General features: G+C 28.3%; 5 protein-coding genes and 2 long non-coding RNA genes across 10 annotated transcripts in view; 3 read left to right on the top strand and 4 right to left on the bottom strand.

The window, feature by feature from the left end:
• The window catches only part of LOC136083429 (intraflagellar transport protein 140 homolog), a 47,885-nt gene extending 29,609 nt beyond the window's left edge, over positions 1 to 18,276 (top strand). Inside the window, 7 exon segments of the mRNA XM_065802825.1 lie at positions 10,509 to 10,563; positions 13,479 to 13,661; positions 13,736 to 13,936; positions 14,014 to 14,226; positions 16,900 to 17,066; positions 17,645 to 17,786; positions 18,054 to 18,276. Of these exon segments, the coding sequence (XP_065658897.1) occupies positions 10,509 to 10,563; positions 13,479 to 13,661; positions 13,736 to 13,936; positions 14,014 to 14,226; positions 16,900 to 17,066; positions 17,645 to 17,786; positions 18,054 to 18,236 (1,144 nt within the window). The 3' untranslated portion in view covers positions 18,237 to 18,276.
• Positions 18,277 to 21,543: 3,267 nt separating this feature from the next.
• Positions 21,544 to 22,298, bottom strand: LOC136083430 (52 kDa repressor of the inhibitor of the protein kinase-like). Its single transcript, XM_065802826.1, has 2 exons — positions 21,875 to 22,298; positions 21,544 to 21,599 (listed from the first exon to the last, which is right to left on the bottom strand). Exons 1-2 carry the CDS (start codon positions 22,296 to 22,298, stop codon positions 21,544 to 21,546), a joined length of 480 nt encoding a protein of 159 aa, XP_065658898.1.
• Positions 22,299 to 22,322: 24 nt separating this feature from the next.
• On the bottom strand, positions 22,323 to 27,843 carry LOC136083431 (zinc finger MYM-type protein 1-like). The gene is made up of 4 exons (XM_065802827.1): positions 27,509 to 27,843; positions 23,622 to 24,075; positions 23,321 to 23,539; positions 22,323 to 23,270 (listed from the first exon to the last, which is right to left on the bottom strand). The coding sequence occupies exons 1-4, from the start codon at positions 27,841 to 27,843 to the stop codon at positions 22,323 to 22,325; spliced, it is 1,956 nt and encodes a 651-aa protein (XP_065658899.1).
• Positions 27,844 to 87,629: 59,786 nt separating this feature from the next.
• On the top strand, positions 87,630 to 91,001 carry LOC136083944 (uncharacterized). Its single transcript, XR_010640223.1, has 2 exons — positions 87,630 to 87,913; positions 90,819 to 91,001. It is a non-coding gene; the product is annotated as an uncharacterized LOC136083944 (long non-coding RNA).
• A 22,463-nt stretch (positions 91,002 to 113,464) lies between these two features.
• Positions 113,465 to 215,697, bottom strand: LOC136083950 (TNF receptor-associated factor 5-like). Of its 3 annotated transcripts, XM_065803908.1 has the most exons (8): positions 212,454 to 215,697; positions 202,544 to 202,598; positions 202,299 to 202,403; positions 198,596 to 198,760; positions 158,091 to 158,165; positions 157,806 to 157,883; positions 120,990 to 121,370; positions 113,465 to 115,906 (listed from the first exon to the last, which is right to left on the bottom strand). In XM_065803908.1, exons 1-8 carry the CDS (start codon positions 212,618 to 212,620, stop codon positions 115,574 to 115,576), a joined length of 1,359 nt encoding a protein of 452 aa, XP_065659980.1. In that variant the 5' UTR covers positions 212,621 to 215,697; the 3' UTR covers positions 113,465 to 115,573. The 3 variants fall into 3 exon arrangements, with proteins under 3 accessions (XP_065659980.1, XP_065659981.1, XP_065659982.1); XM_065803909.1 differs by lacking the exon at positions 157,806 to 157,883; XM_065803910.1 differs by lacking the exons at positions 157,806 to 157,883; positions 158,091 to 158,165.
• Positions 139,915 to 146,725, top strand: LOC136083945 (uncharacterized). The gene is made up of 5 exons (XR_010640224.1): positions 139,915 to 140,176; positions 145,883 to 145,906; positions 146,216 to 146,236; positions 146,476 to 146,499; positions 146,589 to 146,725. It is a non-coding gene; the product is annotated as an uncharacterized LOC136083945 (long non-coding RNA).
• A 45,477-nt stretch (positions 215,698 to 261,174) lies between the features above and the next one.
• LOC136083946 (uncharacterized) lies at positions 261,175 to 274,435 on the bottom strand. 2 transcript variants are annotated; one of them, XM_065803902.1, is made up of 5 exons: positions 274,368 to 274,435; positions 262,941 to 263,186; positions 261,939 to 262,117; positions 261,413 to 261,671; positions 261,175 to 261,328 (listed from the first exon to the last, which is right to left on the bottom strand). In XM_065803902.1, the coding sequence occupies exons 1-4, from the start codon at positions 274,375 to 274,377 to the stop codon at positions 261,495 to 261,497; spliced, it is 612 nt and encodes a 203-aa protein (XP_065659974.1). In that variant the 5' UTR covers positions 274,378 to 274,435; the 3' UTR covers positions 261,175 to 261,328; positions 261,413 to 261,494. The 2 variants fall into 2 exon arrangements, with proteins under 2 accessions (XP_065659974.1, XP_065659973.1); XM_065803901.1 differs by lacking the exon at positions 274,368 to 274,435 and adding an exon at positions 274,085 to 274,244.
• Positions 274,436 to 287,931: the final 13,496 nt, after the last annotated feature.

A 287,931-nucleotide genomic window follows, 5' to 3' on the forward strand; every position in this document is an offset into this window, starting at 1 on the left:
GATGTTTATCAATTTTGAAAAACTATTAAATCCTCAAGTTCTTGCACTTGAGATTTCTAAGTAGCATAATTAAACAACCAATTTTCAATTTTAAACAATGAGGAGACATACCTGAAGGAGTTAAGCTGTTCCAAAACTCAACAGAAAAGTTGAGTTTTGAAACAGCTTAACTCCTTTTCCAGCTTAAAAAATTTTTTTCATTGAAGTCATTAGACAATAATGAAAGAAATAATATTCAATTACTTCTTCATTGATTGATAATGAAACTACATTAGTGGGTGTTAAAACTACATTAGTGGGTGTTAAAACTACATTAGTGGGTGTTAAATCTACATTAGTGGGTGTTAAAACTGCATTAGTGGGTGTTGAAACTACATTAGTGGGTGTTAAAATCACATGTTTAATCATCTTGTTCAGCATCTTCAAATATCTTATCAACAATTAAGTCATTTTTTCTAATAATGCACTGATGCGGTATTTCAATGCATCCTTTAAAAGGATCCTCCTCTTTTACAGGTATTCTTCCACTACCAAGTTTTAATAGAAATTGGAAAAATTCTCCTTTCCCATCGTGTACTCATGTTTCCGGTTTTTTCTTTTCTCGACAGGTAGCATTAAAGTCACCACCAAAAAGAATGAATTTTCATCTAAATGAAAAGTTATTGTTGCAAACATATATATATTCTTTAAAGCATATATATATATAAACCTCTACAATTTAACTCATTAGTTTAACAATAGGTTTACCATTAAAGTCAAAAATACTTATTATAAAAACAATGTTTTTATGTTTTAACCTCTATGTAACATAGAGGTTATCTGTTTTTCTGTTTTTTTTTTGTTCTCCAAGGTAAACTTGAAAACTATGTTGCTTAGAGAAAAAGTAAAAAATGAGCTTTGTTTATAATCAATCTGAAAGGGATCTTAGCAAAAAAAAATTAAAAATAATCAATTTAATAAGGATTAATGGTTGTTTTAGTGAGAGAAAAAAAAGTAAATGTTAAAAAAAAATTTCAACGCAATTTATTTGGTGTTAATTGGTGTCAAATTAATGTGTACAACTTTTAATTTGATATCATGAAAATCAGGTAGTATTCAGTTAAGATTAAAAATTTTAATAATTAATTAAGAAAAAAATTTAAATTAGATAATTAAAATTTTTCTTTATTAAATTGTTTTAATTAAGAAAAAATATTAAACTAATTTGCGTAATGTTGTTTTAAAAAAATGAAGCAATGTCAGTCAGTATATTTTAGTCTAAAGTAAAAACAAATTTGAAATAATTTTAAAACTAATTTAATGATTTTTAATATATTTTTATATATATATTTATATAATAATAATAATAATTCAAATGCCGTTGAGATAGAGCGCTAGGCAATATCTATGACAGCCAACACAATAGTTGTCTAATAATTTAGCTTCAACCTGTTTTTCTTGTTCAATATTATCTGCAAGTCAATAAGCTTAAGTCTGGATTTAAACTCTTTGACTGATGTAGACTTCACCACTGATTCCGGTAAATTATTCCATCCAAAGACAACCCTGTTTGTAAAGAAACGTAGTCTACTTAAACAATTTTTAACAAATTCTGATTTAACACGATGTTTATAACCTCTAGTATTGGATGCTGAACCTGGTGTATTGATTGAATGCATTTTTATCTGGACTTTCTTCATATCAATAGATTCAAACCTTTATATAATTTATATTGTTGTATAAGGTCACCTCTTAGTTTTTGAACTTCTAAAGTTGTTAAATCTAATATTTTTAGTCTTTGATTATGTCCCAGATATCTTAATTCTAGTATCAATTTAGTTGCTCTTCTTTGAACTTTTTCAAGTTCTTTGATATCTTTTTTATAATAGGGATTCCAAGCTTGAATCGCAAACTCCAAATGAGGTCTAACATACGTGCAATAAAGCGTTTTCATGAGGTACTTATCTTTATACCTAAAAGTATTATTTAATACTGCAAGCATATTGTTTGCTTTACTGGCAGCATTCCTTACTTGTCTTTCCCATTTCAAAACCTTGGATATATAAATACCTAAATCTTTTTCGAGAGTAGATTTTTCAATTTCTTTTAGTTCACCATCATTTTACTTGAAATAAGAATATTTTATTACTTGCACCAAAATTTTACGTATTTCAAAGTTCAAACCCAGTTTCCATTCAACAGACCATTCATCAAGTTTTTTTATGTCATTTTGAAATGATTTTGAATCAACCTCAGTATAAATAGGAGCAATTATTTTATTGTCATCAGCATACAAACAACATTTATTAAAAAGTTTGCTCGGTAAATCGTTTATGAATATCAAAAAAAGGAGTGGGCCAAGTACAGAACCCTGTGGTACTCCACTTAACACATCAACCCAATTTGCCTTGCATTTTCCCATCACTACCCGTTGTTTCCTATTCGATAGAAATGATTCAATCCATTTAAGAGGCATACCAACAATACCAGAAGCATAAACCTTAGCACATAATTTCATGTGTGATGCTCTGTTGAATGCTTTTCGAAAGTTGGTATACAAAACCTCAATCGGAATACTGTTTAATAATGCGCTTGTTAAGGTATCAAGAAATTCTAGTAAATTCGTTGTGCAGCTCTTACCTTTCAGAAACCCATGCTGTTCCTTTGCTAATACCTTGTTTGTTATTAAATTCTTGATTATATTATCAGCAACTATTCTTTCTAATATTTTGCATGGTATTGACGTCAGAGATACAGTCTGTAAATTGTTGGTTTCAACTTACTCCCTTGTTTCAATATAGGCGTTATATTAGCCTTCTTCCAAATATCAGGTAGAGTACCATCTTCTGTAGATTTTTTAAATGTTAAATAGAGAGGATATCAAATTGATGAACAACATTGTTTTAGAACAAAAGGATGTACTAAATCAACTCCAATTGATTTTGATATATTAAGAGCCTTTATTCTTCTTTCTATATCATTTTGTGTTATCTCAACAGCCTCTAATATCGTATTTAGTTAACAGTTTTCAATATTTTTGTTTACATCTTTATCTTCTTCATATACAGAATGGAAATATTTATTAAATTCTTCAGCAATAGTCATTTGATCAGTGACAATTTTTCTGTCACTGTTCTCGATCAATGTAATTTGGCTTTTTACCATTTTTTTCTCATTAATATACATATAAAGTAACTTCGGATTTATTTTACTATTATTATCAATCTCCCTCTCAAATGACTTAATGTTTTTCTTTATTTCGTTTCTGATTTCAATCTTTAAACGATTATATTGAGTTTTATTTAATTCATGTTCCCTATTTGTTGATTTATTTAAAAGCCACATTTAGTTTTTTAACTTAATTTTTGATTTTAGAGCAGAAGTCATCTACTTTTTTTTTTATTATTAGTTTTTGAGTTTTTAATTACTGGAATATATTCTTGTGACACATAATAGTAATGAAACAGAAACAATTCATAGTGTTCATTGATTAATTCGTTGTTAAATTCCTTAACCCAATCGGCGTTGTCAATATACTTTGAAAATAACTTGTAATTACCTTTATGATACAATTTTATAGGCTTCTTAAGTTCATTACTCAGATTAGATTATTTTAGCATATACTTGCATTGTAATAAATGATGTCCTTGTTTTGTATATATTCAAATCCTTTAAAAAGCAGCATTTAATTTTTTTTTTCAATGTTAATTCACCTCCCCAAGGCCAAGAAGGCAACTACAGAAAGGAGGCTATTTAATTGTGGTTATTACCCTCTCTCAACTCTATAACTCCAAAACATGAACCTTTACGAACAAGGCCACTGCGCAATCTCTTTAAAATCTTTCAATAAAGATTTTAGCTTAACATAAATAATGTAGTTTTACATAAATTCGTTCTTCGCATATGTGAAATGCAATTTCTGATCCCAACGGGTGAACAGTAAAATTTGAGATTTTTTTTGAAATGCTCTAACTTTGCAGTGGATCAATATTTTTTGATAAAATAAAAAACAGCTCGTAGATTTATGATCAAATAATTTATTTATGAAGTTGCAATAGACTTGTTTCACCGATTCGTCTTACAAAATCAAGCTTTCGATACACCCCTCCACACATATTCTGTACATCATTTACATCTACTTTCTTCAAACAATACTCAATCCGTTGTTTTAATTCATCAACTGAAGTAGCCTGCCAATTGTTCTTATTAGCCGTTCCCTTCAAAATTGACCAAAAGTTTTCAACTGGACGAAGTTCAGGTACTGCAGGAGGATTATCGGCTTTTTGTACGAAAGTGATGTTTTTTGAGATCAAGTAGCTTGTCACTAATTTAGCATAATGGGCCAAAGCCAAGTCTGGCCAATATACAAATTACCCTCAGGATGATGTTTTTTAATAGAAGGCATCAGTCTTTTGATAATGCACTCTTTCAAATACACATTTTGTTTGACAGCAAGGCCCAAAGGAACAAAATACAGTGTTGAGATGTTTCAAGGTGAAATTGCTAACCATACAAGCATTTTCTTTTCAAAATTTGCCTTTGACTTGTATTTCACACCACAAGAAACTGCTTTTGGATTGCTTGACCAATACCCAACGTTTGAGTTCTTATCAGAGTGAGAAAATGTGAAGTATGATTCATCATCAATTATGAAATCACACCCATAAAATTTTCTTCACAATCTGCCACAACATGTTTGTAACTTGCTCAGGAGTATGGCCTGGAATGGTCTGTTTTTTTCAGTAAACAATATTTGTGTGTTGCTGAATTGTATACACAACATGAGATTGGCTTCACTTGAGCTTTCGAGCAATTTGTTGGGTGGAAATGCCAGAACGACCATCAGTCATGCTTTTCAACTTGGTAATTTTGGTTTTAGTCATTATTTTAGCTTTTCGACCAGAACCAACAACATGAAGTTTTGATTTGCCTTTTTCCACATTGAAATGTATCTGTAAATGCTTGCTCTTGGGTGATTTTCTTTCAAAAAATGATCCATGACGACTTTTCTACCTTCCTTGAAATGCGAATCACAATACCTGTACACATGAGCAATCAAACTTTCACGCTTCATTTTGATGTAGATTACAAAATATTAAGAATATTTTCATAAAACTTTTCCAGCAACAGGCACAGAGAGTGGGCTCTAAATAGAAACAATAAATGAATCAGTGCACAAAAAAAAAATTAAAAAATAAAAACCTTTAAAAAAATCTCATATTTTACTGTTCACCCGTTAGTCAGTGCTCAGTTTCTCCACATTCACCCTTAAGTTCTACTGATCATGGTTTGATCAGAAGAACTTAAGGGTGAATGTGGAGAAACTGATCACTGACTGGGATTCTTTCTGTGATTTTTCTTTCTTGTGATGACCCTTGGGTAGAAATCTTTTGTCTTCCTGCTGACAAATTTTGCTTCTTAAATGACTTCTTGGACTTTGGCTGGCAATGAATTTTTTATTCCTTCTTGACAATTCCAACTCAAGTTTCACTCTTCTGCCTGGTTTTACTTCAAGTTTCACTCTTCTGCCTGGTTTCATTGTGCTGCTGCAATTTCCAATCTTAACTATTACTTCCATATCCATCACCAAAACTATTCTCCAGTAAACAGACATCTGTTTAATATTGCTAAAATTCATTGTAAAAAGGTTTTGTCTAATGCCAAAGCCTGCAATTCTCAGATCACAAAATCTTGTATTTCATCTCAAAAATTAGGCTCCGGACACTTCTGGAGAATCTTTAACAATGTCTATAATAAGGGAAAATCTGTTATTCCACCTCTCTTGTATGATTCAGATTTTGTTACCTCACCTAAAGACCAAGCTGAATTGTTTGCTAAGAACTTTTCATCAATCTCATTTCTTGATTTCACTAATCACATCCTACCTGATATAGTCGACAAACAGGTTGATCCATTGCTAGACATTCGTATCGCTACAGCTTCTGTATCTAAAGTGGTTTCCTGCTTAGACTCTTCTACAGCTTATGGTCTGGACAACATACCTGTTATAGTTTTGTAGAAGTGTTCTCCAGAGCTGTCGTCTATACTTTCAAAACTATTTAACAAGTGCTTAACAGAGTCTAGTTTTCCAGTCTGCATCTATTATCCCTATGTTTAAAATGTCTGGAGAAATATCTGACTAGTCTAACTACCATCTCATTAGTTTTATTCCTATCATAAGTAAGGCTTTTGAGTCTTTATTTAACAAGCACTTTATTTCTCATCTTGAGTCTAATAATTTACTTTCTAATCAGCAATATGAATTTCAATATTCTCATTCTACTGCTTATTTGTTAGCAGTAATAATCAATTGGTTTTATTGTCCATTATATGAACCTAGAGAGGTTAGGGCTATCGCTCGCAACATTTCTAAAACTTTTGATAAAGTTTGGTAAACTAGTCTTCTCCATAACTTCTCTTCTTACGGTGTATCAGGTAACATCTTTAAGATTATTGAATCCTTCCTTACCAATCTTAGTATAAAAGTTGTCCTCAATGGACAGCACTCTTTATATCCTGTAATTTCAGGGGTTTCTTAAGGTTCAATCCTTGGCCCTATACTTTTTTAAATTTACATTAACGATCTCCCAGAAATTCTTACATCTAAAGTGCTATTGTTTGCTGATGTACTACCATTTATTCTTGTCTTGATAAGAACCCAACACTCTCTCATTGCTTGGAGGGGACTTTGAGCTTGAAAAGGTTCTCACTTCTACTACGGCATGGGCTCTCAGTGGCTAATGAAGATAAAACTCAATTTTTTTTAGCTAATTGTTATTGCAGCAATCTGGATCTTCCTATATTTATGAACGGTTATGTACTCGAGGCATCTACCCATTGTCTTCTCTAACTTCAAATCTTTTTTGGAAACCATATATCAAATCAATTGCAAAATTAGCTTCTAACATGCTAAGGTTGCATCTCTTTATCATGCTTGCCACTCTCCTACTTCGGGTTCTATTCTTTGTCTCTATAAATCTCAAATTCTTTCTTGTATGGAATACTGTTGCCATATCTGTAGCGGATCTTCAAATGAGGCTCTTTCACTTTTAAACCATTGTCAAATCTTTGTAATATTGCTTCTTTTTCTCTTTTATATACTATTTTTAATACTACAATGGGTGCTGCTCTAAAGAGTCAACGCCTCTTGTGCCATCTACTAAAATTTACTCTTGTGTTACTCATCATTTAATTAAGTGTTATCCTTTTACTGTGAATATTCCTAAGTGCTCCGAAAATCCTAGTTTGTCTAGTTTTTTTCCTCAAACTTCATTTTTTTGGAATTTGCTTACTTCATCTTATTTTCCTGATTCATATAATTTGCAACCTTTTAAGTTGCCTGTTAATTGTTATCTTGTTTATAAACCTCATCTTTTCTCTTCCAGTGGTTGCTTTTGGCCTTGTTGCAAGTGAAGATGTTTAAAAAATTATTTTTTTCTCGCTTCAAGCACTATATATCTTATACTGATAAGAAATATATATATATATATATATATATATATATATATATATATATATTAGGGATATGACTTTTTAATTTTTTTTCAAATAAAATGTTTCCTGTATCATAAATCGATGAACTTTTACCTAAAATCATGAAAAAAGGCCCAAAAAGCTTTCTGCAACAAAAAAAGGTCACCCCCAAAATAAAAATTTGATTTACCATTTTTATACATTCATTTTTGACCGATGTTTTAATCTTAAGCTTAATTCTCAGCTTAATTCTATTTATTTCATTATTTTGTTATGAATTTATAAATATAACGCCACACGTTACCATGGCAACGAAACGGCCGTGTGCCGGCAAATACTTGGAATTGTTATGTGATGACGTCATTGTGTTACCACGGTGATATAGACGACTGTAACAGACTGTAGAAGATTATAGAACTTAGTAGAACATTCTGGAAGCTCTAAATAATTATATAAGCGAGCTGCTGTCAGAGCTCAGTGTTGATAATGTGAATAGTTCTATGAAGTACTCTGCGTGTAACTGAGCTAATAAGGAACTACTGTAGCGAACTAAAGACGCTGTAAGTGTACGAAGTATAAGTAGTTGTAGCATTATCGTTAGGATACGGACTGGATTATCGAACTGTTATCAACATTGACTGGATTATCGAACTATAATTGGATTACTATACAGTTAAAGTATTTTATTAATTAAACGACTTTATTAAACGGATATTTACGCTCAGCTATCCGTAAAGTCGTAACAATATTATATGATGTCTCACAAGAAAAGTCATACCACAGTAACAAAGAACAAGAAGACTTGGACTAAAAATTTGGTGAGATTTCAAGAGTCACACAGAAGAAGAGGAAGCGTGGCTGTAGAAGAACATTCACTCGATGAAAAATCCAGAATACCACTTCAATTGCAGATCGTAGGAAGATACCAGTTTCTCGGAGCATATGTTAAAGGAAGAAAAGAACGAATAGACCAAATTTCTAAGGAAATTACAAAATTGTGGGACAATAAACTGAATTTTCCACGTGTGTCTGATCAAGTGATAAGAGCAAAGCTTATGAAGGTGCTGAAGGTCTATGATGAATGTGTCAAGCGTGGAAAATATGATGTTCTCAATGCATTATTTGACATCACGAAAGTGAATGGCCAGTGGTTATCCTCGGAAGATAAACGTCTATACCACCTACAAAAAGAAAATAAAGGACAGGTGGGGTACTCAACAGGACAAGTGGCAAGTAAAGAAACCATTCACCCTTCCAAGAGAAGGAAAGTCCAGTCTGGAACAGCAATACCTTCCACATCACAAGTCCTGTCTACCACAGACAGTGGTACTGAATCTGAAAACTGCAAAAGTAAGAGTGAAGATGATGAAGACGACGACGGTGATAAAGACGATGATGAGGACACTCAGAAAAAAACTAGAAAGCACTACAAAAGTAAATTTGCTGTAAGTATGGTTACATCAAGTGGAGTTTCCACAAAGAAAGCTGCTAAAATATGCAATGTATTATCACAACAAGGTATTGATATTCCAACTCCAAGTCAATCAGCAATTTACAAGTCCATATTCAAAGAGGCAGGTAAATTAAAAAAAGAAATGATACAACAACTTAAAATGGAACAGTGGTCCTTACACTTTGACGGCAAACGAATAGATGATAAGGAATATCAGGTAGTTGTACTTCAGAATGAAAGAACTGACGTGAAACTTGATGCACTGCGTTTAAAAGATGGCAAAGCTGAAACTGTTGCTGAAAAAATTGCCAAACTTATTGATGAATACAATTTGTGGAATTCAATTAAGATGATCATTACTGATACAACAAACGTCAATACTGGGAAGAGAAATGGAGTTGTTGTGAAGTTGCAACGTATGTTTAAATTAAAGGGTGTCACAATACCACAATTTATCGGTTGTCAGCATCACGTACTAGACAGGATTCTCCGTCTGGTGATGGACGAAGAACTTGGGGGTGATACCAAATCTCCAAACATTGAATACCCATTTGTGTCTGAACTGTTGAATAAGTATGATGAACTGAAGGATAAGTTTGTGAATGGAACTGTAGAAATTCTTGATAAATCAGGGTGGAGAGACGATATGAAGTTTTTGTACCATTTAACAAGAGTGTTTAGGTTCTATGAAGAACAAAGAAACTTCCCTCTGATTCACTTTCAGAACATTCCTAATATGAGCAATGCCAGATGGAACTCAAGAGCCATTCTCGCCATTCTGGCGTTCATTCTTATGCCTGAAGCGAGAAAGAATTTGGAGAAGGTTTGCAGGTTCATTTCATATGAGTGGGCAGAACATTGGTTTAGTAGTCAAAAGTACAATGACAATGACTTCAAGAATTTATCTGATGTATTGAAGCCTTACAAAAAGGCATTGCAGTCATTCAAAAATCACTGGAAGAAAGAGCCATCCGTCATCGACATACCACGAAGTAATCAGATAGCTGAACGTGCAATCAAGGTGATGCAAGACCTGTATGCTTCCTGCAGAAAGAAAGACAAACTGCAACTTCGATTCATTCTAAGTAATAAGCGCTAGACTCTTTATGAGATGTGAGCATCATGTGGCCCATGTACTAAACACAGTAGGCCTATAGACACAGACAGTTATGTATATTGTTGTACTAGACGCTTTGATACTGTTAATTTTGTAATACTTGTATAATTATATATCACATAATGTTTTTTGTTATATCACAGTACATGTTGCATAAATAAATAAAATAACAACAGGAGTATGACTCTTACAACATCTTCAGCCTTTAATATTCATTTACTGTACAAAAGTGTACCTATTGAAAATTCGATTTTTTGGTTTTGGGGTGACCTTTTTTCAAAATATGTCAAAATGAAACATCTATTCGTTCTTTTTACATAAAAGTTCATTGAATTACGGTACAGGCCTAGTAGGTTGCAAAAAAGTCATATCCCTAATATATATATATATATATATATATATATATATATATATATATATATATATATATATATATATATATATATATATAAATTATTGACCATATAATATTGATTTCTTTTAAAGGTATTTTGAAGAAAAAGGAGGTATGGATGATAAAGCTATTGCACTGTATCACAGGGTTTGTAGTCTATTTCTTTTTTTTTTACATACTTACTTTTAAAAGATGAGGGAGGCACACTTTTTTAAATTGTTTAACCCTCTCTCAACCTTAAACTCTTGTTACACAATAATAAACAAACAAGTCTGCTGCACTGAGAATTGTTTTGAGCTCTGTACTTCTAGGTATTTGGCAGACTAGAACTCTGTACCTCCTTTATGATGGAAGCATTCTACTACTGTGCCACTATTTTAATAAGTTAAATATATGATAATAAGTTTAACTTGATGACCTGAAAAATAAAGGCGACACAAGCATGCAAGTACACATAATAAAAAAGCATGGACAACACAATTTTGCAAGTGCACATCAAAAGAAAACATCTAAATTAAGCCTTTAATTAATTGATATACTTTAATTAAATGAAATACTAACTGCACTATAGTTTCATATTTAGACTTTGTACAAATATGACCATGGTGAGTAAAACCAAAGTATTTATAGCTCTAAGAAATATCATTACAAATATAGTAATTACAACCAAAGTATCTATATTAATAAAAATTTCAATATAAATATAGTAAATACAACCAAAGTATGTATTTATATTTCAATATAAATGTAGTAAGTACAACCAAAGTATCTATAGCTCAAAGAGATATTAATTTAAAAAAGAAGAACTTTTATGTTTACAACAAAAAGTTGAAAATATTCTCTGATCCTTTCAAGGACTTCATTTAAACAATGATGGAAACATTTTTTTTTAAATAATGAAGATTTTTTATTATTAAGATTATTAATTTTATTAAGATGTTATTCTTAACATATATTTTATCATCGACTTCATCTTTAGGATTATCAACTTCATCCTTAGGATTATCATCTTCATCTTTAGGATTATCATCTTCATCTTTAGGATTATCATCTTAATAATTGTCATTATCATCAACAAAACTGAAAATCAAAACAAATAAATTTAAATGAATTACAATTTTGTTAAAGTTGTATGAAATATCCATGTAATAAAATCTAAATTGCATCCTAGCAACTCAGCAATTAAGAATATAAATTTTAATTTAAGTTATCACTCAAATAATTATCTAACATGCATAAAGGAAGACCTTGCAATAAATATATAGACAGATACAAACTTTCATTATCTATAATTCTTGAATTCATTCTTTCAATAATAAAATAGTAAAATTATTCAATTGAAACAACAAAAGCCAAGAGAGCTTTTAAATTGACAAAAAGCTCTTATCAATAAATCCATTAAAAAATAGAAAATAAAAGATAAAACAAAATATTAATAGTTTAACTGCACTTATGATCAACTTGACATTTTTATGGTAAATGCAAATACATACTTTATGCTTACTTTATATGTATCTTATGTACTATTTTTATTTTATACATGTTTAAAAAAAAACAAATGCTTTTGCATGTAAGATCTTTTTTTAACAGTTTAACATTTCATTGTTGAGCTTGGAACAATGAAATGTTAAAAGTGACACCTTAATTACATAACTAGTCATTAGAATGACATCTTAATTACATAACTAGTCATTAGAGTGACACCTTAATTACATAACTAGTCATTAGAGTGACACCTTAATTACATAACTAGTCATTAGAGTGACACCTTAATTACATAACTAGTCATTAGAGTGACACCTTAGTTACATAAAAAATAAAAGAACAAAAAGTAATAAAAAAGATTTAAAAAAACAAAAAGAACAACAATAGTATTTAAAATAGTAAGACTAATATCAGAAAAAAGAAAATGAGTGGATGAGATGATATGAGAGATAATGAATGAATGAGAAAACACAATGTTTAATGAGATATGATCAGAAGGATGGTAAAATATAAAAATAAAACATGGATATATTTAAATATTAAGATGAAATATCATTTGAATTATAGCAACAAATGTAATAAGCAACAACATTGCAAAAATAAAAAAATAAAAAATACACCACAGTAATACAAATATAATTCATAAATAACATTAATAATGCAATAAATTTTGCAAGAATGTTGACTTCTCAACTTTTTGTTGTAGATGGGGTTGAAATTATTAAATTAATAGTTTGCCACTGCCAATACTTTCATAATTTCTATCAATTTAAAAATTAAACCATCATTTATAGATGTGAATATTTGACATGTTACTACTTACAAAAATAATAAAGTACCAAAAAAAACTTTATTCTTTTAATAAGCTATTACCAAGGAAAAATTTATTATTTCCAAAACGTTAAAAAATAGAAAAACATTTGTTATTTTTAAATCCTGAAATAACAAACATAAATCTTAAAAAAGTAGAAAGCTATTTTGTGAAAAAGCTAAAACACCAAACAGTTGTTTTTTCATATTTTCAGAAATCCTGTTTGCCCTCTCTTACCTCTCTCTATTTACCCTCTCTTATTTCCCTCTATTTAACCTCTTTTACCTTGCTCTATTTAACCTCTCTTACCTCCCTCTGTTAACTCTCTCTTACCTCCCTCTATTTAACCTCTTTTACCTCCCTCTATTAACCCTCTCTTAACTCCCTCTGTTAACCCACTTCCCTCTATTTACTCTCTTATCTCCCTCTATTAACCCCATTGTACTTCTTTCTATTTAACGTCTTTTACCTCCTTCTATTTACCCTCTCTTACCTCTCTCTATTAAACCTTTCATACCTCTCAGAAATTTTCGGTACCAAGAAAATGTGAGTGTCATGTTTAAGGAGATTAAACTTTAATATGTCCAAGATTACTTAAAAATGTTTCACTGTATATCAAAAACCAATTTTAAAACACCTACTGATATTTTTGGTAAAACAACAAAATTCAGCTATTTATAAGAAACTATAATATAGAAGTTTTAGCTTGTATGACTGTTACATTTTTATTTATTTAATATTGTGTTTTTAATTTATTCTGATTCAGGGAGGAAGTGTTTCAAAAGCTATTGATCTTGCCTTCAGTTCAAAGCAGTTTGGTGCTCTGCAGTTAATATCAGATGATCTTGATGAGAATGTTGATCCACAAGTACTACATAAATGTGCAGATTTCTTCATAGAAAATGATCAGTTTGACAAAGCAGTCAATCTTCTTATTGCTTCAAAAAAGGTGAGAATGTAGATTTTTAGAAAATTAAAATTTTATTTGAGTTATTTTTTATTTCATAATTTATTCTTATTTAGTTTGAAGAAGCACTTCAAATGTGCCTTGATCATGATATCCAAATAACAGAAGAAATTGCAGAAAAAATGACTTTTCCCAAAGAACACTCTGATGCAAAATATCGTTTATATTTACTTGAAAAAATTGGAGAATGTGCATACAAACAAGGTTCTTTTCACCTTGCCACAAAAAAATTTACTCAGGCTGGAAACAAGATGAAGGTTACTGCGTCTAATTTTTATTATTTTAACATTTTCCTGTTTTTGGTTTTGTTATATGTTTATAATTTATTTCTTAGGCTATGAAATCGTTATTAAAATCAGGAGATACAGAAAAGATAGTATTTTTTGCTGGTGTATCAAGACAAAAAGAAATATATGTAATGGCTGCAAACTATTTGCAGTCTTTAGATTGGCAGAAAGATCCAGAAATTCTTAAGAATATTATTAGTTTTTATACTAAAGGACGTGCTCTTGAATCATTATCAACATTTTATGAGTCTTGCGCTCAGGTATGTTTTTTTGCTCTACAAATATATCAGGGGAAAGTGGGGTGAGAATGAATGTTCGTTTTCATGTTGTGTTTTTTTCCATAAAGTACCATAAAATTTGTGTTGAATTTATAGACTAATGAATTGTCATGGTTACAAAACTAATTACTTAATCATTGAATTAAAATCATGGTATTAATTTTTTAATGTGACACTGTTTGTTGCATCATCCTGTGTCGGGATGGTATGGGACAAGGTTGGAGTGAACTTAGAAAAAAAAATTTTCAGGTGTTTTTTTATTCACTCTTTTCTATTCATAATATACCATAACATACCAATATTCATAATATACCATAACATATCAATATGCATAATTTATTTATGTCAAGCAAAATAAAATATTTTAGGAGTCACTTTACTTTTCTTATATTGTTTTATTTATAAATTTTTTTTCCAAAATAAAAAAACATTAACATTAAATAAATATTGAGATCTTATAAACATAAAAAATGTCTTCTCCATTTTTTTAACAAAAAAAAAATTTATTATAAAAATAAAAATATAGTAAATTTAAGCAGGAAAGAATTTGGACAGTTTCCCATTTCATTTCACGCACCCTGAAATTTTAGGACTTGATACTAAGAAAATATCCAATAAAAACCTTTCTAAGGTTAATTACATTTTCCGGTAGATATCTATTTCAAGTGGTTTTAAAATCCTATAATTGGGATTTTTTATATTTTTCACATGTAAGATTTTATATGTCATTGTTTTACATTTACACACAATCTAACAATAAAAGTAGAAAAAATACTTGAAATAAATAAAAATCAAACAGAGAGATTTATGAGTTACAATATTTTTACTCATTTCAAGTGTTTTTTCTACTTTTATGTTTAGATTTTGTGTAAAATGAAATATAAAACAATTTTTGTATAAAAGTTTAGGAAATAATAATAACTACACTAGAGTGTTTAATTAATGGTTTGTTCTAAGAGTTTGTTTTTTTTTAATTAATTAAATAATTATTTTTTTATTTAATTATTATAGGTTAGGGTCTCATTAGGGGACACCAACCTATGATTACCAATAAAAAAAAATTTATTGTAAATTTTTTGCTACATATTAAATTCTTTTCTAATCAATCTCTTTTTTGATATTTAAAAAAAAATTAAATTATTAAATAATTTTTCAGTGTAAAAACACTTTATCAAGAAAAAAGTTTGAACTTTAGTAAAAAAGGTTAAAAACTTCAAAACAAAATACCAAAATGTTCTAAAACTCATGAAGTGTGCAGAAGATCTGTTTACACCATCTGCATAAAGAAAACCAATGGCAAATGACAAAACTTTACCAACCAAAGTATGATGTTGGCTCCTCTAAACTAGTATGATGTTGACTATTGAACCGTGGTCAGCTTAAAACTTTTTGTGAAATATAGTGATAAAATCTTAAGTTCTGGGGAGACATAAATTGTAAAAAAACTTCTAGAATGTTATCCATTAGCCATTGCTTGAGTTTTCTGGTAACAAGCTTTTGCTTGAAGCTATTCCACCCATGGAGCTTTATTTGCTACTTGGGGTAGTGAATCATTTTGTCAAATAACAAAACATCACTGCATAGTCCAATTCGACCTTATTATGGAGGGCATTTTAATGGTAATTTTAAATATTATGGAGGGCATTTTAATGGTAATGATTGTGTAAAGCTTTTTAGAGAGTTGTATCCTTTAAAGAATCTCTCTGAAAAAAATCAACTTCTATCAATCTACTTTGTTCATCTATACCTTGCTTTGTTCAGAGATGTTGTCAAATAATAACTTGGATCCTGATTTTGAAAAAAATCTTTCTGTCTCAGTCACACAAAAAGTACATGTTGTTTTCCATCATGTACCACAATTTTTTAAAAAAATTATCATTGGTTCAATTAGTAAACAACAACACTATTCAATGTCAAACCACACTGGGAGAGATACAAAAACCACACTGGGAGAGATACAAAAACCATACTGGGAGAGATACAAAAATCACACTGGGAGATAAAAGACATACTTCTCATCTTGATTTTTCAAAAAATCAGGAAAAATAAGTGGAAAATAAATAAGTGAAAAATAACCTCATTGAAAAATTATGTAATTCCCTAAAAAAGCCTTTGAATTAGACACAGGTATATATTACCGTCTAAACTTTTATCTAAAGAAAATGTTTTAAATTTCATTTTAAACAAAATTTAACCATACCAGTGGAAAGAAATGCTTAAGTTTAGTAAAAGTCCTCAATAACTTAAATATCTCTCACAGATGGTAATTTAAGATTTAAAAACTACATAAATAAAAATAAAAGCAGGCAATACATGAGTATTTACTATTAGTGATGTTTTTGAAGTTCAAGAAACTTGTTGATATTTCATATATGGGATTTCATATATGAAAATTCATATATGTATTACTGTAGCGGCCTTCCAGACCTTGAGGAGGTGAATTAACATTAAAAAAATATATACATATATTCACAAATAATTTGCAAAAAAAACCAACTCTTCTAAAATTCAAAAGCATAGTAAATAGAAATTTATAACTAATTAATTTTTACGTTTAAATTTTCCCTTGAGATATTCCCATGTCCTCATCTAATGTCTCATCTAAACTTTTTGATTTTTTAATAACTACCTTTATATAAATGTACTATTATTCAGGTTGAGATAGACGAGTTTGAGAATTATGAAAAAGCATTTGGTGCACTTACTGAGGCTTACAAGTGTCTTTCAAAAGCTAAACCAAAAAATGTTACAGTTCAAGAAGAAAAACTTGCATTAATCAAAACAAAATAAACTCTCATGAAAAAATATATACATGCAAGAAAGTGAGTTTTTTCAGCGTATATGAATGTATGTATGTGTATATGTGTATATATATATATATATATATATATATATATATATATATATATATATATATATATATATATATATATATGTTTATATGTAAATTATGTTAGTGTATTTTACTAATAGAGTGCTCAATGTTCTTAAAGGACAGAGCAATAATAAATTAGTAAAAAACACTTATCTAACTTTTATCTTCTACTTTAAGTATAACCATTGCTGGATCATCAGGAAGAGTTCCTTCTTGGATATATATAACTCTTCCTGATGATCCAGCAATGGTTAAACTTAAAGTAGAAGATAAAAGTTAGATAAGTGTTTATTACTAATTTATATATGTATGTATATATATAGAATTATGTATGTATGTATGTGTGTGTATATATATATATATATATATATATATATATATATATATATATATATATATATATATATATATATATATATATATATATATATATATATATATATATATATATATATATATATATATATATAGATATATATAGATATATATATAGATATAGATATAGATATAGATAAATTTTTATAGAGAGTATTCGAGCACTCCTGATGAAAGCGTCAGCTCTTGTGAATTGCTTTTAGAAGATCCGGATGTTAATGTAGCAATACAAGTTAAACATATTTACACTTTCTTAATAGAGCATTACGTTAATGTTCGTAACTATAAAAAAGTAAAAATATTGTTTTATTAAGTGTTTTTTGTAGTTAATTTTCTATTGCATCGTTTTGTAGAAGTTGTGATGTTCTTAATGTTGTAGGTCACGATGTTGGTGTTATTGTCAATATTTTAGATTATTTTTTGTAATTTGTTAATAATATTATTGACATACACATGATATTGTTATGGGAAAAGTTATTTTTGTTAATCTCGTTTTTCTTTTGTAGATGTTCTTAATGTTTTGTGTGTACTTCCATTAAACTTCTAAAATATTTATTAGGCATATCATTTAATGGAAGATTTTCGCAAGTGCTGTCCTTCCGTAAAACTTGAAAAAGTTATTTCTAAAGGGCATATTCAAAAAGTATATACAGAACTTGGAATCGCATTAAAACCAACTAAAGACAAAGAAATAGATAAAGATCCAGAGGAAGAGATAGATGAAGAAGATGGATACATTTAGTTATAAAAGATGAAAAGATGGATGCGTTTAGTTATAAAAACGTTTAGTTAAAAAAAATTTTTTTTTCAGGATTAAGAACATTGAGGATTTGATTTTCTTTTCTCATAAAAAGAAAAGGAAATTGCAAATCAATAGTTTTAGTTACGTTGATATGCGCCCACGTACGCACACAGCTTTTTAATTTAAAAAAACTATAATTTATTTGTAAATTTTTATTGTAAATAAGAATATTCAGTGAAGATTTTTAAAACATTTTAAATATATAATATAGAAATACCAAGAAGCTTTTTTTTACTTCACTGTCTCCTTATTTGGTTTGTGTCTGAAGTCAATTTAAATAACTTAATCGAATATATTTAAATATGTTAAATTGACGTAATGAATTTAAAAAAAGGTTCTTGCTTTTAATGCAATATTCCAAATACTTTAAATAAGTTACGTCTTACGTCCATAACATTATTTTAAATTTGTATTCCGGGATTCCCGATGTGTATCAATGTACTTAAGGACATATCTGTAAAATACGTTATTCTTAAGGGCTATAAAAAATCGAAAAGTAAAATTTATGTTTTACCACGTTCTAAACAAAATAATCCAAATCAACGATCGTTGCTTCTCCTATAAGAGGAGCTATTTTGATAAGGATCGTTGAAAAATTCTTTTCAAAATAGCTCTCTTATAAGAGGAGCTATTTCGATAAGAATCGTTAAAAAATTAGGAATATTTTGGAACCTGATAAAATAGAAGCTTTACTTTTTTATCTCCTTTAATAATTACGTATTTTTAACAGCGGAATTTTACTTAAGTTTTTAATTGCGGAATATATCTTAAGCTTAAAATATATTCCGCTGTTAAAATTTTGAGTAGACTTGAAATCTTTAAATACTTTAGGTTGTACGAGATGTCGTTTAAAACGTTCTAATTTGTTTGTTTCGCTTAACAAGCAAAAAACTTGACTTGCCACACTTCCCAACGTTCTTGTTTGTAACTTATATTAAACAGGGGTATGTCAAAAAGTTTTTTATTATGAAAAAAAAAAAATTTCGGCTGTTTTTATATTACTGTTCATAATGTTTTTTTGAACTTTTTTTTATATAATAAGTATAAAAATTAGCGATATTGTTGAGATTTGAAAATAATAAACTTTATCGTAAAAACCGTCCTTAACCATTTTGGTAAAGTTATTTTCTATATCTCGGGTTTTTATCATTTAGTTTTTATCATTAGTAACTTTACCTCAGTTACTTAAATACCTTAAAACTCGTATTTACTATATAAGTTGGAAAAACATGTTTCATGCACCAATTAAAGCTGAACATAACACATTTATTTCCAAATGGAAATCATATTTTTTAACAATACAATAATCTAAAACAAACAGCTAGAAAAAAATAAAAATATTCAAAATGCTGGAAAACCCGACTCTGAGTGGCGAGCATAATCATTTGATTTTATTCGGTTAACAATCTATGGTTTGTATTAGACCTAAACTTAAAAATAGAAATAATAAAAATGAATAAACAAGAAATAAATAGTCAGAGAGTTAGCTTAAAACATCCTGGAACCTGTACAAATACACTATTAAACTAAAATTTGATATATAAGAAACCGAGTTTAAACAAAAACTACAATAAAAAATATTCTGAAATAAAAGTTTTTACATTTCATGGATATTTACAAATAGTTCAAGCTTCTAAGGTAAACACCAGTTAAATTATAATAGAAACCATATAATGATATCTTATCTGCTTAATATATATAAAGGGCAATGTGTGTTTGTTTGTTCTCTATAGAAATCCAAACCGCCGGACCGATCTCGATGAAATTTGGCATGGGGGTAGTCCTCGAGGGGGAGAAGGTTCTTAGCTGGGTTTTGACCCCGTACCCCAACCCCCGGGGTCAGGGGGGACCATTTTTTGGGCCCATTTTTGGGCCGATTTTTGTGTACAGATATCAGGTAAGCCAGTTTAAATATTGGCCCGGGCAACGCCGGGTAACTCATGCTAGTATGATATATTGTTCATATTAGCTTTTTTCAAAATCGGAGTTATATTTGCTGATTTCCAGAGTTCAGGTTTGTTTTTTTCAACAATTGTTTCTCAATCAACGATTTATATATATTAAATTTAATGATTCACAGAGAGTACTATGACATTTACTTAAGACATATGAGCTCATTCCAACAGCTTTGTAGACATCAAATTTTTTAATTTATTTTCAATAGTATAACTAGTTATTATACTGTTTATATCTATCTTGAATAATTTTAGTCTTCTGCAGCATATTTGGTATGTTATGCTTATCTTCATTTTTAAAACTGAAGTGAAACTATTGTTTAAAATATTTGCTAAAAATATTCGTTACCGTGTTATTACATTAATCAGAAATTGAAACTATTCCTTCTTTAACTTTTTTCTTTAAATTAACATAACTGTAAAATAATTTTGGATCTTTTTTTGATGTTTCACTTATTCTTTTTTCGTATTCAATACGTTTTAACTTCACCAAGTTTTTAACTAATTTACTTTCTATTTTGTATTGTTGAATCAAGATGGGTGAATTGGATTTATTTGATATTAATTTGTTCCATTAGGTTGTATTATGTCTAATTTCCCAGGAAAAAAAGTTTTATAGAATTACTATAAACTTTTGGAATATATGGTCTTTAAAAATTCTATAGAATTCTATAAAATTTCTATAGAATCTCTGTTAATTTCTATAGAAATTCCAATAGAACTTTTTTTCTACTTTTTGTTTTATAGAAAAAAAAGTTTTATAGCAATTTATATAGAAATTAATAGACATTCTATAGAAATTTTATAGCATTTCTATATAATTTACAGGGGCGGATGCAAAAAATTATTTGGGTACGTCCAAAAAAAAAAAAAAAAAAGGTCCTCTAATTCTAAATGTTCTGAATTCTAAGAACATTTAGGACTTTAAGATTATGGTGTAGGGGGCCCATCCCCCCTGGATCCTGGCTGATACCCCATTATAAAGTTATACGATTACACATTACTGTTTCAAATTTATATATTTGTTATTTAAAAAATTCTTTACATTAGGTATTATAATATTATAATGAACAGCCGTGATGTAATAGCTGCATGTTTCAGAAGCAAGATATCCCTGGTTCAAAGAAAGCTTTGGTAAAGGAGGAGGCACAAATTTCCTAGTAAATCCTCTTCAGCTACGCTTTGTGATAAGACTGTTACAACTAAGGGCACCAAAAAACAAAAACAAAAAAACAATCAATATGGAGTTATATAAACATATATTTAGTGTCACATTCTAGTATTCCAGTTAGCTAAAAAAAAATTGTAAACCCATCTTCATTCTTTTCAACCTTGCTGATAAACAAATCTAAAAAAAATTAAATCATAACATTTGTAATCATAACACAAAACTTTAAAAGAATGAACCGCAACAAAATCGATACACCTGAAGGTAACAGCAAAAAACATTGTATGCCAATAATTAGTTCATGCCAAATTATGTTTTATAAAAATGTGTGGCTATGAAAATAGCCTTTTTACCAAGCGGTAATGAATTTTTTTTTTTTAATTTTTTTACTTTTTTTATTTTTTATTATTTATATATTAATTTTCTATTTTTATTTTTTAATATTAATTTAAAACTTAATCTACGATTATTAATTGCAAATTTATCAATAACTTTTTCGATATCTATTACTGACTCTGTATGAATATTCATCAAAGCTAAACCATTTAAGCGTTCCTCTACCATTGTGCTTCGCGTATAATTTTTCAGGCGCCGAAGCGAAGAGAATGTGCGCTCACATTCACATGAAGTTAAAGGAAAGGTAGCAAGTAACTGTAGAATAATTTTTATGTTCTCAAAGCCAGGAAAATTTATTGCTTTTAAAGTCTCAGTAATATTAAAAGAGACATTACCTTCAAAATTTAACCAATATACTTCCCATAGGTCAAGCTCACCAGGTAAAGCTAGTGGATTTGGTAAATCTGCCCTGTAAAATTCACTAAAAGGTACTATACATTCTTTCCAAATAGTGTCACGAGAACTTTGAACTTCTGAAATCATTTTAGTAGGAACTAGGACAAGCGCTTAATAAAATTTTATGGTAGTGTTGTCAAACCTTGTGCCTAGTTCAATACTCAGACGGTCTAACAAAGGAATTGTGATTGCTATTTTAAAATAATCAGAAACACATTCCGAAGGAGTATTATTTCTGTTTTTTGAAATAAATGAAGTTCTTGGCTTAGCTTCAGTAACATTTAGCTCATGGGCTATTTTCAGAGCTTGTTCATAGCACATTTGATGGTGTTGATCAGCTATACTTCTAAGCGAAGATATAACATCTTTTAATGCCCGAATAAGATTTAAACCATCATAAATATCATTACTCTTTGACTGCAACATTCGTGTTACTGGAAGAGTAATGTCAAAGACATTTCTTGTTATACATAAAGCAATAATAAAGTCAAAACCTGTTATTAACTTCAGAAGCGAGGATGCACTGGAAGACGTTGAGTGATTAAAACTCTTATTAACATTTAAAGATATTTCTTCAAGACAAGAAACCAAAGGAATAAAAAGTTCTTGAAAAGTATCCAAACCATTAACCTTTTCTACCCAACGTGTTCTGCAAACATCTTTCAATTTTTTTTTACCAGCAACTGGAGCAGTTCTTTTAATGTGCTCCTCTAAATTTTGTTGCGTTGTAGGTGAAAGATTAAAAAAGTATGATACATCTTTAACATGCGCCAGAAGATTTTTGACATATTGAACATTGCATGATGCACAAATGGCTAAATTAAGTCTATGACTGTAACAATGAACATATATAGCTTTTTCATTAAGATTTAAAACACGAAATGACAACCCTTTGGTGTGTCCAGAGATTACCCCAGCACCATCATATAACTGTCCTCTACAATTCATGATATCCAACAAAAAATCTGAAATACTTTTTAACAAAACACTAAATAATCCTTGACCAGTAACACTGTTAGTGCAATGTAAGAAACTAATAAATTCTTCTCTTATATTGAACTTGGAATCAACAAATCGTATTACTAATGATAGTTGTTCTTTATTATTACTGTCTGAGGCTTAATTTCTCCAACTATTGCTTCAGTAACAACTTCTCCACAACACTTTATTAGTTGATTTTGTGATGTCTTAGATTTGTAGGAAGCATTTTGTTGATAATACTTGAGATGATCTTCAAGAATTATATTACCAGCTTGAACACGGAAATGTAGCAATTCAATAAAATTTCCTGCAGTGTGATTAGAAAATTCACCATTTTCAGGATGAAACTTAGAGTCGTCTCTATGCCCACGTTAAGAAAGCCCAAGACGCTCACAAAGAATAATTGTTTCAATAATAGGTTGCAATAACTGTCGATTTTTGGAAATCTGTGATTGAACTATTTTGAGATATAATGTCTATTGATTCTGTTTTACAAGACCAAATCGATGATAATGAAAATAAAACTTGAGCAGTTTTTACATGTAAACCTTTATTTCTGCAGACAGACTTATTGTTTTTGCCAAATACATGTTTCTGAAAGTAACGAGAAGCATCATTCCAGCGATCATAAGGCTTACTAAATAATCTTTCGGCTAAACTACATTCAGATGGAAAACTGAGCCCAAAAAGTACACATGGTAAACAGAAAGCTCCATCAAATATATTTGAGTATGTAAGCCATGGAAATTTTTTTATCCATATAAATCGAAAACTTCGTCCATTTTTGTTTTTAGGAAAAATAAATTTCTTACTAGGAACAAAAACAGATTGAACTAAATTTTGAAGCTCAGAAATATTTAAGGTTTTTGCAACATTTGAATAACTAGTATATTTAGAAACCAAATAACCAATATCGAAATTATTGGAGGGTAAAGAAAATGGTTAACAAAAAGTAATTTTAATAAAATTGGATAAAGATGTAGATGATTGACTAGAAATTAGCATAGATTTATTTTTTATTTTTTCTTGCAAAAGATTACAATCTTGATGTTTAGATTCAACATAGAAATTTATATAGTCTGTAACTTTTTGCCAATTCCATCGCAAATTTTGCGTTTTAAATTCTCTCTCATTAATAAAGGAGTATAATGGTTGCGTTGAAAAGGAGAAAAAAAATTTAAAATCCCTACGTAACAAAAAAGGAGATAAAAAGATTTAATATTGTTTAATGAATTTATACGAGGTAAAATAGTATGGCTAAATAAACTTTTATACTTTTGTAGACCAAAATCTGGGTATAAACATTTTATTTTTTGCTGCAAACACTTGACAATGCAAGAATACAAAGGAAAGAAGACCGGTATTTATCATTACAATTATTAACAGCTTCCTCTTGTACCAATTCTTCACATTTTTTTCCTGTATCCAAAGAACTTAGGGAGACTGAAAAAGGAAGAATGTTATCAAAACATAAAAAAGAGCTTGGATTATTATTAAAAACATTTTGAAAAGTTGGGTGGTTATAATAAAAATCAGCGTTTAGGAAAAGTTCAATTGAGGTCAATAATCTTAAATCATTAAGATGTCATTGCAGTGTTTTAAACAAAGTTTGCATCGTGTTTTTTTATGTATTAAAAATTAATAACATTTTTAGAACATAATAATTGCAAGAATTTATTAAAACTTACTTTGTGTTTGAACCTAGAGCAAAATCTAAATTTTTACTTGAAAGTTGTTTTTTAGTATTTAGATATGTTTTATATGCATCTGTTATTTTAGTATTTACAATCTGGTTGTATCTGGTTTTTTAGTATTTAGATATGTTCTATATGTATCTGATATGCCATCTTCGGGTCACGCCTTAACTATGGGTGCCAGATATGGACACAGAATTATACTTTAAATAAAAAGAATCTTATAAATCTACAAAATAAGTCTTTGAAAATATTCCACTTTCAGCCAAATAATTTTGACTCTGATGTAATTTATAGTATTTCAAAAATAATGAAATTAGATTAAATGATCGACTTGTTGAACAGTGCCTTCGCATGGGACGTTATACACCAAAATATACCATTGGTATTCAACAATTATTTCACGTTTATAGCTAATATCCACAACCACAATCTTAAATCTGTATCTTACAACAAATTAGCAATCTCATCAAAGCAGACATTTAAGTATGGTATCACATCAATAAAAAATCATTCAATTCACTCCTGGAAATCCCTACCTATTGAAATTAAAAAACCTACCAAACAAGTAAATAAAAAAATGTTTATTAAACAAGTAAAAGATTTTATCAGGCAAATACCAAATGAAACTACAAAATAAATATATCAGTATATGTGTATGTATATGTATATCTGTGTAGAGTATATGTGTGTATGATATATGTGATTGTTTATATTAATTATGTGTGTATATATATATACATACGTACGTATGTATAAGTATATGTGTGTATATGTATTCGAGTATATGTACATATGTGTTGCATGAGTGTGTGTATATGTGTGTATATATATGTATAACTGTATTTATATTTGTGTGTATGGGTGTTATTTATGTTTGTGTGTATATGTATATGGGTGAATTTGTAGGTATGGGTTTATGGGTGTTTTTGTATGGTAGTGTTTATGGGTGTATTTTTAGGTATGTTATTTATGTTTGTGTGTATGAGTGTATTTGTAGGTATGTGTTTATATATTAATATATAACAACAACAAACAAACAAAAAATGATTAAAATATATTGAAATAATATAATTAAAAAATAAAAAATTAAAATTTAATTTAATATATTAAACAATATATTATCACATTAAATATTACATTTTATTTTTAATTAAATGCAAAAAATTTAAATTTAATGTATAAATTAAAAGTATATAAAAAATTATAAAAAAAACTTACTTCTTCTTACTAACAATACAATATGCCTTACCATATCTTAGATATTATTATTATTTCCTACTAACCACTATTACTACTTTAACTGCTATTAATTAATTCTATTTACTCTAACTGTTATGATTTGCCTCATTCAATCTATTATTATTATTATTGTTTATTGTTATTATTATTATTTATTATTATTATTATTATTTTGTTCTTATTGTTTTTTTATTTAATATTATTAGTATTTATTATTATTTTGTTATTATTGTTTTTATTTAATATTATTAGTATTTATTATTATTTTGTTATTATTGTTTTTAGTTAATATTATTATTATTATTATTATTGTTATTATTGTTATTATTAATATCATTTTTATTTTTTACAATAACTGTTTTATGCCATCGTAGGTCTTTACGCATTATCAGTTTGTAACTGTTAGTAAATGTCCCTCACTTTCGTTTTTTTTTATATACAGTTATTAAGGTGGAAATATATTGATTGATTGATCTGTAAGCGACTAATGTACTCTTAAATATTTAACGATAATTTTTTAATCAAATAGAGTTAGAAAAAAATAACATAGATATAGCATAAGAAGGAAGTCAAAAGAAAGAAAGAAGTAACTAAAAAAAAATTTATTAAATGTTAAGTTGAATGTTGTTGCAAACAAAGGAAATGTCAAGCTTTTGGCCTAAAGCAATGTCCTAATTGTCTTGATGTTCTTCGTTTAATTTGCAGCATAGTGAGTTGCTGAGTTAATGGTGTTAAATCATCTGATATACAACCATTATAACGAATGCAACGACAATCAATAATCTTTTTTTGAATTAAAGTAATAAGTTAAATCCATTGGTTATACACAGTGGGTCAAAAGTGACATTTTCTGGTCAAAACCTTTAAAACCAAAATTTTTTTATTTTTTTAAATTAGAGACAGTTTATTATATTAAAAAACATAATTTGTGGAAAAAGTAACATTTGTTTTTTAAAAACTTCAAATTTTATTACATAATTACGCAAATTACTAAAAAACTCATTTATTTTCCATTTATAAAAAATTCCGTTTTTACCCAACAAAATTAACAACAAGGATATTATTTAAATTTATGTTTTACGCAGAGTATTCTATCGTTGGCTCTTGCAATAGTTCAAGTACACCAGATGGTAGATTTTTTTTTTGTTATGTATCTTCTTTCTTAATGTGCAAATTAAAGGATCAGATGCACATAAAAGGCGATGAAAAAGGTCTACATTGTTTTTTTTCCGATCGCATTTCTTGTAAAATTTTCACGAAAAATCTTAAAAACCTTATTGGTAGCCTCTTGAGCCTCTTCAGAAAACATACCTAATGGAAGAGTAAATAGTTCGATGACTTCATAGCCATGAATCAAAATTTTATGAAGTCATAGGATACCAAGGGTACAGGAATACATAGAGCGAAGCAGTTTCCCAACAGAATGTTTTAAATTTGGATGAGTTAATTTCATAACCACTTGATATTGTGGCCAGAATAATATGAAGCATTTTCATAAGATCTACATTTATGTTCATTATACTAGCTGAGACATCGGATTGCTGAAAAAATCGCCAAGCTGTGTTGCCATCGTTTGATGTACCTGCCCCACCTATTCTCGGTTGGTCTATGACAAGACCTATCCTTGTTCGAAATTCAGCACAGACTTCAAGCTTTCTCAGTTTAACAATATTTTTTTCGTCTTGATTTCTAGCCTGCCACTTCATAATCGGCATCTTATAAGAGATATGGAGCATACAATTTAAAAACCTTATCCAAGCATGCAAAGTTGAAACGCCATGTTTTATATTGCCTTCTAAAGTTTTTTTTTTGAACAACTAAAGATAAATTGTTCATTTCGATTGGAGATGCATTACACACTGAACAGCATTGGTATGAGTTGGTTGCTGTGGAAATAATAGTTTGAATTTTTCCATCTATCATTGTTAAATTTACAATATGTTGTATTCCAAATTCCTTTGTTGTACCGTCCTCCAATAAAACAGGTACAGCAGATAATGTTATGTCTTTAATAGAAGCCATAATTGACTCATATTCTGCAAGAATTACTTCATTTGATTCTTTTTTATATTTAAATCTCAGAGTCTGCAGTAATTAGTTGACGATGGTTTCGGATTTCTCCAAACAACCTGTTTTTTGTCATCTTTGAAACATTATAGTTCTAGAGGAACCAAGCAAGTTATGAAAAGTGATTCATCTGTATGAAGTTCACTAGAAGCATCTAACAGTTGTTTATAAACAGATTGTCCTGTTGTACCATCAAAACCAGCTTTGTATATTATAAATAGTTTAGTACAATCGTTAAGCACAGGTGAATTTAACACAACGCTATAAGCTGAACATATTCTTGATGCAGTATGAAAAAGAAGAGCTTGTAATGGAACCTCTGCAGAGTAGTCAGTGACCTGAATGTTTTCAGGGTAGCATTTATTTTTAGCCTCTTTTACAATATGATAGGATGGGTATAGAGAGCTGAATGGAAGAGCATTGTTTCTTAAATGCTGATAAGTTTCTTTGGATAAATAAGCATCTAAGACTAGCGCTAATGATTGTTTTTAAGTAAGTGATTCTGTCGATAATTCTTTGTTGTATATTTTTTTAGCCACTTTTGCTTCTACAAACCTTTTATCCCTTTTCAAACTTTTGCTTGCTGCAAAAAAAAGTTCGTTTAAATTATATTTACTCAAAAGCTCTTTAATTATGCGATCTTTAGTTCTCACAGACGCATCTTCAAGCAAAATCGAAGGGCGTCCAGCTTAAAGTATAATATTATTTTATCAATTATTAAATCGTCGTAATAATAATACAAATAAATTATACACATTATAATAAATTTACACATTGTTAAAGTAAACATACCACAGGTTTTTGTCTCGATTTTTTTTTTTACAGTCAAATATAGTTTGATTTAACCAAACTTTATATCTTTTTTCAAATACTGCACTTGTTCTATTCAATTTTTTCCACTTGTTTTTAGCTTGGTAAATGAATTTCGAAATAATTGACAAGTTATCATTAGATTCTTCAAAATTGCGTTGGGAAACAAAACTCAAAATCTTTGCATGTAAATCATCATTTTGTAGTAAATTATTTTCCATTATATAATTCATAAGATATCTCCTTTCCATTTTTAAGAGATTGTCTGTTCAATAAAATAATTTTAATTTAAAAGAAAGTAATTGAAAATGTTTTTAATAAAGTAATTTTTTTACCAGCAGTAACTATGAAACTCAGTTCCTTTCCTTATTTCTCATTAGTTGTTATCGTGTTTTTTATCGATTACATATAATTTTATTGTTTTCGGAAATTATAAAATAAATAATAAATATTATGTCCCAAACTTGTACTACGTAGAAGTATATAATTCATATTTTATCACAGTCTCTGAGCTTTTATTACTTTAAAACGGTAGCATAAAAAATTAGGAATAATGGTTTCAATGCGATCTAAATGTTCATTGAGCAAATACGAGGAAGTTACTGGAAAGCAATTAAAAAATACAAAAATATTTAATTTTAAACTTATGTCTTTAATAAAAATTATTATAAAGTCAAGCTGCAGTTTTTAAATTTCAAATCATCTTAAATTTTTTGTTATCGATCAAAAACGCAATAACAAGAAACGTGGACGTAGTTAATTGAATTTAAAAGTGTATTCGTTTTGGCAGCTATAGGCAGCCAATTTTTATACCACAAGATCAATGTCATATTGGTATTCAAATATATATCATTTTAAGCGGTTGATACAGTTTGATCCGATGGTTTTAAATGATATTTTTGAAAAAAATAAAAACTTTTAACTCAAAATTATTGATGTTTGCATTGTTGAAAATATTTATATAAAATGCAAAAAATTTTTTTTTAATGTGATTTAAATATTAACATAATACTATATAAGTCATTTATAAGTTAAAAAATAAATTTAAACTTCTTTAAAATAAGAAATCAAAGTTTTCAAAAGATGTAAAGAAATTTAAATTTTCACACTTTTTTATTATTATTAATAAAAAGTATTTAAGGAAATATTTAAACAACAAATATGGCGTTTTATTGAAAAATTATTTTTTAATAAAATATAATTTCTGGCTTATTAATATATTGAGCAAAATTTGCCTTTTTCAAAATTTCAAAATTTAAAAACTTTTTTATATGGTTTTGCCGGCTTCTGGCCCACTGTGTAATAGAAAAACTATATTTTGCTAACTTATTACCCAGTAAACACACGACGTCTTAAAGACGTCTAATAAACGTCTTTTAGACGTCTAGACGTCTAAAAGACGTTTTTTAGACGTCATTAAGACGTTGTGTGTTTACAGGGTATCTGATACGGCTTCTAGGCTCCAAAAGACTACAAAACAAAAAAAAACTACACACTTTTATACTTGAAATGTTTACTCTAGTGCAAATACCAAAGTATTTAACAAATAAAAAAATCACCAAAGCTGCTTTAATTTAAAGGCTGACATATTAGCTATCATAATATATCAAGTTTTTTAAATCCTGAATCTTTTTCTACATGCTAGATCACTTTATGACATAGCATGTAGAAAAGCCAACATTGTGGTTTTTGCGGTACGGTTGTTTTTTAAATTGTTTTTTTAATTTTTTTAAGGTTTAGAGTTGTATATTACTTTTGCCTTTAGAAAAAATTAATTTTTCATTCAAACCACTTTTTCACACACGGACGAAATAGTCTGATTTTAGGATTTATACCAGTGCGACCGCCTATTTGTTTACTATACCCAAAAGTTTGTGTTTGTGTACTATACCCATTTATGTACTATACCCAAAAAGGTTTTACGAGGCACACAAAGTTCAAATTAATTTTCATTTTGTAACACTGTGTATGAACGCAATTTTAATAAAAGCTGTTTTTGGTTTTAGTTTCAGACCTCTTATAAAATTATTTTTTACAATTGGATTCAGGATTCAATATTGATTTTAATAAAATATAAAAACAAATTAAAATTAAAATCTTTTTTTTTTTTCGTTGAACTAGCAAAAAGAGTTCAAAAAAAAAGTTAAAATTCGAAATAAAAATAATTTAAAATTCGATTTTTAAAAAAGGTAGTTTGAGACCACTTGCTTGTTTATAAACAAAACGAAAGAAATTGCAACAAATTTAACAATTTATTGGAACTGATTGGTTTCATTTCATTATTTTTTAATTAAAAATAAGAATCAATCCTCGTCATTTGCAGTTGCCTATCCGGAACGACGAAGAGTTAAACAAACTGTTAGCTGGAGTTACAATTGCAAATCGTGGTGTGTTACCAAATATTCAGTTTGCATTGCTTCCTAAACATAACGAGAAAGTCCATAAGTCACTAACTAAGCACTAATTTATTTTTGGTGCGTGGAATGGCTATTTTCATAGCCACACATTTTTAAAAAACGTTTTTAAGCGTTTTCCGGATTATCGTACAGGTAAACAATTATGTAAATTTTGCTTGTCCGTTTACTTCAATATTTTTAAATTAAATTTATTATAGAAATAAAGTTTTAATTAAACTAAATTTTTTTTGCGTTTGTTAACCAATACAAGTTGGAGAATTACATTCATATTTTTTATTTAATTGTGTCTTTAAAGGTGGATTTCTATTTACAGGAAATTTTAAATGGAACGGAAAACAAAACTAAGTAATCATGTAACCACCGCGATCTATCTACGCGCAAACGGCATATCTGACTGGGGGCCTATTTTATAAACAGCAAAAACTAAAAAAATCGGTTTAGTAATTTTATTTTAACTCTATAAACTTTTTTCTCTCAAAAAGATTTACTTTATAATTAAAAAATGAAATTAAAACAAAACATAAATTATATATATATATATATATATATATATATACATGTGCATATATATATATATATATATACATGTGCATATATATATATATATATATATATATATATATATATATATATATATATATATATATATATACATATATATATATATATATATATATATATATATATATATATATATATATATATATATATATATATATATATATATATATATATATATATATATATATATATATATATAATCGACAAAAAAACTTTAAATAAAAACTTTAATTAAATAAAAAATATATTTTTTTTTGTTTTTAAATTTGTCAAAGAATTCACGACAATTTTAATATTTTTTTTAGCTGGTTCTTTATTTGAATGCGGAATCAGAAGTTTACATGAATTGATCAAAAAAATTTGAAAAAATATTTCCATGGTGTTGCTGCATCTTAAAACTCTGAAATCATCATTAGAATGTTGCTTAATGATATTCTGCACACTCTATCCTTAATTGCATTGAAAACTATATAAGAAAATATTACACATTAAAGTATTAAAGTGGGAATATTAAGCCCACCACGGTCAATTGAGTCTATGTTTTATCCATACTTTTGGTGGTAAAAAGTGGTTTTATCTAGTAATTCGTTTTCCGATTGTTCTTTCTCTTTACGAGTTAAATATGCTGATATAGATATAAGAGCCATATTTGTATCGAGAGAAATAAAAGTTTCGAGATCTGGTAGATTGTCAAATATCTCAGCCGAGGGCTCATCAAATAGAAAACCACAATTTAGACAAGAAGGGGTTGTATCAAGACTTATCTCAACAGCTGGGTTTTAAAGTGACAGCAAAAGCTTAGCTCTTGAAATATTCAACTTTTCAATCACTTGTTGTACTGTTATGAAATATGTACCTCCTGAACCTTGGCGCAATTTGCTAAATTCTTTTTCCAATGGATCAGTAGAAAACTCACTAAGATATGTCAATTGATGTGAGCAATCCAATAATGATTTACATAGTTCAACAATACCATTGCATGTGTGGTAAATTGACTGTGCAGTGTCACAAGTAAGTTGTTTCTCCCTTTTACTTTGCTTTCCAGCATCTTTAAAGCCATATTTCCAAAATTCAATATATTTTCTAAACTATTATCATTAGGATCTCTAATTACTGCTTGAAATTCATTATTGAATCTAATATCAGCACCTGTTCCCTTAACATTGAGAACTTTCTACCATGACACACCAATCTTAATAAAATCTGATGCATCTTGTCTATCTCTTACATACTGCAGTCCTGGATGATTAATTAAAGCATGGTAAAAAAATGCCTGATTAATTCTGTTTCCATTGCATATTATAGCTTTAATTTGACCCGAAGACTCCTTTATAGATTGGATAGTAATATTATTTTGTTCAAAAAGAAGTTGAGAGCTTAATTTACTTATAGGTATCATTTTGGAAATGAACGATGGTCCATCAAATAACCAATTAACCATTAAACCCAATATAGTTTTTGCAAGAGAAGTTGAATCATCGATTGCTTTTCCGAATAATGTACCACCATGGTATAACAACATCTTTTCAACATAAACCTCATCATGCAATAAATAACAAAGATTCTGTTTTTCTTTAACAGATTGAAAAATATTAGTCAAAAAATGTTTCTCATTTAATTTAAAAACTTTTGAAGTTATTCTTATCAAAGTTCTTACAGAAGGCAATTGGTAATCTGTTCGCAATTGATTATACAAGCTTCTGGATGTAGAAAAATACTAAAAAGATCTAATAATAACCTCCTTAGAACAAATCATACTATCAACACACTATGTACCCATAGAAGCTAAATGTTTCTGAATTACAATTTCTTTCAGCCTGGAACTAAATTTTTCAAATAACACAAAACTTCTTCTAATATAGACCATGTGTTGATTTTTGAAATTCTGTTTTTAGAAATTGTAGGAACTTCGACACCATAATGATAATTTTCGACACCATAATGATAAGTTTCAAAATACAAATCCTCACTAATCTTGATTTAAAAATATGTAACTCTATTTGAATAAACTTGTGATTGTAAATGAATAGTGTTATTAATCATAAAGCATAATAATGGAACACCTAAATCTCTTTCATTATTCAAAAGAATTTTTTTCATTTCAGCAAAAGTTACTCTATCTTTTTCTAAAAAAGTGGATAATTCATCTTGAGCGAAATTTCAAAAGCACGAAGAAGCACGAGTTGTTGCACGTAATGGAGGAAGATGGGTAGAAGTTTGATCAGACGATATGCCAGGCAAAATAGATGGTGGAAATTTAGGACGATATTTTCTTTTAACTATTTGTTTTTCAAAATTTATCGGCCAATGCAACTCACAAACTACAGTGTTATTAGGTACTTTTAAGTTTGCATTTGGAATTACTTTAATCCACATTTGTTTTTCTTCTTCATTTTTAGGAAATCGATATACCGAAAGCTTTAAATTATCAGATTTCTTTTTTGCAGATAAATAATTTGTAGTGCAGCCAAAAATGCAACATTTTTTGCCCATATTTTAGTATCACTAAAATGGCGACGTACAAAAAAAGTTAAGCGAAATTTAAAATAGGCCCTCAGTCAGATACGCGGTTTGCATGTTGGCAAGGCCTGCAGTATAGATCGCCGTGCATGTAACATAAAAATTGGGCATCTTAAATTATTTAGGATGATTTAATTATTTCCGCAGAAAACATCCTGTAAATGGATATCCGCCTATAAACGTTTGTATTGTTTTAGCCGCGACGATAACATTTGATTTTAGATAAAAAGTACAAATGTTGCGACAAACATTTGAAACATAATAACAGCTGATAACATTTTTGTAAAGTTCTATTAATTATTATTATATTTGTTAAACAATCACTATATAATACAAGTATGGTAAATTAGTAGGATAAATAAATAAGTTAAATAAAAAATAAACGTAATATGATCATTTAAAATGGATATGACTGGTGCAGCGGGAAATTCAAGGAATTCAGGACTTATCCCCCATTAACACTAAACCTGATTTGAAACAAGCTGCGTCTTATTTGTGTCTCATTAAAACAACATTGCGAGGTTGTTTTATTTAAATAGCTTTTTGCGTTTTCTGCGTCTATTTAAACCTAAATTAGATGCGAATGAAAAGATATAAAAGGTGTTAAAATGCTACTGTTAAATCTTGTTTTATTGTCGGTGTAAATGGGGTATGGCAAATTCTTTTTTTGGAGTAAACTTCAATATTATGGGTCATAAATTAGCGGAATATTATGAATGGAGCGGTTAAAATATATCCTACAAATCACAAAATGTATGACCTGCGATTCACAAAGAAGTTTAAGCAGAATATAAACGGCAAGAGTTAACTGCTGTAAATAAATTTTTAAAACGTTGAGGTTAAATAAACTCATAGTGATAAAAATGCAAATAGATATTTCCTGCAATAAATAATGAACATAATCTACTTCAATGACAATTTACTCCTTGTAAAGAATGATGCATCGCACACACTTTGGCGCTTCTTACATTCATTACAGTATCAGCGGCAGTTGTCTTGTGTTTCTTGGTAAGCCTTTAATCCAAGTGATCAATTACAGGGTTTACTAAAAAAAATAACTTTTGAAAATTTTTGCTGCGCTTATTGTTGTAGTGTATGGCTGGTCAACATACTTTTCAGTTTTTAGCAAAAATCTTCAGTTGTTGCACAATAACATCTGTCATCGCTATGTTGTCATTGGCTTTCACTTTCACTATGTTTCACTATGAATAGTCTTATAACTTAACATCTGTTTCAAAATATATGTTTAGAGTTTTAATCCCTTGTAAATAATGATAAATTAATTTGTTTGTTTTTAAAAAGTAATACTTCATTCAATACCCCAATTGTTGATATGGTTACCAATTGTTGATATGGTTACCAATTGTTGATATGGTTATTCAATACCCCAATTGTTGATATGGTTAAGAAACTTTTTAGCATCAAAAACCACTCTTTGTTAAAAAAAACTTTAAAGTAAATAATAGCGTTGATTTTTTTTTTGCTGTTGAGTTGTATTTTGAGCAGCCAGAGCCGTTATCTTTTTCCTCTATGCTATATGTCAAAGAAACAAAAAACAACCTATTCGTTTTTAATTAAAAAAAAAACAAAAAGGACATAAGTCGTTATATTTAAAAACCTTTTTTACGTACCTTAAATATTTTCATCCATCTTGTTTTACAGTAAAATAAGGACTATGCTCCAGAATTATTTTGTTATTATTATTTTTTTGAGGAAGAGATGGGGTGGGGGGGAATTTTTTTGGTGTTGATACTAAAAAAAAAATCTAATTAAATTTACACAAAGATTTCTAAATTTGAAAATGGGCCCTCTAAATTTGCTAGACCCCTGGGAGGTTTCGAGTACCCAAGCTCCGTGGTGCTAATTTTTTACCTAATATAAGTGCGCAAAAGAAAGTATATATATATATATATATATATATATATATATATATATATATATATATATATATATATATATATATATATATATATATATATTAGTGAGTAAAAAAGTTCAAAACCGTAAAATGGTATCAATTAATAAAACAAAATGAATGTCAACAAATCACATTTCCGCAGAATTTCTTGAATTTATTTTAATATTATCGGTTAATTGATTTATATTTCATATTTTATATTTTTGTAAAAATCATAGTATATGCTAAATATTTATATAAAAACTTTGTAAAAATAATGAAATTATAAAATGGTGCTTGGCGATACGGCAATATTAAACGATTTTGGAGTTTAATATTGCCGTACCGCCAAGATACGGCAATATTAAATTTTAGAGCGTTGCCACATTGAAGAAATGTTCTTGAGGGTTACTAGTTGAACTTTGAATTTAATATCTTCATAAGAAATGTCACATAAAAAGTAAGAAGGTTTTTTTTAATTTAAAGTAAAAGTAACGCAAAGATTATTTGCTTATATTTGTAGATTTAAAACATTTGAAAATAAATGTTAATTATATTGCAAGAGCTAAATAGCTCTTGCAATAAAATCAAATTACCTACTCGCATAATACTCAAAATTATTTACTCGCCTAATGCGAGTCGATAATCAAGCATAATGCGAGTCGATAATCAAGCATGTGCGAGTCGATAATTTTATTAGTTGTAGCAATAGAAATTAATTTCGCTTTTATTTTTTTTATATTTAAAAAAAGGGAATATTTTAGAAATATTATATTGATAAATATAAAAATTAAAAGTTATATTTCCTGTAAAACTAAACTCAAAACTCTTAATTTACAAGCAGTAACATTTAAAATGCCAGGAAAAAAATCTAACCATCTAACATTGCAGAGCTTAATTTCAATCAACTACTACCTTGTAAAAAATCTGTAAATCCGACTATTGTCATAACTGTCACAACCTGACTACTCTTCATCAGCTTACTGTCTTGTAAAAAGTAAAGATTTTAAGAGTAAACAAAAAGTTTCTGCTGATCAGTCTCGAACCTCTGACATAAACCGGTGTGACATAGTAACAAAAAGTCAACGAAAATTTTTTACTTACCCAAAAAGTCTTTGCCCAATTATTAGAGAGAAGCTCTGTTATGCAGATGTTAACATCTGCATTAGATAAGTATTTCCTTATTTAGTTCAGTCAAATTATTATCTGTCTGCCTTTACCGAGAAAAGCTAATCCAACAAAACAGCAAAGCATGAAGCAGGTTATTTATCGAGGTGTAGTAATCAGGGCCGCCGAGAGCTTTTAAGACGCCCGGGGCATGTCAGCGATTCAGGCGCCCCTATAAGCATTTTTTTTAAATTAAATGCATTTACAATTATACAAGTTAATTACTGTGTTTTTATTTCTAATACCATTACTTTGCATCCATATTCTCATAAACCACATATGGATTAAATAACACTTATGCAACACATGTAATATTCACTGATTGCAACATATTTAACATTCACTGATTGCAATACATTTAACATTCACTGATTATAGCACATTCACTTATTGCAACATATTTAACATTCACTGATTACGATTGCTAAATAGAACCTTTGTAATTAATATTGAAAACAATCTTTTCTTTCTTTTTCATTTGCAAAATTTATTGTTATTATGATAAGATGACATAATAATATATTATTATGTCATCTTACAACAGAGTTGTTTACAGAGTTTTATACAGATTTGTTTTCATTTTCAACATATATGTCCGATAGTCGCTCCTGCTCTATAGTGGTCCTACAATCATTTTTTAAATCAATTTTAGTTTACTTAAAGGTCGTTCACCTTTTGCAATGGGGGTTGGTATTGCGTTAAAAAATTCAGTTGCATTCCAATTGCAAAATTGGAATGCATATAGATTGAAAAATAGGCTAAAGTGTTTCCAGAAGTGAAAATATTTGGTTGAGAAAGTGAGTATATTTGGTTGAGAAAGCCTAAAGTGTTTCCAGAAGTGAAAAATGAAGTTTAAACTATTAGGATGTAAAATATCTTTGATAAAGTTGTCTTCTATTTCACAAGCTTTAATTTTTACTAGTTTTTGATCTAAATGAAAGTTTCTTGATAACTAAATGAATGAGAATCTTTAATGAACATTTTTCACTTTCCCAATTTTAAAATGAATTTGTTGAATGAAATGACAAAGCACAATGTTAAAGATATTCACTTCAAGCCTAGGTTTGGGGAACTTATGGAAAAAGCTATTCTATTTCATCGCTATTACCATTTGCTTTTTCAAAAATTCTATTTCATAGCCAAGAAAAGTCATCCACTTATCAAGGTTTGTTAATTTAGTTAAAGCTATAGTATCGGTTTTAGAGCAGCAATAATTATCCATTGTCGTTTAGCTGCTTATTGTTTTTATAGCGGCAACGTCTTTTCTGAGCTATATGTCTGGTGTACAAAAGCTTGTAAAGAGAAATTTTTGAGAAAAGGTGACCAGGATTGCAAACAAAACTCTAAATGCGGTTATTGATGTACAATTGGTACAGTTTTTTTCCATAGCTGGAGAGCTCTGATACCAAAATGACTTCTTAAGACTACTAAGCATTTGTGTGTGAAACTATGGTATTATTAATTAGTTTTTGCGACAACCAACATACGTTACTTTGCGCTTCTCGACGTTTAAAATTTACAAGGCAGTTGTGCGACCAATTTACACCGCTGTCGATGTTGACTTGCAGATTTTCATGATCAGAGAAAAATTAAATCACATTGATAACTCATGTGATGTTGTCATTATCAACGTATAAATTGGCATGGTTACAAATGCGTATTAGAAATTCATTGATGAGAACACAAATAGCAGTGATGTAAAAACTGATCCGTGAGGAATGCTACTTGTCACTAATTCCCACTCTGGCGTTAATTCTTCAATTTTTACGCATCGTTGTCTATTAGCTAGCTAACCAGTAATCCAGTTTAATAGCTGACCTTAAATGCTATAAACGGCACATCACAAATGCTGCCTTACGAACCTGACTGAATCCCATAACATTTTAAAAGCAGCAGTTTACCGTGGACACCTGGTTTACATAAATTTTACCGACTTTGGTAAAGCATTCAATACAGGGTTATACAACGACTTCTTCATAAGATTCATGCCTATAGGCAGGGTCGGTTCAACAATTTTTTTTGATGTATGCAAGATCAAGTTTTGACGCCCCCTATCATAAAAAATAAATTGCGCATGTTTAATAAAACCCTTAAAATACAATAAAAACATAATATCCTATTAAATATTCATCGCACTTTACATTTTTGTATATATTTAGATTTTTTACATTTGTATTTAAGTTACATTTTTAAAATACCTTTTTGATTAAACAATATAAAAAAAATTAACGTACAGTTTATATTGACAAAAATTAAAACAAATCAAGTAAAAAACTTTTCTAATCTTAAGTTTTGCAATGTGTTTCAAAATTGAAGCGGTTTCAACTGTACTCAGAACCTGGTTTTCAATGATTAATGTGGTCATCCACATAGGTGATCCTGAAAAAGGGGCAATCAAACGCAATTTTTGATAATCTTTAATTTGGAAAAACTTATTTCTAACTCATTTGTTACTCTTGCCTTTAGCTGTCAAAAAGGAATGCAGGTTTTGCACTTTTTTTAATATGCATCTGTTTTGCGTTTTTCTTTTTCTCTTTTTTCGTGTTATAGATATTTGCTTTAAGAATTATTTGTAGCTACAATTAATTCTTAAAGAAAACATCCTATTACTGCAGTGTCTAAAACTACAAAACTACGCAATAACTACAAGGTATTGCAGTGTCTAAAACCACAAAAAAGAAATTTTCTTAGTAAGACTTCTTTACCAACTTCACAGGTTCATCTTTCGTTTGCCGACTTCAAAGGTTCATCTTTCGGCAAATAAAAGATGAATATTGCAAAGGGTTAAAGGCGTCTATCCTGCTCTCCCAACTCTCCCAACAAGTTTTCACTTAGAGGTTTTACAGTCAAATAATTTACTAATTTGTCAATATACTCCATAAATGGGTTGATCCAGAAAAATAAAATCTCCTGAATATTTTTGGAAAAGTTAACAGCTGCAGCGCAGAGAAGTGGTGTTTTATTGACAACAAGGTTTGGTGATGGCTTCCACATGAAACAAAAATTCTCGTATGTTAAGGTCAAGAAACCTTTTTTTTACGCCTACATTCTTTCCCTTCATGTTTGATCCGTTAACATAACGTTGGCCACGCATATTTTTTCAAGATATTCCTTTTTTTGAAATCTCGTCTAATAAGCAAGCTATCAACCCTTTCCCAGATGTGTCTAAGACCTAAACAAATCCAAGAAAATGTTCCCTCACGTTTACTTTGTCTCCTGGAACTGCATAGAAAATTAGAACAACAAGTATCATTTTAGAATAATACAAAGCTTACTGCAGTTCACATAAGATAAACTTAGCAACTTTAGAGGAACAGAGACCGATAAACTTATTTTGAATTTTTTTGCTTAATAATATAGGGGAGACCAGGGCTAGTTGGCCGCAGGGGTAAGTTGACGTTTATCTTTAGAGCCTTTCATCAGAAAGTGACAAAAATTACTCAGAAACTTCCTTATTGACCATTTCATCATTCACTGTAGTATTGTCAGGGTTCGCGCATGCGCATGGGAGATATTGAGATTTATGCGTTATTTGGACAAAAACGTAATTTTTAGAACATCGCTTCCTTTTTACTTTACAAAAAAAATATTTAGTCGTATGAAAAAAAAATTATTGTAAAAGTTTCAGTCACAATTGGTTTACTATATCCAGTCAGACTTTTTTTTCAAAGCTGCCGTTTTTCAGGATCTATAGGCTGTTTATTAAAAAAAAGCTTTCGGGGTAAGTTGACAAATTTTTCACGGGGTAAGTTGGCTCATAGCATTTACTATGGAAAAAAATATTTTTTTTTATAAAATTATTATTTTTTTTTTTTTTAATTTTTAACAATATTGAAAATATTTATTCTTACAAAAAAATTAAAAAAAAAATTTTTTTAGTTTTTTTTTCTACAGATAAAAGGTGCACCAACTTACCCCGTAGTGGGGTAAGTTGGTGCAAAATTTTTTTTTTTTTAGAGGGCCCGGAAAGGCCCCAAGAATTTTTTTTTGTAAATGAATGCAAATTTTATAAGATACTCTAATCCATACTCTTTAAGACTACACTTTAATATTTTTTTAAAAATGTACTGTTAGGGCTACAGAGCTCATAGAGTAAAAACCGAGCCAACTAGCCCCGGTCTCCCCTACATGAGTTTCTTTGGCAGTTACCCGATGAAGATACTCAAAAGAACAGTGTCAAATTTTGAAATGTATTCAACACTTTTGAAAAAACTTCCAATGTTTCCTTTGAAGATTACTACATTTGTTCCACGAAAAGCTAATTCATGAGTACCAAGGGATCAAAAAGAGGAGTTAAACCAAAGTTTTTGTTTTAAAACAAGACTTTATACTGTATTTGTATTCAATTTAATTTTTCAAGAAAAATCTAAACCTTAAATGAAAATGGTGAACTTGACGTACTCGTACTGGTTCTTGGTTGTAAATTAAGGCGCTCTTATATAGAAAATCCAACTGTTTCATCAGGAAATACCTTTTAAGTCTTGAGACTGAATTTTCTTCTGACGTCTTTTTCTCCTAGAGTACAAGTTGTTTTATTTTCCGTTTGTTATGATTTCTAAAAATGGTTAAATATAAACTCAACGCCCAACATTAATAAAAAAAATTGTTATAAAAATAGAACACAATGGTTATTAAGGCATAGATAATGCTAACCTAATAGCTCTCCATAGCAAACATTGTTTTAGTAGATATGCAGTGGGCCATATAAAGACATTTTTTAGCGGTTTATTGGGTTGTAAAATACATCTATAGGTCCGCTATTCAGGTCCACTATACAGGTCCGCTTAAAATGTCTATATAGGTCTACTGAAAACTCGATATAGCATGTTTGCTGGGTCTAAATTATTAATTTTTTGTGTGTGTTAACTAACTTGATAGTAATAAATGCACTCAAATCAAATCTTACCTGCAAATGATACTGATTATTGTTTGGCCCAATTTATTCAATGTCTTTGCTTGTTTTTTTTCATCTCTCTCCATATCTTCTTTGTGTTTTCTATAAAAAAAAACCCAAAGATTTATTTTTGTCATCATTATTACTCATAGACATATACTTTCAAATAATAAACCAACTACTTTTTGCAGTAATTAATTTTTCATTAAAGTAAAGAGAAAATACATACAAAATCAATAATTTAAAAAATAAACCAAGGCGCCTTTAAATGTAAATTTACGATTACAATAATACCAATATTAAAAACCGGAGATTAATTTACACTAAATAACTACAGACCTATCTCAGTTCTTCCTGTGTTTTCAAAACTTTTGGAGAGAGTAATATACAATAAACTGTATAAATATCTAAAAAATAACAAAATTCTAAATAAAAAACAGTTTGGCTTCCAAAAGCAACATTCAACCGAAGACGCAGTTCTTGATTTTATAAATAATATAAATGACTCCTTTGAAAACCAAAAACATGTCCTTGGAGTCTTCGTTGATTTATCTAAGGGTTTTGACTCAGTAGATCACGCAATCTTAATTAGGAAAATGGAAAATATGGGATAAAAGGTGTTGCACTAAATTGGTTCAAAAATTTTTTACTAGACAGAAAACAATGCGTTATTATTCATGAAAAAATTTTTTCAAAATTACTCAAAATACAATGCAGTGGCCCCCAAGGTTCCATTCTTGCTCCTCTTTTGTTTATAATATACATAAACGATCTTTCTAAAGCCTCAAGTAAATTGGATGTCATAATGTTCGCAGCGACACTAATTTATTTTATGCATCCTCATCAATTACAGAACTTTATAAAACTACTACATATATGCTAATGTTTCATGGGCGAGTACTCATAAATCCAAACTAACTACACTATATCGAAAACAAAAACAAGCTGCAAGAAATGTTTTTAATAAGGATAGACTCTCGCATGCTGAGCCACTTTTAAAAAATTTGAAAGCATCAAATGTATATCAATTCAATTTATTCCAAAATTTGTTATTTATGCTCAAATATAAACTTAGACTTGTTCCTGCTCACTTTTCAAAGAATCTCTTCCAAAATAGCAAAAATGGATACCATACCAGAGGAACGAGAAACTTCAAAGTACCTTTTAAAAAAAATAAATCTCTCGCGCTTTTTATTTCCCCAGTGAAAAAGCGCACACGCGTGGATTTTTTCTATATGTAACCCATTGGGGATTATGATATTTTGTCCCATATGGGTTTCATATGGTAAATCCCACATGAATTCCATATGGAAATCCCATATGGGATAGGCGAGGGTTTATATTTTGTCCCATGTGGGTTTGATATGTTAAATCCCACATGGGTTTTATATGGTAAATCCTACGTGGGATATAGGTGGAAAATACTACATGTAATTGATCTTAAATGCCACATATATTTTAATCCAAATGATATAAAAGTAATCAATACTAGACAAATGAAAGTTCGAATGCTTTTATGATAATTTTTAAAAATCCTTTAATTTAAAAATTGCATAAATAGTAATTTAAAATTAATCATCGAAGCTTTCAGAGAGACTTAGCATAATTTGGTATTTGCTACTTTATCCCATTTGGGATTCAAAATGTGTAGCATTTTTGATCATTTACATGTGATGTTTTCCACCTATAATCTATGTGGGATTTAACATAAACTATTATAACGAAATTTTATAAAATTAAAAAACGTGTTGCAAAAATAATTTATTTTAAAATAAATGCTATTAATCAATACATCCAAAATGAATATTGAAAATAATATATTTATTTTGCAATTTATACGCCGTCTTTTGTTGATGGAATCAAGTAAATTGCTTTGGCTTGTATAATACCAAGGTTTTTAGTATATTCTAACTTTCTTTAAACATATGCTAATATATATATATATATATATATATATATATATATATATATATAATATATATATATATATATATATATATATATATATTTGTATGAATGAACTGTGAATAAGTTTTAGACGACTTACATTTTTTCAAAAAATCCTGGAGAATTCCTCTCTAATATTTAAGTTTGTAGTTCTAAATTATAAACTTATTAAAACACATGTGTTTCACACAAAATATGGAACAATTACAAACTTTTTAATATCAAACTTCATAAAAAATTTTTAATATTTACTATGTCCTCCTTATGCCTCAATCCCAGCCAATATTTGCCGGGGAATAGATTCATATAAATTAGTTATAAAATCCTGGGGTATGCTGTGCCATTCTCTTTGAAGTGCTTCAAAACATTCTTCAGCATTTCGGGGAGCATGTTTGACCTTCTTTCTGTCCAGGTAATCCCAAATATCCTCAATTAAATTCAAAACTGGACTCTGGGGAGGCCAGGTCATCCATTCCAGTACTCCTTCCTCTGCCATTTCATTTAAATAATTTTTTGCCACTCAGGAACAATGTTTTGGATAATTGTCCTGCTGCAGAATAAAATTATAGCCTATTAGTCTCATTCCGGATGATACAGCATGGTGCCTTAGGATATTCACATAACGTTCCCCGGTAAGTCGCCCCCCTATTTTGATCAAATCACCTACTCCAGATGAAAATAAACAGCCCCAAACTTGTAACGAGTCTCCTCTGTGTTTAATAGTATGGTTTAAACACTCGGGATGATAGGCTTCTTCAATTCTTCTACAAACATATTGGCGTCCTTTCGTTCCAAAAATTTCAAATTTGGATTCATCGGTGTACAGAACCCGATTAAACATTTTCTTAGCCCAATCTTTGTATTGTTTTTTTTTGTAGCATTCTTCGAATATCCTGATTTGGATGTAGTAGTTATGACACATGGTTTGAATAAATAAACAAACAAATCCCTCATGTTTCCTCATCAACTTTATTTATTTATTCAAAATAATATATTCTATTAACTTTTCTTATATATTATTAAACTTAAGTACGTTTTAAAAGAAATTACACAGGAAAAAAATTGTAAATACGTCTAATTATACGAGTGGTCTATTCACAGTAGTGTATATATATATATATATATATATATATATATATATATATATATATATATATATATATATATATATATATATATATATATGTATATATATATATATATATATATATATATATATATATATATATATATATATATATATATATACACTTATTCACAGTACTGTATATATATATATATATATATATATATATATATATATATATATATACTTATTCACAGTACTGTATATATATATATATATATATATATATATATATATATATATATATATATATATTTATTCACAGTACTGTATATATATATATATATATATATATATATATATAGATCTATAGTTTGTTGGCTTTGGGAAGAGCGGAAGGAAAAAAGTGATTCTTACGCCAACATATACGTCACTTTTAATTACTTTTAACTTTCGTCCAACATTTCCGTGTTGGACGAAAGTAAAAACCATTAATTTAATTACAAATTAATCGTTTTTTAAAAAAACCACAAAAACGCAAATTTAATTGACCCGAATGTTTTAAAAACATTGTGAATGTTTTTAACAATATAAACAATGTTTTTATTTAATTTTTAGTAATAAAATGTTTTTATTTTTATTTTTTTTAATAAAATGTTTTTATTTTTATTTTTTTTACTGAAAATCATGCGCGGAGTGTTGCTACATCGACTATCTTATAGCCTGACTCGCAAGGGAGTGCTGCTACATCGACTGACAAATAGCCTGACTCGCAAGGGAGTGCTGCTACATCGACTGACAAATAGCCTGACTCGCAAGGGAGTGCTGCTACATCGACTGACAAATAGCCTGACCCGCAAGGGAGTGCTGCTACATCGACTGAGGGTTTGGTTAGGGCAGGCAGTCTATCATTATTAAAAAAAAAAATTCCGGTCTTGCATTTTAATTTTTACTTTTTGTCAACAAAATATCGAAAAAACTTTCGGACAACATCTAAGGGTTGTATATATATATATATATATATATATATATATATATATATATATATATATATATATATATATATATATATATATATATATATATTTATTCACAGTACTGTATATATATATATATATATATATATATATATATATATATATACTTATTCACAGTACTGTATATATATATATATATATATATATATATATATATATATATATAATATATATATATATATGTATATATATACGAATATATATATATTTCTATATATATATATATATATATATATATATATATATATATAGAGAGAGAGAGAGAGAGAGAGAGAGAGAGAGAGGGAGGGAGAGAGAGAGAGAGAGAGAGAGAGAGAGAGAGAGAGAGAGAGAGAGAGAGAGAGAGGGAGAAAGAGAGAGGGAGTAATATTAATTAGGATAAGTTCTTAAACAAAAAAACAAAAACAAAAATGTAAAAACCTACTTTACAATGATGTAGACATCGGGTGCAATAGACATTGGAGGCAAAAGTATCTTTACTTTTTCGTCACCCATAATATAACATTCTGAAACTTATAAACAAACATCTAAATATAAATTTAAATAAGTTAATTTATTCTTTGATCATTGTCTTCATATACTATCTTATTTTCATATCATAATCTATTATGGTATTATTTATATAACACATCACAACACCAACTATTATTAAATTTGTGATGTTCAAATATCATACGAGGATTCTCTAACATGTTAATATGATATTTGAATATAGTTCTTGAGTATATTTTCTGCAAACAATTAACTGATGCAAGTTCAAATGCTGTCAAAAACCAAGCATGCGTACATGGGACACTGCAGTGTCCCACAAAGAAACGCAGATTTGAAAGTCAAAGAATTATTTTTTCAAAGAATTTCTTTATTAAAAAAGAAAAAAATGGGGGGAGATGGGTTTCTGTAACTTTTTTTAGGCTCCAAAACTTATAACTTTAGATCTAATGAGGTTAAAGTTCAAGTTAAAGTTCTTATTTGTTCATTTTTTTTTACTATTTTATATTTATTTGTTCAAATTTGTTCAAATTTGTTAATTACTACAAATTCTTACTACAGTTAGAATGTTTATCATTGTTGAACGTGATTTTATTAGTAACTTAATTTTATTTTCAACATATTTTGACAACACCTTAACTGAATTATTGTAAGCTTTCTAAGGTTTTGTTGTATATCAAAAGATGTCGTAAATAAAGTAAAAATTATATATATATATATATATATATATTTATATATATATATAACATTAAAACAATAAGATTGATACAAAATTTTACTTTAAAACGAATACCATTAACATTGTGATGATAATAGCATTAGGAAATTTATGTATTTATTACACTATAAATAAATAGTTTTTTAATTTGTTTTATAAAATAGAGTCTTTCAACTGATAATTAATGGAAGTAAATACAAATTATAAAAATCATGTAAGCTTTATTTATTATTTTTCAATACTTTATTAATGTTAGTTAACAAAGATAAACTTAATTTATAGCGTCGTTATTAGCTCTTTTGTAATTCACACGTTCACCTCTGTCTCTTGAAATTATAAAATAGGTAGTCAAAGCTTGCTCAATAGATAGGCTCTCAGCATCACAATGCTTTTTTCTTACACTTTATAAAGAAAAATATGGCAAATTAATTACTTATTTTACCTAAATCATAGGGTCATCTATGCATAATGATGTCAAATGATGACCCGGTTTATTGAACACCATCCCCCCCCTTTTTTTAAACTCAGTCAATTTTTTTCTGGTTTAATTATATATTTATTCTCAACAGTACTCAATTAAAGGAAAAAAAAAAAACATAAATTGTTCTTTCAGATAAGCAAGCTTATTTATGAATTTAAATTGTTTTTTCCTATGATCCTTTACAGTTTTAAGCAACAAAAGCAAGAAGTTTTCGTATCACATTGTTGGTGTAAATACTTCTAAAACCTGCTCATAGATAGCATAAGCTGTTTTACTTTTTTTTTAAATAAAATGTTTTACCTTTTTTTTTTAATTCCATTTTTTAATTGTTTTGGTCTCAACATCCCCTCCCCATTGTCAAATATTGTTAAACTTTTCAGCTCACATTGCCCTTCTATCAACTGGCATCATTTATGGATGACCCCAGAGCCTTATTTATATATATATATATATATATATATATATATATATATATATATATATATATATATATATATATATATATATATATATATATATGTATATATATATATATATATATATATATATATATATATGTATATATATATATATATGTATATATATATATATATATATATATATATATATATATATATGTATATATATATATGTATATATATATATATATATATATATATATATATATATATTTATATATATATATATATATATATGTATATATATATATATATATATATATATATATATATATATATATATATATATATATATATATATATAACTTGAGTTAGGGATTGTGAAAGGCAAAAGTTGTGGGCTTTAATGCCTGCAGAATCACTGACACTAGAGCCAAGCTATTCAGAGTGGTGAGCATTACAGTCACCAACAACAACTATATTAGCTGATGGATAAAGAGAGAGGGCTTGATCAATATGATCAGAAATAACATCAAAAAGAGTGCAGTCTTAAGATGAAGGAGAGCGGTATAGAACAAATAGAAAGCAAATAGAGTGAAGTGCTGCTAAACAAAAGCACATGAAAGAATAGTCTGTGGATTCAAACCTAGTTTCACGACAAATGGGTGAATTCTTACGAATGTAAATGCCCAGGCCAAGCATGTGACTATTGGAGTCTTTACAAATTAAAGGAAGATAACCATCAACACTAAGATCGCAAGATGAGACAGCTGAACTCAAATTAGTCTCACAAAGAGCAAGTAGGTCTGGTGAACTTTGAAAGAGATAAGACTCAACAGAAGAAAAATTACTTCGATGACCACGAATATTAGTGAATAATAGGTTTAGAGAACTTGGTGATGATGATGGTTTTTTGTGTTTTATAGGTTTTGGTACTTTATTCATTTTGAAATTAGATTGAAGAACTTGACTCAAAGCATAGATAGTACTCAAAACACTATTTAATAGCCCAAGCAATTGCCTCATTACTAATAATAAACCCTAAGCCGTAACAAAGGGCTCCAAATGTGGCCTCCGCAATGCACACCAAAAGTACAAACAGAGACATCATCCATGCGCAACATGGCACTGTTAATACTTTGATATTTTTCAGCTGTTGATGGAATCAGTCTCTCTGAGAGCTACCACAGAGTTCGGGAAACCTGACTACCAGCCGGCCTCAGAACCGTAAAACTGAGTTTTATAGCTGTACCCTCATTAGGAGATAATAGAATGAGTTGCCTAGTCATAAAAACAGAAACACAAGCAAAACCCATTCATTGAGTCAAGAAGATCCAGCATTCAACATCCTAAACTGGAAACAATGCACAGTGGGCCAGAATGCACTTTTACTGAACAAAATTCATAACTAATTTAATATTAGAGCTATATTCACTAAAATTAGTATGAGTACTAATATGATGTCTGCGCTTTTTATGAAGGTAATATTTTTTTATTTCGTTGCTATGGATACCTTTATTTTGCTTAGCAACAACCTACTTTTGTTATCTGCAGATATTTTATAAGTGCTATATTCACTAAATTTGGCATGAGTACCAATATGAGATCACACTTCTTACAAAAGTGATAATTTTTTAAATTTAGTTGTTATGGATACTTATATTGCTTAGTTACCGGATACTTTCCTTAGTTACAAAGTGGTAAATTGATATTTGAATATCTTATCGGATTTTTGACCCACCTATATTGAATAAAAATTGAGTATTTAGGTAAATAATGTTTTAGGAATAATAAAAGCAAAAAATAGTGCAAGAAAACGTTATCAATTTTAAATTACATCAAAAAATTATAAAACAATAATATCGTTTGAAGATTGTTTAAGTAATTGTAAAACATCTGAAGGAAATGCTTTATGATTTGTTTGGTGTGATGTTGATTTACGCAATGATGAAATAACAGGATCACTGGAAACTAGGAGTCTATTGATAAGATCAGTATTTGTTGCTTTTCTGGATGTTTTTCGGCTGAAATTTTCGCGATAAGATTTAAAGTCTTTATTTCTAGCCTCTTGAGCTTCCTCTGACATAAGTCCGATGGTTAATGTAAGGCTTTTAATTATGTCATGTCCATGTATCAATAATTTGTGAACTGATTGAGCCATGTAATACCATGGATAAAGGGACACATATAGTCTAAAAGTGTCAAAACAATAATCCTTGAACTTTAAGCAGTCTATTTCATATCCTGAATAGAGCGTTACCAAGATAATGTAAAATCTGAATATAAGGTTTTGGTCAATACCCAGAATTTCAGCTGTTTGTTCATATGCTGCAAAAGCACGCCTTAAGGTATTGCCATCATTACTTGTTCCAGAACCACCACTTTTAGGGAAATCAACAACAAGTCCCATTTTGTTCATAAAATCAGTCTGAATATTTTGTTTTGCTACAGATGCCTTTTCTTTGTGTTCTTTAGATCTTGCTTGCCACTTTCTTGTTTCTTTTTTATATGCAATGTGCAATAACATCTCAAAAAATCGAATCCATGCATGAAGACTGGAAAGACCATATTTGAACTCTCTGTTAGTATAATCTATATTAAGGATATCAAGACTATTCATATTTTTTGGAGAGACACCACACACTGAACAGCATTGGTATGAGTTATTTTTTTCAGATAATATTGTTTGAACCTTCCCATCAATCATTGTAAGTTCAATAATACAATTCACTTCAATAGAAGATCCGCAAACCTCTAGTAAAATCATACCCAAGCTTTCTATCTCACTTTTAATGTACTGATCTTCTTCAATCACAGATTCCTTGGATTCCATTTTGTATGCAAATTTTATGGGTCTACAATAGGCTGTGGAGGACGACTTTTGATTTCTCCAAATAGGCACCTTTTCGTTGCTGTTGTTAAATCCAGTCAAATCCAATGGGACAAGACAAGTAATAAATAATGATTCTTCACGCTTTAAATCTCTGTTAATGTCGGGTTCTGATAAAACTTGTTTATAAATGCTTTGGCCAGTAGCACCATCAAAACCAGCCTTACACGTTAGTGTCATTGTTTTTATTGCTTTGTCGTTCAATATTAAGTGCCTTAGCATAGGTTCCTGAACTGCACAGATTCTTTGCAAAGTATGAGTCATTAAATCTTTTAAAGGAACTGAAGCTGAATAGTCCTCCACTGTTATGTTTGCAGGATAACATTTCAATTTTGCATCTCTGACATCATTGTAAGCGGGGTAGATGTTATATTCTTTCTCCAAGACTCCGCTTCTAATCAATTGATAGGAAGCTTTTGTCAGACTTGCATCAATTATTAAAGCCAGTGCTTCGTCTGCTGAATATTTAGTTGCTTTATCTGTATTTGATATATTTAAAACATTCTTGGCAGCAATAACAACAGATTCATCTCTAAATTTTTTATTAGCAGCAAAAAATAATTCATTGGATGAATGAGATTCAATTAAACAAGATACACGCCGTTTTTTAGTTTTATTAGAACTATTATCAAATGCAACTGGTTTTCGACCACGTCTACTTGCAGTTGGTTCATTGTCTTTTTTTCTGACAATTAAATATTCATTAAGCCAGTTCACAAACTTCTTTTCAAAATTTTTCACAGTATAGTTTGCAGATTTCCACTTTTTTTTATACAAGTAAACAAATCGTTGAACAGCATGTCTAAAATCAACGTCTTTAAAATCAGCAAATTTTGGCTGAATAAATTTTAATATATCTTCAGTAATATTTTGTTTTGAAATACTAAGATTGTTTTTTTGGAGAAAATTATGAATGTCTAAGTTTAACAAAACCATATCTAAATAATTATTGTAACAAGTATTTTGTATTTAAAAGTAAAATGTTATAATATATATGCCGCCTGGACTACTAATACTTGTTAGTAATTAAGTTACTACAAGTGTTAGTGATTAAAATTAAAAGTAATTAAATTACTGTCAGTGTTAGTAATTAAATTACTAACAACTACCGAAAATATGTTGTTGCTATGTTATGCAAAGTAAGGTATCCATAGTAACCAAAAAAAGTTAACCTCATAAGAATTCTGAATCTCATTTTAATACATACCCCCAATATTGTGTATTTAGCGCAAGAAAAATACTGTTAAAACAACGTTAATGTAAAAATGAGTTGTTGCTATGCAAAATTTAGTACCATAGCAACCAAGTTAAAACATACATAAAATCTGAACGGGGATTTAAGGGGACGAGCAATCAATTAAAACTCGATTGAAGCATCATATAGCTCAAATAAATATAAGACAACACATGGCAAATTGTGGTAATTATTAGTTATTGTGCGGCAAAAAATAAGTTTCTTAAGAAATTTTTTTTTTTAATCTGTGATTTTCAAAGTATAACTGAGATAACATGCTATAACAAATTTATTTCACACATTGGTTTTTCTTATCTCTAAATACTCTAGAATAACATGTACTAATTTTTTGTTTCAAAAACGTAGATGTAATTGAAATATAACACAACGTTGATGTCACCGTTAATTACTTATTTATAATTTTTTTTTATTTTTATTTTATCTCAATATTCAAATGCTTAGAGTCCTGGTAACTAAGGGATTTAATATAAATAAATTATCAATAGATTTCTCCTAATATATGTAGATACTAAAATTAAATAGGTTTTCAAGATTAGACAACTAAAATTTTTCCCATTTTGTCCACCTACTGGCCCACTGTGCAATGTATTAAAAATACATTTGCGCCAGCCTTATAGATGAAGAAGGGGTGTGAGGCTGGTCAACAGATTCTGTTTACCCCTTAAGTCTTTTCCTAGGAGGCCTTCTACAAGACAGTAGCCGGATGCCTTTAACATCTGCCCAAGATGAGAATTTTTATCGAGACACGATCTCTAACTTTTACTTAACCAAGAGCCCCAAGGCAGGGGGTGTTTTAAGTCGGAATTAGCATCTCCTAGTCTTTGCCTAAAAAAGCGTATCCAACAAGACAGCAGGACGGAAGCAAATTAAAAAATTGATTTTTCAAAAACTGACTTTTTATGCACCAACTTAATGCTTCTTAGTGTAAGGTTTTGTAGGCCAATTGAACTTAATTTTATCAAAGAAAATGCCGAAGTCGTTTTAGGAGAAAAACGTCAAATAAAAAATGAAATTTTAGATTTGCATTCAGTGAGTATTGAATTGGTTAATGGAAGGTTTGTTATTATTGATTTCAATTTTATTTTGAGCATGATTGATGGAAAGGTTTTAGCAATTATAACAAACACATCGTCAACGCATTGCTTTTGTATTTGCGGAGCTACACCAACTGCAATGACTTGTTTGAAGAACTTTCTTAGTGGATTTACAGCCAAAAAAGGTACACTTATACGTTACATGCGTGGATAAGATTTCTAGATTGTCTTTTATATATTTCATACCGACTCAAATTCAAAAAATGGCGGGTTACCAAAGAACTCAAGACAGTATACGATAACAAAAAGAAATTTATCTAGCAATTAATGTTCAAAAGGAAGCATCTCCGAGTTGATTTTCCCGCAGTTAGTGGAGAAGGAACATCTACCACCGGAATTGTTTGCAGAAAAGCGTTCTCTGACCCAAAAGAACTAAGCGAAATATTAGGGATTGATAAAACAATTATTAAAATTTTAAAAAATATCTTAATTGCAATAAATTGTCAGCAAACATTGAATCCAGAGTTATTCGAGCTATACTGTAAAACAGTATACCGTCTATATTTAGATCTGTATGATTGGTATAAAATGCCGTCAACAGCTCACAACGTTCTTGCACATGGAGCAGAAATAATGATAAACTCACCAGTTCCCTTGGGAGTTTTAGCCGAGGAAGCATCTGAATGCCGAAACAAATATTACAGACGACATCGTGAACTACATGCTCGTAAATGTTCAAGATAAGCAAATTTTAAAGACGTTTTTAACTGTGCAATTAGGTCATCCGATCCTCTTATTAGTTCTATCTCCTTGAAATCTAGACGGACGAAGAAAGTTGTGCTTAAATATCCAAATAAAGTAAAGAGTTTTTTAATTTTAGAAGATTACAATAAGGAATCAATAAAACTGACAGAACTAGAATCCTCAGACTTAGATTTATCGGAACCAACAGAAATTATTAACTTAGAAGATGAAATAATGAACGATTTAGAAGTGACTAATGAAGATTATTTGGAAGATGAAAACATTGATGTGTGAAATAAATATAGCAATATTAAAAGTAAAAAATACGAAAAATTATCACTTGAAAGAAAATTTTTTAAATATTCTATTTTTAAAAATTAAAACAAGTTTGTACCCTTTTGAAGAACTACTAGTGTCCTCTTAGGCATTTATGGCCTAATTTTGTAAATTGTTATTATTAATAAATTTATTTGGTGTCACTCCGTTAATCAGGATTCTGCATGAGTGACTCCTTTCTCAATCAATTATTTATATTTATTCTTAATAATTATATTTTGATTTTCTTATTTATAATGTTATAAATATTCTTATTTGAATTATTTCAATTCTTATTTTAACTGTTGTTATTATTACTGTTGTTATTATTGTTATTATTACTGTTATTATTATTATTGCTATCATTATTATTATTATTGTTATTATTGTTATTATTATTATTATTATTATTATTATTATTATTGTATATAAATTTGAACTAAAAAATTTAAAAGGTGTGAAATAAAGTACACCAAAGTTTATTGGGACAATATCAGTTTTTTTAATACTTGAGAATTTACTCGATTTATTTTTGTTGTTTACTCCCGCGTACATACAAGTACCATAATGCATAGCATTTATAGGAAAAGGTCGATTGCCATACAGAGGCCACACTACCAAGGCCCGCGAAGACAAGTTCAGCTCACTAAAGAGCATCATAACCCACTTTGCAGATTAAGAGTAAGTGAATATAAGAAGAACGAAGGATAATAGAGTGAAATTCAGAAGATGTTGAGTTAGAAATAGAGCATAGAGAAAGCGGATAGATATTGAACTGATGAAAGAATGTGAAACTAATTAATATCTTATATTTTATGAGATATCTATTTTTTTAAAGCTCTTCGTTATTTATGGCAGAAAACAAAACAGAGGCGGTTTGTTTAAAGAAAATATCTCTTATAATCAATTGTGGAGCAATTTAAATTTGTTTTTATATATTAAAAATGTGTTTTTTTGGCAAAAAACCGTATAGCAACCCCTCCTTACTTGAAATCTACTCGCATCAACCTACTTTCAAAGGTATGTATGCGTCGATATCTCTAGCAATGACGACTGAATTATAAATGAAAGGTAGATATCCATTCTTAACGAAAAAAGTAGATGACATCATGTTTTCCTAACTTGTCTTTACAAAACCAACTTGATTCTTCCTTTTACATTTGCTTATGATGACAGAAGTTTCAGTAGACTAAAGATCACTAATTATCTGCGATAAACAATGACAAAACAATTTCTTTTTGGATTGATACTAATTTTAATTGAATGTGAGCTTGCTAAGAGCATTGACTTTGCATTATTAATAAATTGTTTTGTTTCAACATAGCGGTCACAGACGTCCGTAAGACATCTGTAAAACGTTACAAGTTCTTATGATGTTCTTAAGCCTTCTAACGAACGTTCTGTACCCGCTGGAAATGAAATCTCGCAGAAAAAATTTTATAAACTAGCAGAAGAGTAAATTTTTTTCTTAATGCTTGCTTTCAGTAACATGTATAGTGTAAATATATTTTTAAATAGTTAAACCATTGCAATAATATTAAATGTTTCTTTTTTTTGTTAACAATAATTGTTAAGCAAAGTAAACTTAGCAAACTAAAATTTTAGATTGTTAGTATCTTAAACGTACCGAATCGTTATGCTAAAATAATAGTTATACTAAAATAATAGTTATGCTAAAAGGCACATAAAAACATCAACAAAATATGTTTACCACAAGTTAGGTTCTCGAAAAAAATGTTTCTAGGTGCAATATGCCGCCAACAACCTTTGTCGACCCCAACTTATTCCTATGGTCCCCCTCCTCCTCCTCGACACTAAACCTCAATCCTCCACTGTAAGTACTTCATCTGTTTTTTTGGGGTGGGCAATACCTTTTAAATGATTATTTTTTCTTACCCTTTATAAGTACTCTTCACCATGCTTAAGACGTTTTATTTCACTAATAAATGCTTCATTTAAAAGAGAAATAACTGCATAATATTTACTTTTATTATTATTTTTCTAGTTAAAATCATTGGTCTCTTTTTTTCAACTTCATTTTTACAAATAACACGTCCTGCTTGAACCTCATCGTACAATCAAATTAAATCGCCTCAAACTCCCATAGAGACTGTATATGTAACACCTACCCATAGAATGTCATTACTCTTTGAGCATAACTTTATTTAAATTTTAGAGCTGGATTTCCCCAGACTCCTGTAGAATTATTTTTAAGTTCAGATATACGGCTAACAACGTCTTTTGCATTAAAAATCATTTTTGTACATTATACGCATTCTTCCTCTAATTAAATTTTAAATACAAAGAACTTCCACAGATCATAAGCAGGCTAGCCTGATTCTAAGTTGACAAAATATATATATATATATATATATATATATATATATATATATATATATATATATATATATATATATATTTATTACAAAATAATAAAAATTTACAAACTTTATATACTATTTTTGCATAATCTATAAACATATATCCTTTACAATAAGTTTCACATTTTTTCTTCTCTTTATATAAATTTCCGTTTTTATATTTTTATAACATTTATAACATTATAACATTTATAGCGTTTATAATATTGAAAAAAGGTTTTTCACATAATTTTAACATTAATTACTCCAAAAATAGATAAACAATATATGCTTATATTTTTAAAATAATTTCTTGAGTCTCTCTCTATATATATTTTGTTTTTTAATTTCTAATTTTTTTTTATTTTTAATTTTATATTTTTTTGTGTTTTTTATTTGTTTTTGTTTTTGAGCGGTTGTGCGGAAACAAATCAAAAATATGGGAAAGGTTTTAGAACAAGTTGATTAAGATTAATTAAATACTTTTAGTAAAGAAAGATTTTATCAAGTAAAATAAAAAAAATTCGTGACTTTTACAAACACCACGTTACGAAAGTTACAGAAAATATTTAAATAACAAGTTCTATAAATAATCGCTGGATGTGATTGTCTAATCTTAAATAACTGTATATTTGTTGTAAAAAAGAAAATATATTTGCAGGAAACAGGAACACTTAACTAAACATTTAGTTCTTGCTATGAGCCAGAGTATAAGTTTTGCTCATATGTTTTATAGAATATAAGTTTTGCTCATGTGTCATTAGTTTCAGGCTCCCATTCTCCATTTGATAAAAAACGTTTTTAATTAAAAATAATTGACAGAAAATGTCCGCAGTGTTTCTACGAACATGATATTTTTATTTTAAAATAATAATATTCCTGATGTTTCTAATTATTATCCTGATCACTGTCATTGGGTCAATTTTCGAATTGTTAAATATATGGTGGCATCTGCTGTTCCATATTTTACTCATAATGGTTTAGGTGACTGTCAAAAGCAGCTGCGAGGTAGGGTTTTTCTCCGATAAATTCGCAGTTTCAATTGAGAATATCGAACTTATTGGAGAAAAACTGTTTTGGGATGTCAAAGAGTTATCTACATGTTTAAAGTATTTCCATATTGTAACAGGAGAACAGTAGACAAAGATGTACAGATTGTCCTCAATTTTTCCGCAAGTTTTACATTTGTTGTTTTTAACAATCTGTTGTCTTGTGCTTTTGGCAAGCAAGGCAGCAGAAGGTAAGCTGTTATGAATTTCAGCAAAAAGCAGAAAAAAAAGCAGAAGGTAAGCTGTTACTTTCAAAACTTTATATTGGCAGTCAATTAATAAAAAGAGAACAATCATTAAAATTTTTGGGAGTACTCCTTGACGAAAACGTTACTTGGACAAATCATATACATTATCTTGAAAGTAAAATCTCAAGAAATATTGGCCTACTTTATAAAGCAAGGCCATTTTTAAATCAAACTAGTTTAAAATTGTTATATTTCTCCTTTGTTCATAGTTATCTGAATTACGCAAGCATTGCACAAATCAAAACAAAATTAAAAAACTTTTTAATAAACAAAAACATGCAATGAGAATAATATTTAATGTAGGCCGTTTTACTCACTCCAAAGAACTATTTATAAAGCTATAAATAGTTCTTTGGAGTAAATATATAAAGAATATACTCAATGTTTACCAAATAAATATTTTTCATCTTTTAATTTTAATGTATAAAGTTAATAAAAGAACAACACTAAACATTTTCAATTCGTTATTCAAAATAAATAAACATAGATACTTAACCAGATACTCACACAACACCTATATTCAGCCAAAATGTTTTTATGCCGCAACTGAGTTTTCATTATCCATTAGAGGGCAAAAAGTATGGATAAAATCCTATCTAATAAACTTAAAACTCTTGAAACTCTTGACGAATTTAAAGTAAAATTGAAGCAAATGCTCCTAGTTAGTGAAGGAGTCTTGACTTTTTCGAGTGACAGATAAGTTTTTTCGATTTAGTTTAAAGTTTATCTTTGTTAATCCTTTTATGGTTTTGGTTGAAGCATGTTTAAATACATATATATATATATATATATATATATATATATATTTTAATTGCAAAGGTTCAATTTCTTCTCAATTCTGTGTTTTTTTTTTGTTTTGTTTTTATTACAAGTTTTACTTTGTGCAAATTTATATTAATCTTTATATACTTATTTATTTAATATTTATTTCTCAGAATTTGTTATTTTACTTTTTATTGATTATTTTATTACTTTAAAAGAAATTTTTTATTTTTGATTTTTAAATTTAGTCCCAGAAACTTGAACTTTTTTTCTATTTTGTTAAGAGCTACTTGCCAGTTGAAATCAATAATATCGCTCAGTCTGGTATAAAAGGTAACACCTAAATTTTTAAAACCGGTGTCATTGTTCCACTATATGATACATACATATACATACATACACAATTATTCATACATGATTGTGAATGTCTGTGTACATACATAATGCATATGTATGCATACATAATGTAATACATACACAATTATGCATACATAAATGACGTTAAAAGCATAAAACAGACAAAACATACATAAAGGGACCTACGGGTAAATTAACTCTGCGCCAAAATAACATCTGACATAACACATTTAGGGTGGAATGCATGAAGCAAACTTGAGTCAAGTTCGACTTGAACTTTGCATTGTAATTAATAGCGGCAGAGTATTTTTGAGGGGAAAACCCATATTCTGCCGCTATTGGTTACAGTGTAAAGTTTAAGTCGAACTTGACTCAAGTTTGCTTCTTGCATTCCATCTTTAGTCGTTTTTTGCAAGTTGCAGTTGCGTAAATTGCAGTTTAACTTTTTTTTATTGTGGTTTTATAATTTTCAAAATAAGAAGTGTAAAACCATAAAATAGAAAACCCTTAACTAACGAATCCAATCAGCAAAACATTTTGCTAATCGTTTTCATTCCATTCATGGGATGGCCGCGAAATAGTACTAAACCATGGAGAGGAAAATTTCTCTGAGGGGGTTACAAATTGATTTCTAGTTGGATGCGGAAAAACTCTTCGAGAGAGGGAGTAAAAAAGCCTTACCGGCTTACCTGTAAAAGTACTTTTTTTACTTTTTTAAGTAAAAATAAACGACATTTAAAGTCAATTTTAATGCGTGCTTTTTCAAGTAGCAGTAACGCATTTAAGTAAATAAATTTATGTAATTAAGTTTTACTTGTAATATGATTTCTGTAAAAAAAAAAAAAAAAAAGAAGTACTTTTAAATGTAAGGGAATTATATATTTTAATATGAATTATATATTTTAATATGAAAGTAATTTACGCTGGAAAGTAATTCGAGTTTTTACATCAAAATAAGTAAAAGAGCCAAGCCTGGCTACGATAAAATATTATTCGAACTTACACTAATCAAAAAAACAGAATTTAAAAAATCAAAAAATAGTATTGAAAATAAAAATAACTTCATAAAAAAGAAAATAGCTGAACTTGAAGACAAAATCCGCAGAGACTTATCGGGGATTAAGGAGAAAGTTAATGACACTTGGGAAGAAAATGAGCAAAGTTTCTTAAAACAAAGCTTAATATTTAAGATCAATTTGTAATCAGTAGAGCTTATCATTTATGCTATAGTCACTTAGTAAAAAGTAATTATTTTATTTTGCGGATTTTCTAACAACAAAAATGGATTCACGTGAGAACAAAAACTCAAATTTTCTTAAATTGTTTTCAAATTTTTACAAATTAGTGGTTTTTTCCTTTTAATAATTTTAATGCAGCTGGAACCTTGCAAAGTAAAGTAAATATTTTTTTACCCGTTCGAATGACGTAAAATCTTTTACTAAACTATAAATAAATTTGTTTAATTTCTTTAAGAATTTCTTTAAATTTATCGTTTTCTATTGCAATTAGGTATTCCTCATTTAGTAATTTTTAATTGGAATTCTATCAAAAGTGCAATCCTTGAAAACTTTTTTTTGGAATAACTTTTGTCTATTACAATACATTTTATATAAACACTCGTTTACTATAATTTTGCCAGCATTATATAAATATAAACTTTGTGGTGATGCAAAAAGAAATGTTTTGAATGTGTTTTTTAGATGTGTAATGTGCGGGTAGATTGTGTTAATGAGTGCAGTTGAGTATTTTATTATTTGATAAACTTTTTTACAGGTGTATATTATGCGTGATAGGCTTATACTGTTTTATTACTTTTTTAAAATGTCTTTTATTACTTTTTTAAAATGTCTTTATTTCGAGTGGTTTACTGTAATTTTATCATATTTTTATGAGTATGCAAGATTTTATAAATTACTTTTGGTGGTAGTGATTTGGATAGGACGGTTGTTTTTTATATAGGTAGATGAGCTCAGCTCACTAAACAGCATCATAACCCGCTTCGCAGATCAAGAGTAAGTAAGTTTGAGAAGAACAAAGGATAATAGAGTATAAGTCCGAAGAAGTTGAGTAGAAAGAGAGCATTGGGAAAGCGGACAGATGTTGCACTCCTGTAAGAATGTGCAACTAAAAAAAAAAGGAAAAAAACTTTGGCTAAGTTTTTTGCTTATGGTTTTTTATATAGAAATGATATGGTTGTGTTGTGGGCATATTTTTAACTTGCAGTGTTGATTCTTAGTTTCCACAAGGACGATTTAATAGATAGACGTTTAACTCATTGTTTAAAAGCCAAGATATGCGCGCTTGCAATTGTTATAAGTACATGGCCGTCTGTACTAACAGGCCTCATAAACGGGTTAATCGGGGCCTGGGGCTGGGTGCTATCAAAAAACAACAACAACTAAAGAAAAGTTAATGATTGTATGAACTTTTGCTTGTAAAAATTCATTTACATTTAGTATGCATGAACTATAGCTAATTTTTTTTATCTTACTAAATGAATAAGACCAATTTATAAATAACAAGTTGACGCAAAAATAAAAAAAAGCATTGCCTAACTGTAAAGCTTTATCTACAAAAACTAAACCTAGTAAAATATTCCCTAGCAATAAGGTGCCAAAAACCTTGCATAATCACATAATCATTGATTGAACATGTACATAGAAAATATAGGTAATATATCGAGGTGGCTACACACAAAAAAACACCTAGGTATATTTTAAAGTGCAAAAACATAAATTTTATATATTTAGTCAAAGAGTAAGTAACAGCAAGATTGTAACAATTTTTTATAAAACTCCTAAGCTATAAATTAAAGTTTATTTTTTACCAAAATAGCATAATAAGTAGAAAATACACAAAACATATATGCAACATAAAAGTTGTTAAAAAATCGATAGGTTTACTTTGAATGTTTCAAAATCTTTTGTTGCGACTCTTTAGACGACCTTGGTGCATATAAATTAACATAGTTTTAAAAAGTAATGTTTGAAAGTGAAATAGCATGTTTTCTTTCCATATTAAAGTTGAAAGACTCTGATATCAACATTAGTACATTGCAGAGTGACTTTCGGCTGACTTTACCAACAACTTCATGAAATAATATATAAGAGAAAATAGTCCACTGACAAACATTGTCATTTGGTATCTTCAAACCTCCACGATTTATTTCTGCAGTATAATCACCAAATTCTCCATAGTAAAATTTAGCTTCTTCTTGCTCTTCCACTTCATTTCGCACAATACATCCAGCAATATATACTAATCCTGATTTTGTATCTATTTGTAAACTTTTTTCTAACTCAGGCAAATTATCAAATATACCAATAGCATTACTGCTAAGAAAGTATCCACACTTTTGGCAGTTATGTCCACTTTCTGCAGATAAAGGATTAATATCTATACCAATGTTGAGACTTAATTTTGCTCTTTGAATTTTAACTTTTTCTATGACATTTTGTACATTGATAAAATATGTGCCTCCAGATCCTAGTCGAAGTTTTCCAAACATTTTTTCTAGTTGATCAGTTGTAAATTTTCCTAGTATTACATACTTAAAAGAATGTTGTAACAAAAATTTAGTAATGGATACTAAACCACGACACGTATGAGCTAAAGCTGCACCTGTATCTCTGATCAACTGAAATTTTCTGTTTCCCTGTTAGCTGGACATTTGTTCTGTCATTGTTGTAAGGGAAAGTAAAAAAACCAGTCTAGTATCTTCTGAAGTTGATATAACTGCTCTGTCTGGATCTTTATATCGAATATCAGCATATGGTCCTTTTGTATTGACAATTTTCCAGAATCTTACAAGTATTTCAATAAAAGTAATGGTATCGCCTGCTTCTTTTATGCTACTGTTTGATTTTAGAGCAGTTGCGGTTTCATCACAAAAGACTTGTAGGCAAGTAGACACTTTTTGTCTCTCAATTTAAAACATGAAATCTTATCAGCAGCTAAAAACATATCAAGTTCATCGGCTATAATGTTTCGGACAGATGAAGATGCTTTAAAAGTTGTTCTTAATGGTAGTGGGAAAGTAGGTATCAAACTAGGCTTGACACATATGAAAACTAATGGAGGATCGCGAGGCCTTTTATGGCCAAATTTGGTAATTGTTGTATATCCAGGTGGAAAGTGTCTTTCGCAAACAACTGCATCAGGGCTGTCAGGTACATTATCTCGTGGAATGGCATTCATCCAACGATTATATTCTTCTTTTTCAGACGGAAGCCGAAAAACTTTTTCTTTATTTTGCTTATTGTAATTACCATTACAGTTGGTCACGCAACATTTTTTAGGCATTCTAGATAGACTTTAGATTCAAACAAGATAATACTTTACTTAATTTGAAAATTAACCAAGATGTCGCTAGAACTTACAAGATAAGTTTAAGTGTATTAGATTAGATCCCAGTCCCAGGCCCCAATTACGAAGTTTACGAGGCCTGTTAGTACAGACGGCCATGTAAGAATAACAAAAGCAATAAGAAACATTTGCGTCACAAAACAATGGAAAACATTTGCGTCACGTGGAAATACTTTAATATGATTATACATCAAAATGACAACTGTCTCATTTATCCATTTATATAAAAAAACTTAATTGTGCAAATTATTGTGATTAATATATTTTACTATTTTGTTAAAAACTGTTCTATTTAATTACCCTTGTATAACTCCTGTATAACTACATTATATTACAAAAAGTTTTTGAATCATATGAGTATTCTCGAACCCTACTAAAACAAATTCAAATACCAAAAAATATCAAAACAAAGTTGTGAGACAAAAAACGATTTGATTTTCATCAAAAGTGAGAAGTTTAAATCTATAAGAAAATGGTAAATTTAAAGTGAAGGGAGTAATGGTTGCCAAAAATCTCTTGTTCAATCTTTAAATGATCTTTGATATAACCTACAACGCGTAGATAATTCTTTTTACTTTACAATATTCATATTAGTAAATCATATATTACAAAAACATTATTTTTGACGTCAAAGTTTTTTTATAAATAAGTTATTATTACCCAGCAAACACTTGGTCTAAAAAAGACCAAATTTTTACTGGGTAAATATCTTAAGGTGGTTCACCTATAAAAAAATTTTTTTGATAAAAATAAGCTCTACCGAGATAATTTTTATATAATAAAATAAATATTGAAGAATTGAAAAAAAAAAGTTGAAAGTAATTTGCCTCGATTATCCAAACTTTTTTGTACACTTTAGTGTAAAAAAATGAAAATTTCATGACAGGACAACTAAAAATGTTTACTTCAGATAGTGCCAAAAGTTTACATACTTGTTCTAAACTACCTTATCTCTCGTTTGTGCCATGGTTTTTAAAAATACATGCTCCTGTGTGATGATATCATTATTTTTTTTAAACATTGCACTAAATATCAACATTATTGCGTGTTACATTGCATAGAAATAATATTTCCCATTATCAGTATTATAAATCCATGGCATAAATGAATCTCTTAACTTTAATGAACAATCTGTGAAAATTTCAAGTCAAAAGCAGGTGATTAACTAAAATTACAATGTTTTGAACTTCTCAAAAATTGTAAAAACTAAAAATCAAGTAAATCAAGTTTTAAAATTTTTTTTTATAGTTTTAGACAATTACAAGTTGAACAAACGCATCAAAAACCCCCAGCTTCATATCCCAGTTGTTCCTTTTAGTTTCAATATCAAGATACCCTTTTTTTATTGTTCTTAAAGTTTTCCTACGCTCTTTAACAGGTTGACGAGACTTGTGTTCCATACGTGTTATTCGAAGAATATCTTGTTTCTGAGTTTTAGCGGCTGTTACAAAACCATCACATCCAAATGATGATAAAACTTCTCTAATACCATTTCCTCCATCATTAATATGTAAAACTGCAGAGTATACTGCCATTTCCAAAACCTCTCTTGTAACAAAAACTGATTTTGGACACTTTTGCCACACTAATAAATTAAGACATTCATTAGCATTTTGAGTTTCCCCATGGAGACATTTTAATAACAAGGTATCAGCAGATAAATCAAAGAATATAGGTTTAATTATATCATGAATCCACTTTGGTAGTGATATTTTGTTTTTATAGAAAGAAGTTCCTTTGATTTTATCATATTGCCATTTACACCATGTGTTTTCAGACCGTGGGCAAAATAAATGTCTAAAGTTTTGATCCGGAAACTCCGAGTGAAAAAGAATAGCAAAAACTGCTTTCTTCATAGCATAGACATTACTTAAATTTCTTATGGCAAGACCATAATAATTTTTCATACTGTTTATAGCAGACTCAGTCAATTTATTTCTACCATGAATTGGGGTCTTCGTACTTTTATATGACTGTACAATACTGCGCTTTCCCATTCGCTTTTGAGCATGTCCTACACATTCAAGTTTTTCTGGTGTTATATTGTAAGACTTGTATGGCTGAGAATCAATAACTTCTTTATAAAAACTTGAATCGCCATCTCCAAGATATCTATCATAAATGATGTTATAATTTTCAATGGAACGACTGAAAATGTTTATCGCACCAGCACTTTCCATAGAACGAGAAGATTTTAAATGATTGATTGAACAACTATGAGATAGTTTCCAAGTTTTATATTTCAAAGAACCTTTACGACTCTCCCACATTTTACATCCCCGACAAAACTTAGAAAGTACTTCTACATCAACACATTTGTCTGCAATGATTCCAGACACGTAACCATTTAATGAAACATATCCTCTTTTTTCCAAGCACCATCAATTTTAATACATCTTCTTATTGGTTCATTATTAAAGTCTATTTCCTTACAAGCTGCATTTTCCATGGATACAATGGCTACATTTTTATATTCCTTTGCAACTTTTTTTTTGTAAGTAATAAATGAATTGTTTGTCATACTAAACATATTCATGCATTTTGTAAATTTCTCCATTCCACTGAAACCTTTTCCTATCTCACGAAAAGCAACAACAGCACGTAGGTTTGCTTCAAACAAAGTTTTTCCTTGAGACTTATCTGTAGTTGAACACTTCACTGATGTGTATGAAGACTCATTCCAATCACAACAAGTACAACTAATTTTGAATAAATGACAAAAACCCTTTCGAGATGTTAGGTTATCTGTTAACGTTATTGTACTGTTACACTCAGGGCATTTTAGAAGTGATACTAGATTCTTTAAATTCCAAAAGTTTACAATACATAAATAATTTTCATTGTTATTAATACTTTTGTTTGTGTCATTGCATTGATATTTTTTTCCAACTAATTTTCTTCCACTTGAAGAGGCTACCTTGTGTTGAACAGACACAACATTCTGCTTTTTTACTTTTGTGAATTGATTTCCATGAAACTTTTTCTTTTTTAAAGGCACAAAGTTATGTTTGTTAGAAAGTTTCACAATCTCCATATTCCTAGCATGAAACGTTTGTATAACAAATATATATTAAGCTGAGATGAAACTCGAAGCAACTCAAGAACAGCTGAAAGGCTTATTTTTAATCTTAAAAAATGTGCTTTTGTTACTTGAAAGCATGACTAAAAGTGTTAATAATTTGCATAACAAATAAAGAAAAGTATAATTTAAATGAGTTAAGGATAGGATGATATAAATAATTTTTTTGGTTGCCAGTATGTTGTTATGTGCGTTGCTATGCGTTTTAAAAGTACATAGTACAAGATTTTGTTTAATAAAAAAAAACTAAAATATATTTTAAACTTTTTTTTTCACAATAAGAAAGTTGAATAAATTTTGTACAAAAATCATCCAACATAGAAAAAACGCTTTTTTTTGAATTTTGTGCCTTTTTTTTATAGGTGAACCACCTTAAATATGTCTTTTACACGTATTAGACGTGTTTTATTATTTTATTCGAATGTTTGCTGGGTAAACAAAGCTTACATATTAATTAAAAAGTTTTCAAATGCATTAGACATTCTTAATTACATAAAATGCATTTATATTTTTCAAAAGTTAGTATTTTACGACTATTAAAACATTTACTGAATAAAGTTAGTCTAAACAAAAATATCGGTTAATAGCCGGTTTATTTTATAAAACTATTTCGAAAAATGACGCTAAGAATTCCAACCCGCATAGAAATTCAGTAATTTGCGGCGCCTCTGATCTAGAACAATGCGTTAAACGTCTATTTAAACGGAATGCAATGGAAACTTGGTTTCCATTGCGGCGGTAACAATTTTATAATTTTATAAAGTTGACGAGGTTTCATACCTACTAATTGTTGATCAAGAAATCCCTACACAAATACTTTGGAAATGTCTGCTAATTTAATTATTTTGTTTTTCTCTGCCGCATCTTTCCAGGCTTTATTGTGTTGTCGATCAAAAAGTTTTAAGATTTAGCTGAGCTGTATTGACTTTTATTTCGTCGTCGATAATATTAAGGCCACCTTTTTTGATAGAAATTTTGGAAATTTTTTTTATTTTTATGGTATTATTGTCGCATAAGTATTTTTTAATTTAGTATTAAAAAATACTTATGCGACAACAGTACCATATATAATAATCTTTCTATGGATTTGATTTTTTAGCATTCAGCAACGGAACCGATACTGTAAAAGCAAGACGGTATATGCTGCTGAGGAAACTTTGGTTAATTACAATTCTTTTCTTTTAAACAATTTAAAACGTTTTCAACTTATTATTTTTCTCGATTGTATTAATGCATTTAACTCATTGTTGTTGGGTGTCAAGTTTGTGTTGGAGAAGACGACACCTAAACTTTTGAATAAATGGTCTTTCTAAAAGAAGTTACAATAAATTTCTTTAATTTCATTTCTGATTTTACCCAGCCAGATACCCTGGCATTTATTTAAGTTTATCTTAGTTTATGTTGTTAAATTATTACGAGCAAGGGCTTCTCTAAAAGCTATGATTGAATTATCAGTTGTAAGAAAAATATTGGTATCGTCAGCATGCTGTTAGAGTTTCGTTTCTTTGTTGTTCATAGTAATGCGTTTTATTTGTGTATTTTTTCTGATTTAGCTTGCAAATATCTCCGCTTGTATTATGTACAGAGTCATAGATATAGTGTTCCCGTAGACAGGTGACTTTGAAAGTTTTGCCATTATAATAGGATAAAAATGTAAACAAAGCCGATATAAAAAAAAATTAATTGTGCAGTATTTTAAATAGAATTTAATTGCGAGCGTTTTTTTATTTATAAAACATAAAGTATTATTTTTATTACATAATAGGTATCATATATATTAAATAACGATATGGTTTCTTCTTGTGGAGTGTTTGGTTGCTCCGTAACTGAAAAAAAGCAACCCTTTCAGACGAACGTAGAAGTAAATGGTTAGCTTTATAAAACAGAACTAAACTCAAAAACAGTTGTCAACAATTTATTCAACTTTACTAGTTTGTGGAAAACACTTTATCAACGGTGAGATTCTGTATATACTGTGTATATAAGCCTTGAAAATAGATTGCAGTTTAAATTTACAATAAAGTTAGTATAAAACCTGCTCTAGATACTTCTATACTTTTATGTTGCGTTATTTTTATTTACGTATTTTGTATTTTAGGAAAAACAGCAAAATATTTGAAAAAGATTTTGCAGATTAGGTTCCAACACGTTATATGAGTAGGAAAGGAGGTTAATGTCAATGAAATTAAAAGATGATTTAGAATTAAAAGTAGATAGATTAAAATGACTTAAAAAAATAAAGGCAATGCAAATTCCTCAAGTTATTGATAATAAAAGAAGTAAATTTGACAAAGGTACTTTTTCGTTAATGAGTTAACGGGTGATGCGGAAGTTATCCGACAAAATAAAAACGTCAATAACTTATTTATAAATAAAAAAAACAAACTACTATTATATTTTTTTTAAATAAAGCATTTATCTTTTAATAAAAATATATTATTTTTTATATGAAAAAACACCAACATCTGCAATTGATCTCAATTTTGCTCTGACGCCTTTTCATATGCGACTGTAAAAAGTTTAAATCAATTTCTTGTAGTTTTAGTTTAATGCAATCAATCAAAACTTGCTCTGTTGAAGCATGCCAATCTCCCTCGTAAACCTTCTGTGCTAAATGTCCCCAAAAATTATCAAATGGTCATGCTTGAGGCACATTTGGGGGATTGGATTCTTTATCAACGTAATAGACATATTGGTCCATCCAATTTAGAGAATCTTTAGAATAATGAGAACTTGCTAAATCTGGCCAAAATAAATAGTTAAAGTCTCTATGATACTTGTCAATAAATGGAAGAAGTCGTTTTTCTAAACATTCATTAATATAGATTGATGAATTTATTGCCACAGCCTTGGAAGTGCGAAACAATGGCTCGAACATACCACGGTCAGATATGGCTATCCACATTAATAATTTTTTTGGAAATTTCTCTTTTCCTATAAAACGAACACTTTCTGGGCATGTCTTTTTGTTGCTTGTGTAGTATCCAGAATTTCCAGGCATGTTGTCCCCTGCAAAACAAAAGTATTTTTCGTCATCAATGACTAGAAGCGATTTTGTGTTATAGAGTTGGTTAACTAGTTTCCTACTTCTTTTCTTTGTTGTTCTATAGTGTAATTTCACAAGTCTTTTCACGTTTTCTATATTTAATATTCATTTTTTTTAACTGACGACCAATTGTCGATTGATTTACACCGAATTTAATACCTATTTTTCTCTGACTGACCCCTTTTCGATTGTTGACAAGTTTCGTTAATTCGGCTTTCTTTTCTCTAGTCCAGGATGTCGGACAACCAGGGTGCTTTCTATCAGATAACGATTGAACAGTTTCAAGTCTTTTTAGGTTATCATGTATTGTTCTTCGAGCAAATCCTTCCTTTTCAAAATAGTTGACGATTTTTTTTATTTTTAAATTAGGTTTATTTACAAAAAACATTTTTAGTCGCTTTCGAAAAGATTCTCGTTCAGGTGCATTTAACCTCATTTTAAATAATTGTGTTTCAAATAATAAAGTTTACATTTTATAGAATGTTTATGCCAACGCATAAAACCACAAAAACTAATTATTATGCTCAAATAATGAAATTAGGATTTGTCCGATAACTTCCCTATCACCCGTTATTAAGGATAATCTTAATAAATGATAAATCAAATTTCATTTTGTTTTACTTTAAAAAGTACGTACATATTTTTTGTTTGTTATTGTTTTAGATATTGAAGAAGTTGAAATCAATTTATGCCAAGAAAGTTCATCAGAAGTCAGTAAAGAAAAAATAGTTGATAAATTGAATGATGAAATCAGGATGTTAAATGAGAAATATGAACCATTTTTGATCAAAATCAAAAAAATCTAAATGATGCAATAGAAGCATTGATTTCTAAACAACTTTTTAAAAATAATGCTGAAGCGGTCATATTCTTCACTGGTTTACCAGATTATAACACCTTATGTGCTGTGATTGAACTTGTGAATAGATAGTGCAATTATTCCATGTACTCTAAATAGTTTTTTGTCAGGTAGTTTTGTGTCAAATGAAACTTCGTTTGTGATCTGGAACAATTGATCTTGCACACCGTTTTCGTGTTTCAAAAACAACTGTCTCGAGATTGTTTCTTCACATTATCAATTCATTTTTCATTAAACTATCACCACTCCTTATATGGCCCGAATATACCTTTTATATTTAAAACGAATATACCTCTTATATTTAAAACGAAATTTGGAGACAAAATTAAAAGTATTACTGGTTGCTTTGAGTTGTTTATTGATAGACCTTTTAACCTAACAACAAGATGCATAACATGGTCATCATATAAACACAACAACAACGTAAAATATTTGATTAGTATGACTTCACAAGGTACAATAAGTATTATTTCAAAAGAATGAAGTGATAGATTGAATTACAAAGTAGTTACTGAAAACTGTGATTATTTGAATAAGCTGGCTTATGGGGACCCAGTTATGGCTGATAAAGGTTTTAATATTGATGATATTGTAGGGTAATTTGGAGCACACCTGGAAATTCCTGCTTTTACACGGAGAAAACATTAGCTTAGTGCTATTAAAGCTATTATAACACGTCAATTAGCAAACGTTAGAATACATGTTGAGCGCGTTATTGGTACTTTGAGACAAAAATTTTCAATTTATTCAAGTTTTCAACAACAAAATACCAATTGACTATTTGTTTACTAAAGACGGAAATTGTTCATTCTACCTGTGCTTTAGTTGTTAACTTATGTCCATCTTTAGTAGCACTTAATTTGCATTTACTTTGAATAATAGTTTGACAATATGTTATCATATTAATTAATTAATATGTATATATTACATAATATAATATAATATCTTAAAATGAATAAAAAACATCTCTATTTAAATAACTAAATATAGTATATAAAAAAATAGAATATATATGTATAATATATATATATATATATATATATATATATATATATATATATATATATATATATATATATATATATATATAAATATACATATACGTATATACGTATATATATATATATATATATATATATATATATATATATATATATATATATATATATATATATATATATATATATATATATATATATATATATATGTTTATGTGTGAGTGTAAAACTGTTAATGAAATATAGAATTGTTTGCTTTCGTAGCAAGTTTCTTTTTACTTTTAAAATGTTTTTTTTTCATCTGCATTCTGGACAAAACCAATTGCTTTTAGGCATTTTATAAATTTTCATACACTTCACATGGCAACATCTAATTTTACAATGTTTATAGTACAACTAATTGAATCGTCAACTTTTGAACTCTTGTGACTGTAGCAAATCTTACCTTGAAATGATAAAACATTACTTTCAATAGGTTCAAGTTCACTATAAAACTTTGAAATCAGTTCAGGAAGGATAATCCTTTTAAAAAACTCCTTCGATATGTTAAGAATATTTTCTATCAAATTTTCATCGCGAAGAATTCTAAGAATTAAAAAGTCCTTCACTGTCTATACAAAAAAAATCACAGAATTCATATTCAGTAACTCTTGTTACTGAATATGAATTCTGTGAGTTGAGTTTGAACTTAATATATATGCATGGTCTTTTTTAAGTGATAGTTCACCACCTTTTTCTTAATAAAGATAACTAATTTTTTCATTTTCAACTGAATCTTGTAATATGTTGTTTCTAAGGTTGTATTTTTAGGCATTTAATTTCTAAACATACTTTTCCACAACGAGAACACTCAACAACACCATTTGGTGACGCACCCATATAACTAAAATCAGTTTATTATTATTAATTAACAAACCTGAAAAACTATTATTTTTAATAAATACCATAAAACCATTATTATTAATAAATAAACCTGGGTCAAGAACTTTAAAGTTTTTTTTAGAGAAAAACATCGATTTCGACCACATCGAAATTGCCAACAACTAGAACTTGATTGTAATCGTGTCAAGCTTTCTATTTTAACTACTTGCTCAGTTGTTAAAGTTAAACTAGGATAAATAAATTTACAATAAGATCGCATCGTGTAATTAAGAGTTTTTTCTATATAAAGAATATAAATCGCTCATTAAAGGTACTTTACGATGATCAGATTTTGTTGAGTTTGCATGAGCATATTTAGGGATTGTTTTTACAATAGCTACCTTTGATTTTGATTTATTAACTTTATTAAAAAATATACTTAGTTCTTGATGTGTTGGCCTTTCAACAGATTTCTTAATGGTAGACAAACTAATGCAGAAATGCTGCAATCATTTGGGTCATCTTCCAAACTTTTGTCTAATATTCGTTTTTTTGATTTTGACTTGATCAATAATTTGATTTCACATAAACGTTTTGGTGTTAACTTCGCAAGAGTTTGGGGGTAGCTAGTAAGATTTATAATCAGTTACTGCTTTAGATTCTTGCATTATAACAGTTATGTCAATTCAAAAAAGAACTGCAGCAATATGTGTGAATGCTTCATCAAGACCTGCCATGCAATTACAGTGTGCACATACAATTTTACCTCTGCACTCAGCAACAATCCATGAACTAAGTTGAGACGTGGTGAATAAAACACCTTAAAATACAAATTATAAAGTAATAAATAGATATAAACATTCAAAAATATAAAATTATATGTACTTGCTTTATCAATATTTTGTTTCTTACCTTTCCCAAAACAATTCTCAAACTTCCTATGCTATTAACTCCCACATTCCTAACCCATCCTTCTAACACTTGATTAAACGTTTCTCATTTATTGGCCGTCATATCCTCAGCTGTATAAGAACTTGGTGAAAATACAAGATAATTTACTACATCAGCGTAAGTTACAGGCGGAAAAGTTTCTTCACTGTTTTTGAATTCGCTGTCTGGTATTGAGTAAGGATCTACACCATTTATAAGTAGAATTTTTGCTTTTGGAAGGCAGATCAAGTGTTTTGTAATAAGACATTTCTTTACAGTAGATATTTAAGTTGTTAAACTTGATATTTGTTTTATCTAAATTAAAAAAAGGTTTATACCAATGGAAAGTAGATTATTAAGCCAAACTAATACCAAAATAATTACAAACCACTTTTAAAAAGAATACCGCACACAGTTTGTTTACATATTTATCCTCTCATAATGGCAAAATTTTCATAGTCGCGTGTCAACGGGAACACTCAAAAGTGCAGCTTTGTTTTACTCCTCAGTGAATTTTGGTTTCTTTGGATAAAAAACTATTTATTTTCAAACGCGAGTTAATGTCATAGTATATCATTGTATGTCAGTCTTTTAACTATATTATTAAAATGATTACTAAAACTAAAAATAAATAAACAATCAAGTAAAAAAATCTTGCCTACTTTAACGAATGCTTTTGTTTGATTTATTGATATTATGGATGCGTCTTGATTATTTTCATTTGCTATATGGTGTCGGTATCTATGTCTCTGGTGTCGGAAAGTTTTCGAATATTGTTCTATGAGGATTGCAAGCAGTTTGTGTTTCTTTAATAATAAATGGAAGTATGTTTTTAAGTCTGTTGGTAAAAATTTTTGTATGAATTTTGTAGTTTGTAGAAGAATTTGATCTCCATTTGCTATATTTGATGTATTACCTTTTGCATAAATGCACGTTATAAGGGCTTCTTTTTGTAAGGCTAGCAGCTTGTTTTCTTTTATCAAATTATTTAACACAATAAGTAGGGTTTTGCCAAGGATGTCATTCTTTATAGAATTCCGCAGACCGTCGCTTCTGGGTGATTTGCTCGTTTTCACGGATTGAAGATTGAAGAGCAGCTTCAGGGTATATAGTTTAGGGTTATAGTTTCGTCAAATGATTGTCATTGTTGCTGGGTGATTCTGGTAATATCCGTGTTTTCTAGTAGCATACTTTTATGAATTACGCTGTTTCCAATTTTTTTTTCCAATTTTTTTTTTTTTTTTTTGCGCTCAAGCCTATAAGTTGACAAAAAGTGTTTTTGTTCGGGCGTAAGTTTTCTGGAATTTTTATTTTTTTCGTATTCTTTTTATTTCTTTTTCCAATTATTTTTTATTTTTAGTTATTATTTCTTTCTCTGCTATTGCTTCATCTTATTAGCTAATCGATTATTTTTCTACTTTTAAAAATTATAATGTTATATTAACTATATTTGACGTGTCTAAAACACAGTTTTTGTTATAATTGCATACCAATATTTATATATACCTATACTTATATTTTATTATATATACCTTTATTTATATATTATTATTATAAAAATAGTCATAACCAAGATTTTATTCATGCTTCAGTTCGCTTATATTCTTACAGAGTTTTAAAAGTTTTTTTTATCTTAATCAATTTTAAAGAGCTTTACTAAATTTTTCAGTTCAACTTTCTTCTCTCGTAGTTTTTAACTTACCGCCAACAACAGCTTGCACCAGATGTTTTCTAATCTCTTTGTGCTATTCAAATAACTTTTGAGAATAATTTTTCGGTTAATGTTATGAAAGTCCTGCTGCAACAACATTTTTTGTAAGTTTTATAAACAGTTTAAATTTATTTTGTAAACGCTAGTATGATTGTGTAACAGTACACTCTTAAAAAAGTTCCGGTAAAATTTGCATGAACTGTTCAAGCTATTTTTTACGCCTAAAACTTCAGGCGAAACAACTGAAAGTTCGATCGTTGCGTTCTGATGATACCTTTTGCCAGAACAGATCAGGATTAGTTTAGGTTAACAGTTACTGTTGATATAAATTAATCCTGAACTTTTGACAAAACGCACGAACCTGTAAAAATCCTGATCTTTTAATCTTAATTTTCCGCTTTTTAAAAGAATGTGCTCGATAATGGATGTATATGAATACTGCTGCACCGGACTACACCGGACTACACCGGACTACACCGGACCACACCGGACCACTTCAGAGTATTAAAAACAATCATAGTAGAGCGAAATATGCATAAGTTACATTCGTAATATATAAATGCAATAAAAATTTATACCCGAAAAAAAAAAAAATTGTAAAATTTAAGTTTTTATAACAATTTTAATTGTGCACCCACAAGTAAAAATATTTTTTTTAGTGAAAATCATTGAGCATTTGCATAGCTCATTCGCGCGTGCGTATCCTTGACATATCAACCGATGAGTTATCTAAAAACTGGAAAGGCAGCGTCCTTGCCTCTGCGGGGAAGACCTGCACTAGTGGGACAACTATAATATTGCAAACACGTACTAAAACCGTACGAAAAATTCAACGGCGAAAATTGAATTTTTAATTACGTATTAACAAAACTAAACAAACAAAAAATTCTTTTGGTAAACGTATACGTTCCCTCGGGACATGAGTTTTCTTAACGCGAAAATGAATTATTTGAATTAATCGAAAACAAAATTTAACATATAAATTTAGAAAACGTTGTAGTCGTCTTGGCGGGAGATTTTAATATGTTTTTAAACGAAATTGATAGGCACCCACAAATTTACAGGAAAAAATGCTCCTCGACGGAGAAACTTAAAAAAGTAATAAACTCGTAATAGAGGACACGTGGCGTCTTTTTAATCCAAATAAACAAGAATTCGCTTATAAAGCCACAATATTTCTTAATCTCGACTCGATAGAATCTATTTAAGTAAAAAAACAAGATAAAATGTGGAGATAAAGCACAAGCCGATGGCGCATTCTGACCACTATAACGCGTGCGTTGTTTCCATTACCCTTGACAAAAGAGAAATTGGTAAAAGTCTGTGGATTTTTAATAACACTTAGAAAATAAAAACTATTTAGTTCAAATTGAAATAATTATTACCAATAAAACATCCCAAAACGTAGAATCTAAAAAAGAAACGTGGGAAAATCTTAAAAGTAAATTAAAAGAACACGCAAAAAAATTTTTGTAAACAACAGGCAAAAAATAACAGGATTGAAGAATGTAAATTAAAAAAAAAATTTAAAAACGCAGTTAAAAAAGCGCACCTGAACCCGCGCATGCAGATTTTGAGCGCTGAAATCAAAAACAAACTTAAAATTTTTGAAACAAATAGGGCATATGGTGCGTCGATAAGAGGAAAAATTAAATGGCGACATGAAGGCGAAAAATGCATTCGCTCGTTTTTTCAATTAGAAAAGCTAAAACCAGCAAAACAAGTAACAACAAAAATAAAGGATAAGAACAATAACATTAAATCAGAAAAGGATGAAATCCTAAAAGCGCTTGAAAATAATCACAAAGAACCTTACGCAAGCGAAAAGTGCGACGAAAAAAGTCAAAACTTTCTTTTTTCCAAAACATCTCCTATTCAAAAAGTACCCAAAACTTTAAGTAAAGAACTAGAAATGCCAATAACAATTATAGAAACTAAAAGGGCGCTGAAAACAATGCAAAATAATAAATCACCCGAAAGCAACGGCCTCATCATCGAATTCTACAAGCAAAATATTTATTTGTTTGAGGAATTGCTGGCCGCAGCTATAAACGAAACCTTTAGCAGCGTTGAAATGTGCGAAAGCCGAAAAAAGGCAATAATCATATGTTTGTTTAAAAAAGGAGATAAGACATATATCAACAATTGGCGTCCTATCTCCTTTTTGAATACAGACTATAAAATCATAACTAAGATAATTGCAAATAGACTATAAAATGTTCTACCTTTGATTATAAACGAAAATCAAACGGCATGCGTCCCGCGTAGAACCATATATTACAATTTATCCTACACCAGAGATATTATAAGAATACCCAACAAAAACCAACTTGATGCGTCTATTATATCCATTGACCAGGTCAAGGCATTTGATACAGTTGATAGAAACTATCTATATGACACTATATCTTTTTTTGGTTTTAATACCGTATTTACAAATTTTATTAAAACGATATATTACGACATAAGCGCGCAAATAAAAATAAATTTTCATCTGAAAAAATTGAAATTCACAGAGGAGTAAGGCAGGGTTGTCCTCTTTCGATGATTCTATATATCATACTTGCCGAAATTTTCTCAGGATACATAAGAGCAAACAAAAACATAAAAGGAATAACAGTAAACCAAAAAGAAACTAAAACCCAGCAATACGCTGACGACACAAACTTCTATTTAACAGGAGATGAGTCGATAAAAAAACTCGGTAGGGCCTTAGAACTCAATGAGCAAGCCACAGGAGCCAAATTAAATGTAGCCAAATGCCAAGGCTTCTGGCTAGGAAAAAATAAAACAAAAAATAAAGAAAATTTTCTAAACTTTAACTGGGAAGAAAATACTCTTAAAAGCTCGGGCATTTATTTTTCCAACAGAGATTGTTTAACCAACACCAAGCAACGGAACGAAAACATTGCCATTATTCAAAAGAAAATTAAATGCTGGCAAATGTTTGACATATCCTTTAAAGGAAAAAGAATAGTAATTAATCAAATACTCTTGAGTAACCTTTGGCACTTAGCTGTTACGTTTCCAATACCTAACGTTAGAATTAACAAGTTTATTGGAAAAATTGTTGAAAATTTTCTCTCGAGCAACAGCTCAATTAAAACAAACCAAAAATTTTCTAAACTTTCTATAAGTCGCGGAGGTTTAAACATAATAACTATGGGCGAAAAACTAAAATCCATCCAGCTGACTTGGATGGCAAAAATTTTCAATCACACCCTAACAGGCGCATGGAAAGACGCTGCGACGCATATTTTCAATAGTTATAGAAAAACTAATCAAGGAGAAAATATATTTATCACAACCCACTCAAGCAGCGCAATCGATACTGTTATTCCTGTGTTGCAATATTCCTGTGTTACAATACTCCTGTGTTCAACCAGCAACTAATTAAAAACTGGAGTCACTTCTTTAAAGGCGAGAGCGACATAAAAAATGTGTTCATTGAGGAAATCCTCAACCAGTCCATTTTTTATAACAATTTTATTAGAGACAAAAACTACCAGACTCTAAAACCTAAAAAAGAAACTAATTTGAACCAAGTATCCAAAATATCTGATCCTGCAAAGGTTTTTGTACCTGGTTTCTTGGATCACCAATTAACTGGTCTTAAACAAACAACATTTAAAAAAATTAAAACAACATTTAAAAAAACTCCATTTCACGTGTTTGGAAAAAAAAATTAAAAAGGAAGGTCAATCTTATGACCACAATAAATCAAATTTTACCCTAAGAAACTTTATACACCCCCTAAAACCGGTTTTGATTACCGACCTAACATCAAAATCAATTTACGATTTTCTTATGAAAAAGAAATATAGTTTGGGTGTAACAACCCTGTTTACAAAGTGAAACTCTGATTTTGAAAAGAGCATGACGGTTACCTCAAAGGAATGATCCCTCCTCTTTCAAAACGTTTTCAAAAGAAATAACAACAACAAAGCAAACGAAATAAAATATAAAGCAATTCATTTTGCGCTACCCACAAACTCCATCGCTACCCACAAAATTCATCATCAACGCAAAGGTCATTTACCTGATGACCTTTGTCCCCAGTGAATGTCCCCAGTATCTCTATCTCACATGATATACAGCTGCGAAAAAGTACAACCATTAATTAAATAAACAATCTTTGCTAAATAAGATCTATTCTAGCAGTAAACCTTTTAAAAAGACTTTTAAATTTGTAATTTATTCAAAATCTCAAAATTTTATATTTGTAATTTATTGCTTGACGAGCTTTTGTATTATATTTATTCTATACGAATGAGAGCTTATCATGAGAGAAGTATGAGCGCGAGAATAAGCCTTCTAAGCATATATATCTAAAATTAAAAAAGTACTTCAGATCGAACACAATATTGCTGAAGAAAACAACCAATTAAACTCTTTTTTAAATGAAACTAAAGAAATAAGAGATATAAACAAAAACAAAAAACTAGAAAATAAATTAAACCAATTTTTGAATTAAATCAAAAAAACCTTATACTTTTTGAAAGACCCAAACTTTTTATTTTTTTATTTTAAATTTTCGTCTTTTCTTTTTACTTTTTTCTTACTTTTCTAAACTCGCTTATTCTTGATGCGCTCCGTTTCTCGACTTAAAAAGCACAGAAAAAACGTTGTAAATATTTCTATGTAATTCTTGTCAAGTAGTCCGCAAGGCAATTAGTTGGCGGACTACTGAAATATAAACACAATACCATCAATGTTTTTGGTTTTTTGAAAAAAGAGTTAATTTTCTTAAATATCTGTTTGGATTTAAGCAGAGCGGTAGGCTTTTTTACGAGAGTTATAAGTTATCCTTTTGAACTGCCTTCCCTAACCAAAAACCCTTTGCATTTGCATGTACACTCCAATGCGCCTGTCCCCTATGTTAGTCAGTCGATGTATGCACACTCTACTGCGCCTTTCCCTATTTTAGTAAGTCAAAGCATGAATATTCCACAGCGCCATTTTTATTGAAAGTTTTTTTTTTTTAATTATATAATTCCTTATTGCATATATGTCACAAATAAAACCTACTTATGTTTCGCTCTACTAAAATTGTTTTTTTATGTTCCGGTGTTAGTCCGGTGTGGTCCGGTATAGTATTCGTATACACCGGTCGATAATGTTAAAAAATTTGAACACTCGAGAGTTAATTAATCATTTGATTTCAAAAGGAATTTCTGTGGAAACAACAGCTAAATTGTCGAGTAAGTATATACTACATAAATTTAACTAATTAAAATAACTTTGAAAATGTTATCTTTCGTAAACTTAATATTTAAAGGTGAAAATATTGACGGAGATGCATTTTTTCAAATGAACTCTGTTTTATTTCATTGTATTGGAATAAAAATGGGTGAAGCAATAAAGCTTCAGTCTCTCATTCCAGCACAAAAATTAATATTATTATTTCCTTTTTTTTAAGGATGTCAATGTGTTGTTACCTTTGCCCCAAAGATTTTTCAAATGTTGCTTGTTACATAAATCACTTGAGAAATGTTCATTACCGTTACAAAATTTAGAAAAAAAATTCAACCCGTTTTTCCCAAAAAAATCCTTTGCAGGGATGAAAGTACACACATTCCTAATTCCAAAAATGTAAAAACCAAAATCAACAAACTACGTCCGAGAAAAAAAATTGCGATTGAAATTTACTCTATTAGCACAACTTACTGAAATGACAGTGAACAATATATTTACATTTTTTCAGTATTATTAAAACTAAAAGATAACTTTCAAATTAATTACAGCACCGAATTAAATTGCAAAGCATTGTATCAAATTGATTGTCACAAAATAGGCAATAGTTTTACAGTATATTAGGAAAGCCAGTTTGCATGTTTTTCTGTTGAAAATTATGTAAAAGAATTCACTTATTATATCTATCTAAAACCATAAGCATATTTGACTCAAATACTAATAGCACAACCATATAATGTGCTCAAACTAAAATTCTAGGAAAGTGCTACTTTAAATTAGAGTGCTTAAAAACTTAATTTGGTAAATTTTAAAAAGACTTACATTTATAAAAATGGCAAATTCTGCAAGACCACATGAAGACAACAGGAAAGTTGTCTGCTTCTTTTGCTTTCAAAAGTGTGATAGTCAAGTGACAACATTCATCATTGAAAAACTTCATTCTCTACTTAATAAACCAATTGATTTCTTTGATACTTAAGTCCCAAAGTGAATATGTGAGAATTGCAGAGTGAAACTGAGGAAAAAGGATTCTGGCCAGCCTGTCCTCTTGCGACCTATCTTCAACTACAAGAGTATTCAAGTCAGACCAGAGACATGAGAACAAAACTGTGACTGTCTTATTTGCAAAGTTGGAAAGCTAAAATTGAATGAAAAACATCTACTCAGTACTGATCCGATGCCATCATCAGCAGCAAAAACTCACAGAGTATCTTGCTCTTGTTGGCAGAGGCCTTTCCTATGAGTGCAATCAGGCAACATTTAGAAAAAATATGCAAACCCTTGTGACAAAAGACCAAACATTGGCAGAACAGATTACATCTTCAGTGATTTCTTCAAAAGATACATCTCCACATGGAACAATCAGAGTTGCATAACAAAATGGATGAACTCTTCCAATCACAAAAGGTAAATCGTTAATATCATTTTAATTTTATAAGATATAAAATTTACTATAAAAATAATAGAACCCCACATCATATAAAATTTAATGTCAAATTGGTTTAGTGAAATTTTGATATTATTAAGCTTTGTTACACTATTCAACTAATTGTTCTGTATTTTAGGATCTTCCAGTGCCAAACTTTTTGACAATGCTCCAATCATGACAGTGAAAGACCTTGTCACTGCTCAGGTGAATACTAATTTGTCAAACTCTAGTGTTAAAAAAACTTGCATCAACAATCAATCAAGTCAGCAGAACAAAAGTTATTGAAATCAATATTCATGCAAAGTTTGATGCCTTTGGAAGACATATATCAGATCATTTCACACAAACTGACATTGATGTGTCAACTGAAAAAGCTTCAAACACAAAAAAGTCAAAAACTATTGTTCATTGCAATGACCTGAAAAAGCTTTTGAATGAAGTTCAACAGTCTCAATAATCATGCTCTGATAACATTTTCAAGCTTGGAATAGATAGTGGAGGTGGATTCCTTAAAGTCAGTCTGAGAATAATTGACACAAGCGGTATCAGTCACTCTCCCCCAAGCAAGCGATTGCTCACTGCACCACATGCTAAAGATTGTGGAGTTAAACAACAGCTTTTGGTTGCAGTTGCAGAAGACATGTCAGAAACATATTAAAATATTAGACAATTGCTTTCATTGATTCAAGCCAACTCTACAAACTTCTTCATTTCTTGTGACTTAAAGGTTGCAAACATTGTCTGTGGTTTACAAACACACTCCAGCACTCACCCCTGCACATGGTGTGCTGCTGATTGTCAACATCTTTCATTTCCTGGGCAGCCTTGGACTTTTGGCTCTATCAGAAAGAGCTTTAGAGACTTTGAATCTGCAGGATTGGACTTGAAAAAGGCAAAGTTTTACAAGAATGTCATTCATATGTCTTTGACTGATCTTTGACCTGACCAAAAGCTTGTTTTTGATCTCATACCATCCATGGAGCTACACCTGATATTTGGGGTTGTCAATCACTTGTTTAAGGCCTTAACAGACATTTGGCCCAAAGCGGATGATTGGCCAAGACACCTAAACATTCAACCACAACCCCATCATGGATGTCAATTTGCTGGCAATGAATGCCACAAGCTTTTGACGAATGTTGATCTCCTTCAAAAACTAGCTGAAACTGACTGTGCATTCCAAGCTATTGGTATCATTGATGCCCTTCGAAAATTTGGAGCAGTTGTAACTGCCTGCTTTGAACAAGATCTTAATCCACACTATGCAATTAAAATTGAGGCATTTCGATCCTCATATCTGGCTTTTTCAAATGTTTCAGTGACGCCCAAGGTATATGCAGTCTTCTTTCACATCAAAGAATTCATTGAAATGAAGCACACTGCACTTACAGTGAGCAGTCAACAGAAGCTTTTCACCACTCATTTGCTGAACACTAGAAAAGATACAAAAGAGACGCATTGTGGACTACAATAGCAAACACATGTAAAAAAAACCATGTAAGCCAGAATTCATTTACTTCAATTTATTTTCAGAATAAGTTATTAGTCAAATTAGAAGATTTAGCATTACTTCTTTATTTTTATAGAGTTTTGCATATTAAATGTGCTGTAAAAGTGCAAAATAAAATGTGTGCTGTCATTTCTGTGTGCTTTTAGAATAAATTTTCAATTGAAATTTTTTTTCTTGAACGTAATTCGTTGATTTCAGTTTTTACATTTTTGGGATCAAGAATGTGTGTACTTTCATCCCTCCAAAGGGTTTTTTCAGGAAAAGCGGGTTGAAGATTTTACTAAAAATTGTAACGGTGTCATCTTTTATCTGAGCTTTGTCAACTTTGGTGTAATATCGGTGGTTGTATACAATTGTTTACTACATATAATATGCTAAGAAAACATGTAAATAAAGATCATACCGGTTTTGTAGTTAATATTGATCGAACATTTAACATAAGTTGTGAAAATCCAGTAACACATAATTCTGAAGGTAAAAGTAAAATTAAAATAGACGTAGGATGTGAGAAAAAAATTAAAGGTGTTGCCCCACCTTTTGTTGATGAGCACGGCATATCACAAGCAGCATTAAAATTTATTATGGCTTTAATGTCTTCAAGTTCTATTTCTTTAAGTACTTCAGAGTTTGTTAAGAACTGTTCACAAAACCTAATTGAAGTTATACTTTGTTATTTACTAGGTAAAACAGTTTCAGTATTGGAAAGTACTGAAACTGTTTTACCTAGTAAAATGTAAGTGCGAGAAGCATGTAATAGACAACTTAGCAGAAGTGTTTAACAGATGGAAAACACCTTTTAGTGAAATTGATTCATAACATCGAGTATTATCATATTTGAAAAATAAAGGCCTTTATGTTAATTATCATATTTGAAAAATAAAGGCCTTTATGAACCAGTACCACATTCAATGGGTGAACGATGGGATACAAAACGTGACAAAAAGACTTAAAAAGCAAATACAAGTCAAAGTAAAAGATTTGTTTTATTACATACCTATTGAAAGCACAATAAAGCTTGTGTTGCTACAGCCAAAAGCCATGAGTTTGTTAAAAGTGGAGCAAGTATCTAATTTTGAATATGTTGAAGATTGGTTTTATTATAAAATGGTTAAAAGTTAATAGCATATGCTAAATTTAAATTTCCTAAAAAGTTTCCCTTTATTTGTTCAAATATACTTCAATGAAGTAGAGACCCCAAATCCTCTTGGATCAAAAACAGGCATTCATAAACTTGGTGCTATTTATTTTGTGATAAAGAACTTTCCTCACGCAGCAAACTCATCCTTAAACAATATTTATATGTTAGCATTAACTCATGCATTAGACATAAAGAAATATTCAGCAGAGCCAGTGATAAAAGTGATTGTAAATGAATTGCAAAAACTTCATGACAAAGGATTTGATATTTTTATGGAAGGCAAAAAAACTAACTTTAGATGTTTGCTAACCCAAACTGTTGAAGACAATTTAGGTCTGCACTCTTTACTAGGATATATGGAAAATTTCAGTACTGTTTCATTTCCAAGTGACATGTGTATGATATCAAAAGTTGACATCCAGGATGTTTTTAAAGAAGACAAACACACTCTAAGAACCGATATTTTATACAACTCTCAAGTTCACCAAATGCAAAGTGGGGAAATTTCTAATAAGAATTGTGGAATTAAACGATTTAGTTGTTTAACTGAATTGGCTTATTATCATCCTGTTGCAAATGATTCTTTATTAAGTGTTATATGGTATAATGCGGTAGTGGTGTAGTGGTAAAGCGCTCGCTTCATAAGCGAGAGGTTCCGAGTTCGATCCCCACCACGTCCCTGGTTGTACTGCGCTTAACTTGCTACTCCGCGCAGTAACCTTGTTCATCAAGGATCGTGTTTCAGAGTTATAGAGTTGAGAGAGGGTAGTAACCACTATTAAGTAGCCTCCTCATCTGTAGTGGCCTTTTCGGCTTTCTCGGAATATAACAAAAAAACAAAAAAAAATGTTTTATATGATGATATGATGGAAATAAAAAAATTATAAAAATCATGTAAACTTCATTTATTATTTTTAAATACTATATTAATGTTAGTCTACAAAGTTAAAATCAATTTAGAGTATTGTTATTAGTTCTTTTGCGATTCGCACTTCCACTTCTGTCTCTCAAATTTATAAAATAGGTGGTCAAAGCTTGCTCAATAGGTAGGTTCTCAGCATAACAATGCTTTTTTCTTACACTTTATAAAGAGAAATATGGCATATTGATTACTTATTTTGCCTAAATGATAGGGTCATCTATGCATAATGATGTCAGATGATGACCCGGTTTATTGAACACCTTCACCCTTTACAAACTCAGTCAATTTTTTGCCATCTCCCATTGAAAATGATGTCAGTTTTTGTTATCATATTATGATAGTATATCTGAATTGTTAATATAATATAAAAAATGCATATACCATCAATTTTTTTTGGTTCAATTAAACATTTATTCACAACAGTACTAAAAGTAAAAAAAACAAACAAAAATTGTTCATTCAGATAAGTAAGCTAATTTCTGAATTTAAATTGTTTTTCCTATGATCCTCTACAGTTTTAAGCAACAAAAGCAAGAAGTTTTTAGACCACATTGTTGGTGTAAATACCTCTAAAACCTGCTCATAGCTAACATAAATTGTTTTACTTTTTTTTTAAATAAAATATTTTACTTTATTTTTTAATTCAATTTTTTAATTGACATTATTTTGGTTTCAACATCCCCTCCCCATTGTCAATTATTGTTAAACTCACACTGCCCCTCTATCTACCTGCATCATTTATGGATGATCCCCATAGCCTAAATACTATATATATATATATATATATATATATATATATATATATATATATATATATATATATATATATATATATATATATATATATATATATATATATATATATATATATATATATATGTATATATATATATATATATATATATATATATATATATATATATATATATATATATATATATATATATATATATATATATATATAAATATATATATATATTCTTTTTACTTTATTTACAACACCATTTGATATACAACAAACCCTTGCAAAGCTTACAATAATTCAGTTAAAATTCAATCTGAGTTATTGAAACGTAATAAATTTAACATCAATAGAAAAGTAAAGCTGTCATCATTTACAATGTAAAGGGTGTTGTCACAATATGTTGAAAGTAAAATTAAGTTACTAATAAAATCACGTTCAACAATGATAAATATTCTTACTGTAGTAAGAATTAGTACTATTTAACAAATTTGAACAAATAAATATAAATAGTGAAAAAACAATGAACAAATTAGAACTTGAACTTGAACTAAATCTTGAATTTGAATTAATTGGTACTAATTTGTTCAAGCATAACCTTAAAAAATAAGTTTATATAATAAATTTTATGTATAACTAGTTATACATATAGTTAACTATCAGGAGTTATATGTATAACTGCATGCATTTTAAAGTATTTTATTTAATTTATATATTACTTTAGATCATATTACTTTGAATACTGGACCCAGAGACTTTATTCCCAATTACTCTGAGGTACTCCAGATTAAAAATTGAAAAGTTTCTGTAAATATCTTGTTTTTGATCCTCAATGTACTTCGTAAGTCCCTTAAGTTTTATGAACCTTATTATATATAAAGTTAAAAGTTTTGGAGCCTAAAAAAGTTACAGAAACCACCCTATCTCCCCCCTATTTTAATATTTTTTTTAATAAAGAAAATTTGACTTTCAAACCAGCATTTCTTTGTGGGATACTGCAGTGTCCCATGCAAGCATGCTTAGTTTTTGACAACATTTGAACTTGCATCAGTCAATTGTTTGCAGATAATATACTCAAGAACTATATTCAAATATCATATGAACATGTAAGAGAATGTTCATATGATATTTGAACATCACAAATTTAATAATATTGTTGTGATATGTTATATAAATAATACCATAATAGATTATGATATGAAAATTAGATAGGATATAAAGACAATGATCTAAGAATAAATTTACTTATAGAAATTTAGATGTTTGTTTATTAGTTTCAGAATATTATATTATGTGTGACCGCGGCTTTCTATAATAACAGGCCTTGACATCGCGCAACAAAGTTGTTAAACTGAAGGCCAATTCCTAATACTGTGTTTACATTTTCATCTTTTAACATTAGACGAAAGTTTGTGTTTGCGCTTTTTTAATAAATCTTTAAAATTTGATTAGTTTATAAAGTAGATAGCGCTACTTCAAGACGATAACGTTGTAAGGTTCAAGGCGTTAACATTGTAAGGTAATAACATTTTCAAACTAACGATAATAATTAAAATGTCTTAAAAATGCCTTTAAAATGCTGAGTATCTCTTATACAATTTATACAACTACAGCTACAATATCAATTACAACTACAACAAAATTATCAATACTCAACCACAACAAAAGTATCAATTTATAAATTCCCGAAGAATCTAGAGGAGAGAAAAAGATGTAGTGAAGCTATCCCAAGAACTGGTTTTATTGTTGCAGACTATACAGCAGTATGTCAACTGCATTGGCCAAATGAAGCACCTTTTGAAAGCAAATATGGAAGCGACGACCTTTAAACCCACCATCTGTTATTAAAAATATTCTGCCTAGTTGTTTAGCCACACCAGCAAGTTAGAAAAACTGTAACTTCAAGCAGTTTTCAAAGCATTTTACCAGATGAGTTAATTGATTTTCTAAAAGAGGATGAACTTATATTTGACGATATTCAATCTTTGTTAAGTGATAATAACGATGTTATTGTTTTCCAGCTTAATAAAAAAAGTTTACACATACAATCAAAAATGTACAAACTTGGTGTTCCATTAATTATTTTAGTAATTTTCAATGATTATTCATTTGTAGCTAACCATAATGGCACAACTTGTAATATTTCATCTTTAGCTGTAAACAAATTAAAGTTAATAAAAACAAAATCAGCTTTATTTGAAGCAGTTAGATTTTTAAAAAATAAAGAAAGTTCGCTTCTGTCAAATATTCTATTCGAACACCTTAATGCTATGAGAAAAGTTAATGTTGGTGAAGTTTTATATACTTCAAATATTATATGTAGAGCATATGAGTATTTTGCTATGCGACGAAGTTTAGATGATTGTTTGTGTATTGACTACAAGTTGCCAAGTATAAGGACTTTAACACGATTGACTTCAAAAATAAGCTCAATGGAGGACCTAAGTTTCATTAATAGTATTTTTATGAACTTAAATCCATTAAAAAGAACTTCCATATTACTAATTGATAAGGTCTATGTCAAAGCTTCATTACTTTACCAAAGAGGTGCTTTGTTTGGTCAAGCAGTAAACTACCCTGAAAAGTTAGCTAAAACAATTTTATCATTTATGATTAAATATCTTTTTGGAGGTCCAGAATTTATATGCAGAGCTCAACCTGTTGCAAATCTTTCCTCTGAATTTCAGTTTGCTCAATGTCAACAAATTGTTGATACGATAAATAATATTGAAAATAGTAAGACACTGGTAATAATTACTGATGGTAACCGTGTAAATCAAAGATTTTTTGGAATGTTTAAAACAGTTGATAGTAAATCATGGTTAACAACATCAGGTATATATTTGTTGTATGATTATGTGCATCTCTTAAAATCTATACAAAACAATTGGTTGACAAAAAAGACTGGCGAACTTCAATTTTTGAACAATAAAGAACTGGCTTTGGCTAAGTGGAGTGATTTAGAAACTTTATATAAAACTGAGTGTAATAGTCTTTTTAAACTCTCTAAACTTACAGATAAATCAGTTTATCCAAAACCAATAGAGAGACAATCTGTAAAGTTTTGTTTGTCTGTTTTTTGTGAAGAAACAGTAGCTGCATTAAGAACGCATCCAGAGATTGAAAATATAGCATTTGAAGGCACTGCTGTATTTATTGAAAAAATATTTTTTTTTCGAATGTTGTTAATGTCAAAGCACCTGGTGCTGGCATTCGGTTTAGAAATGAATTATGCGGAGAAATCCACTCAGTTGGTGATCAACAGTTACAACTGCTACGAGATATTGCTGAACTGTCAAATTTTATGAAACCTACAGGTAAGTGTGAAAAAGAGCTTACGCTAGATATTAGCAATGCAATAGTGCATTCATTTTAAGGCTTTATTGATCTCGTAGAAACTTTGTTGAGTAATGGAGCAGAGTATGTCTTATTAGGTTGGTTTTCAACAGATCCACTTGAAAAAGCTTCTAAGCTTCGACAGGGATCTGGAGGTACTTACTTTATAAACGCTAAATCTGTAATTGAAAAAATTAATATTCAACATACTAAATTGATATTACAACTTGACATTCCTGTTGATGGTATCGATGGTCATACTTGTGACATATGTTTTAGAGATATTTCTACTGATGAAAAAGAACTTCTGGATAATATACATGATCTTGAAAGCTCAGTTAATAAATCTACATTAGTGGCTATAGTTTACAAAGCTGGCTATGTGCAAAAAAGCGAAATAAAAATTTATGATGGTTCTACCAATTATTATTATAAATATGGAAGTTATCTGTATAGCCTCTGTATAACAGAGGCGGAATTGAAATTCCTTCTGATACTCTTTTCTAATGGTCAATATTTTGCTTTTTTTTTTTCAAGGTGCTACTGACCCTTTATGCAGAACAATTTGTGTTACTCAGTTTCAGTTCATTGCTGCTAAGTATAAATTTAAAATCACAAAAAAACAATGCAGAGTATATTCTAATATTCTGCTAAAGAATTACTCACTAATTACCACTCCCAAAATACTAAAGCTATCATAATTTATGTGAAAATTAGTTTTGTAATTTATTATGCTATTTACTTGTTATGTTTTTTATTTTCTCATTAGCCTATATGTCTCTCAATATGTTTGGATTTGTAAATATTTACCCTGTGACTCTCTCTCTCTCTCTCTCTCTCTCTCTCTCTATCTATCTATATATATATATATATATATATATATATATATATATATATATATATATATATATATATATATATATATATATATATATATATATATATATATTTATATTTATATTTATATATATTTGTATTTATATATATTTGTATTTATATATATTTGTATTTATATATATTTGTATTTATATATATTTGTATTTATATATATTTGTATTTATATATATTTGTATTTATATTTTTTTTAGAAAATGTTTGAAGAAAGTTAGAAGATACTAAAAACCTTGGTATTATGCAAGCCGAAGCGATTTAATTAATTCAATCGACAAAAAACGGCGTGTAAATCGCAAAGGAAAAAATAATATTTTTAATATTCATTTTGGATGTATTGATTAATAGCATTTATTTTAAAATAAATTCATTTTGCAACACGTTTTTTAATTTTATAAAATTTCGTCATAATAGTTTAAGGTAAATCCCACATAGGTTATAGGTGGAAAACATCACATGTAAAAGATCAAAAATGCTGCACATTTTGAATACCAAATAAGATAAAGTAGCAAATACCAGATTAAGTTAAGCCTCTCTGAAAGCTTCGATGATTAATTTTAAATTACTATTTAAGTAATTTTTAAATTAAAAGATTTTCAAAAAATAACATAGAAGCATTCGGACTTTCATTTGTCTAGTATTGACTACTTTTATACCATTTGGATTAAAATATGTGGCATTTAAGATCTATAACATGTAGTATTTTCCACCTATATCCTATGTAGGATTTACCACATAAAACCCATGTGGGATTTACCATATAAAACCCACATGGGACAAAATAATAATCCCCATATGGGTTACATATTGTAAAAACCCACGCGTATCCCATATGGAATCCATGTGGGATTTACCATATGAAACCCACATGGGACAAAATAATAATCCCCACATGGGTTACATATGGAAAAAATCCACGCGTATCCCATGTGCGCTTTTTGCACTTGGTATTAGCCTGTAAAATTCAAACCAATATTCTTTAATTTATTTATTTTTAAGTGAGTTTGTTTTCAAGTTCTATTACAACCTTGGATTTACATTCATGGATTACAGAGAAAAGGCATGTTCTGAAGAAAATTTTCTTTTCTAAAAAAAATTAAATTCTCTTGTAGTCAATGACACATTTTAAAAGGTGACTGGCATAATTTGGGTGCAATGGATCTCTTATAAATCTCACCCAGTAAGATTTGAAGTTGGAATGTAGAGCTTCTGTTGCCTGCTCACGAAAAAGGCCGAGTCCAATTTGTTTCATCTTGATGAACTGTGGCACGTGGTAAAACACTGCATGCACTTTGGGAGTCACAGAAATAGGAAGGTTGGTGTAGCTAAGTTTGAACTGTTCAATCTTGGATTCATAGTCAGAATCCAGGCTTTTTCCAAAGCACGAAGTGACCACTGTCTTCAATAGTGTGAGTGTTTGAATGAAGCCAAGAGCTGGACTGAAACCTTCTTTTTCTGAAAGCTGTTGAAGCTTATCCAGACCTCTTAGAAGCTTCATGCAATCGTTTCCATTGAAATGCCCCCCATGGTAAGGCTGGATAGAGACATGAAATGATGGAGGCCATTCCTTGGCCCTTGGCCACAGGTCGCAAAGATATTTAAAGATGTGGTTCACAACTCCAAGTAATAAGTGGAGCTCCATTGGTGGAATAGCCTCAAGGACAAACTTATCATCTTGAAATTCAATCAAAGGTATATGAATGACATTTTTGAATTCCTTCGACTTTCTTCTGATCTGACCAAAAGTCCTAAGTTGTCCACAATTTTTAAGACCTGGAGATGCAGCATCACACCAACAACAAGGGTGTTTGCTACTGTGAGACTGAATGCCACAAAGAATGTTGGCCAGCTTTAGGTCACAAGAGACAACCAAAGAACCTGTTTGGCATTTTTCTTTGACTTGAATGAGGTCAAAAATGGCCTTCACATTCTGGTAACTCTCAGGAGTGTTTTTTGACAGTGCTATCAGCATCGGCTTAACACTCGTTTTTTTGGTTGATGCTGGTGCCATCAGCTTGATTGTCTTCTGTACTGAGCTGTGTGGAGGAGTCTCATCTTCTTCCAACACAATATAAGTGAAGCTCACTTTCAGAAATGATCCACCACCATCAATCCCGAGTTTTAAAATATAGTTTTCGTGATGCTCTGAAAACATCACTGAGATTGCTGAGGCTCTGGCAGTGCACAACTTGACAAGTTTGACCATTCTCTGCCAATCTGATGTTGCTGACCATGAACTGATCATTAAGTTTCTGGCCGGCTAGAGCAAACTTCAAAGGAAAACTTGGCTCCACCAATCTAATTGGGCTGATTTGATTTAGAGCTGAACCTAGTTTTCGCATGCCATTGTTTGAAAGTCCTGTATTTTGCTGAATTTGAACCATATTTTCTGTTGTGAGTGGTTCTTTGAATAGCTGCTGAGCCGATGACGGACCTTTAAAAACAATAAAACAACATCCATTAGGAAAAAAAATATTTATTCTTGCAATGAGAATGATTTAAAGTAAAATTAGGTTGATAAAATAAAATTGAAGCAGGGTAATTAACTAAGAGATGAATTTTCAATAAAAGTAGTTGCAATTAGCATTTAAATTAATATAAAAGCATTCTTGTTTCTTTTTCTCATAATTAATTATTACAGGTCATAAATTAAATGTTTGTGAATCAACATTTTGAGTGCCTTTAATTTAGCATAATGATACTATGATAACTATCTAGACAATAGAAGTAATTACCTCTCTTCAATGGCAAAAGTTTTCTAATAGTGCCATTTGGAGATGCGCTTTTGGATGCTAAGACTGCTGCAGCCACTTACTCTGCACCTACGGGATTATCTGTGGCCATTCTTCTCAAGTTTTCATGGCGAGTTCCAATGGTGCAGTTGTGAAGAAGTCCTCGGCCAATAATTGACAAGCACTTTTCAGCGCTTTTCAGAACTCTGAGAAGTTTGCTTTGGAATTTTTTCCTCGGATTCTTTGACTTTGTCAAACGGATGCTTCTCCTTTCCTTTGATCTTGGCAATTTGGCATAAAAGGAATCACAAACTGATGAAACTCTGGTTGTTGGTTTGATAGAAATTGACTTGAAGTCAAAAAGTTTAGGCACATGATTGATTTTTCCAGCACAAAGTTTTCCGATTTGAGATCTGCATGAAACACAAGTAGCCAAAGGCACTCTTTCATCACTGATATCAATGTCTGTTTGAATCAGTTGAAGAATTTTCAACTTAAAGTTTTCAGTCAACACTTGATCACCCTTTTTCATGCATATAACACAAACAGATTTTCTGCAATCTTCATGAGTTTTTGCAAATGTAGGCATCTTTAAATTTATTTAAAAAGCGCTCACTGTGTTTACATTTTGCTTTCTTCTTTGAATAATTACTGCCATTTCCCGAAAAATTTATTGGCCGGTAATTTTTTAACCGAGGGGCAAAGTTCGAACTTGAGAATTTATCTTTATACATCGGAACAGCAATAAGATGCATATTTGGATAAAAGCTTTTAAAATAAAAAAGTTTTGTTTTTATGCATTACATTTTATATTATATATATTGTTTAAACAAAGCATGTCTTGTAGCATTTTAAGCACTTAAATAGATCGCATTATAGTATGCAAAAGCTTATAAACTTTTTGACCAAAATTATGCTTTTTAAGCACTTAAATAGATCGCATTATAGTATGCAAAGGCTTATAAACTTTTTGACCAAAATTATGCTTTGGATATTAATGAGGGATTTCAAAACCCTTTATTTTGGGCTCCCATAGGCATGCACTATCACCCCTTAAAAGGATTTTCATAGGGTATTTCATTGATATTAGGACCCCAAATCTACAAACCGTAGCAAACCTATGCTCACTAAATCAAACGAAAATTGACGAATACAATCAACCACCGAGCATAACCGCCCACATCTTATATTTAACACAATTTTTAAAAAATAAAACTTAAGCTTTTCTTATATAATTTATTATTTTTTATATCTTTAAATCTTTTTATATTTTTTAAATCTTTTTTCAAGCAAAGTATCAACAGTTGAAACAAATGTGTTAAGTATTTACATTCCGAAAATGTCTCTTTTATTCGAAAATAAAAAGTCTCCTTGTTTACAGCATTAAAATATTCAATAAATGGCTAAAATCCTCATATTTTATCTCTACGTAAACAGTGAAAATGTTAAAATCAAAGTTTTCACATAAGTTTTCGCGCATAACAATTTATTTCCATAATCTCTTTATAGTCGTTTGAATAAATTACTAAAAAGAAACGTTTCTTTCTTCGTTTTCTTTTTTTTTTTTTTTTTACTTTTTTCAATTTTTTTCAAATACAACGTAAAACACTTTTTAAATTTTATAGTTAGAATATTCACGACATATGTAAAAATATTATACACTATAACAAAGTTAAGGATTTTTGAAAAAGCTAAAAATTCTAAAAACATCAAAACACCGGCAGAAATTTATTGCGTAAATTTGTGTCATGTCCTGCGGATGATCTGAAAAAAATTATGATCCAAAAGTTAATAAAGAAAAAATTGTATAATACAGAAAGGTGCTGTGGAGTAGGGTGTGTCCTAATTTTTTTCTAAGTTTTAACAAAAACCCGGTATAAAGAAAACTGTGCACAACTTATTTAAAACTAAAACCAAAAGATAAAATAAAAATATGTTAAGCGTCCGGGAAGTGTGTTTTAAAATTACATGTTTATGGCAAGTTTTTCGTAATTAGCTTTGAACCAAACCACAGATGCTGCTTTGCGTCCACGCATTTTTAAACGCAACACCCATTCATTTTGAATTCTATGTGTGATATGTGATATCAAAATTATAAAAAGTTTTCAACTTATAAATTGTCAAACTAATAGTTTTTATGTTATTTTTTTATGTCAAAAAAAAAGTTATTGAAAAAAAACATTTATGCAAAAGTAGTTTAGTAATCCCATGCTATATTTTTAATCCCGGGATTTCCGCATTACACTAACTTATTCCCGAGATCCTGGGACTTAAAAATACCTGTTGTGGAAAGATTTTAACATATTATTTAAGTAAAGTTTTAATAAAATTATTAACTCATTCAAAATATGTTAAGGAAAAACTAATTAAATTACAAAGAAATTCTTTGGTTTTTTAATACTAAACATACTTAATTATTAAATTATATAGAACTCGTTGTTTTTATAGATATAATATAAATATGTAATTATTTCTTATTATATTTAAAATAAGTTTTTCATCAAGAATTAGAAAAAAGAGCGGATCAAAGCTTTCTGAGTATATAGATTATGGAACAGATTTTCTTGTATTGGAGTTACCAACGCTAAAAGATCTTCTTTGATATGGTATAGCAAGAAACCATAAAAACGAATGAGAAAAAACAATAAAAACAATAAAAACAATAAAATTTATCTGATAAAATACTTAATGAACGATGTTTACTCAAAGTTGATTGGTAAATGAATCCATGCAATTGCTTTATTTCTATATCCTGTAACACATATCGAACAACAGTAATATAAAATTACTGCGAGATTGGTGGATGATTGGAATGCAGCTAACCTAGTTGTTAGGGTAAAAGGAAGCTTCAAGGCCAAAGAAATTTAAGACTAAGCTTGACAAACTGTTTGATATACTAAATGGTAATTGCCAAATTATTACTTGTAAAGAGAATTGCACGTGAAAAAAGAAAAAAGATTCCTAAAAAAGAGTTTTTAGCTGAAACAGGGAGTACCGGTACACATCAAATCGATTTGGCAGAATTAAAAGAAAACAAAAAGCTACATAAAATTGGAGAAAAAAGATTGAAGTAAGATTTTTTAAAATAGTTATGCTTTTAATTAATTATTAGTTAACAAATCAAAGTTAATTAAACTCCTTCATAATATTAATTTTAGTTATGTTACAAATATCTTCCTGCTTCGACTAACAAAATGTAACTATATTCAAATAAATTTGACATACGGCCATTTGTATTTTACCTATGTTAAGACATAACAGATAAAAAATACATTATTAAAACTACTTGGACTTTAGGTATTTTACATATTTTAATGAAAGTTCAATTATTTTATCTATAGCTAAAAAAAAGCGTCTAAAGAACAAATAAAAAGAAGTCAGAAGAAAAGTTTGAATTTGAATTTAGCAAAACATTTATTACGAAAGTACTAAGTAACGAATGTTGCATAACAAACAGCGATACAAAGCTCAATCAAATGTGTTGACAAAATGAAGTTCAGGAAAGTTTAAAAGGACAATGGAACTATAAAAGTTTTTTCTAACATAGCTGTCGCAAGAATACGACATGGTACTGGCTTAAGGGAAACGGCTGTAATTGCAACGGCAGCTTGTATGGATACAGGAATAGTTAAAGAAGACAATACCAAGTTAGTTATTGGTCACGACAAAGTCAAGCTCAGAAAAGATATGCAGCCTCTTTTCGTAGAGTTTGACACTCAATGCAGGACTAGCATTATTGATCGCATTTTTTTTTGACGGCAGAATTGATAATGCAAAAGATCATTTAATTCTTGAAAGTTCCACTAAACTATATTCTGCTACAATCAAAAAAGAACATTATACAGTATGTCAAGAGCCAGGTGGTTGGTATCTTTTCCATTTCACATTTTAAAAAGTTTAAAAATATACAAAACACGCTAAAGTAATTGCTAAGAATATATATGAATTTTTAAAATATAATGGTACCAATAAAAGCAATAGGAGGGGATTCTACGGGTGTTAACACAGGTTAAGTAAAGGAATGCATTGACTGGAAGTAAAATTAAAAAAAAGCTAAACTGGCTGGTTTGCTCACTCCATACAAATGAACTTTGTCTGCGTGATCTGATACCAACTCCTAATGGAGTGACTCTAAGCAGCAACAAATGGAGAGGCAGTATTGGAAAACTATTAAATGGTTTAAATTAACCCATCCTTTGAAAAAAATGACTTTGGAAATCCTCTTATTAAAGGTTGAGTTAATCAAAAATTTATCCCCCGATCAGTTTAAACTAGTCTCTGCCACTAGAAGTGGAAACATACCTGCAGACTTGGCTTTACTTGAAATTGGGTTATTCATTTCGGATGGTTGACAACTGCCAACAGAGCATTAGAGTTTGGGTCTCAAACGATGAGAACTTAAAAAACCTTAAATTAATAATTGAGTTTGTGGTGGGAGAGTACATGCAAAGTTATTTAAATGTTTAAAATTTAAGTTGCACATAGGTTTACTAAAGAAACGAGGCACATTCTTTACCAGCTTAACCTTTTAAAACATCAATCAAGTGAAGTAGTTGCACTTGTTATGTCAATAGTTCGACGTTGAGCATGGTACGCTTTCTCTGAGTCCATGCTCTGCTCAGAGAATGTTGAGGAAAGACAGAACGGTATAGAGTTTATTAGCGAAAAACTTGTCTGATAAAAATGACTTCATAAATAAAACCTGATTCAAAATGTCTACTAATCAGTCAAAGAATGATTTGATCTTCATGACAACAATTAAAAAAATGTGGAAATTTCGTTTTATTAAAACAATTATATAATAATTATAATAAAATTATAATTAAAAGAGTTCTTTCTTTATTGAATAATACTAATAACTAAATAATGGATAAATGAATTTAGAAACTTTTATAAAAGTTTTAATAATAATAGATAAAAAAAAATAATTAAATAAAAAAGTTTAAGCCTTTAAAAATATGCAGCCACAAGCAAAAATTTATCATGAAAAAAAAATTTTTTTGAAAAATATTTACGATTTATTTCTGCCTGAAATAAATCCTGAATCTTATGTTATGTTTTAGGATTCTCGCGGTAAAAGCTACTGGGATATACGATCATCATAATTTCCGGTAGCTTAAGCGGCTGATTGTAAAGTGCAAATAATGAACTAATTGCAACTTCGCATATTAAAACTTTTTTTTAATAAAAAAATATTGGTACTATTATTTTGTGTTATAAGTTAATAAAAAACAAACAATATTAATGTTTTTTTTTAAGCTTAAAAAGTGGAATCTTAGATGTAACTTAATGTTAAAAAAATCCATATTTTAAATAGAGTAACAATTACGTTTTGCTTGGTTATACTTCATAAATTTAAAAGCTTAAAAAAAAAAATCTTTTTCAAATAAAACTCAAAACCAATTTAATTATAATAAAGCTATTAAATTTATCAAATCTTTATCAAATTAATTAAAGAGCTTAGTCTCTATTTGTAGCCCATTTAAGGGATTATTAAAGCTGCTTAACCGAAACTAGATAGCGCATACTAAAAAATTGATTTTTTGTTATACTTTTCAATATAATCTTTTATTTTGTTTTCGTAAAATATTTTTTATTTGTTTTTTTTTTTTTGTTTTTTTTTTTAGTGGTTTTAAAATTTTATTGTTTATGTAACTTTTTAATTGGTCCTTTTAATTTTTAATAAAAATAAATAAAAAAAACATAAAAAATGTTAAACGGCAAAGAAAGAGCAGTTCTTCAATATAATGTCAAAAATTATTTTGTAAAAAATCCAAAAGCTAACCATTATATTAAAGAAGGAACCTGTCGCAAAACAGCATATAATTATATCAATCGACACCTTACAGGAAAGTGTTTATAAAAAATTATGGACGCCCATCATCATGGACTCGAGAAAAAAATCAAAACTTCGCAGGTTGACCAACAATCGAAAAGGTGTAAGTCAAAGAAAACTCGCACATAAATTCAACGTCGATCAAAAGACAACTTATACACAATTCGCGAAAATAAACATTAAGTACCATAAACGTGAAGAAACACCCAAATACAATGATGGACTAAGGGCACAAAAAAGAAGCCGAAAACTCGTAAATCACCTCTATAAAAAACAGAGTGTTTTAATTTTAGACGACAAAGAATACTTTTGTTTCGGCCGCGATGAAATGCCTGGAAACGCCGGATATTACACGGACGATAAAGACAAATGTCCAGATAATGTTCGTTTTGCGGAAAAGAAAAATTTCCAAAAAAAAATTCTTGTTTGGATTGCACTACCTGAGCGCGAAATGTCGAAACCACTCATTCGGTTGCAATATAATCAAGCATTTATATCAAAAGAATCAAGCATTAATATCAAAGATGGATGAAAATATCAATTTTGTGCCAGTCAATATGAACCCTCCTAATATATCTTCAGCCCGGCCAATCGAAGACTTTTTTGGGAATATTGGCTCAGAATGTGTATGAGGGTGGATGGGAGGCCAAAAGTTTACAATAATTGATTGGGCGTATCAATGCGTGTTTGAGAAAAATTGAGGCAACATTTCACAATCACTTATAAAGGGTATCAAAAAAAAATTAAGATTAATAGCCAACCAACCAACAAGGAAGTGCTATCGGTTTATAAAAAATAATTTTATTTCATAAAAATTTATAAGGCTTTGATTTTTGTGTAACTAATTTCTCCTCACTCGTTACCATAGTTACCATAATATACCATATAATATTCTATAACACGATGAAGAGATATTATTACCAATCGATGCGATGTTTTTTTTTGCTTTTTTAAGATGATCATCTTTTCTTTTTTTTTTCTTTTTTTTTTCTTTTTATAACTGTCCATTCACTTGGACTATTACTTTCCTTTTTATGTTTTTATATGCTAAACGCTTCTCGAGTTTTAGTTTTTTATATTCAGCTTTTTTTTATTTATCAACTCCATTTTTTTTCATCTAATTTACACTCGTTTAAGTGGTTATTGTTGCATATGATTATCTCATCGCTATTTATAGTTTTGAATTCGATTCAAATTCACCAATGACGTAAATAAATAACTAGATGTCTAACTTCGGGATTTTTATAAAATAAAAGTGAATTATTCGCTGAGATTGAAATCAGATGATAAAATTTTCAGGATGTTCATAATTTACTAAAATCTTTAAGTGGTTTAAAAATCAGCAAAATCTGAGACTTAGAGTTGCATTTTCAAAAAAAATTAGATGTTTTCACCTGGAATCACCCATTTGTATGGCATTTAATAGTACACTTTCAGAAGTCAGCTAAAAGTAAGGTTAAATATAGCTAAAGTAGAATTTGGCTGCCAAGAATTTCATTATGAATATTCATTATTTCATATGATATATATATATATATATATATATATATATATATATATATATATATATATATATATATATATATATATATATATATATATATATATATATATATATATATATATATATATATATATATATATATATATATATATATATATATATATATATATATACTATATACAGTACTGGATTAATCATTAAGCATACTAAGCACGTGCTTAGGGCACCGCATGGAAAGGGGCACTAAGGGCTACTGCAATTTTGTTGCAATTACTGAATTATTGCAACTGCATGAACGGCCTTAGCAACGGGTTGTTTATGAAATTTATTTTGCGATTTATTTGTTTACTATTTTAATCAGCCATTATTATATCGGGCAGAAAACAGTAAATATCATATAATGTAGAGAGTAATTCCGTGACATTATTTCTTTTGCCTTGCTAAAGCATTTATTTAACTTAATTATTTTCATCACAAAATGGTAAATTCTTGTGTTGCATATGGATGTTCTTATGGATATATAAAAGGCGGCACGAAATCCTTTCATAAATTTCCTCTTCAATATTCTGAATTATGTAAAAGATGGATTGTTGCTTTGAAACGTGAAAATTTTCTTCCATCCAAACACACCTGTATCTGCAACGACCATTTTTTAGAATCAGACTAAAATTATTGTATTCTAGACAAAAAAAATCCAAGTCTTGATCATCATCAAAAGCCTATTTTAAAATGTAATGCTGTGCCATCAGTTTTTATATTTTCTACAAATATTTAAAAGACAAAAAGGAAACTCCCATCAATACGAACATCAGTAAATTCATTATCTAAATTTGAAAAAAACAAAGTTTGATGTTTACCCTGCTATAGACAAACCCAGTAAAGAAATTAATTTAACACATAATGATCAGCCAGAAAGCACTAATAAAAAAAATGACCACACCAGTCAATCTCCAACACAATCTATAAGATCTTTATCACCAGCAAAAGAAAAATAAAAAAAAAAAGTGAAGGCTTTACAACAAAAATTAAGAAGAAAAGAAAAGAAAATCTGTTCTTTACAAGACATGGTTTCCCTTTTAAAATCTAAAAATTATTTGACTACTGATGCTGTTTTAAGCGAAAATTTTTCTGGACTCTCATATGAAATCATTAAGAACCAATTATCCAATCAAAATGTTAAACCAAAAGGTCACAGATACAACGATGAATTGAAAAAAATCGCTTTAACTCTTCATTTTTATTCTCCACGTTCGTATAACTTTCTTCGGCCAATGTTATGTCTTCCTGCTGCCAGTTCAATATCACATTGGACATCATCTGTAAATTGTGATCCTGGTTTATTCCTTGATGTTTTTTCATATCTTGGTCATAAACAGAAAACAGATATAATAATTTTAAGCATTGTGCTCTTATTATTGATGCTATGGCAATCAAAAATAGTATAACTTATGACAAAAGTTCAGGTCATTATATTGGTTTTTGTGATTTTGGTAAAGATATTTCTGTATGTAAACCTGATACTCCAGCTACAGAGGCATTAATTTTCATGTTGGTTTGCAAGGACATTGGAAAACACCCATTGGTTATGTTTTATCAAATAAAGTTAAAGCAAATGATTTAACATGTTTTATTAAAAATATTTTAGATGTGGCTTAGACATATGAACTTTGTATCAAAAGTATTACATTTGATGGTACTAGTACAAATTTAAATTCCGTTGTCCCATTTGCATGTAAGTTTGTCAAAGTCATAGACGATATAGTTAGTACTTTTTCATATAACAACCAACTGCTCCACATTTTCTTAGACCCATGCCATATGCTTAAATTAGCTAGAAATTCTCTAAATGATTTGGGTGTTTTTATTGATGATGAGGGCCACTATATTAAATCGAGTTATATAAAAGCTTTGTTTGAGTTACAAGAGCTTGAAGATTTGAAATTTGCAAGCAAACTTTCAAGAAAACATATTGAATTTCATCGCCACAAAATGAATGTCAAAATAGCTGGCCAAACCCTTCGCAGCTCTGTTGCTGATGCAATTGAATTTTTAATGGTATCACAGCATCCATCTTTCTTAGGAGCAAATAGTACAATCCGTTTTATAAGAGTTATTGATAAATTATTTGACATGCTCAATTCCAGAAATCCAAATGGTAAACACTTTAAGAAACCTCTATATCTTAATAATCAGCTTTATTGGAAAGATTTTTTAAACAATACAATTACTTATCTGAGCAAGTTGACTGATATTAATAGCATTCCATTGCTTTTACATCGAAGAAAGACATTTGTTTTAGGTTTAAAGTAGATGCTAAAAGCACTCTAAAATTATCCACCGATCTGTTAACGTTTCATGAGAACTATTTAAGTATGTTCTAACTTACAAATATTCCTAAGATCATCTTGAACTACTATTTGCTTGCATTCGTAGAAAAAATGGTTACAACAACAATCCTGACGTAGTGCAGTTAAAGTCATTGTTAAAACGGATTCTTCTGCAAAACTCTATAGTTGGATCGAGTCATGCTAACTGCCTTATATTTGAGCCATATTCTAATGGCTCTATTTTTTATCTTAGTTGGAAAAAAAGGTTGTGTTCTGTTAATAATTTTGACCAAGAGGATATTGACTTTGAAGAAGTTTTTTTGTACTGCGATGAACTTCAAATGTCTAGCTACAAAGAAGCAATATTGGGATATATCTCTGGTTTCTTAGTCAGAAAGTTAATAAATACTATTTCATGTAATGTTTGTGCTCAATCATTAACTGATATTTTTCATACGAACATTCCTATGCGAAATCTCATTCTTCATTAAATAATGTGAAAGATCGTGGTGGTTTGTTTTTGCCATCAAGGGATATTGTTTCTGTTGTCGAGTCGTGTGAGAAAGTATTTAACTTCTTTATTAGTGGTAAAGATTTTAAAAATCCAAAAATAACCTCAGATATAAATATAAAGCATAAGATGATTCATTGTGTTAACAAATTAATTATTAAAAAAAAAGTCTTCAAAGGATTTGATAGTCACGACTTAGAATTGTGGAATGAAAATGATGATTTGCATTCCAGCCAGCTTGTTAGAAAGATATGTGAATATTACTTTAGAATTCGAATGTTCAGACATGCCCAGGGTTATACCACTAAAGTTCTAAGAAAGTCATCTATTGGTTTAAGACAACAAACTAACAAATTAATATTGTTCAAGGGTTTATGAATATTTCATTTTATTGTATAAAACTTTTATTAAAATAATAAAATATATTTTACGATGTTTTAGTTTGATGTTCTAAATGCAAATATGTTTTTAAATATATATTTTTGTGGCTATAAAAATAACAGTTTATTTTAGCATGTTTAGTTTGTTATAACAAACTAAACATGCTAACAATATCATATCCAATCTTTGACCAAAAAATATGTATGTATTGATTGTATGCTCACTAAATTGATCGTCTGTGATTCTAATCATCTTTAATTCCAAGAATAAGGACGTTAAAATTGCCAATATCTTTTCATGTGAATGTGATTGCTAAAAGCTTTTTGCCCGATATAATAATGGCTTCCAACGCATTGAATTGGCTTCACTAAAAACGGCAATATATAATAAATAACTAGATATCTAAAAAAGTTACATATCTAGTTATTTATTTATATCATTGAAATTCACTGGCATCAATCAGTTGGTTTCATTAAAAATGGTTGATCTCGTTTAAATTCACTCGCATCAATCAGTTGGTTAACCTTTTCAATATCTGTAATAACATCAATCGCATTTTTTTCGGTTAGTTGGGTTATTGAATTGAATTCTGGTGGTTATGTTTTATTTGTTTTCTTCTCTTTTCTTTGTTTATTTTCTTCAGATAAAGTTTCGATAATGTTATGTTTTTTTTTTCAGAATCTTTTATTGTGGTTTTAATTTTTTAGGTAGTTTTCAACTCTTGCGATTCTTCCATTGCATTGTCATTATATACTATATTTGTTTTATTATCGATAACGATATTATTACCCTCTGTTATACAGTCAATTGGTATTTGCAAATTTTCTATATCTATATTCATTTGTTTCGGTTGGCTTTCTTTTGCCACTGGTTTTTGTTTATATCTTTATTATTTTCGGGTACACATTCTGCTTCCACTTGAGAGACACCTGTCCTTAATGTATTCTTACTCTTACTTTTCTTTTTCTTTTTTTTTAATAAACATTTACAGTGTTATAATATTACATTGTCTCAGGATAATATAACAAAAAGGTTTTACAGTATAGAATATTTCCAATATAGAAGTTTTACTGTTTATAATATGTATATTTTTCAATTTTAAATTTTAAATTTTTTTTTAATTTTCTTATTATGTTTTAAATTTGAATTTTATACTTTTTTGTGCTTTTTTATTTATTATTTATTTATTTTCTTGTTTTTTATTTTTTTATTTTGAACCTTTGTCCGGAGAGGAATCCAAAAAAAGAAGCGGTTTATGATAAAAAAATGACACTTAAAAATTAAAATATAGCGTTTGGTAAATAAAACAAAAATATTACACTCACAACTATTACACTCACAGCCCTCTTACGATACAGCAACAATGACGAGCACAAAATCAAAGTTATTACAAATGCCATTAAAACACTTAGGGGAGACCGGGGCTAGTTGGCCGCAGGGGTAAGTTGACGAACTGCGTTTATCTTTAGAGCCTTTCATCAGAAAGTGACAAAAATTACTCAGAAACTTCCTCATTGACCATTTCATCATTCACTGTAGTATTGTCAGGATTCGCGCATGCGCATGGGAGATATTGAGATTTATGCGTTTTTTGGACAAAAACGTAACTTTTAGAACATCGCTTCCTTTTTACTTTACAAAGAAAATATTTATTCGTATGAAAAAAAAATTATTCTAAAAGTTCCAGTCACAATTGGTTTACTATATCCAGTCAGACTTTTTTTTCAAAGCTGCCGTTTTTCAGGATCTATAGACTGTTTATTAAAAAAAAAGCTTTCGGGGTAAGTTGACAAATTTTTCACGGGGTAAGTTGGCTCATAGCATTTACTATGGAAAAAAATATTTATTTTTATAAAATTTTTATTTTTTTATTTTTTTTATTTCTAACAATATTGAAAATATTTATTCTTACAAAAAAATTAAAAAAAAATTTTGTTTAGTTTTTTTTTCCACAGATAAAAGGTGGGTTACTGTTTGGCTTCTATACGGACTAATATTTGGTACCAGCTAAAAGTAATATTAAATTTTGGGATAAAATTGTTGCAAAAATTAATTTTAAAAAAATTTCTATTAATTTTGCACTTAATAGTGCATCAATAATCATTTTTATAGTTTGCGCCAACTTACCCCGTGGTGGGGTAAGTTGGCGCAAATTTTTTTTTTTTTTTGAGGGTCCGGAAAGGCCCCAAGAATTTTTTTTTGTAAATGAATGCAAATTTTATAAGATACCCTAATCCATACTCTTTAAGATTACACTTTAATATTTTTAAAAAAATGTACTGTTAGGGCTACAGAGCTCATAGAGTAAAAACCGAGCCAACTAGCCCCGGTCTCCCCTATATAAATTAAATATTCATCGCTGCCAATAAAAACAATTATTGGCATTTATGATTAATTAATAATCATAAATAACAATATTGTGGTTGGTAAAATATAGAGAATACGAAACTTTACTAAAGTTTACTAAACATGCATATCTTACTTAAAGCCATTATTTTATTTAGCTCATATGTATAGATTTTCCTATGCTCTACTATTCTCTACTTGACAAAAAACGTTTTTAATAGAAAAATCTTGACAGAAATTGGTCTTATCACCAAGCCCCCAAGTTTTTACTGTAAATATTAGACAACAAAATTAAAAAACGTAACACCATATAATATAAAACGTTTCTCTAAATACTTAATAAAATGAAAATCAATCCGTCCTAAAGTCCAACTTTAACTTTTTGTTTTAACATTGGTTAAGAAAAATTTAAACAAAAGAAAAAAAGAATTAGTACAAAGAAACTAAATTCCTAAAAAGCATGCAAGCAAATACGCATAATCCTGAAGCTTTCTTTTTACACCAGCATATACCTTGAAATATGTGAATAACTCTAATAAACCATAATTTTTTATGTACATTTTTAAAAAAAAAAAAAGGAAGAATTAAATATAAAATATAAAAGAATTAAATATAAAATATAAAAAAAAAAAGGAAGAAAAAAAAAGGCACAATCTTTTTCTAAGATCGTCAAGCCCGTAATGACAAACGTAAAATTGTTGGGTAAGTTTAAGAGTAGCACTCATTAAAACTCCAGAAAAAGCTGAGCGTTACGTCGTTCTTCAGTAGTTTTTACTTCAATTTATTCTTAAACTCATTAAGCGTAGAAATTGTTTTAAGTTCATTAGTTAATATTTTATTCCATAATTTCGGATAATTATAACAAATATTCCATAATTTCTCTAGTAAAAATTGAAGTTGTCGCAAAATAACTTTTGGGTTGAATATAACTGTTATTTGAAAATCTGGTTAAATATCTATTCCGATTTATTTTGAATAATGGGTAAAATATTTTAGGAGATATATTTTTATTAATTTTGAACATAAATATAAGGATTTGAATGACATTTTATTGATAAACATTCATTATATTTGAATTAACAAATAATGCTCGGGAGTGTGGATAACGGCCCACATTGGAAATAATTCTGATTGATAGCATGCTTTTGTTTATTAAATATTTTTATTTTATTTTTATTTACACTTATTTTATTTATACCAAGCAATATTTGAATAATTAAGATGGCAATGAATGAACGAGAAATATAAAAGCTTTAAGCAGTTTCAATCAAAAAAACCGAATTTATTGAATAAAAATTGTTTTGGGATGTCAAGTTATATACATGTTTAAAATACTCCCATATTTCAACAAAAAGAGGACAAAAAGAAAAGATGTGAATGTTGTCTTCAATTTTACCACAAGTTTTGCATACGTTATTTTTATTTTTACCACAAGTTTTGCATGTTATTTTTAACGATCTGTTGCCTTATACTTTGGCTAGCAGAAGGTAGACTGTTCTTTAAAAACAAAAAGGGTATTTTGCTTTCTGCTGACACAACTGCCTTTTTGTTTTTTGCTACTTCTTATTAAATTTTTTTTTTTGTTTTGAGGGGATGTTAAACTCCTGTTAAATAGGCATAGCCAAAACTCGTTTTTGCCTAAGATTTCAATTGTTGTTTTGTAGTATTGAGACATTTTTTTGTTGCAGGGTTTTTTTAAAATTTCTTTAAATTTTTTTTTACAAAATAATAAATATTTACAATTATTTAAAGATACATTAACGGTTTTATTTATGACGTTTTACAATATATAGGTTTACTATATATAGGTTTAACAATGTTCATATATATATATATATATATATACATTGCTATTTTTTCTTTATATTGTATTATATTTTTTGTGTGTTTCCAACGTAAGTAGACTTTGTTTCACTGCATCAAGCATAGCAAAGCAACTAACAACATGACTTGCGAGTAACTTTGAGGGAGTTAGGATACTAGGTCAATATATTCTGCATCTATGTCAACGACATCACTTTTTATCAATAAAGTACACAATTCACATTTCAATTTTTTAAGTAACTTCCTGCATATATATCCAGCAATAAAAATTGTAACCTCTTTACTGTCTTCATCTAACTCACTTTCCTGAATTTCATTATTAATAAGTTCTGAAATCGAATTCAGATTCACATCTGAATGAAAAGTTCTCTCTTAATAATGATCTCATTTGCAAAATTTTCTCAGAAGTAATCCAACTAGAAACCTGCCACCACTCATTTGGCGATACTTTGAAAAATGTCGCTCTAATGGATCACTTTAGAAACGTGAGGTTAGAACATAATTATATCCTTCAAATAGAAGATCTTCAATTAGACTTGAAGTATTTTGCAATGTTATTACTAGTGCATTAGAAGTCTGAGTTGTGAGACAATTTCTTTCAGTGGAACTGTACTGTAAATTTTGTCACTCTTGAACCCAGTGAGCAAGTTTGGCTGGAAAAGTTGTGGCTTACCATCCCCCATAACAGCTGCATTTCCTATAATATTATTAGAGTATTTCATTTTTGAATTGGATACTACCCACCATAAAATAAAGAGTTTTAAAAATTTTGATGCTGAGTATTTATTAGGAAAATAACTTTGAATTGCAGCTGAAGTTGTTTCATGGAATATATTTAATGCCAAGTTGACATCTTGTTTATTGTTACCTGGATATAGAGTCTTTTCCCCTAATTTATATGCCTTTCTTAAGTTTGCTGAAAGAGTTTTGTCTTTTTCATGTACTCTATGAAGCAAAGCCCAAGAGTCCACTTCAGACACTTTTATATTAAAACCGTAATCAGTGAACTGAAATGGTGGGAAAATGAACTTTTTAGTACTAATCAAATTATTTCTTAAGTTTTTAAGCAAACGAACACTATCATACATTAGATAAACTTTATGATCATTATAAGTGATAAAGAAATTTTCTTCTGGCTTGTCTGACCCATGAATGCTAAGCAATTTTGAATACGCTGAGACATTTTTGGATGGTTGTCTGCAATCAATGCTCGAATGTTAAAACCTGCTAATCTTAATGTATTTAAACTTTCCTCTATTTCATTTTTAATGAAATCTCTGGGATGGCTTTAATTACATAAGGTATTGATTTCTTAAGGCCAACAATCATAAAGACAATTACTCTTTTGTAGAGATTACCCTCTTTATCTTGTCTAGTTAATCTACCACTGTGGTATTCACAAGATTGCTGCAGATACATTTCATCAAAAAGAATAACACAATCATTGCTTATTTTGTCCTCATTTATAACTTTAATGATTTTATGGTACCTGATACTAACTTTTTTAATAGTGACTTTGATGGTACAGGAAGTTGTTCCAGAAGATGCGAATAAGCCTGAGATAATGAATATCTTTGCATTAGTGCAAAATGTAACACTTTCGAAGAATATTGAGGTCGACCTTTAGATTTAAAAAAGATTAGTTTTGAAAGTTCATTAACGAAATAATAGGAGTTTCCTTCAACAAGATTGTGCATATAAGACACCAAATTATCTAAAATAGATAAACTTGTGAGTTTACAATTGTTGATAATTCTAAACCAATGAGGAAGTGGAAGTGGACAACTTTTTTAATGCAGTTTTACATGCAAATTGTTATCAACACTTATCGATTCAATAAAAGGAGTCTACAAAAAACAAACGATAATATAAAACAAAACTTTCATATCTTTGAAAACTAAATCCATATGGAGAGTTAGATTCATGAAGCATGTCAATGTTTTTTATTTTATCCATTTCTTGAAATGAATGAATTTCATCTGGGATAGTAGAATCTTTACTGAACATGCAGATCTTGCAAGTAGCAGCTAATTTGTTTTTGCTAAGTTTATTAGCTGATTTGTTTTTGTTTAGTTTCAGATTTCCATTCTCTACTTGGCAGCAGACGTTTTTAATGCAAAAGTATTGACAGAGAAGGGCCGCAAGTGTCTACGATAATTATATTTTAAAGTAATAATATTTCTGATGTTCCTGATTATTACCCTGATCACAGCCATTGGGTCAACTCTTGTTTTACTAAACATGTAGTGGCATCTTCTGTTCCATATTGTACTCATGATGGTTTGAACAGCAGCTACGAATTGGGGTTTTTCTCCGATAATTCGCCGTTTCAATCGAGAAAATCGAATTTATCGGAAATTGTGTTGGGGTATCAAGGAGTTATATACATGTTTAAAATACTCCCAAATTTCAACAGAAGGAGGACAGTAGGCAAAGATATGGATGTTGTCGTCGATTTTACCACAAGTTTTGCATTTGTTATTTTTGACAATCTGTTGCCTTGTGCTTTTGGCTAGAAAGGCCGCAGAAGGTAAACTGTTGTGTTAAAAAACGAAAGAGGATGTTTTGAGTCGGTCCGCATGCGTGGGAGATGTTGTGTAGCTTAAACATGAATATAGTTATTTTACAACCTTACATAAAAAACACAAACATCTAAACCTTAACCTTAGCACGAGTTTTCAATTTAAATGACGTAATACGAACAATAGGACGCATTGGACCAAAACATTCTACAAATCATCATCGTCACTCTGTAAAATATACACACACACATACATACACAATATCACATACATACATAATATCACATGCACACACACAATATATTAATTGTCACTCTCCTAACTGACAAAGTACGAAGGTAGGCGGTATTATTTTGGGAGCCGAGAGTTTGGCCTATTTAAGGGTTTAGTATTGCCACTTAGCCGAGGTCAAACGGCATGGTTTATCTCCATTTAACGTCCGGAGTGGACGGAACGCTCTGAGATTTCCGTACGTAAAAGGAATTTATCGGTTTCGATCTTTTGCAATTTCTGTTTTCTAACAACACCGTAACCAATTGAAAGAGATGGTCCGGAGCAAAAATAAGAACAGATCATAACCATTTGATACTTGATCATAACCATTAGGCTGAGAAACGATTTTAGCCATTAGGTCTTGAGCGAGTTTTTTTTTTTTTTAATTTAACAATATATTTACACTTATCTTATGAAAAGAATTTACCAAGACAGGGTGGTTTTCTGAAACATATTTACAAGTTTTGCCTTTAAGAAATACTGTATATTTTAAATGGATATTTTTCGGGTTCCATAAATTGAGGGGTTTCATAAACAAGTTACAATATGGGTAGTTTACATATATAAGGGGAGTTATACGAAACGTTATATAGATTGTTTAAGGCTCAAAATAAAAAAATAGTCTGGGAGAGTTTACATTCAAGGGTCGCTAATAATATATTATATTAAGCTTATATAACTAGAAATTTTAAAGTTGTATTGACAAAAGTTAATTTTTTAATTAGTTATCAAAATTATTATTTAAAATAAAAAAACAACTGGTAAAGTATCAAACTCAAATTTTGAATGTTATGGTTTTAAAATGTATAAAACATAAGTTTCAAAAGGAGTTAATAGCATTTGTTTAAATTAGCTGCTCGTTTAAAGTATAAGTTAATGTAGAGCGCATGCGTTTTATATAATAAAAAAAATAATCTATAATAAAATTTAAAGCGTGCTTATAAAATATTATAACGTAATAGTATTAAACGTTGCATTTCAAAAATAAAAGCATGTATGAGAGTATGCCAGAAAGTAACCCTTATTATCGGGTAATTTCAAAATGTCTCTTTTAATGGGTTCAGAGTATATACTCTTTAAACCCTTAAAAATTAATCTTGTTTTCAGTTTGCCCCATGGCACACCTTGACAGAGCAAGGGTGTTGACAAAGATTCGATTGTATTTCAAGGAAAGGCAATTTTGTATTTTTTTTTGAACTTTTCTGTGGCAGTGTGCCACTTTATTCTGCCTGTATAGGTAAAATCTGTGTGGAATGTAATTCCGAGTATTTTTAAACCTGCCTAGTTTGACCAGTTTATAGTGAAACTTTTTGATTGAATTTTTTTATGTTGCTCTCGTATCCTAGACAGTTAAACCTAGGCTTTTGTTTTGTTTCCGTTGATGTTTGATCCCACTCAAAGTCCTCAAGAGATCAAAAATTCCTTTAATTTTCTTTAATTGAGTTTTCGCTTTGTACAAATAGTGTTGCGTCGTCTGCGTACTGTATTACTTTAAGGCTTGTTTTAGTTTGTGGCTAGAGGGATGCCGTCTATAAAGCAATTAGACTGAAATTCTTGTGTTCTGCGTTTCCACTGCCAAACAGTACAGCATGAGGGATATTGGGTCTCCTTGACGGACATTTCTTTCAATTTTAAAGGGTTTGCCTTTCATACCCTGTTTATGATAATGGATTGAGTGTCATTCATAAATTGTTTCATTGCGTATATAAAATTTTGACCGAAATTCAAGGATTTTAATAAAAAAAGTTTCGATCAATTTTGTGAAATGCTTTTTCCTGATCGATAGTGATCAGGCAGTTTCCAATACTTTTGTGTAACGAATAACATCTCTGGCAAGAATTATATTTAGAAGATGTTTCTTTCGGGTGCTGAGCACGTTTGAGTTGATCCGAGTAATACGTTCAGGAGTTTTGAGAGTCTCAGTGCTGGCGCTTTCGCGATTCATTTTTAGTCTGCACAGATGTATTAGTGCTCGGTTCCCATCTTTGGGTAGAAGGGAGATTAGGGCCGTTTTTTGTGTTCAAGATAACTTGTTATTTATGTTAAAAATGTTTTGGTGAATTCGTCTTTTAAGTTTGAATTTTGTACCACATTGGCGTAAATTAACCGCCAAAATGTTTATAATGAAGTATAGATAACTTTTACACGGAATTTATGTCGTTTATTTTTTATTATGATATATACCAACATACATACAATATAAAGATACAATGATATCACGAATTATCCGGTGAACCATGCTTAAAACATTTTACGAAAAGACTTACTTACTAATTAAGAATAATTTATTATTTACTGAAGCTCCATGAGGTACTTAGAAATAAAAAGCAACGTAAATAATGTTTACATTGTTATTAAAAGTGGAATGAATAAAAGTAAACTAAAGGATTTTTTGAAAGGGGTTTTTAATGTTTACGTTTTGAGAACAATGCACAACTTCTAGCATTTCGAATGGGGTAATAACATTAGCATCACGTGTAAGATGAGGGACCCTATCAGTTGTGTAATTTATAAATGATCTCGATTTATTGCTGATTGCTGTTGTTACACAGTATATAACTCTATATTTATTATGTATCGTACTCTATTTCTCCTCGAGAACAAAAAATAGAATGTAACTTACTCTATATTTATTTATTTATTTATTTTTTTTTTTTTGAAATTTTATAAACTTTTTTTGTTAATTTTGGTAGTTTTATATTTTGGTATTGTGGTTTATTCTCCTCCAGCTAATTGCCATACGGAGACCACCATACCATGGCACGCAGAGACGTGTTCAGCCCCTAGTAGGGGAGCGTCATTACCGCTCTACGGCCAAGAGTAAAATGAGTTTTGGAAGAACGAAGATATGTTAGAGCAAAAGATAGAAGAAATCGCAGTAGAAAGATAGCATAGAGAAAGCGGACAGGTTTGCACATGATGTTAGATTGTGCAATGGCTGGAAATCATGCTGAAATTAGGTTAACCTAATGACAGCAATTGGATTAACACAGGGACTAAAAAGTTTCAGTATGTGTTTTTTTCCGTAGTAGTAGGTAGTTTTATATTTTAATGTTATATATTTGTTTTCTTTTTTTTTGTATTGTTTTTTTGTTTTCTTCCTTTTATCATAGTTTAATGCTTGTGGGTGTATATATATATTTTTTTAATTTTTTTATTTTCTAATATAATTTTTATAGTTTTCTGAAGTCTTACTTTGGTGTTTATGTATTAGTTTTATGTCCAGTCATTATGATTGAATGAAGAGTTATTTTGGATTTGTGTATTGCTTTTAATATTATCTCTTGATTTTTCGAAGGGTATTTAATTTATTTTGTTTCTTTTTATTTGTCTTTCGAATTTTCTCTGATCATATTCTGCTTTTTTGTATGCCTTAAATATTAATAGTTGATCTTCCGAGCATTTTGTTTTATCGAATCGGTAGAATAAATTTAAGTTGTAAACATGCCTCCCAGTATAATCTAAGCAAAGATATTCTGAGGGAAGTTCGATTTGTTTTTCTGGTTCTTCTATGTTTGCTTCATTTATGATGTTGTCGTTGTTTGCAATATTATTATTGTCAAAATGTTGACTTTCTTCCATGTGATTTTCTGTTTCTTGTGTTTGAGAATTTATTTCAGGCGGTTGTGGTATTTGTTCGGGTGTCTTTGGTTTTGTTTTATTTAAGTTATTGGTATCGGTTTTTATAGTTTGCTTTTCGACAGAGTTTTAGCATATCGCCATAGGGGCTTCTGATTCTTGTGGTTTAGAAAATTTAATTGTTGGTTCAGGTATTTCTTCCGATGTTTCTGGTTCCTTAGTTTCCGTTACTTTTTTTCTAGGTTCTTCGGTCGCTCCTGTAAAAATTTCTTTTGGTTTCAGGAGTTCTTCTTTGGTTTGTCCGGTATAGATTATCCTGACATTATATTTAAAGATCTTGGTATTGGTTTATTTAATTGATTCATCATGGCAACTAGTATCCCTGTATAATAGGGTGTTCCGTTTTTAGGCGTTTTGCAATATACTGCTCTTGTGTGTATATGTTTTCCATATCCGAGTTGCTCAAGAGCCACGCCGACAGGTAAATATTTTTTTTCGAGAGGCAATCCCATTACCGATACTGCAACTCGTTTGCATAAGTTTCTTGTTGGAGTAGAGTTATAAAAATGGTGGATTACACCATTAATTACAAGACCATTTTCAAGGATCAACGATTTCGAATTGTCAGTTTTCATGACCATCTCGATCATTGTCCCTTTACGAATAATTTGCAGGCCTTCCAGATCGTGATCTAACATGGCGTTTTCAAGAGCGAGTAAAATTTTAGGCTCAGTTATTTTTTCTGTTATTTCACACAACAGGGTTCTTTTCAATGTGCTAAATTCATTAGACAATATTGAGTTAAAATTAGTTGCTATAGCATCAGCATAGCTTTTATGGGAAACATTTCAGTCCATTTTAATTTTCGATGTTTCCATTTTAAGATTAAATTATAGCGTGGTCAGGGTTTGACGGTTTTCATTTATGATAGTTACTCTCACTCAGATAATAAATGAAACAGTTTGTTTAGTTAAGGTGACTTTTGCCATTCGATAGAAATACATAAGTATATTTTTTATGTATCGAAGATTTAGGATGTGTTTACGTACGGAAGAAAATTTTTTATCATTAAAGAAATATGTTTATATATTTAAGTCCCACAAGTACAATATAACATTTAATTCTTAAGTTTTTTTTGTATTCTCGCGAGAGTGTCATATATTGAACCGTTTCCGTGGTAAAGGTTGATGGAAAGTTTCCGTGTCCGTAGTAGCGGTTGAAGGAATTGTTTGTTTTCTTTGAGTAATTCGTTAGTTGACCGGGTGAGGGTGTGGTGCAGGTGCCGTAAGAAATCGTTTCTGGTACAGTCAGGATAGAACCCGAACCAGCACTCGTCGTGAAATTCGAGTAGGTAGAGGTTGAGACAACCACTGAAGGAGTTACATCGTGTCGTGTCGGTGGGGTGCCAATTTAATGACTCGATACTGTCATGGAAGGTTACAAACTCTGCCTAGGGAGAAAAAACGAAATATTTATTTTCACAAATAGGAGAATACATGATGAATTCAGGATATATAAATAATAAAATATATAATAAAATAAATATATAAATATAATTGATGAGCTAAATTGAAATATTAATAAAAACTATTTTTTGTTTCTTTTTTATATTTTAATAGTAAAATAAACCTAGGGAATTGAATGTTAACCATAAAGGAACTACCCTGGACCCTGGTCACAAAGAAACTTTCGTTTTGCTAGTGCAGCCTGGGTCTTTCCCACGACCCTTTTTATTTACGAAAGAAGGAAAATGACCAAAATTATCTTTACTAGGGGATGGCTCAGGTATCTTTACAGCATTTGTTTTTGCTCTATGAAGATGGTCAACAGAAAAGGATAGTTTGGCTGGATTTAGAATTTGACCATGGTTAGTTTAAACATGTGTAGTGGAAGAATATCTTTCTTTAAAGCTTATGCCTTTTTCATGTTTTCCTGGGGAAGAAAATCTTTCTTTAAAGCTGGTGTAATTTTCGACAAAATATCTATGCTCGCATCAAGTCAAGAAAATGCCAAATGAGTTTGTGAAACCACTTTTTGGTTCGAAAATGGATCTTCTACAGACTCAGCCTGCCATCAAGGAGATCTACTACCCCCATATTTCTTGTGCGTAGTAACAATAGACGGTTGTGTGATAGGAACAAATCTCTTGGATTTTCTTTCCCAGCAATTAACAATGGTTATTGGATTCACCCCCTCATAACTTGTAAGCAATGCAATACCCCTGTTATCGAACCATTTGACAACAGGAAGTTCAACATTATCAACTGTAGTAACCCTGATGGTAGTTGGATGGTAGTTCTGCCTTCTTTTTTTAATTCACCATCAGTGGGCATGTTGACATTTATGTTGGTACGCATTGTTCCTGTGCATGCTAGGCCTGGATCGTAAAGTGTTTTCACCAGTTCCAATCCAGTGCCAATTGTTAAAGAATAGCTTGTGCCATTTATGTGCCTTGGTAAATTTGGTACTTGCCTTGGTACTAACCAGTGCATCACCCTATTTCCAGATGCTTTCAAATCAGACTTTTACAAACACCAATGGAAACTAAATGTATCTCAAAATTATGAACATGTCCATACACCAAAATATAAAACTTATAACTCCACTTTTTATGTTTTTGAGGATTGTATTGTTTCAAAGAGGATCTTCTTTGGAAAGGAACAACTTGTTCATCAATGCACATAATTTCTTCATGCTTCAGGCTAATAAAAGATTCCTTCAGCATGTTGACGATCGGACGACCTTGTAAAGCTTGTTAGTACAGTTTTCTGGTCGCTGCATGTCATCATGGCAAGGCAAAAAACGACTTTATTTTTTCCCCTCGCTTTAATGTCATCACTGAGGCAATTTTTTCAAAATACATCTCATTGCTCGAGTACGTATGTGTTGATGAGAGCTTTGCAACACTCATTAAATACAAAATGCCAATAAATTACTATTGTTCATTTTTGTCCCCATGTAAATTCTTCCCTACATTTTGCGGTAAGGCATAATAATTAGACTCCTCGACAATATTTTGAAGAAATCAGTTAGAAATCTTGGTATATATGACATAGGCTCATCTGAGATTATATTACCGTCACCTTCATTGTTACTGTTTTGAAAGGGAATGTTGACATTTAAGATTTATTTGCTTATAAGGGAAGATTTATTTGCTTTTATATATATATATATATATATATATATATATATATATATATATATATATATATATATATATATATATATATATATATATATATATATATATATATATATTTATAAAGCATCATCAGCTTTTTCTAAAACAGTTGCTCTAAATAGAATATTTAACTTCTTTGAAGATCCACAGAAATTTTTAGGATTCATCAATAACATTAAATAGGCAACGTAAAAATATTCTTATCTTTTCCTAAATGAGATTGCATGGAATGATAAAATTATTTAACAGTGCTTCAAAGGTTTAGAAGCAAAACCAATAATCTTCAAAAGTATATATATATATATATATATATATATATATATATATATATATATATATATATACTATATATATATATATATATATATATATATATATATATATATATATATATATATATATATATATATATATATATATATATATATATATATATATATATATATATATACATTAATAAGAAAATAATATGGGTTTATATAAATCATTTAAATAAGACACTTTTATTAACAATAATTAATGACAATAAAGAAAAGTCAGGGTCATACTTTTAATAAAGTTGCTATTAATCAAGAAATGTCTTAGTTTTCATACAACCCATTTTATGTAGCATGTTCCAGAACTAAATCATTAAATTATTTGTTTTTTAAGTTTGATAAACATGCATAAAAAGGTTGGTCATGGAATGATAACTTCACAAATTTTGTATTTGCAATTGTTTATAATTTCAGGGATTATCTTTTGAAGTTATCATTCATCAATTGCTCTACGCATTATATACGGATATCCAAAAAAATCTGGAAATATTTTAAATAATTTTTTTTTTCTCATCAAATAATTAAAACATTGAAGTTATCATTCATCAATTGCTCTACGCTCTGTTTTACTTAGGGCGAGTCATTTGTATAAATATTTTTTTCTTACTGGTATGTGTATGTTATCTGTTTAGTCACCTTTTTGAGTTTATAAATAAATACATAGAGTACATAAAAAAGTTCTTACATAGCAGAATTTAAGAAATGTACTGAATGTGGATTGTATTCAAAAAGCTAAAACGAAGTTTAATAATTTTTACACAATTATTAAACTTTGTTTTAGCTTCGTTTTAACAATTCACTAAAAGCTATATAATAATGAAACAATATTTCTGTTTAAATTGTTTATATAAGTATTTTTGATACTTTTTTTTGTTGAATATAATATTTTTTTGTAATTTTTTTACTTAAGTTTTCATGTTTATTTTATCTCAAGGAAAATAACTTTTTCCTTTCATATTAATTTTCTTCTTATTAATTTCTTCATTTTATATCTTTGGAGTTATTGTTTTGAATGGATGTATTGGCTATTTTTGCTTTGTTTTTTATATTTCTGTTATTTTTTACATTTGAATGGAAACCATTTATACTTTTATCACCTTATTACGATCTAGACGGTTTCCATTTGCATTAAGTATTGATTTATGGCACAGTTTCCATTTGCATTAAGTATTGATTTTTGGCACAAACAACAGGTTTATTAATTTATTTGCCTAACTCTGAGGTAAAAACAGCTCAACTGAATAGATTATGTAAAAAAACTCCTAACAAATGTTAAAAACACATGTTAAGAGTTTTTTTTACAGAAAAGCTTTTATAAAAAATATCAAACAGATAAAGCTAAGTTATTTGAAATAAGTAGATCTCTTTGGTCCATTTTTGCAAATTTGTCCAAATTAGCTTTTTAAATAAATTTTTATCTGAAATAACTAGGTCTCTTTAGCCCATTTTTCCAAAAAAAGGTCCAAATTTGCTTTTTAAATGAATTTTAATGAGTGGGTTAAAATAGTATTATAGCCTACGTGTTAAAGATACTTTTATTATGTAGATATTTTATTTAAATAGTATGATAGCCTAAGTTTCTAAAAATACATGAAGAAATGTTACGCAACCGTCTTACATGTTAAAGAAACTTTTATTATGTAGATGCTATATAGATTATTAAGATACTGAAGTAAATAAGTACAACTCTTACGTAAATTAATTGTTTACCAAACACATAATAAAACAATAAGATTGTTAAACTGAACTTTGAATCAATTAAATTTTTGTTGTTTACTAAAATAAATTAAAGTTTAGAGACCAAATTAAGAACAAATTTAGAAATAGTCGGGTGTGGAACAGACTTAACACGACCCATGGCTGTGGTAATGGACTGTCATTAAAGCGAAATCAATCATATAAGTTGTGTGTGTTTTTTTTAATGAAAATGCTTTCTCCCAAATAGTTATACTTTTTGGTAATTTTTTTATTTAAACAACCAAATCCTAAGCAAGATATTATTGGATCTTTTTTTTTTGCTTTTGCAAATTCGAAATCTTAATAAAGTTCTCTACAAAAATAAATATGATAAAAAAAACAAACTTAACAAAAACTTGTCTACAGGTAAGTTGAGCATCTTTGAGAAAAATAAATTAAACTGAACTATCGAACCCAAATTTGCAAATCACAACTTCGATGAGAAACAATAGAGCGGTACATTATTTACATATATTTTTTAAAATTATTAATGTTTAATTTTATGCAACTATCTTCAAAGTTGAAGATAGTTGTATAAAATTGTATTTTTATATTTTATGAGACTTTCTTACTATTAAAGTTTTTCACTTTTTTTACATTCGTCAGTAAAGTGTATAAATCAAAAAGTTAATAATCTATACACACGCTTCATGTTAATAAAAGTTTTATTGATGGTTCACCCAAGTTTCGTACCATACATATTCATTTGTTTGTTGATTTTTCAACTTGCTACACACTATTGCTTAACCTACCCCGCTTGTGCAGGTTGAACAGCTCTGCAAAATTTAGGCAATATATATAAAAAAAAAAAATCAAAAACTATACTTTATTCTTAACAAATTTTTAGAAGTTTAAATTATCTTTCTAATATTGAAAAAATAATGTAAGTCCGATCCAATGTTCATGAGATCTGTTAGATTTAGTAAAAAATGCTCAACTAGACCCCCTCTACCCTTCCTAAAACGTTTTTTGATATTGGAACTTTACACAATTAATTTGATTGCCCAAGAATACTTTTTTTTAAATAACTTCAAAAGTTATAACTATATGTCTTTTTCAATTAAAAAAAAATTTTTTTTCAATCTTTTCTAATAATTTTATTTTATTGCATGTTCTTTTTTTTAAAATATTTTAATATATTAAATATTATAAGTTTTACTTTTCAACTCTGAGCAAAACACATTCACGGCTGGATGCAATTAGTAAGTAATTGATTATTACATATATTTTTTTGTCAATTTTTGGCTTTTATTTTTTATCTACTTTAAAACACATTTTTATTTAAATCATTTTCTTACCGTTTTAACTGCAAGAAAGGCCTTTATTATTTCCAAATTTTTCTCATGTAACAAAATTTCATCTTTCTGTGCATCCACTTTTGAAATAAGTTCATTTTTAAGTGCATCCACTGTTGATGTAATTTTATTTTCCAGTGCAACCACTTCTGATGCATTTTTGTTTTCAAATGATTCTACTTTCGAGGTGATTTTATTTTCAAGTGCATCCACTTTTAACATAATTTTATTTTCAAGTGCATTCACTTTTGACGCAATTTTATTTTCAAGTGTATCAACTGTTAACGTAATTTTGTTTTCAAGTGCGTCCAATTTTGATATTGCCATTGAAAGATGGTTTTGCATTAAAGAATTGGCGTGCGTCTCATGTTCTTTTCTCATTCCCTTTTTAATATAGCAAATATGCTAATTATTTTAATACAAATTAAGATAAGAAATTATCTATATTACACATATCAAAACAAAATCAACAGTTCTTTAACTGATTCAAAAGTTGTAGAGAAAAAAGAGGAAAAAAAATATTAAATAACGTGGCATTCGTGATTTACTGTTGTTTTCTACCGCCCCTTCTTTCCATTAAAAGTAGCCAATTAACAATCATGAGCCAGAAATTAAAAGTCATTACTATAATGAAGCAAATAATCACAAATTTACACACAAAAAAAAGAAATAAAAGTTTCTGACTCAGGGTAGAATATATGATATATGCTTAGTAAGGTTGTTTTTTTTTAATTTAAAATTTTATTTCAATTGATTTTTACGTGATTTAAATTAGTTTTAGTTAACACTAAAACTAATTTAAATCAACACATTTAACTTTATAGACAGTACACACACACATATAAATGTCATAAAAAATTACAATTGTATCATTAAAAAAAAAAAATGTCATGAAAATTTACAATTGTTTCAATTTAAGAAAAAATATTTATAATAATACAGTCTTAGCTAAAGATATAAGTCAGTATGAAATAAATTTTTTTAAAAAAAACAAATAATTTTGCAATTATTACCATACCAATTCTTGATGTGTTATTAGAACACCTCAAGACTTTTTGTGGACATGGTCTCACTATTTAGAGTGTTCCAGAGAGTGGTGGCTCTATATAACGTACAGCATGAATCATTATATATGGAGCCTTTAGGAGGCGTTTCTTTTTTTTTCTTTTTTTTTTTGTTAATTCACCTCCTCAAGGTCGAGAAGGCCACTACAAACGAGGAGGCTACTTATTTGTGGTATAACCCTCTTTCAACTCTATAACTCCGAAACACGAACCTTGATAAACAAGGGCTCTGCGTGAAGAAATGAGTCGAGCACGGTACTACCAGAGACGTGGTGGGGATTGAACCCAGAACCTCTCCTTTATGAAGCGAGCACCCAATTTGAGGCAGAAGATTTTTACCCTTTGTTTATGACATAAAATATAGGATAGCAAGAGAATTTTTTTCGAAATTTTTTTCGAATTTTTTTCGAAAAACCACAGACTAATTTAGTCAAATTTAGCAATTTTTTAAGTCATGCAAGATAGAGTGGTATGCTTTTGAGAGGTCTATTAATATTGATCCATATGTCCAACAATGCCTCCATTATTAATACAATCATGCCACTTATTAAGTAACAAAAAAGGGACATGTTGAGTACCATAACCTCTTCGGAAACCACACAAAAGTTTATCAAATCTAGGCTTAGTAAATATCATAATTTGTTCATATAAAATAGTTTCAAAAACTTTAGAAAGGGCTGGTAAAATACTAATTGGACAGTAATTCGACTTATAAGTTGGCTCATTCTTCTTAAAACATAATATAACATCAGCCATTTTTAGAAATGATGGGTTTTTACCATCATGGATACTATTATTTATGCAATCTGTAATCTGTATTATTTATGCAATCTGTAAGACTGTTCGTAAAGTGAACAATATAAGATTTTAACATATAAGTTGTTATATCACCACTAGTCTTTTTCTTATTATTTATAGGCCCTATTATTTTGTAATATCATGAGGTGTGATTTGATGGAACTGGAAACTATGTGTACACATACTAAGTTTTTTCTTTATGTTTACTATACTGGGTTGATCAATAAATTTTTTGATATCTGCATCAACTGGGTCTATAAAGCAAGAAAATAAATGTATTAAGTTTGTGCTACTAGTGGCACTGCTGCGTTTGAAAATATTGATCAATAAAGAGTTCTCAGAGGTGATGTTTTTTACTAAAGTGATATGTTTGTTAGAGTGACCTGATTTATCTGAAAGGAAAGGTTTTGTTAACCTCCAGAGGGATGTATCTGAACGGTGTAATTTTCACCCTTTTAAGGTAGAAAATTGTATTATAAAATAATTTGTCATACAATTTTCTACCTTAAAGCTATGTTCTATATAAAGTGTAGAAAACTATACCTTACTAAAGATATATCACATAGTAGAATATGTAACCTAAGGAACAATATTTGTATATTTAAAGGTACATATTCTAATATGTGCATATCCTACAGCGGTGGCCAAAAATTAAAGACCACTCATTTTTTAGTTGGTTTCTTAATCTTTAAATTAAAATTAAGAAGATTCTAATTGACATATTAAATTTTTTTTTAATACCTTGTTAATTAAAACATACGGATTAAAGTGGTATAATTTTTTTAATCTAATTCTAATTAAATAGCATTTAACTTATTAAAAAACTGATGAGTACTTATAACTGACGAGTACTTCTTTAAATAAATTGGACAAAATTTAACGACCACTTTCAAATCTTTAATTTTCACTTATTAAAAATAATAATTCATTATTTTTTTTAACTGTCTTAATTGCTTATTACGTTGGCTATAAAATAAAATGTCTAAACCTGAGTTTCGATATCAAATAAACATTTATTTTTTGAATTGCAATAAGGATATAAAAATATTGCGAAAACGTGTGCAAAGATCGAAGAAAAAGACAGATACGCGGCTCTTGTATTAAAAGAAGAAGGCTATAGCATCAGACAAATAGCAGAAAAGCTCGGAAGGTCTCACTCTTGCATTATTAACATAATTCAACGATACAAAGAGACCCGGTCAATTAATGTTTGTCATAGGACTGGACGCAATAAAATTTCAAATGACCGTGATGTTCGCTCATTAGTGAGATTAATGAAAGAAAACAGACAAGCATCATCTACAGACTTGTCTACGAAATGGACACTGTCAAATGGTCTGAAAGCAAGCCCTAGAACTGTGCGAAGGGTCCTCTACAATTTAAATTATTTATGGCGTGCTGCTGCAAAAAAACCACGCTTAAATAGAAAACAAAAATTTGCCAGGAAAGAGTGGTGCAAACTACATAAAAATTGGTCAACAGATCAGTGGAGCCGTGTGGTCTTTAGTGATGAAATGAACGTTGAGGTAGACAACAGAACAGGTCGCGTAATGTTGCGTAGACTTCCAAGCAAACGCGTAATGTTGCGTAGACTTCCAAGATTCGATGAATCATGCATTTTGAAACGAAAAAAACAAGGCAGTGGTTCAATAGGCATTTGGGCCTGTATGAGTGCCTGAGGAGTTAACGTTTTTCATTTATTCGATGGTAGACTCAACAAAGAAAGGTACATCGAAATTTTTGAAAACTCGCTTATTCCTAGCATTGATTTATGGCAGTTGCAAGATGGATTTATTTTCCAGCAAGATAATTCGCCGTGTCATAAAGCGCATGTTGTTAGCGATTCGTTCAATTCTAATAAAATTCAAGTGCTTCCATGGCCTGCCAATAGTCCAGGCTTGAATCCAATAGAGAACTTATGGTCGTGGCTTGATCACAAGCTTGGTAAAGAACAACTTTACAATTTGGAAGATTTGAAATCTTCTATCTCTCATCATTTGAAAAATGTGCCTGATGAAGTAATCAAAACTTTAATGAATTCAATGCCAGAACGAGTACAAGAGTGCTTGAAAACAAATGGAGGAACAACACGTTTCTAAATTATTTTTTTATTGCTTTTTGAAATATTTTTGAAACTAGTCTTAAAATTTTGTCCAATTTTTTTCCCATTTATATTTTTTACTAGTCAGTTTTTTAATTTTTTAACATTATTTTGTAAAAAAATTATAAATTCTTTTATAATAAATATGAAAAACAATAAAAATTCTTTCTAAAAATGTTTTTCTTTTTTTGATACCTCTTTCCAAAATAAAATTATACTAAGGTTAAAAATAAATTTTGAAAAAAAATGAGTGGTCTTTAATTTTTGGCCACCACTGTATATGTATTCTACCTTAAGGTAGCAATTTTACTATTTTTATAAGTGTGAATAAGCTATCTGTAATGCACAAAAAAAAAATTTGTGAGACATAGTTTCCTTATTAAAAAAAAATTTTAAATTAGGATATTTGTACTCAATGATTGTTTGGATATTGGCCAAAATTCTTGCAAATAATGCAACTCAAATAGGAACTTAAAATCATCTTTCCATACAGATTTTACGTTACACGTTTACTGTCTTTGCATTGTATGCTATTTGAAAGAAATAATACTTGTTGCAGTATCAATAATATCATAGTTAAACCCGAAATCATCATCAGGGTTCCCACTCCTCCTTAAAAACCTTAAATACCCTTTATAAAAAAAAAAACTTCTTAAAAGTCTTTAAATAACCTTAAAAAAGTTAAAATTTGACTGCTCTCCTTTATTTTTCTAGGAAATTTTATTAAATCAAATGGATTATACTTATCTATAGAGAAGCGTATAGTTACTACTTTGATGAGATAAAATCATATACTTTTGTTATATATATATATATATATATATATATATATATATATATATATATATATATATATATATATATATATATATATATATATATATATATGTATATATATATATATAACTATACGCTTCTCTATAGATAAGTATAATCCATTTACTTTAATAGATTTCCTAGATGATTAAAAAAAAGAAAGTAAAGAAAAATAAAGCAGTCAAATTTTATCTTTTTTAGACTTTTAAGGAGTTTTTTTTTTTTTTAAAGGATCTTTAAGGTTTTTAAGGAGGAGTGGAGGAGTTTTTAAGGAGAACCCTGATGATGATTTCGAGTTTAACTATATACATATATATATATATATGTATATATATTATATATATATATATATATATATATATATATATATATATATATATATATATATATATATATATATATATATATGTAATATATATGTAATATATATATATATATATATATTTACCACACACACACACACACACACACACACACACACACACACACACACACACACACACACACACACACACACACAACACACACACATATGTGTGTATATATATATATATATATATATATATATATATATATATATATATATATATATATATATATATATATATATATATATATATATATATAAATATATATATATATTAGTAGAAAATCACTTAACTAAATTTTTCCATTTAACACTGTGTTTCATCAACAAAGATTCATCAGAAATGGATGATCAAATTAATAAAACTTCAATTTATACCAAAAATTAAATTACAGGAAGTTGCAAATGTCTTAACTACTATAAATTTTCACACATTTGTGGAATTTGCTGACACTATTATAAAAAGAATTCTTTAGAAATGATTACTTATGCTATTTTTTTAAAATGTTTTTTTAAAAAGGGTAGTTAATGTAAATATTATTTGAACTCATTTATTTTTATAGTTTTTTAGGAGAAACTTATTTTCGTGCCTACATTTAGAAATTAATTCCGATCTTTTGTTTAATAAGCATTCTTGATTTGCATGTGTAATTATTTCAAATTTTTTCTTGTAGGCATAGTATGCATTTTTTGGAAATATTGTTATATGCAGGCGCTGTTTTAAGGATAGACCAATTCAGTATAAAATCATCAATATTTTTTTCTTTTAATTCCCATATATATTTTGACAGCATGGTGTCTTTTGAATACTTTTTATTCTTGAAAGATTGCTTATGATTGGCAAAACGTTTTTTCCATTCACCCTCTGTTATGCCAATATATTGTTTATCAGGTACATTCTTAGAGGAAACAACACATTTATATACCACATTTTTTGATAAACAACTTCCACTCATTGGACAATTGATTTTTTGTTTACAATTACAATTTTGCAAACAATCATTTCCATTAAATTCCTATAGTCTTCGTCAATTTTAAGAGCATCAGTTAACAACTTAACATTCTGACGATAGATACATAAACACATTGTGAGTGCCAGACAAGTTTGTGGTTACACACCATCTTGGGCAAAGGCTGCAAAACTTTGAAAATCCAACATTTAAATTAGTGTTCCGATTTAAATGCTACATGGAGTTTTTTTAAATTAATTAAAATACTCTCATCATCAAGCATTAGTCTTTATTGCATGTGTTGTTTGTACTCTATACTGACAAAATCTTTTTTTTCCAGGCATCATTTGTGTGTACTCGTCACTTTGATAAAATCAATGGTTTCATAGGAAAGTGACTTTCCGTTTTTTGATGATGGTTTATACAAATTTCTCTGCGTTTTTTTTAGCTTTTCTAGCCTTTTGTATAAGGTAACTTTGTGTAACCTTATGTTACATCTACTGCATAATTTCCATCCAGATACAACAGGAACATCTTGTGTTTTAAGAGTTATTGCTATTGATAGCGGTATTTTCACATTTCCTATAAAAACAAACAAACAATCATTTCTAAAAACTATTATTATTGTAAAAAACAAATTTTAAATTTATAAAAATATTTGAATTTTCTTTTTAAAAAGGAATTTTGTTGTCTTATTATTATTTTAGTTTATTTAATTACTATTTAAATTATTCTTATCATGAAAATAATATTAGTTGCCTCTGACACTTTTCTTTCGATTTCCATGGTTTTTAAATAAATTACAGCATTTCTGAAATTTTCTTTCAAATGCAACTCCAAAGTGTACTCTATGATAATAGCAAACTAGTGTAAAGAATTTTCAACAATCAATTAAACCAGCTCTCCATAATAACTTGTGTTTTTCATCACTTAAAAATGTCGATAGTTCTAAAAGACTTTGTCTTCTTGCTAGTAATATTCAACATTACATTCTAATCCAATAGAACACTTTTACATATTTTTCAACTTTTAAATTTATTCAAAAAATCTAGTTTTCAAATATTTTACAAAATAAATATTTTATAGAAATATCATTAACATTATTTAGTTTATAGTAAATTATTTATACATTTTATTAAAATATCCATATAATTGGATGTGTCAATGGATGTGCCATATAATAATATGACTTCCTCTTATACATGATTAAAGGGTAATTAATTTTTATTTTATTTACAGAACATATAGTAATTATTTAACATTTATTAATTAAATATAAAAATTCTGCAAAGTAACAGGAAACTAATATTTACAGCATGAAATCAGAAGCAATAATATAATAATGAGGAAATAAAAGGTTTTGTCTATAAAAGAAAAAAATATGTCTTTTATAAATATAGCCTTTTACAAAAAATGTCTTTTATAAATGCATTTGGATTACAGCCTAGTAAAGTTTCTATACTTAAAAAAATGTTGGTCTTTTACAAAAAAAAATTAGCTTCAATAAATAAAAATATTTTTTCTAATTATTGCTCCATAAGGCCTCTAAAATTATCAATTTTGGAAAAATATTTAATTTGGAAAATTTAACTAATTTTATAATTAATGTATATACATAATTTTTTTTTTTTGGGGAGGGGAGGGAAGTCTAATTGCCCCCTACTCATTCTTAGAACCTACCCTAGGCACAAAAAAAATATAAATAAATTTCAAGTTTATTATTGCCCTCAAAAAGACTTTAATAATATTTTTTTACAACATAAAATTAAGAATAGCTAGTTTTGTCATAAATAATTTTGCAACAAATTTTATGCTGACTCAGCATATATATCAGCTTTACTTAAAATTTAGAAAAGTTGAAAAATGCAGTAATATATTTTTTATTAATAGTGATGTTTGATATCTATATATTAAGTTATAACAATGCCTAAAAAAAGATGACCATCATTTTGACCATCCAAATACCCCAAAACAAGATTGTCTATGTACAAAATTTCAGGATGATACCTCATTTGACTCTATTATTGCAATGTAACAACAAAAAAGTATTTTGCAAAAAATGCTGAGTCAGAATAAATAAGAAAATTGAATCCTGAATATCTCAAGAACCCTAAGGGGTTGGAGGTTCCAAATTTCAGATTTTCTTAATTTTTATAAACCCCATAACATATAAAAAACTTATCAAAATCCAAAACATGATTGACATGAGCCTGCTGATTTGACATGGAATCACCCTGATTTTAGTATTTCATTGAAGTATTATCTCCAGCAACTCAAGAGTAAGTGACTGATGTTCAAATTGACAAGTTCAAAAAGGAAATACGTGATTTTCTTTTCTCAATGTGTACTATATTATTGAAATGCCCTTTGTCTTCGTTGGTTGCTCGCTGTCTGGTGTGTATTTCCGCATTTATGGTTGAATATCATAGAAAATTTGATTATTTTTTTGACAAACTGTTGATGAAGCTTGTTACTTTCAAAAAAATTAGAGCTTCTGTTGGTGATTTAGCTAAAAAAGAATATTCCAGGTCCTGTAAAAGTGTGGTCGTTGATAACAAAGATGTATTTTTGACTTTTGATAAAGACTACAGATTTTCAAAATTGTCCTCATTTTATCGCACCAACAAGCTCAAGTTGAATGTGGTTTTAGCAGCAACAAAAGTCTGATCGGTAACAATATGTCCCCAGACACTATAATCTCTTTACGTTCAATCCAAGATTACCTCACATTTCATGGGTTCATGTCTCATGAAATTAAAATAACAAAAGATTATTTAGATTACTGCAAACAAGCAAGAAAGAAGTATATTGATGATCCATGTTCAAAAGCCTTGTCTGTAGAGAAACTAGTGAAAATGGAAGCAAAAAGAAAAGTTATGGAAGAGATATTGAAATTGTCAATACTTATATTTGACAGATTTAATCTATTATTGAGAATTTAAAGAAGTCATCTGGTGAAATTAGATATATATATATATATATATATATATATATATATATATATATATATATATATATATATATATATATATATATATATATATGTATGTATATATATCTAGTTATATTAATATATATATATAAAAAATATATATATATAATATATATATATAATATATATATATATATATATATATATATATATATATATACATACATATATAATATATATATATGTAATATATATATATATATATATATATATATATATATATATATATATATATATATATATATATATATATATATATACAGTTCTGTGAATAAGTTTTAGACCACTTACATTTTCTCAAAAAATCCCGGAAAATTCTTCTCTAATATTTAAGTTTGTAGTTCTAAATTATAAACTTATTAAAACACATGTATTTCACACAAAATATGGAACAATTACAAACTTTTTAATGTCAAACTTCATAAAAAACTCTTAATATTTACTATGACCTTCTTTTGCCTCAATCCCATCCAATATTCGCCGGGGAATAGATTCATACAAGTTAGTTAAAACCGGGTATGTTGTGCCATTCTCTTTGAAGTACTTCAAAACATTCTTCAGCATTTCGTGGAGCATATTCGACCTTCTTTCTGTCCAGGTAATCCCGAATATGCTCAATCAGAGGCCAGGTCATCAATTCCAGTACTCCTTCCTCTGCTAAATCATTTAAATAATTTTTTGCCACTCGGGAACAATGTTTTGGGTCATTGTCCTGCTGCAGAATAAAATTATGACCTATTAGTCTCATTCTGGATGATACAGCATTGTACCTTAGGATATCTGCATAACGTTCCCTGGTGAGAAGCCCCCCCCCCCCCCCAATTTTGATTAAATCACCTACTCCGGATGAAGATAATGCAGCCCCAAACTTGTAAAGAGCCTCCTCTGTGTTTAATAGTAGGGTTTAAACACTCGGGATGATAGGCTTCTTTAATTCTTCTTTAAGCCTATTGGCGTCCTTTCATTCCAAAAATTTCGAATTTGGACTTGTTGGTGTACAGAACCCCATTAAACATTTCCTGGGCCCAATCTTTGTGTTGTTTTGCATGTTTAAGTCGTTTTTTTGCGACACTGTAACAATGGTTTTCGAATTGCAACTCACCCTCTTAATCCCAATTTAAGTAGATGCCGTTGAATAAAAGAAGAGCTGACATTTTTCCCAGTTGCTGTGTTAATGTGTTTTGCCAGCTCGGTTGATGCTTTTTTTGTATTTCTTAAAGATAGGGTTTTTAAATATTATTAGTTCCAAATTGTAGCTTTAGCACCAATTTATAAAGATCCATTGATAGTATGTAAACCACAGGCAATATCAATGAGTGTACTTAATTCATTGTTATGACATTATTTGTTAAGCATTTCCAAAAACATTTAATTTACATTTGGGTCATCCTGAAGCATTTTTTCATCATTTAAACCAGTCTCTGACAGGATTTGAAGATATTTAGGGCTCAGCAGTTTTTCCCATGAACTCTGAAGTATAATATCTTGTAAAAACAGTATTCCTCTCTTCATTTCAATAGCGCACATGTAAGTCCATTTGACCTTTCTTTAAAACTTTATTGTAAGACTCATCAAAAAGACATATATATGTATATATATATAAATATATATATATATATATATATATATATATATATATATAAATATATATACATATATACATATATATAAATATATATTTATATATATATGTATGTAGAGTTTTTTGAAATTTTTGAAAGATTATTTGGAAACTTATGTTGGATATATGATGGAACTTTAAGTTTCATGCCCTTCGGCAATCATCAGCCATATTTTATTTTTATTTTATAAATGCCAGAATTATATATATGCCAAAGTTTTTAAATAATTACCAATGCAAATAACTCAAGATTTAAAAATGATAAATTTATTTTATTTTCCCAAGAACATTTATATAGTTGAAAAGAAATCAACCACCAAATTTTAGATTATGTTCCAGGACGGAAAATGAAAAAGTAGTTGAATTTTATTCTCTTTTTGGACAGTTAAAAGTTGCAATTAGTAATAAATATTTTGTCAATTTTGAAAAATCACATATTAAATATTTAATTGAATTTTCGCTTTTCTTTTCAGAATTTCAATATGCAATTTTCATGGAACTAACAAGTCAATTTGATCAAGTTAACTGCTAAGCTAAGCAGCTCACTGTTTGTATCAGAAAAACTGAAACTAAGAAGACTCTCTTTTCTTTTGATGATTTGAACAAATTTTATTTAAAATTACATACCAGGTAACGTCTTTTTTACGAGCCTAAAGTTATAATTTGTAATAGTTTCATTATGATTTCTATTCGCAATATAGTTAAAGTTGCACAATTTCTGAGAAGTTAGGGAGTTTCAACTTCTTAATAATAAACTTAATAATAAACTTTGTGTTGAGTATTGCAAGGCTAATGAAGTTTTGATTTATCTATAAAATAATTTTCCAAATCCTGATGTAACATGAAGAATTCCAAAAGCAATAGCCATTATATACTTAATGTTAATAATCAAAATCGTGAACATATGTTTATTAAAATTTTTTTACAATTTTTTTTTGTGATACAAATTTTAACGTACTTGGAATTCTTTAATTTGTTAAATTTTATATAATTTATGTCTTTTAAAAAAAAAATGATATTTTAATATATTAGATTCATTTTTTTTTAATTTCAGTTTTTTTTTTGTTCCTTAATGTCGTAACTTCGTAATTACATAATAAAGATTTGTTGACAGCGAATATACAAATAAAAACGCAAAGTGGTTTCACAAAAATAAACTTGCAGAAGTTGTTTTGAAAGTTTATTATTAAGTTTATTAGCTTCAGGCTACTAAGTTACTGCCTTAGTTACGGAACCTGATACAATATTTTAAAACTTCCAAGAACTTTAATATAGTTAAGTAGCAAAATCATACTCTCAGTCCATTAACAGTAAATGACCCAGTTGGTGGTCTATGCGGTGCAAAAATTAAAATCCATTGAGAATATAGGAATTCAGCCAGATATAATTTTCTATGCAATCATGTAGTACCTTATTAGAATAGTTTAGGTATATTTCAGAATAAAAATTAAACAACTTGAAAAATACCTTGATGCTAAAAAACTCTTAAGTTGCCTCCACAATTACAATAATTCATGGTTCCCAAGTATCATGGTGCGCCACTCTCCTCTAACTTACTTAAGTTTAATGTAAGAAAATTATATTACATTCAATATGAAAATGCAATAGTTAAATTTTAACAGAAACACTATAAAAATAAGCTATAGCTGTATGCCGATTAAGAAGTCTTTTTTAAACGCACACAATCAACAAATTATGAACAACAAAAAAATTCCACCTAAAACCAACTGCATTTGCCCTAATAAAAATACCTGCCCTTTATCAAACCAATGCTTAACAAAAAATATTATATACCAAGCCAATATAAGTTTCAATAATCCTACTAACACTCCTGTCAACAAAAACCACACCGGTATAAGTTAAACACCATTCAAAATTAGTTATGCCAACCATATAAAATCATTTAAGATTCTAAAATACAAAAGCGAACATTTTATAATTAAAAGAATTTTGGAAATTAAAAGATGACAACTTAAACCCTTTTGATAAATGGAAAATAATTAGGAAATTCGATTACAACCCAACCATGAAGTCCTGCAAACTATGCATAAACAAAAAATATGAAATTCTATTTTCCAAAAATAAAAATCTGCTAAACAAAAAAAGTGAAATGCTATCCAAGTGCAGGCATCGAAACAAATTTCTTCTCACCCTATTCGACATGGGTGATTGATCAATTTTCTAATTAATTAAATATTGTTTGTTTTTTTGTTTTGATGTCAGAACTCATTCCATTACTTTGTTATGTTTTTTCTGTCAATTTCTGTATTTTGTATTTTTTAACGGTTTTTTCTTAATTTAAAGAATAAAATATAACTGATGATTGCCGAAGGGCATGAAACTTTATGTTCCATCACAAAGTTGTATTTTTTCAAATAATCAAACTCTTTATATATTAATACTGATCAATTTTGTAAACAATTTACTTAATATTGATCACTCTCAAACAAACAAGAGACTTTGTATCATAATCTGTACAATAAAACAACATCAATATATATATATATATATATATATATATATATATATATATATATATATATATATATATATATATATATATATATATATATATATATATATATATATATATATATATATATATATATATATATATATATATATATATATATATATATATATATATATATATATATATATATATATATATATATATATATATATATATATATATATATATATATATATATATATATATATATATATATATATATATATATATATATATATATATATATATATATATATATATATATATATATATATATATATGTATATATATGGTTTATGTTTTGTAAGTGTGTAAATATTTTTTATATATGAAGTGTTTCAAAGTTTGTTATGTTTTATAAATTTATGTGTTAATAGATTTTAAGTGGTTATTATGTTGTTTGCAAGGTTTCTTATTGTTGTGGCTTGGCTCAGTTTACAGCAAGAGTGTTGACCTTGCTAGCCAAGTAATTTACTTTTCTATAATGTGACATGGCTTCCTTGAGAGCATGAATGATGCCCATGCCAGTAAAGTTGTGTACTGGCATGATAAAACACATAAATTAAATTTGTTTGTAGTTAGTGTAATCATAAAATGTGTTGAAAAAAAATTCTTGAAAGAATGTGTCTAAAAGAAATGTTAAAAAGATATATAGTTTATTGACCTTTTTTCTTTAGAATGTTAAATATAAAATGTGGTGTTCCGCAAGGGTCAATTTTAGGACCACTCTTATTTTTAATTTATATTAATGATTTAAGCAAATCTTGTAAGTTACTAGACACTTTATTGTTTGCGGATGATACAAATTTGTTTCACGCTTGTCACGATATTAAAATGTTGTTTAATTCAGTTAACATGGAACTCATAAAACTCACAGAATGGCTTAATGCAAATAAATTATCAATTAATTTAGATAAAACAAAATATTCTTTTTTTCATCGCTTTCAGGAACACGATAAAATCCCTTTAAAACTTCCAAAACTTTATATTGGCAGTCAATTTATAAAAAGAGAATTAAAATTTATTAAAATTTTTAAGAGTACTCCTTGACGAAAACGTTACTTGGACAAATCATATACATTATCTTGAAAACATAATCTCAAGAAATATTGGCCTACTTTATAAAGCAAGACCGTTTTTGTTTTTAATCTTTTTTTTTTTGGTTTTTGGTTATTTTCTTTCATTTTTGTTTAATTGTTATATTTCTCCTTTGTTCATAGTTATCTGAATTACACAAACGTTGCTTGGTGTAACACAAATTAAAACAAACTTAAATAACTTTTTAATAAACATAAACATGCAATGAGAATAATATCTAATGTAGGCCGTTTTACTCACTCCAAAGAACTATTTATAAAGCTGAGTATACTCAATGTGTACCAAATATGTGCAAATTTATCTTTATATACTTATTTATTTAATATTTATTTCTAAGAATTTGTTATTTTACTTTTTATTGATTATTACTTTTATTGATTGATTATTGATTTTATTGATTTATTTTATTACTTTAAAAGAAATTTAAAAAAATTTTTTTTTTAAAAAAAATAAAAAAAAATTATTTATGACCCTGTAACTTTTTGTTTTTGTTTTATCTTTTTAAAAATAAAGTCTTATTTTATATATATTGGTAACATTTATATACTCTATACGAAATTATTTACTTTTTGACGGAATCATTCTCAGGGCTTGGCGATAAGACAAATTGTGTCTTCTTCTTGCCCCGGCCATCTGTATATTGGAAATATTGGTTGTATTTATATTTTTATACGACAAAAAATGAAGAGAAAAAAATATATATAAAAAAATAAAAATAGTTCAAGAAGTTTTAATATTTTCAAGTTTCTTCACTTAAAGCAAATTTAAGATTGTTTATTGAGGTTTTCTGTTATTACTTTTTTATTTACTTTATTATTGCAATTTTTGCACTAAATACATTTCAAAGTAATGGAAGGAAACTTTAGATGGATGATTGCTTTTTACCGTTTAATGCTGGCAGTACTGGCTGAGCAGAGAGGCATTGTAATCTTTTCAATTTGCTTTAATTATGAGTTATTGTCTGTAAAAAATTTATAATATTTTTAATTACTTTTTATTTTTTTATTTTTGCATTTAAATGCTTATAATACTTTGTCAATAATTAATAATAACTACTTTAAATATAACATTATTCAGTTAAAAAGATTATATCAATTTTTTTATAATTTTAGTATAAGTTCTTGATAGAAATATAATATCTTTACATTGCTAAATTATTTTAATACGTCTAATTTAAATATAACTAATATTAGAGGTTGAATAGAATTAGATTATTATATTATGCTCTGTTTTATTTGCTTACACTGTATTTTGGATAAGTTTAAGAAAACCCCAATTTCAATCAAAAATAAAAGTTTAACTTTTATTATTTTAAGTATTGTTTTAACACACTCCTTTGATGCTTAATTATATCTGATAATTTAAGAAGTAAAATTAAAAGGCTTTCTCAAAATGAAAGAAACCAGGTTAGGTGAGCTGAGATAAATCGTTGAAATGAAAGAGATAAACCTATGCTTGCTGAAATAAATAGTAATCAAAATGAAAGATATCAGGGTCTGCGAGAGCGAGGTATAATACGCATCGCATTGCAAATTTAGTTGTTATTTTATTTCTTTAGTTATATTTTGGTGCTCTACCAACTATCATATTTTCACTTTGTCTACTGTTAAAATATGTTTTTAACATAGTAAATTTTAATTGCTTAAAGTTTGCTATGTTGATCATTAGCTTATTGTTTAAAAAGAAATTAGTTTGTCGCAATCAAGGTAAGAATAATTTTATTTTCTGATCAAATTGCAAAATTTGTTTGCACCTATATAGCTGTTTTTATTTTTAATTTTGTGTAATAGGTAATTGTCTTTGCAATAAATATCTTTTCTTACAGATTTTGACTATTTTTAACAATGCTCTAGAAAAAGCAACAACAACAGGTAAATTGGTTTGTAGTGTTAATCTTTGATATTTTTACTTCTTTTATCATGCCTTACTTTTTTCTTTTTTAATGAATTTAGACATCTAACAATGCTTTTTTGGCTTATTGTAGGTTAAACAGAGGGCCCACATCTCATAAAGCACTTAAGGTGTCAGCTTAAATTTAGGGCAAAAGCTCGCCATCAACAACTCCAATCCCCCCTCCATCCCCCATTGTGCCTCTTTTTTTTAATATAGAGTGTTGATCCTTTATAAAGTAAAGAATGAGGAGAGTGGTGGAATAAAAAATACGCTGCATCTATAATTAGTATTTTTGTAGTTGGTTATAAATAATATTCTTAAATTCAAAAAAGTCAAAAACTTTTCTATCTTGTTATTTATTCTTTGAGAAATACTCTTAATTTTTCAGTTAAATATAATATAAATTTATTTTTAACTAAATTACCAGTTATTATAATTTTAGATTTGCTTCTCTAATTTAAAGTGGTGGCCGATCAGTTGGAATGTTAGCCAAGATCAGACATTTCATAAATTTGGAACACTTATGAGTATTTATCATGCCATATTTGGATCGCACCTTAGGTATGCATGTCAGATTTGGGGTAAAAAAAAAGGTCCATTAAACCAGCTAGTTTCACTTCAAAACAAAGCCCTTAAAATTATTCACTTTCAAAGTTTCCTATTTGACTATGTTTCTCTACTGTATAAATTGTCTAAAATTTTAAGGCTTAACGACAATATTACTTATTTAAATTGTTTATTTGTATGGGATTATCTTCATGATAAACTTCCAATTTCCTTCAAGAACTTTTTCCTTCAAATATGTAACAAACATTCTCACTTCCTAGGATCCTCTTCATGCAACAATATCTTTGTAGAACATACTAGGACAATAAAATTTGGCAGCGAATCAATTAAACATCAGTGCACCAATGCTTGGAACAATCTCCCTCATTCTTTTAAAACTGAAAACTGATATAATTTTCTCAATAAATTAAAAAAAACACTATTTGGATAGCTACTAGAATAATAACATCAATAAAAGCAATATATCACTGTTAATAGTCTTATTAAAAATACTCTCTCTTGTATATTTTATTTATTTTATTTTTTTTTTTAATTTTTTTATTTTTAAGAACCTTTACATTTATGTACAGCTTTTTTGTCGTCCTTGCCCAATAATTGAATGTGTATGTGCGTATGCCTGTGTGGATATATGTATGCGTGTGTGGGTATATGTATGTGTGCAAATGTGTGTATATGTGTATGTATGTGTGTTAATATGTGTGTGAATGTGTATGTATATTTATGTGCGTATGTAGATAAGTATAGATATATTTAAATATACCATTGTTATTATTATTATTATTACCTTTATTTTTATTAATATCATTATTTTTATTAATACCATTATTTTTATTGTTATTAATACCATTTTTATTATTATAGTTATTATTAATGTTATTATTGTTAACGTTATGATTTTTAGAGTTGTTATTATTTTATTCTTATGTTATTATTCATTATTATTAGGTGTTTACGCATCATTAGTAATTATACTATTTGTAAACATCCTTGAATTGTAAAAGCATGTAATTCAGAATATATTGATTGATTGATTGATATAATATATCAACGTTTAACGAACGTATTAACGTTTAATATTAACATTTTTTTCGAACGTGATAAGAAATATCTTTAAGCATTTTTTCATCGTACCCATTTTCAGTAAACACTTGAACTAAAAAATTTTAAAAACGTTCAGCAAATAAAAATGAAATTCTTCAAACTCTATTAACCTTCCTACAATTTCTTTACCATGGATATCAATAATATCTCCCAGACTTAGAAGAATATTCAGAAAAGCTGGTTACAGAACTGTTTTTAAGTCAAATGCTAACCTAAAAACACTATTAACGTCTAGAAATAAATCAAAATTAGCACGCAACAGCCAACCTGGAATCTATTTAATTAAGTGCAAATGCTCCAAAGTGTATGTTGGTGAATCAAAACTTAAAATAAGAACAAGGGTTCAATAATACCAAAAACATTTTACTGAAGGCAAGTTAAACCAGTCTGCATTAGCTTTGTATAAAGTAAATTGCGATGAGAATATTGAATGGGATAGGGCAGAAACACTTAAAGTTGAGGATAAAAAATTTGAAAGAAAAGTCCATGAAGCCTTGGAGATACAAAAACATCAATGTTCTCCAATGTACGGTGGTATGAATTTGGACAATGGACAATATGTTAAAACAAATTTTTGGACTTAATTTTTTTTTTTCATACTGAAGTAAAAGAAGCCATTATAAAGGTGATGTCAAAATTTAAAAATTTTTGTTGTTGTTTAACAGTCACAATTTTTGTAATTATCTTAATATTAATCTTAATATTAATACTAGAGAAACGTTTAATGTTTAATGTCGTTTTATTAGTTATGCTTTGAAAGAATGTCTTCTCAAAATGCATGCAGTCATTTGAGAAAGATCTCTAATGTGAGTTGAAACTTTTTTCCTTATGAAATTTAATTATTAGTTTAGATATATTACATAAAGAATCATACTAAGATAAGTAATCATCGTTAAGATCATTTTAAAAATAAAGTAAGTATATAAAATAGTTGTATATACATTTTTATTAGATAAAGTAGAAAGGATTTAAATTTTTATTAGATGAAGTATCAAGGATTTTAAGTAGAAAGGATTTTAATTTTTTAAATCGTTTATGTTTTGTTTGTTTTAGCTTTTCTTTTAGCAGTTTTATTATTTTATTTTTTAGAAGGAAAATAGGGGTATGGATGTTATTTAAAGTTATACTAATGCTATTTCCATAAAATGGTTATTACTACTTTGAAATGCTATTAACTATTTTTGTTCTTTTTAGTAAATTTAGAAAAATTAAATTAAAATTTTGTGCCAACGCTGAAATGGCATGTCACATGTTATTGTACGTAAAGGTTAAATTTTGTTATGAGGATTACAGTTCTTATGAAAAAAAAGGTAAGGAGTACTGTTTGTAAATATATATTTTGTTTACTTTAAATCTTTTTAAATTTTCTCGCGTCATTTTTAAAATTTTTGTTTGTACACGTTTATTGTTTGCATTTATGCTTTTTTGATATATATGTGTATGTGGTAATAAGTGCTTTATAGTTGTTTTATCAATGTGTTTTTATGATAATGTAAAGTGTTTTTTATTGTTTGTGTATGTGTTAATATGTTATATAATTAATTTTAAAAATGTGTTTAAATATGTATATAAGGTATATATTTAACCTTATATACATATTTAAACACATTTATTGTGTTTAAAGTTGGTACATATGTTTATATTATGTTGTTTCAAAGTGCTGTGACTTTGTAAACGTGTAGAGTAAGATTTGTCAACTTTGCCAGCCAAGTGATGTACTTATAACAGAGGGTTACACAATAGTGTTTAGTGTCAAAATTACATAATAATGTATTTTAATAACATTTTGCTTAATGTTGTTACTTAAGTTCTGTTAAATATGAATTTTATCTTACTTAAGTTATGTTATATACATTTTATATTAACTTATGGTGTGTGCTATTTTTGTGTGTTGTTGCTGTGATGTTTTTTTGTTATATTTTGATTTGATAGACATTGGACTTATCTTCATGTTGGTTTCTATTGTTAAAAGTGGTAAATAGGTAATGTTATTTAAAATCATTGCTTTTAATCATTCACTAAAGCCAATACAAATTATTTTGCCATATATACAATTTGTTTAATCTCAATTTGATTTTTTGTCTTTAGCACTGTTTACTATATGATTATGCTATAAATATTTTGGAATCATGATGTTCCAGCATAAATTGTTTTGTAAAAGCTAACATGAAATAATAATATTTTACAACTACTACTCTGTTAAATCACAACAGCTTTTCTATATAAAGTGCATTGATTTTCATTTTTTGTATGTAATGTTTTTCTTCTTTATTTACTTATTCATTTACAGAATTTTAGATTTATCAGATGATGTATTAATGTGGTATAGAAGAACGATATATTGTAAAGTTTTGTGAATTTTTGAAAAAACGTTTGCTAATAATTTTTTTGAAGAAATAATTTTTAAGTTTGCAACAAAGGGTTTGAACGTTTTTTTTTTATTTTTTCTTTGTTAGCAGTATGTTTATTATTAGAATTGCATTTTTTTAATAATTTTTTTAAATTATTATTTGCTAAGATAATTTTTTTCAAACATCTCCTAGCTGATATATATATATATATATATATATTTTTAAAGTCATAAGATTATTTTTATTATTTGTGTGTGCTATTTAGAGTAGGAAAAAAATTATATAGGAAAGATAGCAATCTTCAGGATTCGCTTAAGATTTTTTGTTACTACTTTCAATTAAAAGTGAAGTTTAAATGGATGATATTAGGCTAGAAGCAGATATTAGTTTAGAAAATGGAAATGTTAATAGGCAAGTTGTTTGTGGCACAAATGAAAGAGATAGACTTAGGCGAGATGAAATTATTAATGGACAAAATGCTGCTCTGCAAGCAGCATAATCAATTGGTTCACAACCCTGAACGTGCTACATTGGTTAGAAATCATGTTACATTATCTCAGTATTACAATTATAAACTTTCAGTTAGACAATTTTTTTCTTCACTCTTTTATGGCAAAAAACATATACGCATCAACAGCATATTGCTGTTTCAGCAGTGAGCAGTATGATGTCTTACACGAACATGTAAACAACCTTAAAAATGATCGTAATGTTAGACCAGGGCATGTTGTAGTTTTGACATCAACTTATGTAGACTTTAAAAGAAACCTTTGAAGATGCTATGGCTATAATTAAAATGTATGGTAAACCAGATCTATTTATTACTTTCAATTGCAACCCAAAATTGCGAGATATAACTTAAAATTTATATCCAGGTCAGAAATCAAATGATAGACCAGACTTGGTTATTCGAGTATTTAAACTTTGCAAATGATGATAAGTTTGAAACAGCTCATGATATCAATAATTTAATATCTCCAGAAATTCCAGATCCGATTGTTAATCGAGACCTTTATGACGTCGTTAAAACTTGCAAGATTCACAGTCCATGCGGCATACTGAACCCAAATTCTCCCTGCATAAAAGATGGGGTGTGCAGCAAAAACTATGCTAAAGAATTTAATGCTAAGACAGTAGCAGTTCATAATGGTTATCCACGCTATAGATGTTGTGATAATAATTTGGTTATCAATATTAAAGGTAACAATGTAGATAACTGCTGGGTGGTACCTTACAATCCATTGTTATCAAAGAAATATCAAGCTCACAATAATGTTGATGCTTGCATGTCTGTTAAGGCTGTTAAATATTTGTACAAATATATATACAAGGATCACGACTGTGCCAATATTTTAATAAATGAACAAATTAATCATGATGAAATAAAAACTCTTTTTTAGATTGTTGTTATGTAAGTGCACCTGAAGCATTGTGGCGAATTTTCGAGTATCCAATAAGTCATATGTCACACACTAATACACGCCTTAAAGTTCATCTACCTGAAAATCAATTATTGTAGTTTAGAGAAGGAGCAGAACAAATGGCTTTAGATTGTGCAGCTCAACGTGATACGCACCTAACGGCATGGTTTAAGTTAAATACTGAAAATGAAAGAGCACATTGCTATTCGTATGTAGACATTCCTTATTACTTTATATTTGATGATAAACATTGTAAATGGAAGGTTAGACAAAGAGGTGGTAATAAGGTGATAGTAAGAATGTATAAAATTAATCCAACTGAAGAATTGTTTTTTCTTAGACTGTTACTTTTGCAAGCAAAAGGTGCAACATCGTGGAAGGATGTGCGTACTGTTAATGGTATTGTCCTTGAAACATTTCGTGAAGCATGTGTTTTGAAAGTTTTGTTGCAAGATGACACTGAATGGCAGAATACTCTTTCTGAGGCGGTTTTAACACGTATGCCAAAGCAAATTAAACAGTTGTTTTCAATTATTTTGACCTTTTGTGAACCTGACAATCCTTTGCATCTCTGGGAATACATACAAACCTTTTATGATGGAAGAGCTCATTCACTTCTAATAGCTGAACAAGCTACTTTTCATCAAATTGAAAAGATTATAAATCAAAATGGTAAAATGCTGGCTGATTACAATCTGCCAGTTATTGATGAGTTTATGCGCCTAAATCTAGAAAATTTTGATGAAAATGTTCAACAATCAATTGACAAAGCCAACCAAATGAGACTGTTGCTTAATGTCAATTAATTAAATGTATGTAATGCTATCCTTGCTGCACTGAATGAGCAACCAAGTGTAGAAAATCAACATTCTAGATTGTTTTTCATGGATGGACCTGCTGGTAGTAGAAAAACCTTTACTTATAATTATTTGATTGCTGAAACCATAAGTAGGGGCTTTAAATCTGCTACAGCTGCATGGACTGGCATAGCAGCAACTCTTCTTACAAATGGATCTACATTGCATGGCTTATTCAAACTTCCTGTTCCAATATTGGATAATAGCACGTGTAATGTAACTCCTAACTCTTATACACGTGCATTTTTTAAGACAAGTTAGTTTGTTTTTGTTTGATGAAACATCCATGATACCTAAACATGCCTTAAATGCAATTGATAGGTTATTAAAAGATATTTGCAACAACAACTTTCCGTTCTGAGGAAAAATCATTTTTTTTTTGTGGTGACTTCAGGCAAATTCTGCCTGTTGTGAAAAGAGGACAACCAGCTGAAATAGTAGAATCGCATATAAAATGTTCTTTGCATTGGCAATGGGTGCAGAAGTTTGCATTAACTGAAAATATGAGAGTGCAAGATGGGGAGTGCAAGATGGAAGGTGAATTTTCCCAGTGGCTACTAAAACTTGGGAATGGAACTATACCTGTCAAAAGTCCTTTTAAAGGATGCATTGAAATACCAAATCAGTGCATTATTAGAGAAAATGAATCGATTGTTGAAAAGATTTTTGGAGATGCTGATCAAAATGATTATTCTAAACGTGTAATTTTAACACCAACTAATGTTGATTCATTATCAATCAATGAAGAAGTGCTTGAATGTCTGCCGGGTGAGGTCAAAATTTATTTAAGTGCTGATCAAATTGAGACTGATGACCTTAATGAAAGAAATAACTCCTGTTGAGTTTTTGAACAGCTTAATTCTTTCAGGTATGCCACCTCATTGTTTAAAATTGAAAATTGGTTGTTTAATTATGCTACTTAGAAATTTAGATCTCAAAGATGGGTTATGCAATGGTACTCGAATGAAAGTTTGTGCTCTTCAAAATAATTATATTGATGCAGAGATTTTGACAGGTGTTTCTGGTGGTAAATGGGTTTTTGTTCCTCGAATTCAGTTGGCTCCATCAGATTCTAATATACCTTTTGTTCTGAAATGTCGTCAGTTTCCTGTCAGATTGGCTTATTCAATGACAATTAATAAAAGTCAAGGTCAAACATTTGATAGAGTTGGGGTATATCTCAAAAAACCGTGTTTCTCTCATGGTCAACTATATGTTGCATGTTCAAGAACTAGAGTATTTAATAGTTTGTTTTTCAAAATTGATAAACATCTCATTCAGGGTATGGTAGGTGAAAAGTGTTACACAAATAATGTTATATTTTCTAAGGTTCTTAATTTATAGTCTTTAGATTTTCATTTCGAAAATTTACTGTTTGTAGGTTGTGAGTACTTGTATGTATAACTTTATTTATTATTTTAATTTTTTTTTTTCATAGTTTTTGATAAATATATGTCATTTAATATTGTTATAAAATGTGTTTACATGTGTTATATAAAACCATATTTGTTTATAGTTGTATATATTTTAAAATTATGTTGTTTCCATGTTTTCAAAGTTGTGTCACTTGGGATTATGTTGAGCAAGATTGATAACCTTGCCAGCCAAGCGGTGTACTTATAGCAGAGGTGTGACTTGGCAGCATTTAGTGCCAGGCGGTGTTACTGCTTTAGGGCTAGGTTGTGTTGTCTAGCCTTTTTTTAATTATTCTGGAAACACGTAATGTCTGTTAATGTTTAGCGTAATGTGTATGAGAGAGTATGCAACCTTGATCTTTTAATCTAAGGCGTTTTAATGTCCTAAATTTGAAGTAATTGATTAACTAATATTGAATATAAAAGCAAATATACTTTTCTGTATTTATATGTTTAGTAAAAAGATAAATATAGTTAACTTTAAATTGGTTTTCGAATTTTGTCTTTCATATTTTAAATTGGTTTGTTATTTTCGCTGGATTTTAGGATCAAGGGTGTTAATATTCTATTGTTATGTGTTGTTGTTGTGATGTTTTGTGTTGATAGACTGCTTGGCTTACCTTGACGTTGATGCTTATTGTTAAAAATGAATAATTGGTAGTTTCATTATTGGAACTTACTGCTTTTATTTATTTACTAAAAGCCAAGACAACATTTAGCTAAAAATGCAATTTATAACTTAATTTGATTTTTTTTTTTTTTAGTATTGTTAATTTTTTTTTTAGTATTGTTAATTTTTTTTTTAGTATTGTTACATTTTCGATAAATGTTTATATTAACTTAAATTATATTAACGAAAATTTTCGTAAATTAATTCAATCCAGAAAGATTAAATATTTATTTTAATATTGAAGTAATTAAAGAGGTTTAAGATAGAATCGACTTCAATATTTGTTTTGCTATTCTGTTTAGATGACAGCAGTATTATTGGAGAAAGTAAGTTAAAAAGCATTTTTACTTTTTAAAATGGAAAAAAATACTTTTTAATATATCTGTTTTTTTTAAGTAGGTTTAAAATTTCAGGTTTTTAAAATCTTGTATATTATAATCTTAAATATTTTTTAATTACTTAAAAAATATATTTTTGTTAAATTACACCAGGTTGTAGAAAATAGTTATAGTTTAATGACAAAGTTGTAGACTGTTAGAGCAGATTAAATAGATCAAAGATTTATTTAATCTACTTAATAACTTACTACCAAAGTGAAAATTTACTATCAATTGTTTGTTTGTTTTTCTGTTTAGTTGAAAATAATGAAGAGAGAGGTAGTAAGTTTAAAAGGATTTTTATTTTTTATAAAGTAACTAAAATGTTTTTTAAAATATTGTTGATGACTTTAAAGTAAAAAAGTAGGTTTTTATTATTTTATACAATAAGCCCAAGAACTTAGGTCCTACTTAAAATTATATCGTCAATAATAAAGAGAAGAAATTTATAATTCTCAGTAAGGCAGCTTTTTATTATTTTATATCAAGTTAGTTTAATTAAGATTTATTTTCTTTAGTTGATCAAGAGAGATCTAATAAAGGTATTAGTTACATTAGTTGAGTGAATTTATTTTTAAAAAGTTAAGTCGATAATTTAATGTCTATACATTTAAGTGCTTTTATTGTTTAGACACAGAATTGAAGACTGAATTAAGTCAGTGTTTTTGCTATTAGATATTTGTTAATAGGAATTTTTTTATTTGTACTGTAACTGGAATTTTAAAACTTCAAGTACTTAAGCTTTATTTTATTTTTTCTTTTAGGAGAGTTGGAAAAAAAACTTACATATTTTTTTTAAATTTGTTATACACATGTTTGATTGTAAATTAACTTTTTTTTGTTTGAAACGTATTTGTACTCAATTGCTTAGTTATTTATAATAAATTTATTTAGTTGTGTGCATTTAACGTTTTAAAGACAATTTCCTTTTTTAACGAAACATGTATCAAGGGGATACCAAAAAATTAATAACTCATGAATAATTTACCTTCAATTCATATTAATCTTATTAATTAAAGTTCATGAATTAAAAAATATAACAAGAATTTAGCTTTACTTTTTCGTCAATATAAAGCATGATGAAGTGTTATTTTTTGTGTCAGTAACTAAAAACGTATTGCGTTCAACTTAGTAATGTCGAGGAAAATGGTTCTGCCTTACACTGATATCACCTGTCAGTTGTAAATTACTCAACTTTAAATTGTGGAAAACAGCCACTATAAATTAAGTAACAGACCGACCATAACCTGTATTACGGGTTTCTTTCTGCTAGTATTATATTATTTGCTGATGATGCCGGTGTCTATAATCCGGCGAAAATTTCAAATAAGTTATTTAGTATTGAGAGAATTCAAATTATCTGATGTTTTAAATTAGTTAATATATATATATACACTCTCGTACAAGATGTCAACATTTAAATCATATATATATTTATATATAAATGTATTATTTTACATTTATATGTGTCCCAGATATATATTACATCAGTTACAGTGCAGGGACTTCCGGAATAGCGGACGCTTTTTTATAACGAATTATATAAGTAAATTTTAAAAAAAGAAAGATAAAGAAAAAAAAAAGAAAAATAAGTAAAATAAGAAAAATAAATAAAATAAGAAAAATAAAATTAAAGAGAATGAAGAAAAGAAAGAGAAAGAAATAAAAAAGCAAAAACTAAAAAAAAAAATTAAAAGCCAAATCAAACAAATTAACAAAAAAAAAATGAGATATGAAAAAAGAAAGACAAAAAGCCATAGTTAAATGAAAAAAAACGTTCGAAAATGGAAAGTAATTAAAAAGAATTAAAATAAAATAAAAAAATTTCTCCCCTTTTGAAGAAAGCAAAAAGAATATTTTTTAAATTTTATTATTTTTGAAAGACTATATGTGTTTGTTTGATAACTTACTTTTTTATTTTATTATCTTCATTTATTATGAAAACTCTATACTTTTCGTGACTAAATGTTTGTTTGTGTGTGTGTGTGTGTGTGTGTGTGTGTGTGTGTGTGTGTGTGTGTGTGTGTGTGTGTGTGTGTGTGTGTGTGTAGGTGACACGTTTATTTATTGTTATTTTTTGATGAAATATTTATACTACTTTAATGTATATGATTATTGATATTAATATTATTATATTTATTAAATCATTGTTACTTTTTTTTTGCAGTAATTGTTTTAGTTACGTGGTAGGTTGTTACATTTTGTCAGTACATAACTGTTTGTAACTTTCCTGTCTATGCATTATATTCAATTGTTGTTTTAAAATTGATATTGATTTATTATCATATAATTTTCTTATTATTCTTATAATTTATCATCATTATTATTATCATTATTATTTGTATTATTAATGCTATTTCATGGTATATACTTAAGATTAGTTTTAACTATTTGTAAATGACCTCGATTGTATGATTTTTTTATCGAAAAATATATTGATATATAGACACATTATAAACATACTTTATTGAACATAAAACTATTCAATTGAACTTAATATTGGGAATTTTTTTTTCCCCTTTAAACTAAAAGTTTTATTGCAACACCTTACAGCTCATTTAAATGTAGCCACATACAAACAAATATTATGCTAATGTTCCCAATATTATTCCCAATATTAATTCACTTTGCTATGACATCGCAAATGGATGAAGCATTTTTTTAACGGTGAAAAGTAAAAGAGCAAAATAAAAGAGCAGGTAAAATAAACGAGCAAAAGAAAAATAAATAAAAATTGTTTAGAATAGAAAATTTGAAAAATAAAAAAAATAAAGTTAAAACAATGAAAATATTAAAGAATAAAAATTGAAGAAAAATATCAAATAAACAGTAGAACAAAACGCTAAGTTAAAAGAATAAAAATGTTCGCGACAAATTCGAAAATAACGTTATTAAAAGAAAACAAAAATAACATTTTTTAAGTTTTATTCATTTATGTTATTTGGATTGCTTATATTATCCTGTAGTTTTGTGTACTGTTTACAATGCCGTCTGATTATGTGTACTTTTTACACATAATCAGACGGTATTTTTGTTTATACTGTTGTGTAATATTGTGCATAATTTATATTGACGTGAACATTTGTATATTATTTATGTTGACGAATATTTTTTTTGTGATCTTTAGCTTATTATTTTTATTATTGTTGCTTTTTATGTTTGTTGCTATTATTAAAGTTTTTTTTTTTTTGTCTCATAATATTTTAAAATATTCTTTTGTTTTCTTTTTTATTTTCTATCATCATTCTGATCGTCAAACGTTGTGTTATCTCATTCATTTGTTATTTCTCATGTCAGTTAAACTGGCTTTTTTAAATATTATTGTTCTTCTTTTAATTTTGCTTTGATCTCTTTTGGTCGCTATCTGTATTACTAATTTTTGCTTTATTTGTTTATTTTATTAAGGTATCACTCCAATGACTAGATTTTAACTGTGCAAGTGGCGCCGATCCTAGTTTTGTAAAATTATAAATAAGTTTGTAACTTGTTCAATTTTATTGGTAAATAAATGAATTTTTAAAAAAATGTGCAAACGGATTTCTTTTGCTGTCATAACTTAAATCTTAACTACTTCCTTTACGGAAGTAATTATATTAAAAAACTACTTTTTATTGAACTTTAACAAAAAGTAGTAGGGGAGTTGGGGGCTCTTTAATCTATGGGGCAGCTTGATCTTTTAGCGCTACATCATCTATTTATAATTATATATGCGTGATGTCTTAAGTTACTATCAGCATATACAGCATATACTATACTGCATATACTTCTGGCTATTTATTTTTGTTGTTGTTTTGTCAAAAAATCGATTTTACGAATTTTAAGAAATAAAAGTTTGATTTTCACGATAAATGGGAAATTTGATAAACAGGAGAATTATTCATATATTTTTATTACTATTTTAAATATTTGTAAAATATCAACTGCAGTCACTTGGTATTTCATTGACGCATATTTTATGGTATGATTTCGCCGTTGAATGTTATTTATGAGCGAGATACAGCCATTATTACATGATGTATACCTAAAGGGGTTCCTTGATCTCTCTTACACGGAGCTGGTTGATCTGAGGATCAAGGTGTCCCATACTAAAACTTTGATACGTATAATTTGTTGTATTTAATTACATTCGAATAACTATTGAAATGCATTCGTTGCACAAAGAAAAAATATTTCCATTTGCTAGATAAATAAAATTAATAATAAAAAATAAAAAAGTAAATTATTTTAACAAGATATAGTAATAATACTCGATTTAATTTTGTTAAATTTTTGATAGACATAAACATGTATCAGCTGCCGCTGGGTTTGAAACTGTCAATACGAAAGATCAAACATTTAAAGAAGATAATTGCGAACAAGAGTAATTTTTTGTCTTACGTTTTCCATGCCGTTCTCATTGAAGAAAAAGATCATGCTGTTGACCAGTGATGCACGCTTGGTGTCGGGGTTCGATACCCGTGCGTAGCAGACGCTTGGTCAATTTATTCTGAGCGTCTGTATTTGTAAGTAGCTGCTAAATTTATGTCACTGTTTCTCGTTCATTTAGTTTGACGTTGTTTTTCTTCATGTTTAGTTAATTAATACTGCTTCATTGATTGATTGACTGAATTAGTATTATTACTTATGTTCTTTTGTTATGTTACTGCATTTTTGTGACGAATATATATATATATATATATATATATATATATATATATATATATATATATATAAATATATAACTATTGTATCATATTCTAAAAACGTTTATGATTTTTTTTCAAAACTTCAGATTTGGTGTTGACTGAAAATGGTTAGAAATAGAATTCGGAAGACAGATAGAAGAATGGTATCTCCCGAAACAATGAGAGCAGCTGTGGATGAAGTTTTATTGAAAAACAGGCCTAACAATGAAGTTGCTTGAGAGTTTGGCATTGATCGTATGACATTGAAAAGATATGTTAAAGTGCAAAAACTTAATCCGGGTGTTACATTTAAACCAAGATTTAATACGCAACAGGTCTTCACAGAAGAAGAAGACTGCTTATCAAATTATTTGCTTCAAGCTTCGAAGATGAACTATGGCCTTTCAACGAAAACAATGCGCCAATTAGCATATGAAATGACTGTTGCTAATAATAAAGTTTGTCCGGATTCATGGATTAAGAACAAAGTGGCAGGCATCGATTGGTTACAGAGCTTTATGAAAAGAAAACTACAATTATCTTTACGAGCTCCAGAAGCCACCAGCTTTGCAAGAGCAACAGGTTTCAACAGATTCACCGTTAGTGAATTTTTTCGGAATCTCTGGGAGATTCCGGTAGTGCGAGAACGTGATCAGTTTGGTCCAGAAAGCATTTACAATGTGGACGAAACAGGAATAACAACCGTACAAAAACCTGTTAAGGTTATTGTTAGTAAAGGTGTCAAACAAGTAGGTAGCATAACATCTGCAGAATCAGGAACTCTCATGACAGCTTGCTGTGTGATTAAATACGATCAGCAATTTGATACCACCACTGTTCGTTTTTTCGAGGGTGAAGTTTCAAGATTTTATGATTGAAGATGGTCCAGCCGGATGCGTAAAATTTGCTAATCCATCTGGTTGGATGACATCAGATATCTTTGTCGAGTGGTTGAAACGTTTTATCAAACATTCGCACGGTTTGAAAGATTCTCAAGTTCTTCTCATGCCAGACAACCACGAGAGTCATATATCTGTGACAGTCCTCGATTTGGAAAAAGAAACGGAATAACTATGCTTAGTTTTCCACCACACTACAGTCACAAGCTGCAACCGTTGGACAGATCTGTTTATGGGCTTCTGAAGAGGCATTACAATGGCGCTTGCGGCAACTGGCTAATCAGCAGTACCAGACCGATGAATATGTATAACATTGTTCCGATTGTGTGTGAAGCTTACGGTAAAGCCTTTACTAAATCAATCATTGAATCTGGATCTAATGTTGCCGGGAAACAAATAAGAAAAAAAAATGTAAAAAAATACAAGTCCAGCAGTTGAAGACGATGAACCAATGGAACTTTCCGATGATTCTGATAATATTCATCGCCTACAACCGCTTGAAAGTGAAGACAGTGAAAATGATCTTCAAACGATATCTTCTTGAATCATCAGACCTGAACTTTGACTTTGATGCACTGAATGTGAAGGATTTTGTTCTTGTTAAATTTGATAAAAAAAAAGAAAGCTATTCATTATGTTGGACAAATCTGTGAAGAAGAAAATGTGCGAATGCTAAAATATTTGAAAAGAGAAAATTTAAAATCGTATAAATTCATCTCTGTCAGTGAGTAATTGTACCAGTTTACCAGAGATGATATTGTCTGCAAGCTTCCAGATCCAATGCAGCATGGTGGCACAACTCCTGTCGGTCGACATTTGATTTTCGATTTTGAATTTTCAGTTTTTGCAAACATTTCTTAAAATTTCGTATGAAAAACCTTGTTCAATAATCTTTAAATGTGAATCTCTTGGCAGAAATTTAAAGAGCTGTGTTTTTAATAATGCTTTAATGCCAACTTGTTATTGATTTTGTAAAAAACTGTATGTAAGATAAAAGTGCCCCATAGTGCAAATCAAGGTGCCCCATACATGGGGTACCGTGATCCATTGTAGGTGATGTTATAAAGTTGAGTTCTAGCTTACTAAATATTACTTGGACCAAAATTAGCTAGTTGTTCCGAATAAAGTAATAAATATTCTTTTAAAAATAATAAAAATAGTATTGTTGTCTGCAAGGGTTTTCAAGTAATCAAACATAAACCTTAAAAACGTTAAAGGTGCCCCAATCTCCCCTATAGTCAAATAACTAAATAATAACTTATAGAAACATATACACCATGTTTACCACAAGTTATAAAAAATCTTATCATATATCTAAACAAAAAACGTCAGTATGCATGAGCAACGCAAATACTTTAAAGTTACGCCAAGGTTAAGGTAGCTTCAACTAAACATGACTTTTGTTGCTTAAATCAGGCTGAGCATTTTCTGAAGATGTTTTGTAAATAAAATAATTTGAGAGTTGAACTTACAAAAAATAAATCCTAAATTTTGTATTAGGCTGCTAAGCAAGTTTTGTGAATACAAAAATTAATAAATTTTGAACTTACGCCAAACTTGCGCTAATCTCACGCTTAAAAATGTTTTGTGAAAATACCAAGTATTTAAAGAATAGAATAGCGTACCGTTAACAACAATACCATTAACAAAACAATACCATTAAGAAAAGAAACTTTAATTTTAGATATAAAGCACTTTTCGTATAAATGTTATTAGGGGTGTTCCAGATACCACTTTTTCATTATCCGACCGGATATTAAATACCCGGATATTCAAAATTATCTGACCGGATATCCGGATAACGTAATTTAAATCCTAAAATATATATTTTATAATGACAAAATATTATCGTGATAAACCTTCAAAATAGCGAACTTTGTTTCACAACTTTTCTAAATTAATGATAACTGTGATTTTAGAGCAATATGCATTGCATGTGGAAATCAGATAAGCAGGGTGATAAAACTGGTCAGAAGTCATTTTGCACAACTCTACCGTATAATCACGCAAAAAAAATTTCATTGTAATTTGTATGAAGAGAAAAAAATATTAATACTGAATCTTCTTCAGTTGCACAAAGAAGTCCAAAACGCATTAAAATCTGATCAAGTCTCCTTTTTAAAAGCTGTTCATGGAAATGATGTTTTCTTTAATCACTCGATTATAGAAAAAAATAATGACTAAAGTTTTAAATTATTAGAAACACGAAAAGAAGTTTCCACTGCTAAAAGAGTTAACACTTAATTTACTAACACCACATGCATCCTCTGTATTTTTGGAAGATTGTTTTCATCCTTTATGAGAAAAAGCAATCAAGGCTAAATATGTTAGTTTCTCAACATTGAGGTAAAAAAATATAAATGAGTGATAAACTGATGTATTTATTGCGCATATATAATTTTATTAGTACTTTAATAATAATAATAGGGGAGTGACCTAAAACAGGCCCCTTTTTAAAAAAAGATAGAATCAACTAGCTGTAACCAACCAAAAACAACATAAAAATTTTCCGGATATTTGACCTATCTACAACTTAACATCAGAAAATTAAAGGTTTAACTATGCCTTATTTTAAGAAACAACCGTTGAACACAGAAATGCTAGGAGCCCATTTTCTGTGGAAGTAGCCTATAATCGGCCCCGTAATTTAATTTCTGAATAAAACCTGATTATTAGCCAAAAATTGACTATAACTGATTTGTTGATGATACATAATCTTCTGTTCATTATCTACATTGAAAATTGACACTCTGAATAGAGAAAAATTGACAATAATTTTAACTATAGTCAAACTAAAAAAAACTTAGCTCAATAAAACTTTAAAAGTTGTACTATTAAATATTCATTTTGCCAAAAATTAACAATAAAAAAACTATTTTTCAGATGGTTCACTTAAATTTTTATTGTCAGCCGAACAATATTCTAAAGCCAAATTTTAATAATCTCCAAATTTGTAATAATGTCCAAGTAAGAGATTTGATAGGGGCCTATCTCACCTTTGGGGCCCGTTGTGGCCCACTTTGCCTTAATAATAACAATGTTATAAAGAAACCATTAACATTAGATTATTTAAAAATAAAACATTTCTAGGTTTCTTTCAATTTTCAAATGATATTAACATGAAATATCCGGTACATAAAAAACCGGATGAAGTTATTATCCGGCCGAAAAACGGATGCAGAATAAAATATACCCGAGACAGCCCTAATTATTATATAAACAACCTAATAATTCTAATATTACATTAAGGAATCACACAATACGGATCGAAATAAGGATCAAGCTCAAATGAACTTGAATACATTATCAATTTAGAAAATAACTTTTTTAAATTTATTTTTAAATAAATGAAAATTCCAACTTCGAGAAAAATCAAAATTTTTTAAAACTATTAGGTTCCGAAGAAAAGCTCCGTGATATGTTGTAAGAGATCTTCCAAAATTTATATGCAAATTATGTTTATGAACAAGATCGTAATTTCTTAGGTCAAATTTTATTTGGTTTCATTGCGTATAAGTTTGAAAAGGATATAGGCATACAATTTATTTTACAGTGTACATAAAGCAAAAGATATTAAAAATATTTAGTTGATATATATTAAGAACATTCATTTCCAATAAAAGAGGTCTGGGATAAGTTTAACGGTCTTTAAAGTTTATTAATGGTGCTAGATGCTTCTGTTGGTCTAATATTTTTATTTTTAGTACTACCTCGTGCAATATCTGCATAGCTTACATTACGTTGAATAAGCGAGTAAAAAATGTTGAATTAATGCATGTCTATTTAGAAAAATTCTTACTTGTTACAATACTTCAATATTTTTTAAAACTTTGTGGCATAAAGTATCGATATGACTTTTACTTTTAAGATTTTCACCAATAAAAACACCAAGGAAATGTATAACTTTTGATTGCTTTATTATTACTACATTAAACTGCCCAATTTTTGAATCACCAATACATTTGGCTAGGATGCTTCTAACGAAATAAATATTATTAAACCCTGTAAAAATAAAGGACTTTTTTACACATTTTGTTTGTGTCATCATCACCATTTATTTTTGTAAAGCAGCACGTGATATATTCAGATGCTTTTATTTCAACTTCTTATGGTCTTGATTTATATTTTTTCAAAACTCATTTATACTAAAAGAACTATAAGCATATCAAGTTTGAAAATAAAAGAATGTTTTCCAGACTTTTTATGAATTTTTTATGAAATGTATTTTCATTTCCAGACTTGATATGAAGAATGTATTTTCAAATGCGGTATAGTATATAATGCGTATGAAGAATGTATTTTCAAATGCGGTGAGATTATTGACTTTTTTCGCTACACAATCATGGCTCATATGTTTGGACAAACTATTGTTGCCTAATTTATATATGCATAAATAATATTAGATAAAGTTGAAAGTCAAAATATAGGTAAATAAAAACATAAATAGTTTACAATGCCCAAAGAAAACAACGGTTCCAATTAAGAACAGACATTTCTTTGATTAGAAAACAATCGCCGAACGTGCATTGGATCTCTCGATTTGCAAAAAACCATAATTTTCTATGTCCGTGCTGAAAAAATAGAAAATAATTCCTTTATTAGTTCTAAAATCTACTGCGTTTAGTTTATTGCACACTATTGGTATCTTTATCAACATCAGCTTTTTTTAACATATTATTGAGGATGAGAAAATTAAACCTAGTGACTAAAAACATAATCACTGATAGCCGACTTCATTCTTTTGCAAATGCAAAAAAACTTACAAAGGCATTAATAACCGAAAGATTTGGAGTATTGCTTCAAGCCACTGTTATGCTTAACGTAAGCTAATTCACTGAATTGAATACATCTTTAGAGATTGATAATAACAAATTTGCTAGGGAGAGGTATCGAACCATGGAAGAGCTTAAACTTGAGAGTTCGAAAATTAATAATAATTATATATCAAGTCTTTCCTTTAAAGGACAACGTGACAAAATATTTTCAACAGGAAAGAAGGTTGATAAATACTATCAAAGAGCATTTGTAGAGGAATTATGATACATCAATTTCTGAAAAAATGTCTACCCTTTGCTGAAGCCTTTGCCCGTAGGTTAAAACCACGTTTTTGTTTTGTGGTGATAAAACTGTGATAAAACTGTCATAAAACTGATAAAACTGTTGTAAATAATGGAGTTTACAGTTGTCTCGAACCGAAGATTAGCAAAAAGCAGTAGAATGGGCAGTATGTCAACTACATTTTAACGATTTTTTTCTCCACTATCTATTCAAGAACTTCAATAGTTCCACTTCATGACGTACTTTCTACACTGGTTATGAAAAGAAACTGAACTCAAACCACTGCGCCAAGGCCGCACATAATGATGTTATTTAATAAATTGATGTTTATTATCACAAAACAAATATTTTGAGACAAAGTATAATTGCTAGCATACGGAGACCAAGCAGTAATAAATGGTAGTGAGCTGTATGAATAATTGCCGATAAAATGTTGTATCTGCCAACAGTAATAAAAAAACGCCTCGTTACTGAGACTTTCTTTTTGTTGTTGAAATAAAACAAACCTGGTTTAAAATTTTGTGGTTGTCAAAATAAAAAATCACCAATAAAAAGTCTTAACAGAAATTTTTCAGACCTGAACTGCAAAATCTATTACCGCCAGACATCAAGCTGAAATAAAAAGTCTGAAATTTTTCAATTTGTTTTTGTTGTATAAAAAATAAAATGGATATAAAGAAAACTGTGTACTGTGTATTTTCTAAATGTTTGTTTTCATGTGTGTATTTTCTAAATAATAAGCTTAACATAATAATATAATATTTATTGACGATATTTTAATGTCTCTAGTTATCGAATCGTATTAAAACTTACTAAATCAAAATGGAAGTTATAAGTGAAGGTTATTGATTTTTTTAGTGATAGACCATGTCCATGTATATAATATCCAAGTATTTTTGCTTTGAAAAGCAATCTTTTTTGATTGTTAATTTTTTTAAGCAAGGAAGCGCTGTTTGTGTTCACTTTGTCTTTGACCTGCTAATCCTTTAGAAAAAGTGAAATTTTTTTTCATTTTTAATGAAAAACTTCACTTATTGAACACTTTGATTTTTTTAAGAAATGTTGTGGTTATGGATCAATATATATAGATAATATATAACTGATTGATATACTTATGATATATGATGATATATACCTGATTTCTCGATTGTTATTATTTAGGAATTTTATACAATTTTAATTTTCAAATTATAAAAACTTTAAGTTTTTCAAAACTTATTTTCTTACCTTAAACTTGCATCCAATATTTAAATATTGACATGGAATAATTGTATTAGCGCAACTATCAGTAATATGGGAAGACATCTATGAAAAGTTTCAAAGATAAAGTTTTTACCCAAGTAAATTAAATGTTCAGTAAACACATGACGTTTAAAAGACGTGTTAAAGACGTGTTAAACATGTCTAGAAGTAAAAAGACGTTGTTTAGACGTTTTAAACGAGTCAAGTGTTCACTTCGGTAAAAAAAGGACACTTTGAATATAAAACAGCTATTTCAATTTTAAATCAAACCTCTTTACGCATAATTTTCATGCCACATTGATTTACACAACAAAGAGGTAAACATTCGCAATTTTTTTCATGAATCTAAACATAAATTCACGAGAAAATTTAATTTTTACTTTGATTTTATTAAAATTGACATTTCTTTTAGCACATTCATCAGTAAACATTATCTTCATCATTACCATCATCATTGTCATCATTATCATAAGGGCCGTCCCGAAGAGACGCGTCGGAGGTGTCTCACCCCCCTTCCTTTCTCAACGAAAATTTTATTTAAAAGTTAGTAGGAAAATTTGGACATTGGAGTAGGAAAATAATAGCCATCAAGGATCTTTTTTTTTTGCTAATATCTTAGTTAGCAAATCTTTTTTCTAAGCTTTAAATGGCAAAGAACAGACACGTCAACCCCTTCCCCTAACCCCTTATCAAGAACTCTTTGGGAAGGCCCTATTCTATTCTACTATTACCATCTCTAATTACCATCAAATTCTTGAGGTTTTATTACTAATAGCATATATTATTTTATTAGGGGTGTTCTGAAACAAAATATTTGAGAATCGTAAAAACTAAATAAATATAAAACATATTTTACATTTAAAATCACATTTAAACCTTATCTTTTAAAATATGTATTTATGTTTATTGTATATTTTTTATTATTATTATTTGTTGTTAATATTGGTGGTGTTTTTTCTATTGTCAAATATATTTGTAATTACTTATATAACGCCCTTTCAATAAAAACTGAAAACTAAATTTCTTTTATTAAAATAATAAAGCCATTTACTATTTTTATTTAATACTCAAAAAAAACTTTTTCCTACGTCTACCGCCTAACGTTTTTTAAGCATATTAACCAACTTTAAAAGTCTAATATGTCTAAACACACCTTGTTATTATTATTATTTTTTTAATACATAACGCAATACTTTTAATTCTCAAGATTTTTTTGCTTTTTGCATGCAATTTTTTATTGCGATATTGATATTCATTAAACATGCATTTGGTAAAATAAATTGAATTATGCGCAGAACATCGTACATAGCTATAGTAAGACGTCACTTGAAAAATGATATACTAGTATGGTCACCATATTTGAAAAAATATTTAGAAATACTCAAAAAGATTTAGCACCGCTGCACACGTTTATGGACATTAATACAGTTCGAGATTAAAATTATTTCATTTAACAACTCTCGAAATAAGACGCGTTAGAATCGATTTAACTGTAATCTTTACATTTTTCAAAGGAACAAATATTAATAAAAATTAAAAATTGCTAAGTTTCAAAAAAGCACTAGAGGTCATGCATTAATATCCCAAAAAACTTGTAAAAGTTGTCGTCAATGGCATAACTGTCTACTAAACCGCATTTGAAACGTTTAAAATTTTTTACAAAACGTTTGAAATCTCTCACAAAAAAGAATAATTTAATAGCAAACGTCATCAAAAGATAAATTTTAAATGCATGATAGTTTGTAAATAGTTCAGTGCTGATAAAGTGGGATTTAGTATTCTAACTCAATTGTTTGCTTAGTAACTTAGGCAACAAATTAATAATAATAATAAAAATAACAACTACAGGTAACATGCGAAAAGCATAGAAAACTTAAATCTAACCACCATATTTAACATTAAATATAACTTTATTTTTTTATTTGATATAGAATGTTTGAAAATTTTTTAAAATATATTTATCAAAAGAATTCTTTAGAATAAAAATAAATTCAGATAGGCCTTTTGTTTTTTATAATTTTTTTAAAAAGGACTTATTTTTATGTCTTCAATATAGATATATGTTCAGTTTTTTTAGTTAGTAAACTTCCTTGATGCAAATAAGTATTAATTTCGAATTTTTCTTGTAAGTATGCCTTTTTTGGAAATGTTTTATAAGCAGGCGCAGGTTTTAGAATTATCATCAGAAGCATTTAGCACGTTAAAAAAAATTTAGTTAATGTTTTACCCTTGCAGAGCGTAGGAAAAATGAATGCACTAAATATATATCAACTTATAGTTCTTTGTTTTGTGTTTTTATGTAAAATCGATTCTTCCCCAGTTTCTTTTCATAACTTGTATTTGACAAAAGTTAAAAAAAAATGCATTTTATGCATTGTTACTATCGTTAAGCAGCCATATTTTCAAACAAATTAAAGCAAGTTTTCCATTGCTTTTTGAGGACCATTTTTATGGAACAAAATAGCTTTGAAAATTTTTCTCAAGTTTTTTTGAAAAATTTTATCTTTTACCAATATAAAAAGAAATTATTATCTTTATGTTAACCGTTCTCGACGACAAGACCTAACGGTCTTCTATGAGTCCCCGCTTCCTTTTATTTTTTATCGATCTATTATTGCAAATTTTTTATTTACTTATTCTGAAAACTTTATATTTTTTACCAAAATGTTGCTTAAAATGTAATAAAGCACCACAAAAAAAAAAATATGACAAATTTAATTTAAAACTATTATTTTTTTTTTTGTTGTTTTAGTTTTAGTTTTAAATTTTTATATTCTATCAAACTGCACAAAAATTTTAACGGAAGCACTATTTAAGTAAGATATATCTGTACAAAAAATATTAAAAGAATTATGAAGAGGCCACAAATTTGCATCGGATAATAAAAACGAATTTCTTAAAGAAAAAAAATACTGAAAATTGTGATTAAAAACAAAAAGTTTACTAACTTATACATAGCAAACGCTTATCAAAAGTATTATTTACAAGTGCATTGTTTTTTTACAAAGTAATCCTAATAAATAATATATTGGCTTAACCAAGCGCGAATTGAAAAAACATTATTCGTTCCTGATGAACTAAATGACGAAGATACATTTTGTTAAAAAATAAATAAAGAAGGAAAGTGTTTTTATTTATTGCTCTGTTTTTTAAGAAGATTGAGTTCTCAATCATCTTAAAAATGTTTGTAAAATACACAGCCATAATTTATATATATATATATATATATATATATATATATATATATATATATATATATATATATATATATATATATATATATATATATATATATATATATATATATATATATATATATATATGATGTATATCGGTATAGATATAGTAGATATTGATATAGATTTAGATATATATCTTTTTATTATTGCTGAATCTAATAATAGTGCTGTAAGTTGTGCTCCTTCGTGCGTGTTTGATATGGAACTCTTTGCAGCCATTGCAGGGTAAAGGCGCGAAAAGGTTGTAGGTTGTAGCACATTTATTTGAAAGCAAAAGTAATCAAAAGTGATCAGAAGGCTATTATCTATTTACCTGTGAATTACATAGCGGTAACATTTTCTTAACTTGATATATAGTTTTTGTTCCCGTTTTATAAAGTTATTTATTTCTTATAAAGTTTTCAAACTTTCGATTGGTTACCTTGCAGAGTTTCTAAAAAAAGCGCCATGGTTCGTATCTTTCCAGTGGCGTCTTTTTTTTTTTAATCATTTTATTTTTCTAAAATACGAAACAAAACACTTCTGATGTTTTTTGATATTATATACATTTATTACGGAAGAAAATGTAATTAGGGCTATTTCGAATCAAAAATTAAAAAAATCTCCTGACTCTTTCGGTATCTAAGCAAAACATTTGAAATGCACAAATTGTAATAACCTTAACAAAATGGCTCATCAAATTTTTTAATTTAAATATTAATACTCTAATGAATATTATTATTATTAGTGCGCATAGTTACGCATAGTTTCGCCTATTATTCGTATTGTTGCTTACGGTTCTGTATTCTGTAAAATTCACTATTTCTTAATTTTTAATGCGCGGTTATATTTTCCATGGATCTTTCGAGTAAGGTCAGCTAGCGAATTAGAACTGATGTACTTTTATTCTCAAGAAGAATTGATGTTGTTCATTGTTTAAAAAAAAATTTAAATAATCGTTTGTTTGTTGTTGGTTGTTTTTATTTTCCTACTTTTTATAGCCTGTTTTCATTTTTTAGAAGAAGTTAGAAATAAAATGTCTGATAAAATAGTTTTTTTAGTACTATCTAAATATGAATACTGTAATTTATCTAATCTTCTAAATATGAATATTGTAATTTAATAGTGTTAGTGTCGTTTCACTTTGTTTTTTAATAAAAAACTTTCTAGGCTTTTCTAAAAGCGTTTCTTTACTCCACGCGGTCTTTCAAGCAAGGTCTTCCAGCCAATTAGAGCTGATAAATTTTTAGTTTCAAGTGGAATTAATGTTGTTCATTGTTTAAAAACTAAAATTTGTTTGTTGTTCGTTGTTTTTATTTTTCGCTTTTTTTTTTAGAAGAAGTTAAAACTAAAATGACTGGTAAAAAATTTTTTCTTTAGTACAATGTTTCTTTTTTAGTAAAGTGTTTCAGTTTTGTCTTCAGTCTTTGTAGATTATTTTAAGCAAGTATTGTTTCATTTTTTAGAGCAGTTAGAAGGAGCTGAAGGCCTTTTTAGTAAGTATATAGTGTATAGTATTTTATTTATAGTTTATATTAGTAACATAGTTATATTAGTTTATTTATAGTTTATATTAATTTATATAGTATAGAGTAGTTTATTTATAGATTATATATTAGAATTAATGAGAATAAAAATTTTTTTTAGACAGGCAAGCTGACAGCGACTTAAGTAAGTTTTATCATTTAGATTTTATTTGAGTACGAATGTAGCATTAGCAGATTTATTGTATATAATTTTATCTCAATTTTTATTTTTAGACAGACAGATAAAACTCAGTAAGGACTTAGATTTTGTAGATTTAAAAGCTTCTTTTAAATATTCTTTTAAATCATTGAATATGTTTTATATATTTTAATAAATTTTGTTATTTAGGTGTGGTAGCATCATCAGTTGGTGCAAATAGTAATGTCTTTTATTTTATTTTAAAAAGAATCAATAAATATTGTTTATTTAAACATAATCATCAGGATAAAATAGTTAAGATAGATAAAAAGGCTTTTTTATTTAATATTTTTTTATTTAGTTATAACTTCAGTTACACCAGCCACAACAGGTAACTTAGTACATTTATTTTAATGTACTTGAATTACATTTGGTACTTAACTTTTCAAGCAATAAATATTGTTTATTTCAACATTATCGTCAAGATTATATAAATAAACTTTTTATTTGATAATTTATATAGTTGCTTCTGGATCAACTTCAAATAATGGTAACTCATTAATTCATATTTTATTATAGATAAATGTAGATAAAAAAATGTAAGTTGGAAATTTTTATAGATTTAAAAGCAGTAAGCTTTTTTCCAAAGGTTCTTTCTATTTTTGGATTAAATCCACTATCACTACATTTGTTCTATGTTTATATAATGTACTTTAATAATTTTTGTCATTTTGGGGTTTGTTACTTTTCTTTTTTTTATTTAATAAAAAAACAAGCAATAAATGTCATTTTCATTTAGCTTCATCGACCTCATTATCCGGTATCTGAATAATTTTCTTTTGGTAGTTTATTCACATAGATAAAACACTTTCAAAACATTATAATAGCGTCCTAATTTTATTAGATAGCAATGAAGTAATAAGTAAGTTTGATTTTATTATCTAGATTTTCTTTTTCACTTTTTTTTTAAATTAAATTAAAAATGTTTTTTCTATTTTAGATCTGAAGCAACAGCTTGGTGAGCAACAATATATTGTATATATAAGTTATGTTAGTGTGTCAATGTTCCTAAAGAACAGAGCAACAAATTGGTAAAAACACTTATCTAATTTTTTCTTTCTTCTACACAGTGTTTCACCATCAGTAGGTTCATCAGGAAGAATTCTTCCTGATGAACCTACTAATGGTAAAACACTGTGTAGAAGTAATAAAAAATTAGATAAGTGTTTATACTAATATATATATATATATATATATATATATATATATATATATATATATATATATATATATATATATATATATATATATATATATATATATATATATATATATATATATATTTATATATATATATATATATATATATATATATATATATATATATATATATATATATATATATATATATATATATATATATATATATATATATATATATATATATATATAGGGGAGAGTTGCCTTAATTGGAACACTTTAGGAAAAAATATTTATTAACCAAAGATGGCTTAACTATGAAAACATTTATGAATTAAATAATATAGATATACAACCCTACTATGCTTTTATTAATGATTCGACTCTATTGATCCCACCCTTATTGGATATAAACTTTGATTTTTCAAGGCACCATTTTGTTCCAATAAAGGCAACTGGTCTCCTTGAATGGAACATATATATTCTTTAATTAGCACAGTTCTAATATTTGAATAAATTACAGCTATAAAACTTATGGCTCAAAGGAAAAATTAATTGATTGGCTTTTTAATAAAAGATATTTAAAAGATATAATAACAAATAAAAATTACAACAAATATTTAATCCTTTTTTCGCAATTCATAAGTCTTTTTTTCTTGCAGCTTCTGCACTTGGGATGGTAGTGGTGATATGTGGTGTGCTGTGGTGGCGATGGTGATTTTATTTGATGTGCTCAATTTCATTTGGTCCATGGTGATTGAGTCAAGTGCTACTTTGCTTTCCTGTGGTTTTTGCAATAGTTTGGCAGTTATTGGATTTAGTGTGAGCTTTTTTTTTGTAGATTTTTTAATTTGTTTGGAAGCTATTTGATTTAGTGTGTGCTTTTGATTTCTTGGTGTAATTTCTAGAGCACGTCTATATGGGGAGCTTGTAAGATCAGCCGCTTGAGTTGTTCGTGATCTTCTTTTTTTGTTTTTTACTTCAAGTGAAACCACTGGCAAAAGAGACAAAGTTGAAACTGAAACATGATATTTTAATTTTTTTTCACTTGATTTATCTGTAGATAGTTTTGTCATCCCATCTATACTTTCAGATGACTGAAGATTGTTTGAAGGACCAACATCAGTAAACGAAGAGGCTGTAAAATCAGAATCAGTGAATACATTTATGTCCAAAGGCCACAACCCACTAGCCTGAAATCCTTTCATAGCAATTCTCAATGATGCTGTCTGACTATATGCGTCACCAAATAATTCTGCAACTTGCCAAGTTGTTACTGGTTGTGATATATGTGACCGCATCCATTTTCGCATAGCTTCATCATAGTATGTATCAAGTGGTCCAAAGAACGCAACGTCTAATGGTTGCAGTCTGTGTGTAGTATGGGGAGGTAGTGATACCATACGCACTCCAGCATTTCGTGCTAGATATATCGCTGCCAAATTTTTTGAATGTGTAACATGACCATCAGGTATCAACAAAACTTTTGATTGTTTTAAAGGTTTAACAACTTTAATGAAATGATTGAGCCAATCTAAAAAACCTTCATTTGACATCCATCCTTTCTCTTGAGTACTAAATACAGTTTCTGGAGGTGCACCATTTGTTATTTCTGGCTTCATTCTTTTGCGTTTATATATTAACATTGATGGAACATAAAATCCTGCTGCAGATACACAAACTACAGCTGTTACTGAATTTCCTCGTTCACTACTAGTCATAATTCCAACTCGTTTTTTGCCCCTTGCACTAATAATTTTTATCTGACCATCTTGTACTGTTGATAAACTAGTTTCATCCATATTATAAAGTCTGTCTGGAGTTAACTTTTCTTCCATGTATAACTTTGAAAGTAAATTAAAGAAAGATTGCACTCGCTCTTTATTAAAACCTTGTGCACGTGCAATTGATGTTGATTCAGGCCCACGAAGCGATAGTTGTGGGTGCCTTTGCATAAATGCATAATACCACTTTTTTCCTGCCATTCGTGTTTGTTTGTTAAAATTATGCGTGATGTTGTTAGCTTCCGCAATATCAAATGCTAGACAACGAAGATCATCAATCCTTAATCCAAAGTACATCGATTCTAATAATAAACAGTGATCAGCTAGTTCTGTTTCAATTTCATTAGGTAAGGTGGTAAGTCGACCATGAAATTTCACATTTGCAACAGCAACTTTGTTTTTTTCATTTATATGCCTTGACAAAGTTGCTTTTGGAATACAAAATTCATAGGCGGCTTCATTTAAGCTGATTTCTCCTTGTTTTATTGCTTCAACAGCCTTTTTCAAGTTTTCTACTTTCCATTTTCCATATTTTCGTGGTGTTTGCATTTAAAATAAAAGCAAATTACTATGAAGATACATAAGGAGAGTTTTATAATCTTATTACAGGCTTATTTTTTCATACATTTATTTGTTATTCATATATGATTAAGTTAATTATATACTCATTATATAATCATTATTTTTCATCATTTTTGTTTAGTTAATCATTAACTATATAAATCAAAATCTATATAAACTATATAAAGTTTGCAACTTTATGTCTTAACTTCTATATACAGTAAAAAACTTATGCTGGGTATATACTTTATGTTGTCTTACAAGTTTATCCGTTAAATAGAAATGTATAACTTTTGTAAAACTTTTACATTTTATTTTTTACTAAAAGATAAAATGATTTGTTAATTAAAGTATACGATGTTTACAATCAACTTTATATCCTTAGACTATGACTAGACTTTAGACTATAAAAAAAGTTTTGTGAAAAACCATTTCATACTTTAAAGCAAGACTAAATACCAATTCCAAAAAAGCAACAAATGTCTAACAATAATACTATGTCTATAAAAGAAATTCGCTTTAAAAAATATTATACAGTCGGACTAATGAAATTTTCTGATAATTCGGACGTCAAGTAGCGTGTTGTGAGATGACATCGTTTCAATTACGGCAACTTTTGAAGTTCCATTCTGGGTAACATAGGACCATGGTGTTGTAGCAAAATATTTACATACAAGTAACAACTTACGATATAAGCTCTTAATATCACATAGACTTGAAACCCTTTAAATTTAAAATTTTAAAAATTTTATCATCAAACTCAATATCGTTAATCTTCTGTAATCGTTTAAATGCAACGATAAAATTAGATCGCAAAAATTTTTTTCTTTAAAAAAAAGTAATTTTATTCACATACGTGCAGTTTTTAAGTTTAAATACTAGAAGTTTCAAAAAATAAAGAAAATTATTTTCTTTACAAGAAAAAATATTCATGAAAGTAGAATAAGTTCCAGTTTCTAAATAAAGCTAAGTGTTCCAATTAAGGAGCTGTTCCAATTTCGGCAACTCTCCCCTATGTATATATATATATATATATATATATATATATATATATATATATATATATATATATATATATATATATATATATATATATATATATATATATATATATATATATATATATATATATATATATATATATATATATATTGTTGGTTAAGTTTCTTTTTTAATTTTTATTTTGTTTATTTTTTTTTTTTTTTAGTTCTCCTTCAAAGGCGAGTTGGTAAGTTAGGCATAATGTTCTTAATTTAGTTTGTAATTTAGTATAAACTATTAATATTTAGATAAAGTCTTTTCAACTTTTTTTTTTAATTTTTCTTATGTAAGTTTACTTATGTTATGTACTTATATACATGCACTTATGTAAAAAAAATTTAAATGTTCATATATTTACAATTTTTTTCCATCTAGATGAATTGTCAAATGGCAAAGGTAAAATTTCATTTAAAATGTCTAATGTACGTGTTTTTATTTATCTTTTAGCAAGCAAGAGGAACATTTAAGTTTATGTTTTTTTTAGTTAAAACACCAAACGGTAATTATAAGTTCTCAATTGCTATAATATTTGCTTGATTTTAAGAAATACATTTTTTTAATTATAATTTTGCTCCATTATTTAAAATTAAAATTTTAAAATTCAGTTTAAAAAAATATATCAATTTTTATTTTTATTTTTAGAACTTACGTATGAAGATTATAAAGTGTTTCGGCAAAAGAAGCCCGGACCTTTGACCCATCGGTCATTTCAGAAGTGGGTTTAGTATGGGGGGACTGACCACCCATCATTTAGATGGGGAGGCCAACACCCCTCATACAGGGGTCGAAGGTCCGGCGAAGGTCAAAGGTCCGGCGGGATAATTAAAAACTTTCATGTCTGCAATTAAAAAAATGTTATTTGTAGACACGAAAGTTTTTGTGTATATATGTATATATAATTTTATTTTTTGTAAATAACTTTTGCTCTCCATCATAATCTACCCTACACTCTCTCTACAGTGAGTGTAGGGTAGATTATGATGAGCATCTTAAGCGGAAATTGGAATATTTTCATATATAATTATGCTGGATCCAAAATTTTTGCGAATAATCAATTTTTAGGGATCTCTATTCATGATTCACTGATCTCTATTTATATGATAAAAAACACAGAGGTTTTAAAAAAGTAGCAAAAGTGCTCATATTACCTACACCACTTGGTAATATGAAAATTTTAAGTTAGGTCAAAAAAATAGCATTAATTAAACTAAACAAATACTAATCTGACAATTAGAACAAAATTTTATTTATCAAAAACGTTATCTAATTTTTGGCATAAACTCAAGTTTAAAAAAAAGAGAGCCTAATATCTCTTACTTCTGTTTTTTAAATATATTTTGCTTTGCATAATTTATGGACAATCCCTTACTGCTGTATATTTAATGTCTGTTTTCTGGCCTTTTTTAGTTATATGTATAGAGAAAACATGTCTGTTAATATTTACTGTAATGTGATCTTACAAACATCTTAAGCTATTTGCTAATGCTTTGCGTAATTGTTGTGATGTTACTGTTGTAATGTTTTGTGTTGATAGACAGCTTGGCTTACCTTCCCGTTGGTGTCTATCGTTAAAAATGATTACAGGTAATTTCACTAACTGCTTTTAATCATTCACTAAAAGCCAAGATAACATTTAATATTACTACAATACATTTTTTATACCTCATAATAATTTTTTTTTTCTTTTGTGTTATTAATTATTTTCCTTTTTGAATGAGATTAGTTAAATGAGTTGGCTTTTGATTAAAAGATTTTGGTTTCAAAACTGAACACCATTGTCAAAATGCTCTGGGTTAAGTAGTTTTTAAAAATCCGGTTTCTATTTTGTTATTTTTTATTTTTTACTAACTTACTTTTCTATAACTTCCTGCTAATATGGAATCACATAAATTTTTAAATATGTTTAATCATAGTCCCTATCGGTAATAACTATTTTTAATTATTTTAATATGATTTTCTTTAAAATAGGCTATGCTTGGCTCCTCGGTCCTGTAAATGGCGGCTGATATAACTGATTTTGAAAAGTGAACTAAATGTTAATCAATTGTTTTCAATTGTCTTCAATTGTTTTTTAAAAAAAAATTGTTTTATGAAGGGTTTTTATTATATATATATATATATATATATATATATATATATATATATATATATATATATATATATATATATATATATATATATATATATATATATATATATATATGAATATAGATATATATATTTGTTACACATTTAATTACATATAATGTAATTAAATTTGTTTAAAAAAAAAGTAAACACAAGTTTAAATATACTTTATACAACTGTTTTATATGGTTTTAACATCTGTTTTATAATCTTTTCAGCTCATGCTGGGTGAATAAAAAAATCAACTCTTTTTACTCAGCGCTTTTAGACTAATTGCTCACCTTTATGTGAATACATTTATCGATTTTGCTCAAATTTGTATTTACGTAAAGCGTAACAATTACTTCAAAAATGTTGAGTAAAAGCAATCGCATTCTTGAATAAAAGAATTTCTTTTCATACAAGTTGACAAGTTATATTAATAAGTTATATTAATAGTCTGGTCGCTACATGTAAAAAAAAAGGAAAACTAAACATTTTGAGTGGACATTTTAATTTTTATATAGACTTGTTCCTTGTAACTTAATAAGTTTAAAAATTTTTACGTGCCACTTGGAAACTGCTTATAACTTTAGTTAGAGACAAAAATAAATGCAACTTATTGAAAGAATTTCAAGTATAAATTATCCGCCATGTTGTTTACAAATCGAATACCGCAAAGCATTGATTGAGTTTTCACAAATTATAAACAAGGGGTTGATAATATGTAAAATTAAATGTTTTAAATATAATTATTTAAGTATTATTTAATCAAAATTTCATAAACCTTTTTTAAAAACAAATGTTATTATAATTGTTTTTTAATATTGTATTAAAATAATGAAATAGTTGTAATTTAATGAAACTAAAAAAGAAAATTTGTTCCCGTTATTTGTTTACGTTAAAAAATGTTTACTTTTCAAAAACTGCTTACTAAAAAAACGTGTTTTATTTATTTTTATTTATTTATTAATATTAAAGTAAATAATGGCGGGTAGCAAAAAAACACAGCATCTTAAGGGGGAAGTACCCCTTGAATTAAGTAAAAATTGAAAAAAATTTTTTTGTTTGTTTCGGAAACAAAAATTAATGAAGAACACAATGAAATTAAGAGATATTGTAAACAATGTCAGGAAAGTGGAATAATTTCAATTTTTTGAACCATACTCATCAAGTTTAACCATAGCAACGCACATAGCAACGATAAAGCTTCTGCTTATCTGCTTATTTCAGAGGCTCACATAAAGTTATTAATCTGCTCATAATAAAGAGTTTTTTCTACTTTGTTTTTACTTTAATTATCTACTTTGCTTAAATTAAGTTTGACTCGATTGCCTCTAATTATTTCAGTTTTTAAACATTCTTAAAATTCTATTATTTACTTTGTTATGAGTTGTTAAGTGTAATAAGAACATATTTTATCAAATTTTAATAAAAATTAGTCTTAATTATGGGAAGAAAAGATAGAGTCAAGCAAAGAACTAGAGTTACTGGAAAGAAAAGAGTTTTTTGTGGTAACCAACACACTTTATCATCACCAACATCAATGACAAACTCAAAAAAATATTCAGAGGTTGATACTAGTTCTTCAAGATCAGCCAACAAGATTGAATATATTAAAAATGATGTTCCAAATAAAAATGATGAAAAAATAAATGGTTATAGAGTAATTGATGTTGAAATTTTAAACACTATATTTGAATCTTTATGTTGTCCACAGTGTATTAACGACAATAGCTTGGTATTGAAAGAAAACTTTGTGAAAAAAAAAGGATATGCTTCGAATTTAATATGTTGCTGCAGTGTTTGTGGATATAGAAAAGATTTCTATACATCTAAAGTTTGTAACCGCACTCATGATATTAATCTACGTATTGTATATAGCATGAGATCAATTGGGTATTGTATATAGCATCAGATCAATTGGGTATTCAGGACTTGAAAAGTTTTCTGCATTAATGAACCTCCCAAGTCCGATGAGTAAAAAAAATTACAATGGTTCTGTAAAAGTTATTACTGACGCTGTTACTACAGTTGCTAAAGAAACAATGCTTCAGGCTGCAAAAGAAATTAAAGGTAATAGCAACAACATTGTTGATACTGGAGTATCAACTGATGGAACTTGGCAACGTAGAGGATACAGTTCACTGAACGGAGTTGTGACAACATTGTCGATGGATAATGGAAAAGTGTTAGATGTTGAGCCAATGAGTAGACTTTGTAAGCAATGTCAACTACGCAAAGATATAAAGTCTAAGAATTCAGAGAGCTACAAAAATTGGTACAAATCTCATAGTTGTAACGTAAATTGTATTGGCTCAGCAGGAAAGTCAAAGAATATGGACTGCAGTATATTAAATTTTATGGAGATGGTGACAGTAAAAGTTATCCAGCTGTGAAATTTACTTATCCTGGTGTTGAAGTTGGAAAGTTAGAATGTGTTGGGCATGTTCAGAAACGAGTTGGGACACGTCTAAGAACATTAAAAAAAAACATGAAAAACCTCTGTGGCCGTGGAAAGTTAACAAACAGTCTTATTGATAAGCTTCAGAATTATTATGGGATTGCGGTAAGAAGTAATAAAAACAATCTACAAGGCATGAAGAAATCCATTCATGCTACACTTTTTCATGTTGCCTCATCAAAGGAAAATAACTGGCACACTCACTGTCCAATTGGTGAAAACAGTTGGTGCAGATATCAGAAAGATAAAGCAACTGGCAAATCAACGTACAAACCAGGTGGAGGACTTCCACTATCAATTATAAAACATTTAAAACCAATATATGCAGATTTAAGTGAGGAGTCTTTGTTACGTAAATGTTTGCATGGGCAGACACAAAATCAAAACGAAAGTCTAAATGCAATGATTTGGGATCGAATCCCGAAAACAAAGTATGTCAGCCTAACACAGTTAAAATTTGGAACATATGATGCTGTAGCAAACTTTAATATTGGGAGAAAAAGTTCTCTTTTAATTTATAAACAGTTAAACATGACTCCTGGGAACTATACATCAAGTTTGTGCGATAATCAAAATCGAAAACGTATTTATTTAGCTGGATATAAAAATCTAGAGTCATCCAAGAAGCGGCGAAAGGTTCTACGAGGGTTGACTAAAGCATCAAAGGACAAATATGAAAACTTTGAAGGAAGTCAGTATGCCCCTGGGTCATTCTGAAACTTTATTTTAAACATAAATTAGTTCTATTTTATATTTTTTGTGAAATTTAAATTTTTTTTTTCTGTTTTTGCGTTTTTCTCAAAACAAGGTTTTTAAATGCCCCGGCTGTGATAACTTTGGAACTGCTTGGTGTTTAATGATGAAATTTTCAGTAATTGTCCTATTTTATACCTTCTGTGATTTGAACCTCCACTTTTATGAAATACTTGACAGGACACGTTCTACGCCTATTTCAGTTGCCTAATTTTGACCAAAATTCATTAAACGGCAATATATTTGCCCCCTGAAGAACTAACTGTCATATTTTTCATAAAATTTGAGGTTCAGATCACAGTTCAAAGTATTAGTTAAAGGGATTTGCAGTATGACAGTTTGAATATATGTAGTTCTTCGGATAAGTTAGCCGGGGCATTAACTGTTTTTTGGTTATTTTTTCAATATTTTCCTGGTTACCATGGCAACAATGCACAATTTCTAAAAAATTTCATTCTGAAATGTAAAATTTTGACATTATGTATTGTTTAAAATCAATTTTACTGTTTGAACATGAGTTTTAACGTTTTTGGGGTACTTCCCCCTTAATCTAGTTCCTAGAAAAGAATTTAAAAATGCTTGCATACTTCATCAAGGAGAAGTTGCCCATAATAATAAAACTGCGGGGTTTTACTGAAAATGCGCTTGCGAAAGAGAAGAATGCTTGGTAAGTCACAAACTAAATGTCCAACTCAATTTATTTCTTTATATATGCCTAAAACAATGGTACGGAAAAAACAATAAATAGCATGGATTTGATAATAATAATATTTTTTTTTAATATAGTCAAATTCGAAATGACTTTAAAATCATAAACATTCTACTTGATACGAGCCCAACAACTCTCTTGTTCCATCAAAGATGTTACGATAAGTATGTAAATATAAAAACATTAAAAATTCTACAACATCGGAAAAGGAGAGCAGAAAAAGTTAACGAGAATGTAGGCGTGAATAATGTATCCTCATCTAAGCGCAAAATCTCAGCTCGGAAAAGAGATAGATCAGGTAAATTAAAAAACCTTTGGGTGGAAATTGCAAAGCAAATAATATTACCCTCAGTTTTCACGTTTTTTATTGTTTTATATACTACTTCAAAATTAAAATAATTCCCTTGTTTTAGGATAAAATTATTGCGGATGAAGAATGTTGCATTTGCTATTGCAAAAAGACTAATGAAGATAGGAACGGATATGAAACACGTACAAAATGCGTAACGGAAAGTGCAGTAAACGTGTTAAAAGAAAACGCTGAAAGTAAAGCTGACAACCCACGACTCATGGCTAGTATATCAGGCACAGAATGGCAACCTATAATTTCCTTAGAGTTATATTATCATCGGTTTTGTTACCTTAAATACACAAGACCCCAAAAAACTCCTTTTATTACAATAGAAAATGCAATTATGTGTTTGCTCTTCGACTATGTGAAAGAACACGTATTAGACAACTTAGAGATTATTCATACAAGTAAGCTATTTGAATTTTACAAAGAAAAACTGCACAGATAGAACAAAGATTCCAGGTAGAAGGACTTACAGGATGCTGTAGTTGCAGAATTCGGCGGGTCTGTTCAGTTGTGGTCACCAAAATTCGGCTATTCTTTCTTATATAACGATACTATTGAGAAGGGAAAAATCATTGAAGATTTTTTAAAAACAATTGAGAATCTAGAAAAAAAGAATAATCCAAAACCGATTGAACAGCTTATCGATCATGTCGCAAAAGAGATTCGCAGCGAGGTTTTGTTTATGAAAAAAACATACTTTAAATGGCCTCCTAATGAAGACGAATTACTAAGAGTTAAAACTGAAATTCCACCTCTTCTGCATCAACTTTTTGCAAAAATTCTATTTTGTGCTAGAGTTAGTAAAAGTGGAATTGTCAAAATAAACTCTCTTTGTGAAGATGTTATTTATAGCGTAACAAACGGCCATCATCGATGCTCTAAACACATGTTATTAGGGTTAAGTACCAAACAAAAAACTGGATCAAAAGAGCTAGTGAAATGGCTAAGTAAATTAGGACATGGAATTTCTTATAAGAAGTAAATTATTTAGAAACATTTCTTGCACAAAATGCAATGCCAAATCAAATTTTTAAAAGTTTTTGTCCATCTGTTCTCCAGCCCTCAAAATTTGTGACCTTCGTTTGGGAGAACAACAACATTAATCCTGAAACTTTAAATGGTACTTCTATGCACGTCACAAATGGTATTGTCATTCAGTTACAAAATATTGGTCAAGTACACAAAAACGAGGTTAACGAAATAATTTCAAGAAAAAGAGAAAGATCTGCCTCTGTACGTAAAAAGAGTTGCCTCTGTACGTAATACATAATCGAGAAGAACCAGATCACCTACGTCAAACAAACGCGTTATCAAAAGACAGTAAGTTACTGGTAGTTTCAGAGAAGCTGGATTTCTTTTGGACCTTACTATATCATTTTTCTAGTGATATCCCAAGCTGGACTGGGTTTAACTACCTAATTACACCTAAAAGGATCTCAGAAGATATCCACACTATTAGCTATCTTTCTGCTATTAACTCATCGCCTCCAAACTTGAGCACAGTGCTTGAAGTTCTGCTCCAGTCCAAAGCTAAAGCCGAGAATCTTGGTCTCTCAGAAATATTATTATATAAGTAATAAAAATTATTACTTTGTTTTATTTATATACGTGGTATAAGTTATTTCTGTTTTTGTAGCGTATCTTATAAGATTATATTATACATAAAGGTTTCAAGCGAGGAAGTTGTATCACTGCATACAACTCAAGAAAAGGCTGATACATAAGTATTCTTGTGCTCTAAACACGATGCATCTATTGGTTTCGAAACCGTTTGCATTCACACGGTTGACACAGATATTGCTATTTACGCTTTGTACTTCCAAAACCAACTTGAAATACACTTATTTGTGGATATTGGCGTTTCTTCTGAAAGGCGGACTCTTGATATAAATCTGATTGCCTCACAGTTAGGTACTGATTATTGCAAAGCTCTTCCTGCCCTTCATGCATTTAGCGGGAGTGATTACACAAGTGCATTTAAGTACGGGATTGGCAAGTCAAAATTCTTCAAACTTATGAGACAATCTGAAGAGTACAAGTCAATTTTTTTTCAAGGTTGGGGACTCCTTTACCTTTGATGCAACCCATTTCGACCAAATAGAAAAGTTTATATGCCAATTATATGGATTGAAATGCAGTGATACAAACGAAAGAAGATACCTCAAGTTTATTGCCAAGAAAGAAGCTCCGGAAGCCCAAAAGCTTCCACCTACTAGGTATGCTCTAATGTGTCATTGCAAGAGAGTTTCGTATGTAACAGTAATTGTCAAACGATCACTAGAGGCAAATCCCAATATTCTTAAACCCAATGGATATGGATGGCGAGAAATTGGCGATCAACTTGAGGTTAAATGGATGCTCATTCCACCTGCTCCAGAAGACGTTTTTGCAGTTAATTTCCTGTGCGTGTAAAAAGTCAAAATGTGAAACACTGGTTTGTCTTTGTCAATTGCATGGATTAACTTGTACGGATTTGTGCAACTGTTCGTCTTGTGAAAACACAAATGATTGGGACGACACTTTAACAGAATATTATTCGACTGATTCCGATGCAAGTTCAGGATTTTTTGAAACTAATTTAATATTTCTTTATGATATATATATATATATATATATATATATATATATATATATACATATATACATATATATATATATATATATATATATATATATATATATATATATATATATATATATATATATATATAGATATAAGCACACACACAGACACGCATGCAAAAAACCGAAAATGTGTTAATCCTTGATGTAAATGAAGTCATCAATAAGGAACTTCGACCCTTGTAATATTTTCGCTTTTAAAAGTCTGTTCACGAAATTCTTTTTGGTTATTCTTTTTTTTATTCACGAAATTTGGAAAAATTATTAGCGTGACGTCATCAGTACCAAGTAAGGGCTCAAATTTGACCCTTTAAGCACTTTTAGAATTGCTCGTAAGTTTTTCTCAAGTTTTTTTTATTTATTATAAGGTTTTCTCAAGAGGTTATCTAACGTTTGACGTAAATATGTATTTTTTAGTTTGATTTTAAAAAAAAAAATATCAGTATGACGTCATCAGTACCAAATAAGGGCCCAAATTTGACCCTTTAAGCACTTTCAGAAAAGCACGTAAAGTTTTTCTCATTCAAGATATCAACCTTAACCTATTTAACTAGTTTTTGTAATGCCCACTTCATTTCCAAGAAAAAGTTACACGTAGCGTCCAGACTATAACATACAAGTTATGGTATAATTTTTGTGAATATTTTTTTTTAAGCATCCCCAGTAAACACACGACGTCTAAATGACGTCTAAAAAACGTCTTTTAGACGTCTAGACGTGTAAAAGACGTTTTTTAGACGTCTTTAAGACGTCATGTGTTTACTGGGTCACTCATCACTCTTAGAAAAATAAAGAACAGTTTAAAAAAAATTAAAAACTGCTCAGTTAAAAGTAAAATTAAGAGCAAGAAAACGGAAAATTTAATCCGGATATTTTACATAAACAATTTTCTGCAATTTTAAAATAAGACTTAGATAATCTATGCGCATAATTCAAGTCATACATTAACATAACGATTTTGTTGTTGTTTGCGCATATAATGTTCGAACGTTCGAATTTAACTTAACTGTTTTCTGTATCTTTAATGAAGTTTAATTAAGGCTAACTGTATCTTTAATTAATCTTACAATTTAGTTGAAGCCAAGAAAAATAAATGTAAGCAGAAATAGAAAAACATAAATAAATTTATAATTCGCTAAAGAAAACAAATAAAAATTAAATTGTTTAATAATTTATTTACTAATACTTTTTTTTTACTTTTTTTAATTACTAAATAAGACTTGCATAGATGCATGTAATTCAAGTCATATTTTAACAAAACGGTTTTGTTGTGATTTGCGCATTTAATGTTCGAACGTTGCAGAATAAATGGTAAACTGTATCTTTAATGAAGCTTACAGTTTTGTTTAACTAAGAAGCCAAGAAAAATTAAAGTATGCACAACTAAAAAAGTATTAATACATTTATATTTCATTAGAGAAAACAAATAAAAGTTAAATTGTTATTAATTATTTATTTACTAAAAACCCGTATTACGGGTTGCCTACTGCTAGTTACCCCATTAATTATGGATGGACACCAGTATCAATGTCGACGTCATTTATTATAACCCTTGTTAAATCGTACAAAAAATCTTTAGACAGCCCGAGCAACTATCGCGGTATTAGCATTAAACCAATTTTTACAAAGGTTCAAGAATACCTAATGCTCATTATATGTCCGGATATTAGAGATACTCAACCCCTACAAATTGGATTCAATGCTAACTGTTCAACACTACATCCTAAATTTCTTATTAGCGAAACAATTAAACATTACAACAGCAACAATTCCTCTGTGTACCTTTAGATGCAGTAAAAGCTTTTGATAGCTGTCACTGGGATATAATATTTGATAAATTATATTTAGATAACAAATTACGACTCTGTATAGCTAACACTATATCTTCGTTATATAACAATAGTAGTGAAACAGTCTCATATCAAGGTTGTAAATCAAACTCTTTTCTTCTAAAGCTAGGAGTGAGACAAGGATCGAATCTTTTACCTCACCTCTATAACAATTACACTAAAAGTCTTCTTAAAAGTATTAAAAATCGAGGTATTGTTGGCATATCTATATACGGAAACTTTACTAGAGTGGTAGCATATGTGGATGATATCATACTTTTAAGCTCTACTCTCTCTGGTCTCAAAAAGCTGATAAAAACATGCAATACTTACCGTAATTTAAATTTTATTACAATAAATGCCAAAAAAAACTGAGTTCTTTATATCAGGTAAATAATACAAACCAATACGATAACGATTTCTAGTAATTAAAAAAATCTTCAGAATAAACTTAGTTATCTGGGATTCACATGGGATACTGAACATTTAATTTTTGCTTCTTTCAGTTATACAAATGTTGATAAAAAATCTTTAACTTTAGAGCTGTTGTTTAAACTTATATTTAATCTGGAATCCGGTTTGCCCACCCAAGTTCTATTTCTTATAATTATAAGTTATTGGCAGTCCCTACCTTAACTTATGAAATGAAGCTATGTGAAAATAATTCTGCTTTGATGAAAAAGCTAGATGTAATTGGAAGGAGTGCGATAAAATCGCGTTTAAATGTTTCGAAACTCAGTAAGAATTATACCAATTCGCAATTTAAAATCCAGAAAAGTTCAAAAAGTATTCAACAGAATAAATTAATCTTGTTTCTTCGTCTTCTTAATAATAAAACAAGTGCACACATTATCTCTTTACTACTGAAACACCCTTTATTTCAACATTCGTTTGTTACCAATATCCAGGACCTATGCTGTTTTCAAAAAAAAAAAGAAGGCAAAAATACCACTTTCTAAAAGTGAAATTCCCTCCAAAGTTTAACAAATTTTAAAGTATGCAATAGAGTGCTGGAATGCAAATAAATAAAGAGGAATTTTTAAACAAATTCAGGAAGAAAAAGTTCTTAAGTGAAAATCACAAGAAGTAACTTTCTTCATTTTCTTTTTACCTTGTAAATTATATTAGGAGTTAAATAAATGAAATAATAATAAAGACAAAATACACTATAACAAACGAAACACAGAGAATTTTTAAAAAGGCCTAAAATTCATAATACCATCAAAACACCGGCAAAATATTGTTGTGCATTTGTAATAATGAAAACGCTTAGGTGATAAGTCTAACAAGCTGCGGATGGTTTAAAAAATATTATGGTCTGAAACTTAATAGAGAAAAAATTTAATGAAAAAATGTATATTAAATAAAAAAAAGCAGTATCTAGAAATAAACTTTAAATTTTTTTTTAACTATTAAAACTGTTTTTTGCGGCGTGTAAGTTTTTGATATATATATATATATATATATATATATATATATATATATATATATATATATATATATATATATATATATATATATATATATATATATATATATATATATATATATATATATATATATATATATATATATATATATATATATATATATGTATATATATATATATATATATATATATATATATATATATATATATATATATATATATATATATATATATATATATATATATATATATATATATATATATATATATATATATATATATATATATATATATATATATATATATATATATATATATATATATATATATATATGTGGCCAGATTGAAAAAACTGAAAATATATTGTGTAAAAAGGCGTATTTGAAGCATCGCAAAACAGCACTGATGACAGCGCATTAAATCAAATTTGTGTATGTAACTGAAAAACAAATTATTTTACAAACTCTTAATTGGAGAATAAGAACAAGAAACCCTAAAATTTTAGCCACCCCCTCCTACCCTAGATATGAAGGCAATGAGTGAACTATTTATTTTGTCATAACTATAAACTAGTTACGTATTCATAGACAGATTTCAAATCTGTTGTTATGCCAATATGTTGAAAATATTCAATATTTAGTATTTATGGCCATGTAAAGAATACCCCCCCCCCCCTTCATTTGATGGGGTCACAAACTTTACATGGTCATAATAACTGAACACTGAATAATTTAGACATAAAATTTGAATAGTTTAGCTAGTTTATATTTATGAAAAAATAAAAACATCAACTCATTGCCCTCACGCAAAGGATAGCGAGGGGGGTGTTAAGATTTTAGGGTTTCTTGTTCCCATTCTCCTATCACAGTAACTTTTATTTGTGAAGAATCTTTTCGTCATACACATGAACGTAAAAAAAATTGGAATGTTCATTCAATTAAACAGAGACTTGGCACTCAAAAGTACAGAATTTGCGTTATTGTACATTCCTGGGTTAGTTTTGGGTAACGGGAAAAAGTATGTTGTATATTTTAAAAACTCAATTTTTTACCATAATGTATAAAACTTGATATTATATCCGTTTATAAAAACTCAGCTCGTACTCTCATTTCCGATAACTTTTTTAACTGCATAAAGTTGCTACATCGAAACAATGAAAACTTTAAAAAATGACAAAAAAAAAAAAAATTCGAAGTTTTATAAAACCTCAAATCGCAGTAACTTTTGAACCGCTTTGAATTATGGGTACAAATTTTCAGGTTTTTCTCAAGTTTGATTGAAATGATTGAAAGATATCACTAAAATTTTCAAAAAAATTTAACTCAACTATTTCTAGTTGCTGATTTTGCCTCATTTTTATAAAATCGGCTCTTAATACTTAAGTTATCTAATTATAGTTTACACTGTTTTATTGAAAATATTCGTTTATTAGTTATATTAGTTTATATTAAATCATAATATATACCTTTTAACCGGAAATGTTCGTTTATACTTAATCTAAATTTAACTGTAACTTATACCGTTTAAGTGGAGCTACTCGTTTTATACTTATTTTATAGTGGAGTCATTCGTTCATTTTATAATAAAAGTTCTATATATTATAATTTGATAGAACACGAATCTGAGGAAAAAATATAGAAATATAGTTGAAATTTTGCCTACTATTCGAAAATAAATAATATTATTATATGAGTTCTTGAATAAGCTCTTATTTTATCTTTTATTCTTCATTTTTAGAATAACTGAAAATTTTTTTGCTTAATAAGATTTCAAAGCTTTTAACTTTGATCCTTTTGAGGATTTTCTTAATTTTTCTGAAGATAATTTATTAGAGAAACTCAAATGAACTTAATGAAAACAACATATCTTGATCCTTATAATTTTAGAATTAAAAAAGATAATAATTCTTTTTCTTTATTACATTTAAGCATAAGAAGCATGCGTCAATAATTTAAATAACTTTTAGATATTATAAAATGCACGTTCGACATCATAGCTGTCAGAGACTTGAAACAGAAAGTCCGATAGAATCAAACTCTATTTAAAGCGTGCCAAAATACAAAGTAACTAGCCATCCACGACGATATTATAAAAATGGTTGAAGACTAGGAGTTTATATACTTGAAAACAACTATGTATAACCATGGAAGTATTCTAGGTGGAAGTACAACGCTTAAAAACATCAAAGGTTCCAAATACCGTCACAAAAACCATGCGTGAAATATAATTGTCAAGTGAACGATATTTTAGAAAAATGGCATATTATTTACACCAATGCATAAATTGAAATTTTAAGTTGAGCAGATGCTTGTATAAGTAAAAATAGCGAAGAAGTTAGCTGGAATGTTGCCAAATTGTTTGTTCTATAATTTAAATGAAGAGACTGATTTTTATGAGTAAAAGATGATTTAGCTGATGGCTGTTGGTTCTAAAGTATATTCCGTCATATACCTAAAAACCATACATATTAGTGTTTCCATTTTATAAAAAAAACTTAATTGTTTTTTCAATATTTAAAATACCTTTTAAAATACATATTAGCACCATCCATTCCCATTAATCTCCATTCATTAAAAAATACTATATTTATACTATTTGTAAACAACTTTGAAATGTAATACCAAATATATCAGAAATACATTAATTGATTGATTGATTTAACTTAAATTTTCTCTCAAAAGCAAACTTTTTGAAATTTGACGGCTCGATTTAATTTTATTTGTCTCGATAAACACGTCTCAGTAACAATAATAATATAGGTTCATTATTTAAAAAAATTTTTATTTGTACATTATATTTTAAATGTATAATTGGTAAAATTCAGTTAAAGTTATATATATTTTAAAAATATATATAAATAAAATTATATGCATATATAATTTTACAAATATATATATATATACATATATATATATACATATATATATATATATATATATATATATATATATATATATATATATATATATATATATAAATATATATATATATATGTATAGTTTATTATTGCTCTGTTTAATAACAACATTAAGCAATGTAAAATTCAATAACATAATATTGTTTATCATATTGGCTTAACCGAGGACGAATGGAAAAAACATTATGCCAACCACAAACGATATTTTAAACATAAAAACACTCAAAAGAAACTATGCTGTAATATATTTGGCAACTAAAAGGAGAAAAATATTAGTTTAAATTAAACTGGTCTATTCTAAAAAGTGTGCCTGCCTATAATAACATTTCCAAAATATGTATACTAAGTTTAGAAGAAAAGTTTTTAATTATTACTCATTTGGATTAAGAAAAGTTACTGAGTAAATCTGAATTAATTTCTAAATGCAGATATGAAAACAAGCACCTTTTAAGAAGTCAAAAAAACAAATGACCCAGCTAAAATTATGCTAATTCTAAAGAATTCTTTTCATAATTTTTTAATTTTCTAATTTAGTTGATGCAACTTCCTGGTTGCAAAATAACTACAGTTATTAGATAATTAATTATAAAAACTCCCAACTTCTTGTGAAATATATTTTCTAAAATTTAAATTTTTTGATGTTTAGACATTGATCCTGATGAACCTACTAATAGAGCAACAAGCTGTTTAAGAATAAAACTAGATAAGTGTTTTTACTTTTACTACTGCTCTGTTCTTTCAAAACATTGAGCACTCTATATGTAGAATACACTAACATAATATATATATATATATATATATATATATATATATATATATTATATATATATATATTATATATATATTATATATATATATATATATATATATATATATATATATATATATATATATACATATATATATATATACTTATATAATTTAAAAGTTTAAGGAAAAATTTTTATGTTAAATATTATCCAGAATATGAATCTGAGAAATGTATAATTTTTAATTTGTTGGTAATTTGCTTAACAGGTTTGTTCAGATTCAAATGAAGACATTGAATTTCATGTTAAACAAGTTGAAAAAGTAAGTTGTTGCACTGAAAATTTTGATATGTGTTTTTCATTTTACTTTTTACATTTTTAATAGGTCAATATTTCTACAAAAGTTAATTATTCAGTTCAGATAAGTTATGATCCAAATAAATTGGGTATTTTTTCTTTTCTCTCAAAACTACCTCTTAGCAATATTGAAAAAAAAAAAACAGTGTTGATGAATGCGTAAGAGTAATACTACTACCAGTTACCAATATTACATATTAATAAAATATATTTTAAATTATCCTTTTTATTATCATGTTATGTTATCTATATAAAGTTATTATTCAATTTTTATAAAGATAATTATTAATGATGTTAGTGATCTAAGTGAAAAGTTACAAATAAATGTAATAATTTTTTCTTTACTCTAAACATCGGTATTGTTTACTTTGAATTAAAATATATTTTTTTCAATTTTAGGAATATTTTAGTGATATCACCAAAGTTTATAAAAAGATTGGAAGGAAATTTGTAAATTTTTTTTTGTTTTACAAATTTCATGAACAAAAATTACGATACATATTTTTTAATTTATTTAATTTTATTTAGACATAAGAGAATGAAATTTCCAACAATGCTATTGAAAGGTTTATATCTTGTTTGAACTCAGATTATAAATTTTGCTTTCACTTTGTTACTGTTAATAAGATTGTAAATAGAACAATAAACTTTTACAACTTTTACACAATAAATTTAAAAATTACATTAATGTAATTTTTAAATTTGTAGGAGAGTATAATAAATTACTTATAATAAATTTCTTATATCTATTATAAATTACTATATATCTATTAAAGTTAAATTACTCTTATCTGCTGTCTTCCACAAAAATTTGAGTACCTCAACTTACCATATCAGATATAAAGTTGGTTGTCAAATACTTTAGTAACTTTTGTTTTTTCTTTTGTTTTTTTGTTGCTAATTTTTTATCTTTGTTTTTCCTGTTAGATAATTGTTTTATAGTCGAAATATGTTGGATGAAATTGAGGAAACCAAAATGGGAAATATGTTGACAGGTTTTATGAGAGTTGGCAAACTTTCTGTGGCTCAAAAGATTTAAGTATTTTTTATATATTAAAAGTTATAAAAATATGTAATGATAAAAGTAATACTAATAATAATACTACTAGCAATAATAACAACAATAATAACAATAATAATGACAATAACAATGACCAAATTAATTCTGAGCCAATATTTAATATCTCATAGTTAGTAGTTTTGTAGAATAAAAGATTTTTTTTTAATTGGAATTTTATCAATCTTTCTTAGGTTTAAATAAAAAACTTTAATGCTATTCTTTTTTAGATATTCAAAGACTGGAAAGTTAAAAAAAAATGAAGAAAAGTACCTTAAATGAATATAGAAGCTTAAGTTCACATAGGTTGTTAGTGAAATGCCCAATTTCAGGATGAATTGATAGCATAATTGATTTACCAACACATGCATGTTTATCTAAGCATGGAATTTCAAAGGAAGAGGCCAAAAAGTTAAGAGGAAAATTTGATTTGAGAAAAGAAAGGGGCTTGAGAAAGGGATTTGAGAAAAAGATTTTTAGAGAAAGACAGTTAAGAAAAGAAAGGGTTTTGAGGATTTTGAGAAAAGGATTTTTTGAGAAAGGGATTTGAGAAAAGAAAGGGGCTTTGAGAAAAAAAAATGTGGCTAAAGTTTTAAGTCAATCTTCCAGAACAATTAAAAAATACAGATGTCCTATTTGTAATATTATTACTAAAAGAATACACTATCATTTATATAGATCTCCTCATTATCTCGAAAACAACCTGTCTAAGTATAGAGACATCCTTGATAAAAAAGTTCTACATAGCAAAAGTACCAATTTGAAATTAAAATTTCCTTCATACCTTTATAAAACTCAATCAACAGATTTAAGCAAAGTTAATCCTCCAATTGTAAATATAGAAGAGAGCCAAAGTTCTGAATACTCTTTTTCTCGTAATCCGGACAAAGATGGGGTACTGGTTGAACCCTTATTTCAAGATTATCTCATTGTATTTTATTTATATTTAAAGTGTTTATCTGGTGGCAAAAAAGACTGTAGCTGTGCATAATGAAATGAAGCAAATAATGAGGATGATGCAAGTCGCGTCGACACAAGAACCATTTTACACTAAGTTTTTTGACTTACAAAATTTACCTCAAGTTTGGCAGTCACATGTAATTAAAAAGGATTATGAACCTGGTACTCAACAATCATATTTGTTTCCTTTTACTAACTTTATAAAGTTTTTGATTCGGTCTAAGCTAACACCACATGTTGACAATGTTTTGCCTGTAAGTATTTCTGTAGATGTGTTAAACTCGTACAAAAGTGAGGTTTCTAAGTGGAGAAGTGCTTTAAGAAATGATGAAAGCGACCAGCAATTCACTGTTATGGTGCAGGATTTAGAAAATATTATGCAATGTTTTGCCTATATGTATTTCTGTGGATGTGTTAAACTCGTACAAAAGTGAGGTTTATAAGTGGAAACGTGCTACAAGAAATTATGAAAGCGAAAGGCAATTCACTGTCATGGTGCAGGAACTAGAAAATATTATTCCGTTAGAAGCTTTCCAAGCAGTGCTTATTAGTGAATTTTATGATGAAGTGACAACTAAAGCAAAGACAACTTTTTCAAAGTATGGGGATAAACCATCTGAATATTTTAATACTCTCTCAATGTTTACAAATTTGAGAGACAGCATTTTCTTTAGTTTAATCATAAATAATATTTCAAGGTCTGGAGCAGTATCCAACATGACTATTGATGAGTATTTAAAAGGAACATACACACTTACTAAGAGTTTTATTGTTCTTGTGAAGAAGCACAAAACAGCACGGAAATATGTTTCATGTCAGATTATAATAAATGAAGAACTAAAACTACTTTGTGATTGTTATTTAAGGATTTTTAGAAATCAACTTCTAGGTAAAAAGTCTTTAAATCTATTTGTAACATGGTCTGATTATGACTTAGAGTCAGGTAGTGTTTCAACACAGCTAAATTCATTTTTTACAAAATGCTTGCGTGATGATTCTCGTGATGAAAGAAGAAGTGCTACTTTATTGCAAAAATCACTTCTGACTTTTTTTATGATTATCATTAAGAAATAAAGTCAGAGTATACGACTATTATGAAGCATAAAACAAAAATTGGTGAAAGATGGTACTATCTTACACAGAAAGACAAGGAAGTTTCTGAAGCATCTGAAAAAGTTAGTAAAATAATTTTTGGTAGAAACAAGACCAATTTATCAGACTCTGGCAATCTATCGCAAAACATTCCAACTTCGAGTTCAAAACCAATTCAAAATCCAAGATCTCAATGTTCCTCTATTGATTCAAATGATGGAAATGATACTGATAAAGAATATCAACCAAACAAAGATATATTATTATTATGCAATAAGAAAACTGGACACCAGAAGAAGTTCAAAAAATACAATATTTGTTTATGTTTACAGACCAAAAGTCAGTTATTTCTCGAGCATTGAGACGTGAAGTTACTTACTCAAATGAAGTTTTAAAACATCGAACACCAAAATAAATTTATGACAAAATCAAGCATATGCATAAATTAAGCTTAGTAAATTATAATGATAACAACCAAAGTATTCGGATTAAGACAATTTTTACAAAAGAGAAAAATAAAACTATTAAACAATTGTTTTCGCCTTTAATTTTAAGTAGATCAATTATGTCAAAGGAAAATGTTAAGGCTATAATTAATAACAATCTTGAAGCCAAAAAAACTTTATCAAAATACTCGAATGATCAACTAGTTGCAAAAGTGCGATACGTTAAAACAAAAATAACAAGTAAAAAACATTAACGTTAACTTTGTGTATCATAACTTCAGAGTAGTGAATCCAATTTTTTGTAAAAAACTGAATTCCGGATTTTCGGAATTACAGGAGATGAAATCCGGAATTCCGGTTTAATTCCGGAATTATTATAGAAGAATTTAAAAAATATAAAGAAAAGAAAGTACATTATTTTTTAACATAAATGTATTTAGTTCAAAACAATAAAAATAAAACAAATTACAAAATAAGGAAATATTTCATATTAAAATATTTTTGAACTACATAAATAAAATTGCAAAATGAAAGTTCAATTTTCATTTTGATTTTTGAAAAAGCTTCTTAAAAAGCACAAAGTATCCAATGTTTTGTCGTTGAGCCTTGATCGAATTTTTGTTGAAAATGCTCCTGCAGCGGAAAAAGCGCGCTCTGACTCCACACTAGTTGGTGGAATTGTTAATAAACTTTTGTAAAGATCTTCCAAAAGCATTCCGCGGGATCCCCCTTCATCCCAAAATTTCATTTCACTGCGAATTTTGGAATGAATCGATGATTTTTGTAGAACTTTTGACCGTGATTCCGAGAGTGATTCCTTTATCTTTTGCTGAAGAATTTCCTGCAAGGATAACTGAGTTTCCAATGATTCGATAGGTTTATCGTCATCCATTTTAGTAGACTCAGATACTGTCGGGTCTATTTCTAATGCTACTTCACCACTAAGTCTTTGGATTAGGGATATGATAATTTTGGTTATTTCAGTTTTCGAGCGACGCAAAATGTTCTTGTGAATTTTGGTTTTACCCCCATTATGCAAATATTGAAGAACATCGGATACCACAGTTCTTCTTTGATTAATTTGAACTTCAAACTCTTTTTTCATTTCACGGCCAATTTCTTCATTCTCATCAAAATTTTCTAACACAAACGTAAATGTTGCATCCGCAGAAAGTAAATTTGCATCAGCACGGCATAACGCGTCTACGGCTAATTTTATAGGCTTCAAATTTCTAGAAACTGTAGATATTATATTCCATTCTGAATCATTCAAAAATGTATCCGCTTTGATATCAATTATTGCCTTTTTTATTGAACTTTTCAAAAGATTAAAACATTCTAACATGGACATCAGGCTACTCCATCTAGTCTCCGAATCAAGCAATAGCTGCAATTCCTTTCCATGATCTTCCTTCACATGTTTTTGCAACACTTCATTTTTTAAAGGGGAACGTCGAAACATTCGAACAATTACCCGAACTTTCATGATTACATTTCGCAATGTAAACTTTTCAGTAATTTCTACATCACATTCATTTCTCGTCCCCACTTGCATTCCTTCATCATCACTTAAATCTTCTTCATCAAAGTCCAGATCTAGGACACTCTCATAATCATTTTCATCTACCTCTTTCTCTGTTTGTTTGTAGATCACATTTACAATTGCAATCTGAATTGCATGAGCAAAACACAAAATTTGTTCACATGGTAATAATCTACCCACTTTTTGCATCATAGAAGCACCATCAGTTACAATACACGAAATATCGTTCCTTATATTTAACTGAAATGATTCTAACTTGTCCTCTAACAATTTTACACAATTTTCAGCCGCAAATCGACAATTAATTCGAGAAAGACCCAAATTCCAGATATTTTTTGACCCATGAACGTTAACATTTATATAACGTCTATTTCGAGAGGACGTCCACTCGTCCAATGTTAGACTAAAGCATAAATTCTTTTTTAATTGATTAATTTCAGCAATTTGCAATTGTTTAATTTTTTTAGTATAATCCATCACGACTTTCTGTATGCTGGTGGGTGATTTTGGAATATCACCGAATCCACGCATTGTTAAACATTTTCTTAAATCGTTTGACGTACAAAAAACACGAAACGGTAAACCATCAGAAGCAATCATTCTAGCTACTACGGCAGGAAAAGTTTTATCTTTTTTTGACTTGAAAAAATCAATGATCGTGTTCGTTTTTCTGGTTGTGCTCACAACACTATCGTTACTGTCAGATGTAGAAGCTGTTGTATTTTCATCAAACTTTCGCTTGTTCAAAAGTGTGTTGTGTTTAGAACGAAGATGTGTGTGCATGGGAGTTGTACATCCACCCAATATCTTTAAAACTTGCTTGCATTGCATGCATTTCGCCACCTGATTTGTTTTCCCTCGTAGAAAATATATCCACACTGAATTTAATGAGCTTTCTTTTGAAATGTCCATAAAAGTTTCTTTAGATTTATCTACCATACTTGGGTTGGGATTTAAAACAATAACAATGTAAGTCTACAAAATTTTTGAAACATAAAATTAATATAATGACTTACTTTGTCTGCTCTGCATACAATTTAATTTCTTAATGTTAATATTTCATTAAAAAAAAATTTTTTAATGCATTTGCAGTAGCCTAAGCCTACTAAAATTTAAATTTTTTGAATTTATAACAATGAAAGTACACAATGCTGCCATCTATAGTAAAAGTTCTTCTAAATTCGAAATTCTAAAAATTTCAAAAAAAAACTTTTGTTTTGTTTTCATATTATGTATTTATTCCGTTTTAAAAATTTTAATTTTTATTACTAAAAACTGTTGTATTATACTACTGAGGATGACAACTTTGTTGTTAAAAAACGTTTTTAGTAATAAAAATTAAAATTTTTAGAACGGAAGAAATACATAATAAAAAAACAAAACAAAAGTTTTTTTTGAAATTTTTATAAAAACAGTTCTAAATAACTTAAAAAAAATAAAATAAGAATTAAATAATCGAAATTCTAAATTCGAAAAACCCGGAATTTGCGTTTTTGAATTGCGGATTTTTAAAAATTCAAAATATGACGGAATTTCGGAATTCGGAAATTCCGAAATCCGGATTTGGATTCAATACTTCAGAGAAGTATTGTTCATTTTTTTATAATAAAAATTCAATATAAAATTTATTAGTCTTTATTTTATTAGTCTCTTTTATTAGATCAAAGTATAAAAAAGGTAAACAACTGAACATGTTACATAATCATGTGTTAAATATTTGTTTAATCTAATAATAATAATTACATAGTTTTAATTTATATTTTGCCTTAAACATAGCATAAAAAAAAAGTTTGTTATTTATAAATTTTTTTTTATAATGTATTTTTATAGATATAAGTTGTAACAGTTTTAAGTTTTCTTTGTATAAAAAACTTTTCTGAAAGTTTAGATATTTATTTTTTAGGCATTGTTTGACAGTTTTCTAAAAATAAGTTTATTAAAGATGAAAAACTGTATATGGTAGTAATAGCATAACCTTTTTAACAGGTATGTGTTTAAGTGTTTAGGCATTAGATTGCTTCTTAATTTGTTAAAATTTTTTTTGTCAGACACCTAATTGAAAAACTTGAAGATGCTTGTGAAAACGCTGGGAAGATTCTTAACAATGTTCTAGTATCAAACATTAGAATAAAGGTGAAATTTTCAGTTAAAAGAATTACAAGAACAAATACATATGTATATATATATATATATATATATATATATATATATATATATATATATATATATATATAATATACATATATATATATATAAAATCATAAAATGTATTAAATTTTACATGTAAGGTACTATATATACATGTTCATATATATGTATATATATATATATATATATATATATATATATATATATATATATATATCTATATATATATATTTATATACATATGTATATATATATATATATATATATATATATATATATATATATATATATATATATATGTATATGTATATGTATATATAGTACCTTACATGTAAAATTTAATACATTTTATGATTTTATGATTCTATTAATGACTTATACTACTACGGGTAAAAAAAGTGTCTCTCGTTTGACAGAGTTGAAATTGGTCTTTTGCCACAGATTTTTGAAAATGGCTCTATGCAAACGCTCTATTACCCGATCGGGAGAGGGCAACACGTTTGCTAGTAACCACATTTTTGACATTGTTAGCGTATTTATCAAAATAGCCTTTCTTCTAAGTGACAAAGTACGCAGTCCCAGAAACTTTAGCTTTTTCTCTATTTTGTTAAGAGCTACTTGCCAGTTAAAATTGGTAGTATCCCTCAGTCTGGTATTAAAAGTAACAACAAAAATTTTGAAAACGGTGTTATTGTTCCACTCTATGTTATCCAATTCTCTGTACATTATGGAATCAAAACCACGAAGAGCAACACCCTTGGTTTTTGAGGCGTTGATCACTTAACCACTTGCTTTTTCGAATAATTTTACGTTTTCAAAGAAATAGCGGGCACATTTTACGTCCTTTGCAAAAAAGTTCGAATCGTCTGCGTGCTGCTGTAATTTCAGAGATTTCGATTTTTTCCGGCAGAGGAAAGCCCTCTGTTCTGCAGTCCGTTCTGAACACTAAAGCCAAAGCTTCAGCAACAAAGGCATACAGCAAAAGAGAGGATTGTCTTGTCTAAATCCCGTTTCCGTTGGATAGGAGATCAACAGGAAACCGCAAGTAGTTTTGGCTGTCAATGCATAAATTTGTTTTGGTATAAATATTTTTATAATATGTTGATAGGGAGTTGAATATTTCACCAGGTTCTCTTGTCAATGTGCCGTCATTCTTGCGGATTATGGTAATTGACTTGTTCCGCTGTTGAGTTTTTTCCAAATTTTACAAAAATTTTGAAGCTTTTTCTCCTTCTTTAATTAGTTTTTGTTTCATGCAAATAAACGCTCCTGAAAACTGGAGCAAGAAAAGAACATTGCGCTTTTCTTTAATGCTCTCTATATTCGGGTTATTGTTCCGTTGCTCCCGTTGGATTTCGTTTTCAATCCTTTTGATTTGTTTTTTGTTAATTGCACTTTCTTGTATAAATATGTGTTGTAATTCAGCTAATTTTGTATCAAATAATAACAAATGTAAGTTATGTGTTAAAAAATTTACAAAATTAGTCCGTAGATCTAAATGAAGCGGCCGCATTAGTTAATTTAAAAATCAATTTTATCTATTTAATAATAACTGTGTTTATGTACAATAACCATGTACGTTGTTAATCTAGACTTTAACAGCCGTGTTATGTTTAAAACCAATACAACTTTGATTTCAACTATTTAGCTATACAATGTAAATACAATGAATATACAATGTTTTATACAATGAAAATACAATGTATATTCAATGAATATACAATATAAAATATAATATATAAAATACAATATTAAAATATAAAATATACAATGAATATACAATGTTTTTATTTAATTTATTATTACTGTTAATAACACTGTTTGTTAGGAAGTAGTATCTCTTTGGTTTTTTTTTATTAATTCTCGACGTTAGAATTATCTTGTTCTCCAAATTGTTTAGTTTTGAGTAAAATGATTAAAAAAATAAAAACTTTATCAGACGGCATAAATAAATAATTTTAAAAATTTATTTTCCTCTACAACTTTTTTGCTTGTAAATTAGATTTTAATGTAGTAGAAAAACATTATTCTGAGGAAACTTAGGCTTTCAATAGCTCAATTTTTTCAATAAGTGGAGATAGAACAAAATAATTCTAATATCGAGATTTTTTTTTTCTTTTTTAAGTGCCGCACGAAGACCTTACGGTCTTACGACAGAGCACCGCGGAGAAGTATTTAATAGGAAGTTCACGCCTTCTTCCCAACCGTTGTCGCAAAACTTGCCCAGAGGTGGGGTTTGAACCACGGATCTTAGGTTTCTGAGGAAAAGTGCGCTACCACTGCGCAACGGCTGCACAAATTGTCCACAAAGTCTCATATTATGACCTCTTGTATTTAAAACTATTAAATCAGATTGGTATTCCGAGTTAAATTATCTATATAAATTACCCTTACGTAAAATTTTATTAGGTCATCACGGTCTTTTTTTCAAGAGTCGTTAATTTGAAGTAGGATAGTCTTGTTTCATAGTTTTTTCCTTAAAGACATTTTATTCGTAATGCTTTAATTTGTATTGTTTCCATTTTTTTTATCTTGTCTAAAAAAACTTACCACACCGATGTTGCGTTGTTTCGATGCGCTCTTTCAAGAGAGGTATAGTTTAGACGCAATTATATCTACTTTTTTAAATGAATGGTATATTATTATTAACATTTTATAAGCTTTACTGAGCATATAACTAACATGAATAGACCATTTTAAGTCATTTGAAATCATAGTTCATTGCTCATATGTAAACTACTACTTTTGCTACCTATATCCGAGCGTTTACATTTGCTAACATTAAATTTCATTAGCTATAGTTTTGACTATGTCGTTAATTTGTTTTGAGTTTTTTCTATATCCAATTGTTTTGAGTCTTAGATCCGAAAATGATCTAATTATGATAATTAGTTTTAAATAACCAGCATACATTTTACACTTAGTTGAAAACTCATTTGGTAAGTCGTTTATATAAACAGTAAGCATAAACGGACCAAAGACAGAGCTTTGTGGCACTCCACCTGCAACTGGTAACCGATTTGAAAATTCACTGTTGCAGATATCACGTTGCACTCTTTTACATACAAAATTATTGCACTATCTAAGTGCTTTACTGTTAAATTTATAACTGGTTAGCTTAAAACATAATCTGTTGTGAGGTACGGTATTGAAATCAATGGATGACAGTACCTGTGACAAATAAAAGTGCACAAAGGTTTAATAATAATTCTCGCGTTAAAGAACTTAAGATCTTTTACTTCCGTTTTTTAACTAAACTTAGCGTAGCGTAATATTTAGAGAACCCCTAAGTTGCATTTTTGCCTTTTTTTTGCTTACGAATGTATAATACGCACTAATCCTTTAGTTTTAATAAACAAAAATTTTAGTATTAAATTATGAAAGTTTCCATACTTTAATCAAAATTAAGTAGTCCCGCGTATTTAATGCAAAAAGAGGGAGGGATTGGTTGGAGTTTTGTTCCAAATCATAAAATCATAAAATAAACGAGAGGGAGTGCGGACTGACGCAATCTTGATTATGGGGTGGATGGAAATTAATTTCTTAAATCTAATTTAAAAATAATTAATAGTTGTAAAATGAAAAAAAGAAGAAGAAGCCAGTCGCTATTCAAAATCTTAAAATCCAAATTAACATTTTTGTTTAGACACAGAAAAACAATTTAATTCTAGTGCGGTTTGCGGTTAAATGCAAAATTTTTAACAACTGTTTTATCCCTTCCTAGAACTTTTCCTTTATAGGTCAACAATTTTGAAAGCATGATTACACAGAAAATTTTTGTTTATATAGCTAACTGGTAAAAATAAAAAATATTAGGTGTTTAAAATTATAGATAATTTTAAACACATATAAACGCAATCATCGAAAACTATATCTAAGTGCGTTGTGAAATACAACATTGGTGTAATATTTATTAAATAAAAGTAACCATTATTGTTATTTAAAAAAAAATTGCACAAATTATTTTGTATTTCTGAATGCTCTTATTTAAAGTTTTGAATAATTACGTTTTATGTACTTATGGTTTATGTATGTTTTATGATGTTTATATATGTTTCTATGATGTTATTTCTATGTTTTAAAAGTGGTGTTACTTGGTAACATAAAGGATAAGATTTTGATCTATGCTAGTCAAGCGGTGTCACGAATTTTAGTGGCAGGAGGTGTAAATGCTCTGTATTATTTTCTTTGATATATGCTTTAGAAATAAAACTAAATATAAGAATTAGTGCAAACCGGCCCCGGCTACGTCTCTGGCCCCGGCAAATAAAAGTATGAATCTTATTATAGAATCTAAATATTAATACCGCAATTGATTGCAATATTTTTTTCCAAGTTACAAATTTCGGTTTTTTTCGTAATCCTATTAGCATCATCAATCTAAGAAGATTTTAATATATAAATTGAATTAGAACTTTATAAATCTATTTTTTACTCTTTTTTTATTTCTTAAAATGCTTTCTGATATTTTATGATATTGCGACTAATAAATTTATTACTATTATCATAAGGAAATATTTTTTAAAGAATTTTATAGTTTTAATCTTCGTCACTATACATTTTATTAAGTTTTCCTCGAAACTATTATTAATTTTCGTATATAGCTAATGACTTTATTTTTTATATAAATTCAAACATTATCTAATAAAACTAATTTCTTCTAAAGATGATTTTGTAATTGATTTATTAGTTTAGTAGTTGTCTACTAAATTAAAATCATGTTAAAACATGATTTTAATTTAGTAAATTTATATATAATTTGAGATTTACTGAATTAATCAAAAGTCAGCTGTTAGAAAAAAAAAGAATTCTACATAATTAAGGTAAACATAATTTTGTCTACTGGTATCATTGCAAAACCAACTTTATGCTTTTTTTATCGCTATTTTTAACTACTATATTTTATAATATACAAAAAGTTACAAAATTGGTTATGATCATATTAAATTTTTTAATAAGTTTTAATGATTTGTTGTGTATCTTTATAACTTTTTTTAACGCAGTGTCTTAGAAACACCGTCAACCTTTCTATCTCTCTCTCTCTCTCTCTCTCTCTCTCTCTCTCTCTCTCTCTCTCTCTCTCTCTCTCTCTCTCTCTCTCTCTCTCGTTCAATCTGTATTTCTCTCTCTCTTCAGTATTTCAGGTATTGCTTAGTATTTACTGATTTAATAACTGATGTTATCTAGTCTCTATGTCGTTATCTAAAAGCGAGCGGAGCTAAACAGTTTGTTTTAAAGATAAATTAGTATTTTGTTATAATTTAAAAATAATATATCAACTTAAATTGCTACTATTAATTCATTTACTAACAACTGTAATATATGACTGCTTACTGCTAGTCGTATATTACAGTTAAAAAAATGTTTCAGACTTTTAAACTTTCATGGAAAACATGTAATTTAAAATACTTAAAAATAACGAAGTTAGCAACCTATTTTGGTTATTTCAGCACAACAGTAAGGTAAATTCATACTTAAATGCATACTTACTCGCATGCAAGACTTTTTAAAAAGAATTCATTAAATTTAAAATATCATAAATAAATTCAACTATGCATCCTTTAAAGTCACGGTCAGTTACAACGATGTTATTACTCGCTATTGACATATTTCTTTAAATTATATCAATAAAAAAAGTGAAGAAAAACAGTATTTCAACTACTCTTTCTTCAAGAAATCCACATATTAAAAATATGCTTCTCGAAACCTCATAACTTATAAAATGAGTGCTCACTGTTGTTAAAAAACGGAGTAGTAGAAAAAAAAAAAAAAAAAAAAAAAAAATATATATATATATATATATATATATATATATATATATATATATACATATATATATATATATATATATATATATATATATATATATATATATATATATATATATATATATATATATATATATATATATATTCTTGCTTGGCCTTTCATTTTTACCATACAATAGCTTGAGATGTTTTTTTTTTTTTATTTGCTTTAGATATTAGTAATATTTAAAGAGACTATATATAAGTCTATATATATATATATATATATATATATATATATATATATATATATATATATATATATATATATATATATATATATATATATATATATATATAGAACTCTTATATGTTGTCAGAAGGTTTTTTTCCATATTTTGTTAACAAAAAGTAAAAATCAAAATGCAAGACCGGAATTTTTTTTTTTATTAATTGATAGACTGCCTGCCCCAACCAAACCCTCAGTCGATGTAGCAGCACTCCCATGCGGTCCAGGCTAAAAGATAGTAGATGTAGCAGCACTCCGTTGCGAGTTAGGGTATTGGTCAGTCGATGTAGCAGCACTCCCTTGCGAGTCAGGCTATAAGATAGTCGATGTAGCAACACTCCGCGCATGATTTACAGTAAAAAATGAAAATAAAAACATTTTATTAAAAAAGTTAAAAATAAAAACATTTTATTAAAAAAAATAAAAATAAAAACATTGTTTATATTGTTAAAAACATTCAGAATGTTTTAAAAACATCTAAGTATATAAGTAATATTTAAAAGTCTCTCTAAATATTACTTATATCTGAAGCAAATAAAAAACAACATCTCAAGCTATTGTATGGTAAAAGTTAAAGGCCAAAAAAAATAAAAAATATATATATATATATATATATATATATATATATATATTTATATATACATATATATATTAATTCACCTCCCCAAGGCCTAGAAGGCTATAACAGACCAGGAGGCTACTTAATTGTGGTTATAACCCTCTTTAAACTCTATAATTTCGAAACACGAACCTTGATAAACAAGGACGCTGTGCGGATAAACCAATTGAGCGCGGACGTGGTGGGGATCGAAATCGGAACCTCTCGCATATGAAAAGAGCACTCTACCACTACATCACGACCGCATTATACCGCAATTTTCTCTTTTTTATATAATTTTTAAAACTTTTTTACTACCCCTGATAGTGATTTTAAAGAAAACAATTTTTAAATTTTGAAATTTGCCGTAAATCAATTTTACGCTGTTGACTTTGCTCAACAGCGTAAAATTGATTTATGGTAAAAATTTATGAAAAAGTGCTTCAACCTAATATAGATCCTAGTTCTAATCTGTTCTTGTCCATATTACTTAAATTAAGTTGTCAAAACACAACATTTCTGTAAATTTTCACCAAAAAATTACAAAAATGTTTTCTTTAAAAATTTCTGATTAAAAATGAGCTTATAGTTACGAAAAACTGCCAATAAAAATCATAACAGATCATATTATGGAACTATGATGTTCCTTTGACCTAAACAACGCATTTAATTAAAATCTTATTTCAAATTGGCAAGCAAACGTAACTTTTAGGAGAATAAATAAAAAATAATAATCTCCGGTCTGAGTTTTCTCGCCACAAACACTTTTATTTTATGTTACGGCAAAATTTACAAACTCCTATGGTTTATATTTTCGTTTTGTCATAGTTCAGAAACCTCATGGTCATTTAATAAAAGTGTTTTGTGGTCAGCAAAATATCATACAGACGCTCAAATATTTTGAAATTACCTTAACTACACCGAGTAAGAAGTCCAGAAAGTGTTTAAAAAACTCAAAAATTGTGTACTTGTATGTGTGTGCCTGTGTGTGTGTGTGTGTGTTTGTGTGTGTGTGTGTGCATGTGTGTGTGTGAGTGTGTGATAACAAACTTTAAGTTGAATTTTATTTTTTGAAAACAAAATATAAATATTAGCAGAATTAAAAATAAAGTAAAATAATTGAGTGCTTTTACTTGTTTCTCACTTAAAATAATCTTCTGTTTGCAATATTGACAGGTAACCAAACGATAAATGCAAAGGTTTTCCATGTGTTCTTTTAGATTCTTAAGCAAAAGTGAAGTAGAGCACGGTTTATTAAGACATTTTAATGTTTGATATTTGCAAGAACCCAAATGTTCCTTAAAAAAAAGAACTTATCTAAATTACTTTAAAATATCAATAATTTTTTAGTATATTTTCATACACGAACAGGATTCGTGTACTGGTTAGAACACTTTGAGCCGTAATAGCCTGAGAGAAGTAAGGAAGAATTAACTAGTAAGATTAAGTGTTAGTATCAGATTACTAAAATTTGGACAGATGTCCTGTACAAAACTAAAGCTTATGTAGAAGAAGTAGGGACACATATTCCTTTCTATTTTACAAATGTCTAAGTATAGTCTTTTGTCTTATATAGGTTCGCGTATAATTCAATATATTGCGTTAAAAGAGTCTAACCAGTAGGAACTTGTCGTTTTATTCAAGAATTGCCCCTCTTGACATCATGGTTTTGGGTTTATGAGTCTAGCCAACTGGAATTTAATGTTTTGTTTAAGACTTCTCGTTGGTAATTTGTCGCTTTATTCAAGGATCGCCCCTCTTGACATCATAATCTTGGGTTAAGAAATCCAGCTAATTAGATTTATCATTTTATTTAAGACTTCTCCTTGGTAATCTTGCTTAAAAATTATCATTTTTTATTTTTAACACCATGATTTTGGGTTAAGAAATTTAGCCAATTGAAATTTGTCGTTTTGTTGTATAGTTGTACTATTGCGATCTTGCCCGAAAGAATTAACCTTTGACATTGTGATTTTGCGTTAAAAAATATCTAGCCAGTAGAAATTTGTCGTTTTATTCAAGAATCGCCCCTCATGACATCATGATCTTGAGTTAAGGAATCTAGCCAACTCGAATTTGTCGTTTTATGTAAGACTTCTCCCTGGTAACCTTACCTAAAAACTATCCTTTTTACTTTTACTACCATGATTCTGGGTTAAGAAATCTATCCAATTGGAATATGTTGTTTTGTTTATAGTTATTCTATTGCAATCTTGCCCGAAAGAATTAACTTTTGACATTGTGATTTTGTGTTAAAAAGTCTCACCAGTAAAAATTTGTTGTTTTATTCAAGAATCACCGCTCTTGACATCATGATCATGGGTTAAGAAATCTATCCTATGAGAATTTGTCATTTTGTTAATAATTATTCTATAGCAATCTGGCCTGCGAGATTTAGCTTCTGACATTGTGATTTTGCGTTAAAAGTCTAATCTTGGGTTTGACGAATCTAGCCCAATGGAATTAGTCGTTATTATATAAGACTTCTTCTTGGTACCCTTGCCTCAAAGTTAACCTTGCTTAAAAATTATCATTTTTTATTTTTAACACCATGATTTTGGGTTAAGAAATCTAGCCAATTGGAATTTGTCGTTATGTTTATAGTTATTCCATTGTCATCTAGCCTGAAAGATTTCACTATTGACATTGTGATTTTGCGTTAAAAAGTCTAACCAATAGGAATTTGTCGTTTTATTCAAGCCCCACCCCTCTTAACATTATAATCTTGGGTTTAGAAATCTAGCGTCTTGGAATTTGTCGTTTTATTTAAGACCTCTCCTTTGTTATCTCACTATAACTCTAACTTACAAATCTAACTTTTGAAATCGTCAATTTGCGTTAGAAATTCAAATCCCTAGGAATTTGCCGTTTCATATAAAATTAGAGGAAAAAGGGAAAAGTCTTAGTCGAAGATGGGACTTGAACCCCGTACTATAAAAACGATGTCGGTGGTCCAATAGGCTAGATTTCTAGACCCAGGATAATGATGTCAAGAGGGTTGGCGCTTGAATAAAAGGACAAATTCCTACTGGTTAGACTTTTTTAACACAAAATTCACAATGACTAAAGTTAAATCTTAATACACAATAGAATAACTATAAACACAACGACAAATTCCAAATGGGTAGACTTCTTAACCCAGAATCATGGTGTTAAAAGTAAAAATGATAATTTTGAGGCAAAGTCACGAAGGAGAAGTTTTAAATAAAACGACAAATTTGAGTTGGCTAGAATCCATAACTCAAGAGGGGCGATTCTTGAATAAAATGACAAATTTCAATTGGCTAGATTTCTTAACCCAAAATTATGTTGTTAAAAATAAAAATGGTAATTTTTAGGCAAGGTTACCAAGGAGAAGTCTTAAATAAAACAACAAATTCCAGTGGCCTAGATTCCTCAACCCAAGATTAGACTTTTTAACGCAAAATCACAATGTCAGAAGTTAAATCTCTCAAGTCAGATTTCTATAAAATAATTATGAACAAAATGACAAATTCCAATAGACTAGATTTCTTAACCCAAGATCATGATGTCAAGAGGGACGATTCTTGAATAAAGCGACAAATTTCTACTGGTTAGACTTTTTAACACAAAATCACATTGTCAAAAGTTAATTCTTTCGGGCAAAATCGCAAAAGAATAACTATAAACAAAACGACAAATTCCAATTAGGCAGATTTCTTAACCCAGAATCATCGTACTAAAAGTAAAAAGGATGATTTTTAGGCAAGGTTACCAGGAAGAAGTCTCAAATAAAACGACAAATTCAAGTTGGCTAGATTCTTTAACCCAAGATCATGGTGTCATGAGGGGCGATTCTTGAATAAAACGGCAAATTTCAACTGGTTTGACTTTTCTAACGCAACATATTCAATTATACCCGAACCAATATAATACAAAAGACTATACTTAGACAGTTGTAGACAGTTGTAAAATAGAAAAGAATATGTGTCCCTACTTCTTCTACATAAGCTTTAGTTTTTTACTGGACATCTGTCCAAATTTTAGTAATCTAATACTAACACTTAATCTTACTATTTAATTCTCCCTTACTTCTCTCAGGCTATTACGGCTCAAAGTGTTCCAATCAGTATACGAACCCTGACGAAAACACAGATAGTTTGCATTTTTTTTTATCTCTACAAAGTTTACTAAAAGAACAATCACTTTAAAACATTTAAACAATAATTTTTTGACATGCAATAAAATATTATTAGATTACATTAACTTAACTACTAACTAATTAACTACTTATTAGATTACATTATAATTAATTATTAGGTTACATTAAGTTAAAAAAAAGCTAAACTGTTATAAATCGAAACATTTATCCCTCTATACTTTATTGGATATGGGTTAAAAAACTTGTCATAATTGTCATTAAGTAGAATACCATAGTAAATCAAAAAACTTTGGTCTGCCTCAGTTAAACTGTTATAAAATTACTTATATTTTATAATTTCATTTATAAGTAAAGAGCGAGTTTTTAAAGTGGAGCTAAGCTATTCTTCCCAAAATTAAGATTTTCAAAGGTTCAGATTCTTAACGAAAAAAGAACTCTAACTATGTCAGTATGAATAAAAAAACTCATCTTCATTTGTTTAGGCTTAAAAATCTATTGATTTTCAAAACATATTTTGCCAGACAATTAGATTATTATTTTTTTTCCAAAACAATGAAATGAACGCTTCAACCCCTTTAGCAAAATGCTCTTCAAATAGTAATAATAATCATACTAAAAAAAACATTATTGAAGAATGTTTATAGGCATTTTAACACCAAGACATAGTAAAATTGTTGCATCAAATATTTTTGAACAAAAATTAATTAACATACATTAAGTATTTTTAGTTCTCCGGTCCATTCACAACCATTGGAAAAATTATTACATTTAACTTTTAATTGCATTATAACTCTTTCAATAGCTGTATCGGGAAAAATCTATGAGAAAACATTTTATCAATTGTTAGTAACAGACATTTTTTGAAAAACTAAAGTTTGGATTTTTCTATATAATTACAAAAAGTTACATAAACTGATTTAAAAAAATAAAACTAATAAACTAAGTTAAAAATAGTTACTTTGCTAGAATCCAAAATGCTATTGTCTAATGGACAAATTAAGACTCCCTTATTTCTAAAAAAAGAAAAACGTTTCTTATGTTGATTACATATAAATATATATATATATATATATATATATAAATATATAAAAAAAATAAAACTTTTACAACATATTTAACTTTCCAAAAGTATAAAAAATGCAGATAATGCAAAATAAATACACTGTTGCATTACCTCAGAAAATACTAGTTTCAATCGCAAATTTTGAAAGATTGTTGTTTTAAACGAAAGAAAACGGTATTTAATAAAAAGTATTATCAAGGTAAGGATTTCTAATTTCTAAGGATTGCTAATTTGAGGTTGCGGTATCAATCGTGAAATGAGTTTTAATTTTTGGTTGCTATGGACACCTAAATTACCTAGCAACCACATATTTTATTAACCATAATAAAGATAAAGTGGTCTAAAGTAATAACTTTATCTGATTACTCCCATAATTACAACATACATTATTATTACACTCCAAATGTAAAGGTACTAAGAATTTTTATCAGCTTGATTGTGATACCTCCCAGTAAACACACGACGTCTTAAAGACGTCTAATAAACGTCTTTTAAACGTCTAAATGTCTAAAAGACGTTTTTTAAACGTCTTTAAGACGTTGTGTGTTTACAGGGCTGGAATAACTGACAACGGTATTCACGATTATATCACGATTTAGATAACATGTTAAATTTCTTAAAATATCAAAGTTATAAACAAGACTAATATTAATGTGGCATTCTGATTGAAGATTATTATATGCATTTAGGAAATTAAGCTCATATTATATTACTAATTTTAGTGTTTTTATGCAGTTCTAGGGCTCTTTTTATTATATCAGGAAACCAGTACATAATCCATATAAAAAAGAACCTAAAGCTTAAACCTTTTTTTGTATATAATAATATAAAAATTTTGGTTTAAAATTACTTTTTATTCAAAAATTCATATATTCTGATTATTGTAAAGCAGCTTTAGCTTTTTTTCTTTACCATCTTGGTGCAAACTACAATCCGATGTAAACAATAGTTATGAAGATGAAAAAGATGCAACTAATGGTGCCAATCTTCTTTTCTTTGCTTTATTACTTGAAAAATCATAATTCACCTTGGGTCTGGACACTATAATTGAATAAGAGCAGAGCTATTTTTATCAATGAAGGCAGCTAAAAGAATATTCTTATCAATTACAAATTGAACCGATATTGGTTCATTTTGTACCCATTGTTTGTTATTCTCTTCGAAACGAATTTTAGAGCTTTTGCATATTCCACCTTTATCAAAGATGGTTTATGAAATTAGACAAGTTGTTATGTGCAGTTAAGTTCGTACCATTTACAATTGCACCCAACATATTAGGATCAGCTAACTTCAATTTTTCTTATTTTATATATGAATAAATATCAATACTTTAAATGTTTTAAGTATATAAAAACATAAAATACACTTGCAAAGTCTTATAAATAGATATTTTAAGATGTGTCAATATTAAAACAAGTTTATAACACTAATCTAGACTCACTGAAACCCAATAATTACATAGCCATTTAAAACAAAATGCTTATCATGTTTTCGCCACATAAAATTTGAATAGATCAGTTAATTTGTAAAATTCATAATTAGAGACCAGGCGGACATCCGAGGATTGTAAATCAAATTTGTATTAATAATATACATATTAAACAATATATTTAAAGTCTCAAATTACTGACCACCTTGGAACGTAAAAGTATTTGATTATATTAGTGAAATTTTATCAAAAAAGCACTTGAAGTACGTCGTCATCTGAAATCATTTTTTTTTGACATAACTTACGTGCAAAACAGTGTTGTAATAGCTCAATTCAAAGATAATACTTGATTTTATTAAATTGTGCAATAAAAAGAGAGGTTTTAAAATTGTCAAGTATTTTATGGTTATTAGTGACGCAAAAAATATTTTCGAAAAAAAAAAAACAACCTAAAAATTCTTTTTTCATCAAAAAAAGCTTTTTATTTTACAACTTAGAAGCATACTGCTTGATAATTATACAAAGATTTATACATTTTATAAAAGCTGAATGTTTAAGCTTTGAATTGGTATACAATAACGTAGTTTCTAAGAATTTTTTTTTACTTATGTCAACCACCTGGCCCACTGTGCATTGTATAGACGTATTCATATAGGGACAATATACACTTATTACATTAAAATTATACAAATATAGATAGAAATTTATATTTTCGTTTTTCTCTTTAAAAAAAAACAAAAAAATATATGAAAATCGTTCTTTTTAAAGTCAAATTATAACTGTTTTTTTTTGCCGATAACAACAACCGCTCCAAAGAAGTAAACAAACAAAAACAGTACAAAAGTTGTTTAAGCTATTTTTATTTTTTTCTATTTAAATTTATATTAATTTCCTATTTTGTTAGTTTTGCTTTCTTTGTTTTTGAAACTTAGTTTTTTCCGCAACGCCTAAAGAACTTGCAATCGGCCATGGCCAAATTGCCTAAAATATTATACTCATGCGTGGACATACTAGACAAAAAACGCACGCGTTTCCTGGGAAGACTTGTCTAAAAACATCCTACATGAACCTGATAAAATTGAATCACAAGTTAAGTCAAGCCCTTTTTTTCACTTGTTGTCAGGATGTTCTGAAACCATTGATTTAAATATAGTAAATGCTTTTTTAATACTTTAGCTATTACAGCTATTAATTCCAGCTAATTATTCCAGTAATAGCTTACTTTACCATCAAGAATGAGAGAAGAATCACAGATAATAACAACATCACATTACAGAAAATCACTAATTGAATCCTCTGAAAAATCAAAAAATTTAAAAGAACAAAAAATAGAAAATGAATTAGGGTAAGGACAGAGTGAAGAAAGGGTTAAAAGTTTAAGTGTTGAAGACTGGGTATATTATGTTTTGTAATGGATTATGAAGTAAGGCTGCAACTTCTTGTTGCAGCCTTACTTCATAATCGTAAGTTGCATTGGAGTCAATGTTTAAAATGTACAACTTGGGCTCATTCGGACAGTTATTCATTTCAAAAATGGGTGAAGCAATATGTGGTTTAAGTAACAAGTGACAGTGCGCTTGATTACATGATTGGCTAGTGACAATTTGAATATGTATTATGTTTGTTTGCTTATATTTTATATATTATTAATAGCTGCATTATACTATTAAATGATAAACTTATTGAATCTCTTAAAATTCTCTTTGGTTTAGTGTTATTTATTTGAGTTACTTCAAGAAAAATCTGTATTATTTTGCCTTGCATTGCGAGGGTAGGTGTTGTCAATAAATCTCTGATGATCAAAGCCATGTAGTTTTGAAACTTTTCTTTTGTTAGGTTTTAGTAGAATGGCAGAAGATTTGAAAAGTATCAAGTTCTTTGTTCAAAAGTTATTATGTGGCCTGTATTAAATTAATTAGTGCTAAATTGTCTCAATTTGCCCCTCGTTACCCTAATATTACTTCATGCAGTGTAAGTTGTTGCAGTAACTATTACCATACATATATTATTTTCATGTATTATGGTATATAATAATATAATATATTATTATATACCATAGTATATAGTATATATGTATAATAAGGTAAAATAATTATAACTGCATTATGTATAATAATGATTACTGCAACAAGTTAAGAACTACAACAGTTTTATTATACTTGAAATAGCTAAATATTTACAGCATTATAAAAATTTACTTTGTTATTAAACATATTTTTGTAATTCTATATTAAATTAACTTTCTAAATTTGTTTCTTAGTTATATTTTACAAATAAATTTTTTTAATGAAATGATTAAACATGTTTAAAATAAACAAGTAAACTTTAAATACGCCGATTGTCAAAGAACTGGTATCAAATCACACGATACCCTTGTCACTATGTACAGCTCAATCACCATTAGCTGCTCGCATAAACCTCTTGAAGTACACACTTTTAACTTTTCATTCCAAACCTCATTGTTCTAACATTTTGTCAAACAAAACGACTCTTCTTTTCAAAAAACTGCAAACTGTCTTTACCAAATACAAACTGGCATTTTTGTTATTAAATTGCATCAACCTCGAGTTGATGGTTTATAAAAAAATAATAGTTAACTCAAAAATAAAAAAGTTTAAAGTTAACTAGTTGCTATTTTATTTGAAAAATAAGTTTAAAAAATCAACATAAACGAGTTAAAAGACACCATTTTTTGTTGAGTTACAAAAAAATGCGTCATTAAAAATATGTGAAGAAAAACAAAACTAAATTTTTCCAGCGCTTTATTACTATTTCTATATGTGTCTATCAAAACCCAAGCAAATTGCAACCACGTTCTTTTTAATTTAAATATATGGCTTTTATGTAAAACTACCTATTTTTACAGGACCCAAACATGTCTTAAAAATTATAAAAATTAAAAAATAAGTTATTTACGTTTCATTATGTATAAAAATACGCGGATGAAAGTTTTACACCAACATTCGTGTTAAAGTTCAATAATTACAACTCAAAAACAATCTCAATACACGAGCCCCATTTCATCCAATCTGTTCCCCTTCCTAACTCTTCAAACTAAATTTTTCAAAATGTCTGTTAACAAATAAGAGTCATACTATTTTCTCATTGACAAAATGTTTTTCATGTTGGTGGATACTCCCCACTTCACCAAATCATCTTGATCTTTAATGACACATGAAGATATTTCATAATCACTGGCGCAACATTTAATCCAAATGGGTTACCTGGGGCAAAACGAGACACTTTCAGGGAGAAAAATGTATTCACATAAAAAGCAAACAATGTTTAATGTGCAGTCTTCGTGTACCCAAACAGTACATACACAACAAGCTATCCAGTCAATTAGGGTGCCATTGCACATTTCCCTTGACAAACTGGACAAAACCAATCCTCATTGTTTACATCTTTTTCAATCAAGCATTTCTTTTGTTTTCTTTTCTTGTTGTTCTTTTTCATTTGTTTTTTTTTTGTTTAATTTATTGTCATTGTTCTTTTCCAGTAAAAATTTTTTCTTATTGTTCTTTTTTCTTTTTCCTATTGGTTTTTACTCATTGTTCTTTTCAAGCAAAATTTTTTTCAAGCAAAATTTTTACTGCAAAATTTTTTTCCTATATGGAGAACTAGTTATAATTGGAGATTTTTCAGCTAATTTTTTTTTTGGAGGATAAAGTTTTGGAATTTGAAGTCATCAAGTTCTTTTGAAGAATGTCTTCAAAAGAACTTGATGAAGTAACAGTAGTCTCTGAAAAGCTTTCAATTGGGTTTAATTTATCATGACTCATTAATTCTAATGTAGTCAACTCTAGCTGCTGTAAAATTTCACTTTATTTATTTTTATCGTATTCAAAGTGAATTTCAAGAGGTATGATTTTATTATTATTATTACTCAAAGATGTCCTTGTCACGAGCATAGTCTATAAGTTTTAAACTTTTTGTATGAGAACGATGACCGTCAAACATAAGTAAAACTTTGTTGATCAAGGTGCATCGTACATGTTTAAAAAAATGTTGTATAAATTCAAGAAATAAATCAGTATTAACCCAGCCATTTTCTGAGCATCCTTGAATAGTTCCAACTGGAGCATTATCTGTGAGTAATAATTTCTTTTTTTTGCGCTTAAATATCATCATGGGTGGTATATAATGACCAACAGAATTACATTAACATAAAATTATTGTTGTGACTGATTTTTCCCCACTTGTCACTGATAAAACACACCGTTTTCGTGTAAATGAGATCACTTTTAATGGCTTATGGACGTATGACAACCCAGACTCATCACAATTAAAAATTTGATGTGACTCAAAGTATTTATCTAACAAATTCTCTAAATTACTAAAATAGATTTTATAATTATCTTCGTTCAAATCAAACACTCTGTTTATAGAAATTGCCTCTGGTTTTCTAAGTAATAAATCAGTATGGCGTTTTAAAAAGCCTCGCAAAAAGTCCTCTCCTGCTAATTTACTATCTTTGTTAAAAGGATTTGGAAATAAATTTTTTCTGCAGAACTCAAATACTATCAATCTAGTATCCATCATTGAGAGACCATAAAATGAATTGTCCATATCTTTAATATACTTATTTAGATCTTGTTCTTGGTTATCAGTAAGCACTTTTCTAAATCTACCAAGTATATTAGTATGTAAACTACTTTCAAGTGAAACCTTTTTAACACGCCGATGTAGTGAATCTTTTGGCACACTAAAGTTTTGAAAAGCTTTTCTTAAAGACATCTGCTTCAACTTTACTGTTGTAATAGCATTTTTTATGTCATTTTCGTTCCAATTAGCTTGATTAGTTTTTCTCTTGTAGTTTTTCATTTAAAAATTTTTGATCACTAAATGACAACAAAGTTATGTTATATTCTTTTAAAGTTTCTAATAAAATAATGTTTTACTTTTACATAACGTTCTTTCATAAAATGATGATATCGTAAACGTTTACTTTGACGATTTATAAAGTTTATAAACTTGCTATCCTAAACGTTTACTTTGGCGATCTTTTTCAGTAACTAGCGTTGTCGCACTTTCCCTGTAAATGTGAAGTTAGGGTCATTTCGGATAAAGCGAGCCAATAAAACTAAAATCAGTGTGTATTAATAACTACGTGAGATATCTTAATACTTCTTGTACTAGAAAACTCTATAACAGATACCTAAACTATGATATAATGTAAAGTGAGCCACACTAATATAAAGTGAGCCAAGTAAACTATATATGATACATAGGAAAGGCTCGCTTTATATTAACAAATTTATAAAGTGAGCCACCATTATTGGTAAAGCGAGCCAATAGCTTATATGATTATTCTGAAGTGAGCCATTTAGCTTTTATTTCAGACAAAAATTTACAAAATTGGAAGTATTATTACAAATAATATTTACTATATTAGTATTAACTTTATTACCTACGATATAGTAAACTGGTATTAAAAGTTTGCAAACATTAACCTCAAATGCATACAATGCAAAAAATTTAAAGAACAAAAGCAATATAAAAATGTCAGCGACTAGTCTAATAAAAATAATACTGCTAAAGCTGCAGATAAATGATGCAGTACAAAATGCAAAATATCAAGTCTTAACTAGAGTTAATTTACTTAGTTGTTGTTTGAACACAATCAGCACATAGTTGTCCACGCACGGTTATTTCGATACAGCTCTCATGTAACCAATCACGGCACGCGTCACACTCAATCCATTCATCATCAATGAGAGGATCAGTTGCTTCACCATATGCAAACCCACAATATTTGCAAATGTCCTCTTCTTTTTGTTTCTTTTCTTTTTTGGATTCTTTCTTTTTCTTTATAACCTTCTGTTTAACAGTTTTCTTCTGTTTCTTTTCTTTGCTGGTCTCTTTCTCTTTAGCTGCTTTTTTTGTTATTGGTTTGGTTCTTTCTTGAATAAATGCTACATTTTCTTCTGATGTCAATTCATAAGATGGTGGTTTCTTACGTGGCCGACTGCTTTGTGGTCGATCTCTGTGTGGCACTGGCATCAAGTTTTCGAAAGACACATCGAGGTCTGCTTGTTCAATTGACACAATTGCATTTTCATCAGTGGTAGGTAAACAAGTACTACCAGCAATATCAGTATTGACATGTTGCTCATGCTGCTTATCTAGACGAGTATTAGAATTAGATGCATTAATATTATCTTTATTAGCTGTATCAACAAGTTTAGCACTAGAACTATTTGAAATATCTGGCAATTGCATTTCATTCAGATTAATTATGTCAACGGATTCGGTCACAGAAATCAACTGCAAATTCATAGCTGCATTAGGTACAGGTGGCTGTTCAATACTCAATTGCAGTGGCAAACTAGAATTTTCAATATTTGACAACATATTGGGCTGAGAATCCAATGGCTCGGTTTACCTGAATGCCCTTGGCTCGGTTTATCTAACAGTTATGCAAAACCGAGCCAGGTTGAAAATTCGATTAAAAAACTTTATCATCGCTCAAATACATATCAACACTGTATTTTTTGAAATAGTTTCTCATATTACTAATATTACAATCATATTTACTATAAATAGTGTCAAATATGAAATACTCACTTTTCTTAATTGAAGCTAAACAAAATATAAGGTCTTAAAGCGAAAAAACGTTTTGTTACTACTCGAATGATTATAATTATACCACCGCGAAAATAATTGCTTAGCAACTGTTTTTAAAATATTCATTAGACTTTAAAATGAATAACTAATATTAAATAAATTGTTATAAATCGAAAGCATAATTTGATTTCGTAAAATTGCAATATTTAGGCGACCGGCTCGCTTTATCCGATGGCTCGCTTTATCCGAAATGACCCTATATATTTCTTAAATATCTTTGAAACAAAATAATCTGACATAAAAAGAAGAATGGCAGCTGAAATATAACAATTAAATGATTACAAACTCAATACTATGTTTGTTCAGTAGTAAAAAATGACAGCGTACATGGATTTTTTCCACATAAGAAAAAAAAAATTAATTTTGATTTTTTAATCAAATTGACGTAACTCATAAGCATTGAACCTACTTTTCTATGTCATATTATATAAAAAAACTGATGGAAACTACTTTAAAACATAAAAAAAAACATGAAATTTTTAATTTAATTAAACAAAATTACTGAATCATTTCAAAAAAACTCTGTGCAAAGCTAGAAAACCTAATTGTCTCACTTTTCCCCGGTGTCTCGCTTTGCTCCAGGTTACCCTACCAAGTCGTATCAACTCTCGTATACGTTTTGATAAAACTGCTTCTCTCCAGTCCAAAACATATTTGATTTTATATCTTTATTTCGTTGGATAACAACCATTAAGAGAGTTTTCACTTTGGAGAGTTCTATTTTGTTTTTGTCATTTTCAATTAACCATTTACGACTAATCCAATCTTCTAGTTTTTTTTTTCGGATTCTGTACTTGCATGTTTTGGTATGTTGTATTCGGAAACTTTGTTAAATAATTGGTTGGAGCCTTCTCTACTTTTCCATTTCCGTTTAACTTTCTATTTGACACGATCAAATATTGATGATTTTCTTGATTTTGTTTTTTAATGCCATAAACACATTTCTCTCCAACATTCAATTAACGTTTTATAAAAAGTTTGTATGCAGTATAAGCATCTACAGAAAATGCTGCCAACAAACAACGCTCAACTTCCCTTTTATCTTGCTTACCTTCAGCGTTTAAAGCATCATATACTAAATTTTTCAAAGAAGGGTTGAAAAAATTAATTGCACTTTTACATAGCAACTGCTTTCGGTCGTTGTATTCACACGGCAACGTCCAAAGTTCCATCATACGTTTGAAATATGTCAAACAATTTTATAGTTAAATATATGTCCGCTTAGCTTGTAATTTTCTTTGTTGAAACTAAAACTTCTTTTCATTCCAAACAAATTATCCTTTTAAATTACCCACAATAATCGGCGTTAAAAAACCACTTCATACATAATTACAATTAAAATAATTAAAAGCTGATTAAAAAAAGAAACAACATAACTACCAAAGAATACTCTTGAACTTTCTACACCCAAATTACATTTTATACATTGAATGAAAATAAACCCATTTCATTAAATGAACATTGGGTCAGATATATTGGATCAATGTTGTGTTTATATTTTAAATAAATCAACTTTTGCCAGATTAATCTTACATTGGATCAATATAACAAATCAAGCTGCTTTTAAAATTAAAGTTGATATTAGATCAACGTTGGGTTAGCGTCGAAACAAAAAAAAGGCAGCATTAACAATAGTTTTACATATTTTGGTTTAGTGTATGCATGCTAGCTTGGAAATATGTAGTCTACTAAATGTATTTTTATATAAATGCCACATTACTAGCAATTTCAATCTACAAAAGTTAATACCTTTTTCTCATTTCTTCTGCGCATGACAAACAAAGTCGATGACCACATAGTGTTTGAATAGGCTTACGAAGAGCCATTTTACATACAGGACATTCATGTTCATCTAAAAGTTCATTTATAAAATACGCATCGTATCCACCAAAGTTCTCCTCATTTAGGCTTTCCATTTTTTTTCTTTTGCTAAATATAAATATGTTAATATTAAACTTTTTTTTTTAACTTTTTTTAGTTAAAACAAATAAACTTTTAAACTATTTTTTAAACTAAAATATTGAAACTTTGATTTTGTATTCTAATACTTTGATGAATGTTTGCTTTCATTAAAGTGTCATTGTGTCAAAATTTGCTAAACCTGTTATGGTTTGATTTAATTTATTCTTGTTGTGTTGTTTAACATGGCTACATTAATTTTTTTGTTGGTTGTTCTAGTCACTTAATGGTACTTAAAAGTAGGAAAAACTTATTTGTAAAGTTCAAAATCGTATATAAAAAGATCCTATTAGCTAACGCTCCTAACACTTTAAACCAAGTCTTTTTCCAACTAAGTAAAGGATCAATGGCGTCAAACAATTTATAAATGCATTTATAAATTTATACAAATCTGAATGGGAATCTTCAAAATACTGTAAAAATAGTTTAGATTGTGTTTGCGATGAAAGGTTTTAATACCCTACAGAGAGATTAGGGTACAATTAATATGTGTATTAAAATTTTAAGTTTATCAAATACTAGATATTTATATATAACTAAACTCTACAATACAGTATTTTAAGGGTGAAAAAACTATCAAATGCAAGCAGATCTACTCAAAGTTAATAAGTTTTAAGTAATGAATTTTTGAAACATGGATTTATTGAAAAAGTTATAGTAAAATCTTTTTATTTAATTGTCTAAATTGTTAATACTTTGTCAATATTCACGTTAAGGAATATAACTTGGTATCAAAATAATTAACTTTTACCACCAAGCACTTTTTGAGGGGACTACCTTCTTAACAGTAAAAAAGAACATAATCCTTTAATAAAAGGGTTTGTTTTTTTTGCCAAAAAGTAAAATTAATTTTATTTCAGACCACAAAAAATAATGAGAACTGTAACTTACAGTTGCGAGAGTATGGGGTAATGAAAGTTTTACATATCAAAGTACTGAAAAAGATTAATTCTTATAAATTTAATTTTTTAAAAAAGAATGGAAGTAAAACACAATTTACAATACATCTAATAAAAATTTTGTCAAAACTTATTTCGCGCAGTTTGTTAAAACGTCAGTTTGACGTAATAACTCATATTCATTAATGACGTTCTGCTGAATTATTTCAAATTGTTTATTTATACTTTGTATAAATGAAAAACAAATATACTTTTTATTAAATAAAGTTTAATAAAATAACAGATAAGATAACATACCAGATAGTTATTTTTGCACATTATTAGTTATATTAAAGTCCAGTTGCGACAGAACACGCAAAAAAGTACAACAGTACTAGTCTGTCATAGCTGTAGAACATAGTTTGTGGATAGTCGTAAAGATCAGTAATTATGTGTATCAAGAAAGAAACTTATTTGAAGAAGTATTTGATTGGAAATCAAAATGTTTTCTTTGTACCAAAAAGGTAGACCACAAGCATTCAGCAATTGCTAAAATTGAATCCATACCATTGATTAACAAAATAACTGAACGTTCTTTGAATAGAGAGGAAAAATGTGGAAACGCTGTAGATTCTCGTTGGATGTCTTGTTATGACTGACTGCAAACATTGTACCTTTTCGGATGTGCACATTAAGATCAAAAAACTTAGTAATAGTTATTCATATTACTCAACGATATCTTTAAAATGAAAATTACTTGAACATTATGGTGATCATACTTTTTTAGGATAACTCTCCGGTCAATCTAATTTAGTTTGTGTTTAGAGACATTCTTTTATTATATCAAAATTTCAAAAAAAGAAGATTATACTAAAGATAATGTTATTGCTCCCAATGCAAGTATAATTAAGAGCAAAATCAGAAAAATGGATGTAAATAAATCTGTATATCAATCACAAGAGGATATAGGTGACATTGAATATAGACATAAGTGGGTTCCTAAGAGTTTACAGCGATTCCCAAGCCTTTTAATTGTTGTAAAGCTTTGATAAATTAGTTTAGGACAATGAACTACTCAAGTTTTGCGACGAAGATTTATGAAAGCACCAATTCCATTTGGGATTGGCGTAGATTGATATATCTTTTGTAAAAAAATTGCTTGTGAATCACCTTTGTAAATTTGGATCTTCAATATCCACCGATGAACAGAAGTTGTTTAAGTCATCTGCTGCAGTTAGTAAAGTAAATGCTGTGCAGGAACAAAAGCCGACCTTCCTACATTGAGTGGCTGACAATCTCTATCACAACATTGACTGGAAAAGGAGAGTTTCACGGAATAGCTTTAATACCAATATGTTCTTCTTCTAAATACAATTATGAAAGCATAACGTGTTTGAAACACAAGTCTATTAAAAACATATCTGATGTGTCTTCTAAAATAATGCCTTATCACGGATCAAGCTATCACGGTTTGCTAAATGTAAGTTTTAAACCAATAAAATATATGTATCTGAAGTATTTCGTGCGCCCGAAATTAGTGATATTGTTTGGTTTGTCGCATGGTTCTTTAGCTCAAAAAATAATCCTCGCCCAAACTGGTCAGGTTATATGATGCATACAACATCACAATCAACAACAAGTAATGAAACAGCATTCATCAAGGTTTTACCTATGATTAACTCCTAAGGTGAAACTTGCATATACTTACACTGCTTTTCATAATTGATAAAGCTAATAAATATAAAACAATTATTCCCAGCGTTACGTTTGATCAGCCTTTGTGGCAGAAACCGCTCGGTGTTATAAAAGATCAGAACCTCAATATAGTATGTCGACTCTTAGGGTTTCACACAATGATGGGTTTTCTCGGAAGAATTGGAAAACTAATGACATGAACTAGCCTGAAAAAGGTGTTAAAGCAAGTTTGCTCTGAAGATACGGTAAAGTATATGCTTAAAGGAAAAGCTGTTTCAAATTCCTTAAGAGGTCACGTGTTGGTCTAAGAGTGCATGCATAAGTCATATAATGGATATTTTAGTTGACGAACAAAAACTAGATATTTGCAGTTATAAAATGACAATGCAAAATGATATGAACAAGAAAGAGTTAATCAGACTTGTTAATACAAATGCTTTCAAAAATATTGAATTTGCCATATTAACCTACACATCATATGAATGACGCACTGCGAAACTTTGTATCTTGTATATATTCTACATTGGTACCATAAAGGAACTTTTAATTCCAGAGAGAACTTGTAACTGGTATTTGCATCTAAAAACAATCTCAAAAATGGTTAATTATTTCCGCATTAGAACATTAAAACCATGCCAAGTATCCCAGGTTATACATGCCAGAAGTTCAATATCTTAGAGAAACAAAACATGTAGTTACACAACAATTTTTAGATGGTTGTCACGCAGTGTACCAATCTGCAAGGTATAAGGCTGGCCTATCTTCTGATCTTGTAATTTAGCAGACCCTGATGCGTTCTTTAAAATGCAAAGTTGGTTTAATATAAAATGGAATAAAAATAAATTAAAAAAAGATCACAAAAAAAAAAAAAACAAGAAGTAGAGGATTTGATGAAAATTTACGCAACCTATGGACAATGAGCATCTGTATTCTGCAAGTGTTTATGAAGCAATGCAAAAATTACCTAGATTTGATATCGGAGTTTTAAAAAACAATAAGAAAGCGGGTACTAAAAGATTAGTATGTGATTATGAAATAGTGAGTTGTTTTATGAATGGTTTGCTGTAAGAAATCCATTCAATAATGATGATAGAATGCTATATTCAGTATCCACGGGTGTTGTGTGAGTCAATGGTAAAGATTGTGTCAACTGCGACAAGGCTGAGAACATAGACGTTCGTTTAAAAATTTTTTTTGGCGGTCTTAAGTTCAATGAAGCAAAGTTTAAAAAAAAAAATACGTTTTTTTCTTTGGATGTTTTAACTAATAGCGTATAACTAGACAAACAAACTAATTGTGTCGATTCAACACTTTTTAATAGGTTTGCAGCAACTGCAGAAAGAGAGGATGATGCTTAACTACACATTGATTATGAGCTCAACTATTATTATCCCACAACTATTATTTAAAAATAAGCTAACGCTGAAAGCAAACAAATTATCTTTACGCAAACTGATTCTTCCTGACAACAAAATTAAGTCTAGTACAAACGTCTGCTTGTGCATGTATGTCCTTGGCAGAGGTTCCTTACTCCACAGAGTTATTTGGAACAAAGGTATGAGATATATAAAAATTGTTGAGACCAACGTCAGCTATATAAAAAAAAGTATGCCACCACTTATATTATATTTAATGGTCATAATAAAGGGTTTTCAAATAAATCTAACAAACACATAATTAGAACAAATTGCAATGGTTTTTCCCAAAATTTTGTTATGAGAGAAAATAATTAGATTCCGAACTCACATAAGCAATTTCTATCAATTTCACACAAAAAAGCACAGTTAATTTTATTTTGTCAGATTATCTTAAACAAGATGACCAAAAAGTATATCTATGCAAAGGGGATGCTGATACAAAAATTGTCTCTAAACTGTTGGAAGTTGCAAAAAAATTTCACCATGCATTGTTTTTTCCGATGATACTGATATAGCAGTGATGCTAATTTATCATTGGAAAGATTAATTAAATGAAGTTTATTTTATCATAAAAGCAAGAAAAAACTCTGGAGAATAAAAGATGCTCAATTTTGAATAATGGATTTTAGAGAACATCTGTTATTTGTTCATGAAGAGTCAGGATGTGACTCGACATCTTCAATACTTTGTTAAGAAAAACGTTGTTTTTGAAAAATACTTTAAAATTCAAATAGTAGACAATCAGTATCTGAAATTATTTTGGATTACTGGGCAACCAAAAAAGAAGTTGGAGAATCTTCTGTAAAGGCTTTCATTGAATTTTTTGGTGAAAATGTAGAATCTTTGTTTAGGAAAATGCGGTAAACATTTAAACGTTTAATTTTGACTTTTTGGACTTGCGTCCTTCATTTAGATTGAGAAAATTTAGATTTAGATTGAGAAAATGTCATATTTTTTAGCATTATTTCTTAGATATTTTTGAAATATAAACAAATGGTTTGTGAAAGAAATATTAAACCAGAAAAGTTACCACCAACAGATCGTGCTGCTTTTTTCATGGTTTTAGAGTACATCTCCAGGTTATTGAATGGAAAATGCTAGATGAATCTTTCAGCTTAGATCCAAAAGAATGGGGATGGAAATTAGATAATGGTTGTCTTCTTTCAATACCTACAGACAAAGATGTAGCACTAACCAATATATCAAAGTGATTCGTTGTGTTTGTAAGACTTTGTCAAAAAATTTGCGCAGAGTTAGTATGTGTTCTTGCAAGAAAAATGGATTAAAATGTATGTCTGCATGCTGTATCTATCACGGGCAAGACTGCAATAATAAAACCGTAAACTTTATTTTTTTAATATATTATATGCACATAATCTTCTTAAAATATACTACTTACTATTGTGATGCGATTGTTTTACATTTTTAGAATTTTGTAATTGAAGAAGATTCAAGTGATGAAATTGAAAACAAGAGAAGTTAATTTGAAGACTTACTTTAAAAAAACTAAAGTATCGGGCATCTAATTCTAATGAAATTTACATTAAGTTCTCAAAGTTATTTTAAAATAATATATTTCTTTTTGCATTTTTTTTCCATATAAAGTCACGCACACACAAAAATTATTATGCTTATTATTATTGAATATATATATATATATATATATATATATATATATATATATATATATATATATATATATATATATATATATATATATATATATATATATATATATATATATATGTAGAATATTTTCTATATTTTAAAAATGTTAAATTTTATTTCAACAAAAAGACTATATCATGTCCGTTAAATGTTTTGTAACTGGTTGCAAAAGCAACTATGACAAAGAACATAGAGTAAATTTTTTTCGGTTATCAAACAAAAATCGTAATCCTCAAGAAAGAAAAAGATGGATTCATGCAACACTAAGAGAAATTATTTCAGACAGCCCAAATACATTTATTTGCGAAAATTATTGTCCAATTATTTATGAAACGTTTCAAGTTTATGGTAAAATTCATTCTTCAAGTCCTCTAACTACTTTTATCTGTGTATTGCCGAATCAAATTCCTACACCTCTACCAAAAAAAAAAAGAACAGCAACAAAATTACTACCATCTACACGAAACGTAAAGGCTGATAAAATTTCATCTCACTTGGATTAAAATGAAATTAGTTGTTTCGATGACCATTGCAACAAAGTAAGCAAAAAAGTTGTTTTTTTTTTTCCAGTAATATCTTTTAGAGTGGATAATGGGTAAATAATCCATCGTAAAGATTATATTAATACCTCTGCAATTTCACAGTTTCTTTCAAAAACTAAAATGTAAATGCTGTTCGAAGGTTTTCATTGTTGAACTTGATGCACTATTAAACCACTAAGCAGTTATCGAATACATAAAATTTCATCTTACTTACAAATTATTGAAGCTTTTTGATATTTACACTCCATTGTAATGAATCATTAAAAAAAAATTGTTTTGCAACAAATTATTAGCATGCATGCATTAACATTTGTTGGCAATAAAAAATGTGCACCAAAAATTCTAATTCTAAGGATTTTGAGTATTTTGCAATTTCAAAATCTCTATACAGTTGTATTATAATACGACTGCAATGAGATTTTGATTTTGCAAAATCAAAAGCTTTAGAATTAGAATTTCTGATGAATATTTTTTATTACCAAAAAATGTTAAAAGCATTAAATAATGCAAAAACATTTTGCAACTACTGTTTTAAGTTTTATAATTTGCTCGTTATTTGGAGGAAATAAAGTAAATCAAGTATTCTTTAAAAATTCAGTTCGATTTCTCCATAGCGGGAAACTGAAAACATTTTATTGCCCTGCGATAATGTCCATCATATCAAATCTCATAGAAATAATTGGTTAACTGAAAAAATGCAAGATTTAAAATAATCTGACTGTGGCCTCCCAGAAAATATGTCAGCATTTGAATCAACGTTGAAAACCAGTTGCAGCGTAGAAAAAACGTTACAGTCAAAAAAACAACGTGCTTTTAACATTGATTCAATGTCTGTTTTTGTATACCAAATCGCGGTAATTTGAAACTTTAAATAAGCGTTGAAAACGTACCGTAATCTCAAAATAAAACGTTTGTTCAACGTGGAAAAAAGCCAATTTAAAAACGTTTTAAAATTTATGCTTTATTAACGTTAAAAATAAACCGCTTTGTTAACGTTACATTTTTAACGCTTATAAATTTAAACCTATCTTATCTCCTTAAAAAATCGCTCATATTCAATGTTGAATAAAAGTACCCAAATAATCACTGTGAAAACGCCTCAAAGTTTAAGGTTTATCAATGTTACACATTAGCTGCTTCTTCAACATATTTAATCAATTTATAAAGTTAATTCAACGTAACATATCCATCCAGTCGGAATCACGTGACTATATCACGAAATCAAAAGTAAGCATAATGAATTGGGGGAAAACAAACTATTTATACTTATACGCAAAGTCAAGAAAACATTATTAAACAATAACTTTATGTCCTAAAATTACATTAAAATTTAATCTCTGTTTGAATAAAATGATGCTTTATATTGCTCTCTACATAATATTTTGGTTGTTTTAGGATATAAAAAGTACTGATATTTGATATTTATTTACCTGTACTAAATTGCGATGCAAATTAAAAGTATCCAACCAGTAATCAAGTGTATCGAATAAAGAAAAATACTACAAGATTTTAGGAAACCATTGTTTGCTACATGCACTACTATCTACAGCACGATGTATCGTATTTAACCACTTTTTTTCAAGTACTTTATCTTTAAAAAGACTAGCTTTTATCTTTTATTTATTATGTTAGTGCAACCTTACTGCACAACAACTTTATAGGATTTAAAAAAAAAAAAAAAACAATAAACCGCAACAGATTTTTTAGATTGTTTTCCCTCAATTCAAGTTAATTTTAAAACAATACTTATAAGACGGAGTGACGTCACGCCGATTGGAATGATATCGACGTTGAAAATGAGGAATTTGAAAACTTCGAAAAAGTGTTACTTTGCCAACGTTAATAAAACGTTGCTTTGACAACGTTGAGAAAGTGAAACATTGAAAATTATTGTCTTGTGTCTCTTAATGGAAAGGCAAGGAAAATTTAATAGAATGCATGCAGATGTTATAAAAAATATTTTAATAAAGTTATGTTTTATAACCTATTTTTATTGCGACTAATTTAAAACTTTTAGATTTTTTATCAAATTGTATATAATATACATAAATCTCAGCGTAAATTCGATTTATTAAAGGTTGTTTTTGGTCATTGTTTTATTTATTTTAAGTTGACCATTTGAATAAACTTTTTTAAATTTTTTTTTTTTTTTTTAATTTTTTTATTTTAGGTGCCCCAAGAAGTCCTAACGGTCTTGTCACAGAGCACCGCGGAAGTGCATTTAAACTGGAAGTTCACGCCTCCTTCCTTACCGTGACGCAAAAATAAGTCCAGAGCTCGTTTCGAACCTAGATCTCCTGCTTATAAAGCAAGCGTTCTAACCACTGCGCCACGGCCGCACTATATTATTTTAACCACTGCGCACTATATTATATTAACCACTGCGCCACGCCCGCAATATGTTATTTCTTACTTAGAAATAGTACTTAATTTTAATAAGATTAAGATGTATAAAGTGATATCAAAATTATTAAAACATAATAAGTCAGACTAAACTAACGCTGTTAACTGACATACATTTTTAATTTGTTCGAAAAACATTGAACACTTTACCCTAATTATCAAGTAAATACTTCAGTATAAAATCCTCCACAAATAATGAAAGCATGCACTATTAAGTTTTTTTTTGACACATTTGGGTAAGTAACTTCATTTCCATTTTTTAAAGGAACTTCTAATTTTATCAGGAAAAGTATCAAGTCCTAATTACAGTGTTGGTGTTGTATAATAAATTCTAATATTTATTCTTTATCATATATTTTTATAGTAGTAATACCTAAAAGGCAACATGTTAGAAATTTGGGGCCCTAATGATAGTTTTTTTTTTCGGAAGGAGGGGGGGGGTTTATTTTTGAAATATTTTTAACAATTCTTATATAATTAATATGATCAGAGGGTATACATGTTCTTAATTTTAACATTTATTTATGTTGCTCTAAGTGTTGAATACTATTGCAGAAACTGTGAAGACTGTTTTCATCACTTGTAAGTATATTGTTATTCATATTTTTTTTAGGAACAGTATTTTTTTTATAGATTTTGTAAAGGCCAATTTTTTGTTTATGAAAGTACTTTTTTTTTAGTTAGTTACTTATTTCTTCAATATGCACACCTTTTATAATGTTATCTTTAAGTTCAAATAAATGTATATAATTACTATCTAACTGAGGCAAGTAAAAGACAAAATGTCTTATCATCAAGCCTCTTCCATGAAATAGAGAAAAATAAAATAAAATGTTCAAAGTTATAGTATTATACAAATAAGTGAATTTAAAAAGTTTGCAAAAAATTATAAAGTTTGCAAAAAAGAATTAAATCTTTAAAAAAAAAAACTAACAAATTGGTACATATTGGTACGTTTACATATTTAATACAAAACGTGACATTTATTTATATATACTAAAATATTTTAAAAAAATTTAAATTTAAGAAGATTCAACACATTTTGAAGGTTTTAGTTTATCTATTTATGTTTTTATCCAAAATTAAAACAGGCAAACAAAAACAACAAGAAAGATATATCATTAAATAAAATTCTTTTTTTAAAACAATGAAAGAGTGTATGTATTGCTTAAACTTTGTAAAAGTGTTTTTTTTTATAGTTCTTTTAAATATATCAATAGATTTAAGTGGCGCTTTCGTACCTTTCTGCGACCAAAACTAATCGTCTTGCTTGTTTTTGTTTTGTATAAACATTTTTTAGGAAAGATGAATGATTGTTTGTCTAGGCAATATTAAGATAGTTAATATGACTATGTATAAATGAGTAGTATGAATTTTTCACATATTTTATTCAAAAGATGTTTTCTCTTATACATAATCATCAGAGTCTTTGAGTTTTCTCGACTAACTTTACTTGGCTTTTCCAAAATATTCAATGTTGAATCATTTTTTTATTCTTTAACTTATTTTTTTAATTTTTATTTTAAGTGCCCTAAAAAGACCAAAAATTCTTGTCATAGAACACCGCGCAAGAGCTTCTTACCTAGGTTTTCTTACCGATGGTGCAAAATATGTCTAGAGCTCGGATGAGCCTGGTTTTCTTGCTTCTAAAGCAAACACTCTAATCGCTACGACTGCTCTAGTGGTTATCATTATCCAAATTATCTAGTAATCATTATCTAAATTATCTTTAGGAATAGTATACATTTTTTATTTTACATTATAATTATCAAAATATTTACTGTGGTTAACTTTTTAAAATCAGTAGAAACAAGGTCACCTTTAGATGTTTGAAGAAACTTTAACTTGGTGAATAGAAATTATACGATATTTTTCCGATAATGCTATTTAAGTTGTTTGGCACATAAATACATAAAAAGCAATAATGTTTTTTCCATTACTTTATGAAACTTTTTTAGAAATAACAATAATGCAAATAGATAGCAACATAGTCTACTCACACCAACAGTACATTCACTATGGATTACTGTGGAATTTTATTTTTAAATAAAGTTAAAGTGACAAATTTATTTTCCAAAAGATTTTTTTATAAGTTCTCCAACAAAATAATGCAGTTTAAAAGTTTTAACAATTTTCTGCTCGTCAAAATACAATATCCGTTGTCTTAAATTGCCTTCTCTTTTATATAAAGCATTTTAAACATAAATGGCATTATAGAAAGGTACAATGTATTTACTTTTCCAAGGAGCAATTAAAGGTGGAATGCTTGAAGGATTCAAGAAAGTTACAAATACAAAACGCCTTATTGCATTTTTTTAAAATAGTTTTTGAGTTAGAGAACAATACAGTTTGTTTAAATTTATTTATTCTGATACGCAACTCGTACGTAAAATCTCATACGGCTGAAAACCTACGCCGTGAAAGTCCCTAATTAGAAAACTTGGCCAAATTTCATTTGTTCCGTTGAAGTATGAGATTTTTACTACAACGTTTTTTTTTTTTTTTACTCCCTAGAAAAAATCTCATGTTAAATTTTTACTGTCTTATAGTTTTTACTTTCCTAAAAATGCATTTTGCGCAAATATATTTTTGCAACCACGTTGTATTTTATAAATCCTTTTAAATGTTTGACAATTATTGGGGTTTCTTCTTCAACTGAAAAGAAGCGAGTCATTTAATATAAAAATTACTGAAACTTTTATAATCTTTTAATGCAGTGACATATATTATCAATTTGACTAACATCAGTCTCTAACTACTTGTTCAAGAGGAATCCATAGAATCAAGGAGATACAGACTGCTTTTTTAGCAGCTTTTTTTATCATAACTAGCAATGAAAATAATAAATGAAACCAATTATAGATAAAATTTTTAGTCAGATGTATAACAAAATACACAATGAAAAGACTAGAAATTGAAATATGCTAATTAACATGCATACTTATGAAATAAATATGCTGTAAGATGCAACATAAGACACGACGCGGAGATAATTACTGAGCTTATTTTATATATATCCAAGTGTGCAGTGTATATGAACGAAAATCACAGATGACCCATGTAGTTTAATTCCTAATAAATTAAATATGCATATTATATTGCATACAGTTTAAAGAAAATTGAAATGAATAATTTTTTTAATTAAACATCTAAATTTTAAAGTAATTTATAGATTGCTTTAAAATTTAATTTTTAAATTGTATTAGTTTTGACGTCAGTCCGAAACACAAAATAGGGCTGAGAAATGTTATTTTTAGAAAAAATAGTACAAAAAAGTAGTTTTTAAAAAAACTTTTGTTTCGTTTGGTATATAACTTTAGATGGAGTAGATTTTACATTGCTAGTTTAAAATATATTAATTCATTGATACCTGAGTGTTTTAACGTTATATATAACTCATCATCAACGATTAGTTTACGATTTTTGAATTTCTGACACCTGACACAATCGTCTGCACTTAGTTCAGCAACTGTTTTTTTTACTTTAGAACGTTTTTAAATTGTCATTTTTTTCTTGGTTTTAATTTTTGTCATTTTATTTAATTTTTTAAACTTTTTGGTGTCTGTCGTTGAACTTTGTCTTTAATGAAGCATAAGTTTGAGCCTTTTAATGTTTGTCTTGGTCATTTTTTTAGTTTCTCCTCTTCCTTGAACTCTTTCGTCGCACTATCAACACGTTTAGGTATTATGTAGATTTTCAGAATATACCTAAAAGTACTATCTTGTAGATAGTACTTTTAGGTATATTCTCAGTTTTAAAGTGATTATAAATAAACTTTTTTTTTATTTTTTTTTGAAAAGGTCTTAAGTGAACTTTTTACCAACATTTCTGTGATTTTGATAGAAGTCTAATTTTTAATCTCTTTCTTGCTTTGAAATTGTTATTTTTATTCATTTTTCTTATAAATTTAAATGTAAGTCGTAAATCATAATAGCAAATACAGGGGCAAGATGAAGACATAGTTCGTCTTATCATCAAGTCCCTCTAGTCTATACCGTAAATATAAAACCAACAAAAATTAAAAACGTAACACTATATAATATAAAACGTTTTTCTAAAAAGACTTTATAAAATAAAAATCATCGGTCCTAATGTCCCACTTTAACTTATTGTTTTTGTATGGTTTAAGAAAAATTAAAAAAAAAATGAAACAAAGTAATTAGTACAAGAAAACTACATTACTAAAAAGCATGCAGGTAAATACGCATAATCCCGAAGCTTTCTTTTAACACAAGCATATTCCTTTAATATGTGAATAATTCTTAAAAATCATTATTTTTTTTATTAAAAAAAAAATGAATTGAACCAATAACAAGTGGCATATTTTCTTTATAAGATCATCAAGCCGATAATGACAAACCTCCATGGTATTTCTCAATTGCAATTTTTTGGTAAATTTAACAGTAGAAATCAGTAAAACTTCAGAAAAGCTGAGTGCGACGCTACGTCGCGCGCTACGTCGTTCATCAATAGTTCTTGCTTTAATTTGTTCTTAAAACTCATTTAGCGTAGCAATTGTTTTAAGTTCATCATTTAGTATTTTATTCAATAATTTTGGCCCTCTAGTAGAAATTGAAAATTCAGTTGCCGCCAGTGAACTTTTGGGTTGAATATAACTGTTATTTGAAAATCTGGTTAGATATCTATATTCCTATTTATTTTGAATAGTGGATAAAATATTTTAGGAGATATATTTTTATTAATTTTGAACATAAACATAAGAACTTGATAGACATTTAATAGACATTTAATAAACATTCATTATATTTGAATTAACAAATAATGCTTTGGAGTGTGTATAACGACCTACATTAGAAATGATTCTGTATTGCATGCTTTTGTTTATTAAATAGTTTTTTTATTTTATTTTTATTTGTACTGCACCAAGTAATGTTTGCTTAATGAAGATGGCAATGAATGAACAAGAAATATAAAAGTTTTAAGCAAGTTGGATTTAAACGTTGGTTTACTACTAAAAATTAGTTTTACCTTAAGAAGTTATGTTCCTTTAAATCCAGTTTTTCAGTTGTCACCCGTTAGCATTTTAGCAATTTGTAGATATTGAAATATTTTCCAGAAATATGTAGATTTTTCAATCGCTCAAGCTGAGCGAAATCATCTGATCAGATGATTTCAATTGAGGAGCAAGTATTATATTTCTTTATATTATCTCCTTAAAAAGATTTTTTATTTAATAACTTATAAATAAACTCTTTCAAAGATGTCAATACCTAATTATAAAATGTTTTAGCTCGGTTTTTCATTTTTTAGTAATCTAAAACGTTTGTAAAATAAATATACAAAAATATATTAAAAATGATGAATAATTGTTATGCAAGCATCAAAGTTTGAAGTCCAGTATGAATCGTCACAAAGCCAATCACCTCTTCCCCCCCCCCCCCTTTCTTCCCGTGATGTAATTTTACGAACTGCACCCCGTCAGCTTGTAGTTATGCTTATATATTTCATATTAATTTTCATTTTGTTAACAAATCTGAAACTCATTCTACTTTTAATTATTTTTTTCTAAAATTTAAGGAGAGTTTGCAATAAGTGAAAACATTAAAGTAAATGTTTAATATCATAACACATGATTATCTTGAATTATGGAGAATTTTTTCAGAAGTGGAAATTTTCCCTAATTTTTCAACTATGTAGCTGCTGAAACTTATTAACAGATATGCCTGGTCAAGAAGATTATCTTACAGAATATATTGTAAACACATAGAAACGCATTCTTAGTGGAGAATATGACTCAGTAGATGAATAGATATTTTGAGATGCTAAACAAGATAATCAGCATTGAGATGCTAAACAAGATAAAGTGGGTGTTAGAATGACGCGTTAGGCGTAACACGTTATTCTAACACCCACTAATGTAGATTTGTTTATGATTTATAAATTATTTTTTTTTAATCTGTTCAAACGTTTTAAAAAAGTTCCTAACATAAATAAAGATTCGAAGGTAGCGTGGATTTGGAATCTAAATATTTAAATCTTTGAAGCCTTACATGATTTCGATAAATCTTTGAAAGAAAGATTTTAATAAATCATTGAAGTCTTTTAAATTAATATGACAAATTTTTGATTTTTTTTTAATTAACTTTAATTAATTAATTTTAATTTTATTTTTAATTAATTTTGATTATGTCTAATTTTAATAAAAAAAAAATTTTTTGTTGTAATATTTTACTAATTTAATTTAGCTTGTTTACTATTCAATGACAAATCCAATGGGGATGTGGGGTACGCATTGCTTAAACTTCCCCCCCCCCCGCCCTCTCCCAACCAGACTTAAAATGTATAAATTAACTAATCAAGATATTAAGAAAGGTAAAATTTGAAGTTAACAATATCTAGAAACAAAAAAGGCCCGTACCACGTCCTTATAATTTGATAGAGCTGAATTAATTTTATCAATATGCGCTTCCTATCTAAAAGTTATACATAAAAGAAACTGGTTAAATCTTTCGGTGTACTGTAGATGAGGTTTTTTGTTCACTGGTGTTGGATAACTTCCCTTCACTTTATTTTTGCAACCGAAAAAGCTTTTTAAAAAAAAATTTTGAAGTGATTTTTTTTGAAAAATGTTAAATTATAGGAAAAACTAATGATGTGAAAAGTGCAAGGTGGACTAATCATTTATATTTTAAGAGCAAATCTTGATCTTTCTTACTTAGTTAGTCAGGGTTATGAAGCATCAGCTATGTCCGGCTGGTAATAATGGTTTTCAGGAGAACGTAAAACAGCTGACTCCATCTGCAGTTTTAGTGTGTTGTAGTGACGTCTTCAACTTAGTTTTAAATTTTGCATGTTCTTTTCCCGAAATAAGACACATGTTCAGTACAGTCTTGAAGTGGTGTACAACTTTTATTAATGATTCTATTAAGAAAAAGAAGATATTAGAAAAGTTGCTGCAAGAGTTTAAAGTTTCCTTCATGTTTGAGAGCTTTCGTGAAACACGTTTTGTATAAAGGGATGATTGCTTACTTATTTCTATCAAATTTATATTCTATATTGTAAGATGTTTAGAAGAAATTGTCAATGACAGCAAAAACTGCTGACGTAGCAAAAGGAATACTAAAATGTCTTTATTATTGTGTCGTTGTTGTAGCACTTTGTTACGCAAAAAAAGTAATTGCATTAAAACCAGCCATCGCAAACAGCCTATAACAATCTTATTGGTGCCTTAAATGTCATAAACTTTGTGAAAAAGTCTAATTTATCTCGTGGTGTTCTGATTAAAATGAAGTATGAGTAATGCTAGATTTTGGTCCTTTCAACGTCTGCTGGAAGTATTTGACAAACTATTTCTAGGTATTCCCTTAGTCACTCCTCTGTGTCATGTGAGCAATTGGATAAAAGCAACGTTTCTGCTGAAAACGCACGCGAAGTACTACAAAGTAACAACTTGGTTCCCGTTAGATTCAGTTACTTAATCCGTGGATACCGTGCTTTTCAAAGCACTAGCAACTAGTAATAAAGGTTGCTCCGTCACAAATCAATAATTTCTCATCATAGTTGGATGATGTACTTAAAACTGTAAGACTGTTCAGATCTGCAAGAAAAATTGCAATAAGAAAACTATTAATAATGAGTATTTGGAGTGAAAAGAATTTTGCTCACATCTTCAAAGTCCTCCTTCAACTTTATTAGCTGCTCTAGATCTTATTCCTAAAAGATATTATTTATAAACAAAGTTGAAATACTATATTAATTTCATTTTCTGTTATTTATTAATTTACCTTTTTAGGTTGGCAACCACCAAAACTCTTTTTTGGAGTTTCTCTGCCATATCAATTACTGACAGCTTCAGAGCAATAAAATTTTTAAAAGACCCACTAAATTAAATTTATTAGTTTACTTTTGTCTTTGTTTATCGGCCTTGCCAAAAAAAAAAATTTTTCACAGCTTGTAGAGCTGGAACCTAGTTTACGATGTAAAAATTAAAAAACAACCATCAAATTTGCTTTATTAGTGAAATTTTGCTTTTGTATCTGCCAAGCTAGAAGAAATAAATGGTGCAAAAAATGAATAAAAGTTCAATAATGAATAAAATATTCTTACAATCATTTAAATAAAATAAAAAAAGAACCCATTTCTTTAAACACAAATGTTTTTAATGTTTTTGTGGTACATACATACATTATATATACATACATATATATATATATATATATATATATATATATATATATATATATATATATATATATATATATATATATATATATATATATACATACATACATACATATGTATATATATATACATTATACATTATATTATACATACATTATATATATATATATATATATATATATATATATAATATATATATATATATATATATATATATATATATATATATATATATATATATAATCTTTGAAAGTCATTTACTTGCTATACGATAAAATGTTATTAAAATCAATAAATACGGCTGCGAAAAAAATATATTTGTTTTTATTTATATATACAGTGGCGGATCAAGCATTTTTTAATCTTTGAGATAGCTAACTTCCAGACATGGAGCTACTTGAAATATTATTATGTTTGGAGTTAGCTCACTATATCAAATAATGAGGGTTTCCAAAAAATTGCGGTGATTGGAGGCTGGGAACAAAAGAGCCCCAAAATTTTTGCCTCACCTGCCCCAGACGTGATAGCAACAAGTTGATGAAATATTTTTCGTATTATTCTCAACTAGACTTATATTCATCGATAATTTTTAAGTTTCATGGTATTATTTTTCAGCGTTCAAAAATTATGACGATATAAAGCTTAAACCCCCCTCAATTTGAGGGGGTTGTTATTTTTATATGGGCGGTCCTGGGCATATGATTCATTATATTGAGGGCCCGTTAAGTTTTCTTAGCGGGCCCTCATATGTTCAATCATATGCCGGGGACCGCCAAAAGCATGCTCTGGTCATTGAAAATTAAAAAAGAAAATTTATTAAATCTTTTAAATGTCAAAACTATTTAAATCTTTTAAAAGTTAAAGTTATATCTCGCAACGCGTTTCATAATAAAGATTCGCGAGCATTTTCCGACTCGCAAACAAATTAATAACTTCTTCAAAATTAATTCACGGAACAACCATAATACATTGAATAAAGAATCTATTTCTTTCAGCTGATTAAAATTTTCAAAAATCTAGATTTTAAGTTACAGGTTCAATAACTGAAGGATATTTTACTTTGAATGCTAAAACTTCTAAGCTATGCTTAGATTTGTTTCCCATTTTGTGCAAGTGGTGTTTTATAGCATCATGAACTCATTCATGTTCGCTTGTTAAGCATGCTTAGTTAATCTTTCATTACTTTCAATTAGCTGCTTTATTCGGGTTGTCGGGCTATCATGATCTTGCGATGTTAAGTCGTTGTTACAATAACATTAAAAGCAACGCTTTGTCGCCTCAGACACCAAAATTTTTATCAATACATGCTCCTTATGTCTACGGTTGCCAACTAGATATTTATATTAGCCAAATTTAAATCCGTTGTAACATGAAAAGCCAGTGTATCTAACTGGATACATTTTATAATTTTTTTTATTGATCAGTTTTTAGGAATAACTTTAATAACAGCAGCAAAAAACTGTATACGTATACACAACGTATAATCCCCATCCCCTACAGAATTGACTATATAAAACTATAATGTATACAAATCTTTAAACTTTAACAGACGCCTTAACATATACTATTAAATTAAACTAACCTTCTTTACCTTCTGTGACGATCTGGTTGAGGGATCCTTTCTTTTTTTGAGCAATTATAAAGTGACTTTACGATTTCAGGACATCAAAGATAAACAACCTGCACTTTCTTTCAGTTTTCGCAAATTTTTCAATGGTATACCATTAAAAACTTTGTACAGATAAATCTTAGACAGCAATAAAGATTCTTTTTAGGCGGGTTTATTTTCCAGGGTTTAGTTTGGGCTTTTATAAAAAATCATGTACGGAAACTTGACATTTTTTGACCATTATTTTTAAATAATAAAAATCTGTAATTTACCCTTATTTATTTCAAATCTATATAAATACTCTTAGAAAGAATGATATACATTAATGATATCATCAAAAAATAAATATTGAGTATTTATTGTACTTGAAAATGTTATCTTCAATGTAGAATTAAAAACATAAACAAAATTTAAAGTAATAATTGCGTTATAAATATAAATAGGGGTTATCGAGTTTTAAGATTGAGTTCAATAGCAATTGTTCAAATTGTTAAATTGGCAAGTTTGATTAAGGCAGTGTTTATATAGAGTATAAAAAAGTATTTTTTTGATTAAAAGAATATAGATATATCTAATAAAAAAAATTACTTTTTTAAGTTATTTCAAGTTTTCAAAACTATTTTATACTTTCAAAATTATTTATAGTTTTACTATACCTGTGAATAATATTTATAAAACTCCATATTTTCTCTCCAATTCTGATTATAATCTTTATAATCAAAAATCTTTTGGCTCTTTCCTACAACTCTAAAGCCATCGCAATTGCTTTCATAAGTCCATAATTTTATGCTTTTATATTTACTTCCAAATTAAATTTTAAAATGGATACAACATCTTTAGACTAAGCTCAACATTTCATTGATCACTTTACTGTTTACATAAAATTATTTTTAACAACAATCTCTTAGTAGAAGATGAGATTGTGTCCAAAAAATTATTGATTTGTTTGTTAAATTGCTTCTCCCACAAGCTATCATTAAAAATAGACTTCGAGCAAAATATTTTTTTCAATGTTTTAATTGACTTGACCCGAGCCACTGTCGCAGATAGTCAAAAAATGGTGAATCAAATCTTATATCTTGTTTAATATTGTTGTTGTATACCCAATCTATTCATACTAAAAGTGTTGGTATAATTTATATTTAAAGATGTTTTTTTTTTGCTGTTTCTTTTTTTAAAGATAATCACTTAAACTAACTACTTTGTATTAAGTAAAATATAATGAATTAAATTAAAGATTCGTCATGTAAAAGGGTTTAAAAATTAGTAAACCTGAATGTACAATAAGCTATTTTTTAATTATGCCTAGGACTGCACTCGAAACTAAGTTTATTTCCTAATAGCACATTGCTATACGTCACTGTAAAGTATACTAATCTGTATCAGATAATTACACAAACAGTTCTGAACAATAAGTAATACAATTTTATTGCAACACTTATATAATAATAATGATAAAAAGGGATAGCTATGGTTTCATATAAAAAAAACAACGAGTACAGTATTAAGTTTCAATATAATAGCCTTCGAATTGATTGTTTCTAAAATAATTATTGTCTATTTTGTTTTTAAATTTATTTATTGCTTCTTGATTTACTATTTGTGAACTTAGTTTATTCCAATTGCTTATAGTCTGTTGGTAAAAAAAGTGTTTATGTATGTATACAGAGTGTATAAATATGTATAAAGGACTATATCTTTATTGAAGTTTTATTAAAGTTTACTATTGCTCTTAAGAAAAAAAGACATTAATTATACTTTGTGAAGAACAAATCTTCTTCTTCAGCAAAAGTATAATTAGGTAAGTCCAATTATTGAACCTACGATTATTTTTATAAAAAGCAATTTTTATCCAAACCAATTGGGATGTGTAATTTTAACGGGTCATTTTAAAAGCATCATAAGTCATTTTTGGATAAAAAAGATGAAGCAAAAAACCATGTCTTGTATGAGGGTTAATACATACTACATACATGTCAGATCTATGTGTATAATTGTATAAGTGTATAGTTATACGATTTCATTTTTTTAAACATAACGCAAAAGAGCGGTTAAGTTTTGTGATTTATAACGGGTAAAAATCGCAATGTTACTGTTTTCACGTTGCAGAAAATTTTAGTATGAACCAACAACGCATATATGAACAACGGTATATGTTTATGTTGTTCTCATGCGTATTATCAATTTATTTTATTTAAAAGAACTAACAAAGATAAAAATAAAAGAGATAAAAAACCGTACAGCTCTTGTTATAATTTTTATTTTAGATTAAATCCATTGCCGCAATTGAAAAGATTTAAAACTAAAAGTTGTTTATGCAATTTATTTAATTTATTTTAATTTATCTTTAATTTATTTTAATTTATTTTTAATTTATTTTAATATATTTTTAATTTATTTTAATGTATTTTTAATTTATTTTTAATGTATTTTAATTAAGTTAATTGTTAGTTGTCAATTAAAAGTTTTTTTTCACAAAGAGAAGCTTTACAATGCTTGTTTAAATTATAGATTTAAAAATTGCTTACAAATTTGTGTAGTGAAATTCCAAAGAACAATAGACTTCTCAGTGTCAGCGCTGAAAGATTTGCAAGGTTTTGTTAGTTTCAGCTCTGCAAGTTAAAAAAGTTTTAAGATATGTCATTTATAAAATAGGTTTTACAATACAAATTAATATACATAATATATATATATATATATATATATATATATATATATATATATATATATATATATATATATATATATTTCAATTACAATTATACATATATATATATATATATATATATATATATATATATATATATATATATATACATATATATACATATATATATACATATATTTCTGTTATATGTATATACATATATACATATATTTTTGTTAAGAATTTAAATATTTTACAAGTGTTGTAATTATATACATTTGTAATATATAGTAATATACTTTTAGACACAAAGTTAGAAAGGTTTTATAAACAGATAGGAGCTCAAATATGATAAAAATGACATCACAATCTTTTCATTGAGCCCTTTTTAATAATCAAAATAATGGTGTTTTCTAAAAATACTGAAAGAAAAAAATAGCTACAAATAAGAATGCTATTTATACAGAAATAAACTATGCCTATCATGGAAGGCAAACATCTATAATGGAAGACAAACACCTATTATGGAAGATAAACATCTATCATGGGACAAACGTAAATAAAAAGATTAGTTTTAAAAAAATCATGGAAGACAAACATCTGTCATGAAGATAAACATCTATCATGGGAGACAAACGTAAAAAAAAAAGATTAATTTGAACAGAAATTTTTGTCTACCTCATTTTTGATTGAAATCAAAATTATTTAGCTAAGGTTAGATTTATAATTCATATTTTCTGGTAATATAGATACTTATCCAAATGTTAACTATCCTAATATTGTGAACTTTATTTTACTCTTACTAAAGAGCAATTATCTCGTTTCTTATAACCACTTTGTATTTGGTTGCGTTAGAAAAATGGCTGTAAACATATTTGAAATGTTCTTATGACATCAAAATTATTTAGAAAAGGTTAGATTTACAATTCACATTTTCTGTAAGTTGTTATATGTATAGCTTACATTATAGGCATTTTCTATAAGTTTAAAAGTTGTATATTTTTGTTTTATTTTGTTTTATTTGCAACAAGTGAGGAACTTAAACTTGTTTTTATTTGCAATTGCAACAAGTGAGGAACTTAAACTTGTTTAAAAATAAAATTACAACTTTTTTTGTTTTATTTAAAAAAAAATGTTTTCGAGAAAAAACCAATTACTTATATAATTAATCGTTTCAAATTCTCTTTAGTAAGTTAGATACCAATGTTATTTAGTCAATGGATTTTTTGATGTTAGTTTCGATTTTCTTTTTGTATAAGTTTGCTCATAAAAAGGAAAGTATATATAATAATTATTTATTTAACTATTCACTTTCAAAATGTCTAAAAGTATAAAGTTGCAAAGTGAAGAAGATATACAGGCTGCGTTAGCTGATGTTGAAGAAAAAAAAGCTTTAATCAAAAATTTTTTTGTATTTATTTATGGCATTCCACTTTCAACTTCAATAAGTTGCAAGAATAACAACGGTGCAGCTTTAAGAGATCAGTTTCAACAACGATAAACGCAGCAAACAGAGCCAATGAAAGCGAAGTTGAACGCAGAGCCTGTGTTTAACTTCGTTTGTGAATAGAGTTAAAATTGAACGTTTAAATGTTTAACTGGACAAATCAATCTTTTTTTTTCTTAGAAAAATTAAAATTTTGAATATCTACAACTAGATGATTATGTGTTATGTTTAAATGTACAGTAAGTAAAAAAAATTTAGAGTGGTAGGCTTGCCTTATAAGAACAAGAAACTCCGAGTTTAATCCTCATAACTGTGCAGGTAGTATTGCGCTAAACTTGTTTCTCTGGGCAGCGGCCATTTCTCAATGTTCGTGTTTTGGAGTTATATAGTTGAGAGAGGGTTGTAACCACAAAGTAGCCTTAAAAGTAAAATTAAAGTAGCCCCCTCTGCTGTAGTGGATTTCATGGCCTAGAATAGGTGAATGAAAAAATTTTAATTAGAAATTAAAAATTTGAAAATAATAAAGGTCTCTCTTAGTGTATAAATCATTATAATTTGAAACTCAAAACAAATACCGTTTTTGTGTTAATAAAAATATCCAAGAGTTTTTTCTTTTAAATAATAAAAGAGTAAATCTCTTCAACGCAAAACTTTGTTTAGTATTCTAACTTTTTTTTGATTTATTTTTTATTTAGTACGTATAATATATTTAACATATAGAATATGATGAACATCATATATTTTATATTAATATAATATCTTTTATTCATATATTATCTTATATAAAGAATATTATATATCAATGTTATAAAAATACTTTGTTAAAATGTTTAATGTATGAAAATTATTGTAAAGCATTTGTAAAGTATAGGAATATTATGAGTATGTAGAATGTTATATCGTAGGGAAAGTTGGGCCTTATGAGTATATGCAGAGCTGCATGAGTCTATGCAGAATGTTATAATTTAGGAAAAAAGCCCCGGGGATGGTGGGCAAATCGGACACTTGATATACAGTTTAAACTAAGGGGTGGAATGCAAGAAGCGAACTTGAGTCAAGTTCTACTTGAACTTTTCATTGTAACCAATAGCGGCAGAGTATTTTTTGAGGGAAAAAACCCATACTCTGCCGCTAATGGTTACAATGTAAAGTTCAAGTCTGAACTTGACTCAGTTTTGCTTCTTGCATTGACCCAAGAAGTTTAAATACTATAAAAACATTATTTTTAGTGAAAATATGGCATATGCAAATACCTATCAAAGTATGTCAAAGCAATTGGCTGAGAAGCACGAATTGTTTTCCACCACCAAAAGTGCGATGTATCATCATATATGATTCACGTCTTAAATACTCAATTTTTATGTAAACTAACATGTTCCAGAAAAAATTTGCGCGTTCTGATGTGCCGTTTACGGAAACCGTGCATCATTTTAAATAGCTAATTATTTTAAAAATGTCATATCAGTGTTTTTCCAAACTTAAGCAACTCTGTTATCAAAATAATTAATTTTAATTAAAATGTTAGCAAATCAAGATAAGAAGCGGTAAAAATTTTGCATTTTCTAGTTGAAAATCCTGGTGTATCCAACAAAACAATTTCTAAAGAGTCGCAGATTGCTTTGAAAACAGTGCAGAGTGAACAATCAAAAGGAAATCAGGTAGTGGAAGAAAAAAAATGTTTTGTTTGACGAGATCTTGGTAAAAGAGTGAAAGAAGCCTTAGACAGAAAACCGGATATTTCTGTTCGAAACTTTAGCGAATAAATTTATAATAAGTGCTTCCACTATACAAAGAGTGAAGAGAAATCGTGTTTATAAATCTTATAAAAAAAAAGTTCCTCGTCGTGGAGAAAAGCAAGAAAATGTCGCAAACCGTTGTTCAAAGCTGCTCTATAAAAAATTATGTGCCATAAAATCTTGTTCGATTATTGACATGAAACTTATTGTGCTGCATATTTCCGATCTCTTCCACGAGACCCAATATTATTCAGCAATTAATAGCAAGAAACTAAATTCCAATTATAAATGCATTGGAATGCAAAAATTCGCTAAAGAATTCTTAGTTTGGCCAACAGTTTGTGAATGTGTAGAAGCGCTTGTTTTGTGACTACGGGAACAATTAACACCAAAATATGCATAAAAGAATGCCTTCTCAATAAACTTCTTTTTGCCATCTTTAAGAACACACACGAAGAACCGTTTGGCCTTTTTAGCATCATGCCACTATTCTGGGACAATTTTAAACTGGCTTAGAGAACATAAAGTAGATTTCGTTGAAAAACAATGCAATCCACCAAGTTGTCCCGAACTACGTCCTATTGAAAGATATTAGGCTTTTGTCAAAAGAAAACTAAGGTTCAATGTAAACGAAGTCAGAAACATTAAAGACTTCAAATGAAATGGATTAGAGCTACCAAGAAAGTCCAGCCGAAGACTCACGAGCAAAAGCTCATGTCGAGTGTAAGGCAAAGTGCGTGCGTTATCACGTACAACTTCTCACAAGCTTTCTTAAGTGAAATTTAAGAGTATTAATATATGTACTTTCAAAATATATTTAATTATTCAATATCAAAATACAATAGTTAAACAAATATTCTTTAAAATTGTCGCGCACAATTTTTTTCTACATGTCTTAATAACTTTTTATTCATTAAAGATACATTTTTATTCAGAATATCAATAAAAAATTGGTTCTTCATTCAAAAATACTGTTTTTAAAGCTAGTATTTGTGAATGAGGTATGATCGGGTAGTATCCGACAAATGTTAGAGGGTAGTTTGGACAATTTAATCCATTTACATATTAAAAATGAACAGCTTTCTTATAAAAACAATAAGACATTTAATATATTGCACAAACCCATAATAGCAATTTATTTAATTCCAATAAAAAAATCTAAGATTTGAAAAAAGTGTTTTGAAGTGTTTAACTTCATTAGCAAAAAGCTCATGTTTATATTTCTGAACGATGACGTTTTCTTTCTTATTCATTATATATCAGAGGAAATTTTTTAAGGCAATTTTTTTTTAAATGTGTTAAGAACATTCAAATGCTATTTAATTATAAATTACATTTATGTCACATAGATAAAAAAAAGAGGTAAAATATTTTTAAGATTTTCAAATATAATTTTCAAGTTATTGTGAATGTATTTTAAACAATTTTGTAAAATATAAAGCGTTTCCTGTAAAAAAGTTTTATGTGAATTCAAAATCACTTCTATCGCCTTGGATGACAAAAGGCCTACTAAAAATCGTCAAGGAAACAAAAACTTTATGAAAAATTTCTTTAAAAAAAAACATATTCAAACCAAGCAAAATATAAAAACTATAAAAATATATTTGAAAAAATCAAAAAATACTCTAAAAAAGTATATTATTCGAAATTACTAGAAAATGCAAATGGAAATACTAAACAAACTTGGAATGCTATTAAAGAAATAATTGGACAAAACAAATATAAAAATAATGTTCTGCCAAAAAACTTTTAATTGACGGTGAAACAATATACGATAAAGCACTCATAGCTGAAAAAGAACGAAAACCTAATTTTTTCTTCATAAATGTTACTTCTAATTTAGCGCAAAGTATTCCTTTAACTTCTTCAACATTTGATTCTTATCTAACAAATTCTAATAAAAAAATGAATGAGTCAAAGCTAGATATACGCGAGTTGCGGACTGCATTAAGCTTAAAAAGTAACAAAAGTGCAGGATCGGATAAAGTTAGCGTTAATATATTAAAATTAGTCTATGATATAATTGAACCATCTTTGTTTCATATATTCAATCAGTCACTTAAATCAGGTAAAGTTCCGGATAAATTAAAAATCGCTAGAGTAACTCCAGTATTTAAGTCTGGAGATGAGTCAGAACCCTCTAATTACAAGGCTATATCTGTTTTATCTTGTTTCTTGAAAACCTGAACGTATAGTGTACAATAGGCTGTATAATCATTTAACTGAAAACAACATGTTATACAGTAAGCAATTTGGTTTCAAAAAAGCAACACTCAACAGATCATGCAATAGTAGAGTTAGTTAATCACATATATTTAATGCTTTTAAAGAAGACTATTATACGTTAGGAGTTTTCATTTTATCTGACGAAAGCTTTTGATACCGTGAATCATTCCATTCTAATAAAAAAACTGGAATATTATGGAATAAAGGAGACATACTTACTCTGGTTTGAAAGTTACCTTTCAAACAGAAAACAATATGTACAATTTGAAAATTTAGAAACGACCAAAAAAACTGTAAATTGCGGAGTCCCACAGGGTTCTATACTGGAATCCTTACTTTTATTATAAAAATACATAAATGATTTGTCTTCAACATCAAACCTATTAAATTTTGTTTTATTTGCAGATGACTCAAATCTTTTTTATTCTCACAAAAATCAAACACTTTTTACAGTAGTAAATGAAGAATTAAAAAAAGTAAATGAATGGTTTAAATGCAACAAATTGTCTTTGAATGTTCAAAAAACTAAATTTTCTCTTTTCCACAAACCAAACAAAACAAAGGAAATACCATTTATTCTTCCCAATCTTTTGATGAATAAAACTAACATCAAAAGGCAAATATCTGTAAATTTTTTTAGGTGTGAACTTTGATGAAAAGCGGAAAGTGCATATAAATTCTATAGAAAAAAAAATTTCAAAAAGCATTGGCATGATCTATAGAGTTAAACCACTTTTAAATTTTAAGTCCTTAAAAAGTTTATATTTTTCCTTTATACATAGTTACTTAACTTACGGCAACATCATGTGGGAAGTAATCTACCTACACTAAGCTAAAAAAACTTTATAGCAAGCAAAAACATGCTGTTAGAGATATTTGGATCTGGTAGAGCGGTTGTGTAATTCTCTTTTACGTGTAATTGGTGCCCTGAATATTTTCAAACTTAATATCCATCTTGTTCTACTTTTCATGTATAAAACAAAATATGGACTGTCCCCAAAATATTTGGAAACTTATTTTAAAGCAATACACCATAAATATGCTACAAGATTTTCCGCTAACAACTTTGTTATACCAAAATCTTATTCTAAACAAGTTTCTTATTCAATTCAGAATTGCGGACCACTTTTGTGGAAAACATTTCAAACATTGTTTCCGGAAAAAAAAATCATCAGTTTAAAACTGATTCAAAACAGTTTTTTTTAAACGCGGATTTTGATTTATATTATTATAAGTCTTTCTTTTAAAAATAGATCAGATATATAATTTAAAAACTGGTTAAAATTAAAAAAAAAAGGTTAAAATTTTTTGACAATAATCATTATCAAAATCACATTTTCTCGCTTTTTATTTTATTTTTTGTGCGTATTTATATATATAAAGTTGTTATATATTCACTTTTACTTTTACCTAATCTAGTTATGATATTTTACTTTAATTTTTTATATATTTTACTTAAAATATATATAAAGTTTTATATATTAACTCTTACTTTTACTCAATCTATTTATGATATTATGTATTAAACGATATTTTACTTTATTTATTATATATCTTTTGTAAACATTCATTTAATTTTTCTTTTATGTTATATATTCTTGAAGTGTTCAAAAATTATAAATTGTAACACGGTGCATGGCGATAAGGCAAATTATGCCTTCTTCTTGCTCCGGCCATTTAACTTAATTGTAAATTTATGGAAACTGTCAAATTTGTTAAACGGCAAAATAAAATAAAATAATAATAATAATAATAAAAAAAATAATTTTATATCGATCGTTTTAAACAGACTCTCAGAAACGGTTTTTTTTAATGGTATATTTATTGACTTACTAAATTTACTAAATTTAACTAAATTTATTTATTTAAATTTACATTTAAAATTTTTACATATTTTAATAACTAAACTTTTTATAACTAAATTTTTTGAATATTAATATTATAAATATTAATAAGTCTTTTCTATCATTTAAAACAAACAAACAATAAACCAATCGAAAGGTTTAAATTAAGTTATTAAGTATTGACGTATGCCCCACATTTCAAAAGATACTCAAATGTATTCAAGCACATCCTTCGCCAATAATCAAATATTTTAGCACATTTATCATAGAACGAGTACATTGCATATGATCTCTAAACACTACGTTGGAATGCGGAATAATCTATTACTTGGAAATCGACTCACGCTCTTTTACTCTATAATTTATAATAATAGAGTAAAAGAGCGATTTTACTCTATTACTTAAAATAATAGAGTAAAACCTGTGAGCAGACTCACGATTATTCTTGATTATTTATAAACAAAATAACTTTTTTATTTTTATTACTTCTGCTGAATTAAAAATGTTTAAGCCAAGTTGGTTGATAAATCATGAAGAAACAAAAAGTAAAATGAAAAAAATAATGAAAAAACGAAAATGAAATAACAAAAATAAATGAACTTAAACTACCTACAATTAACACAAACTAATTAAGTCAATTCAAAAATCAAATGAAAATAAACCTCTATTAAATTTAATATATTTAAAAATAAAAAATAAAATTTATTGTTATGAAAGTTTGATCATTAAGTTTCATAATTTTGCACAATAACAATGCCAGAATGATTTTGTCAGAATTTCATAGTGGTTTCTAGCCAAAACCTTTAGCCAAATAAATTAAAACAAAAAAAAATTGTTATCATTAATAATCAAAATATCTTTTGAGGTTTAAAAAATTAGTATTTTTTTTTAACTATAGATAAAAATTATTGTCAATTTATCTCTATTCAGAGTGTCAATTTTCAATGTAGATAATGAAACAGAAAATTATGTATCATCAACGAATCAGTTATAGTCAATTTTTGATTAATAATATCAGGTTTTATTCAGAAATTAAATTAAGGGCTCCATAAAAATATATATCCATAAAAATATATATCCATAAAATATATATCCATAAAAATATATATCCATAAAAATATATATCCATAAAAATATATATCCATAAAAATATATATCCATAAATATATATCCATAAAAATATATATCCATAAAAAAAAGAAAACAATTAATAAACTAAAAATATTTATTCACGAAAATAAATTCCCGAAAAAATTATAAAACAATTTAAAATATTACTTATCAGGTACTTTTGCCTTTTGCCTGTTCAAAATTGCAGCCCTATTTCTAATAGCTCTTTTGAGTCACAAACATAAAAATCAGTTATATCCTTCGTCAAGTTTTTTCGTAAGGATCCAGAAAACGCTTCTAAAAAAAAAATTTTTTTGTATAAAAATAAAATAAAATTGCATATTATATTATTGATAATCATACCATTTATATTATTTAAATACATCTACTTTTTAAATAGAAATTTGTAATTTGTATTATAAGTTTTACTTTATTAAGTTACTAAATCAAAGAGTTATTTCACTTAATTTTATGAGACCATTATACAATTAGTAATAATATTAATTGTTAATACTAATTAGTATTCGTGTTAGTAACACTTATTAATATAAATGATTACAAGTAATGACTGAAGAAAATAAGAAATGTTTCTTGCTAAATTTAGAAGCTAAAAACCTTACTGTGCTTTAAAGCACAGAAAGCTTTTTAGCATTAAGAAATAGACTTCTTAAATGTTTTTAAATAAATCTTAGGGACCAAAAATAAATATTGAAATCTACATACCGTGCATGCAACAATAATGCATCGTCTTTGAAAACTATTTTTTCCAGATACCTATTTTTACCAACAAATCTTGAACACTACAAACCATCAATGCATCAAATCGAATTTCCCTTATGAGCCATTATAGCCACATTTTAATCAGGGAAAACATTCCATTCATAGTTTGCTAATAAATGCACCTTAAAATTAAAAAAGAAAATTATTTAAAAAGGTAAAAGGAAAGATCTTTTGGTCACAAGCCATTTTTGGCTTGTGGTAACGTTTATCCAGCACTTATTGATATTTTTTTGTCTGAGCAAAAAATCTTTTCAAGAAAATAGAATTGCAATGAAAACAAGAAATAGTTTCTAACGGGAATGGAAATAAAATGGATAAACAGAACACTATGTAAGGTATCTCGTTAACTTTGATCTAATGTTTTTTGTTTTTTTTAATTTAGTTCTTATGAAAAAGCAATTTCTTTGAAAAAAAGAAATGACCTTCATAAATGACTTTTGTTTGTTGCGCTCTAGCTAGGGAGTCTTTAAAATTCATATTATTTCTCATGAGGAATATTTAATGGCATTCAGTACATACATCGACTATCTTATAGCCTGCTGCTACAAGGGTAGGGTGCCGCTGCATTGACTGAGGATTTGGCATGGGGTAGGAATTTTTTTTTATTATTCCAATAAATATTTCTTATGTTAAAAAAGTCTACATTCACAAGAGCAAAACTAGCGAAAAAATAAAATTATTTTAGACTGCTTAACTGTAGGATTACTTAAAGTCAAATTTTCACCTAAGTACTAGCTTATAAAATTTAAACTATTTGTTACATGATGATGAATATATATGGTGAATATAGTAATGTAAAGCCCTTTCAAAAACCATTATAGAATGGTAAAATGAAGAGTAAAATAAAAAACAATATATTGTATTTAGGTTTCTCCTAATGTAGAAACATTAAAATAACTTGCAAGTTTTCACCCTTACCAACAAGTTATTAACGGAAAAAATGTAATTAATTAGAAGGTATCTAATCTCAGAATTATTTAAATAAAGTATTTTTTGGAGATATAATAATACCAAAAATTAATTAGCCTTTTATTGCAATATGTATTTGTTTTGAAATTTTACTTCCTCTATATCAAACTCTTCTATAAATCAACATAGCTGAACCACAGTTAAAACTGTATAAAAACTGACATCCGTAAGAAATCCAAAGGACATACCAACTAAATGGTGGCCGGTAATGCAATGCGCACTGGAAGAACTTAAAACAGCAAAAAATGATTGGCCCTTTCAACGCAGCTACTGTATAATAATTTTTTTGAAATAATTGTTTTGACATTTTTAATAAAGAATCTGAACGGCATAGAAGAAAATGAAATAATTATAGTTTAGTTTTCATCGGTCCTGTGTTCTAAAGTAGTTATTTGAGGCTTCTAGAGTTTTCTCTGATATCATCATCAAAGACAAGCTGAAATATTTTACCATCTGATATCCATGAATCAGAATTTATGTAAAGCCTGTCACACTAATTGTGATAAATATAACTGTGTATACATTTCTGCAGTCTCAAAATAACATTTTTTAAGTTTGTCAAACACAGATGACATCACTGCCAAAATTGCACTGAAATCTTTCTCTAATAAGGTCAGGACTTACACCAATTTTCAGCAGATTTTTCAGCTTGCTAAAATTGTGTTCGGTGTATTGATTTTCACATATTTAACAGAGTAAATATTGTTTTGATGCAGTTTGTCTTATTTATATACACATATATCTGTCTTCTATTCATCTAAAAATTAAAAACAGCTAATAATATAACGATATACAATATGGTATATACATACATAAAAATACAAAATAATGAACATGGGGGTAGTCTTACATAAAAATAGACAATCAACTGCATTATGTGCTCATAATTAGTTTGATTTAACAATAGGAGTATAAAGTCACACTTCTCAAAAGTTTGAATGACGTCTTAACATTTTTTTTTCATTGCAGCCTTATTTATAATGTAATCAGGCCGAGTTATAAAAATGAAAATAATCACATAAAAAATTAATTGCACAGTCTAGGGTGACCAAACCTGAAACCAAAATTGGCAGAATATTTTGCTTGGTGCTAACAATATACATCTACAATTTTTAAAACAAGTTTAATATATCTTCCATAATATTTCATGTCCTTTTTTTATGCACATATGGCAAAATAAAGAATCTATATAATTTCGAAAAAGTCCTAAATTTAAATGTTCAAAAAATAACAATTATATTTTTTATAAGGAGATATTGTTAACTAATTATATTTTATATACATATATAAATGTATACACATATAAATATATGTATACAGCCACATGCATATATAAAATATAGCATAAGCTTTTCTTACCATTAGAAAAAGCTTATGCTTTTCTAATATTTTAAAAAGCATAGTTTCAATTTGCAAAACTGTTTGCATAACTACTCATTCTTACCCAACAAAATTTGAAACATGAACTATATAGGGGTAACTGCTGATGCAAAAACCTTATTTTTAAAACAAAAGTTATTTGAAAAAGGTATTAGAAAAGTGAAAAGTTATTGAAACAAAGTTAATGGAAAAAATAAAAATCATAGAACGGATTAAAACAACTAAAATCATATCGGCTGAAAAAAACTTGTAAAACGCATAATATTACGCATAGTAAATGCCATCAGATATACTTCCACCTTTTTTATTTTTCTTCGTAATACTTTAAAGATCATTTCCTAATAGGAGCACTAACAGAAAGTGCCAGAGATACCACTACAAGTGGTTAGATACAAAAAGAAAACTTTGTAAAATGTCTTGAACATTTTGTAATGTACAGAAAATGTACAACTGAAAATCCCTGTTAATTGCTGCTTGGCAATCATGAAACCTAATCTTTGTATTGAAGGATTAGGTTTTTGCAAAAGAAAAATAGAGTAGAATGCTTACCTTTCCACCACATTGCACGCATATTTGTTTTGGATAAGGCAGTTTACGGTCTCCACTCAAAAACTATATAAAAATGTTAAAAATTAACACGTTCATTTATTTGCCAACTTCTAGTATACTCGGTCACAATCAACCATATTTCAAATAATATTTGTGCATGACTGGCTTTGTTTATTGATTTTTTCGTTTTTTTAGCTTCACATTTGGTTTCAGAAAATATTACATTCAAGTTTTTATTTAAAAAATCAAGGAACCTAATTTAAATGCGGATAAAGACAGAAATAGCTTAAAACAGATAAAAGTAAAATATTGATAATGCTATAATTTTATTTCATGAAAATTTAAGTGTAAACCTATTCTTTTGAATGATACATTCTGAAACATTCGCCAATACATAACGGAAGTCTATTTTCACAAACAGCACATTCATATCGTGTTCCTTTAAGTTTTATTTTAGAGCAGACTCGACGTGGTTTTGTCAGGAGTTTTTTCTTTTCATTTGGTGGTATCGAGACAAGAAATGGAAGCTATAATTGGTGGTTCGAGGCACAATTTCATTCAAACGTTCACCCAATAAATCCGTAACAATTAATTCTCTAAACTTAAGCAAAGAAATTATTTTATCTAATCATATTTGCTGTTTAGACAGTAAGCATTACACAAAAAAGTACTAAAGAGATGAAGTGCTACTTTTTTTACCATCTAATTGTCTTTCTTAGGCAATCATAATATTGTAATCTTTAATAATGTTGAGTTTCATTTTCTTCTCTCCTCTCTGTTTGTCACTTCAATCATTTGCAACGAATGCAAGTTGCTAATCATTACCACTCATTTTGTCTTTCCATTTAGCAACCACAACACCCTCTCTACTTCTGCTTAACTCCGTTTCAGTTTTGCTTTAGTGCATTCTTTTGGATTTGACTTTCGGTCAGTTCTTAAATTACCACAGATGTAAATGTGTTTTTTGATTTATCATCTGCTTTGTTAATTCAAACAAATTAGAGTTAAGAAAACAAAATATAAATTGCCTTTTTGTTACTCATGATAACTGCCAATGTGCATGTGCATGTTCAAAAAATTGAATTATAATAATAATGCATCAAATAAGCTACATTACTAGTCGCTGCAATGAGTTATATTCATTAAGGTGTTATGAGTAAACTCGTACTTCGTCACTGGAGAAAAAAATTTCTTCTCCATTGCCAAAAAGTAATCTCGTAATGCTGATTTTTTTGTCAATTATATTCAGAATGAAAAATACTATAGAATTATTGTAGATTAAAAGTATTTTATTTATTTGAAATGTTGATATCTAGCCTTGGCAATAAAACCGAAAACAGCCTCGGCAAAACTAATCATTGAGACATTATGGTTCGGCAAAAGAAACAAAGCGTAGTTTAAAATAACAGCGAACGTGTTAAAACCGTTACAGTATATGATATTTAAAACTTTGTAAACATTCCATTTCTGTCATCATTTTATAAACATCACGGTGTCGTCACTTTGTAAACATCACGTTTCCTAATTTGTCACGGCAATTTGCCCAGAGGAGAGGTAGGGGGGCGAATGGGACAGTTTGTCGCGGGCGGCAGATATCAAAAGGGCACCAAATAAAACGAAGGTACCTAAAAAAAAATAGAAGGTACCTAAAAAGTCTTTCATCTGTAATATAGACAAATTTTAATAAATAGGGCGCCGAATAGGGTTGCGGTTCCAGGCGGCGTGACGGCTTTCGGCGGCCCAGGTCCTCGTTCACATACTACTTTTAGAGATTTTTTTTTAGTCAGTTATCAAAATAATTAGAAATGTTTTTGCTTTTTGAACGCGTAGTGCTTTGTTATAATATGCGTAGCGTAACGTGTTATAATATGGAGATAATATACTATTATATAGGAGCCCGTCTGCAAATGCTATGTCACAAAAATAAAAATTTCGAGTTAATTCTATTCCCATGAAAAATGCTCCCGGAAACGACTTTTTCCTTATTGTGGTATAATATGCTATTATTTATTATTATATAGTGTTATTAATATGTCATTATTTTATTATTATTGTTTTAAACGTTCTGAAATTTAAACTAAAATAATTGGCAAAAAATTTAAAATAAAATACTTTGGAAAGTTCAAATAAACAATTATTTATCACTACAACCTAAAGCAATTCTAAACTTAATTTTCATGATATTTATATTGTTACATTTCCTTGTTGTAAATATTCCGCATTGTGTGCCCAAATCATTTTTTATTAATCATTTGTACTTATTAAAATACACATAAAAAAAAAGCAATTTAGTTTAATTATTCAAGAGTTATATAACCACTTATTTAAAAAACTGCTTTGTATTATTAGATTACAGAAAATTATTTTACTCGATTTGTTGCTTTCAAAGAACTTTCAGAAAGAACTTTGTTACAGTTTTACTTTTGCTATGAAAAAAACGGTAACTTGTTTTTGATCTAAAAGATGCTAATTCTTTTATATATAAATATTTCTTTAAAAAAGTATTTATGTAGCAAATATTACTGCCTGATTTCGAAATAGAAAACGCATAAATTAAAATTTTGCAACACAATTGTTTAATAAATAAAACCTTAAGAATGAAAAGACAATCGCAGTTAAAAACTTTCTTAAAAGAACGAGTTGTTTTTTGACGGAACGTATAACTATAAACACAGCAAATATGACTATGGAGGGAATTGCGAATCTAAAAAAGACTTTTACTTTCTGTAAGTTTTTTTTACTTTGAAAACTGTGTAAAAGTTTCCATTAAACATTTTAAAGCTGAAGAAAGAAATTTGCGTTTTCTGTTAAAATATAATGTTAATTCAAGTATGCATTGAAAATAATAATAACAATAATAATAATAATAAGAAGAAGAAAAGAAGAAGAATAACAATAACAATAACAATAATAATGACAGAGCGCAAGTAAGAATTAATGCCAAGGCAGACTGTACCTAATTTCTAAGATTTAACGGAAATACTTTACACATATATATATATATGTATGTATATATATATATATATATATATATATATATATATATATATATATATATATATATATATATATATATATATATATATATATATATATATATAAAGTATTTATTTACACACACACGTATATATAAGAGCACAATTGTTTTATTTCCTTAGCCTATATTTGTTTATATTTATTTTCCAATATGTTTTTATTATGACTTTTAGTATGGTAAATAAACTTTATAAATTTTATTAAATTAATGACATGACGTGCAATTTGTTTTTAATTTTATATACTTTATTAGAGTATATAATACGTGCCTTATATTTTTATTCATAGGTATTTAATGGAAGTTTTATGTGTATTATTCTATATGTTGTTTATGTGCCTCGCATAATCGACGGATTTTAAAAATTTTATCACGTCGATTATATGTTGTAATATGCTTTCCGAGCATATATTTGATACATTAACGCATCGTCGTATTCAACTTTATATCGGGTAAACTAATTTTTAACACCAACAGACAGTCTAAACAAGTATCTATTACGAAAAAACAGATAAAATCGAGATTAAATCCGAGACTAAACAAGTTAGTTGCGGAAACCGCAACAAATTTTCAAAGTTCACTATGCCAAACTTGTACGCACCAGTAGTCACTGACCTGCTAATCAATTATCAATTTTTAACTAGTCATAGGTGGCTAAAGGGTCCGCGGCGTTAAGATACAAAATGTTTCTTTTTATATAACTGCGAATTTGTCACATTTAAGCCTCAACAGAATGCGTGGAAGACTTATATATAGTTAAATAAACTCTTTACTTTTTCAAATAACAAACATATTGTTTGTGATGTTTGAATATTGAAATTAGTTTAAAACGGGAAACTTTTTAAAGTTTAAAAATATAGCAAAATAAGATTTTAATGCCGTTCTGATAGCATAAGTGTTACTGTATTAAAAATCCGTTTATTGGCATTTTTTAAATTCTTCAATTTAACATTAGACGTTATGCTGCAGAGAAAATCTGTTAAAATTCTTATTTTTAATTTTTTCAAATTGCTTTGTTACTACTGTTTTTAACATTGTATGTTTACTAGTACAGTCTAACGGTATAAAGATAATGAAAAAATCCTATCAAAATATGCAAAAATAATAATTTACAATTATTGATTTTAACAAAGTTTTAAATATTTAAGTTATTTTTTAGTTTGTTTATACTTGCTTGTGTATGATTCATTAATTTTTTGCACTATATTTTTTCAATGAAATAATTTTTTAAAAAAATGAAGTCATTTTTAATCAGTTTTACGTGAGAAAAATACTTACAATGAAAAATACTTGTTTTTTTACGAAGAAAAAACTTCAAAATGACTAAAGATTGCAGATCCCCACAAAAACCAAAAAAGTTTCAAAAATTGTTTTCTATTTGATTTTAAAGATGAACTAAACAGAGATTAGTAAATTTGAAAACTGTTTTTTGTAAATTAATTTAGTTTTTTAAATAATTATGCTTAAAGTGCCCTAGAGTTTTTCAGACTTCCCAGCAACCACCATAACAACGAATTTGTTTGTTCGTTTTTTTACTTTATACTCGAGGTTTTTAGAGGGCATTCGAGTCTTAAAAACATCGAGTTTTCTTAACATTTTACAATTGCTCTAAAAAACCTTAGGATAAGTTTTACAACTTGAAGTTTACTAATTAGTATCACATTTTTTGATTAAATTTTCAACTTAAAAAAACTTAAAAAGCTTAAAGAGTATTTTTATTACAAATTTGTTTACATATTTTATATGAAAAATGATTCGTAGTATAAATAACTAAAAAAAATAATTAGAAAACATAAATATAAGTTTAAAGTTGTTAATGCAGCAAAAAAAAACAGCGAAAGAAAAAAAAAGTTCTACAGCTTTATCACCAGTTGCAAGTTTTTCAAGTGTAAAGAGGTTTTTTTTTTTATGACAAAAAAAGCTTCCACAACAGGTATCTAATAACACGGGGCTTGGCCGGGGGCTAAGTTTGATACACATAGCTGCGACCGGGGCCAGGTTTATGACCAGGGCTGCATAAATATTGATAGATCCTATAAAAATGTTATTTTTAATTAAAATTTATGATATGAGTTATAATTAAAAAACAATACTTTTATAGGATCTATCAATTTAATTCAGCCCCGGCCGGGTTTATGACCGGGGCTGCATTAATATAAACCTGGCCCCGGTCGCGGCTATGTGTTATCAAACCTAGCCCCGGTCGTTTACTTCAGGTATCAACAGAAAAGTTTCTTCTGTGAAATCTTATACCAACTAAAGTTGGTGAAAAATATGAAAAGATTCGCAGATAAAAAAATCTGCAGATGGGACATCGTATTCTGTGGTGGTTTTTAGATTGATAAAAAGTTTATAATTTTTTATTACAATATTATTAAAATCATTTTTTTTTTGTGTTTTTTATTATTTTTAAAATACTACGCAACGCATAAAACACGTTTGAAATGCATAAAACACGTTTGCAATGCATAAAACACGTTTTCTTAACTTCAAAAAAAGATTTTATTCGAAATTTTTAGGAAATTTTCCATGTTGTGTTGTCTGGAGTTTGTACCAAAAAAAAAGTTTAATTTTTATTTTAAGTGTATTTTTTATCTTTTTGGGTACTTACTTTTCATTTTTTAAAAGAAAATCGATTATCTTTAAAAATAGTAAAAAGTAGTTGAAATCCTAGCTAAATATGAATCCTTGATAACCCTGAAAATTTTAAGTTATTAGGATTTGCGAAACTTTTATTATCATGTTTGAATATTTTGTTAAAATGGCTGCTTTAAAGTGTAGTTATTACTTAATTTCAAAATTTTATAATAAAAGAAAGAAATATAAGTAATTTAAAATAAAATTTAATTGTAATTGATGTCCAATAACAAAAATTTATTTTAAGGGGATCCGCTAACTTTACGAAAAGTAGAAAACAAGTGATGTTTCAAAAAATATAAAATATCAAAAGTGATGATACTTTTGGAGAAATGTTATATGAGGGTCCCCCAAAACGCGCTAAGTACGAGTAAACGCGCTAAGTACTGTAAAACTGATTTTGAGAAATCAACAAAAACTAAGCTACTTTTAGTTGCGCATCAACAAAAATTGATATTTTCTTTGCCCATTTTTAAGACCAAAAATTTTTTAATTGGTCCAATATTAAAATAGATGATAGATTTAAGTATATAAAACGTGGAAATAGAATTAACTCAAAATTTTTATTTTTGTGACTTGGCGCTTTTTGCAGATGGGCTCCTCATATGTTGAGGCATATGTTGAGATATAATATATCTCATCATATACCTTAACATATATCTCAATAATATACCTCAACTTATATCTCAATATATTATGTTGAGATATATGTCGAGGTTAGTAAAGACGGTTTTAAAGGTAAGTTTCAGTTTTTGTGAACAACCTAAAATGACAACTGCGCACGATTTATTTGATACAGTTCGTTTTATTTTTAAAAAATTACAATATATCGTGTGTATAGTTTGTTGTGTTTGTGCAATACTTAGCTACTTAAATAAGTGATATTTAAAAATCAAATGCAATATGCTAAAATTTTTTAAAAAGAGCTGAACATTCCAATTGAAACATTAGCTTTGGCACAAAAAATTGCATAATAATAGAATTTACATCTTCCTTTGATGAAAATGAAATTGAATGAGAATCAATAAATAGAACAATTCTACTTGCAAAATAACATTTTAAAATTATTAAAGACAAAAAAATAAATTTAATTCAAAAAAAATTTCAAAAGTTAAATACTGGTAACTTGAACCTTCAAGGCAACTCAATGGTTCGACATAACGAATGTCCAATATAAGAGAAGTTTCGCTAAATCGAATTTTGAATATGAGAGATCAGTTTGAGTTACGGTGATTTTTCAATCAACTCTTAAATATAAACATTAAGTATACTCCATTAATCTAATAAAGTGTGAAAAAAAGATTTAGTAAAAGAAGATATATCAGCTTGTTTTAACTTCCTGATTTTTTTTTCCACAATTGAGCTTCACGGAACCCAAGAAAACTGTTTGAGATAACAAAAGTTTGAGTTAACCGATCTTTGACTTACCGAGGTCTGACACACTATTTATTCATACTCGAAGCCCATTCACCATTAGAGTTAAAGAAGTTCTTGAGAATGATCTTAAGATTTTGATTGAATTGATTACCAGCAATAAAGGAAAAAAAAATTCTTTTTCATGTGAGGTAACAAGTTTCGGACTAAGTATTTGCATATCTTGTTCAATGTATTTGTATTTCTCCATTCTATTTTCTTTTTTAATAATTTATTTCTGTAAAGCCAGTTTTTCAAACTTTTTAATTATTAAAACACAGCTTGGTGGGAAATGAGCGACCAGCTACTTTCTTCTAATAATTTTGAGGCAACTTTTTATCACATTGTTTCATTTTATCTTTTATTTTTAAAAAAAATTTATCTTTAATGTTGGGCTTAATATATTTATGATAATAATTAAGCCTAGTATAAAGCGATTTATTCAACTGCTACGACATGTCTCCATCTATATATCGCAACTTTGCAGGTGTCGATATTACTACGATATATCGTTAGCTACCGATTGTAGCTTTATAACTAGCTTTAACATAACGATAAATCTGTAGCTGGCTATGTCTGTAAATGGCTACCAATCGGAGCCTTTAGCTCTTGCATAAATCTATAGATAGTTGATATTTCTAGCTGCAAAGTGATGTGGCGTGTATACATACAGCTCACTTGCTAAAACTATTAATGGGTGTTTCCTCAATAATGGAACTGCACAAAATACAATGGCTGATGTGCAAATGTTAAAATAATAACATATGACTTATTGTTAGTGTAAACTTGACAATATGTAATTTAAAAAAAATTATTAACCAAAAATAATTTTTCTTTAGTTATAAAAATGAGCTCAAAAAAATTAGATGTAAGTGAACAAGTTCTACAGAGTAGCTCGCAATAATAACATTACACGAGGAAAACTGTTTACTTATAATCAATTTAAAGCGAAAAATGCTCCAAAAACAACTGTATATTGTGAAATTAAAAGATATGGAAATGGACTGGAATGAAATTCGATCACGCGCACTCAAAAATTGCTAAAAATAAAGACAAACATCAAATATCGTCACTCAATAGCAAAATGGTCTGAGCAGAAAGAGTGATTGCTCGCGCTAAATCCGTACGCTCTAAAAAGTTTTTAGCAAAAATTTGATTTTGAATGGCAAATCTTATTTTACTTTGTCAAACTCCAAAATTTGGGAATGATCGGTATTACTCCAGTGACCACAAGAATGCTTCTCCAAGATCTCAAATACAAAGAAAAGCTAAGTTTCGAAAGCAAAGTATTGGTACGGCTCGGACGTCTAAAGGTGTGACTAAACCAGTAATCAACCAATCTGGCCTTTCTGTTAACAAAAATACGTTAAAAAAAATTGCATTGAAATATTTTGATTTTTTTATACGTGAACAATATCTGATGACAATTACATTATTTGGTCTTTTTAACTTAGCTTCGGCTCATTATGCCAAAAATGACATTCAGCCAAAGTATCAATTGTGTTCTAAAGAAAAGCTAATCTTGCCAACTGTTCTGAGATAATGCCATAGAAGACTTTTAGGGTTATTTGAAAGGTTTAGTCTACAAAAAGGGAAAAGGGAAGGAAAAAATTAATTAGAAGAATCAAGTATTGTTTTAAAACAATCACTCCAGAGGTAGTGCAGCATTTAGTAGGTAGCAAGGTAGTGCAGCAGTTTGCTAAACTAAGCAGAGATTTGAATGCAGTTCGGGTTACCAGAAATGAGTTGATTAGAAATATTAAATGTACATTAGTCCAGCAAAATAATCTTAATTCTATTTTTTTCAAAAAAAAACAGACTCATATATTTATTTTTGAGGGAACATTCTTTATCATCATTTTTTTTTGAGGGAACATTCTTTATCATGATTTTTTTTGAGGAAACATTCTTTACTATCATATTATTTTAGTTATCTATAACATAACGGCAAGTCTGTGTCTATAAATATTAAAAATATTTCAATTTTAATGAAAAACTATTGCTTTTGTATTAATTTTTTAAAAACACAATATTATTGTATTGTAGTTCATGTTTATAATAGACTTCATTAAAATAACAATTAATTGTTATTGTAATAAAAAAAATTATTGTAATGTCGAAACTTGAAAATGTTTTAATAGTCCAGTCATGTGACCTTGAAATAGGGTACAACTTATATTTAATTATTGATTGATCTCTGTTTGTTTTTTTTACTGAATTATAATATGGCGGGGTGCTAGAATGATAAATTTCGGCAATGTGGTAAATTGCGATAATTAAATAAGAAATCGGGGTGCTCAGTTACAAATGCGATATTTAGGTAATTGCGATGCTGTAATTTTTACGGAGCGAATCGTTAGGTGGTTTATTGTGAATTAACTTTTATGGAAAGTTGAGTGCGATTTAATGCGATTTTTTTATCTCTTTCTCGCATAATCGAAAAAAGTCGCTTTTCTTTGAACCGCTAATACCGCTTATATTGCATAGTATTCATATTAAGCACTGGCGGTAACCAGTGGTTACCATGGCGTTACCAGTGGTTACCATGGCGTTACCGCCAGTGCTTAATATGAATACTATGCAATATAACGGTATATATAACTATACTTTTCTTTGACTATAACAGAGCGATTCAAGAACAAGACGAGTAAAATAAGTATGGGAAAAGGAGGCAATTTAGAACAGGGGTGGTTTTGAACAATGCAAAAGTTTAAAAAGTACAAAGTTATCAACCAAGTTAAATATATTAGTCAATTGAAAATACTTTCGCACATAACCGACATTTTTTGTCTGAAAAAGACATTTAGATTTTTCACAAACGTTTTTATGATTTTCAAACTTAGGATTTACTGAGGGAATTATTTCTTCAAGGAATTTTTTTTTTATATACTTTTTTAGTGAATGGGGTATGTTCTACAATATAAACAAAAAGTTCAATTATAAGACATAAAGTTTTTACAAAAATTATGTGGAATATATTCTGAAGTTAGGGTTGAGACAGTATTGCATAACTTTTAAGTGGCACTTTTGGACGTACTGCGTGTTAACAATTTTATCAACAATTTAATTATTAAAATAATAATATAATATAATACTAAAGTAAAATCTAATCATTAACAAACATTTTTAGGTAATAAGAGATTCTTGTTACAAAAGCTTAGTTATTGTTAAAATTTAGGCGCCAACTTCACAATCAGAGAGTCGCTAATGACTTACGTTCTGATATTCAAGAGTGTTCTTTTCTAAGATCTTCAGAAAAAGAAAAAGATGTCAGTTCAACATCTATTATACCTCTTAATCAAAAACCTATATCATATTTTTTTGATAAAATATCAGCACAAGAGTGTGATGGAATAAATATAAAATATGCAAATTATGCAACAGCCAGCCTTTTTCAGCATGTCAGAAAATCCATTTTGGATTAATTTCTTTAAATAGATTCGACCCGGTCGGTCACCTCCTAAACGTTATGCCCTGAGTCATGAGCTATTAGACAAAGTATATAACTAAGTAAATAAATTAAAACAAGAACTGATATCCCAGGCAGAAGACTTGTTTTGATTTAGGATATGGTTTGGTCTGGAAAATGATTCAATTATATATATATGTGAAAACTACTCCGACTCCAATATACACATCCAAAAGAAAACTCCCACACTGGACAATATCTATTTGATTTAAGCGGTCGAGTTTATTGAAAATGAAAACGTTTTATCGAACAAACAAAAAATAAAAGCTTTTTGCACTGACAAACCGATCGGCCATAGTGGCTGTTTAAAATTGATAGAAAGTAAATATGATTAGATGTCAACATATGGCTGTTTTTCTTGACGGTCTAAATTTGTCAGCTTGTGACCTAGTAAACGAGAACAACATACTTTTTGAAACATTTAAGCAAAATAAACAAATAATAAATAAAATGAATAGTAAAATTTTTCAAAAACAAGCATGTTTTATAGAGTACCCTTTGAGTGTTGTAGCCTACATTTTCTGAAAAAAAATTTCTACATTAATTCTTCTTGTTGTAACTAGATGGTCATCTCAGTTTTCAATGTTACAACGCAATCTGCGTCTTTGTGACTCATTACGATTGGCAGTAACTGATGAGAAAGCACAAGAACATATTGAAAAACACAACAACACAAAGGAATTAACCTTAAAGAAATAGTGTTAAATGAATTTTTTTGGAAAAAGTCTTACAAACTTCTGGAAACTTGTATTTTAATTACACAATTATCTAGAGAGTGGGATTAATAATATTGTTTTGCAACTGCAGCATTGCATCTGCTGAACGTGCAAACAATGGTTTAATTGCAAAAGTCTCAAAAACGGAAATCGTTTAACCGATACAAGAGCATCAAAGTTATTATTTATTGCTTACAATTTGAAATTACAGAATAGATTGGTTAAACTTAATTCTAAAAAGAAAAAACATTTATGTTTACAAAAGAAAAAGATTGATGATAAAAATAATATAATTTTTTTTTTTTTTGTTATTCACCTCCTCTAAGGCCGATAAAGCCACTACAGATGAGGAGGCTACTTAATAGTGGTTATAACCCTCTCAACTCTATAACTCCGAAACACGAACCTTGACGAACAAGGTCGCTGCGCGGAGAAACAAGTTGAGTGCGGCAATACCAGGGACGTAGTGGGGATTGAACTCCGAACCTCTCACTTATTCAAGCGAGCGCTTTACCACTACACCACTACCGCATAAGTCATAGCTCAATAAAATAAATATAAAATGGATTAGGTGTTCTTTGAATTTGTTTATTATCTTATCATAGAGTAGGAAGTTAAACAAAAATTTTTTTGAAAATTTCTCGAAATTTTTATCACTAAATTATTCAATTGGTTTTGACGTCAACATATGATAAAATATTTTAACATCAGTATAGACATAATTAAAAAATAATCAATAATTTCACTTTACAAAGTAAATAATTATTTAGTTACATACATATAATAAATTATATATTTTTATGCATTTTGAATTATTATAAATGTTAAATTGAAAAAAATTATTCTTTAAATAACTGTATTATTCATCTCAAAATAAATAAAATTTATATAAGTAAATGGTTGCTAAAACTAGTGTACAATTTATTAAGTATGCGTAATATATATTTCTATGGTTTTCCTGGCTTTGCTTGCACTTCTCAAAATATAATATATGCAAATGGTTGCTAGAAAAAACGGGTGCCTTGAGCGCCCCGCAACTCAATATTTATCAAGTATACATAATATATATACTTCTTTGTCTATTCTGGCTACACTTCACTTCTCAAATAAATAGAGTTTAAAAACGGGCGACACGAAGACTAGTGCCCAAATAATAGTAAATGTGTGGTAAAAACATTAAAGTAAAATAACTTTTGGACTTTGAAATAGTAATACAATACACCAAAATAGCTATTTTAATTGTTTTTCATCAAAATAATGCAATAATTGTTGTGTATGTTTTTCATCAAAATAATGCAATAGTTGTTGTGTATGTTTTTCATCAAAATAGTACAATAGTTCTTGTTGTGTATGTTTTTATCAAAATAATGCAATAATTGTTGTGTATGTTTTTCATCACAGCAATACAATACAAAACTGTTTTAATTGTTTAACATCACAGCAATATAATACAATAGCTTTTTAATTATTCAGATATTCTGAGTTTTAATATATTGTTAGAACAAAATGCAATATTTATTGTAACTGTTTTTTATCATAGCAATACAATGACAATAAATAATGTTTTAATTGCATCTCTAGTAGTACAATACAACATAATTGTATTGTAATGTGTTGTTGTATTTAATGCTTACAATTGTACATGACATGTACTTATGTACATGAGTTAACCATGTCATAACTATACATGATTGTGTTTTTGATAAAATGTTCCGAGCACTAAAATAGCGTTATCGTTTACAAGATGTTGCTAGAAGAATATCTAATTTAAATATATGTATAGAAAATCTTTCTTTTGATATTTCACCAAATATCTTTTGACTGTTGCATTTGTTATATGAATATAAGAGAAAGTTCTTAAATATTACTTACTGTAACTAAGTTTGGAGAAAATAAAACTTAGCGAATATATACAAATCATCACTATTATCAATCATTTATTAAAATATCGCCTAAGTATGTATGTATATATATATATGTATATATGTATATATATATATATATATATATATATATATATATATATATATATATATATATATATATATATATATATATATATATATAATTTAATATTTACCCTTATAAATGTTATAAATAGTTTGTATTTATACCTTCTCAACAAAAAGAGTGCTCAACATTTCTAAATGAACAGTGTGTGTAAAATCATATGTAAATAAGTTTATATGCGTATATAGATATAACATAATTTTCTATGTAGCATATCGTAATAATGGCCAAGCAGTTCCTTCAAAGCTCTATCCAGAGTGTATTATTAAACAAAGGTTTCTAGTTAAATCGCCTCCACACAGGAACATGTTATCCGAAAAGTTGCAAGATGGCATTTACGTTATCTTGTATTGTACGATACACAGTCAAGAGTTGATATTGATCAGATAATTGAAAGAGAAGTTTTTATTTTTTATTACAAAGATGACAAATCAAAAGGAGCCGGTGAAAATCATTAGGTAAAATAATATTTCAATTCTATGTTTTATTTACAGTACAATTTTTCAGTTTATTAACATAATAACAATTATAACAACAGTAAATAACTGGGCTCAGAACGTTTGTTGGACGTCTTGTGAAGGACGTCTAACGGATTTGTGACTCATTGATGTTGATTGGTAAATTGTGGCGCTCTGTGCTCGCAAGGAAACTTATTTCATATCTATGAGCTATTTTTTGCATAGCTTTTTTTTGCGTCAAATCTTAAAACAAAAGTTAACTCAACTAGATTGAAACAAACACAAGTTATTCTAAGTCTTTAAAACAATTAGCATTTAGAAAAGTTATTACGGTTAGCATTTATATAAATTTTAAATTGGATTTCTTTGTGACTTTTTTTGCAAAATTTTGTTTTAAAAGCATTTACAAAATTATCAACTGTGTTGATTTTCATAGTTACACCGCTTATATATTATTTTTCAAAGAGTGTCAATAAGCTTCCTCTTCCAAGAACCATTTTCTATTCGAAGGGCGTCCATTTCTTCCATTTTCCAGGTGAATCAACCAACTACTTATTTTGAAACTTCAATCATTTTAACTAGTAATAATTTAAAAAAAAATTTAAATTTTAAACTTTGAAAAAAATGATGCTCATAACACCAAAACCAAGAAAGTTTCACGAACACGTTCTTATATAGGATCTTAATATTCCTTATGGGGATTTATCTTGGTATCTAAATAAGTGATATCTATAAAAAGTTATCGAATTGTTTTTAGTTTATTAATTTTTTAAAGTTAGTAACTTATGTTTGTAAATAAAAAAGGTTTATTATTTAGGCAAAATTTCATTAATAAATGCAAATGTTGTTCCGCATCGAGGCAATTTGCACAATTATAAATATGCTATAGATATCTATACGGATAATGTGCTTGGCATTTGTGTGCAATGCAACAGCCTGTTATTGAAAGTTGGTTTACGGAAATAAAAAGTCGAAGTATTTCAAATTTTCCAAGGTATGTTATTCATAAACCTGTCTAATTGCAGACATAAAAATTAAGAGAAAAATTAAGACAGTTTTCATAATTTGTAAAATAACTTCTTGCTGCCAATTGTTATTAAAAACTGTTTAACAATATTTTATATGTTGATATATTAGTTCTAAAAATATATATGAGAAATTAGAATCTAAATATTAGTACAATCTGAAATACTTATGATCTAGTTAAAAAACTAGTGCTGAGTTGTTTATATTATGTAACAAAGAGTCACTATCATTTAGGTCTTGACTAAGGATATTTCTCCATTCATGGTTGCTGCTATGTTTTTTGAACCCTGTAAAGTATTGGATAATTCTTTTAAAGATAAACAAGATAGCGAAGAATGTAGGCGTTTGTACCACAAAAAAATTTACCCAGGATTTCAGTTTTGGTGCATAGTGATAGTTTGTCTCCAGAACTAAGGCATTCATTTCCCCAACACCGTATAAGAGTGTATATAGAAGAAACAACGCCTAATCATGTAGAAGATTTTGATACAGGTTTTTATCTTTTATGTAAATTACATAATGGCTTTAAACAAAAATAATATAGAATATTTTAAATAGTGTCTACCTTTTTTAGATGAAGGTATAATACGAACCATAAAGCATCGTTCTACATGTTCAACGTGCACTTTTTCCAGTGCCTCATCGATAGCAACATCAAGTATTCCAACAAATAGGGAAACTACAGAATACGATGAAATATTTGGTCCTTGAAATGCAGATGAGAATGGACCAAATATTTCATCGTATTCTGTAGTTTCCCTATTTGTTGGAATACTTGATGTTGTTATCGATGAGGCACTGGAAAAAGTGCACGTTGAACATGTAGAACAATCGCTTATGGTTCGTATTATACCTTCATCTAAAAAAAAGGTAGACACTATTTAAAATATTCTATATTATTTTTGTTTAAAGCCATTATGTAATTTACATAAAAGATAAAAACCTGTATCAAAATCTTCTACATGATTAGGCGTTGTTTCTTCTATATCGCTATACGGTGCGTTTTGGGGAAATGAATGACTTAGTTATGGAGACAAACTATCACTATGCACAACTGAAATCCTGGGTAAATTTTTTTGTGGTAACGACAAACGCCTACATTCTTCGCTATCTTGTTTATCTTTAAAAGAATTATCCAATACTTTACAGGGTTCAAAAAACATAGCAGCGACCATGAATGGAGAAATATCCTTAGTCAAGACCTAAATGATAGTGACTCTTTGTTACATAATATAAACAACTCAGCACTCAGTTTTTTAACTAGATCATAAGTATTTCAGATTGTACTAATATTTAGATTCTAAATTCTCATATATATTTTTAGAACTAATATATCAACATATAAAATATTGTTAAACAGTTTTTAATAACAATTGGCAGCAAGAAGTTATTTTACAAATTATGAAAACTGTCTTAATTTTTCTCTTAATTTTTATGTCTGCAATTAGACAGGTTTATGAATAACATACCTTTGGAAAATTTGAAATACTTCGACTTTTTATTTCCGTAAACCAACTTTCAATAACAGGCTGTTGCATTGCACACAAATGCCAGACACGATTATCCGTATAGATATCTATAGCATATTTATAATTGTGCAAATTGCCTCGATGCGGAACAACATTTGCATTTATTAATGAAATTTTGCCTAAATAATAAACCTTTTTTTATTTACAAACATAAGTTACTAACTTTTAAAAAATTAATAAACTAAAAACAATTCGATAACTTTTTATAGATATCACTTATTTAGATACCAAGATAAATCCCCATAAGGAATATTAATCTATATAAGAACGTGTTCGTGAAACTTTCTTGGTTTTGGTGTTATGAGCATCATTTTTTTCAAAGTTTAAAATTTAAATTTTTTTTTAAGAAAATTTGTTACGTTAAAATGATTGAAGTTTCAAAATGAGTCAGAGTTGGTTGATTCACCTGGAAAATGGAAGAAATGGACGCCCTTCGAATAGAAAATGGTTCTTGGAAGAGGAACTTTATTGACACTCTTTGAAAAATAATATATAAGCGGTGTAACTATGAAAATCAACACAGTTGATAATTTTGTAAATGCTTTTAAAACAAAATTTTGCAAAAAAAGTCACAAAGAAATCCAATTTAAAATTTATATAAATGCTAACCGTAATAACTTTTCTTAAATGCTAATTGTTTTAAAAAGCTTAGAAATAACTTGTGTTTGTTTCAATCTAGTTGAGTTAACTTTTGTTTTAAGATTTGACGCAAAAAAGCTATGCAAAAAATAGCTCATAGATATGAAATAAGTTTCCTTGCGAGCACAGACGTCCGCGAGACGCCAATACGACGTCAATAAGACGTCACAAATCCGTTAGACGTCCTTAAGACGTCCAACAAACGTTCTGAGCCCAGTTATTTACTGTTGTTATAATTGTTATTATGTTAATAAACTGAAAAATTGTACTGTAAATAAAACATAGAATTGAAATATTCTTTACCTAATGGTTTTTCACCGGCTTCTTTTGATTTGTCATCTTTGTAATAAAAAATAAAAACTTCTCTTTCAATTATCTGATCAATATCAACTCTTGACTGTGTATCGTACAATACAAGATAACGTAAATGCCATCTTGCAACTTTTCGGATAACATGTTCCTGTGGAGGCGATTTAACTAGAAAACCTTCTTTAATAATACACTCTGGATAGAGCTTTGAAGGAACTGCTTGGCCATTATTACGATATGCTACATAGAAAATTATGTTATATACTTATATACGCATATAAACTTATTTACATATGATTTTACACACACTGTTCATTTAGAAATGTTGAGCACTCTTTTTGTAGAAGGTATAAATACAAACTATTTATAACATTTATAAGGGTAAATATTTAAATTATATATATATATATATATATATATATATATATATATATATATATATATATATATATATATATATATATATATATATATACATATATACATATATATATATACATACATACTTAGGCGATATTTTAATAAATGATTGATAATAGTGATGATTTGTATATATTCGCTAAGTTTTATTTTCTCCAAACTTAGTTACGTAAGTAATATTTAAGAACTTTCTCTTATATTCATATAACAAATGCAACAGTCTGCAAAAGATATTTGGTGAAATATCAAAAGAAAGATTTTCTATACACTATCTTACAAATTGCAATTATTCTTCTAGCAACATCTTGTAAACGATAATGTTATTTTAGTGTTCGGAACATTTTATCAAAAACACAATCATCTATAGTTATGACATGGTTAACTCATGTACATAAGTACATGTCATGTACAATTGTAAGCATTAAATACAACAACACATTACAATACAATTATGTTGTATTGTACTACTAGAGATGCAATTAAAACATTATTTATTGTCATTGTATTGCTATGATAAAAAACAGTTACAATAAATATTGCATTTTGTTCTAACAATATATTAAAACTCAGAATATCTGAATAATTGCCCAAAAAGCTATTGTATTATATTGCTGTGATGTTAAACAATTAAAACAGTTTTGTATTGTATTGCTGTGATGAAAAACATACACAACAACTATTGCATTATTTTGATGAAAAACATACACAACAACTATTGTACTATTTTGATGAAAAACATACACAACAACTATTGCATTATTTTGATGAAAAACATACACAACAACTATTGCATTATTTTGATGAAAAACAATTAAAATAGCTATTTTGGTGTATTGTATTACTATTTCAAAGTCCAAAAGTTATTTTACTTTAATGTTTTTACCACACATTTACTATTATTTGGGCACTAGTATCTTCAGTGTCGCCCGTTTTTAAACTCTATTTATTTGAGAAGTGAAGTGTAGCCAGAATAGACAAAGAAGTATATATATTATGTATACTTGATAAATATTGAGTTCAGGGGCGCTCGAGGCACCCGTTTCTAGCAACCATTTGCATATACTTTATATATTTTGAGAAGTCAAGCGAAGCCAGGAAAACCATAGAAATATATATTACGCATACTTAATAAATTGTACACTCACGTTTTTAGCAACCATTTACTTATATAAATTTTATTTATTTTGAGATCAATAATACAGCTATTTAAAGAATAATTTTTTTAGAATTAACATTTATAATAATTCGAAATCATAAAAATATATAATTTATTATATGTATGTAACTAAATAATTATTTACTTTGTAAAGTGAAATTATTGATTATTTTTTAATTATGTCTATACTGATGTTAAAATATTTTATCATATGTTGACGTCAAAACCAATTGAATAATTTAGTGATAAAAATTTCGAGAAATTTTCAAAAAAATTTTTGTTTAACTTCCTACTCTATGATAAGATAATAAACAAAATTGCAAAGAATTATACACCTAATCCATTTTATATTTATTTTATTGAGCTATGACTTATGCGGTAGTGGTGTAGTGGTAAAGCGCTCGCTTCATAAGTGAGAGGTTCGGAGTTCGATCCCCACTACGTCCCTGGTAGTACCGCGCTCAACTTGTTTCTCCGCGCAGCGACCTTGTTCGTCAAGGTTCGTGTTTCGGAGTTATAGAGTTGAGAGAGGGTTATAACCACTATTAAGTAGCCTCCTCATCTGTAGTGGCTTTATCGGCCTTGAGGAGGTGAATAACAAAAAAAAAAAAAAATTATATTATTTTTATCATCAATCTTTTTCTTTTGTAAACATAAATGTTTTTTCTTTTTAGAATTAAGTTTAACCAATCTATTCTGTAATTTCAAATTGTAAGCAATAAATAATAACTTTGATGCTCTTGTATCGGTTAAACGATTTCGTTTTTGAGACTTTTGCAATTAAAACTCATTGTTTGCACGCTCAGCAGATGCAATGCTGCAGTTGCAAAACAATATTATTAATGCCACTCTCTTCAATAATGGTGTAATTAAAATACAAGTTTCAGAAGTTTGTAAGACTTTTTCCAAAAAAATTCATTTAACACTATTTCTTTAAGGTTAATTCCTTTTTGTTGTTGTTGTGTTTTTCAATATGTTCTTGTGCTTTCTCATCAGTTACTGCCAATCGTAATGAGTCACAAAGACGCAGATTGCGTTGTAACATTGAAAACTGAGATGACCATCTAGTTACAACAAGAAGAATTAATGTCAAATTTTTTTTCAGAAAATGTAGGCTACAACACTCAAGGATACTCTATAAAACATGCTTGTTTTTGAAAAACTTTACTATTAGTTTATTTATTATTTGTTTATTTTGCTTAAATGTTTCAAAAATTATGTTGTTCTCCTTTACTAGGTCACAAGCTGACAAATTTAGACCGTGAGAAAAACAGCCATATGTTGACATCTAATCATATTTACTTTCTATCAATTTTCAAACAGCCACTATGGCCGATGCATTGTCAGTGCAAAAAGCTTTTATTTTTTTCTTGTTCGATAAAACGTTTTCATTTTCAATAAACTCAACCACTTAATCAAATAGATATTGTCCAGTGTGGGAGTTTTCTTTTGGATGTGTATATTGGAGTCGGAGTAGCTAGCATAGTCTGTATGTGTGAATCATTATTTATGCAAGACCAACCATCTATCATGAGAACAAATGTTTCTGCCTGGGATATCAGTTCTTGTTTTAATTTATTTACTTAGTTATATACTTTGTCTAATAGCTCATGACTCAGGGCATAACGTTTAGGAGGTGACCAACCGGTCTGAATCTATTTAAAGAAATTAATCCAAAATGGATTTTCTGACATGCTGAAAAGGCTGGCTGTTGCATAATTTGCATATTTTATATTTATTTCATCACACTCTTGTGCTGATATTTTATCAAAAAAATATGATATAGGTTTTTGATTAAGAGGTATAATAGATGTTGAACTGACATCTTTTTCTTTTTCTTAAGATATTAGAAAAGAAAACTCTTGAATATCAGAACGTAAGTCATTAGCAACTATACTGATTGTGAATTTGGCTCCTAAATTTTTAACAATAACTAAGCTTTTGTAACAAGAGTCTCCTTATTACCTAAAAAATGTTTGTTAATGATTAGATTTTACTTTATCTATTATATTATTATTTTAATAATTAAATTGTTGATAAAATTGTTAGAGACGCGCAGTACGTCCAAAAGTGCCACTTAAAAGTTATGCAATACTGTCTCAACCCTAACTTCAGAATATATTCCACATAATTTTTGTAAAAACTTTATGTCTTATAATTGAACTTTTTGTTTATATTGTAGAACATACCCCATTCACTAAAAAAGTATATAAAAAAAAATTCCTTGAGAAATAATTCCCTCAGTAAATCCTTAAGTTTGAAAATCATAAAACGTTTGTGAAAAATCTAAATGTCTTTTTGACAAAAATCCTGAGACGGTTATGTGCGAAAGTATTTTCAATTGACTAATATATTTAACTTGGTTGATAAGTTTGTACTTTTTTAAACTTTTGCATTGTTCAAAACCACCCCTGTTCTAAATTGCCTCCTTTTCCCATACTTATTTTACTCGTCTTTTGTATTGAATCGCTATCTTATAGTCAAAGAAAAGTATAGTTATATATACCGTTATATTGCATAGTATTCATATTAAGCACTGGCGGTAACGCCATGGTAACCACTGGTAACGCCATGGTAACCACTGGTTACCGCCAGTGCTTAATATGAATACTATGCAATATAAGCGGTATTAGCGGTTAGAAGAAAAGCGACTTTTTTCGATTATGCGAGAAAAAGAGATAAAAAAATCGCATTAAATCGCACTCAACTTTCCATAAAAGTTAATTCACAATAAACCACCTAACGATTCGCTCCGTAAAAATTACAGCATCGCAATTACCTAAATATCGCATTTGTAACTGAGCACCCCCGATTTCTTATTTAATTATCGCAATTTACCACATTGCCGAAATTTATCATTCTAGCACCCCGCATATTATAATTCAGTAAAAAAAACAAACAGAAATAGAATCAATAATTAAATATAAGTTGTACCCTATTTCAAGGTCACATGGTTTAGCGACTGGACTATTAAAACATTTTCAAGTTTCGACATTACAATAATTTTTTTTATTACAATAACAATTAATTGTTATTTTAATGAAGTTGTTATTATAAACATGAACTACAATACAATAATATTGTGTTTTTAAAAAATTAATACAAAAGCAATAGTTTTCATTAAAATTGAAATATTTTTAATATTTATAGACACAGACTTGCCGTTATGTTATAGATAACTAAAATAATATGATAGTAAAGAATGTTTCCTCAAAAAAAATCATGATAAAGAATGTTCCCTCAAAAAAAAATGATGATAAAGAATGTTCCCTCAAAAATGGAACTATAATAAGTATGTTTTTTTTTGAAAAAAATCAAATTAAGATTATTTTGCTGGACTAATGTACATTTAATATTTCTAATCAACTCATTTCTGGTAACCCGAACTGCATTCAATCTTCTCTTAGTTTAGCAAACTGCTGCACTACCTACCTACTTGCTACCTACTAAATGCTGCACTACCTCTGGAGTGATTGTTTTAAAACAATACTTGATTCTTCTAATTAATTTTTTCCTTCCCACTTTCCCTTGTAGACTAAACCTTTCAAATAACCCTAAAAGTCTTCTATTGGCATTATCTCAGAACAGTTGGCAAGATTAGCTTTTCTTTAGAACACAATTGATACTTTCACTGTCCAGCAAAGCAATGTCATTTTTGGCATAATGAGCCGAAGCTAAGTTAAAAAGACCAAATAATGTAATTGTCATCAGGATATTGTTCAGCGTATAAAAAAATCAAAATATTTCAATGCAATTTTTTTTAAACGTATTTTTGTTAACAGAAAGGCCAGATTGGTTGATTACTGGTTTAGTCACACCTTTAGGACTAATTGCAAGCCATACCAATACTTTGCTTTCGAAACTTAGCTTTTCTTTTGTATTTGAGATCTGGAGAAGCATTCTTGTGGTCACTGGAGTAATACCGATCATTCCCAAATTTTGGAGTTTGACAAAGTAAAATAAGATTTGCCATTCAAAATCAAATTTTTGTTAAAAACTTTTTATACAAGCGTACGGATTTAGCGCGAGCAATAGCTCTTTCTGCTCAGACCATTTTGCTATTGATTTCCGGTGACGATATTTGATGTTTGTCTTTATTTTTAGCAATTTTTGAGTGCGCGTGATCGAAATTCATTCCAGTCCATTTCCATATCTTTTAATTTCACAATATACAGTTGTTTTTGGAGCATTTTTCGCTTTAAATTGATTATAAGTAAACAGTTTTCCTCGTGTAATGTTATTATTGTAGAACTTGTACTCTTTTGTAGAACTTGTTCACTTACATCTAATTTTTTTGAGCTCATTTTTATAACTAAAGAAAAATTATTTTTGGTTAATAATTTTTTTTTAAATTACATATTGTCAAGTTTACACTAACAATAAGTCATATGTTATTATTTTAACATTTGCACATCAGCCATTGTATTTTGTGCAGTTCCATTATTGAGGAAACACCCATTAATAGTTTTGCTAGCAAGTGAGCTGTATGTATACACGCCACATCACTTTAGCTAGAAATATCAACTATCTATAGATTTATATTTTAGCAAGCTAAAAAGCTGCGATTGGTAGCCATTTACAGACATAGCCAGCTACAGATTTATCGTTATGTTAAAGCTAGTTATAAAGCTACAATCGGTAGCTAACGATATATCGTAGTAATATCGACACCTGCAAAGTTGCGATATATAGATGGAGACATGTCGTAGTAAATAATCGCTTTATACTAGGCTTAATTATTATCATAAATATATTAAGCCCAACATTAAAGATAAATTTTTTTTAAAAAAGTAAAAGATAAAATGAAACAATGTGATAAAAAGTTGCCTCAAAATTACTAAAGAAGTAGCTGGTCGCTCATTTCCCACCAAGCTGTGTTTTAATAATTAAAAAGTTTGAAAAACTGGCTTTACAGAAATAAATTATTAAAAAAAGAAAATAGAATGGAGAAATACAAATAGATTGAACAAGATATGCAAATACTTAGTCCGAAACTTGTTACCTCACATGAAAAAGAATTTTTTTTTCCTTTATTGCTGGTAATCAATTCAATCAAACTCTTAAGATCATTCTCAAGAACTTCTTTAACTCTAATGGTGAATGGGCTTCTAGTATGAATAAATAGTGTGTCAGACCTCGGTAAGTCAAAGATCGGTTAACTCAAACTTTTGTTATCTCAAACAGTTTTCTTGGGTTCCGTGAAGCTCAATTGTGGAAAAAAAAATCAGGAAGTTAAAACAAGCTGATATATCTTCTTTTACTAAATCTTTTTTTCACACTTTATTAGATTAATGGAGTATACTTAATGTTTATATTTAAGAGTTGATTAAAGAAAAATCGCCGTAACTCAAACTGATATCTCATATTCAAAATTCGATTTAGCGAAACTTCTCTTATATTGGACATTCGTTATGTCGAACCATTGAGTTGCCTTGAAGGTTCAAGTTACCAGTATTTAACTTTTGAAATTTTTTTTGAATTAAATTTATTTTTTTGTCTTTAATAATTTTAAAATGTTATTTTGCAAGTAGAATTGTTCTATTTATTGATTCTCATTCAATTTCATTTTCATCAAAGGAAGATGTAAATTCTATTATTATGCAATTTTTTGTGCCAAAGTTAATGTTTCAATTGGAATGTTCAGCTCTTTTTAAAAAATTTTAGCATATTGCATTTGATTTTTAAATATCACTTATTTAAGATAGCTAAGTATTGCACAAACACAACAAACTTATACACACGATATATTGTAATTTTTTAAAAATAAAACAAACTGTATCAAATAAATCGTGCGCAGTTGTCATTTTAGGTTGTTCACAAAAACTGAAACTTACCTTTAAAACCGTCTTTACTAACCTCGACATATATCTCAACATAATATATTGAGATATAAGTTGAGGTATATTATTGAGATATATGTTAAGGTATATGATGAGAGATATATTATATCTCAACATATGCCTCAACATATGAGGAGCCCATCTGCAAAAAGCGCCAAGTCACAAAAATAAAAATTTTGAGTTAATTCTATTTCCACGTTTTATATACTTAAATCTATCATCTATTTTAATATTGGACCAATTAAAAAATTTTTGGTCTTAAAAATGGGCAAAGAAAATATCAATTTTTGTTGATGCGCAACTAAAAGTAGCTTAGTTTTTGTTGATTTCTCAAAATCAGTTTACTCGTACTTAGCGCGTTTACTCGTACTTAGCGCGTTTTGCAAATGGGCTCCTCATATAACATTTCTCCAAAGTTTGTTGCATCGCTTTTTGATATTTTATATTTTTTGAAACATCACTTGTTTTCTACTTTCGTAAAGTTAGCGGATCCCCTTAAAATAAATTTTTGTTATTGGACATCAATTACAATTAAATTTTATTTTAAATTACTTATATTTCTTTTATTATAAAATTTTGAAATTAAGTAATAACTACACTTTAAAGCAGCCATTTTAACAAAATATTCAAACATGATAATAAAAGTTTCGCAAATCCTAATAACTTAAAATTTTCAGGGTTATCAAGGATTCATATTTAGCTAGGATTTCAACTACTTTTTTTTTTTTACTATTTTTAAAGATAATCAATTTCTTTTAAAAAATAGCAAAATTAAGTACCCCAAAAAGATAAAAAATACACTTAAAATAAAAATTAAACTTTTTTTTTGGTACAAACTCCAGACAACACAACATGGAAAATTTCCTAAAAATTTCGAATAAAATCTTTTTTTGAAGTTAAGAAAACGTGTTTTATGCATTGCAAACGTGTTTTATGCATTTCAAACGTGTTTTATGCGTTGCGTAGTATTTTAAAAATAATAAAACACAAAAAAAAATGATTTTAATAATATTGTAATAAAAAATTATAAACTTTTTATCAATCTAAAAACCACCAGCAGAATACGATGTCCCATCCTCATTTTTTTATCTGCGAATCTTTTTTTATATTTTTCACCAACTTTAGTTGGTATAAGATAACAGCAGAAGAAACTTTTCTGTTGATACCTGAAATAAACGACCGGGGCTAGGTTTGATAACACATAGCCGCGACCGGGGCCAGGTTTATATTAATGCAGCCCCGGTCATAAACCCGGCCGGGGCTGAATTAAATTGATAGATCCTATAAAAGTATTGTTTTTAATTATAACTCATATCATAAATTTTAATTAAAAATAACATTTTTATAGGATCTATCAATATTTATGCAGCCCTGGTCATAAACCTGGCCCCGGTCGCAGCTATGTGTTATCAAACTTAGCCCCGGCCAAAGCCCCGGTCGTTTATTAGATACCGGTTGTGGAAGCATTTTTTTTCATAAAAAAAAAACACTTTAAACATGAAAAACTTGCAACTGGTGATAAAGCTGTAGAACTTTTTTTTTCTTTCGCTGTTTTTTTGCTGCATTAACAACTTTTAAACTTATATTTATGTTTTCTAATTATTTTTTTTAGTTATTTATACTACGAATCATTTTTCATATAAAATATGTAAACAAATTTGTAATAAAAATACTCTTTAAGCTTTTTAAGTTTTTTTAAGTTGAAAATTTAATCAAAAAATGTGATACTAATTAGTAAACTTCAAGTTGTAAAACTTATCCTAAGGTTTTTTAGAGCAATTGTAAAATGTTAAGAAAACTCGATGTTTTTAAGACTCGAATGCCCTCTAAAAACCTGAGTATAAAGTAAAAAAACAAACAAACAAATTCGTTGTTATGGTGGTTGCTAGGGAAGTCTGAAAAACTCTAGGGCACTTTAAGCATAATTATTTAAAAAACTAAATTAATTTACAAAAAAACAGTTTTCAAATTTACTAATCTCTGTTTAGTTCATCTTTAAAATCAAATAGAAAACAATTTTTGAAACTTTTTTGGTTTTTGTGGGGATCTGCAATCTTTAGTCATTTTGAAGTTTTTTCTTCGTAAAAAAACAAGTATTTTTCATTGTAAGTATTTTTCTCACGTAAAACTGATTAAAAATGACTTCATTTTTTAGAAAAAATTATTTCAATTGAAAAAATATACAGTGCAAAAAATTAATGAATCATACACAAGCAAGTATAAACAAACTAAAAAATAACTTAAATATTTAAAACTTTGTTAAAATCAATAATTGTAAATTATTATTTTTGCATATTTTGATAGATTTTTTCATTATCTTTATACCGTTAGACTGTACTAGTAAACATACTATAGAATGTTAAAAACAGTAGTAACAAAGCAATTTGAAAAAAATTAAAAATAAGAATTTTAACAAGAATTTCTGTCAGCATGAGTTTAAGCCTGATGTTTAATTGAAGAATTTAAAAAATGCCAATAAACGGATTTTTAATACAGTAACACTTATGCTATCAGAACGGCATTAAAATCTTATTTTGCTATATTTTTAAACTTTAAAAAGTTTCCCGTTTTAAACTAATTTCAATATTCAAACATCACAAACAATATGTTTGTTATTTGAAAAAGTAAAGAGTTTATTTAACTATATATAAGTCTTCCACGCATTCTGTTGAGGCTTAAATGTGACAAATTCGCAGTTATATAAAAAGAAACATTTTGTATCTTAACACCACAGACCGACGTCTTTAGCCACCTATAGACTAGTTAAAAATTGATAATTGATTAGCAGGTCAGTGACTACTCGGTCGTACAAGTTTGGCATAGTGAACTTTGAAAATTTGTTGCGGTTTGCCGCAACTAACTTGTTTAGTCTCGGATTTAATCTCGATTTTATCTGTTTTCCGTAATAGATACTTGTTTAGACTGTCTGTTGGTGTTAAAAATTAGTTTACCCGATATAAAGTTGAATACGACGATGCGTTAATGTATCAAATATATGCTCGGAAAGCATATTACAACATATAATCGACGTGATAAAATTTTTAAAATCCGTCGATTATGCGAGGCACATAAACAACATATAGAATAATACACATAAAACTTTCATTAAATACCTATGAATAAAAATATAAGGCACGTATTATATACTCTAATAAAGTATATAAAATTAAAAACAAATTGCACGTCATGTCATTAATTTAATAAAATTTATAAAGTTTATTTACCATACTAAAAGTAATTATAATAAAAACATATTGGAAAATAAATATAAACAAATATAGGCTAAGGAAATCAAGAAACAATTGTGCTCTTATATATACGTGTGTGTGTAAATAAATACTTTATATATATATATATATATATATATATATATATATATATATATATATATATATATATATATATATATATATATATATATATATATATATATATATACATACATATATATATATATATGTGTAAAGTATTTCCGTTAAATCTTAAACGCGGTACAGTCTGCCTTGGCATTAATTCTTACTTGCGCTCTGTCATTATTATTGTTATTGTTATTGTTATTCTTCTTCTTTTTCTTCTTCTTATTATTATTATTATTGTTATTATTATTTTCAATGCATACTTGAATTAACATTATATTTTAACAGAAAACGCGAATTTCTTTCTTTCAGCTTTAAAATGTTTAATCGAAACTTTTACACAGTTTTCAAAGTAAAAAAACTTACAGAAAGTAAAAGTCTTTTTTAGATTCGCAATTCCCTCCATAGTCATATTTGCTGTGTTTATAGTTTATACGTTCCGTCAAAAAACAACTCGTTCTTTTTACAAGAGCTTAACTGCGATTGTCTTTTCATTCTTAAGGTTTTATTTATTAAACAATTGTGATTGCAAAATTTTAATTTATGCGTTTTCTATTTCGAAATCAGCAGTAATATTTGCTACATAAATACTTTTTTAAAGAAATATTTATATATAAAAGAATTAGCATCTTAATCAAAAACAAGTTACCGTTTTTCATAGCAAAAGTAAAACTGTAACAAAGTTCTTTCTGAAAGTTCTTTTGAAAGCAACAAATCGAGAAATAATTTTCTGTAATCTAATAATACAAAGCAGTTTTTTAAATAAGTGGTTATATAACTCTTGAATAATTAAACTAAATTGCTTTTTTTTATGTGTATTTTAATAAGTACAAATGATTAATAAAAATGATTGGCGCGCAATGCGGAATATTTACAACAAGGAAATGTAACAATATAAATATCATGAAAATTAAGTTTAGAATTGCTTTAGGTTGTAGTGATAAATAATTGTTTATTTGAACTTTGCCAAAGTATTTTACTTTAAATTTTTTGCCGAATTATTTTAGTTTAAATTTCGCAGACGTTTAAAACAATAATAAATAAAATAATGACATATTAATAACACTATATAATAATAAATAATAGCATATTATACCACAATAAGAGGAGCCCATTTGCAAAACGTGCATGTGGAAATAGAATTAACTCGAAATTTTTATTTTTGTGACATAGCGCATTTTGCAGACGGGCTCCTCATATAATAGTATATTATCTCCATATTATAACACGTTACGCTACGCATATTATAACAAAGCACTACGCATTTTCAAAAAGCAAAAACATTTCTAATTATTTTGATAACTGACTAAAAAAAAATCTCTAAAAAGTAGTATGTAAACGAGGACCTGGGCCGCCGAAAGCCGTCACGCCGCCTGGAACCGCAACCCTTATTGGCGCCCTTATTTATTAAAATTTGTCTATATTACAGATGAAAATACTTTTTAGGTACCTTCTATTTTTTTTTAGGTACCTTCGTTTTATTTGGTGCCCTTTTGATATCTGCCGCCCGCGACAAACTGTCCCATTCGCCCCCCTACCTCTCCTCTGGGCGGCCCTGACGGGGACAGAAACGTGATGTTTACAAAGTGACGACACGTGATGTTTATAAAATGATGACAGAAATGGAATGTTTACAAAGTTTTAAATATCATATACTGTAACGGTTTTAACACGTTCGCTGCTAAGCTATTTTAAACTACGCTTTGTTTCTTTGCCGAACCATAATGTCTGCAATGATTAGTTTTTGCCGAGGCTGTTTTTCGCGGTTTCATCCTCATTGCCAAGGCTAGATATCAACATTTCAATAAATAAAATACTTTTAATCTACAATAATTCTATAGTATTTTTCATTCTGAATATAATTGACAAAAAATAAGCACTACGAGTACTTTGGCAATGGAGAAGAAATTTTTTTCTCCAGTGCCGAAGTACGAGTTTACTCATAACACCTTAATGAATATAACTCATTGCAGCGACTAGTAATGTAGCTTATTTGATGCATTATTATTATAATTCAATTTTTTGAACATGCACATGCACATTGGCAGTTATCATGAGTAACAAAAAGGCAATTTATATTTTGTTTTCTTAACTCTAATTTGTTTGAATTAACAAAGCAGATGATAAATCAAAAAACACATTTACATCTGTGGTAATTTAAGAACTGACCGAAAGTCAAATCCAAAAGAATGCACTAAAGCAAAACTGAAACAGGGAGACATCATAAGCAGAAGTAGAGAGGGTGTTGTGGTTGCTAAATGGAAAGACAAAAGAGACGTGGTAATGATTAGCAACTTGCATTCGTTGCAAATGATTGAAGTGACAAACAGGAGAGGAGAGAAGAAAATGAAACTCAACATTATTAAAGATTACAATATTATGATTGCCTAAGAAAGACAATTAGATGGTAAAAAAAGTAGCACTTCATCTCTTTGATACTTTTTTGTGTAATGCTTACTGTCTAAACAGCAAATATGGACTAGATAAAATAATTTCTTTGCTTAAGTTTAGAGAATTAATTGTTACGGATTTATTGGGTGAACGTTTGAATGAAATTGTGCCTCGAATCACCAATTATAGCTTCCACTTCTTGTCTTCAATACCACCAATGAAAGAAAAAACTCCTAACAAAACCACGTCGAGTCTGCTCTAAAATAAAACTTAAAGGAACACGATATGAATGTGCTGTTTGTGAAAATAGACTTCCGTTATGTATTGGCGAATGTTTCAGAATGTATCATTCAAAAGAATAGGTTTACACTTAAATTTTCATGAAATAAAATTATAGCATTATCAATATTTTACTTTTATCTGTTTTAAGCTATTTCTGTCTTTATCCGCATTTAAATTAGGTTCCTTAGATTTTTTAAATAAAAACTTGAATGTAATATTTTCTGAAACCAAATGTGAAGCTAAAAAAACAAAAAAAAATGAATAAACAAAGCCAGTCATGCACAAATATTATTTGAAATAAGTTAGTATAACTACGAGTATACTAGAAGTTGGCAAATAAATGAACGTGTTAATTTTTAACATTTTTATATAGTTTTTGAGTGGAGACCGTAAACTGCCTTATCCAAAGGCTACAAAATATGCGTGCAATGTGGTGGAAAGGTAAGCATTACTACTCTATTTTCTTTTGCAAAACCTAATCCTTCAATACAAAGATTAGGTTTCATGATTGCCAAGCAGCAATTAACAGGGATTTTCAGTTGTACATTTTCTATTACGTACAAAATGTTCAAGACATTTTACAAAGTTTTCTTTTTGTATCTAACCACTTGTAGTGGTATCTCTGGCACTTTCTGTTAGTGCTCCTATTAGGAAATGATCTTTAAAGTATTACGAAGAAAAATAAAAAAGGTGGAAGGCTATATCTGATGGCATTTACTATGCGTAATATTATGCGTTACAAGTTTTTTTCAGCCGATATGATTTTAGTTGTTTTAATCCGTTCTATGATTTTTATTTTTTCCATTAACTTTTGTTTTTTTCAATAACTTTTGACTTTTCTAATACCTTTTTTTTCAAATAACTTTTGTTTTAAAAATAAGGTTTTTGCATAGCAGTTACCCCTATATAGTTCATGTTTCAAATTTTGTTGGGTAAGAATGAGTAGTTATGCAAACAGTTTTGCAAATTGAAACTATGCTTTTCTAAAATATTAGAAAAGCATAAGCTTTTCTAATGGTAAGAAAAGCTTATGCTATATTTTATATATGCATGTGGTTGTATACATATATTTATATGTGTATACATTTATATATGTATATAAAATATAATTAGTTAACAATATCTCCTTATAAAAAATATAACTGTTATTTTTTGAACATTTAAATTTACAGACTTTTTTCGAAATTATATAGATTCTTTATTTTGCCATATGTGCATAAAAAAAGGACATGAAACATTATGGAAGATATATTAAACTTGTTTTAAAAATTGTAGATGTATATTGTTAGCACCAAGCAAAATATTTTGCCAATTTTGGTTTGCCAGGTTTGGTCACCCTAGACTGTGCAATTAATTTTTTATGTGATTATTTTCATTTTTATAACTCGGCCTGATTACATTATAAATAAGGCTGCAATGAAAAAAAAATGTTAACATAGTACAAACTTTTGAGAAGTGTGATTTTATACTCCTATTGTTAAATCAAACTAATTATGAGCACAAAATAATTGAGTTGATTGTCTATTTTTTTTATGTAAGACTACCCCCATGTTCATTATTTTGTATTTTTATGTATGTATATACCATATTGTATATCGTTATATTATTAGCTGTTTTTAATTTTTAGATGAATAGAAGACAGATATATGTGTATATAAATAAGACAAACTGCATCAAAACAATATTTACTCTGTTAAATATGTGAAAAATGATGCACCGAACACAATTTTAGCAAGCTGAAAAATCTGCTGAAATAATTGGTGTAAGTCCTGACCTTATTAGAAGACTGCATGCAATTTTGGCAGTGATGTCATCTGTGTTTGACAAACTTAAAAAATGTTATTTTGAGACTGCAGAAATGTATACACAGTTATATTTATGGCAACGTGTGACAGGCTTTACATAAATTCTGATTCATGGATATCAGATGGTAAAATATTTCAGCTTGTCTTTGATGATGATATCAGAGAAAACTCTAGAAGCCTCAAATAATTACTTTAGAGAACACAGGACCGATGAAAACTAATTTATAATTATTTCATTTTCTTCTATGCCGTTCAGATTCTTTTATTAAAAATGTCAAAACAATTATTTCAAAAAAATTATTATACAGTAGCTGCGTTGAAAGGGCCAATCATTTTTTGCTGTTTTTAAGTTCTTGCCCAGTGCGCATACATTGCCCGGCCACCATTTAGTTGGTATGTCCTTTGGATTTCTTACGGATGTCAGTTTTTATACAGTTTTAACTGTGAGGATTTTCAGCTATGTCATTTATAGAAGAGTTTGATATAGAGGAAGTAAAATTTCAAAACAAATACATATTGCAATAAAAGGCTAATTAATTTTTGGTATTATTATATCCAAAAAATACTTTATTTAAATAATTCTGAGATTAGATACCTTCTTAATTAATTTACATTTTTTCCGTTAATAACTTGTTGGTAAGGGTGAAAACTTGCAAGTTATTTTAATGTTTCTATACATTAGGAGAAACCTAAATACAATATATTGTTTTTTTATTTTATTCTTCATTTTACCATTCTATAATGGTTTTTGAAAGGGCTTTACATTACTATATTCACCATATATATTCATCATCATGTAACAAATAGTTTAAATTTTATAAGCTAGTACTTAGGTGAAAATTTGACTTTAAGTAATCCTACAGTTAAGCAGTCTAAAATAATTTTATTTTTTGCTAGTTTTGCTCTTGTCAATGTAGACTTTTTTAACATAAGAAATATTTATTGGAATAATAAAAAAAAATTCCTACCCCATGCCAAATCCTCAGTCAATGTAGCAGCACCTTACCTTGTAGCAGCAGGCTATAAGATAGTCGATGTATGTACTGAATGCCATTAAATATTCCTCATGAGAAATAATATGAATTTTAAAAAGTTTCCCCTGACTAGAGCGCAACAAACAAAAGTCATTTATGAAGGTCATTTCTTTTTATTCAAAAGAAATGACCTTCATAAACTAAATTAAAAAAAACAAAAAAACATTTAGATGGGAGCAGCAATACCTTACATAGTGTTATCTGTTATCCCATTTATTCCATCCCATTTAAACTATTTCTTGTTTTCATTGCAATTCTATTTTCTTGAAAAGAGACTTTTTGCTACAACAAAAAAAATATCAATAAGTGCTGTTTGGATAAACGTTACCACAAGCCAAAAATGGCTTGTGACAGCAAAAGAGTCTTACCTTTTACCTTTTTAAATAATTTTCTTTTTTAATTTTAAGGTGCATTTATTAGCAAACTATGAATGGAATGTTTTCCCTGATTAAAATGTGGCTATAAAGGCTCATAAGGGAAAGATGTGCGGGTAACTGCAAGGCTTGAATTAGATGCATTGATGGTTTGTAGTGTTCAAGATTTATTTAGTAAAAATAGGTATCTGGAAAAAATAGTTTTTCAAAGACGATGCATTATTGTTGCATGCCAGGTATGTAATTTCAATATTTATTTTTGGTCCCTAAGATTTATTTAAAAACATTTAAGAAGTCTATTTCTTAATGCTAAAAAGCTTTCTGTGCTTTAAAGCACAGTAAGGTTTTTAGCTTCTAAATTTAGCAAGAAACATTTCTTATTTTCTTCAGTCATTACTTGTAATCATTTATACTAATAAGTGTTACTAACACGAATACTAATTAGTATTAACAATTATTAATATTACTATTACTAATTATTATTAATGGTCTCCATAAAATTAAGTGAAATAACTCTTTGATTTAGTAACTTAATAAAGTAAAACTTATAATACAAATTACAAATTTCTATTTAAAAAGTAGATGTATTTAAATAATATAAATGGTATGATTATCAATAATATAATATGCAATTTTATTTTATTTTTATACAAAAAAATTTTTTTTTTTTTAGAAGCGTTTCTGGATCCTTCAAAAAACTTGACGAAGGATATAACTGATTTTTATGTTTGTGACTCAAAAGAGCTATTAGAAATAGGGCTGCAATTTTGAACAGGCAAAAGGCAAAAGTACCTGATAAGTAATATTTTAAATTGTTTTATAAATTTTTTCGGAGAATTTATTTTCGTGAATAAATATTTTTAGTTTATTAATTGTTTTCTTTTTTTTATGGATATATATTTTTATGGATATATATTTTATGGATATATATTTTTATGGATATATATTTTTATGGATATATATTTTTATGGATATATATTTTTATGGATATATATTTTATGGATATATATTTTTATGGATATATATTTTTATGGAGCCCTTAATTTAATTTCTGAATAAAACCTGATTATTAATCAAAAATTGACTATAACTGATTCGTTGATGATACATAATTTTCTGTTCATTATCTACATTGAAAATTGACACTCTGAATAGAGATAAATTGACAATAATTTTTATCTATAGTTAAAAAAAATACTAATTTTTTAAACCTCAAAAGATATTTTGATTATTAATGATAACAATTTTTTTTTGTTTTAATTTATTTGGCTAAAGGTTTTGGCTAGAAACCACTATGAAATTCTGACAAATCATTCTGGCATTGTAACCCTCGTGCAAAATTATGAAACTTAATGATAGAACTTTCATAACAATAAATTTTATTTTTTATTTTTAAATATATTAAATTTAATAGAGGTTTATTTTCATTTGATTTTTAATTGACTTAATTAGTTTGTGTTAATTGTAGGTAGTTTAAGTTCATTTATTTTTGTTATTTCATTTTCGTTTTTTCATTATTTTTTTCATTTTACTTTTTGTTTCTTCATGATTTATCAACCAACTTGGCTTAAACGTTTTTAATTCAGCAGAAGTAATAAAAATAAAAAAGTTATTTTGTTTTATAAATAATAGAGAATAATCGTGAGTATACTCACGGTTTTACTCTATTATTTTAAGTAATAGAGTAAAATCGCTCTTTTACTCTATTATTATAAATTATAGAGTAAAAGAGCGTGAGTCGATTTCCAAGTAATAGACTTATTCCGCATTCCAACGTAGTGTTTAGAGATTATGATATGCAATGTACTCGTTCTATGATAAATGTATAAAATATTTGATTATTAGGCAAGGATGTGCTTGAATACATTGCATTATCTTTTGAAATGTGGAATACGTCAATACTTAATAACTTAATTTAAACCTTTCGATTGGTTTATTGTTTGTTTGTTTTAAATGATAGAAAAGACTTATTAATATTTATAATATTAATATTCAAAAAATTTAGTTATAAAAAGTTTAGTTATTAAAATATGTAAAAATTTAGTTAAATGTAAATTTAAATAAATAAATTTAGTTAAATTTAGTAAATTTAGTAAGTCAATAAATATACCATTAAAAAAAACCGTTTCTGAGAGTCTGTTTAAAACGATCAATATAAAATTATTTTTTTTATTATTATTATTATTATTTTATTTTATTTTGCCGTTTAACAAATTTGACAGTTTCCATAAATTTACAATTAAGTTAATGGCCGGAGCAAGAAGAAGGCATAATTTGCCTTATCGCCATGCACCGTGTTACAATTTATAATTTTTACAAAGTTGCTTCAAGAATATATAACATAAAAGAAAAATTAAATGAATGTTTACAAAAGATATATAATAAATAAAGTAAAATATCGTTTAATACATAATATCATAAATAGATTGAGTAAAAGTAAGAGTTAATATATAAAACTTTATATATATTTTAAGTAAAATATATAAAAGATAAAGTAAAATATCATAACTAGATTAGGTAAAAGTAAAAGTGAATATATAACAACTTTATATATATAAATACGCACAAAAAATAAAATAAAAAGCGAGAAAATGTGATTTTGATAATGATTATTGTCAAAAAATTTTAACCTTTTTTTTTAATTTTAACCAGTTTTTAAATTATATATCTGATCTATTTTTAAAGAAAGACTTATAATAATATAAATCAAAATCCGCGTTTAAAAAAAACTGTTTTGAATCAGTTTTAAACTGATGAAGAGATTTTTTTTTCCGGAAACAATGTTTGGAAATCTTTTCCACAAAAGTGGTCCGCGATTCTGAATTGAATAAGAAACTTGTTTAGAATAAGATTTTGGTATAACAAAGTTGTTAGCGGAAAATCTTGTAGCATATTTATGGTGTATTGCTTTAAAATAAGTTTCAAATATTTTGGGGGACAGTCCATATTTTGTTTTATACATGAAAAGTAGAACAAGATGGATATTAAGTTTGAAAATATTCAGGGCACCAATTACACGTAAAAGAGATTCACAAGGAACCGCTCTACCAGATCCAAATATCTCTAACAGCATGTTTTTGCTTGCTATAAAGTTTTTTTAGCTTAGTGTAATTAGTACTTGCCCACATGATGTTGCCGTAAGTTAAGTAACTATGTATAAAGGAAAAATATAAACTTTTTAAGGACTTAAAATTTAAAAGTGGTTTAACTCTATAGATCATGCCAATGCTTTTTGAAATTTTTTTTTCTATAGAATTTATATGCACTTTCCGCTTTTCATCAAAGTTCACACCTAAAAAAATTTACAGATATTTGCCTTTTGATGTTAGTTTTATTCATCAAAAGATTGGGAAGAATAAATGGTATTTCCTTTGTTTTGCTTGGTTTGTGGAAAAGAGAAAATTTAGTTTTTTGAACATTCAAAGACAATTTGTTGCATTTAAACCATTCATTTACTTTTTTTAATTCTTCATTTACTACTGTAAAAAGTGTTTGATTATTTTTGTGAGAATAAAAAAGATTTGAGTCATCTGCGAATAAAACAAAATTTAATAGGTTTGATGTTGAAGACAAATCATTTATGTATTTTTATAATAAAAGTAAGGGTCCAAGTATAGAACCCTGTGGGACTCCGCAATTTACAGTTTTTTTGGTCGTTTCTAAATTTTCAAATTGTACATATTGTTTTCTGTTTGAAAGGTAACTTTCAAACCAGAGTAAGTATGTCTCCTTTATTCCATAATATTCCAGTTTTTTTATTAGAATGGAATGATTCACCGTATCAAAAGCTTTCGTCAGATAAATGAAAACTCCTAACGTATAATAGTCTTCTTTAAAAGCATTAGATATGTGATTAACTAACTCTACTATTGCATGATCTGTTGAGTGTTGCTTTTTGAAACCAAATTGCTTACTGTATAACATGTTGTTTTCAGTTAAATGATTATACAGCCTATTGTACACTATACGTTCAGGCAATTTCGAGAAACAAGATAAAACAGATATAGGCCTGTAATTAGAGGGTTCTGACTCATCTCCAGACTTAAATACTGGAGTTACTCTAGCGATTTTTAATTTATCCGGAACTTTACCTGATTTAAGTGACTGATTGAATATATGAAACAAAGATGGTTCAATTATATCATAGACTAATTTTAATATATTAACGCTAACTTTATCCGATCCTGCACTTTTGTTACTTTTTAAGCTTAGTAATGCAGTCCGCAACTCGCGTATATCTAGCTTTAACTGATTCATTTTTTTATTAGAATTTGTTAGATAAGAATCAAATGTTGAAGAAGTTAAAGGAATACTTTGCGCTAAATTAGAAGTAACATTTATGAAGAAACAGTTTAGTTCTTCAGCTATGAGTGCTTTATCGTATATTGTTTCACCGTCAATTAAAAGTTTTTTTGGCAGAACATTATTTTTATATTTGTTTTGTCCAATTATTTCTTTAATAGCATTCCAAGTTTGTTTAGTATTTCCATTTGCATTTTCTAGTAATTTCGAATAATATACTTTTTTAGAGTATTTTTTGATTTTTTCAAATATATTTTTATAGTTTTTATATTTTGCTTCGTTTGAATATGTTTTTTTTTTAAAGAAATTTTTCATAAAGTTTTTGTTTTTTCCTTGACGATTTTAGTAGGCCTTTTGTCATCCAAGGCGATAGAAGTGATTTTGAATTCACATAAAACTTTTTTACAGGAAACGCTTTATCGTATTGTTTACAAAATTGTTTAAAATACATTCACAATAACTTGAAAATTATATTTGAAAATCTTAAAAATATTTTACCTCTTTTTTTTATCTATGTGACATAAATGTAATTTATAATTAAATAGCATTTGAATGTTCTTAACACATTTAAAAAAAAATTGCCTTAAAAAATTTCCTCTGATATATAATGAATAAGAAAGAAAACGTCATCGTTCAGAAATATAAACATGAGCTTTTTGCTAATGAAGTTAAACACTTCAAAACACTTTTTTCAAGTCTTAGATTTTTTTATTGGAATTAAATAAATTGCTATTATGGGTTTGTGCAATATATTAAATGTCTTATTGTTTTTATAAGAAAGCTGTTCATTTTTAATATGTAAATGGATTAAATTGTCCAAACTCACCCTCCTAACATTTGTCGGATACTACCCGATCATACCTCATTCACAAATACTAGCTTTAAAAACAGTATTTTTGAATGAAGAACCAATTTTTTATTAATATTGTAAAATAAAAATGTATCTTTAATGAATAAAAAGTTATTAAGACATGTACCAAAAAAAATTCTGCGCGAACATTTTTAAAGAATATTTGTTTAACTATTGTATTTTGATATTGAATAATTAAATATATTTTGAAAGTACATATATTAATACTCTTAAATTTCACTTAAGAAAGCTTGTGAAGTTTTGTACGTGATAACGCACGCACTTTGCGTTTTACACTCGACATGAGCTTTTGCATAGTCTTCGGCTGGACTTTCTTGGTAGCTCTAATCCATTTCATTTGAAGTCTTTAATGTTTCTGACTTCGTTTACATTGAACCTTAGTTTTCTTTTGACAAAAGCCTAATATCTTTCAATAGGACGTAGTTCGGGACAACTTGGTGGATTGCATTGTTTTTCAACGAAATTGACTCTTATGTTCTCTAAGCCAGTTTAAAATTGTCCCAGAATAGTGGCATGATGCTAAAAAAGGCCAAAATAACGGGTTACCCGTGTGTGTTCTTAAAGATGGCAAAAGAAGTTTATTGAGGCATTCTTTTATGCATATTTTGGTGTTAATTGTTCCCGTAGTCACAAAACAAGCGCTTCTTTTACACATTCACAAACTGTTGGCCAAACTAAGAATTCTTTAGCGAATTTTTGCATTCCAATGCATTTATAATTGGAATTTAGTTTCTTGCTATTAATTGCTGAATAATATTGGTGTCCTGGAAGAGATCGGAAATATGCAGCACAATAAGTTTCATTGTCAATAATCAAACAAGATTTTATGGCACATAATTTTTTATAGAGCAGCTTTGAACAACGGTTTGCGACATTTTCTTGCTTTTCTTCACGACGAGGAACTTTTTTTTTTTATAAGATTTATAAACACGATTTCTCTTCACTCTTTGTATAGTGGAAGCACTTATTATAAATTTATTCGCTAAAGTTCGAACAGAAATATCCGGTTTTCTGTCTAAGGCTTCTTTCACTCTTTTACCAAGATCTCGTCAAACAAAACATTTTTTCTTCCACTACCTGATTTCCTTTTGATTGTTCACTCTGCACTGTTTTCAAAGCAATCTGCGACTCTTTAGAAATTGTTTTGTTGGATACACCAGGATTTTCAACTAGAAAATGCAAAATTTTTTCTCTGCTTCTTATCTTGATTTGCTAACATTTTAATTAAAATTAATTATTTTGATAACAGAGTTGTTTAAGTTTGGAAAAACACTAATACAATGACATTTTAAAATAATTAGCTATTTAAAATGATGCACGGTTTCCGTAAACGGCACATCAGAACGCGCAAATTTTTTCTGGAACATGTTAGTTTACATAAAAATTAGATATATTAAGACGTGAATCATATATGATGATACATCGCACTTTTGGTGGTGGAAAACAATATCTAGTACTCTCAGCCAATTGCTTTGACATACTTTGATAGGTATTTTGCATATGCCATATTTTCACTAAAATAATGTTTTTATAGTATTTAAACTTCTTAGGGTGGAATGCAAGAAGCGAACTTGAGTCAAGTTCGACTTGAACTTTACATTGTAACCATTAGCGGCAGAGTATGGGTTTTTCCCTCAAAAAATACTCTGCCGCTATTGGTTACAATGAAAAGTTCAAGTAGAACTTGACTCAAGTCCGCTTCTTGCATTCCACCCTTAGTTTAAACTGTATATCAAGTGTCCGGAATTTCCCGCCGTCCGGGGCTTTTTCCTAAATTATAACATTCTGCATAGACTCATGAGCGTCTGCATATACTCATAAGGCCCGACTTTCCCCTACGATATAACATTCTACATATACTCATAATATTCCTATACTTTACAAATGCTTTACAATAATCATACATTAAACATTTTAACAAAGTATTTTTATAACATTGATATATAATATTCTTTATATAAGATAATATATGAATAAAAGATATTATATTAATATAAAATATATGATGTTCATCATATTCTATATGTTAAATATATTATACGTACTAAATAAAAAATAAATCAAAAAAAGTTAGAATACTAAACAAAGTTTTGCGTTGAAGAGATTTACTCTTTTATTATTTAAAAGAAAAACTCTTGGATATTTTTATTAACACAAAAACGGTATTTGTTTTGAGTTTCAAATTATAATGATTTATACACTAGAGGAGGACCTTGATTATTTTCAAATTTTTAATTTCTAATTAAAATTTTTTCATTCACCTCCTCTAGGCCATGAAATCCACTACAGCAGAGGGGGCTACTTTAATTTTACTTTTAAGGCTACTTTGTGGTTACAACCCTCTCTCAACTATATAACTCCAAAACACGAACATTGAGAAATAAGGCCGCTGCCCAGAGAAACAAGTTTAAGCGCAATACTACCTGGAACGTTGTGAGGATTAAACTCGGAGTTTCTTGTTTATAAGGCAAGCCTACCACTCTAAATTTTTTTTACTTTACTGTACATTTAAACATAACACATAATCATCTAGTTTGTAGATATTCAAAATTTTAATTTTTCTAAGAAAAAAAAAGATTGATTTGTCCAGTTAAACATTTAAACGTTCAATTTTAACTCTATTCACAAACGAAGTTAAACACAGGCTCTGCGTTCAACTTCGCTTTCATTGGCTCTGTTTGCTGCGTTTATCGTTGTTGAAACTGATCTCTTGAAGCTTGCACCGTTGTTATTCTTGCAACTTATTGAAGTTGAAAGTGGAATGCCATAAATAAATAAAAAATTTTTGATTAAAGCTTTTTTTTCTTCAACATCAGCTAACGCAGCCTGTATATCTTCTTCACTTTGCAACTTTATACTTTTAGACATTTTGAAAGTGAATAGTTAATAAATAATTATTATATATACTTTCCTTTTTATAGAGCAACTTTATACAAAAAGAAAATCGAAACTAACATACGAAAAAATCCATTGACTAAATAACATTGGTATCTAACTTACTAAAGAGAATTTGAAACGATTAATTATATAAGTAATTGGTTTTTTCTCGAAAACATTTTTTTTTAAATAAAACAAAAAAAGTTGTAATTTTATTTTTAAACAAGTTTAAGTTCCTCACTTGTTGCAATTGCAAATAAAACAAGTTTAAGTTCCT

Source organism: Hydra vulgaris, chromosome 08, assembly GCF_038396675.1.
Source record: "Hydra vulgaris chromosome 08, alternate assembly HydraT2T_AEP".
Classification (NCBI taxonomy): Eukaryota; Metazoa; Cnidaria; class Hydrozoa; order Anthoathecata; family Hydridae; genus Hydra; species Hydra vulgaris.

Coding starts and splice junctions, on each gene's coding strand:
- LOC136083430 (XM_065802826.1), bottom strand. CDS start 22,298: ATGATTTCAGAAGTTCAAAGTTCTCGTGACACTATTTGGAAAGAATGT. Junction 21,600..21,874: donor AATTAATAATCGTAGATTAA/GTTTTAAATTAA, acceptor AATTTTTTTTAG/ATTTGTTTATCAGCAAGGTT.
- LOC136083431 (XM_065802827.1), bottom strand. CDS start 27,843: ATGCCGATTATGAAGTGGCAGGCTAGAAATCAAGACGAAAAAAATATT. Junction 23,540..23,621: donor CAGATTTCCAAAAATCGACA/GTTATTGCAACC, acceptor GACGACTCTAAG/TTTCATCCTGAAAATGGTGA. Junction 23,271..23,320: donor GAGAAATTAAGCCTCAGACA/GTAATAATAAAG, acceptor GTTGATTCCAAG/TTCAATATAAGAGAAGAATT.
- LOC136083950 (XM_065803908.1), bottom strand. CDS start 212,620: ATGGAAAGCCTAAATGAGGAGAACTTTGGTGGATACGATGCGTATTTT. Junction 202,599..212,453: donor GCAGAAGAAATGAGAAAAAG/GTATTAACTTTT, acceptor TTCTTTTTTTAG/AAATAAGGGAGTCTTAATTT. Junction 157,884..158,090: donor TGAAAATTATGCGTAAAGAG/GTTTGATTTAAA, acceptor AACTTTTCATAG/ATGTCTTCCCATATTACTGA.
- LOC136083946 (XM_065803901.1), bottom strand. CDS start 274,130: ATGACTATGGAGGGAATTGCGAATCTAAAAAAGACTTTTACTTTCT. Junction 263,187..274,084: donor AAAAAAGACTTTTACTTTCT/GTAAGTTTTTTT, acceptor TTTTCTATGTAG/CATATCGTAATAATGGCCAA. Junction 261,672..261,938: donor GTATTTCAAATTTTCCAAAG/GTATGTTATTCA, acceptor ACTATCATTTAG/GTCTTGACTAAGGATATTTC.